The sequence below is a fragment of the Lepisma saccharinum genome, chromosome 4 (assembly GCF_977018435.1).
Source record: "Lepisma saccharinum chromosome 4, izLepSacc3.1, whole genome shotgun sequence".
In the NCBI taxonomy this organism is placed as follows: domain Eukaryota; kingdom Metazoa; phylum Arthropoda; class Insecta; order Zygentoma; family Lepismatidae; genus Lepisma; species Lepisma saccharinum.
The window spans coordinates 94,685,213-94,973,570 of record NC_139232.1 but is presented as its reverse complement, the minus strand read 5'-3'; the positions used below and the strand labels follow the sequence as shown (position 1 = coordinate 94,973,570).

General features: G+C 38.4%; 3 protein-coding genes across 3 annotated transcripts; 1 reads left to right on the top strand and 2 right to left on the bottom strand.

Annotated features, from left to right (window-relative positions):
* Positions 1 to 47,968: 47,968 nt before the first annotated feature.
* Positions 47,969 to 185,702, bottom strand: LOC145986645 (transmembrane protein 145-like). The gene is made up of 12 exons (XM_083120913.1): positions 185,585 to 185,702; positions 176,252 to 176,326; positions 108,670 to 108,744; positions 98,145 to 98,345; positions 91,421 to 91,505; positions 89,155 to 89,226; positions 87,802 to 87,951; positions 77,205 to 77,377; positions 72,108 to 72,280; positions 64,218 to 64,338; positions 59,910 to 60,128; positions 47,969 to 50,676 (listed from the first exon to the last, which is right to left on the bottom strand). Exons 1-12 carry the CDS (start codon positions 185,681 to 185,683, stop codon positions 50,344 to 50,346), a joined length of 1,776 nt encoding a protein of 591 aa, XP_082977039.1. The 5' UTR covers positions 185,684 to 185,702; the 3' UTR covers positions 47,969 to 50,343.
* A 4,429-nt stretch (positions 185,703 to 190,131) lies between these two features.
* Positions 190,132 to 196,250, bottom strand: LOC145987275 (uncharacterized). The gene is made up of 3 exons (XM_083121790.1): positions 196,093 to 196,250; positions 193,053 to 193,907; positions 190,132 to 190,811 (listed from the first exon to the last, which is right to left on the bottom strand). Exons 1-3 carry the CDS (start codon positions 196,152 to 196,154, stop codon positions 190,322 to 190,324), a joined length of 1,407 nt encoding a protein of 468 aa, XP_082977916.1. The 5' UTR covers positions 196,155 to 196,250; the 3' UTR covers positions 190,132 to 190,321.
* Positions 196,251 to 258,149: 61,899 nt separating this feature from the next.
* On the top strand, positions 258,150 to 265,672 carry LOC145987273 (galactoside alpha-(1,2)-fucosyltransferase 2-like). Its single transcript, XM_083121789.1, has 2 exons — positions 258,150 to 258,239; positions 264,391 to 265,672. The coding sequence occupies exons 1-2, from the start codon at positions 258,216 to 258,218 to the stop codon at positions 265,366 to 265,368; spliced, it is 1,002 nt and encodes a 333-aa protein (XP_082977915.1). The 5' UTR covers positions 258,150 to 258,215; the 3' UTR covers positions 265,369 to 265,672.
* The last annotated feature ends 22,686 nt before the right edge of the window (positions 265,673 to 288,358 follow it).

Sequence of the window (288,358 nt, the reverse complement as noted above, 5' to 3'; positions counted from 1 at the left end):
AATTAATAATTTTACTATATCCTTGGGGTGCTAAAAGTCGAACCCGTCTAATTATTTCTCTACATCGACGGTCATAGCTATACAAAATCAAATATGAGGGATTCAGGGCAACTCCATTTTTTATGGAAATTGATTTACATGCATAACTTAGAACTGTGAAGTATCAACATTTCAGTACTAGAAGTATCTCCTAAGTTTGAAATTCTTGCTCGTAGAGGCACCACTATGGTTGTGCTCTAATATCTAAACATAGTGCTAAGCTATGTTGTGCTATACATGGAGTATATCAAACACATCGCTAAAGATATGAATTGAGATAGCTGCAGAGTGCAGAGAAACGAAGATATTAGTAGAAGACAATTAGTGAATTACAGCCAGAGGAAAGAACCAGTTCCACAGCCCGGTTTCCATAAACACGAAGGCACAGGACACAAAGGAACAAGGAAGAAAGAAAATATGGAAAATGTGAATTTTTTTTCGGATGGAAATATTCAGTTTCAACACTAAAATAGAAAATGTTAACTGGACTGCATTCTAGAAGTTACCGTAAAAATTTGATTTATACAAACAAAAGGAACGCAACCGTTTTTTATTTAAATTTGCATATTTTGTCTGCATAAATATGTATAATGATTATGAATTGTATTTGCGTATACCAGTGTACCGTAAACATATATTTTAAAAAAATGATTAATTAAAAGTATTCTAATAAGGTTAACTATGTAGACTCTAATTACCGTTAATACTTTAAAGCGGTCATAGTTATCTTTCACTGTAGTTTGTCATTTATACAGTCACCTTTTTACAGTATGGATCACAAATACTTCTAAAAGTATTCTAATACTTCTACTACCCCGTAATATCGTCTATTCGGGGAGAAGAATTTCTAGCCAGAAAGGGAAATCCTTTGTTCCCCTTACAAACACACCCCTGTACATACAAGTAACAATATAAACTATTAATGCTATAGTTCATTACAATAAAACCCTTATTAATTTTCGTTCATCTACTTTCGGCACATTACGTAAGTTTTGTGATTTTATTTACAATCATTGTTCCATAAATTTAGTTTGATATTTTAGAATAATATACATTGTCGCAAAATATAGGCTACTGTATACAAAAGAGGCCACAGACGTTCACAAAAATAGTCATGAGATTTATAAAACAAATAATTACGAGATTAATGAATTTTCTTAAAAACTAAATGAAGCTGCAATGTACAAGTGAGTGAATAATTATGAGCAATTAAACCCAGAATTCTTGACTAAGTGACATCAGGTAATTACAGGTTTTCAATCTTGTCCGGTATGAATATTTGACATGGACAATAACCTAAACGACTTAATTGTAGAGATGTTTACCCGATTCTAATTTATAACTAATTTATATTTTGATTCCCAATCACGTTTTAATTTGGACTTATGACTAAACTTTCTGCTGTTCTTTAAATTTAAACAGAAAAATATATTATTAGCTGTATTAATTAAAACATGATCTCTACTACTACTAATGAAAAGATTCAAATCTAACTGATTTGAACCCCTCAAAATTGCAGACAGGTTTCAAATGTTCTGACATTTAATAATCTTACTGTGTTTTATACATCATAATCATGTCCAAGAAACTAACATAATTATTGTGTGCTTCAGTCCTACACAAATTTCTTTCTCTCTGAAACGTCAGTCTAATGAAACTAGATTTTTTGTGTTCTATTAATTTTGCTGAAAGAAACAGCAAAATTAATTTTCTATTAAAATATTTGGCTAAAATTATTCACTTTAGGAATTATTTGGTTTAGCGTTGCACTTCGATGATACTGAAGTACTACTTTGATTACAAAAATTAAAATATTAGTTTTTTTTCCAATATTTTAGATCTTCTGCTTCAAATCTACTGTCAATAATTGTCACATTTTAAAAGTATTGACTAGCAAATTTATTACTATGAAAAGAATGTAAGATTTTAATTTATCGTTAATATTAATATTGACACGCACCTTCTGCCTTTAGGGCTTTATGTTAGTTACAACCCTTTTATCGGACTTCTCAATTGCTTCTAAGGGTTAGTAGGACCAAGCCCTTGCGAGGTCTGTGGTGCAGGATTTATTTTTAATTATCACCTATGTAGGTTTGAAATGAAAGATCATTAAGATCTTTTACTCGAAGATTTTATTAAACTTCCGATGATATACAAACACTTTTCCAACAGACAATTCACCCGATACAACTTGTAGGCCTAAACCTATTAGTTGTACCGAAGTTTATAACCCTGGTCTTTTTGATGATGCAGGAGAACGCCTTATTCAGAGTTGGGTTTGTGGAATATCTGCCAAATGGAGTACAAGTACACCAGCCAATCCGAAGATTGAAGCAAGATATTACCCAACGTCCCCTGAACCATCAGCCTTACGGCAACCAGGAGAATGTCCCGTAGGCTTACAAGAGTCTCTTTTATATCATAATTTTGTTTACAATTTACCATGGTTACTACATAGTTGTTTTATATTTCCATAGTTTCAGCATTTTTTTCTGATTTAAGTTAAACAATTCATTACCTATTGTAACATTAACAATAACACATTTTTAAAAGAAAAGATTCCAACATAGATTAATACAATACAGATTGAACAGTTTTGTGCTTGAAAAAGCATGTGTTGACAGGGGCGACACAATATTATGCCTGCTACTATGTCAATCAAAAGTCTAGTTGTATTCTAAAAATATCTATTAGGTTCTGATTTTCTCTGTTATCATGCCTCTCAGAAATTGATGTTGATGTAGTAATTTTATTTTAACTATTTACAACTGTATTACAAAAGAAGACGTATTGTATTTTTGCATTTATCGTTCTGCGTCCCTTTTCCATCACCTTGGTGTGTTCTTTAAATTTTATGATGAACTAACACAATTAAAAAACATATTCACTAATATAATTAACTACAGATCTGCCGGACGGGTGCGTGTGTTTACTGGAAACGTATTTCTTTTCCACGTAAAAGTAGGCGCTTGATGCGAAATGAAACCATAGCATTTTAACAATCGCATTATAAAGTAATTTTAAATGATTACTCATTAGGCTTTCGGGGGACGGGGGATATTGTGAACCCTTAAAACTCATATAACCTGTCATTTCATCATTGTGGTCCCAAATTTCATTTTTACACAATAACTCATACTTTTGCACTGAATGAAGACATTTCTCATTTTTGTCTTTTCTTGACATAAATTATAATACTTTTTAAAGTTGTTTGAAGGACTATGCTTACCTACTCCCTTGAAAAAAGTTGATAAGAGCAGTGTCTGGTTTGAGGTTTTGCTGTGATGCAGGGGGCTTCCCTTTTCAAATTTTCAAATCATTCGAAAACTGCTCCAAATTTTATTCATTTAAAAGAGAGGATGTCCTTTACGGCATCCGAAATCACAACAAAAGATACAAACACGCGTCACTGTGAATAGCTTTCTGGCAATAATAAATGTATTTGGGATGCATTTTTTAAACAAATAAATTGTTAAAATATATCCAAAGATGCAAGGATATCAGTGATTCGAAAATATTTTTAAAAGAAATTGTCTTCTCACGACTTCGACGGCAACTACAAATTATTATTGTATTTCATCGATACTGTATTGTATATTTCTCAATTTTAATATTTGGAATAAGCATTATACCTTGGACATAATACCATATCGGGCCAACTATAAAAAACAAGGAAATATTCTTTTTATATATTGTGATATACATGAAAATGAACCAAAAACTCAATATGCTGACCAAGGCAGAATTTATTTTATTTTAAAACATAAACTAAACGTTACGTTTCAACCTTCTAGCAAGGTCTAATAATCTTGTGTCTGGAAGGAAGTGATTTATATATATATATATATATATATATATATATATATATATATATATATATATATATATATATATATATCTTCCTGTTTTGTACCTTGCTTCTTTTGTATTTGGTACAGAGTCTGAAGAAGACCTTGCTAGAAGGTTGAAACGTAACGTTTAGTTTATGTTTTAAAATAAAATAAATTCTGCCTTGGTCAGCATATTGAGTTTTTGGTTATCATGAAAACAAGGCTTAATGGTGTTATCAATGAAAATGAAAAATCAATTACTGTACACTTACATGTTATTCGAAAGGTTGATGAACATTTTTATTTTGAAAATGAATAATTGTTGCAAAACTTATATAACTGTGAAAAATTATTACGAAAGCAAATGTGTTAATATAGTTAAAAAAAATCATTAAGAAAAATGCTTAGCCTGTATGGTTAATGACCATAAATAATAAAGTTTCATCTAAGTGTGCTAACCGCATGAGGGCTACAGGTACCAGAACAGTACAACATGTCACCTAAACAGATGAAAATTTATAGTGTTCCACCCACTAAAATAATGATTCTCTGTATGGGCTTTCCAACATGAAAGGTAATACATGTGAAGCTTTTGAACTAGAAATATCAAAAATAATAAATCTTATAATATTTTAAACATTTCTGAAGGGGAAAATGTATGATCATTTAAAAATATTCTATATTCCCTCTGCATAAATATGTGATTTATCCGGAGACACTTTACCTGCACAATTCAGAGGAACAAATATAAAAATGCACATGGGGAAATTTGAAGTTTTTTAAAAAAATAAATTCAATGTATTCGTTAACATTAGGTATTCAGTGTAAATATGCCATCAATACCATGATAGAGTAAGCAGAATGTTAATGGGAAAGAGAGTGGGAATCACATCTACCGTTCTATATAACAGAGTTTTTCTGGAAGTCTTACTAATATTATTAAATATTTACAAAATTCCAAGTGCTTCCTTTTTATTTCACAGACTTCGTACGGTTATTTTACAGAAGCATAAATCAACTAGGATTGGATAAATGTTTGAATTAAATTTATAACATTCATTATTACTTTGTTCAGTGATCAGATCAGCAAGTCTAATGTTCAATTAAGTACGTATGAAAATTACTTTTATTTACTCGAATACGTTGTTTTATGAATTCAAAGCATAAATTGCCCGCGACAAATTTATACGTTTGCATGTGGTGGTTATAGGTAAACCATGAAAAATATTATACGCCTCGATATTCGAAAATTTCTGCAAAATTCTTGATTAAGACGGTTTCACATTGCAATTTTTTTAATAATTTGCAAAAATATCAATATAGTGAACAGTGTAACCAACATAGGTTTTATTTATCTGTTTCAGTATTTCCTTGGTACGAAAATGTTTGTTAGCTAACTAAATTCAAGGAATATGCAACTCCTTTCTCTCCTAAATGGTTCAAATTTTGATGTTACTCACAAGCTACTCATGAATTGATCAATGGTGCAAGTTTTAACAATTACTCTTGCACACAAATGTAGTAACACAACGTATTCCTGGCGAACCGTATATATGCTTAAACCATGTGTACCATAGTAACTATAGTTTGCTAGGCGAACAGACGAATACAGTCGTATTTAGATTCAATAACGTTTGTTCTGTGAATGCATGGGAATAACGTGTTTCGAAATATGCTTTTTTTTGCTGCAGAAATACAAGTCTTTTTCCTAAAAGAAAGCTGTCAGAAGAAACTTAAATATTTTCCCACACTACGCTGAATCAAGTGTGGGAATTAAAATTATTTTTCTTTGGGAGGGGTTAGGGATGGATCACATCCACTATCGGTTAAAGTGTGAAGAGGAAATTTGACAGGCTAATTCATTCTTGGCACTTATCATCATTATCATCATATCAACAATAAATATTAAAAAAAATATAGACACCGAATTTATTTTATCACGCAAAATGCATTTATCACTAATTCGATGTATTTGCATTGGCAAGATTGGGTTTTCATATTTCAGGTACACTAACCGACTCGAATTTAAAATGCCGTTGTCATGGTAGAATCAAAATAAGTGCTGCCCCATGACGAGTATTATTTGCTCGATTTGCTGATTCGATAATTTGTGGCAACTTTCTTATTCATATAAAATATAAACTTCACTTACACTAATTAAGAATTTGGAAACGTCTCTTTTTGGCTTTGGTTGTGGATCAAAAATTTCACGAGGGTCTCTCAATTTATGCTTACTTGTGGCAAAGGAGTTGATAAGGCCCTCATAATTTATGCTTACTTGTGGCAAAGGAGTTGATAAGGCCCTCATAATTTATGCTTACTTGTGGCAAAGGAGTTGATAAGGCCCTCATAATTTATGCTTACTTGTGGCAAAGGAGTTGATAAGGTCCTCTTCATTTATTCTTACTTGTGGTAAAGGACTTGATAAGGTTCTCTTAATGTATGCTTACTCATGGGTAAAGATGATAAGCTCCTCTTAATTTATTCTTACTTGTGGGAAAAGTAGCTGATGAAATTATTTCAGTTTATGCTCTTTAGTAAAACTAAAGACAATTCGAGGAATGTCTGCAAAAGGTAACGCCCAATGCAAATAGCTGGTAAGTGAAAAATGAAAAATATTGAAGCTAAAATAAAATAAATTACCCTTGTATGGTAATTTTTTCACCCCAAATTCGTGCACCATTAGGTTAGGCCCTGAATCTGATCCTGCATATTATAACAAACTTAGTTCATTTTATATTAATGAAATTAAATTATCATTTGCTGTATTTTTACATATAAACTTAAACAAAATCAACTCTGCATTCTTGAACAATGATATGCATGAAGACTTGCAATGACGTATGGACTGACTGGATTCAATTTAATAAATACATGATAAATTCTTAAATATTGTTACTTGTCACTTGATAATTATCTGAGGACATACTGCCAGTTGCACATTAGTCAGTAAGTCAGACGAGTTTTTAAAGACTACATTAATGATATTCGATGACGACCAAAACTGAATAATTTCGGTTACCTTTTTTGGCACACCATACTTATATTTGTATAATAAATATGACTATAACATATATAATTATATAAGTGATAACATTTCTGGTGGCGATAAGAAATCACCCTTGAAAGAGATACTTGGTTTTTGTGACGAGGAGGTGGAATTCCTGGCACGCTATGAAGTAACGATATTTATTTTGGTTCGTGATCTAAATAGAGCAAATTGTTCTAAACTAGTGTTGTTACGATACTTTGCACTAGTACCGGGGTCCGTTTTGCACTACTTGAATGAAAATCAACTAATATTACGACCTGTCAACAAGTATGAAGATTTTCAAATTATAAAATAGTGGTATATAAAGATAAACAAATTCTAAGATTATAAATCAGCCAACATTGATGGTAAATTGTGTTGTTAATTTGTTTTGACCTTGTATTTACTGCATGTATCTGAAAAATTTACGGTACATAAAGCATAATTTAATTTACTACAAGAAGTGAGTTTCTTAACTTCCATAACAAACTGCTGTATCTTTTTGTATGAGATAATATTGTTAACAAAGGAACTATTTCATTTCAGAAACCTTAATTCTTGTCATATATTTAGAAGATTTGTAGATCAATAGCGAACATTTTAAACTTTTAAAAACATCGATTGTGAAAAAGCAAACAAAAGAATAACATTTAAAAAAATATATTCATGACGTTGAAAAGATACACGAATTTTCCTTATTTCGATCTTTCTTTGTAGGTTTTAGTCTCTTCCTCCCTGAACACGCAGAGTAAGTAGCTAGAACAACATTGCAAAAATCATAAGACGTGAGTAAAAGTATATTCGTGACGTGCAATTGCATTGAAGTAACCTAGACAACATTTTCACAATGCGCCCACGAAACCCGTCAGAAATAATTTAATGGATTAAGTGCTTAGAACAATTTTTTTTAAAAAAAATGTTTAGTTTACTTTGTGATAATGGTGCCATGGTTTGCGATGTCACGTTCAAAAATGAATTAGCTACGTCAGGAGATAAGCAGTACGAAAATTTCAAAATTTTAGAAAACATTAGGATTATAACAGGAAAAAACTTTCCTCGATTGTTAACAGTCCAATCGTTCATGAGCAAATGAGTTATGGAAGCTATATTTAAGTAGGATATTTTATTTAGCAGCGAGGAAATATTTAAAAGTTTTTGAATAGCCTATCAATTTATCAAAGTTTATAAATTGGAGAAGACATTATATGTAAAGCTTTACAGCACTGCTCTCTTGTGGAAGAAAGGTAAATTAAAGAGTTCGACTCCAACCTAAAGAACATTTAAACAGTATCTGAAGTTCTTGTTAGAGTTGACACTGAATTGACAGACTGTGCTGACATTTTACGTTGCAAAACGTACTATAAATTACAGAAATGTTTGCAATTCAGGAAGAACACTCTTGCAATGAGTATCTAAACATTCTTTATTACATAAATCGAAAAATGCTATTGGTTCTCATGTAGCTGATAACATTATCACATATGTTCTTAACACAGATATTAAGGGATGTAAGCCTAAGGGTGGGAACTTTGTATTACAACATTTGCCCCCTTCCCACAAGTTTCTCTACACCCCTGAAAAGACGCACACGTGTGCAAACTCACCGGCCTATCCACGTAGTAGACTCCATAAGTGTTCTTAACATCCACAATCGTCTGCAAGTCGGGATTAATTTTGTCTTGCACAGCCCAAAAGGTCGTTCGTTTCACTACGGTGTCTGGCTTTCACGTTGCTAGGCAGACGGGGAGAGGGGGGAATGTGTTCTCTGTAAATGTGAGTGTATGTTGTTTTTATGTGCGTCATGGGTTTGGGGGCATGTGTACGTTTCGGTGTTCATGTGAATAATGTGTACGTGTATTTGTGCCGCTTCTTTGTGGGTGAAAACTTGTGGAAGCTTCTGTTTTCTGCACACTCATTCCTGCTTCTCGAACCATATGGGGGTTAGCAAGTAGAATTTGCACCAGTATAATATCGCACTCGACACACAAAACACAACCCGAATCACCACAAGGTTTGATCGTACCAAAAACGACCAATATACTGCTATCTTCTGCACGGCATTGTTACTGCGAAACGACCGATCCGCGAAACTCTGTATCTTATGCAATGACCTAAATCCGCTCGTACTCTCTTTCGCGAGCCATGTAATCAACATTCTGAAACATGACTGCGCCTGCCATCTATTGGGGACAGTGAGAACTTCTAGCACACACAAAGCGACGCTGTGCTCCTCAACGGATGTTGGGACTCGACAGGATATTTCGGATCACACAATCTGGCACTTTAGACTTGTATTTAGCACACGGAGAATGACCGCAGAACCATTTTTACACATTTCCCGGTCACATGTCTTTCTAAAGATTAAGATTTCGCTATTTTGACCGTAAATTTAAGAAATGTTTCTGACTTTCTCCCCGATTTGATCAGAGAATATCTCTAATTCGGTCTAGAACTTTTTTCTTGTATTTCTGCAGTCCAACTTAATGACGGCCATAGAATATAGATGACTGCTTCCGTCAGTCCTATAAGAAGTAGGTTGCGCCAGAGAGATTATCCCTGGCGCTAACCACTCAAGAAAGCAGCTATGCTTTTTCATAGCTATGGTCCAAAACTCTATAAGCCATCAGTGCAGAATTGAAGCTGATAAACCCCCCCACCCCCCCCCCACTCATCAAAAAATAGAAAAACAGTAATATAAATGGAGCAAAAAAGTTGTATAGAAAATTACGGGTCTATCGTATGTTCGATCAGGAAAGGAGAAATTGTGCACCTGTAGACTAGCGAAGAGCTGCTCTCTCAAAACATAAATGTTAAAATAAGTACAATAGTAGAAGAACTGACAATGGATATACCCAATTAACATTGCATGCTAATAAAGAACCATTGTCATTGATTCCATCCTCTAAATCATACATAGTACAGTAGGTACAATGATATAGGACAGGTCAAAATTTACAAATGCAAAAGTTTTAACATTGATTGTGGTATACCCTTACATAAATTTTTACATAGTAGATACTCATGAAGTTCCAAATATTATATTTTTGGAATGTATATACTAATATTATCTTAAATTTCTGTTTGTTTACTTTTATATGTTACAGGTTGCTTACATATTATGACAATAAAAAATATAATAACCAATATAAAATAACTGTGGATATATATGTAAAAAAAAGTCACACTACATAAACACAAGTTTATTTCTAAATTAGCAAAAATTAGACATAATTTGACTCTTGCAGAGATCAGAAGAAAGGGATGATCATATCATATATTATTGCTTATTAAATTCATGGTTCAAGAAGTCCTCAGTTTTATAAAATAAATGATCCATTAGTACTGATTTACTATTTTCCTGGAATTGATGATATTGTTATTTTTATTGTCTCTGCATGTTTGTTGAATAGATTAACATTCAGAGAATTATCTGTTCGTATTTATGTAAGTCGTTTTCTAAATGAAGAATGTGACATAGATAAAATACACTTATTATACAATTTCTGCTGTACATATAGTAGAATGGTTCAGAAAAATGAAGTAAAAATGACTATCACCAATTTTTCTAAGAGGTATTTTGTATTGGAGAAGTGAACTCTGTAGTTCTGACATTGTCAGATTTCTCTATATTCTAAGTGCAACAATGAGAGACTGAAATAATATCCATGCAATTGGCATAATTTTGTTTCTTTTGTACTTACTGTATTTTATACGTACACTGAAAAAAAAAACACTGGTGTGAAAACAACACAGACAGGTGGCGCTCCACACAGTTTGGTTTACGTTCAGCTTCAGTGGTGTTATAATACCACAGATAAATGGTTGTAATCAATAGTATTATAACACCACTGTGGTTAAGCGTTGACCAAAAAGTGATGTGAACCTCCTAGGTCAGTGGCGTACCCAGGATTTTCGAAAGAGGGGGTTTACGTATTTATTTTGTTAGTAGTCAGCCCTCATTTGGCAATCTTTTCCTGCTTTTTTCAGAAATACTGGGCCAAAGAGGGGGGTTATGACCCGCCCCCAACCCACCTTGGGCACGCCACTGTCTCAGGCCTAGTTTCAGTGTCGCTTTAACACCAATATTGTTTAGAGTGTAGCTTGATTCCGACAATGAATATGCACAATTTATGAAACTGATGGAGGAAAAATCACATCGAAACAGACATACACATGGTGGGGGTAAGGGGGGGTATTAGCCCTTCAAAATTTCACAGTTTATTAAAATGTACATGCGCTAGGGGTATTTTTTTTAACCTTCTGATACTTGAGGTTCATGTTCTGTCCCCCCTCCCGTACTGGATATTCGAACCTGAGACTTCTTCCTTCGTGGCACGCTAGCCATGTCACGAATTCTGGTACAGCTGAGAAATGCAGACAGAGAAGGCGGTAAAAAGCAGACAAACAATGATATAACTGAGTTTTTTCAGTTGTAAGTTTACATACAAAGTGAAGCGATGAGAAGAAGAGTGCACCCTATATGACAATTGAAACACTTCCAGTGGGAGGGGGTTCGGATGTTAGTAACTATTCTGGAAGCATCTGGATAGTGTATAAATTATATACACCCACCCGCAAGGAGCAAAAAAAAAAAAAAATTAGCAAAAGTGGGGGGGTCGCCCCCATTCCTCCAGAAAAAATCGCTCTGTGGACACCGAAAGTTACAAAGATATTCAAAAAGTGACGAAGAGACAGTAAGGACTTACAGGCACCAGGGCGCCGCAGAGGGGGGGGGGCAGGTGGGGCACTTGCCCCCCTCCCCATGAGATATCTGGAAAGGTTTCATATATTTCGAATGATGAAAATATAGCGTTAAAATACCGGGTTCCCAGAAGTCTTCCCCTGATTACAAACTTTATTCATGTCCGCTATATGCAATGTAGAGATGTGAAAGTGGTGCCAAAATGTTGAAAAACTAACCAAGTTTATTTGTTGCAGGTTTCAGTAATGTGGCTGTAGTGTAGCAGTGTCAGTACCAAGGAATCCGGAATTAATGCTCTTGACATCGGGTGGCATCTTTCCATACAATGTTTCTTGGACTTGACAGGATTTGGGAATGAAGATAAATTCCATTTTTTAAATACCAACTTATTGATGGCAGATATTCTAGACGAAAGAATTCTGTACATTTGAAAGTTCCTCTGCACTGTTATTGGTGACCGGGTCTTGTGATACCAGAGGACATGATGAGCTTTTTCCTGATTTGTGAACATTTCCGGTTTTCTGGGCACTGACACTGCTACACTACAGCCACGTTACTCAAACCTGCAACAATAAAACTTGGTTAGTTTTCCAACATTTTGGCACCACTTTCAAATCTCTACCTTGCATATAGCGGATATGAATAAAGTTTGTAATCAGGGAAAGACTTCTGGAACACCCGGTACATCGCGCTACGAAGCCAGGGGTCCCGGGTTCTTCTGGGCACTGAGGGGGTGGCAACTCGATCACTTGCTCCAGGCCATTCCAATACAGAATAACAATAAAGTATTAATCCTCATCGGCACATAAAATTTTAAAAATATTTGTAATATGATAATTTTGTTTTACATTTACAATGCTTAAAGGTGCATGGCTACGGCGTATGACTCAAGAAAAATTAGCCAAGCATTGTTAAGGATTTGCAGTTCAGTCATTTCCTATGTACATACTTCGTTTGTTCAGGTTAAAGAATTAATGCTAAGGACCAGTTTTTGCTAATTACTATCATTATTTCTATACCTCATCATTTATATGCAATGCGTGCCTCATATGTTTTTCCTTGGTTGTTTTGTTTTTCTCTGTTACAATTTTTGTCATATCCTGGATAAGATTTAACCTCACTTGTCAGGTTGCTACTTTCTATTCCTTTTTCATATTAATTTTTATACAGTAAAACCTCGTTAATCCGAACTAATGGAGGGATAAGTTGATCGGTTTAACGTAAGTCCGGATTAACTGAAATAACCTAAAAGAACAGTAGAAAGTGCATTAAAATTCCGTTTATAGCAACAAAACATGATTATTATGGTGTATTTAAAGGGCATAGGCCTAAATTCGAGGCTACCTAGGCTATCTACGAAGTAAAGACTCAGGAAATAAAATACGGAAAAAAATATCTATCAGAAAATGTGCATAAAATTGTTCATTTCAATAAGAAGATGAACCTGACTGCCAATTTTTCCTACCATGTAATTTCCCCAGGATCGGTGAATTGTGGAGTCAAACTGTTACAGGAGAGAGAACAGGGTTGCATATGGCGGGAAAAAAACCCTCTGAACTTCCTCAACAGTCTGGGTCAATGTTGCAAACCAATTTTTCCCAGCTTGTAATTCTCCCAGGATTGGGAAATTTTGAAGCCAAATTATCGCGGGCAAGGGGAAAGTGTCATGTGGCAGGGACAAGAACATCATTGAACGCTTGCAGAGGAGTTGAAAAAGAGGTCGTTGACCTTCAAACAACTAGAGATACAGGGGGGAGTAGAAAATTGTTGGCTGAGCGGGAATGGTTTACCGAAATGACAAGGACCAGTTCTAGTCTAGATCGCGTCGAGTGGTCTTGATGCTTGGAATTTATTTAGAGGCAGCGTGTGAATACAGTAGTGAGTGGATTATATTTTTGTGAATGATATGTGCTGTGTTGTGTTGTGTAGTGATCTGAAATGAGGGACATAATTAACAAGCTGTCTTTCCGGCTTACGAATGACGATTGTGGGTTTTTCTTGTATGTCCACTATATGAACAGATAAGCTAATGGGGATCAGACCTACAGTTAAAGTGGTATCTAAACCACCATGCATCGAACAGAATTTCATCAGTGGTTGACTGCCTTTTCTTTAGGAAGTTCTCTTGTTGACTTCTAGCCAGATTTAAAACCTTACATCCTGTTTTTTTTTTTTTTTTTTTTGACTTTTGCCTGTCCGGATTATGCTAAGTCCGGCTTATCGGGGTCCGGATTAACGAGGTTATACTGTATTACTGTAACGCATATTATCATAGTATTGTACCTTATCGATTCTATTGATTGCATATTCTGTGTAACAAACAATTTGATAATACAAGCACTGTAAATGGACATTTCCTTGTAGTGTCATGTCTTTAAATAAATAAATAAATAAATAAATAAATAAATATCTGAGCCATGGTGAATGTCGCTCGCAATATTGATGGCAGTTCAGAACTGAAACTGTTCCGTGACCTTTTACCTCAGGAAAGTAAAACTGTAGAGCACTCGGCATCTTTTAGACTCCCTTCCGAACATGTACATTGAGAATTTTGCTAACAATACGTGTTACTGTAGCTAGTACTGAGAGAAGTTGGAACAACGTGAATAAATGACCCAATATGCCACTTCAGATAATAAAACAGAAGCTTGCGATATTCTTATAAATATCGAGTCTCTGCATGCCTGCCACTCTCTCTTGTGGGAGAGTGCACATTGAAGCCAAAATGTAAAATTGACACAAATATGAGGGGAGAGTAAAAAGTTTGAGCCTCCCAGGGAAGGGGTGTTTGATCTACAGTTTCTCATTATGATTTCTGTACATAATCACATTATCTCCATAATCACCCCCCAGATCAATGCACTTATGCATTCTGAGCTGCAATTTCTTTACAGTCATTTGGTAGAATGATTTGTCCTGAGTCTCACACCACTGAATAACCGCCTTCGTCCGTGTGGAAGTGACGTCCTCGAAGTGAATTCATCATAGTAGGGAGAAGATGAAAATCTGACGGGACCAGGTCGGGGGAATAAGGTGGATGGGGAAGTGCGGTGAAGCCACACTCGACCAAAGCAGCCTGTGCAGTGAGGCCTTGCCGACAGATGTACCGAATCACGGCCCTCTCGGCCACTCTCATTCATTCGTTCATTTTCAACCTGACAAGAAAATAGAAGAAAACCTGTGAATTTCATAAAAGTTCGCACAGAGTGTCCTAAAACTCACACCTTAAATCCTCCAAAATTTTAACTACCTAGCATCACTCCTTCCATGTGGGGCTCAAAACTTTTCACTCTCCCCTCGTGCAGTCTGCGCACAAATTATTGGTCGATTTTGAAAGACCATATTGAACAGAGAATAGATGATATTACCACCATTTGAAAGAGGCATATTTGCAGTTTCATACAGACTCTAAATCTAAATGCATTTGACGTGTGCCAGCGTGTGGTGCCACAGATGTCCAGACGTACTCCCATTCTCACCAAGGCTTGTGCGAATTTTCCGATGACGATGTTGATGCGCTGTCACAGTTCAGTGGAAGTCGAGGAACGTAGGATGACACGTTATTTATCTTCTTTATTCGTAATGAGAAAAAACGTGTACTGGAAAAGGGTAAATCTCAAAATATCATTGTCCTGAATATGTTTTGTGGAAGTTTGTGTTTTCTCTCGCGGATTTTGCTAATTATATTGGGAACTATTGGGGCTGCAATGTTATACCATTTTTTTTGCTCTACAAAATGAGACTATAGGATTTTATGTAGCTGCTCAAGAAGAGTAACTTATTTTTCTGTCCAATTTTTTTAACAAAACGTGAAAGAAAAGGTAAAGGTGCTGAAACATCAAAGAGGGTGTATAATGGGGATAAATAAATGTGCTAATCTCACGAAATGGTGCTAAAAGGTGGAACAAAGTGTGTTAATTTTATTTGATTTCATGTCCTAAAATACATATCTCAAACGATCAGTATGAAATAGCTATATTTTTGGAAAGGTGCTGCGCCTTAAAATCAGTTCCCTATATATATATATATATATATATATATATATATATATATATATATATATATATATATATATAAATCCGCCGCCGTACCAACCTGACTGCAATCACAGCACGGCTCAGAACGGTTATTTTGACAAAATCCTGTTTCCCTACTGGCTGCTTCGTGGAGGGGATATTTTAACGTTGTCGTCTCTTGCGAAAGCTGTGGACCTAATTGGTTGTTTCACCAGGTAAAAGCGGCAAAACAGGGTCACTGCCATAGAGGCGGTTTCCGCGCCTGTTCCTGACCCAGCGGAACTTGTAGTAGGTAATCATTGTCTTAATGAAATCCCATACTGTGAGGTCCGGTGACCGGGGTGAGCATGTGCAAAAGATACCTGTGACCTTTGTAAAATTCGGCGAAAATGGGAGTCCCGTCTGAACATCTGTCACACCACACGTATAGACCGCACATCTAAAATATTATTAAAATGAAATATTTTATTAATTAATTGTGAAGCACGTTCTGGACTACAGAATTATTATCAAAAATAAATAACTCAACACGAAAATATTAAATTCAAATAGACTCATAATTACAGCAACACTCTATAAATATTCATCTTTATCATTATCTCAGTATAACATATTAAGACTAATAAATTACGCAGAAGGCCTGTTCTAGGCACCAGAATGGGTCCACACTTTGTACTATTTGTATCGCCTTTATATTATGTATTATATATGTTCTGATTGTTTGTATATTAGATAGGCTATATGTATTTGTATATTATAATTGATAAATAAATAAATATGAAAATTAAAGGGCGTGGGAACCGAACAAATTCAATCACCTGACGTCCTGGTTTATTTAAAGGCACCAGGACTTAAGGGCATACCCTCGAATGTATGCGGGGGGGGGGAAGTGGGCTTACTTTGGGGGTCCCCCAACCTTTTTCGTTTTCGTTATGTTGAATTAATTGTGAACTTTTTAATTATAACAATAATCATTACTAACAATTATACAAATACAATCAGTATTATCAAGCAATGTTATTATTAAAATTTTACTACCTTTGTGTTGCTGAAAGTTGAACCCCCTTGTAAATACGGGCATGGTATAAGTACGCACTGCATAAAACGCACCGTATTATTAAATTCGTTGACCCTGTACAGCGAACATGAGGTGTAATGCGTTTCATTTCAAAGTGACTACAACGCCATCTCTTAACGGCAATGCTCACTTACAGACCCCCTTCTGACATTCTTCTTCTTTGCCTTATCCTCCTTTCGCGATTCATTAAAGACAGAAGGGATCGAGAAAAAAGAAGATCCTGGAAGTAGGGGTCAAGCAAGATGTGTGCGTATGACCATGTGGGGGAAATATTCTTTTAAGGCTAACAGTCAGCAGCTGTGTTACGGTGGGAGGGGAAACAGAGAGAGAGCTCTTGCTGGCCAGTGTCCGGTTGCGGAGTGACCAGCGTCTTCTTCCTCTCCTGTTTGCCGGAGAGCTTCGACGCAAAAGCAGTGTTGTCACACGTTGATTTAATGTACAAGTTTCCATCATCAAATTTAATGTGCAGTTTTCTGGGTCTCTCTCTTCGTTTCGATGCCAGTGATTTATTCTGTTTTATGCTTTTCTTCAATGGTACTCTACGTTATGTATAATGATCAGTGATGTGCCGTAGACTATGCGTCTACATGCGTTGTCTACACGTAATCTACGCGTAGATTACATTGGGTTGTAGTTTACATAGACTACGTAGACAATCTAAAGTGCATTAAAAATAATTTTCAAGGGTTTCATGAAAGGAAAGTGACATTTTCAACTATATTGGTTCCAAACGAAATAAAAAGAATCCTATTTACAACAAATTTCTCTTCTCTTCTATTATCAACTATGGAAGAAGATAAATAGTATGCAAGAAACAACAACAGATGGCAGTCGTGAGGCAAAAGTGATCTTTTCCCCATAAAACACTAGAATATTTCCTATATTAGGTTTTTTCCTAGGTGAGAAATTGTTCGAATTTGGAAGAAAGAGTATAAAAATTTCTTCTCACACATCAGCAACTGATACGCAGTATAATTTTCTTCTAATTCCACGGCGCCCTTTGCTAAGTTATCACTAGAGACCGGATGTTAGGCAAAATGCCTATTCTTTCCTGTTAGAGATATGATGAAAACGAATGTTGCGAAGGCCAGGGGGGAGGGATTAGCTTCATTTAAAGGCAATTTAATTTTGCCTATTTTGTCTATTTCATAGGATATTGCCTATTTTAGGCATTTTCTTTAAAATTGGGACATGACTGAACTCTGTGCATACAATTTCCTGTTCCCAGGATTAGTTTCCGATGCTTCCAAGAAATTTAAAAATAACAGTTAGCGAGTTATTGCAGCTAATAAGGACTTGGACAAATTAAGGGCAATTCAACATGTTCTGAAAGGTGAAAATATACAAACTGAGTTAGATCCACATGTTCTCGCGTGCTTTAAGTATGCCCCGGTAACATCTGTGGAGGTTGAAAGATCATTTTTAATTCTAAAATATGTGTTGTCCGATCGCAGACATAACTTGTCGGTTGATCACTTGAAGAAATACCTTGTTGTGATGTGCAACAACAATTAGTGCTTCTTATTCAGAGCCTGCCAAACCGTACAGTACGAGTACAAACTTGAAATGCATTTAAACAGTTTCTTAGTTTGAACTGCTGTGTGGAATATATAGTGTAAATTTTTTTAACTGGAATAACCCTGTGTGCAGTGATAAAGTGTATACTTAAATAATTTGCGTACTGGTTGGAAGTAGCCAACAATTTCTTTTGTCAGACTATTGTGTGTAGCCATTATACAATGGAAATTTTGGGCTGACGTTACTCCTGTTTGCAGTGATTTATTAAGTACAATATTGGACTCCTGTCTCTAATGATGAGCTCCTGGTTTATTTTAAGCAACTATAAAGAATGTACAGGTATGTTTCTATATTTTTTAAACACCTATTTCTTTTTGTATGCCTATCTTCATTATTTTGAGTTAAATTTCATTGCCCTTTTTATTGCCTATTTGTATTTTAATGCCTATTTTACTGCCTAATTTGAAAATTATAAGTGCTTATTTGCCTGCCTATTTTATATGTTTTTAGTGCCTAAACATCCGGTCTCTAGTTATCACCTTTCGCTATGTTGTTTACATAGATTACGTAATCTACGTGTATAAAATAGTCTACGTGTAGAATGTAGACTATCGTTGTTTACGGGTAGATGCACGTCACTGATAATGATAGATTAGTTCAACATGGCGGCCATCCACTTCCGGTTTACTATAATTCCCCTGTTATTCCAATTAGCGCGAGCAGTCACCTTAAAAAATATCAGCTTTCTAGTTCCAAAAGTAAGGCTAAGGAAGTTCAATATGGCGTCCCTCTACATCCGACTTATGAAAATTTATTTATTCGAATGCATTCAAATTAATATAAGAAGTCGTCATACCCAAAATGAACCTTTTAGTTCCAAATACTAATAATTTCAATATGGTAGCCGTCTACTTCCGGTGTAGTGCCATGTAATAAAGTGTCTCGGGTTCGATACATGATGGAGGCACATTGCACGGTGGTCCTTGTCTTGCATTAGACTCTAGGTCCAGTCTCGATTAGCCTAGCTGAGCAAATAGCGGATTTAAAAATAAACGTTGACAAATCTTTCATCCACTTCCTGTTTCTAAGATTTGTTCGAATTAAGATAAGCAGTCGTCATACGAAACACTAGCTTTCTACAGAAGTACCAAATACAGAGCATTCCATAACATTCGCTACGAGACTCGGCGGCAAACGGCCCGGCGTCAGCGCTTGTCTTTCCCGGTGAACGGGATCCGCGACAGTCACACGCTACAGTCTGTTTTTTCGCTCTCCCTGCCTTCGCTCTCTTTCCCTTTCTGTTGACGTTGAAGACTGACGCCAGTATAATCCTCCCTCAGAAGTTGTGTTGTGTCGTGTCCGTGTGTTGAAGATTGTGGCTTAATATGGCACCACAAAAGTTTACATTACAACAAAGGATTTATCTTGTCGAGTGTTACTTCGGAAAGAGGAATTGTGGAGAAGTGCGACGACGTTTTGCAACGAAATTTCCTGGTGTTCCCGTTCCACATAGGACCACTATATTAAACCTCGTAAAAAAAGTTTAGAGTAACAAGGTCAGTTCTGAATAAAAGTGGAAAGAAAAATGGGGAAATCTAAAAAATAAAGTATACAAAGACAAACCATTCGTGAGTTAAAAGAGAGTATTGTACGAGAAATCGGGAGAATTACAGTAGACGAACTTGCACGTGCAAATGCCAATTTCCTTGGGAGATGCTAGGAATGTGTTGCAGCAGAGGGACATCATTTTCAACACCTTCTGTAGTCAAGATTAGTACACAATATGAAAACTGTAATTTTGAAAGCCGACTCTAGCGACTGTCGCTGACCCGTTCACCGGGAAAGACAAGCGCTGATGCCGGGCCGCTTTGCCGCCGAGTCTCGTAGCGAATGTCAGGGAATGCGCTGTATAAGAAAGTTAAATATGGTTGCCATCTACTTCCGGTCTTCTAAAATTTCCCTATTCAAAGTTATTTCAATTAGTATAAGTAGTCGTCAAGCAATAACATTCAATATGGCAACCACCTACTTCCGGTTTTCAACAGAGTGGTTAGAAAACGGAGATAAGCAACCATTCCGTGTTTTACCCGGAGGCCTAGCAAAGAACAGCTAAAAGTACTGTTTATAGGAGACATAACACACCTTTTTTCTGAACCCTTCTGTCTTCTTACACTTCCTTCCTGAACTATCACCGTAATTGATAAATTTTAGAAGAAAAAAACTGTAAATGGATATATTTTCTATCGTTGAGCTGGCAACACTGACGGAAAGGGTGACTTCCTTCATTCAAACCTGCATGGATGCCTGGCGCGTGAGTTTCCCCCCCGTTCTTCCTTATCATCTTCACACCCGACCACTCCAGTACATGCGTGGGACTCAGAAATGAGAGAAGATGAAAAGGATTTTCGCACAAGGGAAGGAGGGAGAGGGGGGGTTAGCAGCAGAAGGTAAATAGCAAGAGGGAAGAGAACGGGAAATGAAAAGGCAGAGAAGAAAACTCTTTTCCACATTTTTTTCTTTCCTGGCCAATTTGTCAATCTCGTAGTGTGTGACACGATCGTAGTTTGACGGTACTTTGTGTGTGTGTCTGGTAGGGAGGAAGGGGAGGGGGGGTTACTCGTCCAGCATTTGAGTTACGTCTATCAACCACCTTACCCACCAGGTTAGGAAGGGTGGTGGTTGAAGGGGGTATTTAAATTGAGAAAAGAAAGTACAGTCACTAAACACGTACGGTGTTACTGCTGTAACAGTGAGCAGTGAGGCGTGTGGAAAATTTCCAGTTGGGGGTGTGCTTTTTTTTTTTTTGCTTGTAACGACTTCCCCATACGCTTCCCCATGGGAAAACTTATGTAATCCTGCTGCTATTACACGCATCAACTTCCCCATTAATTTCCCCTGCCGGCCCCCGTGGCGGAGTGGTTAGCACCTCCCCCTACGACGCCAGGGGTCCCGGGTTCGAATCCCGGCCCGGGCATGGATGTTTGTGACTGTCCATTCATCGATTTCATCATATCATCACTCATCCTCATCTTCGCAATTAGCCAAAAGTGGCAGAAAAAGCGAAGTAAATTAAAGCTAATCAATCAACCACTATTTTCCCAATCATTGTTGTCTGGTGGAGAGAGAGAGAGAGAGAGAGAGAGAGAGAGAGAGAGAGAGAGAGAGAGAGAGAGAGAGAGAGAGAGAGAGAGAGAGAGAGAGATAGAGTCTTGTGTTCAGGTTGTGATCCGCATGCGCAGTCCGAGAAACCACGTGGGCAAAATGACGGAGCTATTTACATGCGCTTTTCTTCTCATGAGCTCCGTCAAAATAGCGCAAACTGATTTCATCTATGTGTAAGTTGAAATGGACTTCCTCACGTCGATATAGTCCTACTGCACACTGCTTTCTGATGAGGAACACCACGCCAGAAAGCACATGGGGAAGTCGTTACGATAAGGCCGCCTTTAACGACTGTATTATATTTATATTCTTTCCCTATTTTCTGTCGCTTTTATGCCTGTGTAGGGTAATCGTAACGAGAGAAAAACAATGCTCACCTCAGGACTTCAACCCAGAACCTTCGTGTTGCTAGAGCCGGCACATGAACGAAGCTTGAGTCACCTTCCTTCAAATCCCCGAACTTTTACAAAGTTAAATCCGTGTTTGCTTAATTTCTTATGCATTTTATAATGCATTTCTTCGAGGAAATCCTATGTACCTCCCTCCTCCCCCTTGAGAGGCCAGGGGATAAATATTTGCAAGAGACCAAGTATTCAGAGGGGTGTAATATCCCCCATATCCGTAATAAAGACCAGTGTCCGGCCTAGTGGCAAATTAATCAAAATCAGTAGCAACGCGAAGCATTTTCTTTCCTTCTGCTCTCTTCATTTCTACATTACTAGGAGCTCCTATCTTTCTTCATCTGTTCTCTCTCTCTCTCTCTCTCTGTCTCTCTTCTGTCAGTGTTTTCTACCTATCCAGTTCTCTGTATTTCTTAATTTGTTCCTCAATTCCTCCCATTCTCTTTCTTTTCTTACTACGTTTCTCCATCTATCTATCTCTCTCTCTCTCTCTCTCTTCCTTCTCTTTTCCCTTCTGTTTCTTTCTTTCTGTGCGTGTCTCTCTCTTCATGTGTTTCTCCTTTCCTCTCTCTCTACCTTCTCGTCTTTCTCTTCCTCTTTTTCCTCTTCTTCCTTCATTTCTCTGGTTCTGTTTCTCCCTTTCTTCTTTACTCTCTCTTGTTTTCTTCCTTCCTTTCTCTCTTTTGCTACTATGTTTCTTTTGTATTATCTTCCACATCTTTTTTTCTTCCATTCTGTCTTATCTCTTTGTGTGATTCTCGCTGTAATGTTCTGTCACAGATTGGTTTATTTAGGTGAAAGCAAAAATATGTCAGTGGCGCCCCTCGGCGGTGACTGGCAGAACTTATTGAATAGAGTAATTCATAGCCAAGATGGTTTACTACCTGAGTTCAATATCTGCCTATGATACGTTTATCTGTTTTTCTGTTGTGCCCCATGGACAGAAGAAATAGCTAATATAATTTCACAGTGCGGTAGAGGGTGTCCTAGTCCATTCGTCCAACTCACCGACCAATTTTTTAAAAATATTTTTAAAATCTGATGAGAAGATTGAAATTATACATATTTCCTTGAGGAGGAATGCCCATTAAGAGCTTCAATTTATGTCTAAACAGAAAAAGAGTACACGTGCAATACACAATGATCATTCTGTTCGAAAAGTAAAATACTATATTCATAAGAAATAACCTCTAAAAGTGAGTAACGTTCAGCAAAGTTTGTTAGTCTCTATTGCAATAATCAGTAGGCAAACTGATGCACGGTTATTATATGTTCGTACACAAGAATATTGAGTACTAGGTAAATTCTTGCCTTCAAATACAAAACTTCAAGCGACCAGAAACTAAGCTATTCATGAGATTTGGAAAGAAAGTCGGATATTTTAATTTCTTCATCTGAAGCACTGGTAAACTATAAACTTGTAATAAATTATGAACAGACAGTTACCCGAATTGTCCCTCCCGAAGGCCAGCTCTATTCATACCGGAACTCGAACCGAATACTTTCGATTAAACCAGGCATGTGGAAGTAGTTCGTACGGATTGTACAAGGTGACGCCACCGTGCAGCAGCAGGCAGAGACATCTACGGCGAAAGTGTAAACTCGTTTCGCATCCTCGCTCCATTCAGGAACTCTCTAACCAGGAAATGCCTGAAACAGACACGTAGCCAGCGAGAGGGCTAAGGGGGCTCAAGCCCCCCAGGAAATCATACATATATACATTAAATAGTGTATAGTGGTAATTAATTTAACTTCCTTAGCAGGATTAAACATTAGATCGAAAAACGTTTAGTGTATAATAGAGGAACCAGATTATATTTTTATATTCTACCATTTAATCCAACAAACAAATGGATCCACAGCTCCAAAAATGTATAGTTTTCTTTGTGAGTGGTCACACAATATAAACTGTATGAGTAAAATTTGGTCCTAACCCTTAAAGCATTTTTTGAACGAAATGTGTAAATGTTAATAATAAACTACAAGAACTTTGAATTTCACCACAGTAACTGTACAAGATGTAAAAAAATAATGGATAACAGCTGTGTTGGATATTCACTCATACGGTGGATGAAGTAGCGAATAATATTACTAACAACAATAAATTTGGATTAAAATTGGTTTATTTCTTATAACTTTTAATAATTATTATTGCAAAATGACAATTATAACCGTCGTAATAATTATTATTGCCATTATTATTTCTACTAATCAAGTTTTATCAGTGGCCGGATCCCCTCTACAAATATTTCTGGCGACGCCTGTACTGATAAGGGATGAGCCCCTCCGGAAATAAATTCCTGGCTACGAGCATGGCCTGAATCATACAATTCTTTTTATATATATCTCCTGCTGGATTTTCCAGTTGGACGTGTACTAGTTGTGTAGTACTGGCTCAACTGCTAGTTTACGTCTCACACGATACTTGTTTTCGTAACTAGTCGGTATACTTTGTTGTTTGTTCCCGTAAGATATTGCAAAGAAAGATCAAAAAGATGCACAAGCGATTTGATGTAGTAGGAGAAGAATAGCTATTGATGTTATTAAAAATTAAAATAATTGAAACAAAGTATGCACTAGAAATTGGCTCGAAAGAAAATATGGTAATTAATGCGTACTGAACAAGCTTTTTAATGAACTCTGGCATGAATATTCATGCATGAGATCCTCAGTATTCATTCATAAGAAAAAAAAATGTTCAACTAAATGTGTCAAACATTAATACAACTAGTAAACTAGCAACACTAAAACACAGGATTTTCATTTTCGGCTTATCACATTTGTCGCTTTGAATATACTATTTAATGAACTGAATACGGTGAAAAAAGATAAAGTGCTCCCCTGTGCTTAGCACCACGCCATGAAGGCGTATAGGGGGTGTGGGGGTAACGCCCCACACTTTCTTGATCCGGTCGTGAGTGGGGGTGATGTGATCAGCATCACGCCCCTGACCGCCTTTCCCCCAGGCATCCATGTCATTCGACGCTGGGTGGGCGCGCGGTGCCGCTTCCAACGTTAGAAAAGTTCCCGGATTTGAACCGGCCGGGGAACGAACCCGGGACCTTTAGCATGGTAGCCAGACGCGCGCGTTACCGATTGAGCCACCGCGAATGCACATAATCTCTGTTACTATTTCTTTTATCGAGAAGCGAAAAAGAAAAACAGTACTCGGAAACCACAGAAAAAAAAATACTTTGCCAAACTCACAGATTATCTTCACGTGGCAAAACTTTCGTTCTGATTGGCTGTTCCACAGAATCCAAGAGAAAAAGCTATAATTAGAAAATGGCCCTTTCGTCAAAACTAGTCAAGCAGCAAGCAGCCATGATTTCCATCCACGTAGCCAGACCAGCGCCAACAAGGACATTCCTACTGGGAATCCAGTTCCGTGTTCAACCTTAATTGAACACTGTGTCAAATCACTAAGTAATGAAATCCAGTTTTGGCATGTAGGCTACTTACTTTTTCCTCTAGACTCAACCACATCATGTGACTTCTGCCTCAGGAGATACGACAAGAATAGTCAAAAGTTTAATACATGGGAAGGTAGGTTAGGTTAAAAAATGATTAAAAAGATAAGAGACACTGCAGTGCTCCGTCACTTTTTTTTTACTTCATCTCTGACTGGCAACTGATAGTATACTTACAGCATGGAGTCTCCGAAACATTGCAAGCTATCAACACACCTAACCTCTTTCGAAAATCCGAGACGAAAGCGTCTGTCACCACACTTCACCACACAACTCACTCAACACCTATTGATTGTGGGTGGTTAGGGAACGAAGGGTCAGTCCAACCCCCGCTATAGTGCTCGGAGGGTGCGCACGCACTTCGAAGGAGGTGGAGTTAGAGAGCCAATCAAAGGGGGCCATTGACGTCCTCATTTTTCAGTTTTCCTGTTCAACCCCAAATCCCACCCACTTTAACCGCCCGCCCCCACCGTGAGGGTAGTGGAAATCCAGAAGCGGTGGAAAAACAACCACCCACTCCTTGCCATTCGTTCTGTTCCGAAATAAATCAGTGTTGTCAACTACAGATTTTCGGAACCAATTTCGGATTGCACAAGAGGTTTTGTCGTTGAACCCTGTAATGGTGGTCAGTAATTCTTAAAGCGTTTTCAAACAAGGGCATCTCTATCTTGATACCTTGATTCCTGGTCCTGGCCTGAGCAGGGTTGCCAGGCGCTAATGGACAGTCCCTAACTTATTGTAACATGTCGCGCGTCCCACATTTGAAACTTACAGTCCTGACGTCCTTAGATTATATCCGGCGCGTAGACCGCCTTTATGGCAGTGACCCTCTGTTGTCGCGTTTACCTACGAAGGCACTCGCGGTCAAACAACCAATGAAGCCTATAATTCCGCCGTCTTAGGAACCAGTGTCCATTCACAGAGCAGAAGGGCTATTTTGACAAAATCCTGCTTGCCTGCTGGCTGCTTCGGGAAGGTTGGCGCTTGTTGCCCGAAGAGGGGGAAGCGGTAGGCATAATCATGGCCGTAGGCTGGAAAAATTTTCGGGGGGGAGTTTACTCATAATTGTTTCCATGTGCATTGTAAGAAATTTGAATAATAGAAAAATAACAATAATAATTAAAATTTCATAATAATAAAATAATTTATTATTTATTTCAACTGTATTATTATTATTATTATTATTATTATTATTATTATTGCTGTCCTTATATCTGTTAAGTGTGCATAATATCTGATTCGATATTCAATTGTTTGTAAAGTTGTTATTGATAAAATTGGGAGTTCAGCCATCTTAGAAATGGTTATTGTAAGTTTAGTATTAAATCGTTATTTTGTATCCTCGTTTTTATCTTTATACTGTGAAGTACCTACGTGTGCGAATCAATTAACCTCTGCGTGTGAATACACGACAGAGATTTATACATGGCGACGAGAATTTAGTTAGAAATCGAGGATAAGTATATTTCACTTCTAAGCTTTGTGTTATAGTGTAAATGTATAATGGCTTTAAAAGCTGGTTTTGATAAATATGATCCCCAAGATGGATCGATAGTAGCGTACTTGGAGCGCTTTGATAATTATTGTCAAACACAAGCTATTCCAGAGGACAAGAAAGTTCCTAGATTAATATCTGTCATTGGAAACAAGCCATATGAAGTTCTGCGTGAATTATTTGCACCTACATTGCCTCATGATAAATCCTATCAGGATATTGCACAAAGATTAAAATCTTATTATAGTCCATCAAGCAACTATATTGTGCAAAGGTTAAAGCTTAGAAAATGTGTACAAGAAGAAGACGAACAAATAGAAGATTTTGTAAGGAGATTAAGAAAGATCGGAGAGCAGTGCGGTTATGGTGAGTTTCTTTCCATTGCTTTATTTGATTCACTAATTAGCGGAATCAGGTCTAACACTATTCGTAAGAAACTCATTGCTGACAATGTAATGGAATTTCACAAAGCTTTTGAGGTAACTAAGCAGATGGAAAAATTAGAAGCAGATATGAAGGAGTATTACGTCCAGTCCAATGTAAAATTTGTGAACACTAACCGCGCAAAGGTAAATAAGTGCAAAGGCGATACGCGTTTGAACTCCGGTGCCAATTTTAATCCAAAACAGGATAGCTGGAAATTCCAAAATACTGTGTCAAGTGGATCCAATCTTAGGTTCAGACAAAATCAATCGGATAATGAAGGAAGTAAAAATGAACGGGAAAGAAAGCAACAATATTTCAAGCATTGCAGATACTGCAAGAAATTCGGTCACGATGTTTCCCAGTGTTTCAAGTTACAGCGCAATAAATAAACTAATAGTACTAAACCTTATAGCAAGTACAAGGCTAACGCTGTACAGGCTGTTGAACCTGTTTCTTCGGATGATATGGACAGTGAGGTGTTAGATGTAAATGAATTAAGGGTTGGAATGATTACTATGGAAGTAAATGGAGAAAGTAAGTTTATGCAAGAAAGATCTATTGAGTATAGTTTGTCCCACTGTAATGAAAGTTCAGTTTCGTCGCAACCATATCTTAAATCTGACCATTCTTCATTGCCTATGAAAATAGCTCATTGTGATAAAGCTACTAGTAAGTTTGTTTCTTCGTCCGAATATGTAATTGCTCTCAATATTAATGACTCTATGTTGAACTTTGAAATAGATACAGGTTCACAAGTTTCGATTGCAAGTAAAACATTTTGTGACAGTCAACTGCATGGTTTGCAATATCTGGAAGCTGACTGTGTTTTACGATGTGCTAGCAATATGACTTTGCCGTTAGTAGGAAAGGGTGGCCGCGGTGGCTCAGTCGGTAACGCGTCTGACTACCATGCTAAAGGTCCCGGGTTCGATCCCCGGCCGGTTCAAATCCGGGAACTTTTCTAACGGTGGAAGCGGCCCCGGCGCCTACCCAGCGTCGAATAACATGTGTACCTGGGGGAAACCCTGGGGGGTAAAGGCGGTCAGGGGCGTGATGCTGATCACATCACCCCCACTCACGACCGGATCAAGAAAGTTACCCCCACATCCCCTATACGCCTTCATGGCGTTGTGCTATGCACAGGGGAACACTTTACCTTTACGTTAGTAGGAAAGGTCGCTGTAAGAGTTCGTTATGAACATGTAGATAAAACACTAGACTTATATGCAGTCGCATGTGATTTAAAATATCCACTCATGGGAAGACAATGGATTAAGCATTTATTACCTGATTGTCACATTAATCTATCTCAACTTAGGCCATCGTTGGAAGTGTATGAAGACAAGACTCGTGTTTCGTCTATGTTAACATCTGACAAGTTGAAATTTGTTCAAGGGCAAACTTTGGTTAAGTCGAAGGATACGTATAATGCTTCGTCTGTATTAACAGCTGACAAGTTGAAAATTGTGCATGGGCAAGCCTTGATTAAATCACAGATGGTTAAGTGTGAAAATCTGATTGCATCTTGTGATGTGCAAGGATTAATAAAATTTATTAGGCACGAATATAAAGAGTTATTCGATAATGATTTGTCGCAGCCAATTAAACATTTTACCGCCACGATTCCAATGAAACAAGGCATTACACCAATTTTTAAGAAATTTTATAATGTTCCGTATGGTTTACGTGAGAAAGTTAAGTCTGAATTAGACAAATTGATTGAGCAATACATTCTAGAAAAGACTGACTCAAGTGATTGGGCGAGTCCTATGGTCGTTGTGTGTAAGAATGATGGTAATTTTAGACTTTGCTGCGATTTCAAGAACACAGTGAATAAATATGTAGAAAACGTAACTTATCCATTGCCCAGGATAGACGAAGTGTTTCCAAAAGTTAATGGATGTGATGTATTTGTTACCTTGGATCTCAGAAGTGCTTACCTTCAAATAAAACTTGATGATCAAGCCAAACAGTTACTAGTAATGAATACCCCATGGGGATTGGTACAACATACTAGATTGCCATTTGGTGTACGGATCGCATCACAAATATTTCAAAGAACTATTGAAGGCATACTACAGGGATTAAATTTTGTCATTCCATACCAAGATGACTTACTTATTGTTAGCAAGGGTTTAGAACAAGCAGTATCCAGAACACTTGAAGTTTTAAACCGTTTGAATGAGTACAATGTTAAGGTTAATTGGAGCAAGTGTTCATTCTTCTAAAACAAAATTGATTATTTAGGATATACTTTAAGTAAAGAAGGAATACATCCTTCTGAAAAGAAGCTGCATGCATTGATACAATGTCCAAAACCTTGTAACACCAAACAATTAAAGGCTTTCCTTGGAGGTATTAATTTTTACAGAAGATGTGTGCCTAGTCTGTCAGTTATCTTGTCAGATCTTTACAATTTATTGAAGAAAAATGTGCGATGGCAATGGACAAATGATTGTCAGCGGCAATTTGAGGCAGCTAAACTGGCTTTACAAAATTCCAAGGTCCTTGTTCCATACGACCAGAATAAAGAAGTTATTATACAGTGTGACGCATCTCAAAATGGATTAGGTTCGCAATTATGCCATAAAGTACAAGGAGAATTGTGTACGATTGAATGTATTTCATGTACGTTAAATAAGCATGAGGTTAAGTATCCTATGCATGAAAAGGAAGCTTTATGTATCGTATATGCAGTGAGGAAATTCCAAAAATACGTACAAGGTAGACCGTTTGAAATATGGACAGATTCAATGCCAGCTAAGCAATTGTTAGCTATGGAAAAACCAATTCCTATTATGGCGTCGCCACTCATTCAAAGGTGGTGCTTATTTTTGGCTTTTTTCACATACAAACTAATATGTACTAAAAGGGTTGAACTTGCAGACATGTTATCAAGGTTGCCACTTCCTGACGCACATGATGATGATCCTAGGCAAGAAGAATTTGTGTACCAGGTTACGCTTACGCCGAATGCAAAGCAGGCGATTTTGACGTATTTGAAACGAGATGAAATTCTTAAGTTAACGAAATCTTATTGCAAGAATGGATGGCCACAAGATGTGAAAGGGTTCAAAGGAGATGAATTGAAGGAACTGTTGGCGTACAAGAGAAGACAGGCAGAATTGAGCATTACGGATGAGTTACTGTATTGGGGTCGGAGACTGGTTGTTCCCAAAGGAGTGCGAAATTACATTATTCAGAGAGCCCATGAAGATCATTGTGGTATTGTAAAAATGAAAGTAATGCTCAGAGAGAGATATTGGTGGCCAGGAATAGATAAGGCTATTGAAGAGTATGTAAACAAATGTGAAGTTTGTGCAGCAGTCAAACCAAATACAAGTTCTAAGAACTATAGTGCATGGACTGAATGCAGACATCCGTGGGAAAGGATGCATATGGATTTTTTTGTGTATAGAAGTATTACTTATATTATAATAGTAGATGCCTACAGCAAATGGGTAGATTGTGATAGAGTTTCGTCTACTTCATTTAAAGAAGTAAAGCGTTATCTAATCAAACATTTTGCTATTTTTGGGCTACCAAAGTGTATTGTGGTAGATAATGGTCCCCCATTCTCATCTTCAGAGTTTAAAACATTCTGTGATGAACGTCACGTCAATTTGTACCATTCTCCTGCGTACCATCCTGAAAGCAATGGTCAGGTCGAGCGCTACGTGCAGACAGTGAAAACAAAGCTAGACTGTGCTGTACGGGAGCAATTGAATAAGAATACGCATGTCAACGTTGAAGAATTGTTGCAGAAAGTATTGGTAGCTTTGAGAAGCAAATATAACGCATCAGGTGACAAAACGCCACAACAAATGATATTTTCCTACATTCTCAGGAATGAATTTGATGCCCGAATGGAAGAAATAATAGATCAAAACAGCGAAAGGGATAAAGCATAAGCAGATGAAAAGGTGAACCAAAGAGGCGATTTTGTATGGGTTATGTTACCATTTAAGGACAAGAGGAATGCTATGAGGTATGTCAAGGGAAAAATTATAGCACGGAAAGGCAAAGTTACATGGCTGGTAAATGTTGAAGGTAGAAACCGGGTCGTGCATGAAGATCAGTTAAAATGGATGCAAGACAAGAAAGATAGATATCATTTTGGAAGTCAGAAGAAGGAGGAGGATAATGATGAACGAATTCATGGACCAGATACAGGTCAAGACGGCGGATCAGTTTTCTGCGATGAAGACTTATTCATTACAGGAAAAAGTGGAAGTAATGACAGTGGTTCTGTGGCGCCGGAAGCATCTACGCCAAATGACAAACCGTCTACATCGTACTTGGATGATTCCTGCAGCCCACATCAGCGACAACAGCAGCATCAGTGTAGGAGGTCCTCTCGACAGAGAAAACCGCCTGATAGACTGAAATATAACTAAGTCAAATAAGGAAGAGGGGGAATGTTAAGTGTGCATAATATCTGATTCGATATTCAATTGTTTGTAAAGTTGTTATTGATAAAATTGGGAGTTCAGCCATCTTAGAAATGGTTATTGTAAGTTTAGTATTAAATCGTTATTTTGTATCCTCGTTTTTATCTTTATACTGTGAAGTACCTACGTGTGCGAATCAATTAACCTCTGCGTGTGAATACACGACAATATCCTTGAGGAGACTTTTCTACTCTATCTATCAGAAGTGTGAATATGCAGTACAACTGTTTTTATTATTATTATTATTTTTGTACGTTTCATGCACTGTGTACTGAAATGCACAGTTATTATATTTTGTTATTAAATTTTAGATTCCTTCAGGGAAAAGCTTTAAAAGTAAGAGAAATTTTAATCATATACTTCATGTTGTTTGACCATTCACAAACTTACTTTTTGGAATTTTGAAAACTGTGGAACCAGATATTTTTTGGATTAAATGGTAAATCATAACCTGGTGCCTGTATTGCAACCTTAATTTTTCGATCTAACGCTGTTTTTCTTTGGTTATTCTGTTCGAATACTAACTGGACTTTATTTCTGTTATTAACAATAAAACTAACAAACGTTCTGCTATTTTGTAACTTGCAATAAACGGAGTTCCGACATTTCCGACACAGTCATTTGCGACACTAAGGCAAAAACTGTTTTTTTCCCGTCATAAGCGACACTGCTTGGATTTTTCCCTCGATTTCTAATTTGTTTACCAGAATTAGCGACATTTGCGTACGTGCAGCAGCAATAGCGTCTCTGAAGAAAGTATTTCCCGAGGCTCAAATCAGTGGTTGTAATGATCACTTTAACCAATGTTTGTGGCGAAAGGTGCAGGAGTTGGGACTGACAAACGATTACAGAACAGATCCAGACGTGCAGCTGTGTATAAGAATGTGTTCAGCTCTGGCTTACCTCCCTGTGGCTAACGTCGATGATGGATGGCTGTGTGTGATGGAAGATGCGCCAAACCACAAAACATATTGAGAAAATTTTTGGATTATTTCGTTGAACAGTGGATGAACAACTCTGTTTTCGACATTTCCATGTGGAACTGCTCCCAACAGCGGCACAGGACTAACAATGCAGTCGAGGGATGGAACCATACAGTTAATGTATTGACGGAAAAGTCAAGTCCTAACGTGTACCAATTAGTGAAAACTTTAAGATTAGAAGCTCTGTACAACGACTACTAATGTGAGAGGAGGGCCTTGAATCTTAAAGGGAAACGTAGACGACGTCAGTACGTTACATTAGATGAGATAATACAAAGAGCGTTTGCCGACTATGAAATGCATAGAGATCTTAAGCGCTTTTTGAGGAGAATGGCGTACGAATGAAAATAGTAAGATGTTGGTTCAACTACAAGAGAAACGACGCATTCTACATTTCTACATTGACAAGGGATTTCAGTGTGCTCCTATACTGACAAAGGATCTAAACAATCCGTCATTGACAAAGGATAAATACATCCAGCTTTTAAACACCCAGCTTCCATGATGCCAGTGTAAAGGAAAACTAATAAAGATTTTCAAAAACCCACCAGCTTCCATGATGCTGCCAGTCCTAAGCCTGGATAAAGTGTGAAGGGAAGCTATTTACACTTTGCGTCGCAACTGTGATGGAATGTATTTTCCATACAGTGTCGCATATGACGGCAGAAATGCTAAGCCAAGCGTCAGGTTAACCTTGCAGCAGGTTTTATGTATCAATCCGCGCGAGAACTGAGCTCAGAATCTTCCGTGCCAGTCTTTCCTCAACCGCCGAGCTGCTTACATCGGAGACACTGAGAAAATCTACAGTATTGCCAACCGCACAACACATCAAAACCCGCATGCATGTCAAGTGGATTGTATTTTTGCTTCTCTTTGTCTCCTGAAACATAACATTTTAAAAGTACTTTCTGCGCATATATTATTTAATAAATGTGTCATTAATATAAGAGCGAAACAACTTCTAAACATGAGAGCATGTGTGTATATTTCGAGCACGCAAAAATAAAAATAAACAAAGATAAAAGTAAACAACGATAGGCCCCTCTTGAATTTAATGACAAATTATTGTTTTTGGTTTAGAAAGAAATAGATTTATGAAAAACTTGGTTGCTTCGTTCGCAATACATCCGTTACTGTAAGACACACGCACTTCAAGTTGTACCACCAAAAAAGCATGATTTGTTATTGGTAATATATACAATCAGGTGCATTGTCTGTCGCTATTACTCTGGTTTCAATTTATGAATCACTTCACTAAACCAGGATTCAAATCTTGGTCTGTCTATTTGTTGCTGATAATCACCCTTCCCTTTCTTTGCGCGGAACAGTAAATATGCGCCTTCAACAAAGCTTTCATTGCCGCCAGTGGGTGAAACAATAAGCCTCCCCCTTCCCCTCATCGTCGGTTTCTTCAGCCCTGGCGGTGGTTTTGCATGGTGGTATCCTTCCATGGTTTATTCCCCCTTCCCCCACTCACCGAGTTGAAGGACGTCTCGTCCAAATAATAAACATGTTTCTTCTCACTGCGATATATTTTAATACCGCGGAGATTCTTTTGTCGTCAAACAACAAACAATCGTTTCCTCTTGCTAAACTCAAACCGCAAATCATTCAACACCCGTGATACAATTCGTGTGCACATTGACGGCAAATCACCTCACGCCCTGTTTTACTTTGATCTTGTTGCCGCAAGGAGGATTATGCATTTAAAACAACTTGCTTGACTTTGAAGAACATTTCCTTTCGGATGAAGCCCAAAATAACATTCGGGTAAAACCGCGCGCTGAACAGGAGATTCAGCCATTCTCGCCGCTCTACAATAAACATAGGGTTAAAATAGTGGGATGTGCAACACTGGTATCAGCGATTTCACGCGCTCTGCAACGCATTCAGTCTCGCTCGACTCGCTCTAAAGTTTCAATGTCTCTTCAACGCAATACAGATTCGAGTTGGCGAATCTGCGGTTCTAAGTTCGTCTGCACAGTGATTGCAACCAATTAAGTCCATACCTGCTAATCAATGTATTATTTTGTCTGTATATTACAAATTAAATAACTGTTTTCTTGCAAGTATGCAGTTGTGTCGGAATAGAACCCGTCTCAGTGGAACTATATTCTTGCGCGCACGTTTGGATCTACATATGCTAAAACCTGCTGCAAGGTTGACCTGACGCTTAGAGCCAAGCGTCAGGTTAACCTTGCAGCAGGTTTTATGTATCAATCCGCGCGAGAACTGAGCTCAGAATCTTCCGTGCCAGTCTTTCCTCAACCGCCGAGCTGCTTACATCGGAGACACTGAGAAAATCTACAGTATTGCCAACCGCACAACACATCAAAACCCGCATGCATGTCAAGTGGATTGTATTTTTGCTTCTCTTTGTCTCCTGAAACATAACATTTTAAAAGTACTTTCTGCGCATATATTATTTAATAAATGTGTCATTAATATAAGAGCGAAACAACTTCTAAACATGAGAGCATGTGTGTATATTTCGAGCACGCAAAAATAAAAATAAACAAAGATAAAAGTAAACAACGATAGGCCCCTCTTGAATTTAATGACAAATTATTGTTTTTGGTTTAGAAAGAAATAGATTTATGAAAAACTTGGTTGCTTCGTTCGCAATACATCCGTTACTGTAAGACACACGCACTTCAAGTTGTACCACCAAAAAAGCATGATTTGTTATTGGTAATATATACAATCAGGTGCATTGTCTGTCGCTATTACTCTGGTTTCAATTTATGAATCACTTCACTAAACCAGGATTCAAATCTTGGTCTGTCTATTTGTTGCTGATAATCACCCTTCCCTTTCTTTGCGCGGAACAGTAAATATGCGCCTTCAACAAAGCTTTCATTGCCGCCAGTGGGTGAAACAATAAGCCTCCCCCTTCCCCTCATCGTCGGTTTCTTCAGCCCTGGCGGTGGTTTTGCATGGTGGTATCCTTCCATGGTTTATTCCCCCTTCCCCCACTCACCGAGTTGAAGGACGTCTCGTCCAAATAATAAACATGTTTCTTCTCACTGCGATATATTTTAATACCGCGGAGATTCTTTTGTCGTCAAACAACAAACAATCGTTTCCTCTTGCTAAACTCAAACCGCAAATCATTCAACACCCGTGATACAATTCGTGTGCACATTGACGGCAAATCACCTCACGCCCTGTTTTACTTTGATCTTGTTGCCGCAAGGAGGATTATGCATTTAAAACAACTTGCTTGACTTTGAAGAACATTTCCTTTCGGATGAAGCCCAAAATAACATTCGGGTAAAACCGCGCGCTGAACAGGAGATTCAGCCATTCTCGCCGCTCTACAATAAACATAGGGTTAAAATAGTGGGATGTGCAACACTGGTATCAGCGATTTCACGCGCTCTGCAACGCATTCAGTCTCGCTCGACTCGCTCTAAAGTTTCAATGTCTCTTCAACGCAATACAGATTCGAGTTGGCGAATCTGCGGTTCTAAGTTCGTCTGCACAGTGATTGCAACCAATTAAGTCCATACCTGCTAATCAATGTATTATTTTGTCTGTATATTACAAATTAAATAACTGTTTTCTTGCAAGTATGCAGTTGTGTCGGAATAGAACCCGTCTCAGTGGAACTATATTCTTGCGCGCACGTTTGGATCTACATATGCTAAAACCTGCTGCAAGGTTGACCTGACGCTTAGCTTAGTGTCGTATACGACGGTGTCGCAAAAGTCGTGGATTCGCAATAAACGATGTCAATCCGGGGGAAGGGGGGGAGGGGATTCTATGGATCAGTTCGATCTAATTTTCCGACGCTTATACCTAGGTATTGTTCCTATGCTTACCAAACAGCATTATATACAACCATTATGCACTATACAAGTATGTGTTTTATAGGACCACATATTGGTTAAATGCATGTAGTATATCGACCGCTGGGCGAAGCACAGTGAACGTAACGTAAGGGGGATTTAAACCCATATCGAACAGGGAATTATAAAGTTGGAACAGGAATTTTGGTAAAAAATAAAACATTCAAATGCTGACAAAGACAAATTTATTGTATAAAAAAAATACACTACGAAACGTTTCCACCCTCTGACAGGGTGTTCTTCAGCCAAACTTTATTAATATGGAAACAAGTCTTAACAATGGGAATTTTGGGACAATCACAAGGAAATTTTCAGTCTGTGCTGATCCAGGAACAGCACTGGAAAGAGGACAGCAGAAGCGAAAATGAAAGGGTTGCAGGTGAGCTGCAAGAATGGGGCTGTTCACTGGCAAACTTTTCCGCTAGAGGCGCCACCCCTGTTGTGTCCCTAAATAATTTCGTACGTCTTCTGGTTGTCCTAAGTTTTACATTGAAGCGCGATAGGATGGCTATTCAAACGTTATTTTCAACGAAGGTAAACATTTCTCGTGTAAATCGATAACAAAAATGTGTTTAGCAAACCTTTAAGATTATGTAGCAAGTCATAAGTTTCCGAAAAGTACATTCTCCTGAACCTAAGAATGAATATATTAAAGCGCAACGACAGGGTAGCTCAGACGGGCTTATTTATACACAAAGAGCACTAAACTTGACGTAATTTTGGTCGTCCCTAGCTGCCATGGGTCTATAACAAAAAGAAAATAGATTTTTACACTACGCTTTTATGTTTCCTCTTGTTGCGACTTGCGAGTATGTGCAATTCAACGGCGGGAGTACGAATAGGAGAAGCTACCCAAATTACAAAGAAAAAATGTATTAAGTGAGTAAGCGCATGATATTTATTATTATACACTATGCCCTTTCCGATAACTTAATATTAACATATGTTTTCTTTGTATTAGGCAGACATTTTCCCCTCGTATTTTCGTCCTTTATGTTTTGTATTACAACAATTTAAAAATTATAATTCATATAAATAAGAAAGCACTAGAGGTTGCGAGATATGAAACAGAATATTTTAAAATATTTCTTGTAATTACTATTCTTCTCGATAAATGTTTATGTATAATATGTAGAACCATATTTACTAGCCATCAGGAAAAGTATGACATCACGTCAGGTATTAATAACAACTATAAAAATGAAAGTCCAGTCTCGTGGAATTATTCAGATTCACAAGAACAAAGCACTAAATTGTGAAAATTCAAAGTGACGTAAACAAGTGCTGTGCAAATTGTAAGGCTTTTTTGAGTTCCGATATGTTTTCTGTTCTTGACGATCGTGTTATTAAAATTTTTAGTTTCACAGCACTGATTATTTATCTATCATGTTCCGACATAATTTCTGAGGTTAAGATTAAACTAAATTTGCAATTTAATGTAATAGCAGCACGTTCAGCATCAAATTCCATAATGAATTTAAATGAGAGAACAATTGCCCATCAAAGCGTGGAGACACAACAGGGGTGCTGCCACCTACAATAGTTTGCTTTAACCAGACCCATTAAACCAGTTTCCCTCAAATTTCAGTATTCAAAATGTTTGAAAATTCTAGCTCGATCATTTCAGCATTGTCTCCCTGTTGTATTTTTGTGAAACTGCGAATAATTTTTTGAAAATGTGTTACAAATTTTGGTTTCTGAACTTCCATTAATTTAACATGCTAGAAGTTTTGGGGCGGGGGGTTTAACCCTAACAACCCCCCCCCCTACATACGGCCATGGGCATAATGACCGCAAGTTCCTTCGGTAAACAGAGGGTCACTGCCATAAAGGCGTTCCCCGCACCGTCTATAAGGGCGGTGGGACTGTAGTGCTTGGGCAAAATAGCGGCAACGTTAAAAATCCACCTCCACAAAGCAGTCAGCAGGGAAACAGGATTTTGCCAAAATAACAGTTCTCTCCTGTGAATCAGTGTTGCCACAATCTGATGGCATAATTTCCCTTTCCAAGTGGCAAAATTTCCCTTCTTGCACTCAGTTTTCCCTTCACTAAAAACCTTTAAAAATAATAGTAATAAATAGTACATAAACTGCACTAATCTGTACTATTTTTGAGTTTGGTGTCTTAAAATTTCCATGGATTTTTGGTAATTTTCATCTCATTTCGTTTAAAATTTGGTTCGAATTTCCCTTCATGTGGCAACACTGCTGTGAATGGACACTGGTTGCTACGACGGCCGAAATATACATTTGCGCCGGTCGTATTTGTGTTTCTGAACGCCCATGTCATCAATGTCACCTGTGGTGGTGCATTGTGGGACAGCTAGTAATCCCAGTTCCGCTTCCCCACCTATTTGTGATCGCTACCTCCCCTGCAATTTTTCTTCCCATCCCAATGAATAGGGTACGTGGATGCAGTTGAAAGTTGAATGTCTTTCGAGATGAGTGGTAAACGTGGTCTTCTGATACCTACATTGACAGGGACGTCGGAACTTATTTTGAAGTGGGGGGGAGCAGGTTTTTCAAATCCATCAATCAGCTTTTACAATATCTCTTCTCCGTATATAGCTATATATATATATATATATAAATTATTATTAAATAGCTTATTATATTTTATTGTTATATTTATATATTTATTACATAAATAATAAATACTCCCTCTGTCCCATAATAATTGTCCGATAGGCAAACTGTGACATTGGTGTATACAGAAGAAGAAAATTAAACACGGGAATGAACCACACAACTTTATTACTCAAGGATCAGTACAAATTTGCCGATCAAGTATCCAAAAGAACATAAACAAAAAGTCACCATTTTGGCATACCGGACTATAATTATGGGACAGAGGGAGTATATGGTTATTGAATATATGAATGTCCTCAGTGGCGGGCGAAGCCTCATAAGAGATAAGAGGAGGCTCAGAGGCCTCTATTATGGACTATTTTATTAGTTAAAATTCCATTAAACGGCGCTTAATACGTACAAGAAAACTAACATATAATGTCTTACCTACGATAATTACAGCAAATTTCCATCCTTGCCTGGTACTACAGTTCCATCGTCCTTATAGACGGTGTGGGGACCGTCTTTATGGCAGTGACCCTCTGTTGCCGCGCTTCCCTAGGAAGGAACTCGCAGTCAAACAACAAATTACGCCCACCGCTTGCGCAAGATGTGACAATGTTAAAATTCCCCCTCCCCAAAGCAGCCAGTACACAGGATTTTGTCAAAATGACCGTTCTGCGCTGTGATTGGCCACCGGTTCCTGGCTTGACTCGAGAATGGATCTTCGCATGCAGTGAGGCATGATGGTATTGAGGCATTCCTTTAATGATTAGTAACAACTAAGAACACGTTACTTTTAAAAGGGGGCAAAGTACACGTGAAAACGTATTGAGAAAACCCATGTTTCTGAAACTTTCTTGTCAATGTGTTGCAATGAAAGTTGCTCTTGTTCTCATTTACCATTTCATCATTTTATAAATCTTAGTATAATTTTAAAATTTCAAATATTTTCAAATCTCATACTGCTATTGAGAGATTGAGATTAAGAAATGAAACTATCAGTAATTTGAGAGCATTTGCTAGGCTAAAGTTTTGCAACGAAACTTTCAAATATAGTGCATGGTTGAAGAGGGCCGAGGTGTCAAATGTGGGACAAGTCACCACGCTACGCCAACTGCTTTAAAATGAGATATTTTGATCTGTACTAGGTACCTGGTATTGGTTTTGAATGAAATCAGTCTTCAGACTTGAGATAATAACCTAGGAGTGAAGGCGAGAGGGGCGATCGTCCCCCCTCACCCCCTCCATCGAGAAGTCGAAAATATCGATCATGCCTCGACCTTGCCACCTAAAACTAAACAATTACTCACTCCTCCCAACGTAAAAATAAATCAACCGTGAACATAAGAATAAATGGTGTTACCTCTGTCTGAGGTCTAAAACTAAGCCACCAGCCCTGAACATGACGTTTCAAACAAACAGCAAATTTTTAATAAATCTAGATGGCCACGAAATAAAAGTTCTTCTCTTTCCACGAGAGGAGATGGTTCATACACCCCAAAGTTTGCAGAGTTAAAATCCGAAAGGGCAGAGAACTGATGGTATATCGAGACAATACTTGTCTGTCTCTAGTATCTTTTTTTCTGCCTTTTAACAAAAAATATAAATTAGTATAGATAACGTAAGGAGAGAAGTAAAACTTGCCAGTCATTTGATTCTATATCAGAAGACTAAGTGCAGTGCAGTGATCTTCCGACGCGACCTTGCAGTTGGTGTACTTTCTACAAATGATTTACACGTATACATGCACAGTTGTATTGCTTGGTGCGGAAGGAAATACAAATTCATTCCTGAAATTTCCAGGGTAAATGCCGGAAACACACCTTCTGCTTTTATTCTACTCCAAACAATAACTGTGTCGTCTGACCAAGTCTAAATTTGGAAAGGGAATGGGAGATTAGCGTAGACTTGAATTTCCAATAACTTACAATGTGCACCATTTCTCATGGCTGATAACACTTTTGACAGCAAGGGGTCTCTAAAGAAAGCTCGTGTTCGGAAAGAGCACCGGAAGATTTAAAGTTAAGCTGTCCTCTGTGCCCCTCCCCTGTGTATTGTTATATGCGAGCGCATTAGGTATTAAACCTGGCAGGCTTCAAAGCAAAACTGAAAACAGAAGCAGCGAATTCCTACGGGGATACTTGATTTACAGACAACTGGTTGCGATGTCACGTGCTTCTTGCTATTAAGGGAAACTTGAGTGCACGTTCACAAATCTAGTGCAAAAATAATTTCTCAAATATTCTTCAAAACCAAGATAGGCTAAGTTGAAAAGATACAGGTATAGTCTATATTTTTACGGCGTGACTATGGAGGGGGGGGGGAGAGGAAGCAAAAATACAATCTTGCCCCTCCTCTGTGGTTTCTTCACATCATTCAATACTGATAGCACTTGTGGGTAAAGGCGGAAGAACCAAGGGAGCAACTTTTGTTTCTTGGCCATTCAGATTTTTTTAAAAGTTTACTGTTTGTTTTAAACGTCATGTTAGGGCTGATGGCTTAGTTTTAGACCTCAGAAGGAGGTAACACCGTTCATTCTTATGTTCACGTGCTATTATTTTTTTTTACCCGTACATATAGCACCGTGCCATGAAGGCACATTTAGGGTAGGGCCCACACATTCTCGATGTAGGACATTTTGGAGATATATGGTGATCAGCACCATGCTCCTGACGCCTACCCGGGATACCCACAGGTACCCATTGATTTGAGGCTCGATGAGCCCCTGAGCAGCTTTATGCTTGGACAAGGCTGGAAAAATTACGACCTTAGATCACCCACCCCAAAAATCGAACCCGGGTCTCCGCGTGGCAGTCAAATGCCCTACCGACTAGACCACCGCATCGTCTCGTATTCGTCTCGAATTTTCTCCACCAACTTTTCCGACGTCCCTGTACATTGATTGATTTGGTTTATTTTACTTCGCTTTTCTGCCACTTATGGCCAATAGCCGGAGGTGAGGATGAGTGATGATATGATGAAGGAACACTCACAAAGAACACCCATGCCTAGCCGGGATTCGAACCCGGGACTCCTGGCATAGTACCGCGCTGTGCCAATCTCTCTGGTCGGCAAGTCTTTTGAAACAAAGAAGATTGGCAAGTATGGTTAACGTATAAGAAGATTTTCACCTGTAGTTGAAGGATATATAGTGGTTTCAAATAGGTGCAAAGATTTTTCAGGCAGAACAGCGATAAATGCAGGTTCCAACACTACTCGAAAGCATTTCTCTGGCATACCGTTTCATTACTCCACCAACTGAGCTACTAAGCCACTTCTGTTTCGCTTGAATTTTCTCTTCCGCTGCTTTTACCTGATTTGAAATTGTCTCTGTCACTGATATTGGAACGGCATCTGTTGCCTTGGAGTGACTGAAACCTTGTCGTTAAAACTTCTACGTACTACATCGCCTGTGTGTGCTTTGTCTCTGTCACTGATATTGGAACGGCATCTGTTGCCTTGGAGTGACTGAAACCTTGTCGTTGAAACTTCTACGTACTACATCGCCTGTGTGTGCTTTGTCTCTGTCACTGATATTGGAACGGCATCTGTTGCCTTGGAGTGACTGAAACCTTGTCGTTGAAACTTCTACGTACTACATCGCCTGTGTGTGCTTTGTCTCTGTCACTGATATTGGAACGGCATCTGTTGCCTTGGAGTGACTGAAACCTTGTCGTTGAAACTTCTACGTAGTACATCGCCTGTGTGTGCTTTGTCTCTGTCACTGATATTGGAACGGCATCTGTTGCCTTGGAGTGACTGAAACCTTGTCGTTGAAACTTCTACGTAGTACATCGCCTGTGCGCGCTAAATTTTGAGATAATATACAACACCACACTGGGAGAGTAGGCACCGTCGGCGTCACCGTGGTGGAGCGGTTAGTACAGCGCGCTATGGCGCCAGGGGTTCTGAATTCGAATCCCAGGTAAGACTTGGATGTTTTGAGTAGAAACTGGTGTAAGAAAGAAAATAATAACGGGGAAACTACCACTCCAGGGTTTACTTCCTAAGGAATAAAATGCTGTAGTCAGGCCTCCTCGATGGCGTAGTGGTAGCGGCGTCGCCTTGTAATCAAGAACCCCAGGGTTCGATACTCGGGGACGTACACAGTAGTTCGCATCCCACTTTAAACTGTAGGTCCAGTTCCGATTAGCCCTTTTCTGCATAAAGTGGACTTTTTTTTTAAAAAAAATGTTGGTAGAGCAATGACACGGTATGCCAGGGAACCGGGTTCGAGTCCTGGTCGAGTCTACATTTATCGCTGAAACTTCTATGTAATATATTACCTGCGTGTGCCAGATGATAAGATAGAGAATTTTCAGTAGGACATGGCGGTGGCCACTGCAATCTAATGCAGCCTGCTCGAGGAATGGAGCACACGATTGAACGAATGACAAAGCATCTTCTATATCTACAGCACACAATAAGTAATAAATAATATGAAACAACGAGTAGTTGTTTTCATGAAGGCTACACCTGAGCCAAGCAAACTCCCGGCGCTCATTGCCCGCTTCTGGGAGGAGGGATTCTAAGGTTGCCGCCTGTTGCCCAAACAGGGGGCAGCGGTAGGCCTAATTTGCTGTTTGGCCGCACGTTTCTTCGTAGGTAAACGCTGGAACAGCGGGTCACTGCCATATAGGCGTGACACGCAAATATTATACGATATACAATATCTAGGCTGTACGGGAAAAAACCCACTAAAGCCAGAAAATGCAATTTTACAGCAGACAATTATTTTTCATTCTTTTAGAAGCAAACATTCCAGACATGATATACATATTGGATCAGCAATGTTTAGTCTTTTTTTACATGTCCAATATAAAAATATACTTACAATATTTAGAATTAAGAATTGTTTGAAACCTTTCTGCCTGCATCATACTAAATTTTCATCACGATCGGACTTCCCGTTTTTTGTTTATAGAATTTCAAAGAGAGCAATAGTTTGCGAAACTAAAAAAAAAAACGACACACTTGTTCTCACGACAATAAAAAATAGAAGGCCTACTCGAAAAAAAATAGTTAACATAGATTAACGCGGAATTGAAGAAGCTAAATTTTGATGTAACTCATTCTTGCGTAGGTCTACTGGTTAATTTTTAATTGGAGTCCAAACTCGAGTATCTATAATTTTTAATCCAACAGTAAGCTCTCTTCATCACCCTGGGGGCACATGCCACCTACTATCTAAGCTATGGTCATTTCACAGTGACAGCACCAGAAAAACAATGAGTGAACGAGGAGGCAGAGGTGGCTGGAATATTTTTTGAGAGTCGCATTTAAGGTAGTCCTAAATACTACACAAAAGAATACCTATCTGGGCTTAGAGAGTATTTATTTCTGCTTTCACCCTCCTAGGCTCGCTGGCGACGTCACTGTTTTTGCCACACAAGTTTTAAAATGCATCCATATTTGTTTTATATTATCCTAAGTGGGTAAATAATTTATCAATATCTGAAAATATAAAATAAGGCCCTGGGCAGTTGTGATCTGCACCCCACCACAGGTCCTCTTTAGTCCATCCAAGCAGCAAACTAGTCCTTCACCTAAAGTTCTTTTCGTTGACCCAGAGATAAGTTACAATTATAAATAGGTAACCAAATGTACTGAAATATTAACATCTCCAAATGAGACATTTGTGTTGTAGGGAATTCTTGTTACCTTTTTCTCCAATCATTCCATATCTTTTGTTGCCCTCTCCCCTACACATGCCCCAGTTCCCTTTTAGCTATGGCCTTGTCAAGTGTGAAGGAGCAGTTGCTCCCGTCCCCATTCAATCTGCCGCAGTGCTTGTGGAAATTGTTAGGTTGGGGAATCATTGCTTGAGCCTTGAGGCTGGGGTGGATTACTTCTATGTTTTAACATGGAAACAGGGGTGGCGGTGCTTTTCTTAAATTTACCTGCATCATCCATCCTCCACTTGAAGCACTGATCCACCCTTGTACACTCACCTCACTTAGTACTCCGGCAGTTTCTTTCTTTATACAGCATATTTGCAGAAGATACAATTAAACCTACAATTATACACTGTATAAAACACACCTTATTACTAACTTCGTTGTCCATACAGGACAAACTTGTGTTGAGAACAATAAACACAATGATGTAATATTCTTAAGGCTTCAATCTATTTATTAACAAAAATATCTAAATAAAAATAAATGTTAATTATAAGAAAAATATAAAACATTTCACAAAATGAGATGAAAATACAGTTTATTTGCATAGGAAAACTATTAGCATCAGATATTACCTGTATAACATTTTATATATGTACATATAGTACTGACCTATTTTTCATATAGGTACATCTATACTATGTGTTTTATGTGTAAACTATTCCATACAATATTGTGGAAAATAAATATATTTTCATTTTTAATGCTTATATTACTTGTACTGTATCAAGAGATGTTTGTTCAGAGCTAATTTTTATAGGAAGTTTTATGTTAGAAAAATAGAGATATACATCATATTACACAATATAACACAGTATACTGCTTCAACACAGTACAGCATACATTCCTAGAATTATATGCCTGTAAGTAACAGAAATCACTCTCTCATTTGGGAATATAATGCAATCAAAATACACAACACTGTTGGTTACATATAATTTGTCCTTCATAACTGTTGATTAACTTTCTGTATACCCTGATATATAACAATGATTATGTACAGTGGCATGCTCAAGGTGGGGGTGGGGGTGGGGGTTATGGGTGCCCCTTAGGGGCAGCATAAGAAATTACTTTAGAGGCTGTAAAATATGGCAATATATACTAAAGAAAATGACACAACACCTCTTTTCAAAAATTCTGAGCTCTCCACTGATTGTGTAAATATTTGTTTTCACTGTTAATAAAGTTAATTAAACTGAACTTTCCAATAATAATGATGCCAGTCCTGTGGGTTATTTTTTTATTCATACATCTTTGTTGTTTCACGTTAACAAAGAAAAATGTCCACAGCAGCACTCAAAGTGAAAATTCCTAAATGGTGAGGCTTGTATGACTCAACATGGAGACAGTGAAGCAGGTGAGGGGATACTTAAGCACATTTTCCTAGCTGTGGGGATGCTACACTCAAATTTTCTTAAATGGGGACATAGCATCCCCCTTCCTGTTCCCCCTATTTCGAGCACTGGTCCTCATAAAGAACAAAACGTAAACAACAGATGCATATCCTCAAGTACCTGTTGTCATCTTTAGTTACTATCAGACAGTAGCTGTCATTCAGAATGTCAGTTGGTATTTGTTTTCATTGGTGCCACTAGAAATGGATTGTTCGAAATATAGTAGGTGCAAGACAGAAGCAATCACCCTTTTCACCAACAAAATTTAAGCCTAACAAAGAATTTCAATTGACAAATTTTGTGGTACAGATAACTGCAGCAACCTTGATTAACCCCTCTGACATGAAGTGAACCCTTCAACATTACCCAACTTTACTTAAGTATGGTTACATAATGTCATGACTAGGGAAAGGATTTTAAGGTGCAAAATTATGGCCAGGAAAGAGTAAAAAAAAGTTCTGAAAATGTTTTCAAAAAGATGCTGATAAAATGCCATTATTGAATGCTTTTTCTTCTGCACCTGCTGTATGTAATGCAAGCAGACCACACAAGAGAACTGTGGTTCTGCTGAATAATTTTTGTCGACGTTTGTGTTTTCTGTGACAGGTTTTTCTACATTATATTGGGAACTATTGGGGCTGCAATTATTACATTATACTATTTTATAGCTCTTGTTCTGCTGTAGAAAATGAGACAATGGAATTTTATGTATGCTAAAGAAGAGTGAAAATCATTTACTTTTCTGTCCAATTTTTCAACAAAAAATGAAAGAAAAAGAAGTTAAGAGGTGCTGAAGCATCGAAGAAGGGGTAAAAAGGGGATAAATGTGCTAATCTCATAAAAAGGTGCAACAAAGTGTGTTCATTTTGCTTGTTTCATGTTCTAAAATACATATCTCAAACGATTGGTGTGAAAAAAGTTCTATTTTTGGAAAGGTGCTGCATCTTAAAATCCTAGACCTCGGATATTTAGGTTCTAAAAAGTGTGCTTTTAGGTTTCTAAAATAGGCTCTAAAATCCTAAAATAGGTTCTAAAAACCTTAAAATAGGTTCCTAAAAACCTTAAAATAGGTTCTTAAAATCCTAAAACAGGTCCTAAAAATCTTAAGTTAGGCTCGGAAAAAAATTGTTCAAAATTTCTGAAAAATGCTGATTAGATATAGCCACCGGCAATGAAAATGGGACACCTATATCCTGAAATATGCACTATCTTGCATAACAGTATGTGTGTTGCCTAACCCTACGGTGATGGCAGAAGTTACCATGGAAATTTGCTATTAAAATCCACTCTTCGCAGTTTAGTTAGGCAACAATCGTTTTTCATGTTATTCACAGTCAAACTCAGCAATTTTGTCTGTGAGGATCATCTTATGTGCTGAAAATAATATTTCAACAAAAACCTAGTCATTGGTGTAAACTTCAATGCTGAAATGTTAGTTTGCAAGGCGTGAAGGCCACAAAGCACCGAAGTGACGCGAAAGTGAGCAAGACCACACAGATCAGAGGAATTTGTATCGTACAGGTGGCACCAGACATTTTGCTTTGTTTAGAGCTTTGAAAAATCTCCATGGAATTCGAGCAAGGGAAATCGAGAGAGAGTACGTTTCAAAAACACGTTTGTAATTTACTTTTCGTGACCAAACAAAGTAAATGCCTCTGTGTGACATAAAAATCCTGTAAAACCTTAAAAAATATATAAAAACAAAAAAAAAGGTTTGATTTAGGCGCATTAACCTAAAATAGGTTTTATCAAGCAAAATAATTTTTTTAGGTACTATTAAACTTCATCAGCTGTTGCTTTTTTTTTAACGAAACGCTGACATAACTTATTATCTCTTACATACCTATAACGGAAAAAACAGGTTAAAAAGTTAATACTTACAGCTCTCAGAGTTACTGTTTTTAAAAAAATAAACACAATTTCTTAACATTTTACCATGTTGTTTTGTATTATCTGCATGTAATTCACTAGTTGAACACTAGGATGGAGTGTGAGTGCTCATTGGCTTAACCAGGCATCGGTTTACACAGAATTACCATGTCCTCTTTTCTTAAGGACATATCCTCTTTTTAGATAACACGATGGGTATCGGGGCAGATATTCTTTTCAGAGTAAAAATGTCCAAGTTTTATACAAATCCATAACAAAATATTTTGAATGTTAAATATAAGTATAGATGTCACGCAAGTTCAAGTGTGAATATCATCATTGCTAAAATCGATACTGAAGCACAGTCAATTTTAATCAATATCAGAAATCTACATTAACCATCTTTCTTATCATGTAATCTCAGACTCGGATTCATATCTACATTCATTTGAACATGCTCTCACGTTGAGTTCAGTTGATTTAGCATGTTTTGTTGTTGTGTGATTATAGTTACATTGGAGAGTTGTAACACAAAGTCAAAGTAAAGATTAACAAACATGCTGATATGGAGATGTAAAACATGTTTAAGTCATTACAACAAACATTTTTTTTGCTGAAAATTGAAAAAAAAAGTATGTTCTTTTTATTCCACAAAATATGGTAACTCTGGACTTAATGAGCCCGGGCCTAGGCGCCCGCCTGCCCCCCCCCCAAAGAATTTGCACAATTACACTGCTCTAGAATTCAATTTTTACAGAAGGAAAAGTAGCCAATTTTGTAGATTTTGAGGTGCTGAATTCGAAAAAAATGACATTAATGTTGTTGACTAGCTCTTTCTGATTTTCATGTTTGTTTACTTATTTATTTGTCATCAACAGAGGAAAAAATCTCGAATTATGCAATTGAATGCAAATTAAACCAAACCCACAAATGTTGTATCGTATGCTCTCTATTTATGTCTATGGACATTATTTTTTGCAATCTCAATAAAGATAAAGTATGTTAACAGTTGCCTGAATTTGCTTATAAAATTGCTAATTTATTACTATTTTTCCCCAACAATTGTCCAATACACTTCATCCAAGGTTATTTCCTCCCCTCAAAATCCTGACTACACCCCTGTGAGTGCTCCAACGCCAGGAGGAATCGATTTCACTGCAGTGCCATTGGCAGCTGTGGTGCCCTATCCCATGTACACTCTTCAGAGGGAAGACATCTTTGGCCAGCCAACAGTATTGGCACCCACCGCTCTGAGACAGAATGGAAGTTTGACTCTGCGATCACATGAAAGTGGACAGCAGTAGCTCATTACCTATCTTAAATTACTAACACCCTACTCATTTCCGTTGCATAGTGGGATCAAAAGTGGGAACCATGTGTGAATAACTAAACTAAGCTCATGTCCACACAGTAAACATTCAACTGAAATTATTCTACCCCTGATTAACCAGTGGGACTGACTAATGTGGGTGTTTGCCTACCCTGGGTCCCTGTTATGCTATGCTGAAAGGGTATTGTTTCATAAATATGTATACAAGCACTTGCATGCCATATCTGTTACGAGTGTTCCTGTCCATGCCAATTTGCACCAAGAAACCAGTAGTCCTTGGTTCAAATCCTGGTACAGGCACTGTACTTGCCTCCTCATCCATTTTGTGTTCATCATTCATTCTCATAAAAGTGATGTAAAATAATAGAAATATTCCTGCCCACACTTTATTTCTGCTATTGTGTATTGATCGGAAGGACTGCGCTCTGAAGATGAAGGTAAAGGTCAAGTTCCCTGTGCATATAGCACCATGCCATGAAGACACATTAAGGGGATGTGACGTAGGGCCTCACACATTCTCGATCTAAGCCATTTTGGAGATGCTATGATCAGTACCATGCTCTGGCTGCCTTTACCCCCAGGATTGCACCCAGGTACTCATTGATTTGAGGCTGGGTGAGCCACAGAGCTGCTTTATGCAGGAACAAGGCCTTCCTTATATCACCCACCTCAGGAATCGAACCCGGGTCTCCCACATGGCAGTCAGATGCCCTACCAACTAGACCACCAGGGGGGATAACAAAAAAAAAATAAAAAATTCTGACAAAATGTGGCAAATAGGTATTTTATGAAAGACTGACAGGATGACTGAGGCAATCTTAAAATAAGAGTTCATCATTACTTTTTTCTTTACAGGTCTTTACAGGCATTTTCAAACGTAACTTGTCATATCAGGATCTGACTCGGAGCTAATATTCTTGAGCCTTGAAAGCCTAAGAAATGAGTAACTCCTCTTGCACTAGCACTTATGGAGCCATTACCTGAGCTCATGCTGCTTGACAATTTCATTAAACCACTCTTCAGCAACTTACTGCACTGTACAACATATTTTAGTCCGGCTCATGCACTGTTCCATGGAAGATTGGAGGGGGCGGAGAATTGGTTTGTTGTGCTGAAGGCGATCCTTTGGCGATGGGCGAAGATCTTTCCATAGGCAAAGAGGATTCTTCTATTATTGGAGAGGGCCTCTGGATCATTGGAGAGGTCTGTAACAATGAGGGATGCCTCTGTAACATTGGAGAAGGAGGTCGTTGTATTACTGAAGGTGGAAGAGGTTCTTCTTCATTAGTTTGTAAAGGATGTATAGCAGGCTGTGAATAATTCTTGTCTTCTTCTTCATCCTCTGTCTTCACTATATTGTGAAGCGCACCATTTCCTACAGCCTGAAAATAAAGAACTTAACTTAAAATAGATTTTCGAAAATAATTTTTTTCTTTTGTTTTCATGGTAGTAAAAAAATCATATTTATAAAACATAAAAGTTACAAAATACATGAAAAATGAAAAAATAAGAACTTGAAAGTGTATTTTCTAAATTGTGTTCTCCTTAACATATGTGAAATCATATATTAAATCAATAAATGTTAGTTTGAAATCATATATTAAGTCGATAAATGTTAGTTTGACCACACATATTTAATTTAGCTCAATAAACGTACACACACACACACACACACACACACACACACACACAGTGTTCAAATAGAAAGAGAAGTCAAGGAATTCCCCTTCACTACAATTTCTTTTCTAACCTCTACATTGTTAATTTATTTCCTCACCAGAGCAAAATTTTTTGGTATTTCTAAAGAGGAATTTAAAGTAATAATTTGTCTTCATTTGAAGTTCATTTTACACTAAGTTGCAAAACAAATCTTTCTGCAAGAGTCTTGTCAAAGTTAGTAGCTACTAGATAGCAGTGGTGATACTTTTCGTTGGGGAAGCAGTTTCAGAAAGATAAAGAAAATCAAGAATTCATTATTTCTGCATGTTACATTGTACTGAAATAATGAGCACTTTATCTGATTTCTTATCCTGTGTAGTACTTCAAGACAGTTTTCAATCTCTTGACTATTTGAAGGGGAAAGGTGAATGCCCTGGGAGGGTGGGAGGCAGTTGTTCATTTATTCGAACTTCAATTTGTTGCCAAATGTATTTAATGCAACAGATTTAGGCAGATGATTGAAATAATTTTCATGATTTTTGCAAATTGCAATATTCACAAATCCACTTTGGCATGACGTAGTTATTTCTGTATAAAATAGTTAACAATGCCAACAGTTTTTTTAAGGTTTTGGTGTCCACACAACAATTCGAGCTTCCTGTAGTTTGAAGGTTGGTAATATGTGAAGCTTTTTTTTATCCCTGCAGCTATAATTCAGGAATATATGGACTTGGTCCTTCAAACATGCAAGTTGCGAGTGGTTTCTTTTGAAGCTCTTCAACTAAGAAAAAACAACACACGCACAGAGAGAGGGAGACAGAGATAAATATGACCACAAAAACAAACGATCAGAAATTCACACACCCGAAAAACAGTAACTTTTAACTTTGCAAAGCATTTGTAAAAAATGTGACCGTGGCCAGTGAGTGTTACCATCTATTTTTGGTGGATGTGTATATGGATGCGTTAGATATCTTATGATAGATCCAATGCTCTGAAACATTTATCTTCATGTAGAATATCATACGTATGTCAGCAATCATATTTCTGAATTTCTGTTGTTCTTTGAAACTTTATAGTATAATTTAAAATATAAAAATTATAACCTGCTTGGTTGATCTGCTACAATGTAGTAATATACAGTATAAGTGGACACTTGATATTGCAGTTTGCAACACTTAAGTACATCAGTAGACTTTGCTGCTGTACTCAACTGTTATTTTGGCCCCTGCAGATTGGGGCTCACCCCCAGGGGGCTTACTACTAGTAAGCATGTGGAGTGGCGACCACGGGGCCCCGATCTAGTTCGGCTTCAAAGGCGGAAGAAGATGGATGGTCATCTCAACGGCAACAGAGGAGGAGAACAGAGAGGAGTAATACCTCTCTAAAAAACCTTGATCCATCTGGCTCCAAATGGTAATACCTTGTAAGGGCCTCTAGCCAGAGTTACGGCGATGACCTCAATGGTAGATGTGGCGGAGAAGGAGACCTTTGGTATGGTGCAGATAGCGGAAGAGGAAACCCTCCCTCTTGGGGTTAAAAATAAAGAGGGAACCCACTGCCTTGTGGTGAGGAGGGATCCTCAAAGGCTAAGTTAGGTAAACCCTGACAGAAAATCAAGGGGAAGAGGGAACTCCAAGGCATGGCGGAGCCGATCTCTCTAAGAGAGATAACCCTAAAAAAATTCCAGGTCCTCCAATTTAAAGGGAGTTGGGCATGAGGTCGGCACCCTAGCACTGTAAAAATTATGACTGCTAAAGACTCTCAACAAAGAAAAGTCGGACAGATTAATGGATGCCGAAAGAAGCGAGTACAACGGAATAAGAATAAGGTTTATATTGGAACCTGGAATGTCCTGACTCTTTCATCGCCAGGAAAGATGCAAGAACTAGCCGAACAGATCAAGAAAACTCAAATTGAAATAGCTGTTGTGCAAGAAACCTGATGGAGGGGAAAATGTGTAATTAACAAGAAGGACTTCACTGTATACTACAGTGGTACAAAAGATAACACAGGACAGGCTGGTACTGGATTTGTGGTACTGAAAAGATTGCAAAAACATGTAATTGGATTTGTACCATATAATGAACGAACATGTAAACTAAGAATTAAAAACAAATACAACAACATAACTTTAATTAATGCACATGCACCAACAGAGGATAAAGCCGAAGAAATAAAAGAGGAATTTTATGAAGACATGCAGTATTTACTAGATAGTGCACCCAAAAGTGACACGGTTATAATACTAGGTGATTTTCATGCAAAACTAGGAAAGGAAGAAATATTCAATAACATAACAGGCAAGCATACTTTACAAGAAACAACAGGCAGAAATGGAGAAATCCTATGTGAATTTGCAGCTGCAAATAATATGGCAGTTATGAAGCCGAATATAAACAAATACATAAGGGTACATGGACATCACCAGACCAAAGTACTGTTAATCAGATTGACCATATACTAATTAATAGCAGAAAAACGGATCTAATTGAAGATGTAAGAACATTGAGTAGCTCTAAGATTGAGTCTGACCATTTCCTTGTGAAAGTCAACCTAAAACAAACATTACCAGCAGTCTACAAGAAAAAAATTGAACAAACAATAAAGTGGGACACAACAAATCTGCAAAATCCTAGAAAGATTAAAGAATACAGAACACTTCTCTATAGGAAATTGAAAGATCTCATGGAAAGTAGAAATATCAATGAAGAATGGACGAATATACAAACAGCAATAAATGAAACTGCAAATGCTGTTATACAAAAGCAATGTAGTGCACCCAGAAATGTATGGTTGGATGAGGATTGCAGAAGGATCATAGAAGAAAAGAACAAAGCAAAAAAAATGTAATGCAAACAAAGACACGAAAGCTAGAGAAATATAATACAATGTGGAAGGAAGCAAATAAATTAATAAAAGATAAAAAAGAAGAAATGGCTGATTTATAAAATTAGGCAGATAGAGGAGAGTTATAAGAAAAACGAAACAAGAAAGTTTTTTAAAGTGGTAAAGAAATTTAAGGAGCATCATGCATTCTCACCCTCATTATGTAAGGATGGTAAAGGAAACCTCCTTACACAAAAAGAGCAAGTCCTAAATACATGGAAAGAACACTTTAGCAGCATATATAATAAGAAGGAAATGGTGAATATGCAAGTACCAATGGATGAAAATGAACGTGATGAACAGGCAGTAAACAAGTTTCAATTGCAGTCAAAAATGAAAAAAATAACATTTGGTACATTACAACTCCAACTCTATCGGGAATCGAGTACAGGAACTTCTTCGTCAAGATTGTTAAGTTGATTGTGGAATGGAAACGTATTTAGTGTAACTTGTTCTGACAACAATTTGTAGGTGTTTTTCAAATCCTACCTATATAGTGAAGATCTGTCTTAAAAAATTGTGTTTAGGCTTTGATTATCTGGATTTACCAGAGCTCTAGCGAGCTGCCAATAATGCTTTAGTTTCCACAAAGGTGTAAATCTGACATAAAAGTAAATAAAACTTAGGACAATTGCAGTGAACTTCACAATATTTTCAGTTTTCTTTCCACTACATTCTTCGGTTAAAGGAATTCTGACTTCATTTAATACCCCACCCTAGTCGATCTTTCCGGGAAGAATCTGACTTCCCATATAATGAGAAATTCGAAAGTACTGTTGTGCATTTTACTGTGAATATTTCTGCATTCTTTTGACATGTTTAAATTTTTATGACATATTTTTCAATTTATATGACATATTCTTAAATTTTTATGACATAATTACATACGGGTCAATCCATATGAAGTCATACAACATGGTTGCTTGACCATTTTTAAGAAAGTTTATTTTTTGTGTGGTGTGAACCTCATATGTTGACAGTTCAGAACCACTGTTATTTTATTTTTACTATCACCGATTTGAAGATGGCGGGTATTTTTTTTATCATGGCACACGTCATTTTCACCATTCGTAAGCATCAGCGGCAACTTTTTTATCTCAGCTCTGCTAAGTCCTACGACAATCAGACAAAATCTGTGATGTTAAGCACATTATAGGCTACAATTATATATCTGCATAATTTTCTAAATATGATTCCTTTATAATAATTTTAAGGTCAAAATTGTGTATTTTAATCACTCAAAATTACATTTTCGAATATTTTTTTGTGGGGGAAGGCAGTTTGTTTGACACTTGAATTTTTTTGTGCAAGTACCTGTGTACCAATAGCGTATGTCAAAATTATTTGAAGCTTGAGACTTTAATATTTTTTTTTCTACAGGGTCATAAACATGTACTTTTTGTTAACAAATTCCAAGTTCAGGGTTAAATATCTCTGGTGGGCAGTTGTTTAAAAATCTGAAATTTGTACACAATACAGTACTCCATGATAAGTAACTTCAGTAAAAAGTTTGAGTTTGAGATTCAATTGGTTTAAGAGATACAAAACTTGTGAAAATTTCAATATTTTGCATTAAATATGGTATGCTTAATTTCATTTCGTATTAACATTTTGTGTTAAAATTCTGCAAACTGTAATTTGGAATGTCAATGAACAACATTAAAATCCTGAAATAGCTCTGGAATAAAGTATATATACGAGGGCATGCTGAAAAGTAAAGCTTCCTATGTTTTCATTTTCTTTGTTACCTTGTAAATGCATTTTGGATTTTTAGCAACCATAGATTGCACTTATAAGACTTTCCCATTTCTCAATTGAAGGTTTCAAACTTCTATTGCCAGGGGGTGCTGAACTATTTCGAGGAAAATGGCAGCATGTAACCATGCAATGTCGGTGGAGTGCCTGAAGTAGTGTGCCGTTATCTAGTTTCTAACCGCAGAAAATGTGCTACAAATTGACATTCATCTGAGACTGAAGGCATTTTATGGGGATGAATGTGTAGACAGCAGTACTGTGCAATCTTGGGCTGTTCATGCTCTTAAAGAAAACCCAAGCTGCACACGATTCCGATGACCTCCATCAGTTGCAGTTCGCTGCCTTTCATTCCATTCCCTCACATAGCTGAGATTTCTTCAACTGGGGAACATAGGAAGCTTTACTTTTCAGCACGCCCTCGTATATATACTTTATTGCAGAGCTATTTCAGGATTTTAATGTTGTTCATTGACATTCCAAATTACAGTTTGCAGAATTTTAACACAAAATGTTAATACGAAATGAAATTAAGCATACCATATTTAATGCAAAATATTGAATTTTTCACGAGTTTTGTATCTCTTAAACCAATTGAATCTCAAACTCAAACTTTTTACTGAAGTTACTTATCATGGAGTACTGCATTATGTACAAATTTCAGATTTTTAAACAACTGCCCACCAGAGATATTTAACCCTGAACTTGGAATTTGTTAACAAAAAGTACATGTTTATGACCCTGTAGAAAAAAAAATATTAAAGTCTCAAGCTTCAAATAATTTTGACATACGCTATTGATACACAGGTACTTGCACAAAAAAATTCAAGTGTCAAACGAACTGCCTTCCCCCCACAAAAAAAATATTCGAAAATGTAATTTTGAGTGATTAAAATACACAATTTTGACCTTAAAATTTATTATAAAGGAATCACATTTAGAAAATTATGCAGATATATAATTGTAGCCTATAATGTGCTTAACATCAAAGATTTTGTCTGATTGTCCTAGGACTTACCAGAGCTGAGATAAAAAAATTGCCGCTGATGCTTACGAATGGTGAAAATGACGTGCGCCATGATAAAAAAATGCCCGCCATCTTCAAATCGGTGATAGTAAAAATAAAATAACAGTGGTTCTGAACTGTCAACATATGAGGTTCACACCACACAAAAAATAAACTTTTTTAAAAATGGTCAAGCAACCATGTTGTATGACTTCATATGGATTGACCCAGTGGTCAGAAGTAGCGAGCTACTTGTAGCGTCGCTACCGTAGCTAGCTACAAAATTTGTAGCTGTAGCTGTAGCGACGCTACATTTTGAAAGTTGTAGTTGTAGCGGTAGCGAAGCTACAAAATTCCTGTAGTTGTAGCGAAAATTTCGCTACAGCTACATTGTTTCTTGGCATTTTGAGGTGAATTTTGAATGTGGCAACAGTGTCAGAAAAAATCGACAATAACCCTTAATGTTGCAGGAGGTTCATAAAGACAGTCTATTACATGTCGATACTGATTATCTAGATTGTAGATTATATATATCTGCGTAGTTTATTTAATTAGTATCTGAAGAATTCAGATATCCAGATAACTAAGTGACATATATGAATATATTCCTGCTAACAGCTACGTTTTTTTAGCTGCATCGCTATTTTGGGGAGAAACATGCCTCGTTTGCTGCACCACTGGAAAAAAGTGCCTCGTTTGCGTCACCCCCGGAACAAATCCTGTGGATATTCATGGTGTAAGAGACACCAAAATGTCATTAATTGCTGTGTAAGACACAACTTGCAGTGCAAAAACGAGCGATGGAATTTCCACTGCACTGACAAGGGAATAGTGCCAGCAATAAATGGCTCAGTACGTTAACAGCATTGATCATCGTCAGTATATAAGATCTCACCAGCAATAAATTATTGTTACAAGAATGATAGAGTTTCTGGAATTACAGTTATTTTCGAGATAGTATTTGTTCACAAATTTTAAAATTACAATATGTTTAGAACACTCAGGTTTACACGACAGTTTCCTCAATAATTTTATCATATTGCAAAAAGTATGTACAAGTTATTGACTTTCCTGCAGAAACGACAATTTTCTTTAGTTAATATACATAGTTTTCAAATTTATGTATTTCTCCTACTTTTGCGTCACTTTTCTGTAACTTTTGCTAATCATGACATCATCATCATCATCCTTCGCTCTTTCCTGTCTCTGGCTGGGTTGGCATAGAAGTCAAGCCTCTCCATTTTTTTTCCTGGTCTTTCACAACTCCTCTCTTTCCAAGGTGTTCCAATCTTGTCTCCTAACACTCTCCACTATCTGAGCCTCCCTGATGGCGCAGTGGTAGCGTCGTCGCCTTGTAATCAAGGGGTCCCGGGTTCGATACCCGGTGGAGGCACAAGTGGTTCGGATTCCACTTTAAACTGTAGGTCCAGTCCCGATTAGCCTTACTGTGCATAAAGTGGACTTAAAACACCAAATCAACCAACCAACTCTCCACTATCTGCTCTTTCCACCGACATCTTGGTCTCCCCCTTGGCCTTATTCCCACTCCTTGTGCATTGTAAGCTCTTACTGGTAGTCTTTCTGCATCCATCCTCTTCATGTGTCCGAACCATCTCATCTGTGCCTGATCTATTCTGTCCTGAAGCTTCACTACACCCACTGTCTGTCAAATCTCCTCATTTCTCATTCTATCCCTTCTAGTCTTCCTCACAAGACTCCTTAAATAATTAATCTCCACTGCCTGAATCTTTTCTTTGTCTCTTTATGTCATTGTCCAAGTCTATGCTCCATACGTAATTATTGGCACATAGTATGTGTTACATATTACCTTCTTGCATTTCATAGGTACATCCCTATTCCATATTAATCTTCGAACGCTTTGATATAGTCCACCACCATTCATTTGTCCTCCTTTGTTTACCTCCTCATCTATTCTTCCACTTCTCTCAATCATGACAATGAGGATAAATGGTTTATTTAATTATTCTCTTATCTATAGTTGCTTTCTGCCACTTTCGGCTAATTGTGAGAACGAGGAAGAATAATAATGAAATATTTATTCTCAAGAAAAGTATGTTGATGTGAACATAAATACTTAATTCTATGAAATTTTATGTGTATAATTGTAATAATTATGTAATTTGGGTAACACCCTAATTGCAATATTCATATATCAAATTTGAATTGATATGCCACTTGCATAGGTATGGTATTCTCAAAAACTATAGTAAAAATAAGTAACTGAAGTAACATTGCTATCAAAATTATCAAATGACTGGAATCATTATAATGAATAACAGAATCTATTTACCAGTAGTAGGGGAGTTTTTTTAATACCCATATCGTTGTTTTTAAGTGGTTTTTTATGCAGAAGTAGCGCAAAAAGTAGCGAGTAGCGAACATGAGTAGCGTAGCGAGCTACTTTTTGGTAAATGTAGCTGTAGCTGTAGCGAAGCTACATTTTGGAAGAGTAGCTGTAGTTGTAGCGAAGCTACTTTTAAAATGTAGCGTTCTGATCACTGGATTGACCCATACATGTTTTACAGTTTTATAGGACATAAAGTCCCTGGCCCAATTCATTACATATATACTATGTGAAAAAATAAAACACTCAAGATGATGACACTATAAACTTAATGTTTCCACCCTCTAACAGGGCCTTCTTCAGACAAAGGTTCACAATAAATTGAAATAAAGATCCAACCATCATCTTATATGTACACTCGCAGTACAGTGTCTATACACAAGACACATGGAGGTGCCAGTCCTTATCTGAGACATTTCCCATCAGGAATTCCTGAGTGTGGAGTCTTCTGACAGGTAACTGGTGAGAGTTTGATCACTTATCGATTCCTCCATGTGACTTAAACAACAGGTTAGAGATCGGTTAGTTCATATAAACTCTCCAGCCTAACCATTACCAGTGCATAGTTAGTGATCGGTTAGTTCACCGAACTCTCCAGCCTAACTACTGCCTATTTTTTGGGGAGCAGGAGAAGGTTTATAAAGACCTTGCCTTGACTCATCTCACCCAACAGGTCAGTAGGTGCCGGGTCTTGCCCCGAATTGATACCTGGAGATGAGGCCTGCTCGAGAAGGTTTATAAAGTCATTTATTTCAATTTATTGTGAATCTTTGTCTGAAGAAGATTCTGTTAGAGGGTGGAAACTTAATGTTTATAGCATCTTATTTTACAAAACATTTGCCTTCGTCAGCATTTTAAGTGTTTTATTAAACATGGAAACAAGGCTTAATAGTTTTATCATTGTGTAAAAATGTTTTTGACAAACAAAGAAAAGGATTCCGTACCAAATCTACAACTGCTCGGCTAACAGTAAAAAGTTGAATTGGTACATCTGTCATCCATTCTCCCACTGCAGGAGGTGGCGCACTGGGAGCATATGGATGATGTCCAAAATGTTCCATCGTGTTATTGCCAACAACACCTCCTACTTCCATGATTCCAATTTGAGTTGTCCTTACATGGTATGGAAAATTTTTATTTGCTCTGGATGGTCTTGTTAATATCTAGAACAGAAGAGATGATGATCACAAATGATGATCATGCAAATATATGTGTGGTCCTAATATAAAACATGCCAAAGTGGTACGCTATATATATATAAAAGAAGGTAAAATGAAACACTCACCGGACAGTAGAAAAATTCAAAATTTTCGCTAATTTCGTAGCATCATCGGTGTGAGGAGAAAGAGAGGGAACCTGAACTTCCGGAACTTCCGGTTCCATCTCTTTCTCCTCACACCGATGATGCTACGAAATTAGCGAAAATTTTGAATTTTTCTACTGTCCGGTGAGTGTTTCCTTTTACCTTCTTTTATTTTTACTTAGCCCTTTTGGCCCTCCTTGCTTTTATCCATTATATATATATAAATTCCATTTCTCTATTTCTGCTAAAACTATTTTTAATTTCTCTATTTCTGTTATAATGAACTTCACATGAAAAAGGAGAAGTAAACACCAAAAATCACTTTAATCACCAATAATTTAGCATTTCTTCCTATAAAGCAATCACATGCTCTTAAAACGAAATCACTGAAATATCTTTTAATAACATGTACTCAATAGGACATGCTCTTAATTATCAAAGTCCATGAAAAGATTAAAAAGCACAGCAAGCTACTGGTATATGGGAATTTCCCACAACTGGTTTACCTCATATCTCAAAAACACGAAACAGTTCATTAGGACAGATACACACAGTACTGAAAAGTTAATAACAATGGGAGTTCTGCAAGGGTCAGTTTTATGGTCGACATGACAAAGCAAAATTTTCATCAATTACTTTTTAAATGTGTTAATGACACAACACTTATTAATAAATATAAAGTGGGGGTGGGGATGAAGGGGGATGGTTAAGCTCAAATGGATACCACTAATCTGGTGTATCAAGTAGAAGAGTCTTCCAAAATTTGTAATAATAACATTAATAATAGTTTTGCATCAAAATTATTAATACATATTATTTCATAATAAATATTGTAGATATTATTATTATTTTATAGTAATAATACTAATACATTTTATATCTCCAAGTACCCAATGTTTTTTTTAAAAAAATGTTCTTTACTTTTAATTCTCCTCTTCTTTCTTGTGTTATGCTACTCTTCCAAGTATAATTTTGCATGTACATTTTTGAAAATCTTATGCAGCTGTGTCAAAGTCCTCAACTTGCACTTTCATATTATAGTATAAGTCCACTATGAGACCTCAGTGACTCATGAACTTTTGCTCCACCCATAAGTCCACTATGAGACCTCAGTGACGCATGGACTTTTGCTCCACTCATAAGTCCACTATGAGACCTCAGTGACTCATGGACTTTTGCTCCACTCATAAGTCCGCTATGAGACCTCAGTGACTCATGGACTTTTGCTCCACTCATAAGTCCACTATGAGACCTCAGTGACTCATGGACTTTTGCTCCACTCATAAGTCCGCTATGAGACCTCAGTGACTCATGGACTTTTGCTCCACTCATAAGTCCGCTATGAGACCTCAGTGACTCATGGACTTTTGCTCCACTCATAAGTCCGCTATGAGACCTCAGTGACTCATGGACTTTTGTTCCACTCATAAGTCTGCTATGTGACCTCAGTGACTCATGGACTTTTGCTCCACTCATATGTCTGCTATAAGACCTCAGTGACTCATGGACTTTTGCTCCACTCATAAGTCCGCTATGAGACCCCAGTGACTCATGGACTTTTGCTCCACTCATAAGTCCGCTATGAGACCTCAGTGACTCATGGACTTTTGCTCCACTCATAAGTCCGCTATGAGACCTCAGTGACTCATGAACTTTTGCTCCACTCATAAGTCCGCTATGAGACCTCAGTGACTCATGGACTTTTGCTCCACTCATAAGTCCGCTATGAGACCTCAGTGACTCATGGACTTTTGCTCCACTCATAAGTCCGCTATGAGACCTCAGTGACTCATGGACTTTTGCTCCACTCATAAGTCCACTATGAGACCTCAGTGACTCATGGACTTTTGCTCCACTCATAAGTCCGCTATGAGACCTCAGTGACTCATGGACTTTTGCTCCACTCATAAGTCCGCTATGAGACCTCAGTGACTCATGGACTTTTGTTCCACTCATAAGTCTGCTATGTGACCTCAGTGACTCATGGACTTTTGCTCCACTCATATGTCTGCTATAAGACCTCAGTGACTCATGGACTTTTGCTCCACTCATAAGTCCGCTATGAGACCCCAGTGACTCATGGACTTTTGCTCCACTCATAAGTCTGCTATGTGACCTCAGTGACTCATGGACTTTTGCTCCACTCATAAGTCCGCTATGAGACCTCAGTGACTCATGGACTTTTGCTCCACTCATAAGTCTGCTATGAGACCTCAGTGACCCATGGACTTTTGCTCCACTCATAAGTCCGCTATGAGACCTCAGTGACTCATGGACTTTTGCTCCACTCATAAGTCCACTATGAGACCTCAGTGACTCATGGACTTTTGCTCCACTCATAAGTCTGCTATGAGACCTCAGTGACCCATGGACTTTTGCTCCACTCATAAGTCCGCTATGAGACCTCAGTGACTCATGGACTTTTGCTCCACTCATAAGTCCGCTATGAGACCCCAGTGACTCATGGACTTTTGCTCCACTCATAAGTCTGCTATGAGACCTCAGTGACCCATGGACTTTTGCTCCACTCATAAGTCCGCTATGAGACCTCAGTGACCCATGGGCTTTTGCTCCACTCATAAGTCCGCTATGAGACCTCAGTGACTCATGGACTTTTGCTCCACTCATAAGTCTGCTATGAGACCTCAGTGACTCATGGACTTTTGCTCCACTCATAAGTCCGCTATGAGACCTCAGTGACCCATGGGCTTTTGCTCCACTCATAAGTCCGCTATGAGACCTCAGTGACTCATGGACTTTTGCTCCACTCATAAGTCTGCTATGAGACCTCAGTGACTCATGGACTTTTGCTCCACTCATAAGTCCGCTATGAGACCTCAGTGACCCATGGACTTTTGCTCCACTCATAAGTCCGCTATGAGACCTCAGTGACTCATGGACTTTTGCTCCACTCATAAGTCCGCTATGAGACCTCAGTGACCCATGGACTTTTGCTCCACTCATAAGTCTGCTATGTGACCTCAGTGACTCATGGACTTTTGCTCCACTCATAAGTCCGCTATGAGACCCCAGTGACCCATGGACTTTTGCTCCACTCATAAGTCTGCTATGAGACCTCAGTGACTCATGGACTTTTGCTCCACTCATAAGTCTGCTATGAGACCTCAGTGACTCATGGACTTTTGCTCCACTCATAAGTCAACTATGAGACCTCAGTGACTCATGGACTTTTGCTCCACTCATAAGTCAACTATGTGACCTCAGTGACTCATGGACCTTTGCTCAACTCATAAGTCTGCTATGAGACCTCAGTGACTCATGGACTTTTGCTCCACTCATAAGTCAACTATGAGACCTCAGTGACTCATGGACTTTTGCTCCACTCATAAGTCAACTATGAGACCTCAGTGACTCATGGACCTTTGCTCAACTCATAAGTCTGCTATGAGACCTCAGTGACTCATGGACTTTTGCTTCACTCATAAGTCTGCTATGAGACCCCAGTGACTCATGGACTTTTGCTCCACTCCACTACGTATATATACACAATTGCAAATGTAAACAACAAACAATATGAATTTCAAAGCTAGAAGGCTCAGGTTTGAACCTAGCCAAGCCACAGATCTGTCATTCTGTTTGTCTCATCATCAATTTCAACAGTTCATCATTCATCCTCGACTTTGCGATTAACCCAAGATGTAGACAAGTTACGTAAAATTACCAAAATAGAACTTCAGTGTTCTTGACTTGATTTGGAGTTTTTTTTTAATTCAGCTTTATGCACATAAGGCTAATTGCTAGTGGACCTTTAGTTAAAAGTGGGATCCGAACCACTATGTGACTACACTGGATCCGGGACCCCTTGATTATAAGGTGACATCACCACTACACCATTGGGGAGGCAAATAATTGTTTTAGACAAGTTATTGTCCATAGTTGAATGCCCCTTGTATAAATTACCTCTTTGAAAATTATAAACTGAACTTACAAAAAACATTATATGTCCACATAATGATATGCCATGTTCAACTCCACACACAACTTTCTCTCTCACCCATTTGTCAATCCAATTGTTTGCTGCTAGTATAAAGCCAGGACCTGACAAAAACCTGAAAAAAAGAACAATGAGAGTGAAGCAATAAGAAATTATATTATTAAACAATACAGTATTTGATTCATTTGAAGAAAGAAAACTCCAGAGATAGACAGGGACATATCTAGAAATACATGTTTTTTCTTGTTTTTTTGGGGGGCGGGCCCGAACCAACTGTCTCAAAATATAATAATAATAATGTTTAAACAAAAACGATTATTATATTAAATTAATTAAAATAGTATTAATTAAAATATTCAAATTAATTAATATTAAATTTTTATTACATGAATAGGTAAAAGGATGGTATAAGTGATATAACAGTACGTATTCATTATCTAGCTTACGATTAGTTAAGGTCAGGAAAATGTGTACAAAAAAACTGCCCTGGCAAGGAAATTAATGTCAAATAGATAAAGAATTGAATTCTAATTAAATATAAAAGAAAGGTTGTTAGATCCAGTTGACAAAAATTAAGGTTGCTGGTGATATTTTATGAATGCTAGGTTGTAAGTAGTAATAAATCTTGCATAAATCCACTTTGCCACTGCCATTCAAAGTAGTATGATTACAATATAGTCCTTGCCTTCCAATAAGTTTGGTAGAAATAAGTAACCCTTGATTAAAGAATAAGTACATTTCCATTATGTAACTTTAGTTATTCTATTTTTCATTATTTAATATTTGTTATTAGTAAGTCTTTCTGGTGGGGGAGAGTTTCGGACCCAATGAGCCTCCCACCTAAATACATCCTTGGAGATAGATGATCAAATAAAAAAAAAGGTTACACACATACAGCCTTGATCTTGGGGATCTGTCATGGTCATAATCTGTGAGAGTTATTCAAATTTTGAAATTGATTACAATGATAATCTAATAATAGATAGATTAATCGAGAATTTCCATCTTTCTCTAATATAATTCTTGACATGTCCTCATATATCTCTTGGGGGACATTGATACAGAAACGTTTCCCTGGAAAAGATCAGAAATCCTGAACCATTTCTCTTTTACAAGTTCCAAAACTTTAAACAGGAAAATAATGATTGATTTGGTTATTTTATGTTGCTTTTCTACCACTTTTTCCTAATCGCAATGATGAGGATGAGTGATGATATGATGATTGATGAAGGGACACTCACAAAGAACACACATGCCCATGCAGGGATTCATACATGGGGATCAATGATATGATATATGATTTATTTGCATCCAAGGACTACAATTTTGTACAAGTATGTACATCTGTAGTATAGGCAGTGTGGTATTTGTAGGGGGATGGGGGAATTCCCCCTCTCTGGACACTTGTGTCCCCCTCTCTGCTTGATAAATTTTATCCCCTGGTGGGGAATGATATTTGGGGGGAAACAAAAATTATTGGCAATTTAGTTACTTTTTCCCATTTCGCCATTCAATTGCAACATTTTCTGTCCGACAACTGGAAGCTCAATTTTGCGAACGCAGATGTGGCCTCAAGCGCTGCTCTATTCGTGGAACTGTCAAACAAGTGGCCAGGGTTGAAGACCAACTCCCCTCTTTATTTTTATTTGTCCACGGAATTTGGCAGGATAATGTAACCCCAATGAATGTGCAAGTTACAAATGAGTTGTCACACGACTCGTACTTGTCACCACAGAATCTGTCATTTGTAGGAGAGGGACAATAGTGTGCGAATATAGCCGATGTAGAATTTTTGAAGTAAGAGCAATAGCCCTTTACAAAGTCATTTTTTAAAGAACATGTGTGATATTTTTCTAGAATAATGAACTAGATTTCTTTATGAAACTAGAATGTTAGTGAAAAAAGTGAACATTACGAGTTCCAGACTCTGCAATATCAGGAATCTGCCTTCGAAATGAACGAAATGTGATAAAACTGGTGGGGGTGAAGGCTGTTTTGATCAAAGGATGGGTTCTAAAAATTTGCAAGTGCATCTACGCAAGAAGGCAGGAATATTAGAGCAGTGAGTTCCTTTTGACAGTTGGCTGCCTGTGGAAAATCTACCAAATGAAAAATTACATGGCCATGGCTTGATGTATCTAGCGATGAAGTTACACATACATTATCTTTCAACATCACGGAATTAAAATACATGGGCCAACCCCCGTGGCTGAATGGTTAGCACATTGCAATACGATGCCAGGGGACCCGGGTTCGAATCCTAGCCTGGGTATGTGTGTTTGGGAGTGTCCATTCATCAATTTCTTCATCTCATCACTCATCGCCATTAGCCAAAAGTGATAGAAAAGCAAAGCAAAATAAACTAAATCAACCAATCAATCAAACTAAAACACATTGGCCAGTTGGAATGTGGTATTTTTTGTTGGAAATATTTTCAGCATTCGTTGTCAAGTTGGTAGTTTTGTAATCTTGCGGCAAGCTAAACACATTTATAAAATATCATGACTAAAAGTACAGAAGAATCGATATTGAATTCATTCTCTTGATCAGTTCCGTAACAAAAATTGATTATGAAATTACGTACACAATAATGGGCATTAGATATATAGTAGTGGTAATCGCTATTGTCTTGTATTCAAGGAGTTCCAGACTAATTAGGGGTAAGTTGACGGAAACACTTGCGCAGCTAACAAATTTTCAGAATTAACGAGCTAATGAAACTTGTGTTAAGCTCCTGGGATCTAAGAATCAAGTTAATGAGTAATTTTTATGATTTCACAAATATAACCGTAATTTAGCAAAGTAGTCTTGGGCGCTATTTTTATGGGGTAGAAAACTTTTTGATTCTGCTCCCCACAGCCCCAAAAGTTATGCCTAAGTTCGATTCAGGTCTCCAAAATTAGGTCCCAGGCTGGAATTCTGGGGAGGAAGGAGGGGGGGGGGGTTGTCAAAATCTCACTTTAAAAATTGTAAATACTCTCCCGATTAGCTGTTCTGATCATAAAGTGGACTTGGCTCTTTAAATCGGCAATTTTCAGCAATTATTAAAAAAAGTTTTGTTCAAAGCTTTTTTTTTAAGTTGAGTGACATGAAATGAAGTGTCGAGTCATTTAAAATTATCGAGATAAACCCCTCACCATAATCCCCCTCCTCTAGCAGCTCCAACCGTACATAGACACACATATATTTGAAGCATTACACCATGCTGTCTCCAGAATTTCCCCCCCCCCCACTGGAAATTTCTTAGATACCACACTGAGTATAGGACATGTCAAATAGAAATACATGATACTAAAGATTTTAGATTTGATTTGCTTTATTTTACTGCCACTTTTGGCTAATTTGCGAAGATGGGGATGAGTGATGATATGATGAAATTGATGAATGGACACACAAATATCCATGCCCAGGCCAGGATTAGAACCTGGGACACCTGTGCTAACTACTCTGCCACAGGGGCCCGGCTACATGATACTTTACTTAAGTATTGTTGAAGCATGTCGATGTGATTTGAGAATTTCAAATGTTCATCTAAAACACTACCCAAAAATTTAGTTTCTTTTGCGTACATTAAGTCTGTATTTTGGGACTTAACATTAATATTTAACTGTTTTCTTGTTGGAGAAGCTATAAAATTTATGTAATTTGCTTTGCTTGTGTTTAGAATTAAGTTATTTCCTTGAAACCAGCTATCAAGCTTTAGCAATTTGTAGTTTACTTTATGTTTTAAGGCATGCTCACAGTGATCTGTTAATATAATGTCTGTGTCATCTGCATACAGTATAGCCTGTGCCTCATCCAAAAGTTTTGGCATTTCATTTACATAGAGCAGGAATAGAAAAGGTCCAAGTATACTGCTTTGGGGAACTCCACAATTTATTTTTTGAGCTGGAGATTGATTATATATTGTATTACCATCAGCATTTAAGTAACATATTTCTACAAATTGTTTTCTTTCATGAAGATATGATCTATATCATTTATGTGCTAGTCCTCATATGCCATAATTTTCTAGTTTTTTTTAGGAGCATATAGTGATTGACTGAATCAAAGGCTTTTGTCAGGTCACAGAAAGTCCCAAGTGTGTGTTTGCAGTTATCAAGTGATTCACCCACATGTTCAATGAGATCAATCAGGGCTGAATTTGTGCTTTTTTGCTTTGTGAAACCGTGTTGTGTCTTGGTTAGTACTGAATACTTTTCACAGAATTTTTCAACTTTTATTAACATTGCACGTTCAAAAATTTTTGAGAACACAGAAAGTTGTGAGATAGGTCTATAATTGGCTACATCTTTTGGATCATTTTTCTTGTATATTGGTTTTACAATTGCTATTTTTAGTCTGTCAGGAAAGATACCTGTTTCAAAGAAATGATTTATGATGTGTAGGAGAGGTTTACAAAGCTGTTTGTAGCAACCTTTAATCCGAAAATCTGGTATTTCATCAAATTCAAATGAGTTCTTGTTTTTTAATGACCTGAATATTTCCCTTAATTCTAGTTCAGAAATGGGTGATATGAAGATTCATTTTTCATTTTTCAGAGCTATTAAAGCCATTTCGCCTGTCTTGGACATATTTTTATTTTTATTTTGGCCAGCACATGGTACCGAGTTTATAAAGAAGGTGTTGAATATTGCTACATCATATGGATTAGTTAATTCTTTGCCTTTTACATCTAATGCTATGTTTTTTCTTGTGTTTGAGTGTGGACATGTTACACTTCTGATTATATCCCACATGGCTTTGCATTTATTATCTGATGTTTGTATCCTTATGTCATTATGTCTGATTTTTGCCTGTTTTGATATCAACTGATATGTTTTCTTATACTTTTTGTAGTAGACTATAAAGTTTGGGTCATTATTTACTTTACTTTCTGCATGAAGTAATTGTATTTTTCTGCTAGTTATTTTTATTCCACTTGTTATCCAGGATTTTTCTTTCTTTCTTATATTTACTTGTTTTACAGGAAAGCATTCATTGTGGAGTAGGCAAATTTTATTTAGGAGGACAACGAATTTCTTATTTGTGCTGGGTAGTTGATAAATGGCATCCCACCTTTCTTCCCCTAGTTTATGCATGAATATATGAATTGTCTCCTTCGTGTATAATCTTTCTTGTATTTTCTTTGTTGCTTTTGACTCGGTTACTTTTTTGTTTCTACACTCTAGTGAAATAAATTGTGCTTCATGATCAGAATAATGTACACTTACATTTTTTACACTGGTACTTGTTTGTTTCTCTGTGGATGATCATGTGGTCTATCAATGAAACTGAGTTTGGTGTTATTCGTGTAGGCAAGTTGATAATTTTTTTTTGGCACCATATGTGTTTAGTGTCATGACAAAGTGTACCTTACCTTATGTCTTTTAGGAAGTCAAGTTTCAGATCCCCATATTATAATTTCTCATTTTAGTGTTTTTAGTTCATCCAAAAGCATTGTGAGTTTTTGTATAAAAGTTGCATAATCTTCATCTGGTGTTCTATAGCAACAGATAACCAAGATTTTGAGGTCAAGGAAATATATAACGCTGAATTCAAAGTGTTTTTCGATTGCCTCTACTGTTTTTGGGATAATTTCTTTCACTCTTACACCTTGTTTAACATATATGCTGGTACCTCCGTGCCTAATCATTGATCTACTGGAGAAGTTTATTAATTGATAATTGTAAATTTGTGCAAATTTGATTTCATCTTTTGAGAGCCAGTGCTCCGTAATGCATAGAACGTGTACCATTTCGGTTTCTTCTTTTATGAGAAGATCCAAATTTAGTGTTTTACCTGATATACCCTGAACATTTAAATAATATACATTTACACAGTTTCTATAATTTTTGTCCTTTACATAGTAACTATCTCTCATTGGTGGATTTTTGTTCTCATTTACGTCGCTTATATTATTTACCATAAAAAATCATCACTGTATACTTTTTGGGCATACATTTCTTCCTGATTGCTACTCGGGGAGTTTTTTACGTTGGATTTTCACTATACACTGCACACTGCACATCACAAATTCCATTACCTGTTTTTCCATTATGTTTATTTTTCTGGGCAGCACTACAGTTCTTCATAGATAATTGTACTTCTCTTGAGGATGTTGCACTCAGGACAGTTTCTTCTTTTCCTTGTTCGATCTTTGTAACTTCATTTATTTTCTCTTCTGTGATCTTGATCGAACAGGTTGATTTCTTCTTATTAGAATATTTTGGTAGTGAAGCTGGTAGAGGTATGGGTTGTCCATTAGTTTGGAGAATTTCTGTGTTGCTTATCAGCATATGTAGTTTTTCACTGTGATGTTTTTTTCCTTTGCCATTAAAATGTTGGCCATGTTTGGTGTGACCTTCTCTTCCAATATTCACATTTAGGAGCTGAACTGAGGGGAAGTATTTGCAGACTTTGATGACTTTTGAGTTTGCATTGTTTACTTCAAGGTTAACAGTGGGTTTGTAGCACACTGTGCTAACCACTCCATTATGAAGGTGGAAATAGCATGGGACTATGTTCTCAGCTTTGTCACACTTTTGTGCATTAATTTGATAATTCACTGCAGGAATGTCGGAAAAATGTGTGCAGAATCAAAGGAAGTAAGCCATTGGCTGATTGTTGGGTGACCTCCTTACAGGAATCAGCAACTTCCATGTCCAGAGTGTTGGACATGTTTACTTCACACTTAGACAAGTCTGAGAGGAATATAAAGATTGAGTTTCTTTCTAGAACTGTATTTTTACAACTCGAATAAAATTCAGGTTATTTATTTGCTTGGATTGCATTAGTGATTTATCCCCACCAGTTTCAACACTCACAAAATTTTTGCAATGCCCTGTTAACCTTTTTCAGAGGCATAATTATGGTCATTTTAGGCTCAATTAACCTTCAACTACCTAATATTATACTTATCCCTCACAAATTGAGGAATCTTTAATGTGATGACCTTTGTTTAATGTAGTGTAAGTAAAGACAAAGCATGTAGTGTTAGTGTTAGGTAGCAAATATATTTTCATGTTATAGTCACGTATAACGGTGGAAGCGGCCCCGGCGCCTACCCAGCGTCGAATAACATGGGTACCTGGGGGAAACCCTGGGGGGTAAAGGCGGCCAGGGGCGTGATGCTGATCACATCACGCCCACTCACGACCGGATCAAGAAAGTGTGGGGCGTTACCCCCACACCCCCTATACGCCTTCATGGTGTGGTGCTATGCACAGGGGAACACTTTACCTTTTTTACCTTTTAGTCACGTATAATATACATTTGAGGGATAAATTTCAGGCAAAGCTGATACCACTTTCAACCAATACTGATACTCTTACCGATCCCCACCGATACCAATACTTGATAATTGCAATAATTAAAATGTGTTCAAAATATTGACCAATATTGGTATGAAAATATTCTTCTCCAATTATACGCATCAATTTACCAAGAAATTTGCTTTAGGATATTCACCAATTACATCAGAATATTAAAATTGATATTATGTAATCGCAAGATATAATTTTTGTGCACAATTAGTGCAAAATAAATAGAAAGTTTGAATTTTGCATAATTTTCAGAACAATTAGACTCCACTAAATGTCGCGAGGCATTTTTGTGACCCCCAATATGCCGGAACAGTATCAGCTGGTATCAGTATCGGCTGGTATCAGAAGTGAATTCCAAACGATACTTTCCTTTACAGATACCTGTGACATAGGCCGATACAGATACATTGGTATTGGCTCAACGCTAATAAATATACAACTACTGATATTATTTCTTTCTATATAAGAAGTACTTCATGTTTCTTCATGCTAATTAAAAACTGTGCAGCTATGAATATGTAAATAAACATAAATATATATTGTGCTTTACCATAGTAGTGATGACATAATAAAAACTTACCATAGTGTTCCTATAAAATTAAAAGGATAATAAAATCTTGCTTTCTCAGGATAATGTTTTAATGTAAATATAGTGGAATACATAAACATCCACCAGGCTATAAACCTTAGGAATATTAATCCATAGCCAGCTGGTGATTCATACAAGTACAGCACTTCTCCTGGGTCAAAAAACTGAAATAAAATATGGAAATGAGTCTTGAATATGTGTAAGTTTGCATTATTTTATAAATATATTAAATAAAATTATGATACTAACAATACAATTGATTGGATAGACAGACAGATGGATAGATAGATAGATAGATTGATATTGTCTTTATTTAGCAGGAACGTGTCGGCCTCTAGGGTCGCTTTTACAACCGACCCATAACACGATAAAGGAGACCAAGAATATAAGCTGGAGCAAGTAATACATAAACAAAATCAATGTTTGTGATCAGACCTTATAACTGCATAATGGCATATATGCATGGACCAGAGGTGGTCTGCAGAGCCCTTTTGGTGAGGCCCATGCCCATTTGAAAAATGAAGTACAGTACTTAACATAAAAACTGATTAAGTAAATGGTAGACGATAGCATCTTACTGTTCTTAATACCATAGTGTCGCTTTGTGGCCCGCGAGCGTCATTGAAATTGTTAATGTGAGCCTCATTGTCTAATGAGTTGAAGACCCCTGGGTTAAAGGGTTCCTTTTAACAAGGTGTAATGAATGAATAAATGGTTTGATTTATTTTACTTTGTGTTTCTGCCACTTTTGGCTAATTGAAAAGATGAAGATGAGGGGTAATATGATGAAACAGATGAAGGGACAATCACAAATACATATGAACAACACAAGTCCCATTGAGGATTATACTGATCCATGGGTCCAGACAGCAGAGCCTTGTTAGTCTTCAAAATGCAGTCCAAGCATACTGGAAGTGAGGTTGACAATTGGGTGTCTTACGGTCATCCCTTAGCAAGGTGTAAATTAATGTTTTCTTTTTTGCTGGAGATTTCCTCCTTACTATTAGTCATGTTTGTAACAGAAATATTCTCATTAGATGTTCAAATATAAACTTGTTCCAGATGCAAGTATCGTTTCATGCTTTCAAATGGAATTAGTTCAACAATTGACAACATATCTCATCTGACTGTTGTGGAACTGACAGTAATTACCCAGATTATTATTAAGAGGTACTTAATATTATTTTAAGCATTTTATATCATTGGTTAAAACAATATTAATTTTATCCAAGGCTTGCTGCAATTCTGATACCAAATATTTGAACAGAAAGGAGGAGTTGATGAACTGTTTCTTTGCATAAATACATTTAATTTCATTACTGGCTGTATAAAAATAACTAAAATTGCTGTATGAGAATCAGTGGCGTATGCTGGTTCTAAAGAGTGGGTAATCTCCGACCCTTGATCCTCAAACTCCAAAAGTTTCCGTGCAATTTATGTCAGGATCCATATTGGATTTAGGAATATTGTGTCGGAATGTTTGTCTTATTGTTACGACCACAATCAATTAATTCTCGTTATTGCAGTTTAATATACGTGTAGAATTTCAAATAATAAAACAAGACAGTATTATAAAGCTATAAAAAAACAACCTGTGAAATATAAAATGAAAGACGTGCACTAGTGAAATAAAAACCCGCAATATTAATTTAAGTGCCAAATTCAACTTACTCCAGGACCCGATTACTTGTGCTGTACCACATCCAAAGCACGCTGTTTGTCCAGTTGCACGTCAATACGTGTCTGTGCGAAAGATTGCAGCTTAACAAAGGAAGTTATGTGACTTTTGGATTTTTCATGTTTGACGCAAGCATTGCAAAGATTACAGTATCCGCCACGCGTCCATACATTCTTTTCAGCCCCGAAAAGTAAGCACGGCCAACAAAAAAGCAAAGCTTATTAACACTTATACTTCCTGTCAACCATGGTGTTTTGTCATAATTTGCTTGCGAAAATGCCTCACATATTCCCGATTTTTGTCTTTGTGTGAAGAAATAAGTTCAAGCGATGACACTGGACTACCTGTATTAACAATTTGCAACTTCTCCTGAGAAGATCTTGTTCCAAAAGGTTTCACTAGCAAATCTTGTATCACATCCATTACCCTTTAACGCAGCACTATCACGACAAACACTAACACCTAAATAAATAATAAACACGAAGCATAGCACGAAGCCAACGACTACACGCATTCAGTTTCACGTGCCAAACTTCTGTTGTTGTGTTCCTGGCTGAGAATGAAATTCCCTATGAATGATAAAAAAAATCCCTTTCCGAGCTCGAAATGACAGGTTTTAAAAGTTCGAATCATTGCAGGCCAGAGCCAGAATTTTATTTCGGGATGGGGATCATCCCTTATTAGCAGCCGCCACATAAAGTTGAAACAGTGGGATTAGAAGTCCTGAAGATGAATCTCAGATTATTACAACGTATTAAACTAGGTGTTTAATCCTGCTAATGAAGTAAAATTAATTACCACTATACACTTTTTAAATTAGATATTTGTAGGATTTCAGGGAGGGGGGTTTCAGCCCCCCCGAGTCCTCCACCTGGCTACGTGACTGATGTGTTTTATTTCGTTTTATGTTTAATTCGTTCATCTTCATCACTATTAATCTAAAGAGGCGGAATATAGCAACTTAAATTAACTAATATATATATATATATATATATAATTTATTTTTGATATCTTTCCCTTTAAAAAATATTCAGTTCCGTGAAAGAAGTATTCTCGCTGCTTTTGAAGATTAGAGAGGAGAAACAATCACTATTTTTGTAAATACAAGAATGGGGGAGTCAGCATATAGGTGCTTTAATTGCTTAAGCTTTGAATTTTAATTTAGTTTGCTTCATCTTCAATATTTAAGCTTTTTCCTTTTGATAAATTTATGTTCAAGTAACAGAAATCAGCAAGACAGAAGCAAATGTAAAGTGAAAATTAGCATAGAATTGGTTTGCCCATGTTATTCAATTTTCCTGTTCTTCGCACTCTACCGGGTATGTTTTCCCTAGTTCAGCGGAGGGAACGGAGAGGTTCTGAAGGTTGAGAGTGCGACCGGTGGACTCTCACAAGAAGGAGCTTACCCTGGCCACGGAATCACCGCGCCTGAGAAGCAGTGTTTCCTCTCCCTCTTTCCTCTCTCCTCCCTCCTCACCAAGGGTTGTAAGGGAAGAGGGAGGAATGACGTCAGGGTGAGATTCCCTGAAGTCATTCCACCGGCTGGAGAAAGGTTCCCGGACATTCAGCGGCAAATGGTTGGAAGCATGCATGCTTGTATGCTGGAAGCAAAGAAATGTATGCATCGAAATTGGATTGGAAGAATATTGTGAAGAAATGTGTATATATATATATATATATATATATATATATTTAAAAAAAGAAATACAGCCGGGTCATCTGCGATTACCTAGATGACCCAGAGTATACGCCGCTGATGAGAATCTGAATAACATACACGGTACAAAATGCAATAACAATTCATGAAAAATACAAACTCAATAGAGCCAGAAGTAGAAAACACTGTGTGCACAAAACACAAATATATTTGTGTGGAGAAACTAATGATTCATATTTAAGAAAAAAAAAAAAAGAAAACTGTATACAAGTTTTAATATTAAATTATAAAGACATTCAGACATCATTGTCTTTCCACTGTGTAGTACTTTTAAGTTTTAATTATACATATCTTAACATTACATTTTGAGAGACTCTCTTCTCTCGTCTTCAGGTGAACACATTTCTATATACTCAATGCCCCTCCCCCACCCCTCGCCAGAATTCTGTCTAATTTTTGCTCCACTTATGCTACTATTTCTATTTCATGAGGATAGGGGACCATATTTGCTTGAATTCTATGCTGGGATGACTTTGTTAAGAAGACTGCTTCTTTCATTTCCCTCAGTTTCCAATTTGGTTCTTTGTGTAGCACTGTTACGTAGTTCCCTTGAACTTTATGTGATTCATTCCATGCATGTTCGGCTATTTTTGACCTATCTATTTCATCCTTGTATGTGTGCTGCTCACCTTTCCTAAGGGCATCCAGATTCTCCTATAAAAGCTCACCTGCATTCACATGGTATGTTGCATATTCAGGTTTTGCTACCTTGTATGGGGTTTTCTGGTTTGATCTTATATCTTTCTTACTATCTTTCTACTGATGAATTAGCTTAGATTAAATTAGATTTATTTCATCCATGAATCACATGTTTGCATTTGCATGCTGTGATATCGGACATGTAAATTTTGTGTTCACATTTGAATATACTAATACAATGAAATACAGTAATATAATGTAGTGAGTTGATACAATAAAATGATACCTTAGCCTATTACAGTTTTATGCTGGAAGGAGTGTACTCGTATTAATGACACAGTCCATTCCATAAAAGTAACACCAGTAAGACATGTTGAGGTTACAATATATAAATAATATATGTGTTCTGTAATGGATTAAATGAAATAGTGTGATATAATATAAAGGTAAGACTTATAACGTCATAAAATGATACGAAAAATTGCACTTAAGTGACATAACAAATATGACGTGAACCTTTTGTAGGTTTACGAATATGTTGGAACTATTGACTAAATTTTCAATTTTCAATTGTGGATGAATCCATGAACCTCCAATCCATCAACCCACAGATTGTTGACGAATTAGGGGTTCATAAATTCACTCACTGTGTAAAAACAATGGTGTCCTAATTTGGAATTTTGAACCAATTCAAAATTTCAACTTATTTTGTTTATTTGCTGTATAAATAATAGTATAAATGTCTTAGAAAACATGTGAGATCTTATTAGACTTTTTTCTGTCCCTGTAACTAATTTTCAAACCTTCTCTCCTATTGTTAACTTTGTGCACACCCAAATCAAAAGTTCTAGCTACGCCTATGCTATCAAGTAGATAGCGCCAAACACATGGCATTAAGAGATTGATTCCTTTGAGCTTTCAGTGGTCATATCCAATATTAAGTAACCATAGGAAAACAAAGTATTTAAACATGTAAACAAAAAATACTGTTTGTCATCTATCTACACTCTACTCAAAAATAATGTGGAGAACATACAGACTAAAACATTCTTACCTCTAACTCATATATGAACAAACAGACGTACGTTATGCAGTATAAACACATAAATATTGTTAGCTTGATGCTGCTTGATAACCTCAGTCTTCCTCTTGTTACTGTATACCCTTTTGCAAGTAACAACAGCATCAGAAGAAATATGGTCTCACTTGTACTTTCACTAACTCTCCCTGAAAGAAAAGATGAAATCAGTCTTATCCAGGGCCGGCGCTAGTAATTTTGCTGTCCTGGGCAGTGGCGGCAGATGCTGCTCCCTTTCGAACGCCCCCTTCCTCCAGTCATTAAACAGCAATGGGAAATTGAAAATCAATATATTCCTAAGTAAAAAATCAAACTATAAAATAATTTTATGAGACTTGCTAAGATATTTCAATACTATTTAACACAAAAGGATATCTCGCTCGACCACAGTTAAACTTTAAAAAAATGTGACACTAATTTTATATTATTATTATATTTCATGAAATCTCTCTCTCTCTCTCTCTCTCTCTATTAAACGTATCTTAATTGTAACAAGTACTAGGAAAGAAACGAAGGCTTCACTTCATATGATTACCGTTGTAGGTCTGTGATATATGATTGGATTTTTAAAATGTAATATTCCCGGATCTCCCGCGTGGGTTATCTAAGGTCTAAATTCTTTCCTGCGTTGTTCCCGCATAAAGCGGCTCTGGGGTTCACCCAGCATCAAATTAATGGGTACCTGGGGGCAACCCTGGGAGGTAAAGGTGACCGGAGAGTGGTGCTGATCACATCACCTCCAAATTGGCCGAGATCGAGTACTATCTTGCAGTGGCGAAGCTAAGGCGTAAATACTGGGTAGGCTGAAAAATCTACTTATATTTTTTTTATACAACAGGTTCATGAGTTGATTCTTGTTGGTCGCAAAGTATCAATTACTCTTTCCTTGAAGCCTTGATCAATAGAAAGTTTTTAACCAGTATTTTTTTGTCAATGGGTATTGTACTGAGAGAACTTAATCCTTCATTTTTCATTGAATTACGGAGATAATTTTTTACTCTCTTGAGGGTGCTCATACTTCTTTCGGAGGAAGCTGTTGTAATGGGGAATGTCAAGACCAACTTGATAAGTTGTGTTACTTCTTTGTAGATTATTTGAAGATCATTGCTAACTATGAATTTTAGAAGGTCTGCAGGAGGTAAATGCTTTTCTTCATCAGCATAGATATTCTTTAAATCATTTTTTAATCGTTCTTTGTTGAAAAGTGGATATGTGGACAGAAGGTTATTTAATTTCATCACAGGAAAGTGTAGTTTATATCCCCCAAAGCTATTTTGGTCTACCAATTCAACAAATTTTATCTTTTCAAGATCTCCAAAACATATTTCCATTTGTACAGTCAGTGTGTCCAAGATTTCGTAGGTTAAGCATCTGAGAGCCACTAAGTCTTGTTCACTTACATTTATTTTACTGCAAATCATCTTAGAGTTTTCAACACATAATTTCACAGTATTATATTGTTATAACATAAATACACTATGTGACACACACACACAAACACACGCGCGCATCCACTTGAAGTAAATTAACATTCAACAATGCAGCGCATGAACGACGCATTTTGCAAAAGAAGACTAGCAGCACAACAGGTCGGTTCTGAGGCTAGCCGCTTTCACCCAGTGAATCGGCCGCCCCCTCCCCTTACACTCCCCTTCCCCCTACGCAGAGCTCACGCTGTAGCTGCCCTTTAACGCGAGGCTTTTCGTCAAAAGCCTCACAATTCGGACCGAGCGCGCTCTCTCTTTCTGGCCTGACTGACGAGATATCTGGAAGGATCGGCGGAACCAAACATTCGGAAATTCGTTTTAATGAACTTTGATTGTTACAGGGTACAAGAACATTTTAATTTCAACATTTTTTGGGTAGGCTAAGCCTCAAAAGCCTCATAGGAGCTTCGCCACTGCTATCTTGCATAAAATGGAAACGAGCGTGTTTCAGACATGATTGACCTAAGATAGCACAGGGTGCGGCAGAACCGACTAAGCAGTTTCTATCGATTACCACATCAGCTGTGGTGGGGGTAGGCAGTTGCACGTGGTCTGCCTTTGTTCAGGCGTTGACCCCATTTCAGTAGCTAAGATGGTCTGGACCGGTGCACATCGTGGTTTTGCCGTTCACGCGCAATATGAAAACAACAGATCTGTGATCGCTACACAACGAGCTTTTCGGTGCCAGTTCAACATTCCACGCAACAATGCCGTTTCTAATGCAAACACAATTCGGTTGTGGGTTAGGCAGTTGGAGGAAACTGGTAGCACACTAAGAAGAGATACACATGGCTGACGCAGATCCATCAGAATGCCAGGAAATGTGCAGTGGGTGAGAACAGCAGTTCAACAATCGCCGGAACGTTCTGCTCGAAGACATGCTGTTGCATTGGGGATTTCAGACCGCAGTTTCAGAAGGATTCTGCACTGCGATTTGAAGTTCCATCCTTTCAAAATAATGATTGCTCAAGAATTACGCCCAGCAGACTACGCCAACCGTAAAAATCTGTGTGAGCAAATGCTTGCTCAGATCCCTCCGAATGCAGCTTTCTTCAGTAGTGACGAGGCACATTTTCATCTTTGTGGGTGCGTGAATAAGCAAAACTTTCGCTACTGGGCTGAACATAACCCCCGCATTATTCATGAAAGACCGCAACATTCTCCTAAAGTGACAGTGTGGTGTGCCATATCACAATTTGGCGTGGTAGGCCCTTACTTTTTTGAGGAGGAAGGAGTGACAGTGACAGTGAATTCCACACGTTATGTTTCAATGTTGCAAAATTTTCTGCAACCCAGAATGGACGGGATTGTTGAAGAACATGGACTGGGGGACTTGTGGTTCCAACAGGATGGAGCTACTGCTCACACAGCTCGAATTTCACTTGATGTTTTGAGAGAAATGTTTCCGGGACGCCTCGTCTCTTTGAGGGGTGATGTCTGGTGGCCTGCGCGGTCACCAGATTTAAGCATTTGTGACTACTTTCTTTGGGGATATCTGAAGGAAAAAGTTTTCAAAAGCCGCCCTCACACCCTACCAGAGTTAAAAGAGCGGATTATTGATGAAGTGAATGCCATACCCCGCGATATGTGTGCAAGAGCTGCTCGAAACTTCAGGGATCGTCTACAACAATGTATTGATGCTGACGGCCGCCATCTTGAGGACATTATTTTCAAAACTAAATGAATGTAAAATGGTATATTGTACTAATTTAGAAAACAAATTCATTTTTTCTCTATATATCCAGATTTACTTTTTATTGCTCCTCAAAACTACTTAGTTGGTTCTGCCGCACCCTGTATATTTATTAACCTTAATTTTTTAAAAAATTGTTCGCCACTTGCCATGGTTGCTGACAAAGTTAATAAATTTGAAGTTCTACACTCACATTAGGTGCAAAATCATGACCCTTAAGGTCTCGTTTGGTGTAATTGTTTTATTATAGCCGAAAGCAAATTTAGTTCATCTTCATAATTCAGTAACCTTCATGTGTTAACATTCCGGCAAGTATTCTACACTTTTCAGACAATAGATCAAATGGCATGTCTTTATGGTTACTAATATCATAAAAGAAATTGAAAGATTCACTATGATGTTTAAGCTGCTCAAATCTTTCTCTTACAGCTAAAATAATCATCTAGGACTCGGTAATAAACATCAACTTTTTCCCGTTTTGTGGATCTTCAACAATTTCATCATAGTGAAACTACTACATCTTTCGATTTCGACCCTGTACAGTGTTGCCTATCTTTGGATCATCTATATCTAAATTCGATGCCAATTCTCTATCAACAGGACTCACGGGTTGCTGCCCCCCGATGCCTCTATGAGTGGAAGGAGGGAGGCCCTGCCAGGCTTCCAAGTGACGCCTAAGAAACTTTGATATATTTCATCAATCCTGCTTTTTTCAAAGCGCCGATATGTTTGCAAGAAATCATCTAACAGCATCTAACAAATCGTAGATTAATGTTTTGAAGACATTTGCTCATTACATTACGTGGAGTACAAGTCATACCAGATAACTAGTGAGCAAAGAAATGTAAACCACACAACTGGTTTGCGATACACTGAGCCTCATGTGCGACCATTTGGACAGTTTTATTTTCGCCAATTATTTGAAGGAGCGCATCAAAGACCTCTCCCACTTGATATCTCAACAGAGTTAAGGCATCGAATCTGCTTTCCCACCTTGTGGCTCTCAGTGGTTTTCAAGTGGGTTGGACTACTGATATGTTCCTTCAAAACGGTGGGTTGGCATATAATAACTTCCAAGTTTTAATATAATATTATAACTTTCAAGTTTTCAATAGGCTTATTTTTTTCTTCTCTTCAAATTTTGCCACCCTGAAAATTTGCTGCTCTGGGCGGTGGCACGGTTCGTCCCCCCCTTCCGTCAGCCCTGGTCTTATCTTACATGCCTAACATGAGGGTTTATACGAGTTCAATACCACCCCCCAAAAAAAGAATCTTCTGACATGTTGGATTAATACAAGTTCAGAAACAATTTTCAACCGTTTACAATGGTTATAATTAAAAATTTACAATAATAACTATTGTAAGTTATTATAAATAAACCAATTTTAATTCAAATGTGTTATTGTTATTATTAGTATTATATTAATGGAGAGACTTTGCTACTCAATGCACAGTATTAGCAGTGGCGTGCAGTGATAAATCAGGCAGGGGAACAGGTCACTTGCACTTGCCCCCCCCCTCTCCTACGCATGGGTGTCTTAATATAATACAGTAGATCAAGTAAAATTCAACCCTTATTGAAATGAACCAAATAAATATACGATACATATACTGTATTACAAATTGTCAGAACTGACAAATATGAGGCACGTTAAAATTATATGACAATAATAATTTTAAAGCAAATGTGACATAATATAAAGGAAACATTAAAATTAAAACTGTTGATGCGCAATGAAGAAAAATTTGATAGTATAAATTTATGAGTGATCTGAGAAAAAAAATGTTTTGTCGGAACCTGTTTCTTCTCTTTATTCGTAGATAAGTTGACGTTTTTTCATAGAGTTGAGTATTCTTGAAATTCAAACGACCTCAATGCAATAATGGCACACAGATAGCTGAGTTTTTTCATGAGGTTCGCTAGATTAGTAGAAGTTGTTAATGTGACAAAACCCGACCTGTTTCAGACTCCCTTCTCAGGATTAAACAAGGAAAACAATATTATTTGCCACTGGAAGAATATCCAGTTAATCATTTTACAGAGTTGTAGTAACTCGTTTGAAAATGCCTTGTGTATGATTTCGTTTTAGTTTTAAATTCAGTTAGGATGTGTGTTGGTTTGTTGTATTATCTGCAAAGTTCAATGAACTAAAGGCTTTCGTCCTCAGCCAGTCGATCATACGACACTCGCAACATTCGCTTTCTTGTCCTGCCGCTGCGTGTCTTGAAACTTTGGTCTTGGGGTTGGTGGAACAGGTGGATGTGAGCTGTTCCCTCAGAAGCTATTTCCCAGTGTTTACCAAAGCATTTAGCAGACGCTTAGACTGTAGAAGATTTTTCCAGTTCGTTATGAATGTCAGACGCAAGTTCTCAACGAGATTAGGAAGTTATAGACTTTCTACACTCAAAAGTATCACTTATGACGCAATTAAACTTCAGCACATAGCAAAAACTGGAAGAAAGGCGAATCTGCAATATCTCTCTGAGGGAACAGCTAGAGTGTTCAGCTTCCCTGGTGCCGTGGGGATCGTTTACCTTCGCGCGTGGTGAGAACCATGATGCGTTGGGGGTGGGTGACGTAAACAAACGTCCAGCCACGGTGAAAGATTTTCTTTAGCGTTACTTTTGGAAACGTTGATTTCGGGAGAAAGAAGTGTTCTTATTATGTTAATATAAATAATTTAAATAGCTCAAAAGCGCGATAAGTAAGAGGGGACAGCCTGTTCCCTCTGTTCCATGGAGGGACCGCCACTGAATATTAGTGAATATCTTAGACAACTGTTGTCCATTATTTTCTTACATTTTGTGCAGTTAGTATACTGAAATTCATAATTATTGTATTTTGTTATTAACTTTTACACATTCTGTTAAAAAAGACTTTTAAAATTTAGGGCCAAATTTTACTCATAAAGTTTATATTGTGTAACCTCTCACAAAGAAAACTTCAGTATCTAATTTTAATAGTGTATAGTGGTATCCAAAGAATAAATGGATCCACATGTTCCAAAATGCTATAATATTAGAATATGTAACCTGGTTCCTCTATTATACACCAAACTTTTTTAGATCTAATGTATAATCCTGCAAAGGAAGTAAAACTAATTACCACTATACACTATTTAAATTAGATTTTTGACCGATTTTTGGGGGAGGGGCTTCAGCCCTCTGGCTATGTGCCTGCTGAGAGAACCTTTCTTTGAAACTATTGAATCAGAATTTTCAAACATTTGAAATTACTGAAACTTCTGTGAGACAGGTTTCAATCTTGGGATTTCAACCCACCTGCTTTCATATCTTGTCATCCTGTTTCCATTGTTGTTCCTGGTTCAAACTGAAATTTTCCTTATGATTCCCAGAAAATTCCCATTCTGGTCCCAATAAAATACATGCTTGTATACTGCATAGCAATTCTATATAATGCTGCTAAGTATAGGCTAAATTATGTATTTTTTTTAAAAGAGTAGTCCCGGTGCCATAGTCAGGTGACTATTTTTTTTTTCAAGGTGAGTGAAAACCATAAATGGCCCTGGCCCTGACTGGCCCTACATTTTAAAGTGAGGCCTGAACCACTGTCCAGTATCCAACCCAAGATCTCTTGATTGATTTGATTTATTTATTTTATTTTACTTCGCGTTTTATGCCTCTTGGCTAATTTGCAAAGATGGGGATGAGTGATGAAATGATGAAATTAATGAATGGACATTCACAAACAACCATGCCAGAGCGGGATTCGAACCAGGGACCCCAGGCATCGCAGCACGATGTGCTAACCACTCAGCCACAGGGTCCGGCCCAAGATCTCTTGATTACAAGGTGACGACATTACCACACAATCAGCGAGACCAATTTGTAAATACTGCTGTGTGTTTTTTATCGCACACAGCTGTAAAATGAAAAATGCTTTGTATAAAAGCTTGAATCTTTGTAAATGCTCTTGCCAAGGTTGCTTTTTTTTCAGTAGCTGGGGAAGTGAACGGTTAGTTTATCCCAATGGCTTTCTTGTTTAAAAGGTAACAAAAGGGGCCTTCGGTCCAGTGGTTGGGGGTGGGCCAGTTTTGTCAGAGGTATAAATAACTGCTTCTGAGTCATTCGAAACACAGGTGGATATATAGACCCAGATGGACAGGTGTCTACAGATGGATTAGGTGCAGTGGCGTGGCGCCTCCCCACCTCGTGCTACCCCCCCCCCACTCCAATGTCTTCCAAGTAGTTCATATAATATTAATCTGGTACGTCTGCAATTCAATACTAGATTTTGGTAAAGTTATTAATCAGGAAAAAAATGTTGACATAAGGACTGAAGTGAAATCGCAAACACTGGTTGTTTACACAATAATACTTAATTTGATACTTACAGAAACATCGAAGGCTACTTATAGAGCAGGTCAATCTGACGACTCTTCTTTCAAAATAGTTATATGATGCTGGGTTCCCAGGTTCGAATCCTGGCTTTTGCATGGACGTTTGTGATGTCTATTCATCAATTTCATCATATCATCACTCATCCCCATCTTCTCAAATTAGCCAAAAGTGGCACAAGCGAAGCAAAATCAATCAAATCAAGTCAAAAAAGTTCTATGATGCTATCATAAAGTGAAGTTTTTAATTTGAATTTGAAATTTTGGGTGCGTCATGGTCATGGTCCATGTTATCCACACCTGAATTCCACATGTTTTTTTTTCATCCGAAAATAGAGTACATGGTCAACAAAAGAGTTTCGACAACTGCACACATCCACATAACCACGGATAGTCGTTATACCATGAAACATTGAAATGTCGGTCATATCCAGCAGACGACTTGGTTTTTAAATCGTTCAAAATAGTCTTTGGCCTCCCTTTCGCCACAATTTTGCTCTTTTCTGCAAAAGATATTTGCCTAAGGAGGGTACAGGATCAGTCCTCCTCTTCGATTTTGCCGGTGTCAGAAAAAATGTCAGTCTGCAATGTTTACTTTATGACAATATTACCAGTTTATGTATGTAATAATATTTTAAGACAGGTTCTCCAATTCTTTATATTTTGGTGTTACCTGCGGTAACAGCGGCTACATGTATGCCACGCCTCTGATTAGGTGGGAGAACAGCGTATGCTGAACCTCACCCACTCAATAAAGATATATTATTATTATTATTATGGATACATAAAGATACACAGAGAGGTACACAGAGAGGTACACAGAGAGTGAGCGCTCCATCTAGGGACATCTGCATGATAAACTACAGGGGTGGGTTAGCTCTATTGTAAATAGTGTGCTTGTAGCTTGAATTAGATGTACAGCACTTAATGAGAGGACTGCATAGGGACTCTCGCATGATAAACTGTGAGAGTGGGTTAGCACAATGTTAAATAGTGCGCACGCAGAGCAAAGTCTACTAAAATGCATTCCTCTGTAATGGTGCAAAAGGCAACCTGGAGCATTTATTAATGGAGCTGTAATGTAACGATGTACAGGGAGAAGGGGAGGTTTGTAAATAAATTGTACATGCAAGATATTTCAGTGAGTTGTCATTGAGCAAGCCCTATAGGTCGTAGGTTTATGCTAGGTACTAGGAGTGTAAAGTGTTTTGGTGGTTGGGAATTGGTCAGCTGTTAGAAACCCCCAGACTTCGAGACGACAGCTGATCAGGGTTACGTAAAGTGTAGGTATATGTAAAACCACAAAACAATACAAAGAACCCCATGTCAGTGGTACACCAGAAATGTAATTTTAGATATTTTCATAGCTTTCATCTCTATCTATTGTCTATTAAGCACCATACTGTTTACCGTGATTATTTAGGACAAGTGCTTTAAATTAGAAACAAATACCGCTGACTTTTCAGCTGTCTTGAATTCGTCTGAAATTTTTTGGTTATAAGCCCTAACATATTACTTGCTCCAGAGGCATGAGCATCTGGAAGTGGTAATAGCCCCCCCCCCCTCGAATAATGATTATCAGCCTAAAATTATTTATTTCACACATATAATTTCATTTCAGCCATGGTAATTTGCGTGAATTATTATAAGGGAATGATAATTACAAGTAAGTTTGATACAGGTCATTACAGTACTACAATAACCTCAAAATGAATCAATGTTTTTTTGAGCAGGCAGTATTAGATTTTGGGTGATGCTTTGCTTGTCCCCACCCCAATGAAAAATAAATATTTCATGGGAAGGCTTTTTTCCCTGGTAAAAATCCCTGCAAACATTCATGCCAAGGGGTTTGCAACACGACACATCCTATAGCCGTGATGGCCTAGCGTCCGGCGCGGAGACTGTCTTTGTGACAGTGACCCTCTGTTGCAGCGTTTACCTACAAAGGAACATGTGGTCAAACAACCAATTAGGCCTACTGTATCGGCAAGAAGAAGCAACATTAAAATCCCTCCTCCCCAAAGCAGCCAGCAGGGAAACAGGATTTGGTCAAAATAATCGTTCTGCACTTTGAATGGAGGTCCGGTCATCGGGAGATGCGGCGATGAACAAGCAAAATAATAAAAATATTGCATTTTACATATTTTAGAGAAGCAGTAAAAATAATAAGCCAGAATACTCGCATATTTATGCAAAATTAGCCAAACAACAGCATGAAACATCTTGAAATATGCAAGAGATTCGCTAATCTTAGCGCATCAAAATGAGGCCCCAGTACTACCTCTCATGCCGAACCCTCCCGCCAAGTTTCCTATTGAAGGCAATGGTGTTCGTTGGCCCAGCTCATCGCAGAATAGTGTGAATCTCTCTGGTCTCTGCAAGTGCCAAGAACACCTGAACGCTTCCGAACAGGCAGACAGGTCTAACGACCTGTACTTTCCCCCACTCTTGAAGGTCTGGGTCATAACAGGCCATTTTTTCAGCCCCCCATCCTCATGTTTACAGCCATAGCAGGGTTTGTCTGGAGTCATCAAGATTCTTCAGAGTGTCCAGTCGCGTGCTCAAAGAGGGGTGGTGAGGATCATAATTCTATTTAGGCTCAATATTCTTTGAAAAAAAAAGAAGAAAGAAAAGAAAGGAAAAGATGGCAAAATGAGGACTTCAGGAATCACTACTAAAAAGTACACGTAACCCCCTCCCCCCACCCTCCTTCAAAAATCCTGGGCACACCACTTGAATGTCTGCTATTTCCACATGTTAAGAGGAAAAGCACACATTGAAGGATATGAATCTGCTTTTCATTATCAAAACAACAATTGGCGGTGAACCAAATGTAAAATGTCACGCTTTGCCACTGGCCGGGAGATATAGTGGCAGGACTGCAAGAACACATCAGTTAAATATACTCTAATCCAATATTGAAACTCAATATTGAAATACTTGGAAATTTGAGATTTCTGATTTGTAACATCTATTATCAACTAGATTTGAAGATGAAGGTTTCTATTTACATTATGTAAATTTACTATACATACCCCACAACCTAGCAGTTGGAAACCCAATGCCATCGACTGCATATCTGCCATATGCAATGCAGAGAAGAATGATTCCAAAAGCCTGCAGCAATATTGAGCAAATGAAGAGTTTGTATGTTGTATGAAGGAGTTGCCTGGATCTTAATTCAACTGTAAAAAATTAGAAATAAATGGTTTCATAAATTAAGTATTAAAAATAACATTTTTTTTCTTTCTAGGGGATAAGTGATTATTAGGGATACACAGAAAGTGAACACATTTCAGTATTAAAAGCAGTAAATAACATGGCATTTTGGCATTAAAGTGATGAATAAAATCCAAAATTTGATTCATAAACTATACTTATTACACAAAATAAAAATTTCCATTCTAATAGCATATTCCTAACCTTTGCCTGTCTGAAATGGAAGGAAGTATAAATCCTAAGTGTCTCCAGTTGCATGACACTACAAAACTGTATACAAGAAATGTCCAGTAATTCGTTCAAATACAGTGGGAGAAAGAATAACTTGTCTTAATAATGAAAAAAATTTCTGTCAATACATTTTCCTATTGAACTTTAAATTTTTGTTATTTAAAGTTGCTTTTCTACCACTTTTGACTGATCACAATATTGAGGATGAGTATTAGATGAAATTGATGAAGAAACACTTACAAGGAATGACCAAGTCCAGATGGGGACTTGAACCAGGGAACTTCAGTGGAAAGATTGAAAGTCAGTCATGTAAAAAAACATGCTTGGCAGCCAAGCCAGCATATTTTTATTAAATTCTGTATATTTGATCATAGTTACATATATTAAAACACATGGTACTTATTATATGAGTATTAGGAGAGTTCAGTCCAGGCCGTGCAGGCTCGTAGCCAGAATTTTATTTCAGGAAAGGGGGGGGGGGGCTCATCACTTATCAGCAGTCATCATCTAAAGGCGAAAAAGTGGTGGGTAGAAGCCCTTATGATGAATTTCTCAGTTTATTACAAGTTAATGTACAAGATGTTTATTGGAAGTGAAATTAATTACCACTATACACTATTATATATTTGTAGGATTCCTGGCTTCAGCTTCCCCGAGTCCTCCTCCTGGCTACGTGAGACCGTGGTCTAAGGTATTAGTCTTTGGGCTCAGGCTACGGGACATTTACTTGGTTCTAGTCTCCTGGGGAAAGCGTAACAATTTTTCTCACAAGATTTTGGCAGTGTATGGGACCTGCAGGTGATTTGTAATATCCATTATCAAACTCACGTGAGAGTATGAGTGTGTTGGATAAATTTTTACTTCACCAAAAGTGTCACTTTATATATATATATATATATAATTAATTTTGTGTGTAAAATTACATAAGTTATTCTTACCTGTACACATTGCAAGACCAAATATCACAAAGAGATATGCAACACAGAATCCAGTCAATATTGGAAGAATATCTGAAAAGAAGTAAAACTTTGTAATATTACACACACACACACACACACAAACACAAACATACATACATATATTTAACAAGTAAAGGAAGATTATAATAATTAGTTCTGTCAGTGATTTTTCCATCTTATCATATTTAACATGCAAGTGGCATTTCATAACTTTCCAGAAGTTCTGTTTTTTCTCTATCCATGATATCGAGGTGTGCTGATGACGAATGTTGAGTGAAACCTTTGTTTTCTAATTCTGTGGAGGTTGTGTTGATATAGTGGAAAATGATGATATTTGGATAAGATAGGTTGCTTTGTCACTCCTTGTTGCTGCTGTCACACAGCTACAGAGAGGTATCAGGGTAAGGAAACGTGCAAGAACATTATAGTAGATTAACAACAAAAGTCAAAAGTGTATATATATATATTATTACAACTTTCTACCTATAAGCATTCAATATATTTTTGTTGTATATGAGATATTGAAGATAAATGCAGTGCCAATTGTTGACACAGATATATGAATTCCAAGCATTCTGAATTTTCACTTCGAGTATCAAAATTTATCATTCTAGACCCTCCTCAGCAGTGACAGACAGTACATTAATAGCATGCCACATCAATTTTTATATACAAGAATGACATAGGGGAACCCGGGGTAGAACGGAACACTTAATATTTAAATGATAGTAAAATAGTATATATGAGACAAAAAAGGCTACAAATGTAGGTACATATCCTTTGAACATTGACAGACATTAAAGTAGAAATTACACAGAAAGAAACATTACACACATAAAGAAAAACTGGAAAAATGTAAACATATACAGTGGTCCATTCTGCCCTGGCACTAGGGCACAATGGACCTCCTGGTCTCAGAATGTGAAATGTAATATAATTGGTGAACATTCATCTACAAATGATATTATGTGGCAATTATATAACTTGTTGGTGTAGAAGGACCTACGATTTGTGTTCTTTGTTCTGGCATACTAGGCCTAACCGGGATGTCAGTGAGGCTTGAAGGCAAGAAATCAACATCTGAGAAAATATCCATGTTAACAGGCCAAATTCCAGTTGCTTCGAAGCCTTTGAGTATTATTTACACACACATCCTATTACACATGCACAGTAATGCACACAAAAGACAACAGTAGTTATAAACGGAATAATGCAATAACATACCAACATGGGGCAGAATGGAACCCTACTCCGTTCTGCCCAGTCCTACATTGTTAAGCTACACGAGGTTCTGGCAGAAAATGCCGGTGAAATATGAAACTGTTAATATGCAAGACTGTAGTACCCACCACGTCTTTAACATGCAAACCAAGGAAACCATGTGTTACATGTGGAAATGTATCTTACCTTCAGAGTCGAGACGTTCAAAAGTTACAAGACAACCTCAAAAATCCACCAAAATGTCGTCAACATGACACTGATCAGTCAACATGGCGTGAACTACCTACCTATGGATAGTTGATTTGTTTCATAGACTTCCGTTAGCTTCCGCCACCTTATGGAGAAATTAAGGGCGGATTCTGTTCTGCCCCATGGTTCCATTCTGCCCCGGGTTCCCCCATGCTTAATTTTTCCTCTGCTTTTACAAAACCATTTTTTTTCCATCTTTCTGATATATGATTTTTATTATACCTGAGTTAATGACTGCAACTTCTACAAGTGTCTTACTGTACATGTGATTGTATAGTTTAGGAAAAGTTCCAATATGAATAGTAAAATAGTTAATTGAACTAACACATAGCAAAACTTCTTAACTTTTTAATTTCTTTAAAAATAGTTTCTCCTATACTTTGGTGATTGTTATAATTCCTACACATAAATGCTTTATCTAAATCCCACCCAGATGAAATTCATAATTTTAAAATTAAAATTCCAGTGTTAATTCTGTTCTTTAAAACTATGTGGTAAGATGGTATGTACCAGTGATGGCGTCAGAGGAAATACATGTCCCCCCCCTCATCTACCAATCTGCCAATCTGTTTCCTGACACCCCTAGAAAACAATAAAAACTAAAAGAATGCTCTTTTAGCCCAAATATGCACATTTATATGGTTTTTAAGTGTACATTGAATATCACTTCCTCTTCAGAAAATATTTCTGTTTCCTCTTCCTCCCCACTCACTTTCTTTTCCTGGCACCACCACTGTACATATCACATTGAAAATTATAGGAGTTAAGTACTTACAGAATTCATCAGCAGAAAAGTGTTCATGCCAGTAATCTCCAGGAGGTCCATTTGTCATCAAAAACCTATATTTTATGTTCAAACCCTAAAATATAACAATAATTAATGACTTTTGGGTTAAGAGTGCCTGATATTTCCCTGTCATCAATAGAAAACATCATTGGTTAAAATTATTAATTATATTACTGAAAGGGACGAATTCTTTTACCCTTGAGAATATAACATGGGGAAAGCCTTTCTAAATTTTCGAAGTTCAAAGGATGATATTCAGCAAACAACTTCCCCTGCAATTCATTACACGAAATGATGATCTGCCACCATATTTCAGGCACACAGATCAGATCCTGTATTGAAAGCATTGTGCATATGATCTTTGTTGAAGTGATTCAAGGTATGATCATGAGAAATTTGTACGCATATAATGTTGCAAATTTCTCACTGTAAGAAGGTTTCTCATAAGCTTTCCTTAACACATGTGAATCTGTTTCCCTGACTATCATGCAGGCCCATAGCCAGGCAGGGGTGGGAAGGGGTAGAGGCGGGCTGAGCCCCCCTGGCACTACCATCAGCCCCCTTGACATTAGGTAAAACTATTTTGTATATTTTTTTTGCAGTGAAGAGTGAAAATGTAGACAGCACATACGAGGGTCACTATTTATATTTTGAGCCTAACAATGAAAAAACAGGAATTTGGCACTGAAAACTGCTTTATTGTTTTTCGAAGTATTCTCCTTTATGGTCAATACACTTTTGCATTCGTTCTAACCATTTGTCAAAGCAGTTTTTCCAATCTTCTTGAGACACCTCCATAATATGGTTTTTGAACGCATAAACGGCGTCTTCCGCCGACGAAAATCGTTGTCCATGCAATTTATTCTTGACATTCGGGAACAAGAAGAAGAAGTCATTGGGTGCCAAATCAGGACTGTACGGCGGATGACCCATCAATTCGATTTTTTGACTGTTCATAAAGTCGGTTGTTAGACGAGATGTGTGACAGCTGGCATTGTCTTGATGAAGAATGATCCGACGGCGTTCGTTTGTCTTCCATATTTGACCAAAGACCTCTGGCAAACAAATTGTTGTGTACCATTCAGAGTTGACCGTTCTACGTTCCTCTAAAGGCACAGTTGCCACATGACCAGTTTTCCCGAAAAAAACAGGCGACCATTTGTTTCGATGTGCTTCGAGCGCAAACAACTTTTGTTGGATTGGGTTCATCTTGAAACATCCATACAGTCAACTGCTGTTTACGTTCCGGCTCATATGCATATATCCATGATTCGTCACCTGTTACAATCTTATATACGTCTTTTGAAGCACCACGATTGTATTTATTGAGCATTTGTTTGCACCAATTGACGCGAGCGTCTTTTTGAGTTTTTGTCAAATTGTGTGGGATCCAACGAGAACATACCTTTTTCACAGCTAAATGATCATGTAATATTTTATAAATGCTGGTGGAACTAATGCCTATGGTTGCCTCAATCTCACAGTATGTCACATGACGATCTTGCAGTATTAGGTTTTTCACAGCATCAATGTTTTCTTGAACAACAACTGATTTTGGATGACATTCGCGAATCTCGTCGTTGAGCGAATGGCGGCCACGATTAAATTCGTTATACCAGCGTTTCACAGTGGCAAAGGATGGGGCTTCATCGCCAAATGTGGAAGTAAGTTGATCGATGCACTCTTGTCTTGATAATCCACGTCGAAAATCATAAAAAATCATCACACGAAAATGTTCACGAGTTAATTCCATTTTATTGTTGTCGTGCAATCTCCAAGGCAACATAAACAACACAAATGAAGCTATTGACAAAACATTTGAAGTACGTTATGGTCAATAATGCCAGACAATTCCGTGCAAACGTCAGATCACGCCTAACTTCAATTAGTGTTGCCAAGGCTCAAAATATAAATAGCGACCCTCGTATTATTTTGCTCACAACTTTGATGAAGGATAAATTCACATAACATGAACAGCAGCTATTACATTATTTATCTGTACCTTTGCTGCCACTGTTGTGACCTCCCTTTTAAACAGAACTCTGTGACTTTGACGTCATCATGCAAATTCCCTCCGCATCTGCATCAAAGGTCAACAGATCCCAAGTTTTGGTAAAGAAGGGGAGTTTCATTGCTTCGGCTAGGGGTAGAATGTACTGTAGGCACTATGATTGAATATTGTACATTTTTGTGTGATTATAAATATCTGTGTCATCAAAAGTAGTATGGATTGTGTAGTAAGGGATGATTTCAATAGCAGTCAATTAACACTTCAAGCGAAGCGAAGATTTTGTATATTTCTAAATTTTATGTAACTTTATGACCCCCCCCCCTCGACACGCACATAATTCACCTTCATTTAACAATATTAAACTTTTGAAAAATGGACTTTGTTTACAAAGTTCCCCTGATAACCTGTGAGCCCCCCTGGAGATCAATTCTAGCTACGGGCCTGCTATCATGCTGTCTCTTTCCAAAGTGCACTGGGTGATGACGTCAAGTTCAATATCAACCATTAAATCATGATCATGGAATCAGTGATATCTCTTGCTTTTATAATAAATTTCATTGGTTAAAAATTATGGATACATCCGCATGAAGACTATGTACACCTAATCACAATATGGTGACAAGTTCCATAATGAAAACATGATAGTATAAGCATCATTACTTTTGAATATCATTAGATAAGATATGCCATCAAATACTCCAATATCTTACATATACATGGTATATTTTTCTAAATTCTTGAGGAGATGATCCCTCATGTCCCCTTGCTAACCATAAGGCAATATCAAAGGCAATAGGGGGAGCAAGACAGCCCAATTGCCTCAGGGAGGATCACACCTAGTACCGTGCCCAAGGGGGGCTTGTTCGGGTTATAACCCCCCACTCTTTGGCCCAGAATTTCTAGAAAAAACAAAGTCAAAGATAGGGAAAGATGGCAAAATGAGGGGCAACTACGAAAAAATGCGTAGGCTATGTAACCCTTCACTTTTGAAAATCCTTGGCATGCTACTGATCACACCCCAACAGATGTTTCTGTTTCTATCAATTGTTGCATGGCAGCTTTCCTTGTCTAGCTTTTTGCTATGAATTAAGATAAGAAATGGGTAAAGTGGGTGTAGATCTCTGCTGAAAACTTCGTCTACTGTTTTCAGTAGAGCTATAGGTGTTTTGAAACATCTACTGTGTTCAGATTTTTCAAACAGATATAAATAAAAATTGTTAATAAGGATGAATGAAATGTAATACTTAAAGCCTCTATTTTAAGCTAAAAACACTACATACATATTAAACATAACACTAAAGAAGTTATTTTCACTTCTAGTTTCTCTACTGCACTGTTTTCAGTAGATCTATAAGTGTTTTGAAAGATCTACTATGTTTAGATTTTCAAGTAGATACAAAAACAAATACAAAATCAGGAGGAATGAAAAGTTATATTTACAGCCAACCTATTGAGTTACATACACTGTATCACAGGCGTCTCCTCAACACATGCGGTGCATGCTGCGCATGTGTCAATTGTGGGAAAATGGACAGCTTGCTCTGCGACGACATTAATGAGCATTTCTACATTCTAATTTCTTCATATAGGAGAAGTATTTATTTTAGACGAGAGCACTCAACTACGCTTATATTACATGTCTTGGATCTGAAGTGACGCATGCGTAAATTGTGGGAAAATAATTATTACTTTCTTTCACTTCAGATCCAAGAAATGTAATAATGAGCGCTCTCGTCTAAAATAAATACTACTCATATATGAAGAAATTAGAATATAGAAATGCTCATTAATGTCGTTGCAGAGTAAGCTGTCCTTTACCCAATTGAAGCATGCGCAGCATTCACCGCATGCATTCAGGAGACGCCTCTGCACTGTATACAATATTACATGTAATACTGAAGAGAATATTTCACTTGTATTTCTTCTACTGTACAAGTACAGTAGGCCTACTGAACTGGTTCAGTAGAAAACCATTGAGTTTCAGTAGATTTCTGATAACAGTAGATTCATCTACTGAAAAGAGTAGAAATTTACTCTCAGTAAACAAACTTTCTTTCATACTCATAGAAATTGCCAGAAAATTTGAAGTCGGGCTTCTGTTTTTGTTTTACTTGCCTGCCTGCAATGGTGTATTATTTGTATAATATCTAATTAATATAATACATAAGAATTGTTGTGGTAAACCAGGTCAAATTTTCACAATATGCCACTGCATTTCATAGCGATTATTTTTACAAATGACATTTATGCTTTATGTAAGCGATAATCATAAACAACCATAAGAAAGAAATTGCTCATCTGATGAACACTTAAGTTTGCAAACAAATGTCTTCATTTAAATATGCAACACTGACATTATGTAAGACATTATTATATTAAATATTATTTTTTCTAAATACAAGAAGAAAATTGGTTTACCTTACATTTAATGGCTATATATGTAAAACTAAAACTAAACTCAATGGTGTAATAGGCCTTTAAGAGCCAAGGGCTAGCAAGAAGGCTTTTTTTTCTTCATTGGATAAAGTGGTTATTACATTGAAATATCAATGCTACTACTATTTTCTAGATCAGATCTTGCTACTTATTATTTTAAATATGATGAATACTAAAAAATTTGCTTCTCAGATTGGGGATTGAAGGCATGACTGGTAACTATTTGATTATGTGACAATTAGGGTTGTAGCTGGGGATGGGGGGTCACTAGGGTGACCATAATATGTTGACCCCAAAACGGGACATCTGAAGGAAGTTAGTTTACTCTTCCATCTTCCTGAAAATTGGGTTAGGCTTAATTATAAAATTATTGTTATCATAAATGTATTATTATTTATTAAAGTATGGATCTCATAAATGATACATACAATAAAATGAAATATGGTCTCCCCATTATCAATAGGTATTAATTATTATTATCTCGGTATAACTGGTCCCTTCTGAACTGCCTTTGATGTTTGTGCTAGGCTGAAATTGAGGAATGTCAGAAGTATTTATTATTTGTGGAGCAGTGAATGAAAACAGCTTTATATTTCACCAACTGTTCATAAAATTCCCCGAAAACTTAACCCCACATGTCTGACACAACGAAAGATTTGTCTTTGGAGTTTCTGTGAAAATTCAGGATTTACATTCTTGTTGCAAGTCCATATTAAAACTTCATGTACGCTTCTTGACCATGCTTATTCACTCCTCTCCAAATAATGGAACACACAAAACAATACTTTTTTTAGCATGAATATCTCAAATTTATACTTAGTTTTCATCTAAATCCTTTATAAAGAGGGACAAATAGTGGTTTTAAATAATATTGACGGGATGACCAGGACACAACTCTGAAATGGGACTGTCCCAGTCAAAACTGGACGTATGGTCACCCCAGGCATTGCTCACCCTAAGTCAGCAGTTTGCCAACCTTGAAGTTTATAAATCGATGCACAAATGTTTATCTGATATAATAGCCCACCTACTTCTAGAATCCTGACTATGGGACTGGTGGTAGCCAAAAGACAATGTAACAGGAAGACTATCACTAGAATAACATTTGATTTTGAATAGTGACCCACTTAATGCTTTCGAACCGACTACTGTACATGTAGTGTGGTATGAGGTCTACAACTGTCTGTATGATGCTAAAAGCATCCTGCTTGGTGCTATCAAGTACATTTTCTTCCCTACTCTATGCTATTATTCTGTCAACACAGCAAGGCAAACAAACAACTCGTCAATACATAGAGCTAGTTATTGATCTGCCATACATGGAAAAAATGGGGAATTCACAATAATAATAACATGTTTTTCTTCTTAAAGCTTGCATAACCACTAATTGTAGATGCAAAATAATATAATATGGTTATTTTGTTCTTTTTTTATTATACCTGCTGCGACATTTCATCTTTGATGAAATGTCGCAGGAAAGATAAAAAACACTTAAAATAACCATATTCAAACTATGTAATGATAATACATAGAAAATGATCAAGGTTCAAACTTTATATATTCCTACAGATCAATGTGTATGTAAGGCACAATTATAAGAAAAAATACATTATGAAAATTATTGATCAATATTAATAAAAAAACAAACATAGAACATATAAGAACTACACTCTGTCCCAGGTATCTCTAAAGTAAGTGAACGAAAACAAGTCAAATAGTGACGTGATACAGCTCCACCAATGAACACATGAGAGGGAACAGGATTGCATGGAGGGGGAGGGGAGCAACTGCAGTTTACCAGCTTTCCTAGCAGGGTGTACTGCTTCTCTCTGCCCACTCAATTTCCCCCTTCTCTGCTACTATGCACAGCATTGCTCCAAAGATTCCAGGGATGGAGTATAATACTTAATACAACCACTTGAAGCATTCTTTACTGACAATTTGAATCTGTTTGTAAATAGTCCACAATCTGGTGGACTCTTCAGAGTGAAGTCGTATAAAATTAAATTTGTTGGTTTTCAATATGTGAATGTCATTTTTATCAAGTGATTATGCTATGAGCTTTATATTTACATAGCTTAGATTCACAAATAGACTGGCATAGTTTAGAAAAATAAAGACCTGCATGCATGGCAAGTAGATAGTTGTAAAGAAATTTCATTCTTCAAGAAATTTGTCATAGAAGTGTCATACTGAACCCTCTATCCTATACTCCCATTGTCTTACACTGTTATTAAGGCTAAATTATTTGTTAAGGACACTTACCTTGACAGAGTTGCAGTTACTGATAGCCAAAAACCACCACCTCTCTCTTGTACTTCGAAAACTTCGAGTCTCATGGCAAGTCCACAACATTTTTTTGTCTCTTCTTGTAGGTACACAACCTGACAATGTCCTGTATTCCACAGTGAGATTTATCACTTGATTGTGGGCCACACTAAGAATAGCTTCTCTCTGTTTGCATGTCTAGAATAAATAAAGGATATTTCAAACATTAAGTACCAGTATTTTTATGTATACACAAAGGTAAACAGTTATTTCCTTTCTTAAAGTGTTGTTAGACATGCTTAGTTGAAAGAAACTGGTGTACACAGATGTAAGGGTGCTCGCAGGGGATTGGGGGGAGGCAAGTAACTCAGTAATAGGAAATTATATTTTATCTTATTATATTATTGTTATGGTTATTATTATTTTGCAAATCATAAAATTGAAATTGAATTGGTGATGTTGATAAATTCAGGCTTGAGTCCATTAAGAAGGCAAGTATTGTAGTTGCTGTCCGTTCAACGGGCAGAAAGAAAACTTTGACAGTAAAGCTCCAGAATAATTTTTTATGTTAGAAAATGTAGGAAAAGAAACATGTATAGTAGGCAATAAAATTAATAGTATGGTGAAGGATAGCTCAGGAAGTGGCAGAACATCAGCAATCCTGAACATCTTCCATCAAAATGTTCAAGGTTTGAATATAGAAAAAATGTAATGTTAGAATACCACTTACTGGAAAGGTTAAAAAATACAGATATAATCTGCCTCACGGAACATTGGTTAAGCTCTGATGAATTAAGTTGCATTAATTTTCCAAATTTTGATCTAGCTTCAAGCTACTCTAAACATGGGGAGGGGAGACTCATGCATTTATTGTAAAAAAAAAGGCACAACGTTAGAGAATGTTTAAAATTTGCTAATCTAAATGTTGAAAAACACTTCTAATCATGTATTATTGAATTACCTAATTTTAAAACTGTGGTGATATGTGTTTACAGAACTCCAGATAGTGACCTGAATATTTTCATAAACAATATAGATATTATCCTTAATTACTACCAAAAGACCAATCATGTGGGAGTGGTAGTAGGGGACCTAAATGTAGATTTCCTAAAGAGGAATATAAATAACGACCTAAGTATATTACTCAATACGTACAATCTAGAAGCTATGGTAAAGGAACCCACAAAGATAACAAAGAGTTCCAAAAGTGCCCTTGATCAAATCTTAGTAAATACATTTTTTTCCACATGTTCAGTCCAGGTTTTGGATAGTGGGTTTTCAGACCATCTTGCTCAAGTTTTTACACTCTACAATACAACTACAAATGGGAATAGATGTAACATGGGTAAAAACAGAAACTTTCAAACCAAAAGATCATTCAGCTAGAACAATTTGGACTATTTTATGTATCTGTGAGAAAGGGAAAACTGGAGTGAGGTTTACAACCATAATACTGTAAATGAAGCATACGACACATTTCTTAAAGTTTTCACATACTACTTTAACTTAGCATTTCCAAAACGACAAATAAAAAATTAACCACGTAAAGGAAAAGTTTGGGTTACAACTGAAATTGTAGAAGCTAGTGAAAAAATGAGGTTCTTAAACAAACTTAAAAGGGAGGGAGAGATAACAAATGAATTTGAGAAATACTATGCTAAAATTAACTAAACATATACACAACGAGAACCTTATTAGAAACTCTGATGATAAAACAAAAACAATGTGGGACATAGTAAAGAGGGAGACAAATGGTAAGAATAAAAGAATGGAAAACATCACCTTAAATCAAAACAGTGAAATTGTAAAGAATCCTTTAAAAGTAGCAACAATGTTTACTAAATACTGTGCACAAAAATTGACAACTTCCCAAGACAATAAAAGCAGGATATATAAAGCAAATGTAAATTCTTGTCACAACACAATGTTTGTGCATCCAGTCACTACCAATGAAATAAAAGTTATCGTCAATAAAATGAAAAGTAAATGGTCCTGCGGTGTAGATGAAATACCTTCCACAATTATTAAACAGAGCAACTCTTATGAGGGGCGATCAGGTTGCTCCGACCCTAACATAGAAAGATTGATATTATGATTGATTTTTTATTTTGTTATTGTTAAGTGATCCTTTATATGCTTTCATTCTGAATTGCAAGTCTGAGTAGCACGTACAGTTTTCTTTTTACAGGGGTTTAACTGAGTGAAGTTGTGTCAATGTGCCAGAATGGAGAAAACCTAAGTGAGAGCGGTAATCAAATATTTTGTGAAGAAGAAGTGGACGGTATCCAAAATTCATTAGGACTTGGTGGATACACTAGGGGACACTGCTCCTTTATACAGTATGGTGAAGAGATGGTATCGTGAGTTTAAGTGTGGGAGAGAGTCGTGTGAGGCTGAACATGCAGGTGGAGCACCAAAAACTGTCATGACGACCGAAACTTTAACAAAGTCCACGATATCGTGCTGAAGGATCGTCGAGTCACTATCCGCCATGTTGCTGAGATGTGTGGCCTGTCATATGGCACTGTGCAAAGTGCAAAACATAATTACCCAGGAATTGCGAATGAAAAAAATTGCTGCAAGTTGGGTTCATCGAAACCTCACCCCAGATCAGAAGCAGACCCGAGTGCTCATCAGTCAAGAACTTCTTGACAAGTTTCGTGCTGATATAGACGATTCCCTTGCCCGATTTGTAACTATGGATGAAACATGGGTCCATCCTTCGACCCAGAAACAAAAATCACAAAGTATGGAGTGGAAATAACCACATTCTCCACCAACGAAGAAGTTCAAAATGCAAACGTCAGCCAAGAAGGTGATGGCTTCAATTTTCTGGGACTGCAAGGGTGTCCTTCTTGTGGACTATCTACAAAGAGGCCAAACCATCACTGGCACATACTACAGTGACCTAATCAAGAAATTCCATCAAGAAAGAGAGGCGTGGGATGTTGGCCCGTGGTGTGCTCCTTCACCAGGACAATGCTCCTGTCCACACCTCACGCATTGCGAGGGCCGCTATCGCAGATGCATCGTTCGAATTGTTGCCCCACCCACCCTATTCCCCAGACTTGACCTCCAGTGATTTCCATTTGTTCAAACATTTCAAGAATGACATTTGTGGGCAAAAATTTTCTGATGATTCTCAGGTGATAAGGGCTGTGGACTCATGGTTGGAGAACCAGTCAGAAGAATTTTTTTTGCAAGGTATCCTGGCGTTGGAGCACCGATGGGAAAAGTTCATTGGAGTTGCAGGGGAGTATGTTGAAAAGTAAAAAAAAATTGAAACCCTATTGCCGCTCTTTCTATGTTAGGGTCAGAGCAACCTGATCGCCCCTCGTACATTACCCAACCACTGTGTCACATAGCAAATCTGTCACTCTCAACAGGGTTATTTCCAAATAAAATGAAAGAAGCCAAGATAAAACCCATATATAAGAAGGGTGATAAACAAAGCATGGAAAATTACAGACCAGTTTCATTACTTTCACCGTTTTCAAAAATTCTTGAAACTGTCATGTATAATCAAATCACACTATTTTTGAACAAAAACAATATCATCAACACTTCTCAACACGGATTTTGTAGAGGGAAATCAACGGTATCAGCTCTATTTGAATACCTAGAATACGTGAGGGATCTGTTAGACAATAAGGACCAATGTATAGGGCTGTTTCTTGATTTGACAAAAGATTTTGACTTAGTACCTCATAGTCTGCTACTAAAGAAGCTAAATCAGTATGGAATAAGAGGCAAAGCAAATGATTGGTTTCAATCGTACTTACAAAACCACACCCAAGTCGTAGAAATCAGGCAGGTAGATGAAAAAAAGAAGGTGCACAAAAACATGTGTCTCATAACAATGTAAAATAACATGTGGAGTTCCCCAGGGATCTATACTGTGTCCAATACTGTTCGTGTTATACATAAATGACTTACCAATAAACCTAAGCTTGGCGAGATCTGTCTTATACCCTGATGATACAAGCGTGGTGATGACTGGCTCAGTGAACTTCTTTCCAACATTAGTCACACAATAGAGGATCTCAGTAAGTTGTTTTCAACAAACAAACTAAAACTGAATGTTAATATAAAACTATAGCAGCAAATTTTCACCACGCAAGAAGGAAACCACAAGGTAACCCTTCCATCAAAATACAAAACAATGTGATTAACTATGAGAAATCTGTTAAATTTTTAGGGCTGTGGATCAATGAAAATCTGAATTGGGAATCACAAATCAACTATCTGGCAGGCAAACTGAGCAAAATAATCTATGCTGTCAAAGTAATAAAGGCTACCACAAATTTGGAGACAATGAAAATAATTTATTTTAGCTTATTTCAATCCTTGGTAACATACGGAATTATATTCTGGGGTAATGCATACAAGAGTAGGTAGATTTTTATCTTACAAAAGAAGGTTGTACGAATCATGATGGGGGCAAGACCAAGGGAACCATGTAGGAAGCTGTTCAAGGATCTAGGTGTTCTGCCACTCCCATTCTTGTATATTTTTCACCTGCTCTGCTATGTAAAAGCGAACTTCCATGAATTATTTACGTGCCACCATGAAATACACAATTACAACACAAGAAATAAAACTAATTTACTAATACCTGTACACAATACAATTTTATGTGAAAAAGGACCTAGGTACACAGGAATTCTCTTGTATAACAACCTACCAAACCACATAAAAACAATTGAAACCTGCAAAGCTTTTAAGAGAAAACTATACAAATACTGGAACATTGCTTTTACTCAATTGATGAATATCTAAGCATGCAATAATAAAATTTCCTTCTATCTTTTTATTCTCTTGTATACTTTATTTCTTTTCTTTCATTTTTTACTTTTCACTGTATACATATATTGTATTTCATTGTTATACTCCATGATATTTAATTATATTCTACTGAAATCATGCACTGTATTGACAGTATATTATTATTGTAATGCTCATGGTATTTTAAACGGAAACTGATAACTTTTCCATTACAGTATTTCATAACAACCTATACATCACTGTATTTTACTATATTTCATGTGTACATATTCTGTATTTCATTGTACTATTATATTGCAAGGTTTAAGATACTGTAAATACAAATTGGCATGATCAACATCACTGCATGTAAATGAAAACAATGGGATTCAAGGACGAAGCAAATCAATCAACCATTAAAAATAAAATAGGTATCATAAAACATAAACCACATTATACTATAATGATATGGAGGCATCTCAATGTGTATCAGATGCTCCAAACATGGTGTGGTTACTGGTATAAGGTAACATTTACATTGCAGTGTATCATTGCATTATGTTGTACTCAATGATATTTTATTATATGCCACAGTTACCATGTATTGTATTGCCATCGTATTATTGTATTATACTTTTACTATATTTTACTGTTACCAGGGGCGGCCGCTCATAAGGACGATACGGACGCCGCACTGCCGTGTGTAATCACAAGTGAACAAACATTACTTTAACATTTATATCTTTTACATTGTCTGAATTACAAATATTCCGTTGCTTATAGATCGTTGGTTAGTCGGTTCTGTATTCATTCTTCCGCGACAATTGCGAAGTTTGCAGGCCACCGTGCGGGGGAATACGGAACTTCGAGAGAAATCTGGCGGGGCGGCGTCCTCCCACCTTACGAGACGTAGAGCATTTTCAGGCGCTGCCGCGAGGGGTAAGAGGCGAGGGAACTGGCGGAATAACAAGCGCGGGATCTGTGGCTGGGAATGGGCTGGGAGGACGGAGGGTTTGTCGTCCGAAACCAACCCCCTAGGCGAAACTGGCCCTCTCTCCGGAGAACGGTAAACAATGAAGAGTTGCCAGAAGCAATGAAGTTAACACAAGAAGGAAAATTACCAACCGTCGAAAGAAATCATTCTGTATTCCATAGAGCAATAAATAATGCAATTTCCAATGAGGAAAGAAAATATCGGTAACTGAAAAAAGTACAGACAGGTGCTTGATATTTGTTATATACCGTCGCTTTCTGCTACTTTTCGGTAATCACGACGATAATTAAATGATGGAAGGGCACTCACAAAGAACACCCATGTCCAGGCCGGGATTCGAACCCAGGAACCATGGCTTTGCAATGCTGTATGCTAGCCACGGAAGTCGGCTACAGCTTCGTGTTACTCACAAAATTAGATTTAATTACATGTTTTGATTAGCACGTTTTGAAAAAACCCTGATAGTGTGACAAAGTTTCGCAATTTCTTTTCAAGCCGGCTGTTAAATAAATTAGAAACTAGTCATCTAAACTCACCAAAAGCCGCTACAGAAACCTGTGTACTACGAATTTCTGAAAATTTGGCAAAATTGTCTGGCAACCCCGAGGCAATAAAATGACTGCATGGGAAGACGATAGCATTGACACTTGTTGCAAAGAGAATACTCGATTCTCTTTGCTTGTTGTTTCTTCGTTTTCCATGGAAAAGTGAAGCTTTTTCGGTAGTGTGCTGTAGTTGTGCGTTGAGCTATGTGGAGAACTTGTTGGTGCGAAGTTTTTCTCCCAGAAGTCTAGATGAATAAAATAAACATAAAAAACCTAGGCCTAGACCAAATTTGAATCTAGAACAAGCATGTCTGAAGAAGATTTCTGGTAAGTTTGAAGTTTTTACTGTAGAGCTTGAGCTTCTGGTAACGCAGATATCACCTTTCCAGTGAGATATTTACTTTGCTGCCCTATTTCATATATCAATTAGTCATGTTGGACAGGAAACGTTTTTTGTGTAACATTTTTACTAGAAATTTTCACGTTCAATGCACGTAAATATTCGTCGTTGTGCTTATCAATTTTCCCCTCTGTTAAGTTAAAAAACAAACAACTAAATCTGTTAGAACTCTATTTCTTTTTCCATCTTTCGTAATCTTCGCATTACTGTTAAATAATTATTAATTTATCATAATATGTGCAAACGTGCAAAGCATGATATTCGGTAAAGACGAATATATCAATTTCTTATCATGTTGGCTGTTATATACGAAATTAATCAGTTAAACTCACATTAGAAGTAGAGGAAATTTGTAAGCTGTCGCCCCTCCACTTTGGTTCACCACGAGCCGCCACTGACTGTTACCATAAATTGTACTCCCTCTGTCCCATAATTATTGTTCGGTACACCTTTGTTTGTTGTCCCATAATAATTGTCCGATATTCAAACTGTGACATTGGTGTATACAGAAGAAGAAAATGAAACATGGGAATGAGTCATAGAACTGTATAACTCAAGGATCAGTACAAATTGGCCAATCAAGTATCCAAAAGAAACTAAATAAAAAGTAATCAATCCAGGATCAATAAAAAGTGACCAAGAAGTTCGACAAAATAAAACATCAAAACGAAAGATATTGTTGGTCCAGGAAGGTTGTCATCCCCTCAACGAGCTAGATCTAGTGCTGCAGTGCTGCTCTAGCCTCGTCGTAAATGTTTCGAGGACACTCCAAGCGAGGTGGCAGGACGTTTCGTCGGTTCAAGTGTGCTTTTTGCATATGGGGAATCCTGTAGTTGTCCCCACCTTTGGAGGCGCATAATTTCAATGAGACAGGACTGCAAAGTGAAAAATATGTTGTTGAGCTTGTCGCGTGTCAGATCATAGAAAGATTTTTCAACTGCGGCGATCAACTCATCAATAGTTTGTGGAGCTGCCTGATGCTGGAGAAACTGAATTGCCCGGAAGTACCCCAGATCTAAAACATTCATGTTCGGACTGTTTGGCGGTTGGCATAGGAGATCCAAAGTGATTCCACTGGTCGCTGCAGCATCCATCCAGGCACAGTCATTGGGAACGATATGCGGACGCGCATTGTCCTGCTGAACGGACACCTGGATTCTCCCTGCGCGCAGTCCACGAGGCCATTGTGCATCTATTGCTGGGATTAACTTGTTGATGAGCATGTCCCGGTAAACATCTTTGGTAACAGTTAATGGTTTGGTGACCATTCTTCACTACCCCAGCCGTACTGTTTTCAAAGAAAAAATCGTACACTGCTTGTCGTTTACTGTCCGTGAGGTTCTTGCTACCCCTGTCGCTTCCTATCATGGGTTGTGTTTTCATGGCTGTTCTTCTCACACATACTCACTGAAGGAGTGCTCTACTAACGATTTGCAGCGTGCCTTGGTAGACCGGTTGCCATACAGTGCCACACCGGTGTGTTGCAACCCAACGCCTCCTTTTGGTAATCGTCTGGGCGGTATTTCTTGCTCGTTGTGATAAGGTCACGTTGTTCCTCTTCACAATCTTGAAGACTGATGTACTGTGCTTCTCCTCATCCATGTGCTTTCCATCTGCCTCTTCGTCTGCAATTCCTGTACTACCATTTTGGCATACCGGACTATAATTATGGGACAGAGGGAGTATTTAACTGTTTTATTATACTGCATAGTTTATGATATTTTAAACAAACTGACATGTCCGATATCACTGCATGTATATGCAATTAAGTGATTCATGGATGAAATAAATCTTATCTTATCTTATTTAAATAGAAACTGAATTCGGCTTGTTTCCTTTCCATAAACATCTCTGGTGAAAACATTCTCATTAATGTTCGACATGGCAGTTTTATTGCTGTAACTTACAGCCTGTAAATCACAGAAAACAATATTATTTGTAATAAAATATCTATACAATTTCACCATTCGTATTACATGAAACTGTTCCATATATATCAGGGAGGATAAGTGTCCCCTCTGCCCCCTAGAAGACACCCTTGCACAGATGTATTCAGTAGTAAATCGGCTCAGAAGGACCATGCTAGCTTGCAGCTTTAAGATCAAACGCGTCTGATATTTTCTGCTGCAGAGCCGCAAACTGATACATTCAATAGCATCTTAAGTTTTCTCAAGCATTTTTTTTGTACTGGGCAGGCACCAGTGTTCTGTCTGTCAGATCATTATTCATATACCCTAATTCATTTACTGAATGTTACTAAAGGTTGCTATTGCCAAAGAAGGCCGACTAGAGTTTTCAGCTAAGGATACCATGCTACAAGATGATACTTGCAATAGGTTTCTGCATGATCATCTTGCCGCATGGCAAACTGAACCTATTCTTCTGCACTGAAAGTTGATATACATAATAAGGATTAAAAGAGATGACATCTTTAGTAGCTAGTTTGAAAGTAAAAAAAAAAAAACTTGACCATAACATGTGTTTCGCTTGTCATTTCAGTGTGTAATCTCCCATAGGGGGATCTGTTGGTATCATGTGCAGTAGTGTATTCAGAAAATTTGACCTGGTTTACCGCAGCTATTCTTATTTATTGTGTACATTGTATACATACATTAGATAGATATATTAGATATCATAGAAATAAAACACCAATGCAGACATGCAAGTAAAACAACGAGAGATGTCCGACAACTTCAAATTTTCCTGCAATTTCTATGTAAATGAAGAAAGTTGGTTTACCAGTGGTAAACCAGATAACATAGGAGAATATGCCACTGATCATGTGAAATCTGCAGTTCCTAGAAAGAAGCAATTGCCTTGTGGACACCATTACTTCACGTTGGTACAACCAGCAAACTTGATGTTTTCTGAAATAGATCTTGTCAATGTGTCAATGGTGTATTACTGATGTCGGGGCATTTGGCTAAAGATGATGAGTGATGAAACTGATGAAGGGACATTCACAAAGAACACCCATGCCAGGATTTGAACCTGGGACCCCATGCATCGTACCATGCTGTGCTAACCACTCCACCACGGAGTTTGTCTCCTAATGGATTGGAACAGATGGGTGCAAGGGAACCTGGTCCGGGGCTTATCGGAGGTTTGCACCTGGGGAACTAAGGTCAAGTTGTGCTAACCACTCAACCACAGATAAGGATGACACAACCATGGAGGTTGGCATAAGAAATTGAAGCTAAAGGTTCCTAATTGAGATAAAGTTTTTTCTATCTGTAGCTATTTGGAGTCAAGTAGCATCAACTGATATGGTAAATAAACAGAGATAAATGCACATCTTTTCATATGTCTAAGTGTGATAAAATTGTATGCAACCACCTGTGCAAATGTAATGTAAATAAAATTCTAAAATTTATTGTAATAACTTTGTGACTGGGTCAATGCCTTGCCTGGGGGTATTACTGATTACAAATTGTATCAATATTTTCTATAAGCCCAGTGTATTCACGGTTTTTGGAATAAATGTACATTTTTTTATGTTCACTAATAAACAGTGCTTCAGGTTTTAATTTTGGTTCTCACATCTGTTTTCTATACACGCAGAAACCCTGAGATACCTTTTGGGGTCATTGTGCCCTACCGACTGGTTACAAAGCTAGTGCACGATAGTTAGAACTCTTCTTTATTCATTGCAGCTGAAATTAACATTTTTATAATTATAATAATAATAACAATTTCTTTATTTAACGGCTGAGGTTCAGCCGTAGGCTGCTCTACTTCCTAATCCTTGTCATGAGCTACATAAGAAAATATAAGTACCGTATATATAACATGATACATTAAAGTGTAAATTCCACTCACCTTATTGCTTTTATAAACAGAAGGCCATTGGTCATCTGTATCATAATACAAGAGAATATTCTGTACTGCATAGGCCTGAAAATAAGAACACAATGTTTTAATTTTAATTTGTAGCCTACTTAACTACATAATTGTATGTAGGCAAATTTTAAAACATTATAAATTTCAACATTTTAAAATTTATCTGTCCTACATTGCATGCATATATGTGTCTTTGATGGCATAACCAGTGTTTGAATTGAGTTGTTGTGGTGAGTTGGTAGGTACCCCCCCCCCCCTGCTCAAGATATTCCATCCTAGGCTCTACATTTATAAATTTGTTCCCACATGGATAAGAACATTTCCAATCCTCAGAGAATATATACCCTTCCAGCCATTTTTATAAAAAATCACCAATAATTTTCAGATCTCGAACTTTATTTTTAGAGTGACAAAATTTTTAGACGATTAAATTTTTGTGAAAATTCTGAAACTCTAAGGTATACTTATGCAACATTGCTTTTAAATAAAAATGGTTTACAGGTTGTGATAAATATACAAGAACTACAACTAGGCTATTGTTATTTACTTCTACTTCTACTAGAAGAGGGGTGGGTGCCATCTCTTCCGGATACCCTTGGTTTTGTCTACTCCAAAAAAAGGTCCCTATTTATAGGGCTTATGATACATCATTCTTGGGCGGCTTCTGTTACATACAGAGGGCGCAGGAGTGAGTGAAGGACGCTGACGTACTTCTTCATTTTCTGCTGCACCCCTTTCTCAAGACTAAAATTAACCGATATGCCATCTGTTGGGATTTTCAGGAAGTACTCTAAGTAGGATACGTTGTGTTGAAGTCATTTAAAGCATGGGGAATATGCGAGAGAGAGTAAGGTCTACTGTTCAGGTTTTTTTGGCTCTAAATCGTTTTATGGGTCACAACAAATTAAAAGTTGTCATGTGTTTCCACCCCGTGGAATCAACAAAATGAAATTTGTTAAGAAATCAGGGAAAACGTAATTGACAGAAGATTGGTATGGGCAAGGAAATTACAAAGAATGCACGAGTCTGCTTACTTTATTTTTCGAGAGATAAATATATATTACCATGAAAGTAAAGTTTTAAATTGTACATTATAAATAAAGCTTTTTTTTTTTTCGAAAAATCATTAAGCGTCTTACCCAATGCGTCCATGTATTACCGGTATTACGTATGTGTGAAATTTGGAACAGGTGCAAGTCGATTAAGAGGGAAGATGAAAATAGTTTGAGAATGAATTAATGTCAAATGTAACCAGAAAAAAAAGTGGACATGCTAATGTTACTGTTTCATTCAGTAAGATGTCCTTTTCCAGTGAGTATAGCCTGGTCATGAAATCGTGAATATTATTATTAAACCAGCATTTCTCTCTCGAGAAAGAACTGCAACGATATGTTCGCAATTTTCTCCTGTCCCAACTCTTCAAGTACAGGTCAATTTCAATTCCTTTATTTTCAAATAATTTCCGAGAACCCCAGTTACAACATGACGTGCAGATGATACAGCACTGCTTTGGACAACCAGTGTGTATACATAGTTTCGTCTGCATTTTCCGTGTTATTTTTGCCTATCATAATTAAATGCTTCGTTCTCAGTACAGCTTCACGTTTGATAGAGTACCTGGAATTCACATCGCATTCGCAATATTTAAAAATAATGCGTAATTTAAACGTTTTCTACCATACCAGTCATGACAACACGCTGCTATTTGTACTACTGCTGAATGTAAACAGAGATTTATCCTACTTAGAGCGGGCATATTGGAAGCGACACTAGCGCTCAGGTGGTAATTTTAATCGCGATGTGTGTGCTGAATTCCCAGTGGCACATATTCAGGGCTATATAGGCTATATGTGAAGCCGAGACTTAGTGACCAACATACAGACAAAAATATCTATGAGAAAATGTGCATAAAATTGTTCATTTCAACAAGAAGATGAACCTGATTTCTTAGGAGTTGGAAACCTTGCGTGCTTTCTTTGAATTCGCGAGGCGAGGCAGCTACAGGGGGTATGATGGGCAAAGCCAGGGGCCGCGTGGTTTAAACATGATAGAGCTACCTCAAGGATCCTGATCAATGTTGCAAACCAATTTGTTCCAGCATGTAATTTCCCCTGGAACGGGGATTGTGGAATCAAACTGATCCATGAGAGGGAAAAGGGTTGTATATGGCGGGGAAATTACCCTCTGAACTTCCTCAACAAGCTTTGTCAATGTTGAAAACCGAATGTTCCCGGCATGTAAATTTCCCAGAAGGGGAATCACATTATCACATAACTTCCAGCCCTTCCGAAATGAACTAAAAGAACCCCCCTCCCTTCCAGCAATTTTTTTCTCCAAATTTAAACACTATGATATGGTGAGATAGACCAGGTTTCTAACCCAGTATACGTCACTGTGAATTCCATTGGCTGTTCCATTTCGGACACCAAAAAAATCAAATTAATCACAATATTTCCACTTCAATAACTTCGTTAATAAAAATTGCTGCTCAAACTAAATTGACCGTAGGTGCCCTTCCGTCAACCTCCAAGTATGGAGTCGGGAAGCAACGCATGTTTCCATGTAGTTGCCATCTCGGGCTGCAGGTTGCTTCACCCTTCCGGCTCCAACTCGAGAATGACCCCTCGGTTGTAATTCAAATTTAGAGGCTGCACAGGTGACAGTTCCCTCTCAGCGGCTTTGATTTCACATCAGAACTGGCGAGAAAGAATTGTCTGTTATCGCAGTGGAAACCCGAACGAAAGACCATCTATGCAGGTGGTTGCCAGCTCTGGCTGCAAGTCGCAAACCTCTCGCGACCCGTCGGTTGAGAAACACTGCTCCAGAGTCACTACTTGCTCAGAGACGCTCGCTCTAGAGATTCCGGGGACAGAGTATAGTAGTTTTCAGTTTCATCGGCATAGAAGCCCATAAAATGTTGACTGTTATTTGTTACTGAACTGAGTAATACAAGTTTCACGTTTTCTTTACTTTCAACATCGCACCCCTTATATTTTATTCCGCACCCCCTCAGCACCCCTAGATGATTAATCCTGGAGGCACAGCTCCCTGTCCCATTTATGTCTTGAGCAGGCGAACGAAAGCAAGTCTCTGCGCAAGTAGTGACGCGAGACGGCCCCACCAATGAACACGTGAGAGGGAATGGGATTGCGTAGAGGGGAGTGACTGCAGTTACCAGCCTTCTCTGACGGTATGCGCCGCCTTGCTCCAGAGATAATTGGGACAGGGTATAGTTACATATATTGCACAAAAGCTAATCAGCCAATGTCATTGCCGAATTCAGCACACCAAAGTCTATAAAAATGGCTGCTTCCGTTTGTGTAAAACTTTCAAGTCTATAAAAATGGCTGCTTCCGTTTGTGTAAAACTTTCGAGTCTATAAAAATGGCTGCTTCCGTTTGTGTAAAACTTTCAAGTCTATAAAAATGGCTGCTTCCGTTTGTGTAAAACTTTCAAGTCTATAAAAATGGCTGCTTCCGTTTATGTAAAACTTTCATTATGGAGCAGTACGAGTTGAACCGATAAGGCCATGTCTGGCCACGCCAATGTCTGAGGAGTGTGAAACGTTGAACACATTGGTCTGTTCTCTGATGAATTCCCTTGTGTACTTATAGAGTCAATATCACAGCGTGTTTACTTAAGTTGGTAAACAAGGAAGCTAAATCGACATGAACCTTGCAGGTTCTTGCTCCCTGTCTTTTTTTTCACACAGACTTGCTGCTAGGCGTGACAGATCGATCTTTTCATTATCACAGAATCATGGGAAAAGTTAGACCTGAGGTTTAATACACTCCGTACATGCATGCAGAGTTATTTCGGCTACTTATGCAAATGCACATTGATTGTATTTCATGACCAGTCCCACCTTCCAAAGTTGTGCAATTTTCAAATTAAGCTAAGTATAGATGAATCAGTAGCGGTGATTGAATGCCATCGCAGCCACTGGATAAAAACAATGGATGCAGTTTTCTGTACTTTTAAAGATGGCGAGGAATAACTTGGAACTCTTCCAAGTAACAGTGACGTGGCTCTCAACCAATGGGAGGCGTCAGAGAGTGCGCAGGTTTCGTTTTCTACCAATCACATCTGGTTATTTCTCTCGTGCGGGAAATTTAACCACCAAGATCTTGCCGGTTTGGTTTACCAATAATAGTAATTGATTGATTTGGTTATTTTACGTACATTTCCTTCCACTTTTTGCAAATCGTGACAATGAGAATGGAACTGATGCATGGACAGAACACAACACAAGCCCTACAGAGGATTATACTGGCTGTGGCTCCAGACGCCAGAACCTCGTTAGTCTGCAAATATGCAGTCCAAGGAAGAGAGGTTGACTTTTGTGTGGCTTATAAGAAGACCACCCTTTACACTCCAATAATTGTAATTAAGATGCGGGCTAATCAAAAACCTCTTTTCTTCTTGCATTACTTAATCGCTGCATATGAAGTTACAGAACAAAAAAACACGAATCTATTCCAGTATCAGACTGCAAGCAAAGTTGTGTTCTGGCACTTTTGTTAACTTAACCAGCACAAGGATACGAAAAATATTTTTAAAAAATGCTTATATTTTCATTTACGCTCGAATTTGCACAAACATGCATCATCATTGGTGTATCCAGCAATGTTTGTGAGGAATATGACCATAAGGTGGGAATATACCTTGTATTTTTTTAACAGTCAGTTCTATATTTTACCGTCTCTCCACTTTTTAAAAATATTTTCAGGAAATTGGGCAAAGTTAGGGCATGAACCCCGCTGGACACGCCATTCACCGGAACCTGTTCACGAAATGTCCTGCTACTCGAACCCCAGCAGCAAGAAGTAAGATTTCTTGCATTCCTTATTTCTAGCAAGGCGAATAAATTCGAGATATTGATTCTGTAAAAGTCGAAGCTCATTGACTTGCATACATAGTCAACATCCTATCTATAATGCACATGGGATTCGACCTTGAGAAACAAGCACGCCAATTGGCCAAAGGAATTGTGTTCAACTCTACGATTATTGATCTTCAACTTCAGGAAGTTTTCACGAACTTTTTTTACGTGTGGCGTTATTACATAACACAGTTCATGTGTTTAATGTTTAACATCTCGCTTCTTGTAAAGTCAAGAACAAAAGTTCGTTGTTGACCAGTCACAGGAAAATAAATTCTCTAGGTACCATTGGCAGATTTAGAGGGAGGGGGGATGGGTCAGCCAAAGAATAAAAATATGTTTAGCAGAAAATTAATAAGGTGCTCGAAACTAAATTTGCTGGACATTGGAAATCGAATCTAGGATATCATCGTTACATAAAGATCACGTTAATACTGTGCCACTCTGAAAACCCTCAAGGAGAGAGGTTATAAGTATATTGACACTAATGGAGATAAAGCTGAACTATCTAAAAGGACTCTCTCTCTCTCTCTCTCTCTTACACACACATCACACACACAGAAAGCCTTTTCGATTCTTGTGACACTTTTGTATGAGTAAGTGAAGTCTCAACCTTCATTCTTTTTTTTTTAAATAATTGTTAAAATAAGTACCGTAGAACTACTTCACAAAAACTGCTATCGCAGACGCCTTGTAATCAAGTGGTCCCGTATTCGATTTCTAGTGAAGGTACATAGCACAGTGGATTGGATCGCACCTTAAACTGTAGGCCCAGTCTCAATTGTACTCAGGTGTTTTGGGTTCGAATCCTGACCTGGGCCTGGGTGTTCTTTGTGAGTGTCTCTTCATCAATTTCATCACTCATCCTTATATTCGCTATTAGCCATGATTGGCATAAAATCGAAGTAAAATATACCAAACCAATCAATCGATTACTTTACCTGGACGTAAAGCGAAGCTACAACAAATTCTGCGAAACTTTTTCACAAAACACTTGCAGTATGGCATAACATGGCTCAGTGGCGGCTGCTGGTCTGACTTTATGGGTGTGCACTTCAGCATCGCGTCCAGAAGAAATGTTTTATCACTCCTCTCAAATACTTGCTCCCTTTTTTGCTTCCATAATGATGCTAAATGTATTAGTAACCGAAGTTATGAACACCTTTCACTGAAAATAAGGCTATGGAAGAGTTTTATTTCATATAAAATATTAATTTTTACAAATTTGAAATACCGCGGCGAATTTTCTGTCGATCACGAAAAGAGAGATGTTATTGGGTATAGATAATTCAACATTAGATAACCTGACAAAATTACTATAAACATAGAAATGCCGATCAACAATATTTGAATATTATTGTCGATTTGCAAAATATTTAGTAAAAACTTTCCCCCTTCGCTCGGCTGATAAATGTGAACAAGAATAATAACAACATTTGCATATATCAAACAAGTAGGATTCGGGCGGGCGAGTACTCAGGGCGCCAAACCGAGGCATCTTCCTTGATTAGAACCAAATCCTAAGCGTGAGTTTATTTTTTTAAAGTCCACTTTATGCACAGAAAAGCAAACAGAGACGATCTACAATTTAAAGAGGGGTCCGAACCACCATGTGCCTCTACCGGCTGCGTGGCTATTTGTTTTAAGAAAAGTTGGATTTATTGTTGACAAGAATTAATTGAAGCTACCGCTGAACAACTTAATAAGTATATTGCAAAATCATCTAAGCTATTATTGTTGTTTTGATGTCATTATGTAGGTATTAAATAAACACATACCTACAATAAACGTGTTCTTTAACAGAATTATAGTATTTTTAAAATAAGGCTATTATTTTTCGTCATTAAAACCGTATAACATGGTTATGATTTATATTGAAGGAATGTGGAAAGTAGGGGGAGCCAAAATTCCATCTCTCCCCGGTTGAAAATTTTATCTTGAGCCATTCCTGCAAACAAGATAGCCGATCCAACAACAACATGCAGAAAATCAGTTGTAATCTATCTAGCAGTTGTTTATTTCTATCGACCGACTGATCAAACCAACAAACTCAAGCGAAATCTAGAAAATGAATAAAAAATATTAAAGAAAATGACAGTACTCACTCAGACCACACTGCTCTGCTTCATACTTCAGAATTTGTCTTGTCCTTCCTTTGTCAGGGCCGCCGTTAGGGGTGTGCGACGCGTGCCACCGCACAGGGCCTGCGCTTTGAGAGGCCTGGCGCTTCTAAATCAGTAATTCATTAATTTCTTGTGCGTGCAAGCGAGATTGCATTCGGGTAGAGGTAAGACAGGGAAGAAAAACATAATTCATGTGAAAGAAAAAAATTCACCATAACAAAGTTGAATTTCTCGTAACGGACAACAGTGTCCATTCTTGTCAAGCCATCAGCCAGAATTCGCCGACAAGGAACAGCGACGTATCTGTGAATCCAACTTTCCTCGATTTCCTGTCTTATATTATGGCTCGATAGAGGACAGGCACCATAAAATGGTTATTTGTCTAGTCTTCAAGGCGAGGAACAACACATTTGAGGGTGTGCCGCCCTGCGTTTGGAATTTACGATCTGGCCAATTTGAGAAAACATGAAAAGAAGAGACGGCATCAAGGTCCTGAAGGACCGCTTGAGCTCTTTTCAAACCACCGTGTTTACAACCGCAGCAAGGTAATATGAAACTGTCTTCCGAGTGTTCGGTACATCAAGTAGTGCAAAGCACGTAACGCTCTCGTTTCAGAAAGTAATGAGTATGGGTGCGGATTTGTAGGCACTAAAAACTCCTAAAACAAGTAGGCAAATTGGCACCACAATGATAAGAAGACGCACTTTTATGTTCTTTGGGCTGATTGGAAGACTATGGCTCTGTTTCACTTTTTAAGCAGGCACGTTCTATGTTCTCTGCGGCGACCATTCATCCCTCTGACGTCAAACTTTACAGCTCTATCCATTTCCAAAAAGGGGCTTTATAAACAGACCTCTCAAGGCAGGCGGTGAGCAGGTCAACGGACCTTGGGTCGGCATGTTCCCCCGCAGATGAATAGAAATAAAGATCTGGAAATATTTTATTTTTATTTCCTGACAAACCCTATCAGAGAAGGGATTTTGCAGATTTGCAGATTTTGCCAGATTCTACAACTATGCCCAAGTCCCAACAAGTTTCAAGTCAATGAAATCATTCTCTACCTTCCTTGTCATTCTTGTTTGAGACAGTAGTGCGTGCGGGTGTTTAGAATCGCGAATGTGGGAAACGAAATGTCTTGGGAACGAGACAAATTTCGTAAATTTTAATCAGGAAAGGGGGGGGGGCGTTTTTAAAACGTCAGAAGGGTGACTTCGAAAAAATATCGTTTGCTTGCTTCAAATTCCGCCACGATGGATAAACGGAAATAATGGCAAAATCCTGGGGTTTAGTGTTAGCGTTGTTCTTGGTGGTTAGTCGCAGCCGTGTGTGCCAGTGGCAGTGGTGATCTTAAATTTAACTCTTCTGTGAGCCAGGTGGCAATGTAGGAACAAATTGCGAGGAAGAGTGTATTTCATCTTCTGCACCGGATGATAGATTAGTTCTGCTTCTGCTTCTAGACTCAGGTGAGTGACCGTCGGTTTTAAACAATAAATTTGCAGCACATGGCTGCAAACACAAAGGATATTTATTCTAGGGCTTAGGGCGCAGAAACTAGGTCTCAATCAGCAAAAGTCATTAAGAAAAGTTGTTTACCTTGATGACGCCTTCCTCTACAGGGTGTGAAATTTTAGATTTCATTGGTGGTAAAAGGGGATACGACGAACACGCGCGTGGGTATAGCAATAGATAATAATTACATAATACTAATAACCATGCTTGCTTTAGCGTAGAATTTTACGAAAAAAGGATGATGTCGATATTTTCAATTTTCATAATACAGGGGCCTCGCGGATATACCGTGCGTTCATTTCGATCTGCAGCCGAGAGATCGGCAGAAGCGTGGCGGGCGGCGCTGACGGAGATGCCGACATTTGCGGCCTGTAATGCCCGCTTATTTTTATAGACATATGCAGACATTTATATAAATATTGCAAAACGATCACTAACCTGTGTTATAACACGCAAAAGTTCTTCTGTAATTCATCCAAGTTCTGCTCTTATATACACAAAAAAATACGCTTTAGAAACGATGTTAAGAGCCACAGATAATAAAACATTTTAATCATAGTTTTGACCAGTAACGTCCTGCTTAAGTTTATATCCTTGAAAGAGTTTTGTGCCGATGGGGATCGTTTGGAGGTTTTGAATGTGCAACACTGTATCAAGATTACGCTGTAGAAGAAACCGTTAAAAGTCAATAGTGTTCGTGAGCTTCCTTGCAATCCGAAATCTCCGAGCTCGAGTTTTTTGTTCCTTCGCGACTAGATGAAGACAGAGTTGTAAATATAGTGGCGAGCAATGTAAACCAAGAGCGTGTTAATTTCGTACTGTGCAAGAGAGTGTTATTCTTGGTTACTTGCAGTTACTTGTTTGTGTTATTGTAGTGTGTATGTGTGACGTGTCAGTGAGACGATTGGAATGCCAGCCGCAAGATTCACGTTAGAACAAAGATTTTTTTTATGTATGACACGTACCTACGTGAAAACAAACTCGTGTCGAGACGTGTGTAGGTAATTTGTACAGAAATTCCCATGCGTTTCAACTCCACACAGAGATACGGTTAGATATCTTGTCCTTAAATTACGAGAAACTGTATCGTTAAATTTTAAAACACCTAAGCAAAAACGACGGATTCTAACCGAAGCAAAACTCGATGATATTGGTGCAGCGTTAGAACGTTCTCCAAACAAACCTCTACGCCGTGTTTCACAAGAGGTGTGCGTGTCAAAATCATCGGCACATACAGTCACTAAGCTACTAAAATTAAAACCATACTCTTATAACACAGGTTAGTGCTCGTTTTGCAATATTTATATAAATGTCTGCATATGTCCATAAAAATAAGCGGGCATTTCAGGCCGCAAATGTCGGCATCTCCGTCAGTGCCGCCCGCCACGCTTCTCCCGATCTCTCGGCTGCAGATCGAAATGGACGCATGGTAGTTCGCACAGGGCCTCGCGTTCCCTAACAAATGCCCTGGTGGGCGTTGTTATTTACAGAGGGAAATATAAAGGCAATAATATTCGCCACACAAAGTAATGCGGTCCGATGCTAGGAAAACAACGGTAGTAGAATGCCACTGGCATTGAGATATATATATATATATATATACATACTCGCGTACTTTCGACGTGGCCTTTGGCCACGTCTTGTACGCTCGCATGTGTGACCTTCGGCCACGTTGTGGGCGCAATCGTGTTATAGATGGGTTTTTTTCATAGATCTTAATGACTTTGAAAATGTCTGCATGTTGTATTGGATGATGGGGAACATGTGTATAAGTTTGAAAAGTTTAGAAAGTAACTTTATATGTGTATGGGCTCAAATAAGGTACAAATATTCAAACTATTATTGTCTATTTTCTTAATAATGAACTGAGTAAGTAATAACCGTTTCAAGATAAGTAGTTGGATGTTTTGCTTAAATGAACTGAAAAGCGACTAAATTTAAAATGCAATATTTACGTATTTTGTTATTTTCACATTTTTGAACGTAATTGGATAATAACTGTTTTCCGTCATTCCCATCAAATTCCTAGCTCTCTTCTGTTAATAAATTCTGATGCTCATGTTTTGAAATTCGAAAAGTCTAGCATAATTCACTTACACTAGTTTTCTAGGTGAAAATAAAATTTCTTTAAGTTCCCTAGCAACGTCCGTTTCCATGGACAACATCAAGCACGGAAAGCTCTAAAGAATTGTTTGTTATTATACCTATAACATTTAGTTAAAAGAAGCACGATGTAGATATTTTCGCATTGACTATAACAATATATACGTAATTGTATCTGGACTGAACCTTCTTCTTATGTAGATGTCGCCCTTGTTTGAGGTACCTTTTCAAAACCAGGAGTTCATTCATCTGTGTGTAATCTGTGAGAAATATAATGTAGCTAGACAATGAAGAATTGAAGGAAACAATGTGAGCAAAAAAGAAAAGCCTTGGAAACAGTTGCTAAGGACGTGAAAAAAGGGCATTTTCACCCTTAAAGAAGGGCCAATTGAGCGATTTCTTAATTTTTCCGGCCTTTTGGGACGATTTCATGGGGGGTCGTAATCGGACATTTTTCGCCTCCGGGGCTTCCTTCATGGAGAACATTTATGTCAGTGAGTCAGTGGTGGGATTGGGGCTTTATATATATTGGACTCGCGCACATTCGACGTGGCCTTTGGCCACGTCTCGTACGCTCGCCGACGTGGTTCGCTTATTTGAAAAGTTTGGAACGTAACGTTACGTGTGTACGGGCTCTAATATTGTACAAATATTCAAAATATTATTGTGTATTTTCTTAATAATAAATTGAGTAAGTAATATCCGTTTCGAAATAGTTAACTAGATGTTTTATACATATGAATTCAATAGCGACACTAAATTGGAAGAGCAACATTTACTTCTGTTGACATTTTGAATGTAATTGAAAAATATTTGTTTTCCATCATTCACCTCAAATTCCTACCTCTCCTCTTTAATAAATTCTGACTCTCATATTTTGAAATTCGAAAAGTCTAGCATAATTCACTTTCAGTAGTTTTCGGGGTGAAAATAAACTTTCTTTAAGTTCCCTAGCAACGTCCGTTTCCATGGACAACAACAAGCACGGAAAGCTGTTAATAATTGTTTGTTATTATGCATCTAAATATTTTGATAAAACAAGCACGATGTAGATACGTATTTTCGCATTGAGTATACAAGTATATACGTAATTGTATCTGGGCTGAAACTCCTTATTATGTAGATGTCACACTTGTTTCAGGCACCTTTTCAAAACCATGAGTTCATTCATCTGTGTGCTATTGATCTGTGAGAAATATAATGTAGCTGGACAATTAAGAATTGAAGGAAACAATGTGTGCAAAAGAAATGCCCGTGGCAACGGTTGCTAAGGACGTGAGAAAAGGGCATTTTCACCCTTAAGGAAGGGCCGATTGAGAGATTTTTGAATTTTCTCGGCCTTTTGGGACGATTTCATGGGGGGTCGTAATCGGGCGTTTTTCGCGTCCGGGGCTTCCTTCATGGAGAACATTTATGTCAGTGAGTCAGTGAGTGAGTGGTGGGATTGGGGCTATATATATATTGGACTCGCGTACTTTCGACGTGGCCTTTGGCCACGTCTTGTACGCTCGCATGCGTGACCTTCGGCCACGTTGTGAGTGTAATTATGTTATAGATGGGGTAAAATGTCTGCATGTTTTATTGGATGAAGCCAAACAAGTCTATAAGTTCGCTAATTTGAAAAGTTTAGAAAGTATCTTTATGTCTGTATGGGCTCTAATAAGGTACAAATATTCAAAATATTATTTCCTATTTTGCTAATAATACACTGAGTAAGTAATAACAGTTTTAAGATAATTAGTTTGATGTTTTGCATAAACAAAATCAATAGCGACACTAAATTGGAAATGTAATATTTTCAAATCTTTAAACGTAATTGGATAATAATTGTTTTCTGTCATTCTCCTCAAATTCCTACCTTGCCTCGGTAATAAATTCTGACGCTCGTATTTTGAAATTCGAAAAGTCTAGCATAATTCTATTACAGTAGTTTTCGGGGTGAAAATAAACGTTCTTTAAGTTGCCTAGCATCGTCCGTTTCCATGGTGAAGAACAAGCACCGCAAACTCTGTAAATAATTGTTCGTTATTATCAGGGAGTCGTAACGTACCCAATTTGCGTTACACGGTACGTTCCATTTTGTAGGAGGAAGAGTATGGTTCAACTGCTGGTACCCATGTAACGTAACGAAATGCAATATCTTATAGAGTGACGTTACAAGGAACGTAACAAAATGTATTATGGTAGATATTAACGTTATAAAGGAACGGAACGAAATGAGCACATTGGAACATAACGTAATATGCAATATGGTATATACTACCGTTACAAGGATACAAGGAACGTAGTAACGAAATGCATTGTGGTATATACTAGCGTTACAAAAAAACGTAACGAAATGCAACATGGTAGTAAATAACGGTACATAGGAACGTAATGAATGCAATCCTCCGTAACGGAACGAAGTGAAAGGCAATATGGTTAATTAACGTTACATAGGAATGTAACAAAATGTAAACCACTGTAGCGGAACGGAACAAAATGCAGTTGGGTACATACCATCTGCATAAGGAACGTAAATAAATTCAGTATGTTAGATGTTAACGTTACAAGGAAAGAACAATTCACAAATGTTAGGTAGTAACGTTATAGGCGCGTGACGAATATAATCTATTTAACATCAAGGAAGAAAAAGGAATAGCCCAAGTCTCTTACCTTTCAGTATATCGTATGGGATTAATGTGTAATAGCCGTTAAAAATATGGTTGTTTGTAAAAAAATGAATTTCAACCAGGGTTGATAAAGGGTCAGGAATTTTAAATCAATTCAATTCCGGTTCAGCAGGGAATATTAGCAAGCATAAATGGATCTGGACCGTAAAGAGCCTTTTTATGTTTAAAATATTTCAATTCGTTCCAGGAACCTTTTCTCCGGATCAATTGAAATACGGCACAGGGACCTTCTTTCCGGATCAATTTAAAGACTGTCTGAGTTCCATATTGAAATGAAAGAATACGCAACTTGGACCGAATTAAAACTGTGCGATAAAGAAGGTTCCGGTGTTGTTGCGGAACCCAATAGAACCCATTAGAATTTATGGGTTCGTGGACGTTTAACAATCCTGATTTGAAAATTACATTTTTGGCTCGAAATTGAATACAGCTTCCAACTAGTGTAGAAATGAGTAGTCATAGACGTGCGCACGGGGTGCAAAGGGGGGGGGGCACATGCCCCACCCCCTAATCATTGACGTCTGCCGATATTTTCGACGCAGGGACAAGCAAGGTATTTTTCCATGGGGCATATTAACCAGATAATAGTGTTGCCCCCTCAAGAAACACCACTTGAATTCGAAATTATCGCATTCCTGCATTCCCATTATAATAATTAATGTACATTACTATGACTGGGATCAAATTATACGCGTGAAATATATACTTTTAGCTGACATTCGTTTTCTAAAGGGGAGATGTGGCCATCCTCGCCCCCTTTCAGATTTCCATGCTCCTATATTATTATACTTTAATCCAGAAATTTAGGGTTGAGGAATCTTATCACCGGTTATTAAACGATATTATGCTCTTGAAGAAAATTAAGTATTTTCAAGCAGATGAAAGTTCACAAAGCAACAACGGCGGAAGAAGGTGCAGTGGCGCAACCACAGGGTGCAGGGGAGATTAGCTCTCAAACTTGTACGGAAATCAATTCTAGGGGGTTAGGGGGCAAACATTGAACTATAGAAAGAAAGGTTACAGAATCTAAGAGTAGCAAGACAAAAGGGTACTGAAGATGGATTTAGTTTTCACGTCTGTCGTGCACTATTTCTTCCAGACGGTCAAGAGCACCTGCAAGGAGGCACAGAGGAGCAATTGCCCCCTCTTGATTTCTATCTTTATACAAATATAAATAAAGTTATATAAACTTGGACAGTTGCTGCTGCTTACGGTGTACGTTTTGCCCGTGTAAGGTAATATATAGATGTATTATTAATTTTTGAAACCCCACCGTTCATTTATAAACACACTGTATATGAGTCATTGTGAATTCGAGTCAATTAAAACATTTTGCGTTGTTGGGAGATTATCTATTAGGATAAAATTTGGACATAATGAATCTAAGTAGAGAAAAATCCAACTTGTATATCAAAATTGCCATGTCCAACTGATCTCCGAAAGTAGTGTTTAGCACGTCACATTTCAAGTATATTGTAATAATCTTCAATTAGGCCAAACGTTAACGAACAAAACAACATTTATTTAACTTATAACTTCATGTTATATAAACTACATGAAATACATTTAACAAAGACAAAAGACAAAATACAATCTCTCTCCAATTCGACTTGTTCACAGTATCTCTTCTAAAATTTTTATCTTTTTCTTAACTTCCATCATATATGATTGATTGATTTGAGTCCACTTTATGCACAGTTAGGCTAATCAGGACTGGACCTACAGTTTAAAGTGAAATCCCAATCACTTGTGCCTCCACCGGGTATCTAACCCGGGACCCCTTCATTACAAGGCGATGACGCTACCACTGCGCCATCGGGGAGGCCATTTCAAGTATAGTCCATGATTGTATCTAGTAGTATATGAACGAGATGTGTCCCTCCATTCAAACAATACGTGGCTTGTCCCTATAAGTGTGTCACTTATAAATTAAGTTTCCGAAAGCAGGTATTATGCATGAACAGAACAAAATATACTCGTGAGAAATTACAAAAATTATAAGTAAGTTCGTGGCGGGAGTTATTGACGGTTTTCCCCACAACCTATCCGCTTTAGGTTCCGGGTTCGAGTCCTGGTCTGTAAATATCTTTTTTAGGTGTCTCTTCATTAATTTAATCTAATTATCATCCATCTTCATAGTTTCGATTAATTATAAAAGTCACATAAAAGCGAAGCAAAATAAGAACAAATAAAAATAATTGCAAAATGATTACAATGTCAGAAGTACATTTGAAAAATAAAATGCGGACAGGAGATTCATTTTCAAACAGGTATTTGGGTAGAATTGTGTAGACAGACAGCATGCTCCCGAAAGTTGCCAATCCACGTGTAGCATGACCTTCGATACTGGGGTTGTGCTTTTTCAGGAAAGTTTGCTCGACGCTCCTCAAGCGTCTTATCAAGAATGCCTCGGTGTTTGCAGCATTACTAACTTATTTTCCGTCGGGAAAATCTTTTTTCTCCTATTTAATCTGCGGTTGACTCTACAATACAGCATATTAATCAAGATACAACAACTGAATTACGGCGAAGTAGGTTAGAAACCCTGCGTGCTCAAGAGCAGCTTCGATAAGGCACCTGAATTGTTTCGAGCTGAAGCAGGAAATGGGCGATGTTTATTCCCCAAGGCCATTCTGTAAAACTAATGCCACAAGAAGTTTTCTGTATGTATTTGTGAGCATGAAATTGTAGGTTAATGATAGTACTACAAGACGTCAAGTGGATTTATTTTTCTGTTTCGTTATTTTATATAGCTTTCCTACCTATATAGTTTGAATAACTAATTAATCATGTCATAAGCAGACAAACACGAAGAAGCCGATCCCGTGGCAAATTGGTTAGCGTAATAAACTGCGAAGTCTAATGTCGGATTAGATTGATTGATTTAGTTTATTTTACTTCGCGTTTTGTGCCTCTAGGCTAATTTGCGAAGATGGGGATGAGTGATGAAATGATGAAATTGATGAATGGGCATTCACAAACAACCAAGCCCGACCGGGATTCGAACCCGGGAGATGTCGGATTAGAGCCTGGACTAGAAAATATGGATGGGTTGGGTCATTGTCTTTATACCACTTCCATCACCTATCACATCCTTTATCATCGCGATTAACCGAAAGTGGTAGACGCGAAATAAAAATAGAACCTTTGCATGGAAGTCCGAAAGAGAGGCAAGGGGGGGGGGGGTGCACGACCCACCTGGAAAATGAAAGTCAACCAAAAATTATATATATATCTCACACAATTCCATTTCAGCTGCAATAATATATGTTAATTATTGCATGAACATAACTAGCTAACTAACTAACTCTCTAGCCTTCTTAAACCCGAAGGTTCATGGCTGCAGAACACAGGCCTTCCATCTGTCCCTATCCTGAGCAAGATCTATATACTCTTTTCCATCCCTACCGATTTCCTTTAGGTCTATCTCAACGTTGTCCCTCCATCTTCGTCTTAACCTTCCTAAAGGTCTCTTACCATCAGGTTTCCCAACAAGAATCCTATAAACTCCTCTTTCCTCTCCCATCCGTGCCACATGGCCTGCCCACCTAAGTCTTCTTGATTTATTTATTCTAATTATCTCCTCATCCCTTTTAGGTCCAAATATTTTCCTAAGGATCTTATTTTCAAATAAGATGAATATGATAACTTCAAATTAAAGCAATGTTTTTTGAGGAGACAACACTGTTATGCACCTTGTTTGCCTCCCTCCCCCCGGAAAAACTACCTTGCTTGCCCCTCTTTGGACAAAATCCTGCAGACGTCCATGAACCTTTAGTATCGACTTCGGACTATAAAGCATTGATTCTTCAATGTATAGAGCGGCAATATACCGCGACAGCCTCTTACAGAGTATTTGCCAGGAAATATCAACACGAGAACAGGGATAGGAATTCCTCTTATTTTAGATTTTCTCAAACTAATTTCAAGTATCTGGTGAAAATTCTTTCTATTTAGTATGCAAATAAAGGTTTTAAATTTGAATGGGCGTATTAATTTTCTGGGTTTTTCCAGAGACGATATGAAGCACTGCGGATACGAAGGGCGAACTCAACAAAGTGCATTGTGAGGGAAATGCGTTTCAAGTTGTCAGGCACAATTCGAGCTCCACAAAAACTTGGTAACTGTAGATCGGAATGTTTCATGCGTGATTTTCAAAGATTTTATGGAGTTTGCACTGTGCCTGGCAACTTGAAACGCATTTCCATCACAATGTACTTTGTTGAGTTCGCCCTTCGTATCCGCAATGCCTCATATTTTCAATTACTTTGAAGCATTTTGGACCATTTTTTATTTTTATAAGCAACTGCATTAATTGATAGAATGATCTTAAACATGAAACTAATTGTTTTTTCCAATGATTGACTGTTTTCTTTGCCTTTCATTACGCTAGGTCACTCAGCCGCTATCTTTGTTGTGAGCCTAGATTAAGTGTGATTGGAGCTTATCCTATATGCTTTCTTCATACAACATGGCTGTCGGCTACATGTTTGACATCTTAACACAACTTCTTTGAAACATCGCTCATGAAATGTATTTCACCTATCGTCCTACGGGAATCAGAGGAACGTAACTACAAAAATTCTGTTTTCAGTTTCGTTAAAAAAAAATCCTCTGAAGAGTATTTGGAGAAAATCGACATTTTCCACTTCTAATTCTTATCTGTAAGGCGGAGTCACGTTTAAGAGTCATATTCCTAAGAATACATTATTTCCTCTCCTATTAATTTGATAAATTAGAGTTAAGTCGCTCTGGTTCTCACACACGCTATCAGCCCCTATTTTCCAACATTTGGCACGTTAGGTATTACGCCAGATGTGTCATTTGGGTATGATGCATTTTTGTTATATGCCTGTGGAGATTCGAACAGTGTTCTCGGCTTGCGAGCCAGGTTATATCGGCGTCAGCGTCCAACGTTTGGAGCGCATACATTGCTCTAAGCAGGATGCTCTCTACCTTATGATGGGACACTTTTTTACCCATGAAAGTTATTGTCCGTGGCCTGCAAGCAAAGTTCTTGCAACAAACTGCCTCGAGAGAATTATGCGTAGGCTATGTGTGACTTTTCTGTTTCTCAGACCACGTGTGACTACCTACAAATTATGTGAAACAATAACATAAACAACTTCCCATGTGAGTATGAGAAAACACTTGCATTCTAGCCGGGTTCGATTCCTGTGATTCGAATTCCACTTTGAACTGTAGGCCCACTCCCAATTAGCCTATCTGTGCATACAAGTGAACTTAAAACAAGACAAACTTTCATTCTAACCTCAGTCACTTATGGGAGCTGCTTAGAAGTAGTAGTGTTGACTGCCATGACTAAAATTTCTGGATCCAAGTTCACTTCCTCTCAACGATTTTATTTGTTGTTTTAAGTCCCCTTTATGCACAGTAAGGCTAATCGGGACTGGACCTACAATTTAAAGTGGGATCCGAACCACTTGTGCCTCCACCGGGTATCGAACCCGGGACCCCTCTCTCGACGATTTGACTGAGTCTGCACTCCTGCGCTACACTCCGCTGTCTATGCAATGTAGTTTTAAAAGTTGTTAACTGAGGTATCCTAGTCACTAATTCCACCGCTGCCACCAGTTAGTCAAGGTATGACTCATCATCAGCCAGGCTCGGGCGAAATGCAACTCATTAAACCGTCGCGGACGAACTGTGGCATTTTTCTAGGAATTTCGCTTTCGGACCAAACGCTACTGAACGTACAGCAGTCCCAGTGCCTGCTCCAAGTTGCACTGCTGCTTTCGGAGCCCTTGGTTTGGGAAGGGGATGGGGGTGAGGAAAGGGTCTTTATTTTTCATACTGAAGCTCGTTCATTTCGTTCTCCTATTTCTCTTGGTTGAATTTTCTGAGATACGGAATCTACCTCATTTTCCTTTTCATTTTGTTTTATTGCGTCACCCACGGTACTCTTACATGTACTTAACATTTTTAATTTCCCTGTACCTGCACCCTTTGGTTAGGTAAAAATAAATAGCTGCAGTTCGTCAAATGTTGTATTTTTGTTTTTGTTACCCATTTTTCTCGTACTTCAGTCAAGGGCAATGGAGCTACTGGTAACAGACGTAGTTAGGAAATAGCATGAATTGTTTCTTCCCCGCACTGTAGTTGACCGATAAAAGAACTATGTAAAGTCTCGTTTCTATTACCACAAATTTTACCGCGCAACATGACACGCGGCATGCGACGCTGCATGTGCCAAGCATTTGTTGAAATGGAAACTGTCTGCAACATGCCGCGGCGCAAGTGCCGGGGACAAAATTGCCCCAAACGATTAAGACGCACAACGTGCGCGGCGGACAATGGAAACAGCCTGCAGCAAGTTCCTGGGGCATACGAACTAGAGTAGAAACAGACGACGCGACTACAATCTGTGGTCCAACAAGATTTAATAACAATGCAAAATCACTTGCAGTCATTCTTACAAAGTTTTCGTATCCACTTTGAAGACGTAAGTCTCTCATCAACGAGTTAATTTTTTGCTAGAAAACTTCTAATCCACCATCTAGGTTGTTTTCGCCTCTTTTTTTAGAAATTCATGATACGCGCCTGCCATAACCAACAAACCCGCCATAGCTTTATTGTTCATCTTTACCCAAGTTAAATCACCACCAAATTATTACAATACAAGAGAAGGAACACTGACTACTCTAAAGCACTGCACAACGCTACACTGCGATCCTGCACTCCAGTGTTGTTGCGGACGTATTTTGAAGAAGTAGTTTTGAATTGGAAGCAGTACGAGTACACTAAATGACGCGCAACATGCGCCGGCACATGTTGCACGTCATGAGTCTGGAACTTGTCTGAATGGAAACGTAGCTTAACAGAAACAGAAGGCTTTCACGATTTGTCTGAATATTAAAGTGATCTCTTCTTTCACACCAAAACATAAATAACTATTCTCAGATTTGAAACCGTAACAGGGGTGTAAGGGGTGACCTTCCACGTAGTACACCCAATCCTCAACTTCATTCCACGTAGTACACCCTGGACTGCTCTTTGCAGACTAACGAGACTCTGGCGACTGGCCCTATGGCTAGTATCATTCTGTGTGTTCTCCTGCTTTCTGTCATATGCGCTGAGTGCCTCTTTACAGCCTCAGCTTTTAACCTGTCAGAATATTTTAATATTTCAGTTATGCGACATTACAGTTATGTTATTTGTTATGGTAAGGGGCTGCACCCCGTATAACGTGGCGGGTGCAAAATAGCCTAAGTGCTGACGCACCCAAAATTAAAAAAAAGTTACATATAACTTTAAGAAATGCGTATAAATATTTCACCATCGTTTATATTTATGTACATGTTGTTAATTTTCAAATATTGTGAAGAAATGCAGCAAGATGCTACGTATTTGATTATTAATGTGAGCCACTGTATATGTTATGTTTTTATTTCATGAACAATGTATGGTCAAACATTACTTTGCAGAGCTCCGTGGCGGAGTGGTTAGCACAGTGCAATACGACGCCACAGGTTCCGAGTTCGGATCACAGCCTGTGCATTATTTTTTTTGTGATGTCCTTTCATCAAATTTGTCATTTCATCACCCATCCTCGTCTTCGCGATTAGTCAAAAGTGGCATAATACCAAAGTTAAATATAACAAATCAAAATCAAACATTACTTGGCATGACAAGAATGGATAGGTTATTTTGAAGCTGCTGTTATTAAAAGCAAATTGTATGTAGCTTTCCTAGACAGAAGTTTCACACACAGAAACTGATTGATTGGATAACGGCTGCGGGTTCCTACTCGAGCAGAAAATATATATATTTCCATTTATTACTTACAACAATAGCAGACTGATTTCCTGCTAAATCAAAGAAAACTTGCATTCACAGTTACAAATTGACATGTTGAATGAAGTAAACTACAAATTTCTCTCACTCCAATTCTGATTAATCGAACAGCACACCACAACGTGGGTCATTATCTAGTTCGAACTTACTCTCGAGTTCCTCAACTAAAAATAAATTGACTGCGAGACAAAAACTCCTCTCCGATAACACATTATATGCAGAGTATACGTAAGTTGAAATTCCATCATAATAATAATTTGAATTCTTCAAGTAGTAGCTACAAATATAATTTTTCATACATATTTTCTTAGCAAAATATGAAGTTCCTCACTTCACAAGGATAACATATACACAGTATTTCACAAGAGTTTTTAGTTCGAGCTAGTCGCAGGCCTAATCCAATATATATATAGCCCCAATCCCACCACTCACTCACTCACTGACATAAATGTTCTCAATGAAGGAAGCCCCGGAGGCGAAAAACGCCCGATTACGACCCCCCATGAAATCGTCCCAAATGACCGAGAAAATTCAAAAATCGCTCAATCGGCCCTTCCTTAAGGGTGAAAATGCCCTTTTTTCACGTCCTTAGCAACCGTTGCCACGGAAGTTTTTTGCAGCACACATTGTTTCCTTCAATTCTTAATTGTCGAGATACATTATATTTCTCACAGATCATTAGCACACAGATGAATGAACTCGTGGTTTTGAAAAGGTGCCTGAAACAAGGGTGACATCTACATAATAAGGAGTTTCAGCCCAGATACAATTACGTATATATTGTTATACTCAATGCGTAAATATCTGCATCGTGGTTGTTTCAACTAAATGTTGAGGGGGTATAATGACATGCAATTCCTTAGAGCTTGCCGTGCCTGTTGTTGTCCATGGAAACGGACGTTGCTAGGGAACTTAAAGAAAGTTTATTTTCACCCCGAACTACTGTAAGTGAATTATGCTAGACCTTTCGAATTTCAAAATACGAGCGTCAGAATAATTTATTACAGAGGCAAGGTAGGAATTTGAGGGGATTGACTGAAAACAATTATTTTCCAATTACGTTTAAAAATGTGAAAATGACAAAAGACGTAAATATTACATTTCCAACTTAGTGTCGCTATTGAATTCGTTTATTCGTTTATGCAAAACATCCGACTAATTATCTTGAAACGTTTATTACTTACTCAGTTTATTATTAAGAAATTAGACAATACTATTTTGAATATTTGTACGTTAGTGCCCATACACACATAAAGCTACTTTCTAACTTTCCAAATGAGCGAACTTATACACTTGTTCCCCTTCATCCAATACAACATGCAGCCATTTTATCCCATCTATAATATGATTTTGCCCACAACATGGCCGAAGGTCACGCATGCGAGCGTACAAGACGTGGCCAAGGGCCACGTCGAAAGTACGCGAGTCCAATATATATAAAGCCCCAATCCCACCACTCACTCACTCACTCACTGACATAAATGTTCTCCATGAAGGAAGCCCCGGAGGCGAAAAACGCCCGATTACGACCCCCCATGAAATCGTCCCAAAAGGCCGAGAAAATTCAAAAATCTCTCAATCGGCCCTTCCTTAAGGGTGAAAATGCCCTTTTCTCACGTCCTTAGCAACCGTTGCCACGGGCATTTCTTTTGCACACATTGTTTCCTTCAATTCTTAATTGTCCAGCTACATTATATTTCTCACAGATAAGTAACACACAGATGAATCAACTCCTGGCTTTGAAAAGGTGCCTGAAACAAGGGTGACATCTACATAATAAGGAGTTTCAGCCCAGATACAATTACGTATATGTTGGTAAACTCAATGCGTAAATATCTGCATCGTGCTTGTTTCAACTAAATGTTTAGGGGGTATAATGACATGCAATTCCTTAGAGAGTTTGCCGTGCTTGTTGTTGTCCATGGAAACGGACGTTGCTAGGGAACTTAAAGAATGTTTATTTTCACCCCGAATGCTACTGTAAGGGAATTATGCTAGAGTTTTCGATTGATTGATTGATTGATTTGGTGTTTTAAGTCCACTTTGTGCACAGTAGTAGAGTTTTCGAATTTTAAAATGTGAGCATCAGAATTCATTGCAGAGGAGAGATAGAAATTTGCGAAGAATGATGGAAAACATTTCTTTATTTCAATTATGTTTAAAAATGTAAAACTGACTACAGAAGTAAAATGTTACTTTTCCAATTTAGTGTCGCTATTGAATTCGTTTACATAAAACATGTAACTAACTATCCTGAAACTGTTATTACTTACCCAGCTTATTATTAAGAAAGAAACCAATAATGTTTTGATTATTTGTACATATTACAGCGCATACACACATAAATTTACGTTCAAAACTTTCCAAATAAGCGAACCACGTCGGCGAGCGCACGAGACGTGGCCACAGGCCACGTCGAAAGTGCGCGAGTATGAATATAAACGTCACTTCATTACTTAGTTAAAAAAAAAAAAGTGCCAGGCAATCAGAATTCGAGGGTATGCCTGAAATTATTTGTAGTATCTCATGTATCAAGGGGGCTTTTTAAGTAAAATGAAGGATACATACTACATGCTTTGGTCAATTCAGAGTAGTAGAAACGTAATTATACTGCATGTTGTAACTGAAACCGTAGCCTCGAAGGCCGAAGTCGTTTAGTGATCCACTCATACACTCGGTACCAAACATTTCAAGTTCGAGTAGACATCTGGGCATGGCTGGGTTTTTTTTTGTAAGCATCCCTTCATAGATTTAATATGATCATCATTCATCTTCATTGTCACGATTATCTACAAGTGGCAGAAAAGCGATATAAAACATGAATAATACAAAAGTATAACAAACAAAAGAGGATCAAAGGATGAACTGAGTTTGAGTTAATGATAGGAAGTTTTATAAAATTACTGTTTCTTGAATAATCTTGTCCTTTGTTCCGATTGTATTTCTCAGTCACACGTTGCTCAATGTCCATGTCGACTGCCGTTCTTGCGTTCTTGACAATTACTTTCTTGTCTGTCTATGCCCTTCTTTCAAACGTGGTAGGTAGGCGGGCGTTCTGTCTGTTTCTACACCAAAAAGTTTAATGCACCTCCTGTCCAAGAAGACAAGAATTACTGAAAGTAATTTTCAAAATTGTAAGCGGATGAGGGCCCTTGTAAATGATAAAATATACTGTCCTTTTATTCGCTTGGTTTTGAGAATCACTTTCCATACAATTCTTGCCTTCTTGAGAGTCCAATGGCCCTGTCTAGCTACAGACCAGTTGCACAAACGCGGTTTCGTTTGTTTCGTACAACAATTCCATCTAACATTTCGTTTCTACGCATTTTCTACTTGCCAAAAGTGCCTTTCATATAGCCCCAAGGCGTTGTCTACTCGGATGCTTCGTGATCGAAGGTCACGTGTACAAAGTTTCAGGATTCAGATTTTCCGATTTTGCATGGTGCTGCTGCTATCAGTTCGGTTCGCCTTCTCAAGGTCGCGCAACAAGCAATTATTTTTCGTCTTCCGATAGGAGAAAGCTTGTCTCTCGCTTAGGTGGACGAACACGTGGCACGGATGATTTTTTGGCTCGACCATGGTTGGTCCTTTATGTTTCGTCCTTCAGCAACTTAATCTAAGCACGAATCATTCTCATCGCCAAACAACTGTAATTTTTTTATAAAAAATGATGTAATACATGTAAACAGAGAGAGAGAGAGAGATAGATAGATAGATATAAACGTTTTCCCTCAACAAACGTTTGCTTTGCTATCGTATAAAGTGAACGTACATGTTAAAATTCATCTAGCATAAATAATCAATTTAGAACAAATTCACATAAAGCGATTAAGTATGCAGAAAAGAAATATATTTGTGATAAATACATAGTTAATAAGTAAATTCCAATAACCAGAACTTTTGTCACGCCGAATCTTGTTTACGGATGTTTTCAAACGTTCTGTTTTACAATTTAATTTTTTCACTGACATCCAAAACGAAAATACGTATTATAACTTAGTGACTTTCGAGGGGTCAAAGTACTGTAATGTTAGTATGCTGCCGATCATAATTATGAGGCTTCTTCGAAAACGCCTTCGATAACGGTATTTGCTATTCGTAACGGATATGTGTATCACTTTTTCGAAACAGACTTTTGTGGAGGAAAAGAACTGTAACGTTACAAAAGTAACGAGCACAATTATACGAGAGACCTATGTTATTCTCTCCGGAACACGGCATCGGACACGGTATTGCACATCGGAACGTCTGTATCATACCAGCTATAAATAACGTTGTTGCTTTGAAAAAAGGAGTGTAACGTTTTTACAGCCGTGACCTCAATTAAGTTACTGGTTAAATGTAACGTTACTATCACTTTCCACACACACTAAAGTTACTAGTCAATACGTGACGAACCTTTTTCTTACCCTGTAACGTTACTGGTTGCCGGCAATGGATGTAACGTTAAAGTGTCACGTGAAGAGCTACTCCTTTAGAGATCAGTTATGCTTCGGTACCGTTATGCACACCTGTAACGTAATGTTCATATACCTGAGGTAACGTTTCTGTTCACGAGAAAAGTTATTCTGTTTCTGGTTGTAACTTAACGGAAACCGTAATTGAAAATACCGTTCCATTTCGTTACGTTACGACTCCCTGGTTATTATACCTCTAAACATTTAATTAAAACAACCACGATGTAAATATATTGGCATTGAGTTTACCAATATATACGGTTCGCATATTTGGAAAGTTTTGAACGTAACTCTGTGCGTGTACGGGCTTTAATATGGTACAAATATACAAAATATTCAAAATTGTCTATTTTCATAATAATAAAGTGAGTAAGCTAACCGTTTCAAGATAGTTAGTTAGATTTCTTGTATAAACGAATTCAAGAGCGACATTAAATTGAGAAAACAATATTTACGTATTTTGCCATTTTCACATTAGTAAATGTAATAGAAAAATAATTGTTTTCCGTCATTCCCATCAAATTCCTACCTCTCCTCTGTAATAAAGTCTGACATTCATGTTTTGAAATACGAAAAGTCTAACATAATTCCTTTACAGTAGTTTACGGGGTGAAAATAAACGTTCTTTAAGTTCCCTAGAAACGTCCGTTTCCATGGACAACAACAAGCACGGCAAGCTCTAAAGAATTGCATGTCATTATACACCCTAAACATTTAGTTAAAACAAGCACGATGTAGATATTTACGCATTGAGTATAACAATATAAGTAGTTGTATTTACGGTACTATAAACCCGAGAAAGTATGAACCCCTCTCCAGCAGATTTGCTATACTTAAAACAAGCTTAACATGAGCATATGAGCTTTTTGTTCAAGTGTGGAATCTTGTCTAATCTAAGATTTTTGTGAAAATGCCCTCGGGAATTTCCTCAGAAAGTATGACCCTCTCAGATTGATTTGTTTATACTTACAAAAGGTACTTTTGTGAGATTGTTATCCATAAATTTGTTAAAAATATGCCCCTCTTGATATTGTATGATATCTTAAGTATAGTAACTGTTATAGTGCCCTAGCATGTATAGATTTCAAAATATTAACAATTTTGTTAATATTGCATTTTTCAGAAAATTCTATTTATAAAAATTGGATATTTACAGCTTAAGTATTGCATATATCAGGAAAATTATAGAGACATAAAATGTAGAGAATCATGTCTAAAATATGCCTACAAAATTTCAAGTCTCTAGTACTGATAGTTTTTGAAAAATCTCAAATCCAAAAAATTATCGATTTTTTAACAAAACTTCTAAATCTCATCCAGAATTGAAATAAACAACCCCCATGCCTCTATCTTGAAAAATAGGCAAGTTATTCAAGATCTAGAGAACAGCAAGATATTTTGAAAAATTTATAGAGATCAAAAAGTTGCATCTCGGCATGCCCAGGCCAAAGCAACAAACCCCATGTCTCTAGGATTTATGGTTCCAGAGATAATCAAAATCCAAAAAATTATCGATTTTTTCAAAATTTGAGTATGTTGCTCAGGGGGCTATGCTGAGTCACCCCATAAAATATTACTGGCCTAGGATCAAAATTAGTGAAAATAGCAAAAATAAAACAATCGATTTTTTTCAAAATTTCAGTATGTTGCTCTGGGGGCCATGCAGAGTCACCCCATAAAATATTACTGGCTTAGGATCAAAATTAGTGACAGAATGCAGAAACAAAAATTATAATAGGGCTTGGATACAGCTACCAGCCACTATATTTTTATTTTGAACACAGCACTTAAAACTAAGCCAAGATGCACCCCCACCCCTACCCACCCCCCACCCCCACCCACACACATACATACACACACACACATACACACCCACACATACATACACACACACATACACACATACATATTTATTTCTGGTTTAAGTTCAATTGGGCACCAGGTTCAATTTACATATCTAATATTAAAACAATGTAATTCTTCTAGAATTGCTCCGTGACAACAGACCCATCTATGTGCAAATGCCTGAACTCGGTGAATACTTGGGAACAAGTCAATTTTTTTCATTATGTCAACATTTTTAACTTCTTTTGCCAGTAATAGGGAAATGGTAGCAAGCAATAAACAAAGTACTTTGGAGCTGAATATTCCTTTCTTAGACGTCGTATATTACTAAAATATCTTTAATTCACATATTTTCTCATACCGCCGTATCTTGTTCTATTAGGCCTCTTTGAAAACATTGCCTATTAGGACTCTTCAAGAACATTGCCTATTAGTAAAATAATAGGACAAGCATATGGCGGTATGGGGATATGTGAATTGTTGGTTTCTTCAATTCAGATAAAAGGATTGAATAGAAACTAGGATATTTTGTATTTGTTATATTCAGTTTCTTTATTGTAATCTGTTCATATATAAAATCATGCGCCGAGAGGGTATAAAATCAATACTTGAACAATATGTGCGCATGACGGCCCCAAAGCGGTGGGATCGATACTTTCTGCACAGCGATCAGTTCATTTCGAGCCCAGCACCGGCGTGTCGATCAATATTTGGAGCAGCGATCCTTTACAAATTAGTTCCAGACAATTCCGCTCCCCTAAGCGTGGAGGCGCTGCGATCTGGATTGCATGTACGCTCGGCAGAAAAACGGGATGTGCATTCAGAAGAAAGTACTTCGGCAAAAATGTTAGAGAATAGCTCATGTTTCTGAATGCACCCCCACAGTGTTTCTATTGGCTCTGTAAAACTATAAAAGCCAGGGCACAGTGCAGATTCTTCACCATTGCTGGATTGGCGGAATAACCCAAATAAGATCATATATACATACACATACAAAGCACAGTGCTGAACCCAACTGATCCAGCATACAGCTTTGATTTGAACCCCAAGAAATTGTATATAAATACCAAATCCAAAAATATTAAGTGTATACACACATATATACATACACACACACAAAGTACAGTGCTGAACCCCAACTGATATTTTTATTCAGTATAAAGTTTTGAATTGAAACCCAGGAAATTGTATATAATAAACAACAGCAAAAATGCCAAATCAAAAATATTGTAATCAGTGCAATAAGAATATATCCAGCCCCAATTGGGCCAAGCATCAAAAAATTTGTAATCCAGACAAATACAAAACTCCCACAAAAATTTGCCCCAAATGCAATAGAAAATACAACATGGAATATTTCACATATAAACATAAAGATACTTGCTCTGCATTGCCCTCTCAACCATCCACATCTGGTCTGAAAAGAAAGCACGAAGCACCTGTTAATGCCAGAGCAGCAAAGCAGCCACGCCATGAACCTACCCGTAGCAGTTTTAATGCCCAACTTAGGGATTACCAGTTTGTATCAGAGCTAAGATGCGGCATTGAGAATTTCTTGAACAGTATAAATTCTGATCTGCAGGCAATTCTTAATGCACAAAATGGCTCTTATAAGCTATCCCTCAAATTGTTTGTACAATATAAGAAACCAAATGGCACAAAATTTACACAGCCCCACATAACAGAAACTGTACCTGTATATTCAAATTCAAATTCAGACAAAATAATAAGCAGGCTGATAGATCAATTGAACATTAAACACTCTGAATTTGCGGCAAAAGAGTCCGGATGGAGCCTATGCGGTTCATCACACAAGCTCTATGTTAATATTTCTGAATTCAGCCCATTACAAGGTTCCACTTATCTGCCATTACCTGCCAATATTAAAAACAGAAGAGCCGTGGTTAATATAGAAAATACCGACCAGAAATGTTTTCTGTGGTGTATATTAGCTGCTTTGTTTCCAGTTTCAAGGCATCCTGAGAGAATAAGTTATTACAAACAGCATGAACATATTTTTGACGATGCAATGAAGGGTTTAGAATATCCAATGTCAGTTCAGAATATTGATAAATTTGAAAAAAGGGCCAGGCACATCAATGGCAAACAATTATCTATTAATGTTTTTATTTGTTCTACTGGACGTGGCAATTCTTTGATAGAACCTCTCAGAATCAGTACACTTGATGATGAATCTGCTATTCCGATTGATCTGCTCTTAATTGAGGGGGATGGCACATATCATTACACTCTGATACACAGTCTTGAAGCTTTAGTCAGAAAACAACTAGACAAAACTCATACAATATTCAAGTTGTGCAGAAGATGTTTGACTGTATTTGATGGTCAAAAAATGGTGAAGGGGGTTCGGGAAGAGAATGCAGAAATTGCAAAAAACAAGTTAAAAGAGCATCTGAAATACTGTGGCAACCATAAACCTGTTCATATGGTGATGCCCAATCCAAGTGAAAAAGCAGAATTCAAAAAGTATGAAGCCTTGTTGGAACACCCAGCATATATTGCCTGTGATTTTGAATCGAACCTCAAACCTATTGCATTCTGTAGCCCAGATCCAGAAGAATCCTCAATTACACCATACCAGCAACATGAACCTTCCAGCTTTTGTTGTGTGGTTGTACGGGATGGTGTAGCTAGTGAGCCATACTTATACAAGGGACCAAATGCCATCAAAGAATTTGCACATATAATAGAAAATATGTGCCGTGACATAGCATCTAACAACTTATTAAAATCAAAGCCTATGTTGCCTTTAACAGAGGAACAGATTGAGGATTTCAACAATGCAGAAAAATGCCCGGTATGTGATTCTGAATTTTCAGATACAAATATCAAGGTTCATCACCATTCTCATACAGATGGTAAATTCTTAATGGCCCTGTGTAATAGCTGTAATATTCAGATCAAGAGACCAAGATTTATCCCCGTATTTTGCCACGGAGCATCCAATTATGATTTCCATCATCTGATCAGGTACGAGGGGTTTGACAAGCAGAATTTAAATATTTTAGCTGAAAATGATGAAAAATATATATCTATTAGCAAGATAATTAAAGTTGATGGTGTTCCTATTCACATAAGATTTCTTGATTCTTACAGATTTTTACCTGCTAGCCTGGATACACTGGCCTCTCAATTATCTGATGATGACTTGAAAATCACACGTGCCTCGTTTCCAAATCAGGACCTGAAATTAATTAGGCGGAAAGGTGTATATCCATATGACTATGTCACAGATTCTTCTAAATTTGATGAGTGTTCCCTGCCACCACAAGAAGAGTTTTATAGCAAAATCAGAGGATCTGGAATTACTGATGAAGATTATCACCATGCCAAATTGATGTGGAAGAGTTTAAATTGCCAGACATTTGGTGATTATCACATGGCTTATTTGAAACTTGATGTCACTCTCTTAGCTGATGTAATACAGGCATTCAGAAAATCTTCTATGCAAAATTATGGACTGGACCCAATATATTTTTACAGTGCCCCGGGTCTAGCATGGGCCGCAATGTTTTTCAACACCAAAAAGCCATTGGATCTAATCCAAGATCAAGATATGTATCTGTTTATGGAGAAATGTATAAGAGGAGGGATGGTGCAATGTTCCCAGAGATATGCCAGAGCAAATAACAAATACATGCCTGATTATGATCCAACACGGCCATCAAATTATATACTTTATGAGGATGCAAACAACCTCTATGGTCACGCTATGATGCAAAAACTGCCATATGCAGGGCTTGAGTGGGTCGAAGATTTCAATATTGAAGATCTTCAGGATTTTGATGACAGTGAATATGGCCTCTTCTTAGAGGCTGATCTGATAATTCCAGATCATTTGCACAACAAATTTTCTGATCTGCCCCCAATTCCCGAGGTTCAGTGCTCACCTGGCTCTAAACAGAAGAAGCTCATGACGACACTGGAGCCAAAACAGGGTTATGTCATATATTATAAAAACCTCCAATTCCTGATGAAACATGGTGTCCAAGTGACCAAAATTGGAAAAGTTTTGAGGTTCAGGCACTCAAGATGGTTGAAACCTTATATTGATACAAATACGGAGCTTCGAACATCTGCAAAGAGCGAATTTGATAAGGGCTTGTTTAAATTGATGGTGAATTCTGTATATGGCAAAACAATTGAAAATGTCAGGAAACATACCGATGTTAAAATAATTACTGACCCCAGCCGGAGCAAAAAATTCGTTGCAAAGCCCAACTTCAATTACAGAAGAATTTATAATGAGTACATGGCACTTTTCAACATGATGAAAACAAAGATCAAATTTGATAAACCTATTTATGTAGGGGCTGTGATATTGGAATTGTCCAAATTACATATGTTAATATTGTATTATGATGTGCTGAAACCTTTTTATGGTGATCGTGTAAAATTATTGTACATGGACACGGATAGTTTTATTCTTGAAATTCAAACAGAAGATGTTTATCAAGATATGTCACAGCCTGAATTGTTTCAATATTTTGATACCAGTGAACATACAAAGATTCAACAACACCACAACAAAAAGGTGCCTGGCAAGTTAAAAGATGAGACACTTGGTGATGTTATTGTGGAATTTGCTGGGTTAAGAGCCAAGATGTACAGTTTTGAAACATGTAGTGGTGCTGTTGCCAAAAAGGCCAAGGGCATTGGCAGAGTAACTGTTGAAAAAGAGCTTGTATTTGAAGATTACAAAAATTGCATCAAATCACAGAGTTCAATCAGAACATCAGAAAATAGAATTCAGAGTGAGAATCACTTGTTGACTTCAAATATTGTAACAAAAGTGGCCCTGGACCCACATGATGATAAGAGATGTGTTTTGTCATGTGGCACACATACTTTACCTTGGGGGCATTGTGATTTGAAAAATGGCAAACAATGCCCAATTCCAGAGCATGATTTGAAATAAATAAACATGCCTATGAACTTATTTGGGTTCAAGAAACAAGGTATTATGGACCTGCCCACACCACAGCCCTCTCCTGATTTACAATCTGTAATGTCTAAACTGAGTGGCTTGTTAATTATTCATCTGAACAGCATACTTACAGATAATGATGATGAAACAGGCAAAACATTGTACATATTTAACAATAATTTAAATCATTACCAATTACCTGTAGGTGGGCAATTGCAATTTATTACAACCCCTGAGGGTGATGTTAAGATTTCAATAGGGAGAAATATTTATAGAATCAAGCACTCAAACATGATTTCTGGCACAGTATATACTGTTTCTGCTGGTGACTGCTTATATATTGAGGTCCCTGGATCCTATGACAAGCTTATACCTTTTTTTATAGAATTAAGAATCAGATACTCTATAATAAATAACCACTAAAATAAAAATGCCTAATGATATATTTGGCCATACAAGGCATGAAGATCACAGTGATGAGATTCTGATGCTTGATGTCAGAGTCAAGAAATTAAGAAGTGATTTACAAGCTTTACAAACCACACTCAATGCCAGTCTTCAATTAGAAATTACAAATTTACAATCACAATGCATGGACCCTCTTCTCAAAATTGATTCCGAACTCAAAGTGTTGCTTCAGAAATATACTGATCTGGCTACATTGGATAATTTTCAAAGTTTGGAAGAAGCTGTAGCAGCTCTTCAAGCTAAATTTAAGACCCAGGCTAACAACTCTGAGCAATTGAAACACCAATTAGAAGAGCAGATAAATAATGTCCAGGCACAGCTCCAAACAATTGTCAAAAGCATAAAATCACAGGAAGATTTTGATCTAGTGATTTCCACTCTAAAAGAACAGATTCAATCACTCCAGATACCTAACCTGGACCCTCTGCACAATGCCATAGCCGAGGTTAAAGAAAAAATTGAGACACTTGAAAATTTTATGAACAACTTGCCATCTTCTGATGCTTTGAATGCAATAACTCGGAGTGTAGCAAATATTAAGCTGCAACTTGAAACATATGAAGATTTTGGAAAAATTCAAAGTACCATAACCCATCTTGAAGGTATCATAGCAGCAGTGCAAAGTGATTTGGCAAATGTACAAGAAACTCGCCTGCCCGGTATTGTAGACACTCTTGTCAGTGTCCAGCACCAAATCACAAAGCTTGAAAACCTCAACACTGAATCTGAACTATCTCATTTTCATCATTTGATCGATGATATCCAAACAAAGCTTGAAATTTTACAACAATCAACACCCTCTCAGGCAGATATAGCCCTACTCCAAAATGCTATGCAAAATGTGGCTGATGCATCTGAATTAAACAATGTGAAATTGGCACTTGAATCTTTGCAGAATACTGTATCAAATCTTCCTACATCACAGGAACTTAAAAATATTAAGAGAGCTGTGAATCGCATATTGAAATCAGAAGATATCAAGAATATCCAGGCAGAGATCAAACAACTCACTCAGACAGTGGCCACTCTTCCAACCAATCAACATATTAATGAACTGCATGCCCTGTTTGAGGATATCAGAAGACAGGTCCATGATCTTACTGCTCAAAATTCAAAATTGGCAGTTGTTGAAAATTTGCAACAAATTGTAGCTAACATCAAGCAACAGCTAGGGACCATGGAATCCAATCAAGCAAATGCTCTGTCTGTTTTTGCCACCCAGCTACAAGAAATTGTGCAACAATACAAGAAACTCGTTGTGGACATAAAGATCAAGCCAGGCCATGATGATGTTGTTAGGACCATCAATGAGCACCTTGAATCTGTAACAAGCAGATTGCTTACAGCAGAAAAAGAAATAACAGGCATAATCGAGAATCCAAAACATACAGTAATTCTTGAATTGTACAGCATCCCCAACAAAGAATATGATTCACCCTTTACACCAGGTGGCAAAATATATATGCTGTCCCCTGCACAATTTTATTATCAATTTTTTGTTGGAGGCACATTGAGACCAATCAAGATCAAATATTGGCATCAGCCACAGTCACACCACTACCCTACCTTATCAATAACAAATGCTGAGAACAAACCGAAAATCACCAGTGTAGAGTTAGAGGATTTTACAGATCCCAATACATTAGAAACAGCATATGTTGAAGATGATGGCTCTCTGGAATTTAAAATACAAATAGGGGACAAATTATATTTAGAAAATCCTGCAGTTTCAGCTGCTGAACACCCCATAGTTGCAATATTCTTGTTTACATATTATGTCTAGACAAATTATTGTTGATGAATTACACAGACAAGCCAGACATAATTATAAGAGACTCCCAGTAGTCACAAAGGGCATAGATGATTTATGGCAAAGCGACTTGATTGAGTTGTCAAGTGGACAGTTGAAAAACTTAGACAAAATCAACAAGGGCTACAAGTATCTACTCACTGTGATAGACACATTTTCAAAATTTGCATGGGCTGTGCCACTCAAATCCAAGACTGGAAAATGTGTTACAGAAGCCCTCAGGACAATCATCAATCATTCAGGAAGATCCCCGCGCTATTTGCAAACAGATAATGGCAAAGAATTTTATAATTCAGTGTTCCAACAATTTATTAAAAGCCGGTCAATAAAACATTACTCGAGTTACAGTGATCTCAAAGCCTCAATTGTAGAGAGATTCAACAGAACCTTAAAAAATCTTATGTATAAACAATTTACCCTCCAAGGTAATTATAAATGGCTTAATATTCTTCCAGAACTTCTACATAAATATAACAACTCGGTCCATTCCACAATCAACATGAAACCCTCTGAAGTAACTTCATCTGATGAGCAAAAATTGATCAGAACTGTTTATTATCCTAAATACCAGCCAACAACAAGAAGGGCCAAATACAGGGTAGGCGACCAAGTGAGAATCAGCAAATATAAGCACTTATTCAAGAGAGGCTTTACGAGAAACTGGAGCACCGAATTATTTACAGTGGTTCAAGTTAAACCCGGGACCCTTAACACATATATAATAAAAGATCACCGAGGAGAAATTCTCAAAGGCCGATTCTATGAACAAGAGCTCAGCAAAACTAAACAGCCCGACACATATCTCATAGAAAAAATCATCCGCAGAAAAGGCAACAAGTTACTTGTCAAATGGCTAGGTCATCCGGAAAACAGCTGGATCGATGCAGACAAAGTGATAATATGAGCACCTGGGATGTTATAAAAAGGCTGCCAGAACCTGAACAGCAGAATAAGATAAATGGAGTGCTGCTACCTGATAATATTAGGTGTCTTATTGTTGGGCCATCTGCTTGTGGTAAAACTACACTAATGGTTGATAATTTTTTATTGGCACCCAACTGGTTAGACTGGAAAAACAGGCACTTGTATGTCTTCTCTAAGAGCTTGGAACAATTAAAATATCAGCAGCTGATGAAGTTATATGATGGACTGGATATTGCCACTTTTGAAACAGATGTTAAGCCACTCCATGAATGTCTCGATAATTCTGTTGTTGTGTTTGATGACATTATACTGGATAATCAAAACAAGGTTAGAAATTTCTTTACACAGGGCCGACACAAAAACATTGATTGCTTCTACCTGGCACAGACTTTTTCCAAAATACCGAAGCAACTGATCCGAGACAACAGCAATTTTATATGTGTGTTTCATCAGGATCATACCAACCTCAAACACATACATGATGAATATGTAGGTGGGGACTTGAGCTACAATGATTTTTCCAAGTTTTGCAGCAAGTGCTGGAGCCAGGACAGTTATGGGTTTGTCACAATTGATATGACAAGAACACCTAATACTGGCAAATACAGAAATAAAATCAACGATTTTCTAGACGTTGAGACATAAATAAACAACCATGAAACGACCAGTCATTGATGATCTTAAGTTAAGAGATTATCTTGTAAAAAGATTTAAGGGATGGAAATCAGAGAACCGTGGAATTTATGAAAAACACAAACAAACAGAACAGCCTGTCATTGATGCTATTAATAATTTAGGTAAGAATATCAAAACTGTTACAGAGCAAAATCAAGATTTGATCACGGAGCTTGTGCCTGTAGCTGCAAGGAACATATTAGATTATCCATTCACCCCACTTTCCAGTATTCATACACCTAGTCCTGTTGCTCCTAGAAGAATTGAAGCTACCCAGGATCCTATTGAATTGGGTCTTCTTGCTCAAAAATATTTAACCACACCTAAAGACAATAAAGATGAGGTGTTTGGCTTATATGCTGACACAGAGCTTGATGGCAGCATCATACATAGAATTGGCAATTTCAGAGTAACTTTTATGGGAGATGATCTGATTGTTTATTCAGAATCTCGTCTCGGAGAAAAAGGTGCTTTTGTTAAGTACCCCGGAACACCTGGATTGTGGGAACTGATGACTAGAAAGAGGCCTGGCAGCTATACAGATCAGGATTATGAACATTACAAAGAAATATTAATAAAATCAGATGCTCTATACCAGAACAATGATCCCACACAAAAAAGAGTCAAGTCGAGCAGTGGGGCAAAATACAACAATTTAATCAAGCCCATATGGTCACAAATTAAGACAGGTAGTGGGATCAAACAATACAATACTCTGCCTAAAGAATTTGTGTGGGTTGATGATGTCAGGAAACTTGTGGATAGGTTGCTGGTGATAGCAGGGGAGGAAAATGCTGGCAACCACAATTTTTACAATGAAAAGGTTGGAATTATGGACATGATAAGCACAAAATTATCTAATTTTATAGTGAATGACCCTAAGGGCATTGGATATCTCATAAAAATTATTAATACTCTACCACCTAAATTTTGGAATATCTCTGAGGGTCGGGGCCTTGTTAATGACATTATAAACAAGCTGCCATTTGAACTACACATTCCAGGCTATCAGTATTGTGGTCCAGGCACAAAATTGGATCATAGATTAAACAGAGGTGACCCTGGTGTTAATCCTTTAGATGCTGCTTGTAGAGACCATGACATTGCATACAACACACATTCTGATCTTGACAAGAGACATGTTGCAGACAAGAAATTAGAAGAGGCTGCATTTGGTAGATTTGTAAGCAAAGATGCTTCTTTAAGTGAAAAAATAGCAGCATTGGGGACCACCATAGCTATGAGCACCAAACAAAAACTGGGGTGGGGGTTGTGAACATGTATATAATAAACCTACAATGAAGGCCAAGGGTGTTATGTATCAAATACCTTATGCAGGTCTCAAATCTCTTAAAACTATTGACAGTCTTTTGACCAAAAAGCAGCGCAAGAAAAAAAGCTCTTGTATTGCAAAGGGGCATGGTATGAAATTGTTGCTTAGTACCCCCCAATTAAAAAAATTACAGCAATCAAGGAAAAAATCACATGTGGGGGGTTTCATATTTACTATCCCGGCCATCTTAGCTGCTCTCGGGGCTGTTGGGAGCTTGGCTGGGGGTTCAGCTGCCATAGCAAAAACAGTAATAGATGCCAAGAAGAATAAGGCAGAATTAGATGAGCAGAGGCGCCATAACCTGGCCATGGAGAAAAAGGGCAAAGGTCTTAAGAGAGCCATGAATAAGTTTAAAAAAAACAAGAGGCGCTTACAAACCAAGATATTGAAGCTTTAATCAAGCCATTGGGCATCAAACATTTTAGAGGTGTGTACATGTCTGATTCTTTACCGGAACAACCACTCAACAAAGAGTGTGGCATTGTTAATTTGGATGAGTACAAAAATCAGGGCACTCACTGGATTTGTTATCTTAAATATTTAAACGATGAGGCATTTGTATTTGATTCATTTGGAGGTGTTCCACCTGAAAATTTAATAAAATATCTAAATTCAGCTAATCTTTATTACAATAATGCCCGTGTTCAAAACTTCAAAGATGTTAATTGCGGACATTTGTGTTTATCTGTTCTTAGATATATGTCTCAAATAAATAAACCATCAATTGAAAATTTTCAAAAAGCCTTGTGGTATCTGAAACATCATGGGGGTATTCCATCTCACCAGCCAAAATTCAATATTAAAACTCAAATTGCATGATGATATAGTGTATCCCAAAACAATAGCTCTCAGAGCATTTTACGGCATGTACCTGATCCCTAATATTACACACCACAACAACACAATTGCAGTAGGGAATCAAAAAATTGTCATCACTCCAGGGCAGTATAATCTGTCCACTCTAAATGCTCAATTACCCAGAGGTATAGTATTAAGTCAAAATTCTGTCACTCACAGAGTAGAGATTGTATCTGCTACCGAAACAGTGCAGCTGGGTACTATAGGAGAGCTGTTAGGCTTTGAGAACAACACAAAACTCGAACCAGCCATCAAACACACTGCTATGAATATACCTAAATTCTTAGCCATAGAGACTCTGAATATTCACTGTAATGTGGCCGAGGGTATGATCACCAAATCAAATGGCATAGGCACTCACAAACAAACCGGCATCATTGCAACATTCAAACCTAATTCTGAATTCATGGAGCCCATCATCTACAATCCATCCCCAACATTATATTTTCCTGTGTGCCATAATAGAATAGATTATATTGAATTGATGGTCACCAATGAAAAAGAAGAATTAGTTGATTTTGCTGGAGCCACAACAACTGCAATCGTAGAGATTAACATTTAAATAAAAATACATACAATGGAAAATATTGAGAGTTATGAGCTACAATCATTCCCTCCAAACAGGAGGACATTTGCAAATTTAAATCAACCCAACACAGAGATTGAGGTTGATCTTGATGTAGGGGATGGCTTTATACACCCCCACAGAGCAGATCTATACATCAAATTTGATGTTGTAAAGCTCGATGGAACAGATTATCCGGCAAATTCGAATATAAGACTGGTGGACAATTTTGTGCCGCATCTGTTCTCTGAAATTGAGATCAGAAAGCATGGCGTTGTTATAAACAGAATAGATTATCCCGGCATTACCTCCACAGCTTTGGCTACATTAAAATTATCCAAAACCGAGGCTTCATACTACAAAATAGGGGGATTTGAAGCTGGTGATAAGATATTATCTAAAAATCACACAGTGCTATTTCCCATGCGCCTGTTGCCAGGATTCTTCTCGGATTACAAAGATATTATGTGGAAGGGTGGTTTAAGAATCACATTTAGAAGAGCTGCAAATGATAACAATGCTTTGATGAGGTACAGCACATTAAACCCTACAGGAGAAGCTATGCCTAATACCCTACCTGATGAGGGCAAGTGCATTATTCAGACTATGGAGCTAAGAATCCCGGTTGTTGAATATGAGGCCAGTTACGCTCTTAAATACAAAGCAGATATAATAAAAAATCCACAGATTCCTCTGCAATTTTACACATATCAATGCGTACAGAAGCCCGCATCTGGTACCTATTATGAGTTTGATGCCACAAATTCATTCTCCAGTATTCAATACGACATGCCGGATTTTGTGGTGGTATTGTTTCAGACTGGAAGACACAATAATCAGGAAAAAAATTCAAGTAGATTTGATAACTGCAACATCAAGAACATATATCTTAAAAATGGCAGAAATGAGGTCTTTCCTAGAGAAAATTACAATTTAGACATGTCCAAGGATGATTTCCTCAAATTATATGAGGCTTTTTCGGCTTTCAAAAGGGTCACTACTGGCAGTACTGATATGTATTACTCACCAGATGAATTCAAAACACGGAGACCCATGTTTGTAATCAACACTTCAAAAAGGAAACAGGTTGTAGTTAATGACAGGACAAACATTAAAATTATCTGTGAATTCCACGAGGCATTACCCGATGACACCATTTGTAGTGTCATTCTCATAGGTGAAAAATCATATGTTTATGATGTAAGAAATGAGAGAGTCACGGAGCAATTCTAGAAGAATTACATTGTTTTAATATTAGATATGTAAATTGAACCTGGTATCCAAGAACTTAAACCAGAAATAAATATGTATGTGTGTATGTGTGTGTGTGTATATATGTGTGTGTGTGTGTGTATGTGTGTGGATGGCCAGTTTTAAGTGTGGCCACAAGAGGGGCATATTTTTAACAAATTTATGGATAACAATCTCACAGAAGTGCCTTTTGTAAGTATAAACAAATCAATCTGAGAGGGTCATACTTTCTGAGGAAATTCCCGAGGGCATTTTCACAAAAATCTTAGATTAGACAAGATTCCACACTTGAACAAAAAGCTCATATGCTCATGTTAAGCTTGTTTTAAGTATAGCAAATCTGCTTGAGGAGGGGTTCATACTTTCTCGGGTTTATAGTACCGTAAATACAACTACTAATATATACGTAATTGTATCTGGACTGAATCTTCTTCTTATGTAGATGTCACCCTTGTCTGAGCCACCTTTTCAAAGTAAGGAGTTCATTCATCTGTGTGCTATATTTATCTGTGAGAAATATTACGTATCTCGACAATTAAGAATTGAAGGAAACAATGTGTGCTGCAAAAATTGTTTATTTATTTATTTATTTATTGAACTCAACAGGTACATACCTAATTACAGAGCCCATATGAAGGATACATAGTCATTACAATTACATATATTTCTGTAATATAGAGATAGAAATTATATATATATATATATATATATATATATATATATATATATTAAAATATTTTTATATATATACACTTTATCACACAATTTAAATACGAACTTATGTGTTTAAGCTTAGGCCATTGTGTTAATACTGGCTTTACTGAAGTCCCTTAGGTTCATAGAAAAGATGTCAATGGTGTTATTCTTGATTAGCAAGTTATTGTAACTAGTGCACATTCTCCACAATGGAGATTTCTTTTTAATTTCGGATCTAGCCTTCTTTATAAGAAAAACTTCATTCTTTAGTCTAGTTTTCGACGACGGGATTCGAAAATTAATCTGGCAGAGTAGATGTTCAGCATCTACCGTGCGTCCATTTTGATCTGCAGCCGAGAGATCGGGAGAAGCGTGGCGGGCGGCGCTGACGGAGATGCCGACATTTGCGGCCTGAAATGCCCGCTTATTTTTATGGACATATGCAGACATTTATATAAATATTGCAAAACGAGCACTAACCTGTGTTATAAGAGTATGGTTTTAATTTTAGTAGCTTAGTGGCTGTATGTGCTGATGATTTTGACACTCCCATCTCCTGTGAAACACGGCGTAGAGGTTTGTTTGGATAACTTTCTAACGCTGCCCCAATTTCATCGAGTTCATCGAGGAAGCTCACGAAAACCATTGACTTTTAATGGTTTCGTCGGCAGCGTAATCTTGATACAGTGTTGCACATTCGAAACCTCCAAACGATCCCCATCGACACAAAACTCTTTCAAGGATATAAACTTAAGCAGGACGTTGCTGGTCAAAACTATGATTAAAATGTTTTATTATCTGTGACTCTTATCGTCACTTCTAAAGCGTATTTTTTTGTGTATATAATTGCAGAACTTGGATGAATTACAGATGATGAATTATAACCCAGGTTAGTGCTCGTTTTGCAATATTTATATAAATGTCTGGATATGTCCGTAAAAATAAGCGAGCATTACAGGCCGTAAATGTCGGCATCTCCGCCAGCGCCGCCCGCCACGCTTCTCCCGATCTCTCGGCTGCAGATCGAAATGGACACACGGTATTTCGTGATTTAACAATTTCCACAAGAATACTATTTCATGCAACCTTCTTCTGTGACACAGCTTTGTAAACCGATATTCATATATTAGGTTGTCGTAGTGTTCAAATGTGGGGTAAACTTTCTGAAATTTGTATTTTAAAAATCTAAGAAATCTCGATTGGACTCTTTCAATTGCTACACTGTACTTTGCTGTGTCTGTATTCCATATAACAGATGCATATTCGAGTTTGGGTCTTACATATGAATAATACAAAACTTTTAGTGTCTCTATACTCTTGAAATCCCTCCCCATTCTAAGAATAAACCCAAGGTTCTTGAACGCTCCACTAATTATTTGTTCTACATGTTTATTAAAAGTAAGATCTGAATCAAAAATAACCCCTAAATCCTTGACTGTAAAATTTCTTGCTAGAGTATTGTTGTATATTTGATACTGAAATTCAACTGGGTTTTTCTTTCGAGTATATGTTACATAATGGCATTTACTGATATTTAGTGTTAAATCATTGATTTTTGTCCACGTTTCTAACTTTGTAACATCATTTTGAAGTTGCACACTGTCATCTTGTTTGCTTATTTTCCTGTAAAATTTCAGGTCATCTGCAAACAGCAATTTGTGTGAGTTTTCAAATGAATCCGGCAAATCGTTAATAAGTAATGTGAAAAGAAGTGGCCCAAGGTTAGACCCCTGAGGTACTCCTGACTCCTGAGGTGACTCTTATCTCGTCGGATGTGTGGCCTTTATACGTCACGTACTGCTTACGGTTCTGCAAATAGGAAGCGAACAGTTGACGCAGTGGTTCAGAAATATTGAAGCATGCTAATTTACTTAATAGAATATCGTGGTTAACCAAGTCGAACGCTTTGCAAAAGTCGGTATATATTACGTCAACCTGACCTCCTTCGTCCAATGTTGAACTAATAAAATTGGTAATATCGGAGAGATTGGTCAACACCGATCTACGTGGTACAAAGCCATGCTGAAACGATGATATTACAGGTTTTACGTGGGTAAATATGTAACGGTGCATGATTTTTTCGAATATTTTTGCTGGGGCTGATAATATACTTATTGGTCGGTAGTTTTGTACGTCATTAGTGTTATTGCTTTTGGGAAGTGGACAAATTGCCGTGGCTTTCCATTTTTCGGGAAATTTGTGTTTTGCAAGAATTAAATTGAAAATGAGATATAACGGGTATTTTAATATATTACTGCAACCTTTGACTACATAGGGCGGTATCTTGTCCGGTCCGGCTGATTTCTTAGGTTTTAAGTTTTTAATTGCTTTTTCTACGTCTTCAATTTGTATCTCTGTAATATTAAGATTATCCAAAGTTTCATATTGTTTATGGTTAGGCAATACTTTCATGTCATATCTAGGGGGCTCTTTTTTATACACCGACTGAAAATGCTGTGGCAACGGTTGCTAAGGACGTGAGAAAAGGGCATTTTCACCCTTAAGGAAGGGCCGATTGAGAGATTTTTGAATTTTCTCGGCCTTTTGGGACGATTTCATGGGGGGGTCGTAATCGGGCGTTTTTCGCCTCCGGGGCTTCCTTCATGGAGAACATTTATGTCAGTGAGTCAGTGAGTGAGTGGTGGGATTGGGGCTATATATACAGGGTGTATCAAAAAGAATCATCCGATTTAAAAATGCTATATTTAGGAAACCAATGGACATAGAACCTTGCAGTAAGTTGTAGAATACATGCTGGAATATAAAGTTTTGCTTGCAATAAGGTTTACTTTGTTGCAGGTAGGTGCCACTGGTGCAGCCTCACTCTTTAGTCCGCGTCAGGATGGCAACCCAGCAACAGGCAGCATTCTGCGTGCAACGTCAAATACTGTGAGCAGCACCGTATTTACGACGAAACTCGCGCTGCACAACTGTAACGGACCACATTTGTTGAAGTGGAGAACGCAGAAAGCTTTCGGTTGTTGGGATGCCATCTTAAAGCGGACTAAAGAGTGAGCAGCACCAGGCGCCCGTTCCGAAAGTCGCACGAGTTCAACGCGTTAAACGAGTTATGGTAAATGGCCGTCCTATAAGTGCTCTCGTAGGTTTCGTTATGCTGTCCCAAAAGTCGCTTTCCGTGCTTCTCGTGCAAGAACGAGATTCACCAAACGCACGGGCCAGAAGACTGGTTTGTTCGGTGAGCAACATGCGTAAGACGAGTGTGCCTCAACTGTTCTTACAATGTGATTAAAATGAGTAACAATGCCCACAGTAGAGTTTATTTCTGCCATAAGGACATGCCTTCCGCTCGACGCCACGAGGACGCTGCGCCTGCGCTTTCGTCCAGAGCGTCCCTTAAGTCTGGAAAATAACTCGTTTCACTAGGTTGATGAGCCCAGTTACCTTCGTTAAATTCGTTTCGTTAAGATTTTCGGAACGTACCTACCTGCAACAACGTAAAACGTATTGTAAGTGAAACTTCATATTCCAACATGTATTTTACAACTTACTGCAAGGTTCTATGTTCATTGGTTTCCTAAATATAGAACTTTTAAATCGGATGATTCTTTTTGATACACGGTGTATATTGGATAAGAAAGAAAAACTTATACAAATTTACATTTGAATATTTTATCTAACATAAACACGGATAATAATTATAAATTGTAGTTGTGAACATCATAAAGCTGCACGATTAAAACTTATTAATTACCGTTAATATGTAAGTAAAAATGGTCACGGTCATTTTAACTATAGTAATATGGCAGTGGAAATTACTGTAATTGAGCCACTTTCTAAAATAAAATAGTAACTGTAATTAAGTTACGACTTTACCGTCTTAAAGATATTGATGATTGTGTAAAGGTGTGCAAACGGAAAATTCAATACGTGCCATGATGGAAGCCGTGAGGGAGTGGTTAGCACAGCGCCTTACGATGCCAGGGGTTCGGGTTCGAATCCCAACTTTTGCATGGGTGTTATTTGCGAGTGTCCCTTCATCAATATCTTCATATCATAATTAATCCTCATCGCCGCGATTATCCAAAAGTGGAAGAGAAGCGACAGTAAATAAAAATATGAAATCCACCTTAATGGAAACATGTCACCTTGTAACTAAGGAGTCCCGAGTTCGATACCCGGTAGAGCCTACAAATTTTGAATGAGGAATCAAAGAATAACTCATTTAAGAATATTAGAGATTACATTCCAACACTCGTATATTTTGCATTCCTGATAGAATAAAAAAAGAAGCTGAGCATATTTAAGAACACTTCAGTTTAGTCTTAGTGTCTGAGGAACATCTTAACAAACGTTCTAGTATTACTACTACCTTGGGAATCAGAATTCCAGAAGTGTATTACTAGTATATACCTCTGTCAAGTGTAAATTTCTCCGTCGCATAATCATTCCAGTTTGCCCCCGTGGCGGAGTTGTTAGCACAACCCGGGTTCGAATCCCGGTCTGGACATGAGTGTTCTTTGTGTCCCTTCATCAATTTCATCACATCATCACTCATTCTCATCTTCCCGATTAGCCAAAAGTGGCAGAAATGTGAAGTAAAAATCAATCAACCGTCACAAATTCCGAGTTCCTTTATTTTATTATTATTTTTTTTTTAAAAAAATATAAAGCTTTGAATGGCACCTTAGATTTCAGCCCCCTTTGCCTACCCCTCGCTACGGGCCTGGGACCTGAAACTCAAGCTCAATTATGAGAACAAAGCTCATTTCCGTAACACCAGGAACGATAAAAATACAATGTTGCCAGTCCTGAACTGCAGATACGACAAATCACACGATTACTTAAAAATCGGTCCACTTCAAACCATGATCCTTGCAGTTTCCTTTTTGCCAAGTTTCTAACTTCAAGGAACGTTGTTTTGCAGATGGAAGGATAAGTGTAGGCCTCAAATAACAGTGATTGATGAGCGCGTGGCATGTGCTTGGTTCATGAAGAAAAGTATTATAGAACCTGCAGGAGGCGTGTTCTGATCGAACGCACACAAATCGAACACTGCAATCTTGAGAGAACGCACAAGTTGTGTGCGCTGTCTCAAACAGTTCTGCAGCTGCTGCTAAGGGCCGCATTTACGCGCAGGCTATCTAGGCTGCAGCCTATGGGCCCGCACTACAAAAAAAAAAAATCTTTGTTTAATACTGTGGTGCAGGGCCCTCTTCTAATCGTAAAAGACGTCGACGCAGTTATTTTGTGTGATGTGTGGGCTAATTCGGCTGAACTCTACAGTGGACAGCTGATATGAGTTGAGTAGCATTGAGGAATCTCGATCGCTTGGCGTGGGGGGGAACACTGACGCTGTCACACAAACTACCTATCATCGACGATTTGCGAGGAAGTTGTGCAACTACTTGGCAAGCGAGTTTTCAATGAAGTTCTCTCTCGAATCAAGCAGTCAAAGTACTATTCCATATTATTAGACTCAACTCCAGACGAAGGTCACGTTGATCAGCTTACTTTGATTTTCAGATATTTAGATGAACACATCCCTGTTGAAAGATTTGTAACATTCATGCCTAACCAAGGCCACAAAGCTAAATATATGTTTCAAGGCTTGAGCAAGTTTTTGAAAGGGAATGACATAGACGTTAAGAACTGCCGTGGTCAGTCTTATGATAACGCTTCTTCAATGAGCGGAAAGTACAATGGGCTTGCAGCGTTGGTACTGGCAGAAAATAATTTAGCAGTATGGGTACCTTGCACTGGGCATTCACTCAATCTTGCAGTGCAGGCTGCTGCCGAGTGCTGTCTGAGTCCTGTAAGCTTTTTTGACTTTTTGGAAGCACTTTATGTATATTTTACAGCTCCAACTAACAGATATAAAGTTCTAACCGATTGCTTGAAAAAAGCAGAAACTGACAAAGTAGTGTATATTGGGCGTTTCAAAATAGTACTTAGTAGGTATGGTCTTTTTTTACCAATTGAATATCACTTTTTGACATACTTTGACAATTTTTTGTCGATGTTTTAGCGTTTAGCGATGTTTTAGTACAAATTTTCACTATACTCATTTTTTCCCCACTCGTACTTGGTAGGTATATCATGATGTTACGTGATACAACTTAACCTATCCTTTTTTTACGATTATTTAATTTTTTTACGATCCTAAGTGATATAACTTAACCTATCATTTTTTTTATTTAGGTACTGTTTGAACGTCATTATTTGAGGATCATATTTTGTAGGTATTTTTTTTTTATCAATCGAATATAAGTTTTTGACATATTTTGACAATTTTTTGTCGATGTTATAGCGTTTAGCGATGTTTTAGTACAAATTTTCACTGCACTCATTTTTTTCCATTTATACTTGGTAGGTATATCACGATGTTACGTGATATAACTTAACCTATCTTTTTTTTTTACGATTTTTTTAATTTTCTTACGATCCTAAGTGATATAACTTAACCTATCATTTTTTTTATTTACGCACCGAACTAACCTACAAGGGGGACTCCGTTTGTTTTAATATTTCAGTATTATAAGGTTTTCACAAATTTTATATAACCTAAAATGTGTTGGATGTTGATTTTTAGTATGTGGCAATTTTTTATGAATTTAAAACTGCTCTGTGACCCTCTCGTTCTTCACGTCGTAGGCGAAGGACTTCTCCGCAATCAGGATGACACTGCATAGGGTATCCTCGGGCAAGGCATCGTGGAACTCGCAAACACCCACTCTACAAAAATTCTACTATATGATTTTTCACTGGCTAACCTAACCTAACCTAACCTAACCTAACCTACTCTAACCTAACCTAACCTAACCTACTCTAACCTAACCTAACCTAACCTACTCAAACCTAACCTAACCTAACCTAACCTAACCTACTCAAACCTAACCTAACCTAACCTAACCTAACCTACTCTAACCTAACCTAACCTAACCTACTCAAACCTAACCTAACCTAACCTACTCAAACCTAACCTAACCTAACCTAACCTACTCTAACCTAACCTAACCTACTCAAACCTAACCTAACCTAACCTAACCTAACCTACTCAAACCTAACCTAACCTAACCTAACCTAACCTACTCTAACCTAACCTAACCTAACCTACTCAAACCTAACCTAACCTAACCTAACCTAACCTACTCTAACCTAACCTAACCTAACCTACTTTAACCTAACCTAACCTAACCTACTCAAACCTAACCTAACCTAACCTAACCTACTCTAACCTAACCTAACCTAACCCACCCTAACCTAACCTAGCCTAAAGCAAGGAGCTAATTGTACAACAACTTGTACCTAATTGTACAACATATACACAGACATAAAAGAGAGAGCCTTCCTGTAACTTACCTCATGTACAATTTATATGTTTTTACAACTGTGAAAAGAAAGCATATGCGTTCCGTATGCACACATTCATTCTTATTTTTCGAAGTTGAATGGAAGCACGTGTTTTTACGTTCTCGTAATACTGACCTTGCCCCAGTGATTTTAAATTGCTTCCATCCGGGTTTTTTTTTTCTGTGCTATTTCCGCATGCACGCAACATTCGCTTTCAATAGACAGAAGGAGTTTTAGTATAGCAGGCTCCGAGTTTACAATTTATTAAATTAAACAATAATTTATGTAAGAATATACTTGTACTTACCGAACACAAAATAATAAAAGCACATGTGAATCTTTGCGTGCGTTCATGTTATATGACGACTGAGTAAAAAATAATGTTGACTCCCCGAAAGATAAAAGTTCCTGGTTCGACATCAGATGCATGCAAATTTTATGTTTTGCTCTCCAAAATCTTGATTTCTATGTTTGTGCTATTTGCCATACAGCAGAGGAGAAGAGGGGAGAGGGGAGGGGAGGGGGTACTATTAGCGCCATCTATTAGCAAACAATAGAAATAAAAAGTAGGGTCAAACTTTTTCAACACCCAAAAATTTTAAACGTCCTCGTTTAGTAATACGATCAGCAGAAGACGTTTGAAAGAGTACTCTTAGTCGAGAAAGCTAATTGCTAGGGCCCATATATTGCTAAAATGTTCTTTGATTTGCATATTTCTCATACCGCCATATGTTGTTCTAGTTGACTTCTTCCAAAAAAATGCTAATTAGCGAGAGTTAATTAAGCAAGGCAAGTAAAAGAAGCAAATAGGACAATATGTGGCGGCGTGGAAATATGTAAAAATTCGACTCGATTCGAATTAAAATTGGAGGATATTTTGCATTTTTTTTCCTATAATGTACAAAACATTTACCGTACATAATCTTTTCTATTTACAACAGTATAAAATAAGAGGAGTGTGTGACAATATCCATATTAATTAGGAAGGTATGTTGTATGCTAGGTTAGCTAATTGTGTCTTCACTGTCTAGAGGAAAGATGGAAAAAGAGAGCTCTACAAAAACTAACGCTCTTAACAATATTGTACGCCCCGTGAAAATTATATATAAATAAGGCATAATCGTATTATCTGCTTTCATGTCAGATTTTACCGACCTGTGAGCTGTAGTGTTTAGGCGACAAGCGGCTCGCTCAAATATAATACCGTTGACAATATTGTACGCCCCGTGAAAATTATATATAAATAAGGCATAATCGTATTATCTGCTTTCATGTCAGATTTTACCGACCTGTGAGCTGTAGTGTTTAGGCGACAAGCGGCTCGCTCAAATATAATACCGTTGACAATATTGTACGCCCCGTGAAAATTATATATAAATAAGGCATAATCGTATTATCTGCTTTCATGTCAGATTTTACCGACCTGTGAGCTGTAGTGTTTAGGCGACAAGCGGCTCGCTCAAATATAATACCGTTGACAATATTGTACGCCCCGTGAAAATTATATATAAATAAGGCATAATCGTATTATCTGCTTTCATGTCAGATTTTACCGACCTGTGAGCTGTAGTGTTTAGGCGACAAGCGGCTCGCTCAAATATAATACCGTTGACAATATTGTACGCCCCGTGAAAATTATATATAAATAAGGCATAATCGTATTATCTGCTTTCATGTCAGATTTTACCGACCTGTGAGCTGTAGTGTTTAGGCGACAAGCGGCTCGCTCAAATATAATACCGTTGACAATATTGTACGCCCCGTGAAAATTATATATAAATAAGGCATAATCGTATTATCTGCTTTCATGTCAGATTTTACCGACCTGTGAGCTGTAGTGTTTAGGCGACAAGCGGCTCGCTCAAATATAATACCGTTGACAATATTGTACGCCCCGTGAAAATTATATATAAATAAGGCATAATCGTATTATCTGCTTTCATGTCAGATTTTACCGACCTGTGAGCTGTAGTGTTTAGGCGACAAGCGGCTCGCTCAAATATAATACCGTTGACAATATTGTACGCCCCGTGAAAATTATATATAAATAAGGCATAATCGTATTATCTGCTTTCATGTCAGATTTTACCGACCTGTGAGCTGTAGTGTTTAGGCGACAAGCGGCTCGCTCAAATATAATACCGTTGACAATATTGTACGCCCCGTGAAAATTATATATAAATAAGGCATAATCGTATTATCTGCTTTCATGTCAGATTTTACCGACCTGTGAGCTGTAGTGTTTAGGCGACAAGCGGCTCGCTCAAATATAATACCGTTGACAATATTGTACGCCCCGTGAAAATTATATATAAATAAGGCATAATCGTATTATCTGCTTTCATGTCAGATTTTACCGACCTGTGAGCTGTAGTGTTTAGGCGACAAGCGGCTCGCTCAAATATAATACCGTTGACAATATTGTACGCCCCGTGAAAATTATATATAAATAAGGCATAATCGTATTATCTGCTTTCATGTCAGATTTTACCGACCTGTGAGCTGTAGTGTTTAGGCGACAAGCGGCTCGCTCAAATATAATACCGTTGACAATATTGTACGCCCCGTGAAAATTATATATAAATAAGGCATAATCGTATTATCTGCTTTCATGTCAGATTTTACCGACCTGTGAGCTGTAGTGTTTAGGCGACAAGCGGCTCGCTCAAATATAATACCGTTGACAATATTGTACGCCCCGTGAAAATTATATATAAATAAGGCATAATCGTATTATCTGCTTTCATGTCAGATTTTACCGACCTGTGAGCTGTAGTGTTTAGGCGACAAGCGGCTCGCTCAAATATAATACCGTTGACAATATTGTACGCCCCGTGAAAATTATATATAAATAAGGCATAATCGTATTATCTGCTTTCATGTCAGATTTTACCGACCTGTGAGCTGTAGTGTTTAGGCGACAAGCGACGTGCTCTAATATGATACCGTTGACAATATTGAACGCCCCGAGAAAATTCTATATAAAATAACATACCTGAAAATTATATTCACAGTAGATTTATTTTTTGAGTTTTGTAATTACCCCAAGAAATTCTATATAAAATAACATACCTGAAAATTGTATTTACAGTAGATTGAATTCTTGAGTTTTTGTATTCGCACACAAGAAATTCTATATAAATAACATACCTGAAATTCTATTTACAGTAGATTGAATTTTTGAGTTTTGTAATCACTCCAAGAAATTTTATATAAAATAACATACCTGAAAATTGTGTCGCTATATACTAGACTTTTTGATTTCTGTGATTTTGGAGAAAACAATGGCATCCACCACCAGTTTCAATCGTAAAAATGATAAAACTGAATGTGTTACTTGTGGGAAACTAATCTCAAGGAACAATTTATCGGTACACAGGGCAAGATGTAGCGAAACAGGTTCGAGAATTAATCGTTCGTTACCTTCTAAGCCCTGTGCTCGATGCGGAAAGATGATCAGCATTACAAATTTAAGTAAACATCTCAAAATTTGCAAACCATCGACCGAACAAGGAACATCGAAAAGAAAAATCGATGATCCAGAAACGGAAGCTTCCACTTCCAAGCAAGTTAAATTATCGGATGAACGAAAACCAATTAGATCTGCATTCAACCGTCATATTCAGGATTTCTCTTTTACTTCGGAACCAGGTCGTGACATCCTTAGTTTCTTGCGTGAAACGAAAACATCCGTGATAAATATTCTAAAAAATAAATTGGAAAATAATTCCATAAAAGTATACGTTGTTCTATTTTCCGAATACGAAAAAGTCGATGCTACAACAAGTATTTTTTATCATCGTACAAAAAACCAGACTCTTTATTTGGCGGACGTCGAACATTTGGACAACTTCTATTATAAAGTTTCCAACGAGCTGGTTAAGAAACATGACGATTTCGAGGCTAAAGGGTCGGGATGGTCTCTATGTGGAAGTCCTCACACGTTAACTGTTTACGTGAACCGATTCTCGCCTCTTCGAGCTTCCAGCTACGTTCCTCTTCCACCGAACATTCAACACAAGAGGGCTGTGTTAAATATACAGAACAGCGATAACAAGTGTTTTCTCTGGTGTGTGTTGGCTGCACTGCATCCTGTTCATTGCAAAAATAATCCACAGTGGGTTGGACATTACAAACAATACGAGACCGACTTTCAAAGTGTAATGTCTGACATCGAATACCCGGTGACATTGTCGGATATAACAAAGTTCGAAAATTGTACAGGAAAACGCCTCGCTATTAATGTGTATTCCTTCACGTCAGATAAATATCTCGTGCACCCTGTCAGGATAAGCGATATCGACGATGACGATGCTCGTGTGATTAATCTCCTTCTCATTTCAAACGAGGATGTTCATCACTACACGCTAATTCGTTCTCTATCACGTTTGGTCAAAAGTCAAACAACCAAGCATGAACATTGCATCGAAGTTTGCCCGAGATGCCTAACCACGTTCGACGATCGAAAACAACTCGATTATCGAAATTACACCGGACGTCAAATTGCTATCGAGAAACTTGCCGAACATAAAATTTATTGCGGCGACAACAGACCGGCTAGAATGTTGATGCCCGAAACGAACGAAGTCGAAGAATTCAAAATGCACAAGGCATTGTTGGAACATCCGGCCATCATCGTTGCTGATTTCGAGGCGTTCCTCAAACCACTCTCCTACTGCGAACCGGATCCTGAAATTTCCTCCACAACGCCGTACCAGCTTCATCAACCAAACAGTTTCGGCTATGTTGTTGTGCGACGTGATAAAATAAATGAAGCATATATATATCGCGGGCCAAATGTAATCGAACACTTCCTGGAAAAAATGGTGGAGGAGGTTGAGGTAATTGGTAGCGTACTGCTTACATCAAAACCGATGGCACCTTTAACTGAAAATGAACTTCAAGATTACAATTCCACTGAGGTGTGTCCGGTATGTGATCAAAGTTTCACTGATGAGAACAAAAAAATATTCCACCACGATCATTTCAGCGGAAACTACATAGGTGGAATTTGCAACACGTGCAATCTTAAAATCCAGAAACCTAAATTCATCCCCATATTTTTTCACAACGGAAGCGGATATGATTTTCACCACCTGGTGAGACATCTTGGCTACGATCCGAAACGTATAGGTGTCTTGGCCGAGAATGAAGAACGTTACATTAGTCTCAGCAAGCAAGTGTCGATTCCGGGAACGAAAAATACAATCGAGATGCGCTTCCTGGATTCGTATAGATTTCTCTCTGCAAGTCTGGATGCTTTAGCGAACAAACTCACCGACGATCAATTTAAAATAACTAGAGCTAGTTTTCCCAACGTAGACATAGAACTCGTTAGACGTAAAGGGGTTTATCCTTACGAATATGTTAGTGATGGTTCTAAATTTAACGACGACGCTCTTCCACTTCCAAGAGAATTTTACAGCAGACTCAGAGAGAAAGGAATCACGGACGAAGAATACCAACACGCGCAACTCATGTGGGAGAAATTAGAATGTAGGACACTCGGAGACTACCACGACGCATACTTAAAACTGGACGTGACGATACTCGCGGATGTTTTTCAAGCGTTCAGGAAAACGGCAACGAATATTTACAAATTAGATCCAGCGTATTTCTACAGTCTACCGGGATTAGCGTGGTCGGCAATGTTATTCCAGACAAAGGTCAAGCTGGAACTGATATCGGACGTTGACATGTTGCTATTCATCGAAAGAGGGATACGAGGTGGAATGGTGCAATGCGTACAGAGACATGCGAAAGCTAATAACGTACACATGAAAGAAGATTACGATTCAAATCGAGCATCGAATTACATCTTCTACGCTGACGTTAATAATCTCTACGGACATGCCATGGTTCAGAAACTTCCTTACGGGGGATTCGAATGGTTAGATCCCACTTCGATAGATATTATTCATTTCGACGATAGCGAGTGTGGTTTCTTCGCAGAGGTAGATCTCCAATTCTCCGACCACCTGCACGACACGTTTTCGAATTTGCCTCCGACTCCCGAAATCAAATGTCCACCCGACTCGGTTCAAGACAAGCTTTTGTTAACATTGGACCCTAAACAGAGATACGTCGTCCACTACAAGAATCTCCGGTTTTTGATTGCGAAGGGTGTTCAGATAGTGAATGTTAGACGAATACTAAAGTTTAAACATTCCACGTGGTTAAGACCTTACATAGAAATTAACACACAACATAGAACAGCTGCCACTTCCGATTTAGACAAGGACTTCTTTAAATTAATGAACAATGCGGTGTACGGAAAGACCATGGAGAATGTTAGAAAGCACGTAGACGTGAAATTAATTTCCGATAAGAATAAATGTCGGAAGTGGATAGCCGATCCTAGATTCAAGTCGAGAAAAATTTACAACGAGAATTTGGCACTTTTCAATCTACATATAAAATTGATGAAATTCAGAAAACCAATTTACGTTGGCGCAACGGTTCTCGACTTGTCGAAACTTTACATGTTCGAATTTCATTATGACGTGATGAAACCCTTCTACAATGATAAAATATCACTTTTGTACACGGACACCGACAGCTTCATTTACAGCATACAAACACCTAACCTATACGAAGACATAAAAAATCCTTCCATGCTTGAGTATTTCGATACTTCTGCGTACCCTCAACCCAACAGATTTGGAATTCCATCCCTCAACAAAAAAATCCTAGGTAAACTGAAAGATGAATGTAACGGTGATATTATTGTCGAGTTCGCGGGTTTGCGTTCGAAGATGTATGCCATAAAAACAGAGAGTAGCGTCACGAAGAAAGCAAAAGGTGTGGGCAAAAATACGGTGGAGAACAAACTCACCTTCCACGATTACATTGATTGCCTCAAGACCAGGTCGTCGGTTCTAAGAGAAGAACAAAGAATCCAGAGCGTCAACCATATCATCACAACAAACGAAGTTAGGAAGGTAGCATTAGATCCGCACGACGATAAAAGATGTATTTTGTCTTGTGGAATCCACACGTTGCCTTGGGGACACTATTGTTTAGAAAATAGTAAAAATTGTAGGCAATGCAATTGAAAAAAAATGAACTTAAATAACTATAACTAAAATAAAAAAAACTTTGACCGTCTCAAATTATCACATACACAATAAAGAACTAGCAAGGACAATGAATCTCTTTGGTTTCCGAAAGCAAACAATGGAGACTGTACACCGCAAGGCAGATCATGAATTTCTACCTTCCATGTTATCTAAACTCAACGGCCTGTTCATCAATCAATTTTCAAAACGTTGCTCTTCTTGCTGGAACAGTGACGATTTCGGATTCGCGACGATCGACGTGACGAGGAAACCCAACGACGGAAAATACAGAAACAAAATCAACGACTTTCTAAACGTTGCAACGTTGTGAGAATAAATAACCAGCATGCCTATGAATTTGTTCGGTTTCAAAAAACAGATCATTATGGAAACCATACCAGATCATGAAGTCTTACCTTCCGTGTTACCTAAACTCAACGGTCTGTTGATCATTCACCTCAACAGCATTTGGACGAAACTGAATGACGATGTGGGCAAGATGTTTTATGTTTTTAATAACAATTTAGATTTCTACGAAATTCCGATCGACGGGAAACTTCAAATCACCGTGAATCCGGAAAACGCAGGCGAAATCAAAATTTCTACCGGCAAGAACATTTTTCGAATTAAGCACGACAAGATGCTTTCTAACATTACGTACGATGTTTCCGCAGGAGATTACCTGTACGTGGAACTCCTCGGAGATTACGACAAACTTATTCCTCTCTTCGTAGAATTACGAATCGTCTATCCTATTATAAATAACCGTTAACCAAAAATGCCTAACGACATTTTCGGCAACACCAAGCGTGTAGACCACGCAGAAGAGATTCTCATGTTGGACATTCGAGTTAAGAAGTTGAGGACCGATTTGATCGCTTTGCAGGAGACCTTAAACAAAAGTTTAGAGTCGGAAATCGCCACGCTCCAAACGCAATGTCTCGACCCCATTCTGAAAATCGATTCCGAACTGAAAACGCTCATAAAAAATTATGTCGACGTACCTTCTTACGACAACGTTCAAAATATACAGTTGAGCGTGGATTCGCTTCAAAATGATTTGGCCAAATTACAGCAATTTCAATCGAAAAATGAAGATTTGGAAAAACTGAAACTCGAAATCGAAGAACGAACTTCCGCAATAGAAAAGAATTTCTCTGAACTTCAAACCGTCGTGAACGATATTGATGTAGAACGCTTGCACGTCGTCGTTTCCAAATTACAAGAAGAATTCACCAGCACGTTGGAAGAAATTAAATCCAAGTTGCAGACTTTGGAAGATACAATGACAAACCTACCATCGTCGGACGAACTGCAGGTCATCGGTAAAAGCGTCGCGAACATAAAAATTCAATTGGAGGCCTATCGAGATTTCGAACACATTCAAACCACCATCGCTACGCTTCAGGCGTCCTTGGAATTGATCAACGAAGAAATTAAAAATATTCACGCTGAAGCGAGAGCGTTGACGAGCATTCAAGACACGTTGAGCACGGTTCAGCAGAAGATCGAATATTTAGAAAATTTGAACGTCGAAACAAATCTCGCTCATTTTCATCACGTACTCGACAACATACAGGGTGACTTGGAATCGTTACGGACGAGCGTGCCTTCGAGCGAAGATTTGGAAAAATTGAAAACGGCTGTGACGGCACTATCCGATTCGGGCGACATCAAAAGTTCATTGAGCAATCTCGAGAGTAAAGTGGGCAATCTCCCCACCTCCAAAGAATTGCACGTTTTGAAAAGAAACATATCTCGAATGCTGAAACGACTAGAAACGGAAACGGCGAACGTGGAACAGATTCGAGACGAAATTAGTTCGCTGGTGTCGACGCTGCCCACTTCGCAGAGCGTTGCTGACCTTCACACGCAGTTTACAGAGATGCGAAGCATCGTGAACGATCTTACCGAGAAGAGCTCGAAATTGAATCAAGTCGAGAACCTTCAGAGCATCGTCGTCAACATCAGAGATCAAGTTGGAGTGCTGGAATCCACGCAGGAATCGACGCAGGCCTCTTTCGGTGCCAAGTTGCAAGAACTCAACGAAAACTACAAGCAGTTGAACGTGGAAGTGAAAATCAAACCGTCGTTTTCTGCCGTAACGGATACCATAGTCGAGCATTTGCTGCCCATCGAAAATAAACTCGGACAAGTTCACAGTAACCTCGTTAGCGTCGACACTAAATTCGCTAAACTGCATTCTCTGCAAGCCATCGAAATCAACAGCGTACCCAATCAACAAAGAATCTCCACGTTCGTCGAAGGTAACAAACTGTACATGTTGCATCCTTATCATCCGTACTACAAGTTTCTCCTCGATGGCACGATTCAGATAAACGAATTTTCGTACTGGTCTCACGGTAGAAAAGCTAGCGTTCCTACCATGACTTTAATATCGAATCGTGGTGTCCAGAAAGCAGGAAACATTCCTCTGGCACGTTGGAACGAAACGCGCAACATATATGAAATACACGAAGACGAAGATCTCACCGTTTTCGACGTGAGTGCCGGCGATAAGCTGATCATTCAAAACACGAGCGAAGTGCCACCTTCTTTGAATCCCATCACGCTTGTGCTTCTCTTGAAACGTAATCTCTAAGAAAATGTCTAGGCAAGCCATCGTCGAAGAATTGCATAAACCTGCACGCCGTAACTACGAACGTTTGGCTGTGGTAACCAAGGGCATCGACGACCTCTGGCAAAGTGACCTCGTGGAGATGAGTAGCGGCAATTTGAAAAACGTGCATAAATTGAACAAGGGCAACAAGTACCTCCTCACCGTCATAGACACGTTTTCGAAATTCGCATGGGCTCTACCTTTGAAGGCGAAAACGGGAACGTGCGTCACGGAAGCATTCAAATTAATTTTTCGCGAAAGCGGTGGCAGACGACCACGGTTTCTGCAAACGGACAACGGTAAAGAATTTTACAACGCCGTATTCCAAAAATTTATTCAAAAACACAAGATTCGACATTATTCGAGCTTCAGTCACATCAAAGCCAGCATCGTGGAAAGATTCAATCGAACCTTGAAAACACACATGTGGAAACGATTCACGCTTCGGGGAAATTACAAATGGGTCGACATCCTGCCGGAACTCGTCGACACCTATAATGATACGGTGCACAGAACGATAGGCATGAAGCCAGCCGACGTTACCAAGTCCGACGAGCAGCGTTTAATTTCTACAGTTTACTGTCCAAAGTACACACCCACGACAAAAAAAGCTAAATACAAAATTGGAGACCGGGTGAGGATCAGCAAATTCAAACGCACCTTCGAGAAGGGATTCACAAAAAATTGGAGCACGGAACTCTTTACGGTGGTTCGAGTTCTACCTGGAAACCGACACACGTATATAATAAAAGATAGTGGCGGCGAGATTTTGAAAGGGAGATTTTACGAAGAGGAACTCTCTAAAACGAAACACCCCGACACGTACCTCATCGAGAAAGTATTGCGTAGGAAAGGTGACAAACTGTTTGTCAAATGGTTGGGACTTCCGGAAAAAAGTTGGATCGACGCGGACGAAGTGATCTTGTGAGTACGTGGAACGTGGTGAAGCGTCTACCGGATCCGGAAAGTCAAACGAGAAAAAAAAAGAACGGCGAGTTACTTCCCGACAGCATTCGCTGTCTGATCGTAGGTCCTTCGGGGTGTGGGAAAACGACACTGCTCGTGGACAATTTTCTCCTCGCACCGAATTGGTTAGATTGGAAGAACAGGCACCTGTACGTGTTCTCGAAAAGTTTGGAGCAATCCAAATACCAGCAACTGATGAAACTGTACGATGGTCTGGACATTGCAACGTTCGCCTCGGAAATAAAACCACTCGACGATTGTCGTGAAAATTCAGTCGTTGTGTTCGACGACGCCATCCTGGAAAATCAAAATGAAATTCGCAACTTTTTCACGCAAGGTCGTCACAAAGGAATGGATTGTTTTTACCTAGCTCAAACGTTTTCCAAAATTCCAAAACAGTTAGTGCGCGACAACGCCAATTTCATATGTTTGTTTCGTCAAGATCACACCAACCTCAAGCACGCGTACGATGACTACGTAGGCGGAGACATGAACTACAATCAATTTTCGGAAGGCTGCTCTACTTGCTGGAACGGTGACGATTTCGGATTCGCGACGATCGACATGACGAGGAAACCCAACGACGGAAAATACAGAAACAAAATCAACGACTTTCTAAACGTTGCAACGTTGTGAGAAACGACGTATATAAATAACGTCATGACGAAACGAAAAATCGAAGACGAAAATCTCAAGCTTCGCGATTACCTCGCGAAACGCTTCAAAGGTTGGAAATCCGAGAATCGCGGATTCTACGAAGAGAAGAAACGTCAGGATCAACCCGTGATCGATGCCATCAGCAGTCTAGGTAAAGAAATTAAAAGTGTCACGGAACAAAATAAAAATTTGATTAATGAACTCGTACCGCTCGCAGCTAAAAGTTACGCTGTACCCACACCCATTTCGAGCATTCCTTCGACGCCGTTCGAACTGAAGGATGCACCGGCACGACGTCGAGCTATTGGTAGCACGTCGTCGTCTTCGGATAAAATCGAGTTGGGTCCTTTGGCACGAGACTACCTGAGCACGGGGAAATTCGACAAGGATGAAGTGTTCGGATTGTATCCCAGCATGGAAACCAGCGAAGGCGGCGGTGTGGTGTGGAAGATTGGGAAATCGAAGGTGACCTTCGAAGGCAACGACATTAAAGTCAATTTAGGCGACAAGGATAGTTGGAACAGGTATCCGGGTACGGTGGGACTGTGGGAACTCGTCGCCAAAAAGCAGCCGAAAGATTACACCGACGAAGATTACCAAAGTTACAAGGAAATTCTGATCATGACGGATGCCTTGTACCAGAACAACGACGCCTCGCAGAATAGGGTGAAATCGAGCAGCGGCGAGAAGTACAGGAATCTCATCAAACCGATTTGGAACCAGGTCAAAACAGGCAGCGGCGTCAAACGCTACAACACGTTACCCAAAGAATTTGTTTGGGTGGACGACGTTAGGAAACTCGTGGATCGATTGTTGGTGATAGCCGGCGAAGAGAATGCAGGTAACCGTAATTTCTACAACGAGAAGGTTGGCATCGTGGACATGATCAGCACGAAACTTTCCAACTTCATCGTGAACGACGACAAGGGCATAGGTTACCTGATCAAAATCATCAACACGCTGCCTCCGAAATTTTGGAACGTGGCCGAAGGAAAAGGACTCGTGAACGACATCATCAACAAGTTACCTTTCGAGATGCATTTACCTGGCTACCAGTACTGCGGACCGGGTACCAAACTCGAGAAAAGATTGGAGAGAGGAGACAAGGGTGTGAATCTGTTGGACGCCGCATGCAAAGATCACGACATCGCCTACAACACCACGCAGACGGATCTGGACGCACGTCACGAAGCAGACAAAAAATTAGAGCGCGCAGCTTTCGAAAGGTTCGTGAGCAGAGACGCATCGCTGGGTGAACGGGTCGCCGCACTGGGTACCACCATCGCCATGAACACGAAACAAAAATTGGGGTGGGGTATATAAATAACATACCGTAAAAAAAAAAAACTTGATATATAAATAACACACATCGTAAAAAAATAATCTTCGGTATATATAAATAACACACATCGTGAAAAAAAAGCAATTAAATTTCTCTCTAACCCTCTGACAACTGAAAAAATGAGCGATCTCCAAGCATTAAAACAAATGCTAAATTTGTCAGTCGAGTATGTAAAAATTCAGGAATTGGAAGTCGACAAACCTTACACGATAACTTCCGGTTCAATCGTTTCTACCCAGTATGGTCCCAAGGTACGCCTGTTGCTCAACGCACAATACAGTCTATTTTTACCAGATCGATACGCTAACATGTTATCCGACGAGAAGCTATCTATTTTAATCGAGAACAAAACTCGAATCGTGTACAAGGGGACAAAGGAACTTCTTGGCAAGAAAACGAAGCACGTAATAGAATTTGTGTAACGACTGCGAGGCCTTGAAAATATATAAATAACATACCGTAAAAAAAACTACACAAAAAAAATCTCAGAATATATATATAAATAACATACCGTGAAAATAACACATAGAGCATCAACATGAAGCCCAAGGGTGTCGTGTACCAGATACCATACTCCAATCTTAAAAATCTAGGTGCCCTCGATGGGTTACTCACCAAGAAACAACGCGAGAAGAAACGTTCTTGCTTGTCGAAAGGACATGGAATGAAATTGCTGCTCAGCACACCTCAATTGAAAAGATTGCAGCGTTCACGAAAACAGCAAAAAATCGGAGGTTTCATATTCAGCATCCCGGCCATCCTGGCAGCATTGGGGGCCGTTGGAAGTTTGGCCGGCGGAAGTGCCGCCATCGCGAAAACCGTCATCGACTCGAAGAAGAACAAGGCGGAATTGGAAGAACAGAAACGTCACAACCTGGCCATGGAGAAGAAGGGGAAGGGCGTGATGAAAAAATTTAAAAAAAAGAAACAGAAGCACTCACCAACCGAGACATTGAATCTCTGATCGGACCGTTACGAATCAAACACTTCAGAGGAGTTTTCATGTCCGACTCGTTACCTTCAACCGTGAAAAAAAAAGAATGCGGAGTAGTCAACTTGGACGGTCAAGAAAATCCAGGCACGCATTGGATATGTTACCACAAAAACAATGATGATAAAGCATTCGTTTTCGATTCTTTCGGAGGTGTTCCACCTACAAATTTAGTCTATTATCTGAAAACGAACAAAACCTCCATATACTACAACGACGAACGCATTCAAGATTTCGGAGACGTGAACTGCGGTCATCTCTGCCTCTCCGTGCTCGCGTTTCTCTCTAAAATAAATAACCCTACGATCGAGGATTTCCAGAAAGCATTGTGGAACCTCAAACAGCATCACTAGGATGGGCGTGTTCCATCTCACGAGCGAATCTTCAATCTTGAAACTCACGCTGCACGACGACATCGTCTATCCTAAATCCGTGGCTCTGCGTGCATTCTACAGCATGTACCTCATACCTAACGTCACGCAGCACAACAACAAAATTAGCGTCGGAAGCGAACACATCGTCGTCACGCCAGGACAATACAATCTTTCCACTTTGCAAGCTCAGTTACCCAAAGGCACATACCTTTCTCAAAATTCGGTCACGCACAGAGTGGAAATCCTATCCGCGACGGAGACCGTGGACCTGGGCACCATGGGAGAACTTTTAGGTTTCGAGAACGACACCAAACTCGAAGCTGGCATCAAGCACGTAGCAACCAACATTCCTAAATTCTTGGCCATAGAGACTCTGAACGTACACTGCAACGTGGCCGAAGGTATGATCACGAAATCCTCGGACGGTTTACTGGGAAGTCACAAGCAGACGGGAATCATAGCCACTTTCAAACCAAGTTCCGAGTTCATGGAACCGATCATCTACACGCCCTCTTCGCCGATCTATTTTCCAGTATGTCGTAACCGTATAGACGACATAGAGTTGGTGGTGACGAACGAGAAAGGAGACGTGGTGGATTTCGCAGGTGCCACTACGACGGCCATCGTGGAGATCAACGTATAATAAATAACCATACATGCAAAATGGAGCAAATCGAAAGTTACGAATTGCAATCTTTCCCTCCCAACCGTCGCACGTTCGCCAATCTGAACGAAGCGAACAGGGAGATCGAATACGACGTGGACGTAGGCGACGGGTTCATTCATCCTCACAGAGCGGACCTCTACCTTCAATTCGACGTGGTGAAGAAGGAAAGCGGAGACGCGTTTCCCGCAGCAGCAAACTTGATACTCGTGGACAACTTCGTGCCTCACCTGTTCTCGCAGGTGGAGGTGAGGAAACACAACACCGTCATCGACAGAATAGATTATCCAGGCATCACGTCGACGGCGGTGGGAACGTTGAAATTATCCAAAACGGATGCTGCGTACTACCAGGCCGGGGGATTCGAAGCCGGAACCAAAATATCGACGAGAAGTCACACGGTGCTCTTTCCCATGCGTCTGCTGCCTGGTTTCTTCTCGGACTACAAGGAGATCATGTGGAAGGGAGGACTGAGGGTCACGTTTCGAAGAGCGCCCAACGACAACGACGCACTGATGCGATACGCTACTTTGGGTCCGGACGGCACCACGCCGATAGCCAACACTTTACCCGAAGCAGCAAAATGCATCATCCGGAGCATGGAATTGAGAATGCCGGTGGTGGAATACGAAACAAACTACGCCCTCAAGTACAAAGCGGAGATCTTAAAAAGTCCGCAGGTGTTGATTCACTTTCACGGTTACCAGTGCGTGCAGAAAATGGCGTCGGGAAGTCACATGGAATTCGACGTGACGACGCAGTTCAACAACATACAGTTCGACATGCCAGATTTCGTCGTAGTGCTTTTTCAGACCGGGAGGGACAAGAATCAGGAAAAAGATTCCAGCAAGTTCGACGACTGCAAGATCAAGAACGTTTATCTGAAGAACGGACGCAACGAAGTGTTCCCGCGCGAGAATTACAACCTCGACGTGACCAAAAACGATTACCTCAAACTTTACGAAGCGTTCTCGGCTTACAAACGCGTGACCGAGGGAAGCGTGGACATGTACTACACGCCCAGCGAGTTCAAAGCACGGAGACCCATGACCGTCATCAACACATCTAAGAGAAAGAAGGTTGTGGTCAACGATCGAACCAACATCAAGGTCGTCTGCGAGTTCCACGATGCCTTGCCCGAGGATACCCTATGCAGTGTCATCCTGATTGCAGAGAAGTCCTTCGCCTACGACGTGAAGAACGAGAGGGTCACAGAGCAGTTTTAAATTCATAAAAAATTGCCACATACTAAAAATCAACATCCAACACATTTTAGGTTATATAAAATTTGTGAAAACCTTATAATACTGAAATATTAAAACAAACGGAGTCCCCCTTGTAGGTTAGTTCGGTGCGTAAATAAAAAAAATGATAGGTTAAGTTATATCACTTAGGATCGTAAGAAAATTAAAAAAATCGTAAAAAAAAAAGATAGGTTAAGTTATATCACGTAACATCGTGATATACCTACCAAGTATAAATGGAAAAAATGAGTGCAGTGAAAATTTGTACTAAAACATCGCTAAACGCTATAACATCGACAAAAAATTGTCAAAATATGTCAAAAACTTATATTCGATTGATAAAAAAAAAATACCTACAAAATATGATCCTCAAATAATGACGTTCAAACAGTACCTAAATAAAAAAAATGATAGGTTAAGTTATATCACTTAGGATCGTAAAAAAATTAAATAATCGTAAAAAAAGGATAGGTTAAGTTGTATCACGTAACATCATGATATACCTACCAAGTACGAGTGGGGAAAAAATGAGTATAGTGAAAATTTGTACTAAAACATCGCTAAACGCTAAAACATCGACAAAAAATTGTCAAAGTATGTCAAAAAGTGATATTCAATTGGTAAAAAAAGACCATACCTACTAAGTACTATTTTGAAACGCCCAATATACACTACTTGACAAACCCATTCTCGTACCAAAAAGGACAACAAGAACACGTTGGTCATGCCGAGCAGATGCTACAAAAGCCCTCTTGCGAGGTTATAAAGAAATAAAGAATGCACTTTTTGAAATTTCAGAGAACAAAGAAGATTCATGAAAATCACGTGTTACTGCTCTAAGTTTGCATAACAAAATGTCAACGATGGAAACGGGGCTCTACACAGCATTTTGGGATGATATCTTGGGACAAGTAAACAAAACTAGTGAAACTCTGCAGAACACTAGATTGGACGTGAACGCAGCCGCCTCAGCACTGACATCGCTAACAAGCTTCATAAGAACAAAACGGGATAGCTTTGAAGAATATGAGGTGAAAGAGGCTGAGTTAGCAGCTGATTGCACTGAGTATGAGAGTGAAAGTGGAACACAACACAAGCGCAAAATAAACGTGCGTTTGGCCCCTCTTGACTGTGTCCAAGCACCAGAAGTTGAGCTGACCCCATCAGAAAAATTTCGAACCCAGAGTTTCCTTCCTGTCATAGATCAATTTGAATCTTCATTGCGGCAGAGGCTTGAGTTGAGACATACAAACTAATTGATACCCGTTTTGGGTTTCTCAACAAGTTAGATACACTTACTAATGAAGAGATAATTGCAGCAGCTCAAAACGTAGTAGAAACATATAACAATGACTTAGACGACCAATTAGGAAATGAACTGATTCAGTTCAAGGCTTGTTACGACGAGTTTCAAAAAGATGATGAGGAAAATGAAAATGTCATTAGTCGGGAGAGGTGGATGTATAAACTCCTCCTAGAAAAAAACGTCAAAGATTGTTTTCCTAATATCGAGGTCGCTCTAAGAATGTACCTGTCACTTATGGTCACAAACAGCAGTGGAGAAAGGTCATTTTCAAAATTGAAGTTGATCGAAAACAGGCTTTTACTTCCATGATAGAAGACAGGCTCAACGTTTTGGCTTTGCTCAGCATTGAAAGTGATATTTTAAGACAACTAAGTTATGAAGATATTATAAGTAGCTTCATTAGTATGAAGTGTAGGCGCAAACCAATTAGCCACTAAGATTATCTGATACTTTCATTTTAAGTCTGATTGTTTGGGAAAGTACTGTATTTGAATTAAATATAAGTAAAATTTGTTTGTTTGTTACATTACTTTCTTTATCATCTTGCATTTGCCTAACATGTTTACTTAAAATTACAATATGTTATTTTTAAAATTAAAATGTTATTTTCAATTGAAATAGTATTTTCGAAAAAATTCCCCTCGGTAACCACAGGTTCAGCCTAGGGGCCTACAGATCCTAAATACTGCCCTGAGCCACTGGTATAAGTTTGGTGCAAGGTTTTTGACAAAAGTCTGTTTCAAGGTCAGGCGATTGGGGTTGGGGTTGGACCTGCAGGTTAATGTTGCATCTGAAAAGTTCCATTGGGAATTGAATCTGGTCCTTCTTCATTACAAGGCGACAGATGCCTAAAACTGTCATTGCGACAGTGATGCAGCCAGGGAAGGTTGATGAAGAATAGATTCCCCAGTTTATATTCGTAATCGCCACACAGATCATCCTTCTTCTACATACTTTTAAAGAGATACAATGAGAGACGGAGAATGAAGGAACAGAAATAAAGAGACGGTAACAGAGCAAAAGAGAGTGTGAGAGATAAATTGGGAAAGAGGGAGAGAGAGAGAGGGCGAGAGGAAGAGAGAAAAAAGAGAAAGGAGAAGAGAGGAGGGAAGAGAGAGAGAGAGAGAGAGAGGAGGGAAGAGAGAGAGAGAGAGAGAGAGAGAGAGAGAGAGAGAGAGAGAGAGAGAGAGAGAAAGAAGGACTAAGAGAGATTTGGTTTATTTTACTTCGCATCTCGGTACTTTAGCATTATACGGACTACCTCATTTCAGACCGTCTGTTTTCTACTAACACCCACATCCGTTCAACCTTCTAACCTAACCTAACCTAGGGGAATATAATTGAACGTAGATTGATTGATTGATTTGGTGTTTTAAGTCCACTTTATGCACAGTAAGGCTAGTCGGGACTGGACCTACAGTTTAAAGTGGGATCCGAACCACTTGCGCCTCCACCGGATATCGAATCCGGGATCCCTTGATTACAAGGCGACGGCGCTACCACTGCGCCATCGGGGAGGCCCTCAATTGAACGTAGAGAAATGAGGTAGTCCTTATAATACTAAATTGCCATTTTTGCGAAGATGAGGATAAATTATGATATTTTTTATTGATAAAGGCTACACACAAACCCTTATCAATTAGTCTCTCGATTTTTCCATTCAGGACAATCACAAACATCCATGTCCGAACCGCGATTCGAACCCAGGACCCCTGGAATCATAGCGCGCTGTGATCGCTCAAGGCTGCGACGGAGATCGACAGCCACTCCGCCAAAGAGGTCAGCAAAAGAAATATATATATATATATATATATATATATATATATATATATATATATATATATATATCTTGTGGAACGATTCAAGGCAGACTCTGTAAGAAGAGAGTCATCAATATATATATAGATAGATAGAGAGAGAGAGAGAGAGAGAGAGAGAGAGAGAGAGAGAGGAGGGGTGAGGGAGCGAGGGAGGGAGAGTATGCAGGCAAACCAATTAATTCAGTTTTCAACTTGGAATTCCTTAGGAATTAGTAGTAGTACACGACTTCATCAATATATTATTGAATGCAAGAATATGTAAAAATGTACTTACGGGATCATATTCGATGTCATATTCGAACTGGCCTTCCTCTGACAGGAAGCAAAATCGTGCCACGAAAGCCCACCTCTGAAACAAATGAATACAACACAGTCAATAAGTAAGTATAGGTCTAAAATTACACATTTAAATTGTAGACAGAACCTCAGCATCTGCGTATTTCTTAATATTTTTCTTATTTTATATCGATTTTCTTCTTCTTATCACTAATCGCGACGAGAAGGATGAGTGATGAAGTAACACTCAACCCGATACCATCAAGAGTCTATACTCTGTCCCGGCTATCTCTGGAGCAAACGAACGAAAACGAATCTCTGCGTAAGTAGTGACGCGAGACGGCTCCACCAATGAAAACGTGAGAGGAAACGGGATAACGTGGAGAGGGGAAGCGACCGCAGTTACCAGCTTTCGCAGCAGCGTGTACTGCTTCGCTCTGTCCACTCGATTTCTCCCCTTCTCTGCCGCTATGCGCGGTCTTGCTCCAGAGATAGTTGGGACAGAGTATACTCTACCACTTAAAACATCCCGCCCTTACACTCCCCCCAACACACTAATTGCTACATTCACAGCGGAGGGTAGGGGAAGGCAACCGATACATTTGACGGAAAGAAAAGAATTTGCCCTATAAGGCAGTGTTTCTCAACCGCCGGGCCGCAGCTCGGTACCGGTCTGTGGTAGGAATCATACCGGGTGGCGAGAGTTTCTGTTGACAAATAACAAAATCTGAGTTGTGAGTTTTGTTTTGCACAGATAGATTAATTAAGAGTGAACCTACAGTTTAAAGTGGAAACCGCACTACTATGTGCTTCCACCTGGTATCGAACCCAGGATCAATTGGTTACAATGCAACGACGTTACCGTTACGCCATCCATATTTTTATATTTGTCAATAAGCCTAGACGTAACCGAACTACAGTATTACCCTTTATGATTATGCCAGAATTTATTTATCAATATTTAATTTCAAGTGTACATGTTAATTCATGTATCATTTTTTTAAAACTGGAAATATATTTACGAGGAATATTCTTGGGATCCAGGTATTGACTTAATAATAATAATAATAATAATAATAATAATAATAAGTTTTGAGAACCACTGCTCTAAGTGTTTAAATATCTTATTGATATTATTTGATTGCCCTTTGGAAGATTTCGTGTAACAGCACAGTCTTTATGTTTGCACCAACAGCTCGTAGGCGACAAATCGTGAACTGTACCGGAACAAACTTTTCCCCTGTTTTAAAATAAAACCGGAAATGACATACCAACCCGACCTCCGTTAGAAGCTGCAACCATTTTTAAATCCAATGGCTACGATAATATGTGCTGGATAAGGTTGCGTCATCCATTATTTCATAAAACATTCTATCAGATCAATTGTGCGTGTGTGATAAACGACCTGATACGTAGCGTTCGATAACAACATCAAGAAGCAGAGCATATTGCCTCTGTATTTTTAGCTCTGTTATTCACGTTTGTTACAAACAAAATGCACATACAAGGAATGCATAAAATATTCATATGCTATCAACGCGTATAGCTCATAGAGAAATAGGCAATGTAGGGAATAATATGTGACAAATGTGTTTAAAAGTTGAAGAAAACATTTATCTAGAGAAGAGACAAACTTGAGACAAGCACATATGTCTAGAAATATATTTGGAACGATCTGAACCAAGTGTCTCACAAATAAACATAATAATAATAAAGACGTTTATAATTAATACATTAATATAATCAACAGGTCTGTTCATAATAATTATTAAAATAATTAATTCATTAAATTTGTATTGTTATTATTACATAAATATATAAAAAAGACGATAGAAGAATCGAAATATAATCTATCTTTCGTGTAGTTAAGATCGCTAATATTTTACAGCTCTCCTGGCAAGGAAATTAATGTCAAAGGAAGCCATATCAGTGGCGAAGCGTGACATTTTTACGTAGTCATCGCAAGATTTGCCAAACGTCATGGTCGATCTTTTAACGGAGGGGGCACAATATTTCTCTGCGATAAACGCCGAGGTCACTGCCAATTCAGTGTAAAAGCTCATACCACAGACCTTACGACTACAAAATATATAATTCTATCCCATACGATGAGAATTATTAAATATGATTAAAACTGAAATGCAGACACCTCAATTGTTGCGTTTAAAGGTAAGAAAGTTTATGGTCCGCCTCCACTTGTTGTTTTGATAAAGAAGAGCAGATTTCATATCGGTCAATATGTGCTTTTCCACTTAACAAGTGGAAATAGCAGACATTCGCAGTGGCGTGCCCAGGATTTTTGTAAGGGGGGGGTTACATGTACTTTTTAGTAGTCATATGAATATTGAGCCTAAGCAGGGATTATGACCCTCACCAACTCCTCCTTGAGCACGCCACTGGACACGAGGAATAATCTTGATCGATCCAGAGAAACCCTGCCGTGGCTGTAAACACTGGATGGGGGCTAAAAAAAGGGCCTGTTATGACCCAGGTCTGCCTGTTCGGAAGCGTTCGGCTGTTCTCGGCACTGGCAGAGACCAGAGGAATTCGCACCATTTCTGCGATGAGCTAAGGCTTCTAACATAAAATTGAAGGGAGGGGTCGGCACGAGGGGTAGTACGGGGACCTCATTTCGATGCGCTAAGATTAGCAAATCTCTTGCGTATTTGGAGCTGTTGCTTGGCTTATTTCGCACAAATATGCGAGTATTGTGACTTATTTTTTATACTTCTTCTCTGAAATATTTGAGATGCAATATTTTTATTATCTTGCTTGGTCATCGCCGCTCCAGATGACCGGACGCTTCGCCCCTGAGCCATATGATCCCAATCTAACTCTTGCCTTCGTGTAAGTTCAGCGGAAATATATAACTCTCGATTATACTGTACAACAGCTGCTAGACAATCATGTTTTGATTATTTAATATTAGCACTTGTTAAGTTTTTTGGGAGTTTTCTTAAACGTGCCTCTAAATAAGCGTTTGAATACGATTGGACCTCTACCATTTCCATCTGTCAAAAGATACAACTATTTCCGATGATGTATTACTAATATTTCATCCCAAGAATTGATTACGCCCCGTTTCGCATTATCCCGTTTACACGAGAGCGCTGAACTAAGCTTATTACATTTCTTGGATCTGAAGTGACGCATGCGTCAATTGTGGGAAAAGAATTATTACTTTCTTTCACTTCACATCCAATAAATGTAATATAAGCTTAGTTCAGCGCTCTCGTGTAAAGTAAATACTTCTCCTATATGAAAAAATTAGAATGTAGAAATGCTCATGAATGTCGTTGCAGAGTAAGCTTTCCTTTTTCCCACAATTGAAGCATGCTCAGCATTCACCGCATGCGTTCACGAGACCTCTATTCAAGGGCTCCCATGTTCGATTGCCGGTGGAGGCATATAGTTGTTCAGATTCCACTTTAGGTTCAGTCCCGTTTAGCCTATATGCATAAAATGGACTTAAATTGAACTTCAAATAAACAAAGTATTAATCTTCGCAATTACATTTGTAAGTATCAAATGTTTTGTGTGACGTTGTTCTTTTCAGAGTATAATTTAAGGTGAGTAGAGGGGAGAGTAGCTGGAGCGAGTAGGGTCAAGCAACTGGGGAGAGTTCTGGAGCCAGTACTCGCTCCAGTAGTCAGGACAGTCGAGTGGCTCCACTGAGGACAGCCACTCGACCGAGTTGTTTCCTCTCCCATCGATTTTTTTACTCGCGTGTAAACTAGACAGACCACTCGGTAAATGTAAACGCTTTTTGAGGACAGTATAGAGTCTGTGTTGTGTGAGTGTCCAATATCCATGGAATTTGTGACGATTATAGGAACAAACAAAATAAACTACGGGCGTATGAGGCTATAAGTGTAGGAGATGAGACTTGATGTATTTGGAGTAGGAGAAGTAAAATTAAAAATAAGTAATTTACTTTCTACACAACCAAGAACGATCGAAAATTGAAAAATCAAGGAAATTGGTTTTCTTTCCAGACATGTCCTCGTGCATTATTGTATTCATTTCTTGTGGAAAAAAAAAATGTGTAAACAGTTTCAGAACTTTTTTTAAAAATCGCCAACGGTTCATTCTGTCCAAAGAGCACCAAACTGCTGGAATCGAGTAGAAATAGCTACTCGCCATAGAAGGGTCGAGTCGAGCAGACAGGCCAGTAACTCGTCCCAGTAACTCTCCCGTTCACTCGACCAACGTAAACCAGTCTTTCTAGGTGAACAGTCAGTCTGGTCGTCATGCATGTAACTCTTGTAGATGTAAAGCCCCTATCACACGGAACTGGATTTCTAGTAGGAATGCCCTAGTTGGCGCTGAACTAACTTTCTAGGTAGCAATCATGGCCGCCTGACTGACTGCTTGACTGGTTAGGAAAAATAGGACATGTTCTAATTACTACTTGCTTTCCTCGACTGGATTCTGTGGAACAACCAATCAGAGCAATGTTTCGCCATGTGAAGATAATCTGTGAGTGTGGAAAGGAGTGGTTTCCGAGTGTTACTCCAGCAATGTATAACGTATACAGCATGAAAGGCGCGTCGAGTTACACCATCTATGCTGAGTGCACGGTGTTTACATTTGAAACAACTAAAATATTTTTCCATACGTGTATAGTAAACGTTGTAAAGTATGTATTTAAGCAGCGCCATTGTTTTGTACCTAATAACGTTTTATACGAAACGTTATTCCTCTCGGTTGAATAGTTATCGGCTTTTAAAAATGTGAAGTGATACATTGTTTACATCTCACGCGGCCGCCATTGCAACCTCCCGTATGGGAACAAAAGTCTATCGACAAGCATTGATAAGCATTGTGTGAGGCGATAACTAGCAAATTGGTAGCCAGTCCAGCGCCAACTAGGGCATACCTACTGGAAATCCAGTTCCGTGTCATGCGGGCTTAACTCTCGTCATGCATGTAAGTTTGATTGATTGATTTGGTTTACTTTATTTCGTATTTTTCTACTTTCGGCTAATCGCGAAGATGAGGATGAGTGATGATATGATGAAATTGATGAAGGAACACTCACAAAGAACACCCATGACCAGGCGTGGATTCGAACACTTGACGTCGTAGCGCGCTGTGCTAACTAGGGGTGGCCAGATCCGGATCCTGGCGGATCCGAAATCCGGATCCGGTTGGTTCCGGATCCTTAGGATCCGGATCCTAAAATTTTTCGGATCCGGATCTGTGGATCCGGATCCGGATCTGTGGATCCGGATCCGGATCCGCGGATCCGGAATTTTCAGATCCGGATCCGGATCCGCGGATCCGGAATTTTCAGATTCGGATCCGGATCCGGATCCAGAACTTTCGGATCCGGATTCAGAACTTTCGGATCCGGATCCAGAATTTTCGGATCCGGATCCAAAACTTTCGGATCCGGTACTTTCAGATCCGGATCAGGTACTTTCGGATCCGGATCCGTTTTGCCATCCCACATGCGCTTCTTTGGAAAGTAAGAATGTGCTTATAACATATTGTTACCTGCTAATATACATATATATATAATATACATACACACACATATATATATATATAGTGTGTGTGCTCGCGTGCGCGGTTTGTAATTAATTAATACACTTACTTACTAGGGAGGTCTAAGTCTCCCCCTCCGATTTCCATGAAACTTGGCAGGTGTATAGAGCCCCCCCCCCCTCAAATGTCAAGATGAGGAGAAATTGAAGTCCCCGAAACCACGTAAATATGGCATAGGAAGAAACAGGGGGCATACGGCCTCTCTATACACCTGTCAAATTTCATGGGAATCGGAGGGGGACACAGGGGTCAGATGATTCCCACGGCAATTTGTCCTAATCTTGACATTTGAGGCGGGTTTTGCCCCCTAAAACAGTATTTTAGCCGAAACAAAAAAACACGTATTTCTTCCTTTGGGCCCCTCTATACACCTGCGAAGTTTCATGAAAATCGGAGGGGAACACAGGGGTCAGATCCTTACTTCAATTTGTCCTCATCTTGACATTTGAGGGGATTTTGCCCCCTGAAACAGTTTTTAGCTCAAACAAAAAAACACGTAATTCTTCCTTCGGGCCCCTCTATACACCTGCCACGTTTCATGGAAATCGGAGGGGAACTCAGGGGTCAGATCCCCACTTCAATTTGTCCTCATCTTGACATTTGAGAGGAGGTTGCCCTCTAGAACAAATTTTTTTCCGAAACAAAAAAACACGTATTTCTTCTGCCAAGTTTCATGGAAATCTGAGGGGGACACAGGGGTCAGATCCCCACTTCAATTTGTCCTCATCTTGACAATTCAGTGGGTTTCGCCCTGTAAAACCGTTTTTTAGCTGAAACAAAAAAAAACAACATGTATTTCTTCCTTTGGGCCCCACTATACACCTGCCAAGTTTCATGGAAATCGGAGGGGGACACACAAATCAAATGCCCACTTAAATTTGTCCTCATATTGACATTTGAGGGGGGGTTGCCCCCTAAAATCGTTTTTTAGCCGAAACAAAAAAAACACGTATTTCTTCATTTGGGCCCGTTTATACACACACCTACCAAGTATCATGGAAATCGGAGGGGGACACAGGGGTCCGATCCTCACTTCAATTTGTCCTCATCTTGACATTTGAGGGGGTTGTGCCCCCTAAAACCGTTTTTTAGCTGAAACAAAAAAAGCACTTATTTCTTCCATTGGGCCCCACTATACACCTGCCAAGTTTTATGGAAATGGGAGGGACACAGGGGTCAGATCCTCACTTCAATTTGTCCTCATCTTGACATTTGAGGGGGTTTTGCCCCCTAAAACCGTTTTTTATCTGAAACAAAAAAACACGTATTTCTTCCATTGGGCCCCACTATACAGTATACACCTGCCAAGTTTCATGGAAATCGGAAAGACACAGGGGTCAGATCCTCACTTCAATTTGTCCTCATCTTGACATTTGAGGGGGTTTTGCCCCCTAAAACAGTTTTTTAGCTGAAACAAAAAAAAACACGTATTTCTTCATTTGGGCCCGTTTATACACACACCTGCCAAGTATCATGGAAATCGGAGGGGGACACAGGGTCAGATCCTCACTTCAATTTTTCCTCATCTTGACATTTGAGGGGGTTTTGCCCCCTAAAACCGTTTTTTTATCTGAAACAAAAAAACACGTATTTCTTCCATTGGGCCCCACTATACACCTGCCAAGTTTCATGGAAATCGGAAAGACACAGGGGTCAGATCCTCACTTCAATTTGTCCTCATCTTGACATTTGAGGGGGTTTTGCCCCCTAAAACAGTTTTTTAGCTGAAACAAAAAAACACGTATTTCTTCCATTGGGCCCCACTATACAGTATACACCTGCCAAGTTTCATGGAAATCGGAAAGACACAGGGGTCCGATCCTCACTTCAATTTGTCCTCATCTTGACATTTGAGGGGGTTTTGCCCCCTAAAACCGTTTTTTAGCTGAAACAAAAAAAACACGTATTTCTTCATTTGGGCCCGTTTATACACACACCTGCCAAGTATCATGGAAATCGGAGGGGGACACAGGGTCAGATCCTCACTTCAATTTTTCCTCATCTTGACATTTGAGGGGGTTTTGCCCCCTAAAACCGTTTTTTTTATCTGAAACAAAAAAACACGTATTTCTTCCATTGGGCCCCACTATACACCTGCCAAGTTTCATGGAAATCGGAAAGACACAGGGGTCAGATCCTCACTTCAATTTGTCCTCATCTTGACATTTGAGGGGGTTTTGCCACCTAAAACCGTTTCTTAGCTGAAACAAAAAAACACGTAATTCTTCCTTTGGGCCCCACTATACTGCCAAGTTTCATGGAAATCGGAGGGGGACCTTTAGATAACCTCCCTTGTTAGTCTTACACTTTGTAATTATTTAACACTACATATATTATAATGTTTTATTTTAATTTGTAAAACTGTAACTGTAGAACAATTGTATAATTTTTCTATAACATTTCTATCTTGTTATATGTGTTAAAGGTTTCATCCTGGAATGGAATGTCTCACATTTATGTGTGTTTTCATTTCCAATACATTCGAATGAATACATATTCGTTTCAATGGCATTTACAAAATCTCGTCTGACATTTTATGTTTAACATAAACAGGTAAGATTATTTTTGTGCACGACTGTGTTAGCCGATGCGTAGCAAAGTATTTTAGGAACAACACTTGAAAAAAAATCTTGTAGGACTAACTAATGAAAAATTTATTTGTAATCGAAGATCATAATACCTTTTAAGGTGTGGTAATATTATAATGGGATTGAGGTACGAAACTTTCGGACCCGGATCCGGAACTTTCGGACCCGGATCCGGATCCCGAATTTTCGGACCGGATCCGGGATTTTCGGATCCAGATCCGGAATTTTCGGATCCAGATCCGGAATTTTCGGATCCGGATCCGGGATTTTCGGATCCGGATCCGGGATTTTCGGATCCGGATCCGGATTTCTCGGATCCGGATCCGGAATTTACGGATCCAGATCCAAGTAGATCCGGATTTCTCGGATCCGGATCCAAGCAGATCCGGATTTTTCGGATCCGGAACCGTTTGGCCATCCCTAGTGCTAACCACTCCGCCACGGAGCAGGCCGGCGGTCTTGTCGAGAATATAATAGCTTTCAATTACTGCTTGCCAACCTTACTTCAACGTAGTATACCTTGGACTTCATTGATGCAGACTAACGAGGTTATGGCGACTGGACTCGCAACCAGTGGGGCTTGTATTATGTTCTATGCATGTGCTCGGGTTTTGTTCATGTTGTAAGTCTACTTTAGGCAAAACTAGGCTAATCGGGACTGGAGCTACAGTGTAACTTATGATCGAACCAATATGTGCATCTACCAGATATAGAACCCGGGACCTCCTGTTTACAAGACGACAACATTACCACTGCGTGCTTGTGATTGCCCTTTGCATCTATTTCATATTATCATCATTCATCCTCATCGTCGCCATTGACCAGACGACAAGTAAAATAATCAAATTAATCAACAATTACTATTTAACAGTGGCGGCGATTCGGTTCCAAAACCGGGGGCAAGGTGTCAAAACTGGGGTGGGGTGTAGATAAGGTTTTGCATAGTGCGAAGGTAAAAGTGGGGGCAACTGCCCCCCTAATCACCGCCTCTGCTATTTAAAGTAACGGGGTTATATTTCAAAAACATTTCAACCGTAACCGAGTTTAAATTTTGAGAACTTTCTAGGAAGACTGAAAAAATACAATCCTAATGGAAAATAGGTTAACACGAACCGATCTCTTCGTCGCATTTCTGAAACCCTGAACAAGACAAAGGGAACATAGAACAGTGTACAAGAAACGTGTTGACTCACCTCATTGGTAACTAAATGTCCTTCGACGTACTTCGCCGCGCAATATTCCACAGGAAAACTACACAAAAGCACCAAGAATTTCAGGCGCCCGCTTATCATGTTCGAATTCTCGACTGCCTGCCATGCCAGTGCCTGCATGCTTCCCAACAGCTGTAGTCCACAAAGCGTGCGTCCGATCACGTGACTCGTCGCCAAGGCAACGTCCAGCATTACAAAAGGGGCTATGCTCCTTGGTTGGGGAAGTTGCGTGTCAACTTGTGCATGTTCTCCGGGCACCACGAATGATTTTCCTTTTTGACATTTTCGATCGATAAATTCTCGAGATGTGAAATTCATACGCGCCCCAGGTTCGAGGTTGGCCACTCGCTGAACAGGTAATAAATTATCCGCACGCTGCATTCGACTGCACGTGAAAAGTCCACTTTATGCACGTGAATATTAATCGGGACTGGACATACAGTGTTAATTCAGAACCACTGAAATATGTGTCTCCACCGAAGATCGAACCAGGAACCTTTTGTTAAGAAGGCGACAGCTTTACCACTACGCCATTGATGACCCTCCCTTACTATACTCTGTCCCAACTATCTTTGGAGCAAGGTCGCGCATACCGTGCTGTCGCTTTCACCCTCCTACTACTTGCGCAGAGACTTGTTCTCGTTCGCTTGCTCCAGAGGTACCTTTGACAAAGTATATCCCCTAATACAGGCACGTAGCCAGGGGAAGAGCTCGGGGGTTGAACCCCACCGAAAACTAAAAAATCTAAATTAAAAATTGAATAGTGGTAATTAATTTTACTTCCTTAACACGATTAATCATCTTGTATAATAAGTTGTAATAATGTACCGAGAAATTCATCTTCAGGGCTTCTACCTCTTGTTATTGTTTTATTATTGTTTATTTCTTATATTTTTATTATTATTATTCTTGTTATATATGTGTGCGTCCTTCTCAGTTGTTAATTTCTATTTTTCTCGCTGTTGATATCCTGATATAAAATGGATTCTCTCTGTATTCAGGATTTCTCAAATAAATAAATAAATAAATAGATGGAGGCAGCTAAGGGATAACCCCCACCGCAATCAAATAAAAACGGATCTGTCCTAATACTGTGTGGTTTTGCGACCAATAAGATTTCGAGATCGCCGTCACAACTTCAGCAAACAGTAACGACACACCAAACAGTGGATGCCCAAGAGTTGCAGCATCGTGATCCCCCCTCCTTCCCCCTTGCATAGTATAATTTCAGTTGTAACTCTTAGATGAAGCCATGCGAGGTGGTTGGTTACAATATTTATATTTTTACCACATACAGGGTGGGCACAAAGTCGCTTCCCCCAATAAATGAAGAAATACATTTATTGGAGAAAGCGACTTTGTGCCCACCCTGTATATAAAACAGTACTTAATTTTATCGACATTATGGCCCATTTCAAAGCAATTTCCCTCCACCTAGAAAAAGGCCTAGGATTGAAACCCCGCAAACCCCCTCAAATCCGGACGCATTTATGTGAAATTACACATAAACACATACACACATACAACGTGTTTTGTAATCAAGGGTTTCTGATTTCGGCCTATGATGGTTCGGATCCCACTTAGACTGTAGGTCCAGTCCAGATTAGCCTTTCCGTGCATCAAGTGGACTTAAAAGCAAAACTCAAACAATTGTGTGATATTCGGAAAATTTCCAGTTGTAGGGGGGGATTCTAGTAACCATAGGTTTATTAAATACATTGTATATATATAGTTATTCTCAGCACCAAAATTAGCAACCAGAGGGTACCATCATTCCAATAATTCAAATTTGGTTTGATTTTTGTTATTTGGCGTCGCTTTTCTGCCACTTTTGGCTAATCGCGACGATGAGGATGAGTGTTCAAATGATGAAATTGAAGAAAGAGACGCTCACAAAGATCACCCATGCCGAGGTCGGAATTCGAACCCGGGACACCTGGCGTTGTAGTCCGCTAGGGTAACCACTCCGCCACGAAGGTTGGCAAGCCAATTACTTCAAATACCACCGTGTGGGTGTGTGCCGCGCGTCTATTCCATATAATGCAGCAATGACCCTAATGCTTGTATAATGGACCCAATTAGAGCGAAAATACCAAACTACGTTGGTTGAAATTAAAATTTTGGGTTCGTAAGCACTTAGGCGATTTTGAACCCGTCACATTGTACGGGGTCCAGCCCCTTACCGTAATTAAAATATCATAATTGCAATGTCGTGTTACTAAAATATTAAAATATTCTGACTTTCGTTAAAAGCTGAGGCTGTAAAGGAGCCCTCAAAACACAAAAGGGCAAAAAACAAAACACACACAAAATTATACTGCAATAGTGCCAGTCGTCTGAAAAAATTCAGTCCAGGGTGTACTACGTGGAAGTGAGGTTGAAAATTGGGTGTACGTACTCCAGAGGCGTTTCGTGAACGCATGCGGTGCATGCTGCGAATGCGTCAATTGTGGGAAAAAGGACAGCTTGCCAGTAGCGGCTCGTGCCTAAAATAATACAGGTGAAGAAGTACATTTATAGGCAACGAAAAGCAAATAGTAAGTTGAACTGAATCATGCTTGACTCACCTACGTTTTGTAGATCAAATCGATCCTTCTATCTTTCAGGGCTGCAAATCTATCGATAATGTCTTCATGGAAGGGGTGACGTTCAATAAGTTCGTTCAAGAGCTCCTTTTGGATTGAAACGTTCGCCAAAGATGAAAGTCGGTTCTGTGATGTCGAGCTTCTTGAGTAGGTTTTTATTCTCTTGAGGCACGATAAATTCCTTTCCACTGATGCACTGGATGAGGGTATTGTTTCGACCAGGGAGAAGAGTTTGTAAGTTTCCTCGAATACATCTCGATTTGCTCTCAAAGCATGAAGAACTTCTTCAGGTGTGCAATTTTTGTACTTTAAATGATCATTGTAAAAAGAGACAGCTCATTTTTAATGCGCTGAGGCTTATTGAATATTTGGGGATGACACTGTTGTAGCTGGCATAGTGCATCGGAGGAGAAATTAATGGAATGTGTTTGAAATTTCGATGTGTCTACAAGACAAAGGAACTTCAATTTGTCAGTCTTGAAACCGAACACTTATTTGCATCAAAATATTATCAAGTATTTCGAAGTAGAGGATTCTGTAATTAAGGAAAACTTCTGATTGTTCTCTTCCGGTAGTCACACTCGTGAGTTTGGCTGTGTTTTCAAACAATGAACTGAAATATTGTTCGTTCCTTCTTGCCGTTAGAATACCAGTCGTACTGAGCTTGCTCTGCGACGACATTCATGAGCATTTCTACATTCTAAGTTTTTCATATAGGAGAAGTATTTATTTTACACGAGAGCGCTGAACTAAGCTTATATTACATTTCTTGGATCTGAAGTGACGCATGCATCAATTGAGGTAAAATAATTATTATTTTCTTTCACTTCAAATCCAAGAAATGTAATATAAGCTTAGTTCAGCGCTCTCGTGTAAAATAAATACTTCTCCTATATGAAAAACTTAGAATGTAGAATTGCTCATGAATGTCGTCGCAGCTGTCCTTTCTCCCACAATTGACGCATGCGCAGCATGCGTTCAGGAGACGCCTATGACGTACCCCTTACACCCCACTTCGTTGATTGAAATAAATCAACTAATAATACATTCTTGTTATTACTTTATATGATACGGTGGGTAATTTTGCGAGATTTCCGACATATTTCTAGTGAACATGTCTGATGACTAGGGAGCGGAAGTTGATGAAATGTCATATTTTTTCTGACATCTCGGACACGATGCCCATTAAATATACACAATATTACACTTGTTCTAGAACCCAAAAAAGGTAATTTTAAAGTGCATTTTTTTTTGCATTTTTTTGCCAATTTTCAGGTTTTAGGTCATTTTCCCCGATTTTCGGCATATTCCCGTCTTTTTCGTCACATCTTGTTACTTCTTTCATTTTGGTAATATTCTTGAGTCTTTTCACCAAGGTGAACATAGGCCTATATACAGTATATCTCGCAGGATCTCAATTTACGAACAAACAAAAATTGTCTTACGTGGATCCTGATAATTTATTATTATTTACAGTGCCACAGAAACACACCACACTACATCACCAGGCAAAGATGCGGGAAATTAATGCATTTTACACCAATTCATTCAGTGTTTCCAACTTTTTCGTTAGATTGTTTTAAAATTATTCGGTCGTTTCCATTGAAAATCCTCATAGCATCCTCATTGAATGTGCATGTGGTATCATTTGGTGCCTTTTTTAAAGCAAGATTGCATTTTGTTTAATTTCCTTTCCATTTCAATTTTTAACCTGAAACTCACAAATTTAATGGTAATTTTTTGCATATTTTCAATTTTTTAGGACATTCTATAGGTCATATACCTATATTTTTAGGTCATCAACTTTCGCTCCCTACTGATAACAAACTTGATTTCATACATGGAAGAAAACATCTTATACTGGCGCTTTTTTGGAGTTCGTCGTCCTCATGTAAGTACACACGCCTCAATTAGTACTCCGGCAGTTTGTATCTTTATGCATCATATTTGCAATATACGCTGTATAAAACACAACTTATTGCTAACTTCGTTTACGTCCTCGATTATCGGAAATAAGCAATACAACAGAATACATGATTTTTAAAATTTATTACATGAAGCAAATCCTAACTACCATCAAGAACAATAGACGCGGTTGTTATCATCCTTGAAAACATTAGAGAACAATTTTATCTCAGTTGCGGAACGTGACGGCACCCTCTTTAGGCAGAGTAAACTCCAGGATCTGGCCCTTGAGATTGACTTCGATCGGTTGCTCATTCTCCCAATTGTTGTTTCCGATAACGACGCCAATCGTGCCATCAGGGTTGTCGAATGCAACCGAGAACACGTCGTTGTTGATGCCTACCCCGGAAGTGCTATCAATCCTCGTGGAATCCTGATCGCCTGCTTTGATCATGTGACCGATGGCGTGGTACTCGATGCTCCTTTCAAAATGGCTGTCGTCGCTGAATAGAGTGATGATGCCTCTGCAGTTCTTGCAACCCCCGCTGCCCTCGTACACGGGTCCGTAGTTCTCGTCCAACACGAGATTCCAGAGCATAACGTTCTTAGCCCAGTTTCTCGGTTGTCCGACGAACAGGTTATAAAGATTCCATCTGAAGACACGTGGCCAGGTTACGTCGCTTGTCGTCCCAGTGCACTCTGTGAAGTATATGTTGGTGCTGGAAAGAAAAATTGGATTTCTATAAGTCCGGTTTTATACGTGTGAGGGGCTTCCCTATATAAATTTAAGTTATATTCACCATGTTGCCGGCCCTCGTGGCGGAGTGGTTAGCACATCGAATCCTGGCCTGGGCATGGATGTTTGTGAGTGTCCATTCATGAATTTCATCATATCATCACTCATCCCCATCTTTGCAAATTAGTCAAAAGTGGCACAAGAAGCGAGGTACAATAAATCAAATCAATCATATTCACCATGGATTGATGGATTGAATTGGTGTTTTAAGTTCACTATATGCACAGTAAGGTTAATCGAGACTGGATCTACAGATCAAATGGGATACGAACCACTATGTACCTCCACCAGGAATCGAATCCGGCACCCCTTGATTACAAGGCGACGACGCTACCACTGCGCCATCGGGGAGGGTCACCATGTATCAAATCTCTATTTTCCCCCCTAATTTTTGGGCCTCTTTGCAGATGGAGGTTTGGAGCTGTAGCCCTTCAAAGGCCCCCAAAATCAGTGCCTGGATTTGTTTTATGATTTATACGTGCAATCATACGCACATACGCCTATTTGGAAGTATCAAGTTACTTGTAACTCAGTTTTACAAATAACTATTATTATTTTTGGAGTAACAGCAACTTTAACTTCAGTGATTCATTTACACTCCCATTTATACAAACCCTCTAACATTTCCCTAAAATTTTCCCCAAAGGCCCAATTTATGTATAGTCATTTCGGCTCTAAATTTACCGTTACGCTAAATGACACCCTGCATAAGTAGATCCTGTGCATCGTGGTAGAGGACTTCTTTCTTGGTGGGTATATATTTAAAATTGTGCAAATTAGAGTTATGGTAGAAAATGGTTTGGTTGCTTGTCTTAGTTGCTCACATGATATGCGACATGAGCTTTGTGTCAATATTTCAGTTTGACTATTTGTAATTTCCTTTCGTTGCAAGCAGTTGGTGCAAGATCAGGGAATGATGAAATCGAACATTTTTTTAAAATATTTTTTCTTCGATTTTAGGGTTTCCTCTAAAAACATGATCAGATACACTAAAAACAATATATCTTAATTAAATGAAGACTAAAATTGGTAACGCTGTAAGTGCCACAATAATTCAAACACCGTTTTCCACGTTAAACTGTGAAATGTGCCATGCTTTATAATGTGGTAAACGTGAAATGTGGCTGGTAGCCCTGTAAATAGGTCAAAGGGTGTGTAAAGAGGTCACTAGTGTGAACGTTCTTACGGGCTGATGTGCGGAACGATGCGAACGAACGACACTTTCGCTTTTGGCACTTACAACGTTTACCACTTTTAGTCCTCAAATATTGTAAGGCGAGTCTTTCCAGCGCGAAGACTTGCCTATGTCTGCGACATTATCTTTCTGTTGGTGTGAGGAGCTATGTCTTGTTCCAGTCCCGACTTGAAAATGCCTGTCACAGCGCGCTACGTCGCCAGGGGTCTCGAGTTCGAATGGGTTTTCTTTATGAGCATACCTTCATCAATTTCATCATATCATCCATCACTCATCCTCATCTTCACGATTAGCCAAAAGTGGTAGAAAAGCGATGTAAAATAATCAAATTCAATCATTCAATCGATCAGTTGTATATGCCATTATCGTTCTTCATCTCGTCTCGTTTCGGACTTGGAAGGCAAATCTCGCCTACTCTCAAGTCTCGAACTATATAGAAATACGTGCAATTTGTTACTGCACAAGCTTTCACAGCGTATAGAAGACAGTGAGTGAAAATAACTTTCCTTAATAATGTTGTTATGTTTGACGCCTAGTTTCGACGCTACGAACCCCCGAAGCGCGAATATTCTCCCTGAGTATGGGCAACCACGTTGCACAGTTTCACAATGCAACTAATGACACAGGTGGCACAAAAAACATTTCGTTTGGAGTGCAAATAAATTGACAAACAATCAAAAATAGATTGAGTGTATTATTATAAACTTTTGATTCCAACCGGCAGTTTCTCTATCTCATATTTACGAATGCAGGGTATTGAGAGTAAGGTTTAATCCACTTTATGCTCAGATAGGGTAATAAGAACAGCAATCTGAACTGTGCCATGTGCTTCTAACGGGAATGTAACTCCTTGGTTTGAATGCGACGCTATAGAGAACTCCAAGGCATTGAGAGCGAGTAATTAGCAGATAAATTAGGTTAGGTTTGGATCTGTTAGCAAGGAGAGGTAATAACAATGAAACAACTTACTTGAACTCCGAAGCTATCTGGGAAGGTGCATTGAAGTCGCCACCGTAGCAGTGGAAAGCAACCCCATCTATATACTGGGCTGCGTCGCCATCACTGAGAACCTGCCTAGGATAGTCCACAAGGTCCCAGTTATGATCCAGGATCCAGATCTTGGTATTGAGTCCGGCATCCCTCAACTTGGGTCCTAAGTTCTTGGCCAATTCGGCAGCTTGCCCAGTCTCCATGTGCATGGTCGGATACCCGCTTGTCTCATAGTAGGGTTCGTTCTGAAGTGTAAGTGAGTCAATCTCGATCCCATGATCCTTGTAGGCTTGCAAGAACTTGATCCAGTAGTTCCCGTAAATGTCGGTGAAATCAGAGTTGAAATATCCTCCGCTTAGGCTATTGGACGTCTTCATCCAAGCCGGTGCAGACCATGGAGAGGCAAGTATCTTCAGTTTTGGGTTTATGGCTTTTGCAGCGAGGACAGTCGGTATGACGTACTCTTCGTCCTCGGCTATGCTGAACTGGTTCAGGTCAGGATCCTCATTGTCGTCGTATGTGTATGCGTATCCTCGTCCCATAAAGTCGGACGCCCCCATGACCAAACGGATGTAGTTGATTCCTATACCATCGCTTCCGAAGAGTGCCTGAAGGATTTCGTCCCTGTGGCTGCTGTAGTGGATGAGGAAAGCTGCGGAGTTGCTCATGGCCGCACCAAAACCGTCCATGGTCTGGTATCGCTTGCTGCTGTCAATGTTGATGGTTGCAGCCTTAGGGTTTCCACCCCTGCTTGGCGTCAAGCAGCCCTGGCGCTGCCCTGCCTGGTCATTGGTGAAGTGGTCGTTTGGGTCTGTTACCCAATACTCCACTTGCCTGAAAAGAGAATCACGCTTTTAGATTTCCCATAAGCACAAGTTGGAGTTATGTAATATTATGTGGCTGTGAAACTTGGTCCCTTGCATTAAAAGAGAAACATACATTAAGAGCATTTAAAGATAAAATCCTTAGAAAAATATTTGAACCTAAAAGGGATGATGAGACAGGTGAGTGGAAAAGGCTACATAATTTAGAACTGCATAATATGTATTCATGTCCAGATATTAGAATAATTAAATCATGAAGACTTAGGTGGGCAGGCCATGTGGCACGAATGGGAGAGGAAAGAAGAGTTTACAGGATTCTTGTTGGGAAACCTGATGGCAAGGGACGTGTAGGAAGGCCAAGACAAAGTTGGAGGAATAACGTTGAGATGAACCTATAAGAAATCGGTAAGAATGGAAAAGATTGGATTGATATTGCCCAGAGGAAGGCTTATTTGCTGCAGCCATAAACTTTCTGGTTGAACAAGGCTAGAGAGTTAGTTAACTAGTTACAAGTTGGAGTTATAAATATGCTTAGCCATTGGTGTAGAGGTCGTTGGGTTCCTTACCCAATAATGCACTCTCTCGAAACGTAGTGTTAGGGAGTTCTTAACTTTTCTGCTTATACGCGTGAGTAAAGAAGGGGCAGGTTAGCACTGGAATAAACCAGCGGAGATAATAGCACTGCTCTTCCTCTGCCAAGACTGATCTATTGTGAATAACGATAATCCATGAGGTACCACCGCTGAAAGGTCGGTCCCTGGAGACCCCGCTTTGTAGAAAGCAGTTAGTACCGGAGTACCTGAGCCGGTAACCTGGCGTAACGTACTTTCGAAAATACGTAGCAGATGTACGTCGCGTATATACACGATAGTATTTGGGCCGCTTTAGAATAAGTAAAAACACTTGACAATGGATAGTGTTCAATTAACATTGCATGCTAATGGATTGATTGATTTGTTGTTTTAAGTCCACTTTATGCGCAGGAAGGCTAATCGGGATTGGACCTACAGTTTAAAGTGGGATCTGAACCACTGTGCCACGTGCGTCCACTGGGTATCGAACCCGGGACCCTTTGATTAGCATGCTAATGGACATTTGCTTGTTACAGAACTATAAAGTGTATGTTTTAAGTCAGTGTACGCAATGGAACTTCGATTATGCGTTTCAAGAGAACTGTAACCATAGTGTTGAATCGCCTCCAGGGAGGATATCAAACTTCACCGGGAGAAATGTTATAGGCATCAAATTACTTTATAGCACAAATACAAACAAAAAGTATTGTTTTTGTTAGTGTTATAATTTATCAAGACTGGGCACAAGCACGTCACCACCATTATACAGAAACACCGTTAAAATAGCTGCAGGAAGTTGAAATTCGTTGCAACAATAGACGCTCACATTAAACCAGCCTGCCGCTCTACGGCTGTTACGTTTCAATGTAATGGAATTTCATTATATAAAATATTATATATATATCCTTAGCATACCAAAGGACACATTTAGCCCGTTGCTGGTTCGTGAACGCTATTTTAACAATAACGAATCAGTTCAAACTTCAATGTTGCCAACACGCAACAGCAAAACTCCCATGTTTCACGCACGAGAACACTAACACGAAAATTTTCCTACTATCACATTTACGTTTCTATTAATGTTTTATTTTATCCATACCCAAATGGATAACCCGGTATATATATTAGTCATCAAAACGGAACGATACTTAAATTCGTTAATTGTTTTGACTTTTTAATAATAAAGAAGACTGGATCAGTGCTTATTATTACGAAAACCCCAGAAATGTACGTTCTACGTTAAATTAATGTGAATGAAAGAAAGTCGAAGTGAACACGCTTGCCAAATTCCTTAGCTATTTTCCGAATGCTCTGCCAGGTTATTGAAATTTCCTATTTCCGGGCCACCTCCTGAATTCACCACTGGTAGCCAAAGAACAACTTACATTGCGAGAAATGCGTAACCCAAGAAATTTTCTTAATTAATATCGGTCAGACAAAATGTATAAGGCGGGAAAAATAAACCCCTGAACGTTAAATCGGGGTTTAACTGTATTTCAGATAATAAATTAGTGACTACAATTATTCCACTTGTGTACATTGTACCAAATTAGAGCCAGAATACTAACCTGTACGTTGAGTTAAAAATGGAAATAATAGTAACAATAATACACAATCGCTTACCCACTTGGGCATGCACAATACGCAACATGTGCTATGGCTAAGACAAGAAGTAATAGCTTCATTGTACTTCTATCACTTTTCGAACGAAATAAACTTGTATCTTGTTTGCGATATCCTTGGTTCTTCTAGTTCAAGAACAGCTTCTGGATAACACCACCAGATGGAGACAAAGACAGTGACAGTGAAAAAAAATCATGCTTTTATCGACTCCATATCTTATCAAAAGAGGGCGTGCACGTTGATGTACACAATAAGACACTTGTGTTCCATTGTTGCTTCGTCAGGTGGAAGATAAATCGAAGCCAAAACTGATGCAGTTTCATTGTTTTTTGTTGTTGTAAGATTAAATACTGGTGTTTCTAGTGACAAAAAAGTCTTGTGCAAAGGTTGAGACCTACTGTTTCTTTTATCACCTTCTGGCACACTGTTCGTAACTCAATATCAGATAAGAGGAAACAGCATAGGATCTGCAAGCACAAAACAGTTTCAACAACAATGATCTACATCAACAAGGAAAACCAAGCTATCATTTGGGAATGTGACCCCGGGCCATGCATGTGGTATGCGTCGACTTCAAGGTCTAAAACACGAATATGTATATACCAAGGTCATGGGGGGGGGGGGGGGTGTTCAGGGGATTCGGACTCACCCCCCGAAAGACTTACAAAGTACTAAAATGAAATAATGAAAATGTATTTTTATCATTTCATGTACTATATTCGATGGCTATTTATTTCCTATGAACTTGGAAGACGAGGATTGTTATATTGGCATCATATTGCTTTGCATGACAGTACCAAAGAAGATTTATGCACAATAGTACTTATGAAAATATGCAGAAAATGTTAATCAGGAACATCCTTTTCTATTATTCATTCAATTCTTTATCTCTTTGACATTAATTTCCTTGTTTTTATACAAATTTGGCAATCTTAAGTACAAGCAAACTAGATAATAAATATATGCTGTTATATTTATACTTTTATACCATCTTTTTAAGTATTCATGAAGAATAATAAAAATAAATTTATATTAATAAATTTTCATATTTTAATTGATATTTAATTTAATTGTACTTTAATTGTTTTAATTTAATTGTACTTTAATTGTTTGAATTTAAACATTATTATTATTATTATTATTATTATTTCTGGGACACATGGTTCGGACCCTCCCCCCGAAATATATTTCTGGATACGTGCCTGATTTATAAGGGCGCCCTGTCGCCATGGCACCTGAGTTTTTAAGCTTAGTTCTAATTTTCCTTTTTTTTTTGCTTTAGGGTCATTCCATGTCAAATCATCCAGAATTTTGTGAAAATGTCACCCACCATCCCCGATTTTGATGAAATTCGGTATGCTTATAGAACTTATGATGTTGATTACAAAAATGACAACTTTTTAAAAATTGGTCAAGGGGTTCAGAAGTTACGAGCTTTTTAAGAACTCCCTGTACGCCACATGCAGCTCCAATTTGAATGACACGCATTAGGTTATAAACGATCGTATCTTCCCTCGGGTTTGCCGTAGAAACTTCAAGTTTGTTTTCTTTTGTTCAGAATAGTAGAAGCTTTCATTTAAATAACGTTTCAGATGAATGCATCAATAAACATGTATATTTATATATAGTTTTATGTATTTTATTAGAAAAATAAATGACTAACTTCCAGAGAGAATTTCATGCAATGCCCCCCCTTCAATTTCCCCCCAATTTTATATAGCTAGCTCAGAGTGTGTACTAATGCCTGATGGAAAAATTGGGATGGGCGGTTCAGAGACAGGGTGATAAAGAAATAATTTGCATAAAATTACATTAAAAGTAAATCTTATTAAAAATGCTTATGTATTTAGCACAAAGCCTTAAGCACATTATATTTCAAGCTACAATATTCAAAATTTATGTTCACTATGTGTGAATGTAAGCATAGGCGTAACCTGGTGGGGGCAAAGGGAAGCACTTGCCCTATCCCAAATTTATATATTAATTAAAATTTACAAGTTAAATATATTTTGTAATCCTCCTGGCACTTGAGGAACGAACGAATAAAGAGTAATAATTGTGATTTTTCAAATGTATTTATCAAATAATCCTGGACACTATTTTTATGCGATGGAAAACTTTGTGATTATCCCAACCCGAAGATAGTTTCCAAGTGACACCCATTAAGATAGTACTATTTTTGCTCTGACTGTTAAACAACTAGTGTTTCGAAGTAAATAGTTACAAAGTTACAAGTACAGTTACTTTTTATTTAGAAATTCTAACTGTAACTAGCTACTTTTAAAAGTAAGTACCTGTAACGTTAACAATGGTAACAGAGTTACTTTTTGCAGTAGGGAAATAGCTAAATTGGACAATTCTGTTCCAGACTATAAAAATAAAATATGTACCTTCTCCGGATGCTACGTGAAAGGATTTTCTTGGAATTGCTGGCAAGGAAACTATGCTTTGTTGCATGCTAAATTTAGAACATCCCAACGCGACTGACTACCATGCTCAAGGTCCCGGGTTCGATCCCCGGCCGGTTCAAATCCGGGAACATTTCTAACGTTGGAAGCGGCCCCGGCGCCCACCCAGTGTCGAATAACATGGGTACCTAGGGGAAACCCTGGGGGGTAAAGGCGGTCAGGGGCGTGATGCTGAACACATCACCCCCACTCACGACCGGATCAAGAAAGTGTGGGGCGTTACCCCCACACCCCCTATACGCCTTCATGGCGTGGTGCTAAGCACAGGGGAGCACTTTACCTTTACGCTTTACTGTAATTCATTTCTAATTGTATGTGAAAACTCCATTGTTTTTGGTAGACTGCTGCGTTCGTTTGGAATGTGGTTGTCCAGCTAGGAAGAAGTCATTGTCGAGGGAGTGGATCTTTGGATCTGGTTGAACTTGGAATGGAGGAGAAAGAAATAGGTGCAAGTGGAATCAATGACACCATATTCAAAATTCCGTGGTCAGCATACAACTGATTTTTTAATTATAATCGTTCAAGCAAAGATGACTGTGTTTTCCATCATTTATTAGCAGTAATAATGTAAATATATGAATACATATTATGTACCAGAAACATAAGGAAAACACGGAAGTCTTCATGATCATTGATACTGTGTAACGTTTACACAAATCAATGATCATTAACAGTACGTTACTGTTACAGTAACTGTAAAGGAAACTCAGTTACTTTCAAAGTACCAGTAACAATAACTGAGTAACTTTTTTAATGATTGACTGTAACTCAGTTACTTGTAAAAAGTAACTTACGGAACCTGTAAATTCAAATTAGTGCATACTTCCTGGTACTGTTGTAGTACTTTGCAATCACTGACACATTGTACTGTGGGTTGTTGTCATTTCACCCTAGATGATTACTAAGAAATTTATGCCTTGAATACTATTTCTACGGAATTGGTACATAATTGCCGTACTTGTTGCTTCATACTATAGAAGTTTATACAAGTATTTTTACTGTTCCAACCATCCCGTCACAAGGATATTTTCTGTGGTATGTGGCGAAAAAGCTCCATTTCAAAAAACTTCAATCAGTTCAAATGTGTAGTATTAATTCTTACTTCATATTACGTATCCCCATGAAGAGTAGCCAAAAAAGAACTTCCATATTGAGATAAAATGCACAAAAAGAATGTTCTCGTAGATAAATTTGCTAAACTTGGAATGTTAATAATGATGATTATATATATAATTATATAATATATTTTTTTTAAAAAAAAAAATGAAGGCTGTTGAAACTAATTTACAGTGGAACGTTGATTTTAAGTTATCCAGGAGACCAAGCTGAAAAAACTTAATACAAGGGAAAATGTAAAATCTTGGAAAATTTCTAAACAATTTGCTATGTTGGGACCACCACGATTTAATGCAAAATGAAGGAAAATGTAAAATCGAGGAACTTAAATCGGGGTTCCACTGTTAATTATTACTTGCAAATTTTAAATTAATATATAAATTTGGGAGTGGGCAAGAGCTTCCCTTTGCCCCCACCAGGTTACGCCTATGCTTACATTCACACATAGTGAACATAAATTTTGAATATTGTAGCTTGAAATATAATGTGCTTAAGGCTTTGTGCTAAATACATAAGCATTTTTAATAAGATTTACTTTTAATGTCATTTTATGCAAATTATTTCTTTATCACCCTGTCTCTGAACCGCCCATCCCAATTAGTACACACTCTGAGCTAGCTATATAAAATTGGGGGGAAATTGAAGGGGGGGCATTGCATGAAATTCTCTCTGGAAGTTAGTCATTTATTTTTCTAATAAAATACATAAAACTATATATAAATATACATGTTTATTGATGCATTCATCTGAAACGTTATTTAAATGAAAGCTTCTACTATTCTGAACAAAAGAAAACAAACTTGAAGTTTCTACGGCAAACCCGAGGGAAGATACGATCGTTTATAACCTAATGCGTGTCATTCAAATTGGAGCTGCATGTGGCGTACAGGGAGTTCTTAAAAAGCTCGTAACTCCTTGACCAATTTTAAAAAAGTTGTCATTTTTGTAATCAACATCAAAAGTTCTATAAGCATACCGAATTTCATCAAAATCGGGGATGGTGGGTGACATGGCCTGGATGAATTGACGTGGAATGACCCTTTAATATTTCCAGTTCAGTTACGGATATTTATATCACCTGTTTTTAAATAACTAGTACAGTATGTGTTTTTTAATGCTTGTATGTTGTCTGTATCATGTGTGTCATGAAACGAACATCACATTATAATTTTTTTACTGTTGCCAGACAAATTTTAAAATCTGCAGCGTTGTGGTCGAGTAGGATCTTATATTAGAATTAGTGTTGCCCACGAGACGAGACGAGACATTGGTCTCTCTCGTCCCGTCTCGTGAAAATGGAGTCGTGTCTCGTCTCCAAAATATACGTTTGTCTCGTCCCGTGTCTCGTCTCGAAGGGTTCTGTCCCGTCTCGTCTCGTCCCGTCTCGTTTTGTCTCGTCTCGTCTCGTAAAAGTAATGCAGGATATTATGCCAACAAAAGTTAAAACTGGAAGACATCACAAAATATTATTCCCGAAAGTGGGTAAAACCTTAAAATATTTTGTTCATTGTACTCGTATAGTGAGAATAAATAAGGTTCGTTAACCATAAGGACATTAATCTAATATATAAAAATGGATGTGTGTGTGTGTGTGTGGGTGTGTGTGTGTGTGTGTGTGTGTGTGTGTGTATGTTTGTTCCGGCATAACTCTCGAACGCGATTTCAACCAAACTTGGTACGTGTATCACTTGAAATCTCGAAAGAAATACTGTGGGGGTAAGATAGCCTTGGAGGTGGGGGTGGGGAGTGGACGACATGTAAAAATAATCGAAAACGACCGATATTAATGGGTCTCTAAGATGAATAGCGACACTCCCAATGCCGTTCAACTCCAAGCTCATCACCTATCGGGATGGGGGTTAAGAAGTGGTGAAAATTAAAATGTCAAAAATTACCAAGATTAGTGTCGCATCCATAGTTTTTGGAGTCGCTAAGCTAATTGGTGACATTAACGATGACCAAACTTAGTACACATATGAACTACACTCTGGAAAGAAATACTGTGGGGTAAGACACCCCTGGCACTCCTAGGGTCGGGGGTGGGAAGGGGTGACATGTAAAAATAACCGAAAACGACCGATATTAGTGTGGCATCCATAGTTTTCGGGGTCGATAAGATGAATAGGGACACTCCCAATGTCGTTCAACTCCAAGACACCCCTGGCATCCCTGGGATGGGAGTGGGAAGGGGGTGACATTTAAAAATAATCGAAAACGACCGATATTAGTGTGAATTCGTAGTTTTCGGGATCGCTAAGATGAATAGTGACACTCCCAATGTCGTTCAACTCCAAGACACCCCTGGTACCCCTAGGGGTGGGGTGGGAAGTGGGTGACATGTAAAATAATAAAAAAACGACCGATATTAGTGTGGAATCAATAGTTTTCGGGGTCGCTAAGATGAATAGTGACTCCCAATGCCGTTCAACACCAAGACACCTCTGGCACCCCTAGGGGGGGAGATGGGAAGGGGTGACATGTAAAACGACCGATATTAGTGTAGAATCCATAGTTTTCGGGGTCGCTAAGATGAATAGTGACACTCCCAATGCCGTTCAACTCGAAGTTCATTGTACAGTCACGGACACTTCTGGGTTGTAACGACCCTATTGAAGAAGCACTCAAGCAAGCCATCCATGTCTGACCACCAATCGCCTTGTGACTAGACAACCCAAACAACATTGTAATTCTGCGGCTTGTATACCAGTCACGGGTATACATTTCTGTAAATTGAGCAGTGATGTCAAAGAGAAATACGAGATGAAGATTGTCGGAAGTAATGTCTCGTGTTCTCGACATGGAATAATACTCGGTCCAACTTACGTTCCTTTATTTAATGTTGTTTGGTATGTAGCAATCTGAAAATAAACTTTCGTTTTGGTGGACTACTTGCAAAAGTGTTTCGTGTTGTCTCGTTTGGAGTGTTCGCTAGCGTGTCGGACTAGCGTGCGGGCAACCTGAGTTTGAGCCCTCCAGAAGGTAACTTTTTCTTTTGTCTAATTTCATCCAACCTTATTTATAAAAATTGAGGTTTCTTCAAAGCTTTTGAATTACATGCCACTTCGTATGTTAGTAATCTGAAAGCAGCAAAGATGAACATTTCTTGTTCCGAAGCGACGATGCATTTGTGTATACGTTGAAAAAACACAGTTATTTATTAGCGAAAAGCATGCAGCCACGTTATAATTGAGATCGCTTCCTAGTTGTCAGTGCTAATATGGCAGTAGCTACATTATGTCAACACACCAAATTTAACGTTCTCCGTTAAACCTTTCCACGTTTCAAAATCGTGAGTGCTGTCTAAAGTAAATACTTTGATACTTGCGTTTGCATGTTCGAATCCAAAGTAATACGATTTTCTTTCCCAGCAAATGAGATTGAAACCATTACTACTGTTTTTGCAATGTGATATTGATATCATATATTGAAAGATTAAAAATGGAGAATTTCTCTTAAACCAACTTATAAATACCACTGATGTGAATCGTAAGATGCACGATCAGAAAGCCTGAATGTTGCATTGCAAACTGCAGAGAACAATGACTGACTTATGAACAGTGAAAAGTTTTCTATGCTTAAATGGGATTTTAGATATTACTATAAATAAACAAGGGAGAAGAACACAGGTTGGTTTGATGGTTTGATGAACTAATTTGTAAACTAAAAGTTTTAATTAAAGAAACAAAATACGTGCACGATTTAATATGTCATTCAATTTCAGGCACATTCCACCAACTGAAAGAGTATTTTCGAAATTAATAATATTTGGATAACCGACAAATCCAAATTTGACGTTGAGCCCGTAAAGCACTTGATAATTGTAGAAATATACGTAATTTTACTTGAGCATGCCCTTAATTTTGTGTCTTGATTGTGGAAATAATGTGTTGCAACGAGCAGTAGTATTTTTTAGAGAGTGTTTATAATCTATTGTGTACTGCATGAGAATACTGAAGTCATTCTTAGTTTCCTAATCAAATAAAAATTATTTATTGTAATCTTTAAAAAGGAAAGCCTTTGTTTCTTTGCAGCTGTTAATGATAGAAATTCAATTGCAAACAAGTTACCAAATTAACAAATATTTATCTTACATATTTGTGCTATGTGCTCGTATGCTTTATACAGGATGAGGAAGGAAGCAGATTGTATCTTGGGTAACCTGCCCTGCTTTTGTCAGAAAACCTGATCAGCATACTGAACCAAGCCATCACATGATATACGACTGCAATAATAAGATCCGTTTCTATGACCAACTAGCTCCAAAAAGGGTAATAAAATTGATCAGTGTGAGGAGATTGAGAAATAATTGCCTCCCATATTACATTATACTCTGTATGCCTAGTGTGGTTTGCCTGTCCCTAAAGAATAAGCTGAGGACAAACCTCTGTCGATTGTGACGCGTGTAAAGTCTGTTCCAGCTTACAAATCACATGAAATACGTTCGCTCGCTTCAGTGTGCTGCACAAGGCCATGTTCGACTGATAAGAAGATACCACGTGACTCCGCGGCCAACCGACAGCACCCCAGAGAACCTTCTGTAACTTTGCGAGGTTCCTTCGCATCCCTGATAAAGCGCATGCGTGTAGTCCAGGCACATTTTGCATAACTGGGTAACTAGCAGTGAGTTTGGATTCTGGATATTTTTTGAATTCGGAGAAAAGTAATGATGTGCAGAAAAAACATTTTTTCTGTATGTTTCGATTGTGTGCTCAAATGTTGCAGTAAACATATCTCCGTGACACACAACAACAATTGCATTAGTCAGTCACTCCCGAGAAAAAAGCGCTTCAATGTTTAGGAACTTAGCAAGCGTTAGTCACGAGACGAATATATTGTTCATCTGTCAGAAGGCTCGGTGGTGTGGTGGTAGCGTGTTAGTTTGACACGTAGAAGGTACTTGGTTCGATTCCATTTGATTGCCTCCAATTTTTTTCTTAACTCATGCAACGAATTATTTCATTTTATTTATTGCACACATTTTTATTTTATTTGCTGTGCGAATTGTTGAATTTCAAATCGAATTTTGTTTTCCAAACTTTTACGATAATTACCTGCGAATAGAATTATATTTATTCCTGGTTCATTTTCTTGAACGAAATGTATACTTTTCACCAGGTATAACATTTTTTGAATAAAACACGTGGACAATTTAATATGTAAATGTTTGTAAAATGATGAGAAAAGTGGAAAACTATCTTAAAAAAATATTTCCATAAATAAAATTGAAAACGGTAAAATAGAGATTTCCACCCAAAAATAAAGTAAAAATATATTTACCTTTATTTCAATAAATTATTAAATAAAGTGCAAACATTTGTTACTCGAGTTATTAAAATAAAATTGGGCAGTAGAACGGGAATCGAACACATAACCTTCAAGACGTGATACTTATTCGCTATTATGGGACTACCTGGCCAGTTTAAAGTCATACAATAGCATCTCCTCATCAAGGCACTTGGAAAAAATCGAAACCTTCATGCGCTTTTCCTCGGATTTTTTCTTCTTCTAAGTCCACTGTATGCACAGTAAGAGAGCTTATACCGGACTGGATCTACAGTTTAAAGTGGGATCCCAACCACTCGCGTATAAACCGGGTATCAAACTTTTCCTCGGAAATTGCTGGCTAACGTGCGATATTATCAATACTCTTTTCGAGCATGGATGTTTGTGTTTGTCCCAATGAGAATAAAGAGAACATAGAGAAAATTGACATGTTTGACAGCTGAGAAAAATGTGAAGAACTGGGGATACTGACAAGTAGGTGTATTCCTTTAATTCAAACCTGTAGAAAGGCCAAGACGAAGATGGAGGGACTACGTTGAGTAGGACCTAAAGGAAATTGGTAGGGATGGAAAAGAGTATATAGATCTTGCTCAGGATAGGGACACATGGAAGGCCTGTGTTGCTGCAGCCATGAACCTTTCGGTTTAAGAAGGCTAGAGAGTTAGTTAGTTAGTTATCTGCAGTTTAGAATGCAACATTCAGGCTTTCTGATCGTGCATCTTACATCAGGATATGATCATTTATAAGTTGGTTTAAGCGAAATTCTCCATTTTTAGTATTTCAATATATGATATCAATATCACATTGCAAAAACTGTTATTAATGGTTTCATTTTCTGGGAATAATAAAAAAATCGTATTACTTTTCATCTTTGCTGCTTTCAGATTACTAACATACGAAATGGCATGTAATTCAACAGGTTTTCTAAATATGATTGGATGAAATTAGACAAAAACAAAAGTTACCTTCTGGTGGGCTCGAACTCAGGTTGCCCGCACGCTAGTCCGACACGCTAGCCAACACTCCAACCGAGACAACACGAAACAATTTTGCAAGTAGTCCACCAAAACGAAAGTTTATTTTCAGATTGCTAATTCCCAAGGTATAACATGCGTAGCCAGGTGTGTCTTGCGTTTTCTGTACTTTTGTTATTTGAGTAGCTTTGGTCTTTCCCTAAGTTAATCACGGGAATAGTGAGGAATGTTTTTTAGACGAAGATGATAATTAGACACACAGGAATAATCCACCCTCGCAATAAATCCAGAACTCAAACCTGGAACCTTCGATGCGAGGTGTGTTTCTTGTTCTAACTATATCTGTGTGTTTTCGTTAGATTCATGGTATTTCGTGAGTAGATATGAAGAAAGTAAATAAATAAGTGGGTGGAAGGGACTGGAGAATCGTAGCTACGGAACTATTGAGAAAATATCCTTCGCCAAGATAGAGAATCTCTATATCCCTTGTGAAAGAGAACCTATTAGAAGAATGAAAGGACAGATTAAAATATTAAATTTGATGTGTATCCTTTCGTTAAAATGCCTAGAAAACAATATAATAAACTTGTTCACTGCAAGAAAATAATAAAAGAAGTTTGCCCATGGTGGGGATCGAACCCAGGCCTCGCTGATGAAAGCTCTGCACTCTAACCAACACACTATCAATAGCACTACATTTTCATTTTTCCAATCAGTCTGTTTCCTTCCTCAGCACATGAAAAAACAAATGCATCTTAATTTCTGATGATTGTCTCATTCTCTATTAATAGAAACCACGTACGTCAAAAAATAGACGCATTCTTTCTGTGAAATATCACATGTTTCGCACATCATGCTTCTCCGTTTACTGTCATTTGGAGATTCGCTTGGAAGTTAAAACTTAGCTTTGTGTGTGCATTTTCACGTGCATGTGTGTGACAAGAGTGGTGTGAACGTGTGTTGGATGTTGTTCTAGGTCTTATTTTCGTTCAAAGCATTAATTTAACTGTAAAATATAGAACTTAGTGTAATGCAAGGAGTGAAAATATAAACCCAGTCCGTCAGGTTCATTACCAAACAACATTAAATAAAGGAACGTAAGTTGGACCGAGTATTATTCCATGTCGAGAACACGAGACATTACTTCCGACAATCTTCATCTCGTATTTCTCTTTGACATCACTGCTGAATTTACAGAAATGTATACCCGTGACTGGTATACAAGCCGCAGAATTACAATGTTGTTTGGGTTGTCTAGTCACAAGGCGCTTGGTGGTCAGACATGGATGGCTTGCTTGAGTGCTTCTTCAATAGGGTCGTTACAACCCAGAAGTGTTCGTGACTGTACACTATAGTTAGAATTCAATGTTTTCCTGTTTAATAGAAGATCGGGATAAATAAATACCAGAGTTTGCACCGAAGTTACGATCAACACGAGCCCCTTCCGTATATAGGCAAGTATTCACCCCATAGTATGCACTACCAACTAACAGACCGAGTCTACACTATGCACGATATTAAGTTTCAGCGATAAAGAACACGAACACCTTGTCGTGTTACTTCGGTTCGGGAGGTCACATTTACTGAGTGTTCGATTCCAAGCGGTTGCTTGTCGCTTCTCGCTTCTCGCCTGTCGGGTGTCGCTTTGGTCTGCAAGCTCCCTTGAGGGAGCGTTCAGAACAAAGTGACAAGCGACATGGTAGTTCACACGTGACACAGGCAACTTCAGTTTATTAGCAAGCATTCACAGTCCGAGGCAACATGACGCACGGTATTCAGAAAACGGTCTAATCCGTTCAACACGCAAGCGACAATCGACGCCGAACAGTTTGTTGCGTCGCTTCGGTTGCAAGGTTTCATGTAAGGGAGAGTTCAAACCGAAGCGACATGCGACACATGCTGCTTGGGAACTAGCCCATCAACAGCAGTATTGCACACCGTGGCGGCATGAGACGCTGTGCATGCCTGCGTTCGATCGGTGGAATTCCCAAGCGACACAAGGGTTTCGCACCGAAGTGTCAAGCGACAAGCGACACAAGCTCCTTCAGTCTCTAAGCAGGCTTTCCCCACGCATGCACTACATTAGAAAACTGTCAAGTCCGAGCGACACGAAAGTGACAAGCGACACGTCCAGCTCGTCATGTCGCTTCGGTTCTGAAGGTTATATTTATTACTGAGGGTTCATTTCCAAGTGGCAGGCGTCGCTTCTTGCCTCTTGCATGTCGCTTTTTACTCCTTTGACTTCAGGCAATATAGATTCTTTACGTCAACGCAGAGTATCTAACTATATTTTCCTATTACCAGGTTTTTGATGCGAAATCTTTAGAGTTTGCAACCAGTACTGAGGATGGAGCTGTTGATTTTGAGAAGAGGGGTCGCAATGAATGAACTGTTTGTGCTGGCGAGAATTTTATGACGATTGTCCCCAATAAGGCTGGAAGAGGACCTACACCAAACAATGGCAGTGGCTACCTCCACATCGCTTGGCGCAAGGATGAGTGGAAGGAAGCCCTTGGGGTAGCAGTTGTTTAGGAAATTTCAGGATTTTGCAAGTAAAGATATCTGCAACACGAGGCTGTAGTCTGGGCAAATTCGTTACGGGCATCGTGTGGAGAATTACGTTTTGCGAGGGGGAATCTTACAGAAATAACTCGAAAGAGCTTGTAAAAGAATCGAAGAAATGTTGGAACATCCAGAAATATGGAGAAATAAGAGAATGCTTAACCGACGCAAGAAATTAATTAGAAATGAGATATTGATATGGGCAGTGATAAAAAGTACCTTTTCCCAGCGACACGTGCAGCTGGTTGTGCTACTTAGGTTCGGAAATTGACATAGGTTGTTACTTTGGTCTTGTCACTTCTTACTTCGGTCTGACCTATGCGACAAAACACAGGACAGGCGAAAAGCGAGAAGTGTCGCTTGCGAACGAACCAACAGTAATAAATGCAATTCTTCGTGCCGAAGCGCCGCGACAAGCAGGAGAGGATAACGATCACCAAGGGAAGGTATGCCACAAATTGATTACATTTCCTCACAGAATTCAGGTGTTTTCTTGCTCCAATTTTAGTTTCCGTGTCTTCCCTTTTTGCCGAATCCCGTTTCGCCCAATTACCCAGAGGCGCATTATATCATATTTCCATCGAAGTAAAAATTTCGGCGAAAGGGGAATTCCCGTTTCGCCGATTATTTTGAAGGGAGGGAATTCTCCCTCCGCTGGGAAATTTCATGTTTAAACAGACAGAATGCTTAATAAAAAGATAAAAGGTGAAAGATACATAGAGAAAATGATTACTGACCGCGAGGGGGTTTGGATGGGGAAATATTACAATTAGCAAGGAAGGTTACATGTCAAAAATCACATCACTTCCTTCCATGAGAATACTACAAAAATTGCTTTAGGTCAGTTCCTTAGATGGCACGATTTTATGTGGAATATTCCTTATTCCTTGTGCGGGAATAATCGTGTTGTGAAGATAACGACTATTGTATGTCCCACTTAACTGTTCAGTGTGGTGTTTAAGAAATTTCCAGTGGGGGGAAATTCTACTGACTGTCTAGGAACAGCATGAGATAATGACTATATGCCATATAACATTTCCCCATGGATAAAATTTATCAAGCAGAGGGGGGATACAAGTACCCAGAGGGGGGGGAATCTCACCCTGTGCGTTATAGTAGCAGTTTTTACATTAAAGGCATTACATATATTTAAGCTGCTTTAAGAATAAACAAATAATAAATTTCGTTACTATGGAAAAGCAAACAAAGCCCGCAATTTTCGTAATTTTCGTAAGGTTTACAATATTTTTCATAAATTTTCCATTCAAAGAAATTATCGAGAATATTTCTCTCTCACAATATTTTTATACAGATAAATATCTGAATCGATATTTTAGCAGAGTACTTCTATCTGTTGTAGTATTACAGCTTAAGAGCCCGTATCAGCGTCACTCGAAAAACGCAACGGACAGATGTCAAATTTTCTTCCTAGTCTTGCCAATATTGATTCCATTTCCCCCTTCGAACGCAAATCCATTGCATGGTAGACCGTTTGAGACTTTACTGGTGGAAGGGTTGCTGTGTCGATAGAAACAGAAGACAAGGTTCCCTGTCCGCTACTCCCCCCCTCCTCCCCCGCGGGGAAGGTCAGGCTCTGACCATAATAGACCTTTCTTTTGAGCCCGAACGTTTATAACTCCGAGCCGAGAGGGTTTCTGTGACAGGACAACACATGTTCCGAGTGTCTGAAAGAAGAAAAACACACATTGACGAACATCGCAATACAACTTACATGTAATAGAGCCAAGGACTATTTAGGGGAGGCGGGGTGTCCAGGGAGTCCGAATCTTCCACGAGAGACTTACTAAAATTAAATTATGTAAATATGCTTGTTTTGTTTAGCATCTGTCGTGTAATCGAGATAGGTGTATTTCCGTCAAACTTATTGTAAGGGAAGGATTACATTGGGGTCATACAACTTTGGATGACTGTATCAAAGAAGATTTATACACACCACTACCTAAGTAATATGCTTAAATATTAAATTAAGAGCTTTACTTTTCGTCAAATGGATCTAACATCCTTTTTCGTTATTCAATAAATATTCAATTCCTTATCTGTTTCACAATCACCTTGCCAGGTCAGTTGTTTTTATACAAATTGAAGCGATCTTAACTATTCATGAGCTAGATAATGAATACGTGCTGTTATATTCCTATTCTTATGCCATCTTTTCCCATTCATGTGATAACAATATTAATTAATATTTTAATATTATTAATTTAATATTACTGTTATTTTAACTTGTTTTTATTATTAGAAGAAGGTACCAACATCATAGGCGTGCGCAGACCCTCTGATAAGGGGGGGGGAGCAAAAACCTTGAAAATTAAGTCAGATCGGCAAAGAAAAACCTCATTTTATCTCACTGTTTTAGTTTTTGCATTGATGTGACATATATATGTGTGTGTGTTTGCGCGCGCGAGTGTGTATATTATATATATATATATATATATATATATACACCTAGGTATTAACATATTATTTAAATACATTACGTAATCTATTCATCCGCCCCTTAACAAACCAACAGCAAAATTTATATAGATTGTCTCTGAAATGTGAGCGCTCGTTTTCCTCCAAACCAAACTGTTATAGCAGCAACTGTATGAATTACTTATTCGTTCTTACTTTCTTTCTGGTAATTTACAATGTATTGGAGAAAAGAAACTGCGAGCGAAGCGAGCAAGAAAATTTTTCGATCCAAATTTTTGAAAGTTGAAAACAGTATTGATTTAATAGGGCGCAAAAAAATTCATGGGACGGCATGGCATTCTTTTTTACAATTTTTCTCAATCAGATTGTTCGGCGCCCAGTGCCAACTCCCGCTACTTCCTAGCTACGGCTCGGAAGTTGACAAGACTGCAAGAAAAGCAGGTACCCCGAGCGAAGCGAGAAAGAAAATTTTAAGAAATGTATTTTTATTTGTATAAAATTTAAAGTCGAGGGGACAATTGTCCCTCTGTAACCCTCTGCAAGTGATCCTGACCGTCTGGAAGAAATAATGAAGATGGACCTGAAAACTAATTCCGTCTTGAGTATCCTTTTGTCTGCTACTAGTAGATTCTGCTAGTCTTGCTTTCTTTTAATTCAATGATTTCCGTCCAAGGTTGGAAAAAGGCATAAGCAATGCCCCCTGTCCCATTGTGGTTGCGCCATTTCCTTTTAGAGTATAATATTGTTTAATAACATCGACAATATTGCTCTCCACTAAATTTCTAGGTGAAAGTATAATAATATAGGGGCATGGAACGTCTGGAAGGGGGGCAAGGATGACCACACCTTGAAAACGAAGGTCAACCTAAAAGTATATATTTCACAAGTATAATTAGATTTCAGTCATAGTAATTTACATTAATTATTATGTAATGGGGACGCAGGAATGCGATAATTTCAAATTCAAGTGGTGTTTTTTGAGAGGACAGTACTAGTATCGGGGTAATATGCCCAATGAAAAAATACCTTTCTTGTCCCTTTGTGGAAAAATCTGCGAACGTCCGTGATTAGGGGGCATTCAACCCCCCCCCCCCCGTCCGTGCGCACGCCTCTGACCAACATATATGGAATAGTTTATAACATCGAGTAGCAGGATATCTCTCCTGTATGGTGCTGTAAACTAGGGAAATAATGACGATGTTTTGTAGTAGTGCATAGCTATTCACCCTGTTGCGACACATGTGCAGAACAGGCGGAAGACATTCTATTGTGTTTTCTGCAGTTGGTGAATTATCCTAAGTGAGATGATTTTGATGTTCTTTCTTTTCTTAACGTAATAAAAACGTGTCTTACAACCTAAGGCGTCATGCTTTGTGCTCCGCCTGAGGATGAATTGTATGATGAAACTGATGAACGGACACTCACAAAGAGCATCCATGCCGGGATTCGAACTCCCGGATGTGCTAACCACTTCACCACGGAGGCCAGTGCTAATGCACATGAATATCAATCCAAGTTAGCCATTTGGGATCATTGGGAAAGTCGTGTAGTTAGTAAAATGTGTACTTTTAGCATTTTTGATACAATTAAAACTATTTACAGCCAATGCATATTACTCATATTGAACCGGAGCGACGAATTTGTGAATTTACTACAGGACTTTTCAAACATCCGCAGATAAGGCTAATACAGTTTCTTGTTCATATCTATCATAGTTATCCTGAAATACACGTATGTCAGTTTTCACGCAGCTTACTAGTTTCCAGATATGCTTGATTCTGTTAACTGTACACTCCTCTTATTCATAGTTGCGAACTATCTCTCCGGATCCGAGCATGCATGTGAAAAAGAACTGAATCACTCCGCCACGGGGGGCAGCTTTTCTGATTGTAGTTTGTCATTCGAGTATTTGCAATGAACATAATTGTCAGCGATGTTTTCTCAATCCTTTCATCGTTACATCGTTATTGAAAACATCCGAGAGGCAAAAATACGACATTAAGGAATTAAAAGACTAAAGAAACTAACTAACTCTTAAATGTTAATAATTAGAAAGATTATAAGTGAACCTTCCCGCCTCGGTTAGCGGTAATAATGATGCTTTGTAATCGACGGGTCACGAGTTCGATCCACGGTTAGGGACATTTAATTAAGTGGCTCGGATTCCACTATAGGCTGTAGGTTTTGTCCCGATTAGCCTCTGTGCAACTAAACATTGCAATTTAGTGCAAAAATCAGCAAGCTTGGGCAGTTTTATTCATTGTAAGCCTAGGTCTTCATGTTAATAAATTATTATTTATGACGTTGGAAAATAATTTATGCCGAGTGGCCAATTTCTATTCCATGGAGAAGAATCAGATGTGAAACATATATAAAACTATTGGTAGTTATTTTCACTACTAGTCACATCTGCCCAGTGCGAGAGCTGCAACTGTATCCATTTATTTATGTCAATGATATTGATAGTCAATGCTTTTGTCTCCTAGTGTAGGTGAATTTGCACTGAAAATATGTTTGTTCTCTCAGTGTTACCTTCACAATACAATTGGTAACATCCTCCAACTTATAAAAATTAATTTTTAACACTCGCTCCAAAAATAGTGACATGATTTACATAGGATAATAATTGTTATCATTTAACTTCGTAGGCATCGTATTATCATCGTTTTAACCCTCCAACAACCAAACAGCAATCCCACAGCCTCTGAACACATCCACCTACCAGATAGGCAGCAGAGTATCTGTAAATTTTTTTGGCAAGTTTGGAGACTTGTGATTTAACAATTACTTAGTACGTATTAAATAATCAATGTCCGTTGTTGATCCATGCAGATCTGCAGCTGCCACCTCCAACCACGATTTTACGTACAACACGTTGCAATAATCTTGCGATCTTATAAAAGCAGGAAATGTACTTGAACATAGCAATGGCCTTGCCCTAAGGGAAGTTTTATAATGGAAAATATTACGTAAGATAGCTTCTACTTCTTTAATTTTCGATCGAAAGGCGTCTACCGTACTATAAAAATCTGGGGGCTACAGGGAGCTTAGATATGTTGTTGGGGTTTCATCCCCCCTGACCTCCTTGTAGCGCCGTCCCTGGCTGTATGTATTTCGTCCAATGAGTACAAGCTAGCAAAACTGTGAATTTCAACAAGTTTGTAGGTAATTCTGCAGCTGTTCATAAAAACAGACGTATATTATTAGTTTCTTGTTGTGGTTCACTTTCCCATTTCAGCAAAAAAGTATTCACACTCTTTGCATACGGTGAGTAAATTGGGGGGGGGGAGGGAGAAGTTGCCCCTTAATAGCCTCACTTAGAAATTTAGTGCAGAAGAATCTAATAACAGTTCTTAAACAACATTATGCTTTTATAGAAATAAAAGTAAATACTATAACCTACGAAAGTTCCAAGTAACTACGTAAGGAAAGGGTAGTGTATTACTTCCTATGTAATTGGACTCTCCCACTAGCAAATTTCTTATTAACACCTCCACATATTTTATTCTTTAGTTGTATTATCTGTATGTGTCTGCAGAATAAATTGCCCATATATTGCACATGAATAAATTATGTGTAGTTCTTTTGAATTTGCGGTACTAAACCACGTTTATACGTACAATAGTCTTTGAACGGCAGAGATGGAAAATAAAGCGCCAGCAGAGAACAATGGTGCCACTGAAGTTGAAATTCATCTAATAAAGTGATTTTAGATGCGTCGGGACACACACGACCCTGTTTTGTTCCCATCAATGTAATAAAAACAGTGAGATGGAATGAAGGCTTTATTTCGTCAGCTGAACTCTTATCAAGGCCCTTGCTCCCCATAATCGGAGGATCTGAGCACGCCTAAAATTCCTTATACAGAAATAGTGTTATTTGTCGTATATCCAGAAAGTTGATTGATTTGCTTTATTTTACTTAGCTTTTTGTGCCACTTTTAGCCAATTTGCGAAGAAGGGAATAAGTGATGATATGATGAAATTGATGAATGGACACTCACAAACATCCGCGGCCAAGCCGGAATTCGAACCCGGGACCCCTGGCGTCGTAGCGCGATGTGCTAACCACTCCCCCACGGTGGCCGGCCCCAGAAAGTTGAAAGTGAATGAAATTTCTATGGTGTGTTTTGTATGGTCATTATCAATAGTAAGTCTGTCATATTATTCAACTAAATAATGTCTTTGGAAAAGAAAAAACAACATATAATTAATGTATTTTATTTTACATAAGACCTATGCCTAAAAGTATTTTTGTATATGATGACACAGAACTATCTTATGTTGTGACTTCTTTGGGTCTGACTGTAATATATATATATATATGTAATTGGTGATAAAATAACGCAGTAAAGTATTAAGTAAATATATTTTATCCCCCTACTTACAAATCATGAAAGGAGCCAAATTCGAAATTAAGTTGAACGGACGTTCAAAATGTTTAAAAATAGCACTATTTCCATCAAGTATTTTTTACCATTGACCCTCAGAAATATCTCAAACTGACAATGAACGTTCATTGAACTTACTTATGATCGACAGCTAAAAAGTCATTCATTTGCGTGACTGGTTGATAATCCACCACCAGATAGAATTTACACAATATTTACCTAAAAACTTTGAGTAAAGTCACCTTCCCCCTAAAAAAATCCCTTGGTAATGGACTTTCGTGTTCTCACAAAAAAAAAGTTATAATTTGGCACAATTTTTCTTTTGCAGGCAAACATTTTGTAAAGGTGTACTTGAGTCTGTGCAACCAGCCCTTCCCATTTGTGAACAATATACTGGAGAAATCCCCCGTTCTTCACTGTTGTCATTGCACTACAACCCCATCGTGATTTAGTATTAGGATATAGCGTAGTGAAGAACTGTTTACAAGCATCGCCCAAACCATTGATTCTCCCCCAAAACCTTTCCCTGAATTCTTTTTTTCTTTTCCTAGCTCTCAGCATGCGGTTTTCTTGGAAGACCGGCCGATTGTGAAAGAAAAAAGGGCCGTGGAGGGGGGGGGGGGGCGGGGTTGAGCGCGAGCGGTACAGAGGGGGAAACGGCTAGCGCGACCAGCTTAGAAACGTCAAAGTTAAAATTTACATACATTGCTCTGTACGTCGACGAACTACAGACATTCTAAAGAAAATTATGTAAGATCAGTTTCATTTCTTTGCTGTAGAAGAACAGTTGAAGCTTTCTTGCGCTTTAAAATGTTGATTTAAGTTATTACATACAATTGGCGAGCAAGTGAATTTTACGAAATTGAGATAAGGAAAACTACGTAATAAATAATATATTTAAAAAAAGGCTGCGCGACATAACTAACTTCATATTTGATCTTTAACTCAGTAAAATTTAAATGCCACACACTTGACTGTTCGAGCACAGAACGTCGACGCAAGAACCTATTTTTTAGGTATCGTCACCAGCGGTGATACGGGCTCTTAAAATTACTAATCTTGAATACATTGAAAAATGGAAGTAATACTGGATTTCGGAAGAGTATAAAAACTAAATAAGATAGCCTTTTTTATGCAATAGACGCTGATTTGGGTTTCCAAAGAATATCCCTTACTCCCAGTAAATAAATATTAGCAACTGATTAATTGTTTTGTTTGTATTTTTTTCGAGACTTTCGAGACGAGACGAGACTTTTCACGAGCCGTCTCGTCCCGTCCTGTGTCTAGTATCGAGGTGGTGAGGTGAGGTGGTCAGTCTCTTCTCGTCTCGAATTTTGAAACACTTGTCCCGTCTCGTGGGCAACACTAATTAGAATGTATTTCATAGTTCTTCTTCTTCTTTTTTAGGAAGGTCACTCCGATGAATAAAATAATTACTTCTAATCCAATTTTATTTTCAGTAATAAATCAAATATTTTAAGATCACATTTCATATCTTAGTTGAACTCATGGCTCCCTTAGCCCGTATTTGCAAGAAAGAAAATGTTAGCTTCTGAGAAAAAGGGGCTGGCATCTGAATTATTTTAGTTTCGTTATATATATATATATATATATATATTTAGGCATTTAGACATTTAGACTCTCCACCAACATTCTCGGGTTCGAATCCCGATCTGGGCATGGGGTGTCTAATTATCTTTCTGTTTCGATTCCCGGTGGAGGCACATTTGTAAACAGTACTAGTCAATTTGAGCGCAAATTGAATTAGAAACAAACTTTGTCTCATGAAAATGATAATTTATAAATATGTTCCGATGTGCAAAATTGTGCACTATTTTTTTTAAGGCAGTAACATATCATTGTCACTTTTTGTGTATGTATTCAGACAGGCATAGAAGATATGATGAAAAGTGTATGCAAATGCATACTGTGGACACATCCGCTGATTGATAAATAACATTTCAACTTTTTTTTGTGAACATTATTAGAGATTGTATAGCAAACACACGCGTTGCAAAGCATCAGGATGTAAAGAGTAGCATAAAATTCATATATCGTTAGCCATAAACACAGTACTTGCCTCTCAAATGCGATTCATATTTCACCCCGGATTGAAAAAATCACGCCATCTTAACCACCGACGAACTGTATGAACGAAATTACGATGTTCTCTCACAATTAATACATCAGGGGCGTGAGGTGTCCACGACATTAAGGTAGGCTCTGAACCAGTGGCGGCGATTAGAGGGGAGTAACTGCCCCCCACTGCACTATGCTAAACCTTATTATCAAGGGAAAGTAAACTGCCCTTGTCCCCCCAACCAGTTTTGGAACCGCCACTGCCTGAGCTGTAACTGAACAAGTGAACGCAAATGACTCTGAGATCAGGCGCGTATATTCTAGGCTACCTAGGCTATCGCCGAAGCCCAGATTAAATACACAAAATAATCGACTATTAAATGTGACTGATGCTTCACTCTCAAAGAACGACCGCGGGAAAAAATGATAGTATAAAACCCTCGACTCCTGTGCACCGTATTCCCGCGAGGGGAGGAGAGTGGACCATGCTTCCTTATGGCCCGAGCTGAACGGAAGAAAAGGCTGCGCGGGGATTTTTCGTCCAAGGTTTGTTTTCCTTGTGCTCGCTCTATACAAGGGGATGGACTCCTTTCCTTTAAAACTACCGCCAGACTTCAGCGGTTAAATTCAGTGGTCAGAAGTAGCGAGCTACTTGTAGCGTCGCTACTGTAGCTAGCTACAAAATTTGTAGCGGTAGCTGTAGCGACGCTACATTTTGAAAATTGTAGTTGTAGCGGTAGCGAAGCTACAAAATTCCTGTAGTTGTAGCGAAAATTTCGCTACAGCTACATTTTTTCTCAGCATTTTGAGATGAATTTTGAATGGCAACAGCGTCAGAAAAGATCGACAGTAACCCTTAATTTTGCAGGAGGTTCATAAGGACAGTCTATTACATGGAGATACAGATTATCTAGATTGTAGATTATAGATATCTGAGTAATTTATTTAATTAGTATCTGAATAATTCAGATATCCAGATAACTAACTGACATATATGAATATATTCCTACTAACAGCTACGTTTTTTTAGCTGCATCGTTATTTTGGGGAGAAACATGCCTCGTTTGCTGCACCACTGGAAAAAAGTGCCTCGTTTGCGTCACCCCCGGAACAAATCCTGTGGATATTCATGGTGTAAGAGACACCAAAATGTCATTAATTGCTGTGTAAGACACAACTTGCAGTGCAAAAACGAGCGATGGATTTTCCACTGCACTGACAAGGGAATAGTGCCAGCAATAAATGGCTAAGTACGTTAACAACATTGATCATCGTCAGTATATAGGATCTCACCAGCAAGAAATTATTGTTACATGAATGATAGAGTTTCTGGAATTACAATTATTTTCGCGATAGTATTTGTTCACAAATTTTAAAATTACAATATGTTTAGACACTCAGGTTTACACGACAGTTTCCTCAATAATTTTATCATATTGTAAAAAGTATGTATGAGTTATTGACTTTCCTGCAGAAACGACAATTTTCTTTAGTTAATATACATAGTTTTCAAATTTATGTATTTCTCCTACTTTTGCTTCACTTTTCTGTAACTTTTGCTAATCATTACATCATCATCATCATCCTTTGCCGTTTCCTGTCTCTGACTGGGTCGGCATAGAAGTCAAACCTCTCCATTTTTTCCTGGTGTTTCACCACTCCTCTCTTTCCAAGGTGTTCCAATCTTGTCCTCTTCTCCTAACACTCTCAGCTATCTGCTCTTTCCACCGACATCTTGGTCTCCCCCTTGGCCTTATTCCCACTCCTTGTGCATTGTAAGCTCTTACTGGTAGTTTTTCTGCATCCATCCTCTTCATGTGTCTGAACCATCTCATATGTGCCTGATCTATTCTGTCCTGAAGCTTCACTACACCCACTGTCTGTCGGATCTCCTCATTTCTTATTCTATCCCTTCTAGTCTTCCTCAAAAGACTCCTTAAAAATTTAATCTCCACTGATTGCATATTTTCTTTGTCTCTCTATGTCATTGTCCAAGTCTCTGCTCCATATGTAATTATTGGCACATAGTATGTGTTATATATTACCTTCATGCATTTCATAGGTACATCCCTGTTCCATATTAATCTTCGAATGCTTTGATATAGTCCACCACCCATTTGTCTTCTTCTGTTTACCTCCTCATCTATTCTTCAACATTTCTCAATCATGACAATGAGGATGAATGGTTTATTTAATTATTCTCTTATCTATATTCTCTTTCTGCCACTTTCGGCTAATTGTGAGAACGAGGAAGAATGATGAGTGAAGATCAGTGTGGGGAATGGAGGAGCAGGAGGATCCCATCCTCCCAACTTGGCGTCTTTCCTAGTTTTTGTTTTGAGTCCATTTTATGCATAGATAAGCTGATCGAGACTGGATCCTAACCACTATGTGCCTCCGCTGGGTATCGAACCTGGGGCCCCTTTTGTAGTCAAAGGGCTCCAGGTACTTTTCATTCAAAATGCTGACTTCATATCAGTCTATAAAAAATGAAATATTTATTCTCAAGAAAAATATGTTGATGTGAACATAAATACATAATCCTACCAAATTTTGTGTATAATTGTAATAATTAATTTGGGTAACACCCTAATTGCAATATTCATATATCAAATTTGAATTGATATGCCACTTGCATAGGTATGGTATTCTCAAAAACTATAGTAAAAATAAGTAACTGAAGTAACACTGCTATCAAAATTATCGAAAGACGGGAATCATGATAACAAATAACAGAATCTATTTACCAGTAGTAGGGGATTTTTTTAATACCCATATGGTTGTTTTCATTTTTTTATGCAGAAGTAGCGCAAAAAGTAGCGAAGTAGCGAGTAGCGAACAGGAGTAGCGTAGCGAACTACATTTTGGTAAATGTAGCTGTAGCTGTAGCGAAGCTACATTTTGGAAGAGTAGCTGTAGCTGTAGCGAAGCTACTTTAAAAATGTAGCGTTCTGATCACTGGTTAAATTCTTCCCCGACCAGCGCCTGGAGGCGGTCGGTGACGTATGTGTAGTGGCTTCTTAGACAGGGAACTCTTCGTTTTACAACGGCGGTAAAACCTTACAGCCATGCCAATGCGCTAAGCAGCATGGGATTTTCCCAGGTAAGGGAAATTTTGAAACTAAACTACTATTACAGGAACGGGAAAAGAGTGGCTGGCATGTGATAGGGAATTTGTTTTCTAGGTCAAAACAACACTGTCCCATCGAACACATGCAGAACTCACAGGCCGCTTACCTTCAACCAAACACTTCTTCTTCTTCTTCTTCTTCATGCCCCTCGCCGCTTGTATGGTAGCAGTCCTGGGCAAAGATCTAAAAACATTGATGGCTTGAAAAGTCGCGCACTATTATTAACATCACACTATTTTGTTACACTTCACTTCACTGTCACTATAACACTGCAATGTTGAGGAATGATATCAAAAGCGAAGTTCACACTGTCGAACAAAACCATAGAGGATCCACATAGAAAAGGGGGAAGGGGATGAAAGTAAAGAGTGCAAGGATAGAGGAATAGAGACCTGCCCAAGACCCGGACAAAACCCGTCTGCGAGGAGGCGCGCCTACAATAATATGCAACACGCACGTCAAGCCCAGGTGTTCGAAATCGCGCAAGCGAGCTTCACGTCACAGCTGTGCACAGGCATCTATGCCTGCCAGGTTTTTCTATTACCCGGGTCTTAAGACTGTATATCATGGAAAGGCCTTTTCCGAATTCGCCTTCCTTCTGCCGATAGAGCGCGCACAGCGTTTACACCACCAGATGTTTTGTCCAGGCCCGCTTCGCGAGGCTCCTCAAGAACACGCCTCCTCCGGTACAAGGGCAGTTAGTGATTGACAGGTCGTAAAACCCTTGGCATTTCTTTCCGCAGACATGTCCTAGGTTTTGCTGTTCGGGTCTTCATTGCCAAAAGCTGATCTTACCATTTCGTGTCAAAATTCCAGACGATAATATAGAGTCCTGCAGCAACAATATGTGGCTTGTAATATACATAATTGTGGAAGCTTCTCTTCAACGAATAAGGAGTCACAGTAGTCTACTACAGGGAGGTTATTTCAGTCGTTCACCGCCAGCGTGGCGGCCGGTCGGCGGACTCTTCATGCAACAGGTCCCGGCAAATTGCGTTCAGGAAGTCCGTAACAGAAACCGCTTGTTTTGTAATGTTTCCACTTTTCACAATTACAATTGAAATAAGCACGTACCTTGTCGCAAGGATGCTGGAAAAGGTGTCCTCCCACATACAAATATTTCTGGCACCTTATTTCTGACATCTAATCTTAGATTAGACATCGCTACTTAACCTCAGTTGACAGAAAGGAAGACAGCATCCCGGCGCATAAAGCAAACCGAAAGCGTAAAATGATATTTAAAAGTAATAATAATGATGATCACTAACCTCCTGTGTTATGAGAGATGTTGAAAATGACCTACTTCAACAGCAATACAACACGTTTCTTAGGTTCAAGAGATCCTGTGTCTCGTAATTGCCTGACCACTTTTCTGCAAGAATTCGTTTTCACGTAATTATCGTACATAAAAACTCTCTGTTCAAGACTATATTTGTTTAACGACATAAGTAATGAATGAATAACAATTAACACACAATAAAGCACTGGCCATGAGTAGCACATTACAATAACACAGTATAAGCAACACGCATACTGTTGAACGCAAACAGAATTGAACATGAACGAACACTGACGTCTGGTAGCCGACAGTGTTGCTAACCATTTTTCAGCAATGTCCCTACAGACGTAGTCAAAATGTCCCTACAACTGACCAAATGTCCCTACGCCAAGTAAAGTAACTAAAAAAACAACACCTCATTAGCATGCAAAACAGAAGATAAAATATACACATTTACTTACCAAATCTTTCTGCTCGGTGCTTCCACAATTAATGAAGGAGCGAATTTACAATACATGACCCCTCCCCGATTTTTGTAATATTTTGCATACTCACTAATTGAGGCCTCCTAATCACGAATTTCAAGTTAAGATTTGGGGGGTCACGTGTAGAAATTGCAAAATAAGTGACATTGAGTGGTCCGCGATCGGCACGATTGCTTATTATTTACCGGAAGATTTTGTGTTTCCAATACTTAAAAAACGAAATATACATTCCTGATATTACTACGACCCCAAATTTTAACTATGTTTGCCTATCCTAACCTAACCTAACCGTACCTGAATGGTTCGTGGGGCTATCCGTCAATGGTTTGTTGGGCTACCCGTGCATGTTTTTTTCGAGCCCAAATTTTAACTATGTTTGCCTAACCTAACTTAACCTAAACTTACCGAGAATGGTCAGTGGGGCTATTCCTGAATGGTTTTGCGGTAATTGTGATTACGAACCGATAAAAAATATTATTTTCGTAGCACTTTAACGGGAAACGTTCATCATCGAAGACGCTATTTTCGTATCCTGCAATTTTATGATTGATGTACTGTTGCCAAATTTACCTGTAATCAAATCAGTTCTTCTACATCGTGATTGTCGCTGTCACATGTAAGCACGTTCTTTGGGCAATATACTGAAATCCATAAGTTTATTAATTAGCCCACAGCCATCCTCCTGCACACTCCACCTAACAATCTGTACAACACTAACAACTTTTTTACTGTTCTCTTCCGCCATTCTTACACGATCCATGCTCTCCAAGTATGAAATCAACAGTGTGGCAACGCTGTAGACAGCGTAACTAATTGTAATTTGTTCATATCAACAAATATGGCTACCATACTTGTATACGGAGAATCATTGCAAGAATTGAAAAGCTTATTTTACAACTTCTACACGTTAATGAACATTTTTCCCCCTCACCCCAACATGTTAATTTGAGATAAATCATCACGAATAATTATTTCGTGAGTATAAGACGTAGCATAGAAATTACAGAAGGGTCCGGTATTGTAAATTCTTGCCTTAATGAATAATAGGGTTGTGCGGGACAGAATTTTTTGGGTCGGGACGGGATCGGGACGGTAATTTTTTTAAATCCCGACATTCGGGACTGAAAAATTTGCAATTTCCCGACCAAGTCGGAAAATTTTCTGGACGGGAAATGTTCGAAATTTCCCGAAGCACTGGAAATCTCGAATTTTACAAGTCATTTTCACTTTAAGTGATTGTTTTTGCATTTCTAGAATAAAAACTTACAACTTTCGATAAGTTCCAGAAACTTAGAAGGCAGAAAACGTCGAGAATTAACGACTTTTTAAAGTAAAGAATCCAGCACACCCCTAATGAATAATGTTGAGTCGTTTACTGTTGATTATGTTATTTGAAGTCATACATGCTGCTGCTGTGAAGAGATAGATGTTGGTTGGTGATGCTGTATTTCCTGCATTCTTTAACAATTTTGGTCCCATTTTATTTCCCTTTTTTGTTTTTGTATCACTTAACATTGAAAATATTCTTTCCGTTTCCGCGTTAGAATGCGGCAATGTTAGCACTATTTTCGCGAGAGTGGAAATGTTTTCAAAAAGGAACTTGCCTTGAAAGTTTTTGGTAACCGATAACATGTTCCAAAATTCTGATGGAGATCTGTTAGTTAGTTCTTTTTTCTCCTCCTCGCTAAAGTATCCAGATAAACAAATTCATAAAATGTAATTTACCAAGATTGAAAAAAGTACCTACGTTTTCCCTCATTTGGCAAAATCTGTCCCTACGTTCCTACGCGGGCGAAATTTAGTGAAAAGTCCCTATGCGTAGGGACATGTCCCTACGGTTGGCATCACTGCCGACACGTGCAGTATGAAGCGCCCTCTCGCGGCTGACAACTCACCCAACCTCCGATAAGCTGCCGGCGCTGTCGCGACAACTGAGGATAAAGTAGCGATGACTAATCTAAGATTAGATGTCAGAAATAATGTGCTAGAAATATTTGTAATTGCGAGGACACCTTTTCCAGCATCCTTGCGACAAGGTACGTGCTTATTTCAATTGTAATTGTAACTGTAATTGTGAAAAGTGGAAACATTAGAAAACAAGCGGTTTCTGTTACGGACTTCCTGTAATGCAATTTGCCGGGACCTGTTGCATGAAGAGTCCGCTGAACGGCCGCCACGCTGGCGGTGAACGACTGAAATAACCTCCCTGTATTTGACCTCCGGGGCGAGGTAGTTAGCACAGCGCGCTACGACAGCAGGGGTCCCGGGTTCGAATCCCGAGTAAGACATGGATGTTTATGTTCTGAATGTGAATGTTAAAAAATATATAACTGAGTAAATACTGATATATGAGAAAAGCAGATAAAATATGACATCAGACTGCCACGTAGTAAACCCAGGTTCGATTCTCAGTGTGAATGATTTCAAGCGGAAAATTTTCCAACATTATCCTTGCGTAAAACCAACACTGTGAATGTATTTGATCTATTTTTATAAAACTTTCACTGATACACAATATATGCACTAATTTAATCAAACTTGCATATTTTAATTAATATTAGGTCTAAAGCAAAATATGGCCAATTTAATCAAACTTGCATATTTTAATTAATATTAGGTCTAAAGCAAAATATGGCCATTTAATACCATGTGGTCCAAAAAGATAATAATTGAGAAAATGGTCAACTTTTTCTATTTATATAGCCTATATTTTTGTTGTTGTAACCCCTATGCAAGGGTAGTATTTTCCTAACATGACTTCGTTTAAAAATTGCGGCCCTGTTTGACTTATGATTTGCGGCATTTTTAGCCTTTCTAGACAGTTGCGATAATTATGATAACTCATCTAAGAAAAATGATAGCTTGGGTAAAAAACATTGTTTTCAGTACATTTCAAGCTACATTGTATGTTTCGCGTATTTTTTCAACATATTGATTTTGACCAAAATTCAAAGTTTAGGATATTTTTGTTTGGGAAATTATGCAATATCAGAGTATTTCGGCTGAATTACTGTTATAGCTCTTTGATAGTGTTGCCCACGAGACGAGACGAGACGAGACTTTGGTCTGTCTCGTCCCGTCTCGTGAAAACGCTGTCTCGTCTCTTGTCTCGTCTCGAAAATATTCGTTTGTCCCGTCTCGTGTCCCGTCTCGAAGGGTTCTGTCTCGTCTCGTCTCGTCCCGTCTCGTTTTGTCCCGTCTCGTCTCGTAAAAGTGATCCGGGATATCATGCCAACAAAAGTCAAAAGTAGCAGAAACACGAAATATTTTTCCGGAAAGTGGGATAAAGCTCCAAATATTTTACCCATTGCGTGGTGAGAATAAATAAGGTTCGTTAATCATGAGGACATTAATATTAAAAATGCAGTTTCTTGGTTATTGATTGCTAGGTATCTTATGAAATCTACCTTTTTTTTCTCGCTTTCTTACAACTGTCTATCCATCGTACATTTAAGTGAGTCTCTTTTTTCATTACTGCGATATGTTTTGGAAGTTTTGAAATGTTTTCCTCTGGACCTTCTTTCTTTCTGAATGTCGAACTTCCGTGCACTATGAAAATTTACATTTTTTCTTTAAATTCTATGCTTGACGCTGGGAGCAACAAAAAAGTTTTTAAATGTGTAGTACGAACACAAAAGACTATTCAAAATTGCAATACGTAGTACATTACAAATATGAAAGCATTTATTGTTCTTAATATTGTTAAACATCCCCTTCTATGACATAAGTTTCATAAAGTGTTTCTTTGTGATATTGTGCTGTTTCTTATTTTCAGCTTACGACGCACATACTTGTTTGTTTTCCCTTTAGCCTCTAAGCCCGGTACCACCACCGCTTGATAAAATTTATCCTTCGGCAGGCACGCATCTAGAAATACATATATTTCGGGGGAAGGTGTCTGAGCCAAGTGTTTCAGAAAAAAGGATAATATAACATTAACGACAACAATGAAGCAAATGTTTAAATTAATACATTAATATAATTCATAGGTCTATTCACTTGAATATGTAAATTAATAAATTCTACATATTATTATTATTACATGAAATGTTACAAAGATTGTACAAGAATAGTAATATAACAGCACGAATATTAGCTAATATCTGGCTTACGTGTACTTATGATCGCCAAAATTTGCATAAAAACAGCTGTCCTGGCAAGGAAATTAATGTCAAAAAAGGAGATGAATTAAATATTTGCTGAATAATTAAAAAGGATGTTAAATCCAGTTGACGAAAAAGAAAGTTCCTAATTAATATTTTATGCTCATTATTATAAGTGGTAGTGTACACAAATCTTCATTGATAGCTACTGTCATTCAAAGCCGTATGATCCCAATAGAATCCTTGTTTTCTACAACCTTAGTGACAATGAAGTTCGACCAGTCACAAATATAGGAGTGCGTTGTGAAAGAAGGAGAACACATGCATATGCTGAACATATTTTATTCAACAGGCTACATGGAACAAAGGAAAACATAAATTTCCGCTGCAACGCAGCAATGTATGGTGTCCACACAAAATAAAACATTTTCGTCCATCTACACGTGACATTGAAGTTCGACCACTGTTAGAGGGGATCCTGTTTACCATGGTGTGACGCCGCCCCGTCGGCGAATAACTGTGGCAATGCGTCGGGGCATGCTGCGGACGAGTCGTTCAAGATATTCCACATCGATGCGGTGCCATTCCTCCTGCAGGCAGGCGATAAGAGCAGCCACTGTCGTGGGTCCCCTCTGTTGCACACGTCGCTTAAGAACACGCCACACATTCTCAATGGGCGAGAGGTCGGGACTCGATGGTGGCCATGGCAGAGTTCGCACGTGATGGCGAGTCAACCATTCTCTTGTCAGCCGCGCTGTATGAGGCCTGGCATTGTCGTGTTGAAAGATGAGACGCCGCCTGTGGAACAGGTGCCTTCGCACTGTGGGAAGATGCCGCTCCAGTATGCGTGTATAGGCGTGTGCATTCACAATGCCCTCACAGACGTGTAGTGGGCCAACCCCAGATGCCGTCATGCATCCCCATACCATCACTGACGCAGGTTTCTGTACCCGACGTGCATAACATTTTGCTTCATTCTGTTCCTCCTTCCGACAAATGACTGTTTTCCGTATTTTCCCGTACACAACATTGAGAATGGATTCGTCCGTTCACAAAACCCTGTTCCACTGCCGAAATGTCCATCCCCGGTACATTCGTGCCCACCGTAGTCGATTGCCTTTGTTCAACATGGAAAGGAAGGGTTTACGTTTCGCCTTGTACACTCGGTAACCGCATCGCTGTAGGTAACGGCGAATGGTTCTAGTTGACACTTCAATGTGAAAGCGTTCTCGAGTTCACAGTCGTAATTCGGCCACAGAAACATGATTGTTGGACTGGATATAGCGCCTAAATATCCGTAGGTCACGCAAGCTCAGCAGGCGTTTTCGACCGGGGGCCTTACCTGGCTCTGTAGTACCCGTATTTTGGTGGTGTTTGATGATGCAGTGGACGGTTGACTTGGGTAAGTTCAGTTGGCGCCCTTTTTCCGTTCACTGAGTCCATCCCGTTGCAACTCCACCACTCTTCTCCTCACGGTGTTGTCAATAGGTTTGCCCCTGGCCATGGTGATGATGCACTGCGGTTCCTCGGTGCACAGCACGCGCTTATATACGGCGGACTCCCTTATCGTGTCCGTGACGTCATGCTTCCGTCGAATGCGCCACTATCTGGAATTTCCGTATGGGTCTGGTGCCTGGTCGAAGTTTAATGTCACGCGTATTGTTGCCCGTTTTCGTTCTTTACGTGACCTTGGGTGCAACATGCTGGGATCACGATTCTTGCCTGCTCACACACCTCCTCTTACACACATGCGTCACTTCTGCGGGTCAACCATTCCACCGCCTATGCCTCTGTGCATTTAATCACGTATTCCTTTCTGGTCGAACTTCATTGTCACCAAGGTTGTAGTATGTTCGGCAGGAATAAGTAACCCTCGATTATGCTAAACAAATATATTTTATGTTTAGCTAGAGCAAAGCCCCAGGCGGATGCAAGATGCCGTTCCTGCAAAAGGGTATGTTTCACGAAGCGAAAAAACGTGACAAAACCACCACGTATTGAAGGCAAACCCATTTATTTTATATCGCACATTTAAGAGCCATGCCTCCTGAAGTTATAAAAATCCCAACTTCAAGGATTATTTTATACATGCTATAGTTGAAAAAATATGCAAATAAGTGCATTATTATCAGATTATGCATATAACGTGTTATTGGAATCAACATATTTGTGTACATTGGATGCCTCCCCGATGGCGTAGTAATAACGTCGAGGTCTTGTAATCAAGTGTCCCCGCATTCGATACCCAATGTTGTCACAAAGTGGATCGGATCGCACATTAATCAAAGTTCACATTTTCCTCTTCATCCTCGTTCATAGACTTCCTGCAATACTCTTGTGCGTGTGTGTTGCATCCCACCAGGTGCGAGAAATGTGAAGAGTTATTCTTTCCCTGTCGTACGTTATTTCTTTTCATAACAGTAAAGCTAAATTCTCGTTTTATCTGAATGCGCAAAATACGTCTCTATCTTTAAACAACCACCCTTTCTCATGTATGTGTAAAATAATCCCACTATGTCTCAGAAAACCTCTTCCTACGATCAAATGACCGAAATATCTCCCAAGTCCCAACAATTATAAATTTATGCTTAATTTTCCTATCGTTTATACAAACAGCAGCACATACGTTTCACATCCTTTGGTGTAACACTGTCAACAGCTGATGTTACTTTCCACGTTCTAATAAATTTACTTCCAACCAGTGTTTTACAATGATATTTTTGCCTTCGACTTTTCTGTAAAGTCACGTAAAAAGAAACAATATACGTCCCGACCCCCGTCTCGACCCCCTCTGACTGAAGAAAGCCAATAGTCAAGGAGCATCCTCATCTATCAGTCAGAGGACCCACCTGAGCCCGGCAAGCTTCGGCGAGCTGCTGTGGTCGAGCGGATCCAGGTTGGCGCCCTGGGGGGTGGGTAGCCGTCCCTCCTACTTTTTAAATTGTATGTGGTTGTATACTGTCAGCACCAGAGGAGGGATTTTAGAGTGTGTGTCACGAAGACAATCAAGATGATATTAAGAATTTTAATTGTACTGTTCATTTGCACTTGTTGTGTTTGATTGGGATATGGACTCTGAACGGAAAAGACCAAGAGAAAGCTTCGACTCACATACACCAAAAAGAAGAGTCGAGAGAAATGAGGGTGATAATAACCAGCTTAATATGGAGGAACCAACTATGGAAGGAGCCCAGCAAGAGGAAGATAACATGAGTATGATTCGTTTCCACATAAAGGAACTTCACGCGGGAATAGCCCGGGAAAAGATATCTATCACCTCAAAGACCTTGATGACAGACATTATTAGCAAAATACTTGCGGAATATGAAGATCTGAAGACTAAGCTAGAGGTTACCCTCGCAGTTAACGATGAAATTAAGAAAGATAAGAATTATCTTCAAGAGATACTGAGATCAAGAGAAACATTAAATACACAAAATGAAAACAACGAGAATCCAACTTATGCTGGAAAATTAAAGATGAATATTATACCAGAAGTACCTAAACCCTCAAAAGTTGTTAAACCAACTTTATTCATCAAAGCGAAAGAAAAAACACCGAAAGACATTCTAAGGGTAATTACGTCGAACATCAAGCCTGCAGAAGATAAGATACGCATCACCAACATGCGTCCAACCAAAGAACATTTAATAGTTGAACTGGAATCTGACCAGGAACTCAAGCGTATGAAAGATAACCCTAAACTTCTTGAATGCGGACTACAGATGGAACCCATAAGGAAGAAAAATCCTATGGTAATTCTGTACGATATATCCAAGTCGTACAAGGATGAGGAACTAATGGATGAGCTGTATCATATGAACTTTAGCGAAATTATGACTGATGAGGAAATGTACAACAACCTGAGGTTTAGGTTTCGGACTGGTAGGCGGAATCAGGTCTTATCTCATGTAGTTTTAGAAGCATCACCAAACATGAGAAACCTAATCCTAAGTAAAGGTAGACTGTTCTTAAACTTTTCAGTGGCTATTGTTAGGGATTTTATTTCGGTGCCAAGATGCTTTAAATGTAAAGATCTAGGTCACATTAGTAAGTTTTGCAAAAAAGAGACAGTGTGTGGGAAATGTGGAGAATCCCATGCAGAGGAAAACTGTCCGTCAGCAAACATATGGGTTTGTATACCCTGTAAAATACGAGAAAGAAACTGCGCTAAAGAAGAATGTCCAACCTACAGAGAGATAAGAGATAGAATCATTTCTAAAATTAATTATGGATAGCCCTTCTCCAGATGTACATAGCAAAACTCTTGATGAAATTAAAGTGATTCAAATCAATGCGCAGGGTTCTAAGATAGCAACCCAAGAAGTGATAAATCATATTATTACTCATAATATAGACATTGCTCTCATCCAGGAGCCTTACCACCTGAAAGGAAAACCAGTTGGCATTCCGAGTCGAATGCAAGTCTACTCAATATCTGATAAACCAATGTCATTTACTATAATCGCCAATAGTGACTTACAAATATTCTGGTTACACAATTACTCAACATCTCACTGTATAGTAACGAAAATCTGCTTAGGAGATGATAGCTGGGTTTTAGTAAATATGTACTGCCAGTTTAAAGATCCTATACAAACTTATTTGGATCAACTGGAAAGAATTGTTACTGACCTATCCATGAATAACATCTTAATTGGAATGGACTCGAATGCTAAATCAAAGCATTGGTTTAGCAAGGTCACAGATAACCGTGGCTTGGAACTGGAAGACCTACTGGCTAGTAAAAACTTACATGTTTTAAATAGAAGATCTGATATTCCAACATACTCTAATAGAGCAGGAGCAACATCGAATATTGACTTGACAATTTCAAACATGAATGGGCGGTTATCGATAGATAACTGGTGGGTTGCTGAGAAGCTGACAGTTAGTGACCACAACTTGATTAGCTACTGTATCAAACTTAAAAGACGACACACCCCAGTCAACAAGAGATTAACCAAAAGAAAATGGAATATGCGTGACCAAGAAATGCTACGCACTCTTGTGGCAAATGAATTAAGGCACAATCCGATAACCTTGGATAACACGATCTCTGGAAATGTAGCTACAGTTGCGCACATATTGGGGACTGCGCCAGGCCATATTCCTAAGATGAAGGAGCAGAAACCTAAACAAGCCTGGCCAGAGTATATCATGAGAAGACGGAACATTACGCGGAGACTCAGAAAGCTCTATCAAAAATCCAAGACGGATAGAGACAGAACATTCTATCTAGAGAAGTACCGAAACTCCAAATGGAAATACGGTAAGCTTATTGAACAGTACAAGATCAAATCCTGGGCCTGTCTAGTACAACGGGAGATCCTTAAAAATCCTTGGAGCATGTCATACAAAATAGCTGCCCAAAACAATTCACAGAAATTCGTCCCTGTACCATTTAAGAAGAGTGACAATACATACACCAGCTCATGGCAGGAGGCAGTAAGCTTCATAATGGATGGACTACTACCATTGGACGATTCTGAAGAGGACACACCAATCCAGAACAACATAAGATCTACAGTTGATGTAACCTATGAAAATCCTACACTGGTGATACCGTTTGCACAGGAAAAAATCGCCGCGGTGATCGACAGATTGAAAAATGGCAAAGCCCCGGGTCCTGATGGAACTCTAAACGAGTTAATCAAAATTACTAAAAACCAACTTCTCGGAGGTTTACAGACAATCTATAACCAATGTCTAGCAGAAGGGATTTTTCCTGAAGACTGGAAATTAGCAACGTTAGTGCTTTTCTTAAAGGATACCAAAAGAGATCCATCCAATGTAAAATCCTACAGGCCAATTTGCCTCTTGGATGTCTTAGGCAAAGTTTTTGAGAGGCTGATTACAAAGAGACTAAACGAAAGACTAACACTAATAAGGAATTCCAGCAAACAGTATGGGTTTATTAAAGGACGCTCTACTGAGGATGCGGTCAATCGTGTGATAACATCTATAAACCAAACTCATTATAAGTATGTTACTGGAATTACAATTGACATTAGCGGAGCGTTCAATAATGTATGGTGGCCATACTTACTACGAGAACTAAGGAGGTTGCAGATTCCCAAGCCTCTATACAGCTTAATCTGTGATTACCTGAAAGACAGGAGAATACAGTTCGTTTGGGGACATGAGACGATCTGCAGGAGTGTCAACAAAGGCTGTCCTCAGGGCTCTGTCCTGGGGCCAGTCCTTTGGAATATAACCTTGGAACCACTACTGCTGGCTCTCAGCAGGATGGATGAGATCATAGATAGTGTTGCTTATGCAGATGATCTATTAATCATAACCGGATCGAATAATCGCAAAGGTTTGGAGTTCAATGCTAACAAGATCTTGAATCAAGTGGCCATTTGGTCTGAGGAATCTAAGTTGACCATAGCTAAGGAGAAGACATATCAAATCCTCCTTAAGGGAAAACTGGCTCGGGCGCCTATATTCAAGTTTCAGAACTCTTCAATTAAAAATGTTCAAGTCATCAAATACCTTGGAATTCACATGGAAGCTCAAATGAGCCTAAGAGCTCATGTGAACAGTGTTACAGCTAAGGCCAAGTCAGCTTTACACAATATCTTAAACATGGGTAATACTGCATTTAAGATACCATTCAAGATCGCAATGCTGTATTATAAAGCGATATTTGTTACAACTATATGTTATGCAGCGTCTACTTGGGCTTTCCTTTCTAGGAAGAAAGTTGTCCGGGACCGTCTGAGATCGGCACAGCGCAACGTCTTGTTGAGAATTCTTGGGGCCTTTCGCACAACGTCAACTATGTCAACTATAGTGCTAGCTGGTGTCTTGCCTCTTGATTTTGAGGTTCAAAGACACGCTTCTAGATATTGGTTTCGGAAGGGAGACCAAGCTAAGATATTCATGCTGTTGGGAATTAATGTGAATACCATGCAGGACATTGACCAGGTTCTACAAAGCAAATGGCAACAAGAGTGGAGACAATACTCGGGATCAGTACACACGAAGCTATATATGCCTGACGTTAAATTCTGGACAATGAACTCACTCTTTAAACCAACAAAAGGGTTGATACATCTTATTACAGGGCATGGCCCTTATAAGGCATATTTGAAACGCTTTGGCCTCAGTCTAGATGACCAGTGCCAAGTATGTAAGACTACTGATACTCCAGAACACGCTGTGTTTTATTGCAATAAATTTCAAGACCCCAAAATAAGGGAACTTAGAGCTAAGCTAGAACCAGACCTTGTAAGACAACAACTTACTTGTCAACGAATCTTTCCTACAATTAATGCTTTGGCTGAGCTGATATCTACGCTTGAGGAAATGAATTCAAACACCATCAAGAGTCACGAGCCCGACAAGTGGTTCCAATATCATCATTTATTGAAAACATGGAACCCACTGCAACTAAGACTAGATCGAGCATGAGACTTGCTGCCCAATTAATGGGAGAAAGCAGCTGTGCACAAAATAATTGCTTAAATGAAATAAGATAGTATGAAGAAGGACCGGCTTCCCTGAATAGAAGAAAACACTACATTACATCCCTCAGAAGAGAACCTGACATACCAGAATTGGATGACTGAAACCAATATACACATTTCCAGTATCCAGATGCTGTCTACCAGTTGAGGACTGCGAGTAGAAGATTGAAGACAGAAGAGGAGGCTTGAGAACTCCCTATTCTTCAGGGATGTCTCTTCAATATAACTCTTATGAATATCTACTTGTCTTCTGATCTAAGGATTCCTCATCAAGTGCCATTATTATTCTCTTATTTATGGGATCTAAGGGTTCCTCGAATATCTTATTCTATATTCTCATTCTTATATTGTATTCTTATATATTCATTATTTTATTTCTATGTTATAAGTATCTTTATATTTCATATCTTGCTTATTGTTTGGAGCTACTCAATTTCACAATATTAATTTTTCAAAAACGTCTTGGTTTAAATCTTAGGTACCAAGACTCGGAGCACTTGCCTCTTCTCTCTTACGTACCTTCTGACCTCTCCACTTACCAAGTTAATCCTTATATCCTATTCCGGGATACGGATACCACACTCAGATAAGATCAAGAAAGAAGATCTGAGTGAGAGGGTACCAAAAGTGAGAGTGGCGAGTGGAGGCGGAGGATCGCCGCTCCGTATCCCATCCTGTACGTAGATGCACCTCATGCAGTGGGAGAGGCCACTTTCCTCACCCTCTCCTCCGGGAATCGAACGTCCGGGCAGTCAAGCTCTCCTATCGACTGTCTTTATCCTCCCCAAAATAATTTCCGAAATAAATTATGACCGATTTTGAATCAGGTGCAACGCAAACAACATTGGAGATATTGAATTTGTTGAATCGGTAGAGAAAACCCGATTTGCAAGTTGTTAACTTATATTGGCTCCCGAGCGTTCGTGTATATAAATACAACCCCCCCTCCCCATTTTTTTATAATTCTCTAGGCATTGAATTAATAATGGAGGTTAGTATATTGAATCTTTTACCCGAAATTCATTATAAAATTTTAAAATTAATTCTTAATGATTTATTGATTTGGTGTTTTAAGTCCACTTTATGCACAGTAAGGCTAATCGGGACTGAGCCAGGCATGGAACCCGGGATCCCTTGATTACAAGGCGATGACGCTACCACTGCGCCATCGAGGATGCTCAGTTTTTAATGGGGAAGTAATTCAAATTATTAATATTACAAAAGCCTCCCCGCTATTTATTCCATCCTGTTTAATGATTACGAAAGATTGTTGTTTCATTTTAGCATGTAGAAGGGTTCGAACAGGTGCACCAGCCAGATTAAATCGGCGTTATCTTCCAACGTTTCGAGCACATACATAGCAACAACATCTCCTACCTGAAGACGAGAGCAATGTATACGATGGAAGCTAACGTCGATTGACGTCGCCAGGAAAGCTACAACTCTTATGTAGAAGGGTGGAAATACAAACGAGTTGGATGAGATAATTGAGGAAATTAATGAATGATAAGTCTGATGAGATGGAGGCCAAAAAAAATATATACATAAGAAGATAAAGTGTCTACTGGCAAGAGCTAAATATAATAAGATATTAGATGGAAAATACAAAAATTGATTTAGTAATAATTAGAGGTTATTGTAAGCGTAAAAAATTGATGAATGAAAAATATGTTTTGATATGTTTAATAAGTTATTATTAGGGTGCGGATTTATAGGCAATTTTTTCTATCTATCTATCAATCAATCAATCAATCAATCATATGTTTTGTCACTGCTGTTTACCTACTAACTATTCATACTGTGCTTCAAAACCTGCTTACTTTTAGGGATATTTGATATCGAAGCAACACGCGAGAAGCGACACGTGTCTCTTGGTAACTGGCTCTCAGTAATAAACGCAATCAACCATTCAGCTTGTGTTGTCTGTTGCTTGTGTGTCCCTAGGACTGAGTTCTTTTTCATACCGTCCATCGTGTCGCCCTGGCCTGTTGTTCGCGGATGCACAGTGAATATTTTGCTTTAGACGGTGTGAAATATCCGTGTCGCTTGAGGATTTCACCAATTGAACGCAGGCTTGTGTGACATGTTATTCTACAGCTGTGTGAGACGTTGCTGTTGATTGGATTGTTCTCTAGAGGTACGTGTCGCTTGTCACTTCGGTCTGCAGCTACAGTGAGAAACGTTGCTGTTGACTGGCTCGTTCCCAAGCGACACGGAACATTCACATCAAACAACACGAGCGTATTCAGTCTAAAGCAAAACATGCACGAACAACAAACCGAGGGGACACGATACACGATATTGAGAGAAAGGCCCAGTACGAGCGACATGCGACACGAGTAGCTTCTTTCAGTCATGAACAAGCTATGAAGATGTAATTGAATTCATTGTCACTCGCCCTCTTAGGGAGAACTCACACCGAAGCGACAAGCAACATATGTCGCTTGGGAACGAGCCAATCAGCAGCAACGTTTCACACCGTAGCGGCATGACAGGGACAGGCAGCACATGCCTACGCTCGATTGGTGAAATTCTCAAGCTACACGTGTCGCCGGTCACTTGTCGTTCCGGTGTGTTTTCTCCCTCCATCACGATTAATGTATTCACATAATATCCAAAGTAAAATATTAATGAAACTAGAATTAAAAAAAATTGCAAGATGTATTATTATAACATAACATAACATTACATATAGTATAATTGAATGTGCAGTGAATTATATTTAAAAATTAAAAATCTACCTTCAGCATAGTTGTCTTACCTCTTTATGAAATACATCGGTGTACTCTAAATGTGAATGTATTGCCCAAGCGTGTTCTTTGTATAGACACAAATTGTATTTTTAAAATGCGTTGAAGTTAATGTGACTATAATTGAAATTATGTTCAGAGAACGAGACGAAAACGAGAGAGCGTTTACATAACTTGGGACAAGAACAAGATTTAGAATTTGAAAGAGGACCCGACTGTCTCACTTCCTTTCACTGTACTTTCTGTAGGGCCTCCCAAGGCACTTATCTAGAAATACACAGAACCAATTGTGTCAGGAATAATAATAATAATATGATGTTTAAGTTAAAATTATATTATTATCACATAAATAGGTAAAAAGATCGGATAACAGCAAGTATTCATTAACTAGCTTACCTGTAGTTAAGATCGGCATAATTTGCATAAAAAACAAGTGCCCTGGCAAAGAAATTCATTTCAAATTGATGAAGAATTGAATATTTATTGAATAAAAGAGAATGTTAGATCCGGTTAGCGAAAAGTAAAGTTCCTGATTAATATTTTATGCATATTGTTATAAATAGTAGCGTGCAAGCATAAATCTTTGGTAATTGGTACTGTCCTTCTAAGCCCCCTAATTCCAATCTTTCTTCCAATAAGTTCAAAGAGTGGGCCTCCTCGATGGCGCAGTGGTATCGTCGTTGCCTTGTAATCAAGGAATCCCGGGTTGGATACCCGGTGGATGCAAGTAGTGGTTCGAATCTCACTTTAAGCTGTAAGTCCAGTCCCGATTAGCCTTTCTGTGTAAAAAGTGGACTTAAAAACAACAAATCAATCAATAAGTTCAAAGGAAATTATAACCATCGATTATGTAATAAATGAATGCTACACAAATATATTTTCATTATTTAATTTTTGCACTTGGAAAGTCTTTCTTGGGGAGGGGTCCGGACCCCTCCCCAAATAAGTCCTTGAGTTTCCTCGATGAAATTAGTAGTAATTATCTCGCCTTGTATTCAAGGGGTCTCAGGTTCGATCCCCGGTAGAACTACACAGTGGTCTGGATCCCACTGTATCCTGTAGCCCCAGCTCCGATTACCCTATTTGAGCATGTAATTGACTTAAAACAAATTTAATTTTGCTACAATTTATGTAAGATTCAATTGGGACAGTCTCTGTATTAATGTATTTATTCTTTTGGAAAATAGAAATAAGACAAATGAAACACAATGAAAAAACAGCCGGGTGAAGGGAATCAACTTTGGATTTTCCGAAATGGTCGTAGCACGGTCAAAAGCTGCCCCCAAGGGAAAAGACTATGCCAAGGGTAGAAGAAGAAGTAATCCAAGCCACGCCCACAGTAGTAAAACCTGGTCAGAGTCATCTATCGGCAGACGGCTGAACTTGTAGGACTTGAACATAACACCGCCAGCCGATGGCCAGCCCCCCTACGGCCCGAATAAAGCCATTCTCAAAGGTGTTTGAAAATGCATATCAATGTTTGCAATGGCGTATTGTCACAATAGGCCTCTCAATTTGAAAAATAAAAAAATCAGTTTACTCAGGAAGGATGCAAGAAAGCCTTGCAAGGTTAAATTTTTACAGTAACTTAGAATCGGGCTCTATACGCCGATCCAAAAACTGAGATATTTGACAGCTAATATCTATTAAAATATGGAAGTGATAAAAAAATTTCGATAATCACTGTTAAGATTCATCCTTTCTGATCAATTCACCACAAAGCTCATTCAAATGCCTCAAATAGTTTTCGAGTAAAGGTGTTCTGAATGAAGGTCTGTTTTTCCGCTGCCCATGATATGGCCTCTTAAGAAGACCCGTGAGACTCGATGTAGTTCTTGCAGGTAGACGGCGAGCGCTACTGTCAGTGTTGCCAACGGCCATTATATTTCACTACGCATGGAAATATTTGAATTTCTGCTAGGCGCGGGTGCCTTGAGGTTGTATAACAATTGGCGTAGCAAGGGGTGAGCGAAGTGGGCGACCACCCTGGGCCTCGCGCATATAGGGGCCTCGCATCCTATGAGGTTGATACGAAAAACGTAATAAATGGAAGTGAGAAAGATAGAAAAGGCTAATTTTTTTGGGCAATAAAATTAAAACATTTTTTTTTATCTGGCTTTATATTCTAGTTTAACGTTATAATTTGAACGAATACGTCAAATCAGAGGCGGGCGGGAGCTCTAAGCCTAAGGGGTCCCAAAAAAGTCAAAACAATTCTCATTTCTCATGTGAAACATTAACGCAAAAATTGCTTGGACAATTTTATCCAATTATTATTTTCTTGAATAGAAAGCGCTTTGTCTTGGCTTTTCTTCTGTCTCGTGACCTTGCATAGCCTACACGATTTTAATATGTTAATGATAAGGCACTTCAAACCGCCACGGAGCAAAGTATGGGGCATTTAAATGCTCCCGGTGTTTTAAACTGAGGAAGGGTATGGATAATATTAGTAGTTCTTCCTTCCTTCCTACAGATGCAGCTATTGCCCTCTGTAACGGGCACGAAGATGATTTATCTTCAGAATATCCTGATAAAGTTTTACGTTTCAGGAATGTGCTTAAATCTGAAATCAAGTGCTTTGGCAAAGTTTCTTCTCCTGATAGCTCTACACTAGCGTCCAGTGTTCTCTGTATCCTGTACCGCCTTTTGTTTTTTTTCCTACTCTTCAAGTAACAACCACGAAAAAAGAACTTTCTCAAAATTGAAACTTAGGAAAAACTTCTGGAAGGTAGTGTCGAATGGTATGATTCAGCCCAAATTTACCGGACTCAGTAATCTCACTCTTGAACGAGAAAGGGCAAGATCTAATGTAAAAGTATCATTCGCTGCCCAGAAGCCAGCTTTCTGTTAAGCAAGGTGGTTTGATTTAAATCAAAATTTAAATTGGGGAATTCTATTTTAAAAAAAAATCACTTATTGAAATCACTTTAAATAAAATTACAGAATAATGTACACAAGAAATTTGTAGATATCAGAATTGGCAAAATTACACCAGAGAGAAAATCTGTTTGATTGATTGATTAATTTCTTTGGTCAATTTATGCACAATAAGGCTAATCGGGACTGGACCTACAGTTTAAAGTGGGATCCGAACCACCATGTGCCTCCACCGGGTATCGAACCCCTTACCACAACTAGCGATCGTAAATAATACACTGAGGGCATCTGTCAGAATTAAAGTTTTCGTGTAGTGTGCTTCACGAGGTGGAGCAAAGCCTGATAAATGGCATAGCACTCTGCCAAGTAAATAGACGCCTCTGACGATAAAGAAAATTGACGTACAACATTGTATCGAGGGACATAAAAGGCACAGCCTACTCGGTCGGCATCTTTGGAACCGCCTGTGTAAATAAAAGTGTATTCGGGCCATAATTCTTTGTAGTATTCGTATCTACCGAAATCGGTATAATTAATATTAGGAAGAGGTGCGGTGAGGATCGGTAAAGTGTAAATCGAAGGGGATGAAAATGTGAAGCTGAGATGGTAAGCGTCTCGATCAATATTGTAACAAGACAAGAAGAAAAGTCGAGGGCGAAAACGATCGAGGGTTAAAGTTTCGTTCAGTTGTCTTTGAATAGCAAATACGGTATTGAAGGGGTGAGGGTGTCGTTCCCATGTTTTCAATATGTATTTCATGGTAGAGTATTGGTATCTGATGGAGAGAGGCGGTTCAGTACTCTCTCCATAAACACTAACATTGGGACTCGATGCCATTAAGCCGAGACAAAGACGGAGTGCCTGACGTTGTAAAATATCCATTTTTTGTAGCCATCGATCAGACGAATACGGGAGCCGAATAATGAAAAAGTGAACGAAAACAATTCTTATAAAAGAGTAACATAATGGAGGGGTGACCGCCCCCCATTTGGTATTGGCAAGCCCTTTCAAAATGTTTAACAATTTTTTCCCTCTTGTGAGCAAATATGTAAGATGTGGTTGCCAAGTTAATTTACGGTCAAAATGGATTCCTAAGTATTTACAGGTTTGAACCACCGGAATTTGTTGTTGTTGAGTTAAATTGTTAGGATAACGAGTAATCATATACGGATTGTAAATAATGATCTTGAGATCTTTCCTGGGAAATTGATAACCACTTAGCGATAATTGATTTCGTAATTGAAGAATAATGTTGCGTAAGTCTAAGATGCCTCGAGGCTTCGAGTGGCATCTGATGTACTATTATAGAAACAAAAATCGTCTGCATATTGAATGATATGAAGATTAGAATTTAATGTTTGATGTAAGTATTGTGTATATATATCGTTACGTATCCCTCATTTTCATTTTCGAGTTACGTGTAGCTAGGCAGCCTGACAGGAAGTATAGGAAAGTGTTAACTTCAGCACCAGCTCAGCGAAAAGCATTCGCCAATATTTGCAAAGGAAAATTGATGAGAGAGAAAAAGGGGAGGAGTTTTGATTAGGAGGAAGGCAAGTTGGATCTGGCTCGGGAGAGACAGGGGAGTTGGTCCTTGGGTTTTGAAGAGAACAGGAGAGTGGTTCGGGAGGAAGAGAAGGGGATTTTGAGTTTTGGAGAGAGGAGAGTGAGTTTGATTTTGGAGGAGATTGAGGCTGGATGCATACTTTGAGAAACTGGTTTGGAAGTGGAGTGCAGCGAAGCTGAGTGAGAATTTAAGAGGCGAACTTCAGCAAGCGAGTGAGAGGTAATTTAGAAACTCTTCGGTCTACGCTTCTAAAGAGAGACAGGTAATATGCTTTTCTAATGCCATCCTTTGCCAATGCAGACTTAAGGTCATTGTAACCCAAATCATGAGAGTTGCCATTTCATAAAGGGTTCTGTATATTTAAGTTTATTCAGGTACCTCCTGCAGTTAGCAGATGCAGCCAAGCGAGAGCTTACGAGCTACCGCTCACCCCCAATAGAATAATTGCTTTCATCTAAAAGGCTCCAGGTTTGATCCCCGTACCTTCCTTCTGTTCACCTGTGTCTCAAGACGTTGTGCAGGTGCGGAATTTCATCAATTTCTATACAAAATGTGATGAAAATTAACGTCATTTAGCCCCCCTCCCTAACACAACGATTTGGCTTTTCTTTTGACACAAAGGGATGTGATGAAAATGTGTGAAATAACAGTCAACAGCGAACCCCTTTAACAACAGGAGACTCACCCTTTCTTCCAAATTACAGTAATTAGTGCACTATCAACGATAACTAATGTTATTTCAAATTGCATGTATTCGAGCTATCTAAACTTACATTGGTGAACGTGAAAGTCTTATATAGAAATTGGCAGCGACGATACGAATGTTAATTATGTAAGATGTTGAAATTTGAGTCACTTCCCACCCTGATAGGCTAATCACCGCTGCAGTCACGCGCAATACAATGCGGAGGAAAATAAAATAGAATGTTTTCTTCCATAGCCGCGGGCGATCTGGTTACAGCCCTGCGCCCTAGCTTCGTCGCGGTTGTCCGCGTCGGGCAGGAACTATGGTATCGGGAGCGTCCGTCATTCCGCTTCGCGGAAGGTTTGTTGTCGGACTTTAGGGAGGCCCGTTTTGCCAAAAATGCGGCCTGCACAGGGACGTCCTTGGACGTTTCCCTATCGCTTCGCTCCTGGTAGACCTGTGGTTCGCTCGCGAACCCGGTACTCTGGCTATGACAGATCTCCCATCTGGAAACTTTTAATCATTTCCAGGATTTAATCTACTCTTGAAAAGTGCAAATTCAAATTTGATGATCCTTTGACGCAAAATTTGGAATGAATTTTTTACATTACTTTTGTACGTGATTTATGTGATAAGTGATATAACAGTGCAGTAAGCTACTGAAATTATGTGAACGATTTTTTTACATTTTATGTTCGCGATAATTTTGCTCAGATCATGTTTCAGTTTTACCTTTCATGTCTTTTAATTAATTATATCCTTAACTAAAAGTGAATAGTGAGATTATCGCTAAGGAGGAAAATAATTTAGTCTTGACTCCGACTCATTTGCATTATGTATTCACTGAGTCCAGCGGCGAGTATGCTGAGTCGATTTGTTTTTGTTGTTTATTAATTAAAGTTCTTTAAAGTTAAAATTTTATTTTCGTTCAAAACTGACCGTAACTTGTCGATGATCAAAAATGCATGAGCTATAAACTGTTCAGATTATTGCCAAGAGGATATTAATTTTAAATAAATGTAGTTTTGGGAACGAACAAGGTTCCGCGGTCGACTCATTTATATTCGTAATGACACAATGCTCCTAGCTCCTCAAAGAAGGATGCTTAGCTTCAGGAGATAGTCGAGGAATTCACGAGTCAGTCGTTTTGCCTTACGTTACCTTAATTAAGGACTAAATTGTTTTTATCTAACTATGTGTTGACATGTGAAGAAATGAAACGCTTATTATACTTCTGGCAATGAAGCAGCAATTATGTCCGCTACTGTACGCCGGTCGTACGTAGTTAGAGTGACGCTACCATTAGTTCAGAGTATAAACCGCTCGATTAATTAGTGGATTCTGGTTTAGAAATAAAAGGTGCTTTAGTTATATGCATAAATAGGCCGAGAAATGAATAATGGTGAATAAAGCGCATATATAGATAAATAAAGCAGTCTGCTATGGCAGAGTGTAAGATGTTTTAAGCCAATGAATAGGCTTTAGTGATATGAACAGTACGTACACATATTATATATATATATATTTCTGTTTCAAGCACCCAAAAGTTAGGCAAAGCCAACTTATAATGATTTAACTGGACACAATTAAGAGAGCACGGCGCGGATGTTTCTCACATGTTAGCGAGATTTTTTTGTTGATGTTATATTTTTTACCCTCTCTGAGCTATTGCTTTGATGGACAGTTGAATATTCCTCCAACGCATTCATTTTATAGCTCATGACAAATTTTAATACCTTAAATTTCATGTGTATTTATATTATATATATTGTTCAAACTTGACGCGCAATTACGATATTTATATTTCGAGTTACGGCATTCATCAATATCAACGTTCCTTAGCGTTAATTAACAGATTTGTGCTTCCCTAATCACGACGTTAATCACTTACTCACTGAATAACAGATACACGTTAGAGATTGTTTAAATTAAGGTAAAATTGATTATCAATTTTCATTAAATAATGTTAAAGTTTTGCGAATTTGTACCTATATTTAGAATTAATAAAGCAGAATCTTGTACGCCTTCCGGCTTAAGACCTCATCGTGTTTACATTCAGTCAGACCCTAAACAAGCGGAGAATACGTAGGAATTTGAGCAACCACTAACACATGAGAACGCGTTTTAGCAGTCACAGAGGTTTTGTAACATAATCTCTGTCCATCACAAGAACACGAATAACAGGCAACAGCTATTTGGGCGATTTTACGAAAAGTATTTATTTTATATGTGAATATTTATTGGTTATTAAACACATGGATGTACTTTACTCAATTTATTTGCCAATTATGCACACTAGTTAGGCGGAAGAGTGTGTCGTTCACAGGGCGACGTTAGAAGTTTATGAAATGCGCATTTATACAGTGAGATTTATCAAGTAGGTTCACATAATGAAGAAATGGTGAAAAATACGAAATAATATGTAAATGCGCTTAGTGAATACCATTTTCTCCAGTTGCCCAGGGATCCCAAATAACTGGTGAAAGTACCTTCTGCTATCGGCAGAATGGCGATAATGTAAAGTCTGAATAAAGACTTTAGTAAATGTTACGTATATATAAATATGCAAAGCATATTTTAATAGTGGCCCGTGAACAAAATGTTTTCTTGACCCTTCGTGTGATATAAAACTAGTAATGGCTGAACTATATTCACATAATTAAGGCATTATATTTTTTCCCCCTTTTTGCCCACCCACCCTACATATGTTTAGTTCCAAAGAGAATAGTTGTAATTTGCATTAATATAAAAGAATAGGAAACGCATAGCTACGATATCCTTTTAAATATGTCAATATAGAGCTCATAGCACGCCTACTTACAGAGAATTCAGCGCACTAAGTGGTCCAAAAAGGATTGCAACCTTTTTCACTTAGCATAGTTTGTTAGTGAATATAATATTATATCTTAATTTCCCGTCAGTTCAGGTGTTATCATTTTCGGAAATATTTTTCGCAGCGTTTCAGTATCCGTATGTACTTTGCATAAGATATTAATAATAGCGATCTTTGCCATATGTTTTCTTAATACGATTATTGTGTTCTCGTTTCCCGTGCTCCAAGCCTGTAAAAGAAAAGTTTGAAATACAAGATTAGCATAGGACTGAATGACCCAGATAACGATTTCATTTCATACGGAATCATTGTTATGATCAAGTTGCATAGAACTCGAACAAGATACATTCACAAATGTGTAGTCACGTTTGTTACGTAACGACACGCGCTTGGATCTTTGGCGCATGTATGTTGCGCATCCACTATTCTTTCTGTCCAGAGCGCCACGATGAATCCGAGCTGCAAATAAAGAATTTATCGCCCCCCCCCCCTTTCCTTTTCCACTCCAGATTTCCAGTGAAGCTTCGTCCCACCCGGCGACTCAAATTTCTTGCAAGTTAATTTCCTCCATTCCGTTTTACCAGCGTTAGTTAATTCTAGCAAACTCTGACGGCTGCGATTCAGCGTTCCCATACACCCAGTAACCTTGGACAGTTCCGGCCGAAGGTGAAAATTGATACAATGACAGGATTGCAATATGACAATGCACAATGGCTAACTCCGCTCCTTTTCCAAGGAACTGACTATGAGCAGAACAATACATCTCTTGTTACCTTTTCCTGACTTCGCATAATCTGTTGCCTAGCGGCGACTCTATTGCTCTCACAGCCGGGCAAGATCGAACCATGTTCCAGCATGCTTAGCTTTTAGAATTTCCCCACCCCAGAATTTTCCCCCGAGAGTTATTCTGACGTCAGGACTTTCTTGCACTTCGGATAATAACTCGATCCAGCGTTCGACGTCGAAACATCAATTCCAAGTTGGCACTTCGAAATCTTCATACATCTAAGACAAAAATTCAGTACTAATAATGGTGAACTGTTGGAGTTATTTAAATAAAGCATTCAGATATATAATGTAGTATGGATGTGACAAGTACCTTGACAATTTATTTTTGCTGATGAGATTGTTCATATTCGTCGATCAATGGACACGACAATTGAGATGAGGCATGTTCAATTACATTTTTAGTTTGTTTACAAATTTCTCTTCAACTAGTACCTAAGGGATACTACGTCATTATTGCGTCACTTCAATTCCTTTTACGTCACCTACATAATTAACATTTGAAGATAAATTCAAAGAATTTGGTTCCTCTCATTTACTTTTGTTTATTATCACCTCTTTAGATTTAGAGGCAATTATAGCAATTTTGTTAGCCTTCAATCAATATTTTCACCACGTTTACACTCCCGTTATGGTAAAATAATGTCTCACATCGTGAACCTTCACATTTTTAGCATACAGTTATTTAAAATTGATTTACATTCTGTATTGCTTTTTATTATTAGTTATTATATTTTATTTGACATTAGGCCCCATTTTTAGTGATTTTGTACCTTTATTTGAATGGCATACTCTGGGTTATTGTGATTTTAAAGACTGTATTTTGAAACCTTTCCCTGTTCCTTTTTTAATTGGCCACCTCATTCCTATCCTCACCTAATAATGTCTCGTATCTCCATGACGTCTACATCGCATAGCAGAGATTACCTGAGACGCCTTCAACATTGGAATTCTACGCGCCGGTGACCTTCAGAGAGCAGCTCCATTTACCATCGCCTCTCAGTTCGTGGAGTCAACAATTTCAGTTTTCACCCGGCATACATAAACCCGCCGAGTACTTCGCATTACCTCCTCGAACTCAGGACTGCACTGCGACCGTCGGCCGATGGGATTTGTGCTAGCCACCAGAGCACACCTTCAGTTTTCTCCCATTTCTACGCTCCGGCCCTCAAGATGCAGCGGATACACGCCCCCTTTTCCCAAGAAGTACTTTATTCCTTTCCGTTAGAATTCCAGTCAGAACTACATTCCAGCTCAAAGTGATGCAGTGAATGAACATTTTTCCCGTCATGTGTCCCAGCCTACAAGTTTCAAGTGGCCAGAAGAAAACATGACACCTTTTACCCCATCTTCAGTCTCCTTCGATTTGTTTACCATTCAGACGCCCGTACGCAGCAAGACCAGCTTTACTTTCATGTACGGTCCCCACCACAAGTGGGTTACCATCTTCGAGTGCAGGCATATGCAACCCGCCAAGCACACCTACTTTAGCTGTTACTTCTACAGCATGGCAGACTTTACGAGACTAGGTTCCCTAGTCTGGTGAACAGCATTCTCCTCTGAATGATTAATTCTACAGTACAGTTAGCAGCACAAATTAATCCAACTGTTTCTTCCTTCTGTTCACCCGCCGATCTTCAAGAATAACCCCCCCCCCTCATCAAACGTCCCTCACCCAGAATTTTACATCCAGTGGTACAATCATGAACACTTCTCGTTCCTTAAGCTACAAAAGGACCGATATTCTCACGTGATGATTGGGATGTAAATTTGACACCCTCGTTCCGGTTTTCGCAGTTGCAAACACTTTTGCACGGACTCCATGGAATGCAGTGGATACTACACGCAAGTGCTTTCGCGTGTCTTCAGAACATTTCGAACCTTACATAGGAACTTTACGCCATACAGCAAGGACTGTAGGATTTTCATTTTTTTTTATTAACCAAGATATACACATATAATGGACATTTGATTTTAATATTCCACTCATTATGTATTTGTAGTGGCCTAAGTTGGGTTTCTTTACTTATCACGTGTGTATTCAAATATCTACTCATATTTAATGGACGGTGTTGGACAATTTTGGTATTTTAATACGTAATGCAGTATAGCATTATTCACTATAATATGATATATTTTCAACAATCTTTTTTTTCTCTCATTTTTATTGGAAGATGGTACTTATATCTTCTATACATATATTATTCTCTCAGAGAGATTCAATGGAAGGAGAAACTTGCGTGTGCTTCGATACAATATACATTCACCAGGATCCTCTTATATTAGTGCAAATTGCCTTGCAATTTATTGTGTCGTGAGCTGTTGCTCCCATATTCCTAATAATGTTGAAGCAAAGGAAGAGAAGGGGGGAGAGAAAGGAGAGAATGTGGAATATTTTCATGTATACGTAGATAGTAACACCTCGTTGTGTTGGGGGGAAAGGAGGACCATAGGAGATAAAATGTGGTAATCGGCAGTTCTCATATCGCGTGCCTTTCACCTCTTGTAAACTAAGAATATGGGGTTTATAATCCGCCAGAGGTCGCTGTAATTCACATTTTCTGGCCGAAAAACTACGGACGTTTAATTGAATAATGACAGGAAATAACATGGAGGAGGAGGAGAAAAAAAGGAAAAAACACATGAAGGTGGTCTATACCGGGACAGGCTAACGACCGATATAATAGAAAGTAAATGTTACGTGAGATCTTGAATTTTGCGAAGTAAGTGTTTTTGTTCTTTGAAGTCGTGAATTTTAATAGCCAAATTCCAGAGGTGTGGGATAAGGTCCAGGAGAGAATGATAAAGAATTTGGTGATCACTAGATAATGTCTGATGGTCATAACGGGTTCGATGGATGTCTTGGGACGGGAGACTTGTTTCTGGCATAGGGTTGTTTAGCGGAAGCTGAGGGTTCCGCGGCCTTGGAGCCACTGGGGGAACTGCCCGTTTTCCTACGGGCAAAGAAGGACAAATTTCATCCTCCGAAGTGGGGCTACTGTATGATGATAAACAAGATTGATCACCCAGTGGTTTAGAATTTTTTGTTTTATGTCGTCGATGAGAGATATGTTCCCGGCGTTCCTAGGTCGTTTGGGGAACAGGCCTATGGGGATTGTTGTGTGGAGGACAGACCGGTTCCACAGGTCTTCGATTAGCATGATTTCCTGGAGAGGATTGCAAAGTTTCGAGCTGATTAAAGGAACTTAATGGATAAAAGGGATTATCCCAGACACTATTATGAGAAACACCAGGCTGGTTTGCCTGTATAGAATTACGATGAGTCAATGTGGGGAAGTCCCGTTTGTTTAAATGAGGATTGAGGATATCGTCCCTCGTGAAGGGAGGGGTATAGGTTCCAGCAATTTTATCTTTAGCCGCATGATAAGAAATATTCTCCTCCGCCATTCTAGTTTGGATGTTTTGTTCTCGTTGCCAAATGGCACAGGTGCGGTCAAGTGCCCCATGTGGGCCCTTACAATTTATACATAAAGGAGTGTTAGTACAACCTTCCCCATGACGTTCCTGTCCACAAGTGGGACACAGGGATTTTGACCTGCATTGGACGTGCGAATAACTATAACGGAAACAAGATTTGCACTGAAGTACAGCCCGCACATGCGGTTTGACCGTGAATAGTTCGCTATTAATAAGTACTTTGTCCGGTAAAAATTTGCCATGAAAAGTCAAACAAACCAGTTTAGTGTCGACTAAGGTGGAGGAACCATCTCCTTTCCAGATTTTTTTTTTTTCAATCGTTTGGCACATAGGCTATGACACGAAATGGAGAATCAATACCATCTAAAATATCCTGTTCTGAGACGTCAAATTCAATTCCATAGACCAAGCCCTCCCTTTCAATTAGACTTTGTGGGATTTTTGCTCTGACACCTAGTGAGTCTAAGAAGGTAGTATTTCGGATGAGATTATTTGCGTGGTCAGCTGTTTGTAACGTAACCCGCACCCGATTCCGTCCACATTGTTCTACTAAACTTATGGGAATTTCAGCCTTTCGAAACTTATTGCAAATGCTGCCTCCAGACAGTTTGCCAATGTTTTGGTTAATTCCGTCCAAAAGGACTACATAGGGTCCTGGTATCTCTGAGGAATACCATAGGGTTGGTTGGCGTCTTTCAGGTTGTGAGGGGCGAAACATTTTGTCTTGGATATTGTCTTCAGTACTCACCTCGTCCAGAGTCCTTTTCTTTTACCTTTTCTTTTGTCTATATCAACCATGGAGATATCATCGTCTTGAAGTTGGGTATTTAACTAAGTTGTCGCTAGATTTACCAATCCTTCTGCCGCTGTTCGTTCCCGTTCTTCGAACATGTCGACGTTGTTGGACTGCGGTCGAATGGGGATTGCTCCAAATGAAGGATATCAGAAAAAATAAAAAGAAGTAAACGAAGCACTGCACACGAGTAGTAACGGTAGAGAAATTATGTGTAACAAGAAATGGTTAATCCTATCACTCGCGGTAAACTTCTCCTGAGGCTAGCACGATCACTGTCCCTGTTGATCCTATCGCCTGTAGAGCTCGATCGCGAATCCTCAACCAAACACGCTTTACGATGTTTTCAACCCCTCTGCTGCTTTGTTTATGACTGGCTGGGGTAGACTGACTGGCCGGAGACGACAAAGGGCATTTTGCGAGTGGAAATCGCGTTGAAGGAAGTTTAAGAAAATTAGGTTTCTTACTGTGTGGATTTTCTTAACTGTATTGAGTGAGTGAATTACGTATATATGTTTTGAATGATCTGTGCTGCGTCGTGTAGTGAACGAAAATGAATGACATAATTAACGAACTATTGCCGAAACAATTTACTCTGCTTTTGCATGAGGATAAACTTCAAATCGTGAAGATATGCAGGCCTCTGGCATCGCAAAGAACAGAAGAATGGATTTGATTTGTTATTTTGCGTTGCTCTTCTGCCACTTTAGCTATTCGCGACGATGAGAATGAGTGACGATACGATGAAATTCATGAAGGGCCATTCAAAAAGAATACCCATGTCCATGCCTGGATTTGAACCCGGGTCCCCTGGCGTCATAGTGCGCTGTGCTAATAACCATTTTACCACAGAGGTTGCTAAGAGAAGAATGGAGTTCCTGTCCAAATTAAATATTCAGGTAAGAAGATTATTATATGCGTATATTTTATTCTCGCACGTAGGTCTACATAAATATTTCACAATATGGGCCTCTATATTAGGGTGGAGTGAAAATGGGCTAAAAAATTATTTTTTTGAATTTCAATTAGCTAGATATGTCAAAAGGTGCCAATAGATCAATAGAACACTGTGAAAAAATTTCAAGACTTTTGAACAATATTTTGATCGCCCTTCGCAACCTTTTATTTTGCAATACTAAGCGACATTACAACAATATATCGATATAGTCAGTCAATAGTGACTATTAGTCAGTTTAGTTACCTTAAAACTCAGTTAATGCAATCAAATGCCACAGACAGTTACAAGGTAAAATGAGAGAAGTCACGTTTCGACTCGAAACGACATTAGCTGTCGAGAAGCGATGCGTTCACGGATGAAGCCATCACGCGATTTCTGTCCAGAAACAGCTTTCGCCACCTCGGTCACAATCTTCACGTGTCTTTCCACAGCCTGTGTGTGGTTGGGGAATTTTTAGAAGGTGAGAGTTGGAGTCATCACCGTCGTGATGAGATCCCTGAGCTCAGTGTCCGTCATTGCCTTGATTACGGGATGGTCCGAGATAGGGCAGATGGCCCAGTCGATCACGTCGAAGTATTCCACAGCGTCGAAGATGAGTTTTGCGGGAACCTTAAACCTCCGTATTTGTCCACTGGGGTCTCCTGCAGCTCTGGCCTTCATCACTCGTCGCCGGACCAGCTCACGTATGTGTGGTCGATGGTCCGTCATCATGGCCAGGAGCAGATTCTCCGGGTGAGCGAAGTATGCATTGCGATGAATGACGGGTTCAACGATCTTCTTGTGCTTAGGGATGAGGTATCGTCACTTGACGAGCATCTGGTGAAGGTGCCTAGCTCCATCTTTGCGTCACCAGTGGGCTTTTACGGCGAACCACGTTAAAGCATATACGCGAATGATGAACGTCACCAGCTTCTTCAGATTCTGTGACGGTTACATGTCGCTTACATATAATCGGAGGATTCGATTGGCTGTCGTTATCCATCGTGAGTGATTCAGGAAACCTGGGTTTCGCATTGCCAGATTGACGCTACATTCCCCTATTGCACGTTTTTAATAGATAGCGCTGATCTGTGCTCAACTACTTCGGGTCAACATTGGACAGTTGCTCGGTCGCTAGCACTGGTGCAAATGAGGAGACAGGCTGTTCGCTACACGTCACTATCCGCTTTTTGATATCTCCACAGAATCCGTGCGGACCTGTAGTCGTGCCATCGAGTGCCTGGAATAGATGGCGAAGGGGCAGCTCATTGGCATGGAGCAGACATACCAGCCACTGCAGATGACGCTCCAAGGTTTCTCCCTGTCGGAGGATAACGTCCGCTGTGTGTCTCGTGTTCACATTTGTGTCGTGACACCCTACAATTTTAATGTTCTCTGTCTGCGCATTCCTCTCTTTGAAACTAGCTACTATTGACTCAGCTATATCTTTGCTGGAGCCTGATGGCGGAGTCGTGTGGCTGAAGTACGAAGCCACACGATGTGGCTGTGATGATGCTTATGTCTTCTTCCGTGAGGGTTTTTCTGTGTTACTTGTTGTCGTCGCCGAGACCTTGTGTCAAAGTTTGATCCTTGTGACCATCAAAGAATACTGCATTATGCCAGTGTGAGTGTGGTGAAACTGGTCATCATTCTGCTGGAGTTCCTTACGAGTTTTGATGCGTTCTCGGCGGATCTTGCTTCGATCGATTACTTTAGATCGGTCGATTGGCGACACGAGACCAAGATCACGAAGAACTAACGTTGCTAATACAGCAGCCTATCCATCCGAGACTCGGATCCGATCGTAAGCTTTAGCGAGTGAAGGTATTTTCTTACATTGGCGATTCTGCTTTGGCTTAGTCTTGACCGATTCTGTATCTTAAATGTACTCATCGCCAGTGGCACCGACCGACAGGGTACATGTCATCTTCGGCACTGTCGGCATAATCGGCTTGACTTTTACTCTCAACGGTCCTCTGCTTCTTGAATCGTTCGAGATTGGCTTCCTCTCTTTCAGCTTTCTTCTTCAATTTTGACGTCTCCTCTTGATCTAACCTGCCGATTATCATGTTTTTCGGTCCTCTGTGGTCTTCAAGGAAATGACGTTCCTTTGCCGGAACTTTGAATTCTTTCGCGCATTTGCAGTTGGAAACCATGTCGAAGCACTTGCATTTGCTGAGATCGAACAGACTGTTACCTCTGTCGCGAAAGTCCGAGAGTCTCCGTTGGTAGTTGGGTTGATCCCTTTTTCCCTTTGTAGACTTTTAGGATTGTGTTGTATTGTCGTGGAACCATCTGAGTTTTTCAATCGCTTGTGCGTGACTTACTGTTGGAAGTGAGGTCCTTTCCCAGATCTCGACTTCATAGCACAGTTTGTGAGATATGTCCAAAAATTATGGGTATTTTCCATTGTCCGTCCTCAGGTCTGGTCGCAATTGAATATATTTCTTCATGAGTACTGGTCGGTAGGTTTCGTGGAGCGCGAAATATCTCTTGTAACTGCCATCTCTCTGAAAATGGAAGTTCTGGGGATGGGGATATCCTGAGGATAACATGATGTTCCCAGGATATCCCAAAGACATCCTGGGGATAACGTGTGTTGTATAGGTAAGCACATTTTCCATAGTCTAGCTTCCAAAGATAAAAAAATAAAAATTTTCACTCCACCCTACTATACAACACACGCTATCCCCAGGATGTCCTGGGGACATAATGTTATCCTCACGATATCCCCATACGTTGTATAGGTAAGCTTAAGATGGCCAAAACCTTTTCAATAAGCAGCTCGCTTAGATTCGCTACTTAAGAAGCCGTGCTGAAATCAAATTGAATCAGGCTACAAAGTCATAAAAAGGGTTAAAATGCCAATTATTTCAAAAAGGTGAAGGGCGATCGAGGAGTTGACAGAAAATAATATGATTTTGCAGGATTCTTACTATGGGCAAATGGCACATTTTCCCTAGTCTAGCTTATAAAAATAAAAATAAAAGTTTTTTCACTCCACCCTACTCTATATTTTATAAATAACCATGAAATATTTGAAATGTTTTCCTTATTGTTTTTATATTAATGAAACAGTGATATTTTTATAATTATTAGTAAATTGTAATGTATGTATTTTAATCGCAATGTTACATCACCAAAAGATCCAAGAAATTGAACGAAAAAGAGCCTCCCATTTGAACATTATGATAAAAAGAGATAGCCCAGGTTTTAAACCCAGCATACGCCACTGTCTGAGATATTTCGTGTTTTGTGATGGACGTCCGCAGAATTTTTCCATGGAGGGGCAAGCAAGTTTCAGTCTGAAATTATCATGTTTCTTCAACGCTCATATAATAATTAATAATATATATTACTGTGACTGAAATTAAATTATGTGTGAAATATAGACTTTTTAGGTAGACATTCATTTTCCGGGGGGGGGGGGGGCGTGGCCCGCCCTTGACCCCCTTCCGGACGTTCATGGTGATAGCATTGCTTGGTGAGATTATTCAAGTTTTAGCCTTCCTTACTCTACACTCTCCGTTCATTAGAAAGCAATAAGCATGGCCAGCAAAATAATCTACTCAGTTTACAGCTACCCACGAAGGAACCAATCAGCCATTTCATATTGATGTGATGAAAATTAAAATAGCGAAAGTATTCCCTTCCCTTTTCTTTACGTAAAAATTTCAAATTCGGAAGCGTTGGCACAGTAAACTGTCCTTCTCTATATTTATATCACGTTTCTCACTAAAAGTGCGACACATCATCAATTACAAAAGCACTTTCTGCCATTGCAATACAATATATTTCCTTGTAAATACACAAAGAGAGCAATACACAAAACAAGAGCGGGGTATCCCGTCGCACTACGGCCAGTAGGCTGCGCCTACTGTTGTCTACAATGCATTCAATGGAGAAGCACAGTGAGTCCACAACGTATGCACCAACTGGCCAATGCAACTAGGTAAAGCATGTTCGTACGCTCCCTACAGGGCCAGTAGGCGCCGGGTTCGATACAGGCTGCGCTTCCAAGGCTTGCGAGCCGAAGCGAAAAGGATGGAAATGTTTTATTTCCATCACTCGCGCGTGTTACAATTTTACATACACTTATCGTTATTTTACCTGGGTAGGCGGAGCTTACCTAGCCTACCCAGAATGCACGCCACTGTAATACATAAATAATGGCATAAACACAACGCAGTAATTCATCAAAATGAATCTGCATTTGCAAATCTCCAATAATACAATTAAAAGTGTTGAACAGCTGGTCATTTTCATGCACGCAGCATTTGCTTCACTTCGTGCCGGACCGCGTGTCGTTTCCGCCAGATTTCCCATCATGCTCTGTGTCGATGACGTCATATTGAACATCATCCTTTATATTCCAGTTACTTTCTTAGAGTAAGTATGTAACTGAGTTAACTAACTAACTCCCTAGCCTTCTTAAACCCGAAGGTTCATGGCTGCAGCAACACAGGCCTTCCATCTTTCCCTATCTTGAGCAAGATCTATATACTCTTTTCCATCCCTACCGATTTCCCTTAGGTCCATCTCAACGTTGTCCCTCCATCTTCGTCTTGGCCTTCCTATAGGTCTCTTACCATCAGGTTTCCCAACAAGAATCCTGTAAACTCCTCTTTCCTCTCCCATTCGTGCCACATGGCCTGCCCACCTAAGTCTTCTTGATTTAATCATTCTAATAATATCTGGACATGAATACAAATTATGTAGTTCTAAATTATGTAACCTTCTCCACTCACCTGTCTCCTCATCCCTTTTAGGTCCAAAGATTTTCCTAAGGATCTTATTTTCAAATACTCTCAATTTATGTTCCTCTTTCAATGTAAGGGACCAAGTTTCACATCCATATAATACTACAGGCAAAATTACGGTTTTGTATATTTTAACTTTTAGTTTCTTAGATATTAAACGAGAAGACAAAAGTTTATGAAGAGAGAAGTAACATGCATTTCCTGAATTAAGCCTACTTTTTATTTCCTCTTTAATATAATTTTCATTTGTTAATATTACTCCTAAGTATTTGAATTTGGAAACTGGTTCAAACGAGTTGTTATCAATAATTAGATTTTATTATTACCTAACACTTGGTTTCGGCCTGTAAGCATATATTTAGTTTTCTCTTTGTTAACTTCCAAACCTATCTCTTTAGCAGTTTTGAAAAATATTTTAGCATTATATTAATTGTATTCACATCATCCCCCAGTAAGTCTACATCATCTACATATGCTAACAACTGAGTCACACCATTTAATTTTAGTCCTTCTTGAGTTTATTTTACCTTCCTTACAGCATATTCTAAGGCAAAATTAAAGAGCAATGGAGATAATGCATCTCCTTGTTTTAACCCATCATGAATTGTAAATTTGTCAGACATATTAATACCCACATTAATTTTACTTTCTGTTTCAATGGTGCATATTTTTATCATACTAACAAGCTTCTTAGGTATTCCAAACTCTACTAATATATTATATAATTTATCTCTTTTGACCGAATCATATGCTTTTTTGAAATCAATGAATAGCTGATGGACATTTTGATTATATTCCCACTTTTTTTCAAGTGTCTGACTGATGTGAAAAATTTGATCTGTAGTTGATCTGTTACGTTTAAATCCACATTGATAATCACCTATAATTTCATTAGCATATGGGGTTAGTCTTGTTAAAAGAATGTTAGATAATATTTTATATGTTGTTGAGAGTAGAGAAATTCCACGATAATTATTGCAATTCATTTTATCACCTTTTTTAAACACAGGAACAATTATGGATTCTTTCCACTGTTGAGGGATTTCTTCTTTATTCCATATTAAACAAATTAATTTATGAATTTGACATATTAATGAATTTCCACCATATTTAATTAACTCAGCTGGTATTAAATCAATGCCAGGTGCTTTGTTATTCTTTAGCCTTTTAATAGCATCTTTAACTTCAGTCAAGTTAGGTTCTGGAACTAAAGGTTCTGCTGTGTGTACTTCATTTACTTCTGATTTATCTCCTACATGAACATTTAAAAGGTCATTAAAGTAGTTCTTCCATCTATTTAGAATATCGCTTGGGTCAGCTAGAAAATTACCGTCTTTATCTTTTATCAAGTTTACTTTAGGTTGCCACCCCTTTCTAAACTCATTTACACCTTTATATAAATCTCTGATATTTTTATTTTTGCTGTTATTTAACCACCTAAGTCTAGCCTGATTTCTTATTTCTATTAGATTATGACATTCATTATCAAACCATGGCTTACTTCTTCTCGGTTTATGGTATCCTAAACTTTCTTTAGCTGCTGATTCTATTGCATTACGTATGTGCCCCCAATTCTTATTTACGTCTGTTTCATTTATATTTTCATCATCATTTAAATCCTGCAAAACATCAAATCTATTTGACAGTTTAATTTGGTAATCTTTCTTAATTCTTTCATCAGTAAACTTTCTTGTATCAAATTTTAGAACTTTTAGATTTTGTTGCTTATGATTTATCACTGAGAGTCTTTCTCTTAATTTAGCAATTACTAAATAATGGTCACTGGCACAGTCAGCACCTCAATGTGTACGAACGTCAATTATACTAGTATGCCTTCTGTTATCAATGAGATTATGATTTATCTGATTATGAGTTTTACCATCTGGAGAAGACCAGGTATATTTATGGATATCTTTATGTTTAAAAGTGGTACTTTTCACAATTAAATTCTTTGAGGTTGCAAAAGTAATCAATCTTATACCATTATCATTACTTAATTCATGAAGACTTTCTTTACCAATCTGTGCATTACAGTCACCTAACAGAATTTTCATATCATACTGAGAGAATTTATCAAAGACCTGTTCTAACTCTGTATAAAAATCATCTTTAGTATTATCATCTTTATCTTCCGTTGGTGCATGTATGTTTATTAAAATAATTTTACACCACCTACCCTGTAAAACTGCATATGATATCCTATCATTAATAAATTCTACTGTTTTAAGAGCCGAGATAATTCTATTATTTATGAAAAAGCCTGTTCCAAAATTATGATTTTCAGTACCACCATAGAAAAAAGTATAATTTTTAGTTTTACAATTCCCTTCTCCTGGCCACCTAACTTCCTGGACAGCTACTACATCTAATTTATACTTAACTGAGTTATATTTCAAAATGATTAACTATAACTGTATCCGAGTTACTTTTCTGGGAAAGTAAATGTAACTACGTATAACACAGTTACTTTTGTAGAAAGTAACTACCCAACGGACTGATTGACTGACATTATTCAGTTTTCGGCTATCTTAAGCAATGAAGAGATTTGCTTTCTTCATTAGCAGCAAAGGAGTTTTGCAATATTATGATTGATTTGATTTATTTTATTTCGCTTCTTGTGCCACTTTTGGCTAATTTGCGAAGATGGGGATGAGTGATGATATGATGAAATTCATAAATGGACACTCACAAGCATCCATGTACACTTTGCCACGTGGGTCGGCTTTGGCAATATGAGATTATGTCAGTTTGTTCAAGTGGATATCCAACATTTCACTTCAATATGTACTACAAGATAAGGCAATTTATCGATGCCAGTTTTGCAGATAACGCCACATTATTAACTAAACCGTTCCCTGGAAGAAATGAGGCGGTTGAATTAAAGGGAGTGAAATTGGAGCTTCAGAAGAATCATACATGTTGCAGTGCTACGGTGTAAAGGTAAGCAAATTATTTTGTCACACATAATTTAACCTTTTTGCTTTATTAGTATAAGGGGTGTTGGTCATTTCCTACAAGGGCTGGAACCTTACAATGCGTCGTGTATGTTTTAAGTGTTACTTTTCTCAGATAGAGTTTGACCTTTCCAATGGTTTATTGTTGGGAGATGAGGACTGTTTTAGCAAAATGTTTTTAGCTTTCTGAGAATAGCGTGTGTCTTTCAGTGTCTGTGAGAATTTTTTTAGCGTGTCCTTACCTTTTTAATGTGTCGTGTCCAGGCACGTAGCCAGAATTTTATTTCGGGGAGGGGGCTCATCTCTTATCAGCACGGGCGTAACCAGATATATTTGTAGAGGGAGTCAGGCCATAGATAAAACTTGATTAGTACAAATAATAATGAGAATAATAATTATTGTTATTTCACAATAATAACTATTATAAGTTATTAAAATATACCAATTTCAATACAAATGTATTGTTATTATTACATAAATGGAGATACTTGGCTATTCGATCTACCGTAGCAGTGAATATCTAACACAATTGTTGTCCATTATTTTTCTTATATTTTGTAGTTAGTGTAATGAAACTCATAGTTATTGTATTTTGTTATTAACATTTACACAATTGTTCAAAATAAGGCTAACAGTTAGTAGTAAATTTTATTCATAAATTTTATATTCTGTGACCTCTCACGAAGAAAACTATAAGTTTTGGAAGCTGTGGATCCATTTATTCTTTGGATTAAATGGTAGAATATGAAAATGTAACCTGGTTTCTCTATTATACACTAAACATTTTTCGATGTAATGCAGTTTTTACTGTGGTTTTAACTTTATTCTGTTATTAACGATAAACATAATATTTAAGTTAGATATTTGTAGGATTTTGGGGGCGCTTCGTCCCCCTTAGCCATCCCCCTGGCTACGTGGCGAAGCGTCCTATGAGGCCAGGCCTACCCACGCCATTACTCTTTTAAAGTTATATTTACTTATTTCGTCAAAACATATGCAATGAAATGAAAAAGTTTGGAATTTTCATTTATGATAATTACAAAAAAATTCTAACCCTGTCTAGTATACGAACTTTCCACGGAGTGAGGCACATTTGCTGGGGCCTCTTCTCTTCACATTCTGTCGTACGGTCGTATATGCGGGAAGCCTAATCTTACGAGTACTGTACGTATGGTACTCCTGAGGCCGGCCTCGCGGTGTTACCCACTAGGACGAACAGAATGTCAGCAACGCTGCATTTCCGCCAGGGTTGGAAATTTGTGGTGTACCAGCATTTTTTATAAACATTAGCCTGTATTCGTGCAGAGAGATTTCTATTTCATTGTACATTCTCCATATTTTGTACGAAACTTAGGATTTTCCTTCCTTTCATCGACAAGAGTAAGTGAAATTGAAAATTACGGAGTACTGTAGTTCTGACTTCGTTGTCTGGTCAGAGTGCTGATGGTCTTGTCGATTCACCCAACACCGTAGCGTAAACAGAAAGTCTAAAGAACTTATATTTCTAAAGGAAGTCTTCATACCAAATTATGTAAATTAAAATGCTAGTTACGCCTTATATTTACAAAGTAGTTTTACTTTCTCTGGAAATAGAATAATTTACCTTTATCGTGAACGGGGATTCCCTCGCTTGTTTGTTCCCTCTTTGTGAAAACTTGCCTCCTGCTCAGGACTCTACAAGGGAGCGTGACTCGGAGCGCGAGGTTCGTGGCGGTAGAGTTTTGTTTGTGATTCGTGTCGTGTGCAGCGATCAGATTTATGCAAGGAAGTGCTGGACTAAAATGCAAGAACAATTGAGTTCTTAATTGAGTGAAGATGTAGTCATCACTTTTGGTCTTTCATGTTTCCTCTTATAAGAATAACTTCTAAAATGTTTTCAACTCTATTTTCCTTTGCAAGTAGCAGTGGCAAGTGACAGCAATTTTTTTTTAAAAAAGTAAAAGTTGTTGAAACGTTATTTAATGCGTTAACACTGTCGTCGAATAGATATTACAAGCAGACATTTTTTTATGCAGCCGATACAAGCGAAAAGGTAGGCAGTTTCGTTTACCCTGGAGGGATAACAAGAGAAGAGAGCGGTCAATGAGAGTACAATGCAAGTGAAGTATTTTTTTTTTTGTGTTTAGGACAAAGAGTGTTGTGGGGTTATCGCGGGGTCTGTTTCAAGTCTAGCGGAACAGGCCAGTGTTGTCACATTTGGATTGGCAGAAAAGCGCTAAATTGCGCCTAAAAATTGGGATTCTATTCTCTCAAGCAACTACATTTATTATATAACCTGTTTATATGTTACATAGTAACCTTTCGTGTTGCCACCATGGAAGGGTCCCAAATAAGGATCCTATGTTCTATTATCACGTAAAGGTAGATAGAACAAACTAGGATGCGAAGTATTCACACTGAATGAGATAGGTCATCTTTACGTATGTTTTTTCTTGAAAGCGCCGTAGTGGTCATCCTAACACGTTACGAAGCCAGGTGACCTAATTGTGGTCATGTCAATGTTTCCTGATCCTCTTGATTTCCAGTGGCGTAGCGTTATAGTACGCCCATACGCCCGGCGTTCCCAGATTTAAAATTTCAAAAATGCTTAAATGCTGTGATCATAAAGTAAAACGTGACTAATTTCATAAATGTTTGACCTTCATGGCATTATAATAGCTATTTTTCGCGATCCGCTTGCAACGCTCCACTCTCAACACTCGTTCTAGCATCTCTTTTCAATGCCTTTCCAGGCCGGACGCCGAGCAGATTCGGCGTACAGGATTCTATATTCCTTGCTGCCTTTCTGGAGGGAAAGCTTCGATTTCTACAGCACGGAGCAGAGAGGTCTACCGTGATTGGTTCATGTGACCCTTCCTGCCTTCTGAAGCAGACGACAGCGGTAGAATTCCTACCCGGTTCTTTGCTCTTCGCGCTCATGCAACTCGTGCTATGTGATGCTATACGCAATATTGACTGACGTAACTTTACCAATCTCAAATATACTGTTTCTTATTGGCAACTGCATTTATAATTTATCGCACGAACAGCGATGTGCATTAGAAACTAAAAGATCAACACAGTTTTTGTCAAGTAAGTTGGTGAAGTCCTCGTGGTAGAAATTCAGTCTGTGGCTGCTCTACCACTTAACCCGCAAAACTATTAATTTTTTTATTGTATTTTTTCGTTATTATCTAACTACTTAATATTGTGTCAATGGAAATGTTTAGCATTCATTTGAAAACTCTTAACATTGAATGGTCTCTGGACAAAATTATTTTAAAATGTTTATCAGCATTCTCAAGATGTAATAAACAGTGGTCTGAATTACTAATCGGCACTGTTACGTCAGTAGAGTGTACGATATTTGGATCATCCACTCTGTTTTGCACAGTGCGCCAGGACGACAGAGGTCCCTTGTTCGAATCCCGGCGTGAGCACGGGTGTTCTTTGTCAGTGTCCCTTCATCAATATCATCACTCATATTCATATTCGCAATTAACCAAAAGTGGTAGAAAAGCGAAATAAAATAAACCAAATCAATCAGTAGTTGGATCATCCACAACAATGACGTCTACTGTTGTGCAGAGGCACTTATGATTCAGGTAGGTTTTTAATGACTTGCGTCATGCAGATAGGTATTAAAAAAAGTATAAAACACCAGAGTTCAAAACATTTGTGGCATAGTGAGGCATCTAATTTTCTAGCTAAAACCATAGAAAAGTTAGGTTTTCTATGCTAAAACATGCATTTAAAAAATCCGTCGCGCAACAGCTCATGAAGGGCCTAGGCATACCTACCGACTGCCGATGTCCCTCCCACGTCACCACTAAGCGTAGAGATCTTCAACAAGTATTGGAATAGTCGGGGGGGCAGCCCGACGTATCCCCAGCCGTTATAGTAGGTCTGAAAACCCAGCTGACTTCAGGCAAATAAACAATACCTGTGGCTAATAATACCATAATTAAATTATTAAGCAAGAAAGGGCCGACCCTTCCTTCGGACTTGGCGTTCCCACCCGAAATGTCCATGCTACGCCACTGTTGATTTCATTCTCCATATATTCTCATTGTCACGATTAACATAGAGCAGAACAACCGAGACGAAAATATCCAAAATTGAAATTATGTTTACTTGCACATACAGGTGTCAGAAATTCATTTATCTAGAAAACCAAGACTGGAATTAATTACAACCATTCCTTTAGTTAGACAACAGATATATGGTGCGAGGAAGTCTTGCTAAAAAAAAACTAAGTTGGCAACAGTAGAACGTACCAAACTGACAGTCGCTGAAAGTGCGGAATAATGTCATCTGCTCACGCCATAAACGTCATACTGACCCGAAAATTATGGGGTTCTTCTAGCCCTTTTCACCTCATTGCAAAATAAATAAATAAATTTATAAAAAAGTGATGAAGAATTGACAACAGGGCTCGAGCACTATTCGTTGGATTTCCGCTATGTCTTATGATTGGTAGTTCTTTCTGGAGGTGCGTGCATAAATCAGGGGTTGAAAAAATACAAAAAAAAAAAAAAAAACTAAATTGAGAAAAATCTAGATCGATGGCATCTGGTGGGCGGGAGAAGAACGTCTAAGACATAATTATCGTACTGATAGTCAGTAACAACACTTTTGAAAACGTCACACCACTGGCAAGTAAAGAAGCGCCTGGAGAGACATTGAACCACTCTGCATGACATAGCCCTCCTCCCTTTCTTTTTACAGATTTAAGCAAGTAATGGATATTATCACACTTTTGTGCCTACCCTGCTAGCAACTCTACGCTTCGCCACTGCACGTGTCTGGTTGTGTTTGCCGTGTGCACGCTCTCTTCACAACCTTGTACTTTTAACGTGTCTCAAGGAGTTCTTGACACTCCTAATTAAACTCTAAGTTAAGGGTTTAGACGAGAGATTTTTATGAACAGAGAGGAAAAAAAATCTATTCTTCTTTTGAATGATGGAAATACATTGCATTTTAATAATTTTTATAGTTGTTCTATCTGTGTTTCCTATTTGTTGTTGATGTTTCCTTTCTACTGATATAACTAGCTTCTTATCGAGGTATTGCTTCAGGGCGCGAAATCATAAGAAAATGGTAGTGGGGGAGGAAGGTTCATTTATACACACACGTGCAAGTGTGTGCACGTGTGGAATGGAATTATATTGTATGTATTTATTAAGTATTACGTTTTATTTATTTAATTTTTATTTTATCATTATTCATCAATGAGATTTCATATTTATTTATCTTGCATTCGGGCTTTACTTTTATTGTATGTATATATTATAATGCTACCGGTGTGCATTTTTTGGTGGTCTCTTATAAAAGAAATGATTTCCTTGTCAGTTCAGCTTGATGATTCTCTTAAATCTACCCTGACTATAGAGCTTCATTTTGTGTGTTCTTATCAGTAAAAAAGAGAAAGGGTATATATGTAAGAAAGCAACACGATTAAACACACAAGCACACATACACAGATCGATAAGCCTACTTATTTACTCGATATTTGCCAATCGATACCTGGAATCCCTAACGTGGGCGCTCCCTTTTTACATGAGGTCTGTCCGAAAAATTCTAACCAACATTTGTATGGATATTAAAATTTTCATCCTAATCCTTTAAGCCTACACATATCTATACTTCCGTTTTCTGTTCAAACATAATATATAATATTAATAATTTGATTTATTTTACTTGGTTTTTCTACCACTTTTGGCCAATTGCGAAGATGAAGATGAAATAGATGAAGGAACAATCACAAACACACATGGGCAGAACACAATTCAAACCTCACAGAGGCTACAGGCGGCAAACCCTCGTTAGTCTGCTAATGCAGTTCAGAGTGAACTACGTGCAAGTGAGGTTGACATTTTGGGTGCTTTAAAAAATCTTCACCCCTTGCAATCCTCACACATATTTAACACTATATTTATCTTTATTTTACCCTCATACTATATAACACTCTTTGCATTCATGTTAATTTATTTGCAATTCATCTCATTTTCCTTACTGTCTTTCTGTTTCAGGCCATTATTTGCATTAATAAAGGAAATACTGTATGGATTAATTGTAACCCTATTAAGATAGATAATAATAATAATAAGCAATTGGCAATTTCACTGTAGTTTCTACTGCTTTGGTTTTCTTTATAGTTTAACGCTCAGAAGCTGGGGTGTAGAACTTCCATTGTCATGCATAGACGTTGCAGAGTTGCCATGTGTACAATATGTTGCTGCTTCACATTTCTGCTAGCAACAACCTTCTACTCCAATTCACTCAGCTCATTACAGACGGAGACTGCATATGTGCCAATCAATAAAACAACTCCATTTCTGGTCCCTTGTCCTAAAAGAGGAGTGGTAACTGTCGTGGATCATGGGCGCCTAGGTAACAAGATATGGGAATATGCCTCACTTTGGGCCGTGGGGAAGAAACTCGACCTAGATCCCTATGCACCAGACTCACTCTTCAAAGCCTTGCAGAAAGTCTTTCAAAATCTAACTGTCCCCTCCATAGACACTGTAAAGCATTGCGAGAAAGATTTTGTGCTTTTGTACGGGAACATGTTGTTGAAAGAATACATTGCCCTCGTGAGGGAAGTTTTGTATTACCAGAAAGACCTGAAGAAAGAATTCGTATATCGTCAAGAGTATATTGAAGCCGCTGTTGAACAGTTTGACCACGTAAGGTCGTTAATTCTTAAGAAAACAAATGAGGAAGTGACCTTTATTGGAGTTCACGTCAGGAGGACGGACTACATCAAGCAGATCGACGTTCTTTACAGCTCCAAATCAGCTGGAAGCATGTTCTATCTAAACGGTATGGAGTGGTTTCGTTCGAGATTTCGCAATGTGGCATTTATGGTGACAAGTGATGACGTGAAGTGGTGCAAGGAAAACCTCAAAGGTGACCACGGTGATGTTTTCTTTGTGAATCATTCTGGACCCGATGATCATATTTACGATCTGACCCTTCTCTCCATGTGCAACCATTCTCTGTTCGATTACGGGACGTATGGTTTGTGGGCTGCAATCATGGCTGGTGGCGAAACGGTGGTTTATGATACAATGAACGACTTGTACCTTACAGAAGCTGTACGAAACTTTCCTGGGTGGCATTTCATGACATAGTAGAAGCTGTTAAGATTAATTGAAGATAATGTGAGATCACAGGAGTATGTGACTAGAGCACATTGTTTATTGAAATACCTCACGAGGTTTATTTGTTGATTCGTTTTGGGGAAATAGTGATGTTTACTATCTTTGGTATTGTGTTGTTACTGTTATCCGGGTTAACAATATTTATAGCTGGGGTTGGTGTTAATTTTGAGTATGATTTAAGGAAAATTATTGCTTTATCTACACTAAGACAACTCGGGTTAATAATATTAACATTGCCTGTGGGATTAAAGAAGTTAGCATTTTTTTAGTTAAAGTACCGACAGCGTTATTTCCTATCCCCTGTGACTGACCCAAAGATGTTCATTTATTTAATTTATTATGTTTTGTTTAATTTTGTGTTTAATACGCACGATGATATATATATATATATATATTATCAATTTCTGCATTAATATGATGTATAATTAATTATTATCACATTCTTGATAATGTAAAATTACAATGTATACATTTCTATATACATTTTTGACCATAGCAACGATAAAGAAACAAAACACAGTAGATCAATAAGTGATAAAGTATATGGAAATTTTAAATAGTGACGTCCGAGTTTCATTGAAGCTATAAAAATCCTAATTGCTATTTCGTAAAGTGAATACTAGGATGTTTCGTTGAAGTTCAAGTAAAAGGCTTGCTTCAATAATTTGGAGCCTACAGCCATGATTCAAGAAAAAATGACGATCTTGTGATGCGTGGTTTGAAGTTTGCGCAATGGTAGTTATAGACTTTTAAAAATGTATTTTGTCTTCGAGTTGCAATTTGTTGAACATGTTGCGAAGGCAAAATTGGCAACCCTAAATATTTTATTTCTTAAGTTTATTATTATTCTGTGCAATCATGGCAGATAAATCTAAAGAAACGGAGCCTAGACATTCACGTAAGCTAAAATCTAATGTTGCATACTTAAATAGTAAGTAATTCTCACGATGGTGACATTTGTGATCTACAGTCAGGTAAGATTGAAGGAGTGGCGTGTTGAGATAAACTTGAAAATGACCTGAGGTATGTGCAATGTTTTAATTGTCATTCGTGATATCATGTTTCATGTTTGAAGCTTTCCATCACACATTGGACAATTTATTCTACCACTAAGGAAAAATACTGTTTTAACAAATGTGATTATAGTTACGATCCTTACCAATTGCCGTTGTATTTGGAAAGTATAAATCCTAATTTAAATAACATACTAAGCAGCATTAGAAGCATACAATTAGCTGTCGTAAGTTCTAACCAAGAACTTAAGACTGAGTTTGAACAGTCTAATCAGGAACTTACGACTCAGTTTTAACAGTCTAATCAGGAACTTAAGACTCAGTTTGAACAGTCTAATCAGGAATTTAAACAGTCTAATCTAAAACTCAAACAGACTAATCAGGAACTTAGATCAGAATTAAATCTGTCTAATGAAAATATTCAGGTTAAACTTGACGTTATATCTTTAAAACAAGCTGAATTATCTAGTGCACATACACAGCTATCTTCACAGCTTGATGTTAAATTTGAAGTTTTTAATCATGATATTAGTCATGTTAACAATCGGCTCAATATTTTAATGTTTGAATTTAAGGACAAAATAGATGCTGTTGGTACAGCGTGTTTACAATCAACTACACGTCTTGAATCTGTGTTTGATAATAAATGTCGTAATGTTGATGTCAAACTATCTGAATTTGAAAATGTGAAAGAATAATTGAAAGAACACGTTCTTGATTATGAGCAACGTTTAGATAATTTCAATTCAAACTATAATGACTGCTCTGCTAATATAGTTGATCTTATGTCTAGAGTCACTATTTTAGAAAGTAAAAGCGATGTTAATGCCGATGTACATAAGCATATTTCTCATAAAAGTTGCAACAGTTTAATTCCCATATTGAAGGTATAGAACAAAATATCAAAAAGTTCCAAGCTGATGGCAAGGATTTAACAGTCAAAGTTAATTCTAACGATAATGATGAAGGTAGCGTAGCCCTTGCACATAATTCCTCTGCTCGTAATTCAGCTGTTACAAATAGTAATAGTAAAACAAAATCAATTGTTGTGGATAATACAGAATCTAATACATGTCGGAATGGAAGAACCCAGCGTGATGTTGGACTCAGTACTTCGTCTAGTGATGTATCAGATGATTCTTTTAGGACAGTTTCCGGTAAGAATAATGTTTCTAACACTCGTGCTCGTAAACATGTCCGTTGGAAGCACAAAGTATAATAAATCTGTAAGATCTAGCTCTGAAGAAACGTCCGTAAAGAAATTCCGAAGCGACGACGCAGAAGGTCCATTCCAAAAACGAGAGTTAGGTGCTGAGAAATATAACTACACTGATGCTTGCTATCAACTGTTTGGTACAAATGCACATCCTACTTCTAGTTCTGTGTTTACTACGAATAATGACAATGTTAGTAATGTACATAATAATCCACATTGTCATCTGGATCAAAGCTTTAATTCTCCTTGTATGTGGTGTGATTTTAACCCACAAATATCGGAACCTAACCCACAAAATAATTGTATTGGTAATCAGTGGCGTAGCATGGACATTTCGGGTGGGAACGCTAAGTCCGAAGGAAGGGTCGGCCCTTTCTTGCTTAATAATTTACGTATGGTATTAGTCGCCACAGGTATTGTTTATTTTTCTGAAGTCAGCTGGGTTTTCAGACCTATTATAACGGCTGGGGATACGTCGGGCTGACCCCCCGACTATTCCAATACTTGTTGAAGATCTACACGCTTAGAGGTGACGAAGGAAAGCGTGGGAGGGAGACCGGCAGTCGGTAGGTATGCCTAGGCCCTTCATGAGCTGTTGCGCGACGGATTTTTTTAATGCATGTTTTAGCATAGAAAACCTAACTTTTCTATGGTTTTAGCTAGAAAATTAGATGCCTCACTATGCCACAAATGTTTTGAACTCTGGTGTTTTATACTTTTTTTAATACCTATCTGCATGACGCAAGTCATTAAAAACCTACCTGAATCATAAGTGCCTCTGCACAACAGTAGACGTCATTGTTGTGGATGATCCAACTACTGATTGATTTGGTTTATTTTATTTCGCTTTTCTACCACTTTTGGTTAATTGCGAATATGAATATGAGTGATGATATTGATGAAGGGACACTGACAAAGAACACCCGTGCTCACGCCGGGATTCGAACAAGGGACCTCTGTCGTCCTGGCGCACTGTGCAAAACAGAGTGGATGATCCAAATATCGTACACTCTACTGACGTAACAGTGCCGATTAGTAATTCAGACCACTGTTTATTACATCTTGAGAATGCTGATAAACATTTTAAAATAATTTTGTCCAGAGACCATTCAATGTTAAGAGTTTTCAAATGAATGCTAAACATTTCCATTGACACAATATTAAGTAGTTAGATAATAACGAAAAAATACAATAAAAAAATTAATAGTTTTGCGGGTTAAGTGGTAGAGCAGCCACAGACTGAATTTCTACCACGAGGACTTCACCAACTTACTTGACAAAAACTGTGTTGATCTTTTAGTTTCTAATGCACATCGCTGTTCGTGCGATAAATTATAAATGCAGTTGCCAATAAGAAACAGTATATTTGAGATTGGTAAAGTTACGTCAGTCAATATTGCGTATAGCATCACATAGCACGAGTTGCATGAGCGCGAAGAGCAAAGAACCGGGTAGGAATTCTACCGCTGTCGTCTGCTTCAGAAGGCAGGAAGGGTCACATGAACCAATCACGGTAGACCTCTCTGCTCCGTGCTGTAGAAATCGAAGCTTTCCCTCCAGAAAGGCAGCAAGGAATATAGAATCCTGTACGCCGAATCTGCTCGGCGTCCGGCCTGGAAAGGCATTGAAAAGAGATGCTAGAACGAGTGTTGAGAGTGGAGCGTTGCAAGCGGATCGCGAAAAATAGCTATTATAATGCCATGAAGGTCAAACATTTATGAAATTAGTCACGTTTTACTTTATGATCACAGCATTTAAGCATTTTTGAAATTTTAAATCTGGGAACGCCGGGCGTATGGGCGTACTATAACGCTACGCCACTGTTGGTAATATCTATCGTGATGCAAGTGTACCATGTTCAGTTTCGAACAATCACGATGATCCTCATTCTTCTGGAAATGGTTCGAGATTGCATAACTGTAGTAACACAGTGTTAAATGGAGCAAATCATATTTGCTGTAATCGACCGTATAATTTGAGAGGAAGAAATGATCATCCTATAACTAGAAATACATGCCATGGAGAAGGAAATGTAAGAAGTGGACGTTTAAAATTAAATGAATTATTTCAATTGCCTATGTTCTCTGACAAGATAGAGCAACAATCAGCGAGAGAATATATTGAACAGCTAGATGATTTATTAAGTGTTGTAGGAGTGCCAACAGAAATTAAATTGCGAAGTATTCAACAATGCTTCATTGGGAGAGCTGGTTATTGGTTTCGTACTCATAAATATTTCTTTATTTCCTATGACCAGTTTGTACAAGAATTCATCACTCAGTTTGCTTCTTCGGAAGTTATTCAATCACAGCTTTCCGTATTGAGAAATCGCAAATACGATCCCAGTTTACATGGCACTTTAGAGACTTTTGCTTTAAAAACTCACTCCAGTTATTGCAATTTGGTTGAAAATCATCAAGATATAGATGCTGTGCAGTTAATACTTAGCCAGTTACCTGATAATATTGCCAATCACAATACTTGTCACGAAATTCGTTCAGTAGTTCAACTGATTAGCATGTTAAGAAGGTTAGATGTAATAAAATTTAGTAGAAAGGGGCTTGTTGCTCTTCCTAACGAAGACAACGAACGTGAAATTATTCTAAAGGTTTTTTTTTTTAAGAACTCTGAACAAAATAGAGGCAAGTTAAATGTCCGGCAAGTTAATGTTCGACGCTCAAAGACCACTAGTGTTTGTACTCAGACTCCAACTAGTAGTGAGTTAGAAGTCAATTCTGTTATCAATCAAGGTTACGAAAATCGGCAGGGAAACAATCTTCGAGGTCGATATTTCAACAATTTTAGGCGAACCTCTAATAATTATGGATATCATGGAAATTTTATTGCACGAAACAATTATAATGGCTTGAGAGCTAGAAACGGAGGAGAATTCCGAAATAATTACAGGCAAGATAATTATCGTTTATTAAATCAGAGACTAAACAGATGGTCCTTAAAACTAGAAGGATTTGATTATTCCGTGCATCATATACCTGGAACTTGTAACCAAGCTGCCGATACTCTTAGTAGGTATCCTGATTTATCTACAGGCATTCCTCTCATCAATGAATTATACATTAATTATTTGAATTTAGATATTGTTGATGAGGACACAGTTGAGTTTTGGAAGGAGAGTCAAAGACTGGATCTATTCTGTTCTGAAATTATATGGCATTTAAAGGAAGGCAATATTCCGAAAGGATCCAAAGAGATTTGCACATTCCATGACGGTCTTCTGTTTCTAAAACACTTTCCAGAAGATAAGTGGAAACTCATAGTTCCAAGGGAGTTGGTACCTAAAATTCTACATCGGCTTCACGATAAGCAAGTGCATTTTGGATATTTTAAGGTTCATAATAAATGCAAAGATTGTTTTTATTGGCCAAAAATGAAAGATACTATTATGGAATATCTCAGAAACTGCTTAACACGTGCAAAGACTAAGCAGGCAGTCTTAAAAATTGATAAAGGACTCTTGCATGTACATACTACAACCCCTCAGAGTATGCTTTCTAAAGATCTTATTGGACCTTTACCGAAGTCACAGGGTCACAGCTTTATTTTAACAATTGTGGACGTTATGTCGAAATTTAAAATGGCCTACCCTTTGAGAAAAGCTACAACCAAGGAAATTATAAATAAGTTCCAACTGCAATATTTTTAACACTATCCACTTTCTAAAGTAATTTTGTCTGACAATGGATCTCAATTTCGATCAGTTGAATGGAAGAGTTTTGAAGAATCGAATGGAATAAAACATGTTACAACATCAGTGTATTCACCTTTCGCCAACCCAATTGAGCGATACAATAAGGAAATAATCAGGCTACTAAGACTGTACACAAAGGATAATCATCAGCAATGGTTTAAACACTTCAGTGTAATTATTGAACTTCTAAACAATTCAGTATCTGAGGTTACAGGATTTACGCCGAATGAATTGTTTCTTCATGATAAGTAGTGTCAAAAATACAGTATTTCATCAAATTAAATGGCCATCTGAACTGGAGAAGGTGACATGGCAGAATAAATGTCTAATGGCAAAAACAATTGATTGATTGAATTGATTGATTGATTGAATTAAAATTTCTGGGTGCGTCGGCACTTAAGACCATTTCGCACCCTTCTATGTTTACGGGGAAATATCCCCCTATCTAAAATTATGACTGAAAAATTAAAAAAGGGGTGTAGATAGCTCCTTGAGAAAAACTAAAAGTGCGAGGTTGTAAACAGACCTGCACGAGACAAACACGACAAGTAGTAGATGGTATCCGAGATGGAAGCAATTAATCATCATTTTAATTGACATTAATGGCTTTTTTATTCATTTTCGAGGGGTGACGCTATTGTTAATTAATCAAGCGCCACGTGTCGTGGGTGGAGGAGGAGATGAGTCATCGATGACTCATGCACACGTGTGAGTTTGAAATTAATGGTTTTCCATTAGTGCACAAAAGATACTATTATGTATTCCGTTTTCGGCCTAAGCTAACCTATTGTTGTATTTTATATGTGAGTTTCATCCGGATATGAGTCACAGATGATTTATACAAACGTTGGAGTTTGGAATTAATGGTTTTTCCATTAATGTACAAAAGACACTATTGTGGAGTTCGTTTTTTTACTCTAATCTAAGCCTATTGATGTACTTTATATATGAGTTTCAGCCGGATATGAGTCATGGGTGCTTTATGCATACGTTGGAGTTTGGAATTAATGGTTTTTCCATTAATGTACAAAAGACACTTTCGGCCTATTCTAAGGCGTCACGTCCGGCCATTTTGGCGTCGGTGGTGAGTCATATTTGGTATAATTAAGGATCCGTATTTACCCGAATTCAACCGGTGCCGACGCGTTCGATCGGAGGTAGAAGATATTATAACACATGTTCGCTTTAAAGGCGAAGAAATTGAACGATGTAGCCTATATGAAAACGAAGTATGCGAGCAGAAGATATGTTATTAATATTAACCTGTTACGCAAGAACCTGCTTCGAGTTTGCATTCTTCGTCACCCCAAACTGCGAGCGTTCATGGACACGTGAGGGGGAAGAAAGGTTCTCCATTGTTACGGCCCCCATCGCTCTTCTTCCGGAGTTGAATGGAAGCCTGGTCCCGCCAATTCTTTTACACACGAGTATTGATTTTCTTTGAGGTTCCAATTTTATTTGGCAGAAGTAATATACGCGTTCTTTTTTCTTCTGCCTTTCGTAACATTGCAAAGATTATTTAACCTAAGGCGTAAGGAATTTGGCTGAACTAGGAACAATCAGTTCCTGTATCTACAGGTTAAAGTGGATGCGAACCACTATTTGCCCTTATTTCTAGCTTGCGAACCACGGACCCTTTGATTATTGGGTTATAAACATCAGGATTCACGTAAAATTGACCAGATGTTTTTACTGCTAGGGCCAATATTTCGCATTTTTTGTGTATTTTTACTCAGAAAACGCTATTTGAACGATTCAAGCAAGAGTTCGCATGGCAATTTAGACACACAAACTGTGTTTGTTCAACTTTAGCTCAAGTTTAGGTTTATTTTTACTCTAATATCACAATTTCATCTATTCTGGCAGGAGTGTTTATTGCAGTTTAGACTTGCAAAGATAATTTTTTCAACTTTTAACTTGCTATTTTAAAAGTTTATTTCCATTTTTTACTCTAATATCACAATTTCATCTATTCAGGCAACATTTTTATTAAATTTTGGACTCGCAAAGACATTTTTCAACTTTTAACTTGTTATTTTAAAAGTTTATTTCCATTTTTTACTCTAATATCACAATTTCTTCTATTCAGGCAACATTTTTTATTAAATTTTGGACTCATAAAGACATTTTTCAACTTTTAACTTGTTATTTTAAAAGTTTATTTCCATTTTTTACTCTAATATCACAATTTCTTCTATTCAGGCAACTTTTTTTATTAAATTTTGGACTCACAAAGACATTTTTCAACTTTTAACTTGCTATTTTAAAAGTTTAGATTCAGTAAACAAATAAACACAAATAAGGAAATAAACAAAAAAAGGAATCAACAATAAAGTTAAAAAAGGAAAGCACTGAAGTCAAACAACCTAACTCAGATAACAAGCAGCAACAAGGATAAACAGAAACGAACATGGAATTCAGAAAGGGACATCAATACCCACAGCCATAGCAAAAATAATAGCTAGTCAAACAAGCTAACTCAGATATGAACCAGCAACATACCTCAGATATCTAGCAGCAACAAGGCATAGAATAGAGTAAAACAGGGCATGCTTATGGAGAAACTCAACAACATAAGAATAAAAGGGACAGCCAAGTTTATTTTCAGTACAGAATTATAATTACCCAAATACGCTACATCATACATAGCACCTGCGAATAGGAAATTAACAACATCAGCAGTGACTACTTATACCTGCTAGAACAACTAAGCGACTATAGTTAATCAGAAAAAGACATATTTTCACGAACTAATTTACCTCTACGTTAATAATACTGTACTAGCAGAATGCTAAGGCTTCAAAAGATAGCTCCCAGAACAAAGTACAGCGTGGAGTATAGGGCCGCATGCAAATGATTATTCAAAGGAGCTTCGTAGATCAATAAGACAATAGCGATTATTCTAAGTACTGCAACTTGACCGAAAATAGGAAACCTACACAAGAACATCAACACAAGAAGGAAAGATACTTACTACCATTACAACAGCCACTCAATATCACAAAAGACTATGCAAAATATTCTACAACAATCTGCTTCATAACATAAAAAACTGCTAAGTTCCCAAAAAGTATCCAATGCATGAAATAAAACTGCTTGAAAAGGGAGAACTCTCTACAGTCTCGCAGAATTATAGGAAAATAACAGCAAAACTTGGAAGGATACACACTCAATAATGCTCAATATGCATACACTTCACATGCAATCCACTGCAAAAGGCACATAGCAGACTCTCATCTGAACTTGGACTCCCAAAAAACAGCACTTTGGGATTAATAATGCTCATAAGTACTACATTGCATGCCCTTGTTTGAATAGCGTCGATGCAAACTTCATAGCAAAATATTGAAAAACGTCAGATGTATGTTCGTATAAGTGTGTAAATGTGTGTGTGTGTGTGGCGTGCGTGTGTATAAAAGAGAATATATGTGTATTTACCAGAGTGTGGTCTTACATAAATTGATAAAAACAGCAATATAGAACCTGATAGAATAGGAAATAGTAAAAAATAAGGTTTTTAACATGCCAAAGTAATTAGTTTAGTTTGTTAATTATAAGAAACATAAGTTAATTACAAGAAATATAAATGAAATGCTCTAAATAAGTACAATTGTTTGGTTTGAAGGTAGTGAATATATCGAATTTGTGCAAAAGTTTGCATTATAACCAGTGAATTAAACAACGTTTGCGTTAGAATAGCACAAAATAGCATACTTATTAGATTAATAACAAACTTTCTGATGCAGTAAAGTATTGACTAGGGCTGAATGATTCAATTACTGTAAAATATTAGTTTCAGATTGAAGTAAATAAAGTGTAAACAATACCATTTGTTTGTAAAATAGGGTTGTTAATTCCTCAGATAGCAGAAATATCAACTTGTACACAGTAAATTTGAGAGTTTTAGCAATATTTGTCCTGAAATGGATATAAGTGTAACGTGTCAAATACAAAATATTTAAGAAACAGTACAGTATAACCTCAATTTTGAAAGCTAACAGTACTCTAGTCTTTCTACATAGGCGTCTGTAGTGGTAAAATACATCCAGTTTTTAAGATTTTTGGCCATCCATTCATCCTCAGCGTCACGATTAGTCACAAAAGCAAAAAAAGCGAAATCTTGTGGTTGTTATAATTTCTACTTTTCATGCAATCACCTACACTATAGTACTAAGTTTAGTGAATTTTGTCGTCTTCCTGATTGGTCTGTTAAAGTTAGTAATCAATAAAAATATACTTACCTAGAAAAAATCCTGATATAGTTGGATTCTCAAAAGTATGTACAATCAGTGCTCTTGCTACATTTAGCACCTAATAAAGTATAAATTGAAGTCTAGTTAGTGTTGGGCTGTAAAATGTTCTGGTACATGTATTAGTTCATTCAAATGAAAAGGTCCATTTTATTTTTTCTGAAAAAGCGCTTTATACGAGACAGTAATTCCATGTGTTTTGTATACCCACAGGTATATGTGACGTTTTGGTAATGAGGCATCTGCGCATGCGCAAGTGTGTCCAGGTAGCACGTGTCCGTTATCTAATCACCTTCACTTTCTTCCCCCCAGGTAGAACGCTGTGCTGAAAAATGGAGCTGGCATTAAGGGACGTGTCCAAGGAAGAACAGCGGGGTGTCATTCGGTTTCTTCATGCCGAAGGAGTACATCCAGCGGACGTTCATAGGAGAATGAAAGTTGTGTATGAAAAATGTGTATCGGACAAAAGAGTGAGAAAATGGTGCAGGACATTGAAGGACGATGCTCGGCCGGGACAGTTGAAAAATCGCATTCCTGATTGGACAGTGGCTGCTATTGACAACCTTATTCAAGAAGACAGACGAATATCCCTGGCAACCATTAGCGAACGAGTAAACGTGTCATTGGGTAGTGTGCATGACATTGTGAGGCACAGACTGGGTTACAGAAAAGTGTGCGCACAATGGGTGCCAAAGTGTTTGTCAGAGGAACAAAAAATGTGCAGAATGGGAATGTCATTGGCTCATTTGATGCGATACAGGAATGAAGGTGAGGACTTTATCAGCAAAATCATTTCTGGAGATGAATCCATCTGCCCGTATTACCAGCCAGAATCAAAGAGCGACAGTATGGAATGGAAGCATACAGGATCACCAAAACCAAAGAAAAGCAAGTCACTACCTAAAGTCGGCAAACTTATGATGACAGTATTTTTCGATGACCAAGGGCCACAGCTAGTGGAGTTCCTTCCGGAGGGACACACAAATAACGCAAACACGTACTGTGAAACACTGCATCGTCTACGGACATCAATCAAGAATAAGCGTCGAGGAAAACTCAGCAAAGGCATCATTTTACTCCAGGACAATGCTCGTCCCCATACAGCCAGACAGACACAGGATATGTTGCAATCATTCAATTGGGAAGTGCTAGACCACCTTGCCTACAGTCCTGACTTGAGTCCATGTGATTATCACATTTTCGGACCTATGAAGAAACACCTCAGAGGACGACGCTTTGCCTCGAGTCCTGAGCTGCAGGAAGCTGTCAGGGAATGGTTTCATTCCCAGCACAAGGACTTCTTCTACCAAGGAATTCATAACCTTGTTTCAAAGTGGGACCGGTGTCTTACCTCATACGGTAAAGTAGCCAACTACTTTAATAAAGTTCTGCAAGGAAATGGACCTTTTCATTTGAATGCACCTAATAGTTACTTGAAATAGGAAATATTGGCTGTGTAACTGGTAAAGCACTCAAAAAAATCAACTTCGTTTCCTCGTAGTACTCCCTGAAAGTGCTTCTTGCACGCTAATAAGGCTCTGGCGTGTGTTCCTATGCCTCCTACTAGCCTCTGTAAAATTCATATTGACCAGTGCTTAACCATTCAACATGCTGTAGAGCCTAAGCTTTAAGCTTCAGTCAGTGGAATTTAGTTCTCAGGGACATATAGTGATTGTAGAATAAAAAATAGAAGCCTCGAATAATACAGCATAACAGATACAAATAACCCCTGGTATTAATCAAACACTCAAAAAAGTCAATAGTACTTGAAACGTACCCCGAATAAAAGACTATAAGGCTAAATAGCATGGTAAGAAAAGTTTGGCAGGTGGACTTAAGAGCCACGTAGTCATCTGCTAACATCGACTTGTCCTGTGATTTGTCATTATATTGTTAAATTGTTATATTTAAGGGATGAAAGAAACAATATTAATAAACATTCAGTTATAGTACTCTTGGTAAAGGGGTTTCAGTGCTTAGAGACATAATAATTTTAGTTACAGTAAAAGTTTGGCCTCTTATAAGTGCAAAAAAAGTACAAATATTAAACATTTCATACAGTTTATCTAGTAAGCAAAAGCAAAAATACAATAACTGCGCAACATACTTAAAAATTAAGCAAGCCGTGATATTCTAGTGGCCCATAAAAAGTATAAAATATACTCGAAAATACTCTGACATAAGGTTGATGGTTATCTGAGATCGAAATTTTCAAGCTTTCTCTCATGCATAAAGTAGCTCTAGGAATCACTAAGCCTCAATAAAAATGGAAACATGCAGTAAAAGCACTTGGAGAGTTGTTGTGATCACATCATATGGAAAAACATGCAAGAACAAGAATATATGGAACCCTACTCATATATTTAAGAAACTTTACCTACCCTAACAGTAAGAAAATACCGAGGAAACTCTAAAATAAACAAACTTTCCTACGAAGCAAACCAAAAATAGCGTAGTGGAAGTCAATAAACCCTAACAACAACAACAAGATTCAACAACTACATCAAAACAAAAACAATAATAATAATAATAATAATACTAATAATACTAGTAATAATAAAGTTTGTGGGTACAGTTTTACTTAAAAGTACTTCTTCCTTAGTGATTATAGAAATTTTTGAAAAAAAGAACAAAATTCAAAGTTAAAAATTAAAAAAAATATAAGATACAAAAGGCAATAAATAGAAAAAATAATAAAAGAAGTTGAAAAAATTATCTTTGCAAGTCTAAACTGCAATAAACACTCCTGCCAGAATAGATGAAATTGTGATATTAGAGTAAAAAATGAAAATAAACTTTTAAAATAGCAAGTTAAAAGTTGAAAAATGTCTTTGTGAGTCCAAAATTTAATAAAAAATGTTGCCTGAATAGAAGAAATTGTGATATTAGAGTAAAAGATGGAAATAAACTTTTAAAATAACAAGTTAAAAGTTGAAAAATGTCTTTGTGAGTCCAAAATTTAATAAAAAATGTTGCCTGAATAGATGAAATTGTGATATTAGAGTAAAAAATGGAAATAAACTTTTAAAATAGCAAGTTAAAAGTTGAAAAAATTATCTTTGCAAGTCTAAACTGCAATAAACACTCCTGCCAGAATAGATGAAATTGTGATATTAGAGTAAAAATAAACCTAAACTTGAGCTAAAGTTGAACAAACACAGTTTGTGTGTCTAAATTGCCATGCGAACTCTTGCTTGAATCGTTCAAATAGCGTTTTCTGAGTAAAAATACACAAAAAATGCGAAATATTGGCCCTAGCAGTAAAAACATCTGGTCAATTTTACGTGAATCCTGATGTTTATAACCCAATAATCAAAGGGTCCGTGGTTCGCAAGCTAGAAATAAGGGCAAATAGTGGTTCGCATCCACTTTAACCTGTAGATACAGGAACTGATTGTTCCTAGTTCAGCCAAATTCCTTACGCCTTAGGTTAAATAATCTTTGCAATGTTACGAAAGGCAGAAGAAAAAAGAACGCGTATATTACTTCTGCCAAATAAAATTGGAACCTCAAAGAAAATCAATACTCGTGTGTAAAAGAATTGGCGGGACCAGGCTTCCATTCAACTCCGGAAGAAGAGCGATGGGGGCCGTAACAATGGAGAACCTTTCTTCCCCCTCACGTGTCCATGAACGCTCGCAGTTTGGGGTGACGAAGAATGCAAACTCGAAGCAGGTTCTTGCGTAACAGGTTAATATTAATAACATATCTTCTGCTCGCATACTTCGTTTTCATATAGGCTACATCGTTCAATTGCTTCGCCTTTAAAGCGAACATGTGTTATAATATCTTCTACCTCCGATCGAACGCGTCAGCACCGGTTGAATTCGGGTAAATACGGATCCTTAATTATACCAAATATGACTCACCACCGACGCCAAAATGGCCGGACGTGACGCCTTAGAATAGGCCGAAAGTGTCTTTTGTACATTAATGGAAAAACCATTAATTCCAAACTCCAACGTATGCATAAAGCACCCATGACTCATATCCGGCTGAAACTCATATATAAAGTACATCAATAGGCTTAGATTAGAGTAAAAAAACGAACTCCACAATAGTGTCTTTTGTACATTAATGGAAAAACCATTAATTCCAAACTCCAACGTTTGTATAAATCATCTGTGACTCATATCCGGATGAAACTCATATATAAAATACAACAATAGGTTAGCTTAGGCCGAAAACGGAATACATAATAGTATCTTTTGTGCACTAATGGAAAACCATTAATTTCAAACTCACACGTGTGCATGAGTCATCGATGACTCATCTCCTCCACCCACGACACGTGGCGCTTGATTAATTAACAATAGCGTCACCCCTCGAAAATGAATAAAAAAGCCATTAATGTCAATTAAAATGAAGATTAATTGCTTCCATCTCGGATACCATCTACTACGACACATTAAAAAGTCAGAAAAAACAAACTAAAAACCTCCTTACAGACGGTGGAAAAGTCCAGCACTTCGCAAAAAACTAAAAACATTTGTTAAAATACTGCTGTCATCACCCAAGAGGGATGACAAACAGCCAGGAAGGTTAAAAGTCTGCCGGAGGTAAGCAAGATCGACACATTCAACGAGAATGTGTCGAATGGTTAATAAAACATTGCAAACACGACACAACGGAGGGTCCAGCCCTTGGAGCAGGTGACCATGCGTTAGACGGCTGTGTCCTAGACGCACGCGGGTAAGAATAACTTCTTCTCGCCGAGAGGGACGGGACGAGGAACGCCAAGCACCTATTATGATGGGCTTAACAGCGTGAAGCTTGTTCCCCGTTTCCGTATCCCACTCGGCCTGCCAAGTGTCAAGAAGGCAACAACGGAACACATTCCGCAGGTCGCTAGCTGGCAAAAGGTGGACGAGATCGTCGCCATCTGCATCAGCAGACTTGGCGGCAGCATCTGCTGCTTCGTTCACCTGGATGCCCACGTGGCTAGGGACCCAACAGAAGTGTACATCCGCGCTGGCAGATAAGGACACAAGCCGTCTTAAAATGCGTTGCGCTACCGGATGCCGGGAATACGGCGAATCCAGAGACTGCAACACGCTGGTCGAATCACAGCACACAAGGACTTTCTTCAGACCATTGACGTCTTTAAAGTCCAGTGCCTTTAGAATGGCGTACAACTCTGCCGTATAGATAGAACAGGCAGGATGTAGCGAGTAACTGGAACTTTGAGAGTCTAGGACGAAGGCGCAACCAACAGATTCCACTGTCTTGGACCCATCCGTGTAAAACACATTAAAATTGGGGTGCTTCGCACGAAGTTCTGAGAACCGTTGCTGGTATACAACCATTGGTGTTTCTGCCTTTGGAAGGGCAGTCAGAGAGAAATCGATAGAAGGTGCAGGAAACTCCCAGGTCGGGAGAGGCGGAATGAGTGGAGAGACGCCAGGAAGATCACTGTCAACACCAAGTGCTGACAGGATCTCGTCTGCACGAACACCAAATGGTCTAGTGACACTAGGTGGAGCCGATACCTTGCCAGCCTACTCTCGTCTGAGATGGTGTGAAATGAAAGATGTGAAGGCATCGAGCGAAGATGGAGGAAGTAGTTCACTACCAGCCGCTGTCTTCGCAGAGACAGCGACGGCTCAGATGCCTCTACGTACAAACTGGCGACTGGACTGGTCCGAAAGGCACCAGAGCACACACGTATACCAGCATGGTGGACGGTGTCTAGGATGCGAAGTCTAGATGGGCGGGCAGAAGAATACACAACACATCCATAATCAAGCTTCGACCTGATGAGTGCACGGTACAGGCTCCCAGGAAGTATGAGATAAAACACGTAAAAGGTTGAGAACTCGAAGACAAGAGAACTTTAACTGGCGAATGTGAGGTAGCCATGTTAATTTCTTATCGAAAATGAGGCCCAGGAAGCAGACCTCATTCACGAAGCACAGGGGAGATTTCCCCATGTACAGGTCAGGATCTAAATGACATGTACGCTGACGACAAAAGTGGACACACACGGATTTCTCGGATGAGAAGGTGAAACCTGTTTGGGAGGACCACTCAACCAAACGGTTTATCGTCAGTTGGAGTTGACGAGAAGCTGACGCGAGATTGCGTGAGCGACAAAAGATCGTGAGGTCGTCTACATAGAGGAGGCCATGTACAGGGGAAAGAATGTTTGCCATAACACTGTTCACTGCTATGGCAAACAGAGTCACACTTAATATGCTGCCCTGCGGGACACCGTTCTCTTGTTCGTGAAGATCCGAAAAGGAGTTCCCAACACGTACGCGGAAAAAGCGATCTGATAAAAAGTTTTGAATAAAGTACGCCATATGGCCACGGACGCCCCAAGAATGGAGCTGCTTTAGGATGCCAAAGCGCCACGTTGTGTCATATGCCTTTTGGAGGTCGAAGAAAACTGCAACTAAATCTTCCTTGTTGAGGAATGCATCCTGAATATGTGTTTCCAGCTGAACCAGATGGTCCAGTGTGGAACGTTTGGAGCGAAAACCACATTGAAAATTACTTATCAATGAGTTTTCCTCCAAAAACCAGGTGAGACGCTTGTTGATCATGCGTTCCATCAACTTGCACACACGGCTAATTAAGGCAATAGGCCTATAACTCGAGGCTGTGGTGCGTTGTTTACCTGGTTTCACGATGGGAAAAATAATAGCTTCTTTCCAGGAAGTGGGGAAAGAGTCCTCCAACCAAAGCCTGTTGAATACCGCCAGAAGGAAATTTCTTGCTCCAATGGGCAGATGACGAAGCATCTCATAGTGGATCTTGTCCACTCCAGGAGCTGTATTCTTCGAATCTCGAAGCGCCTGATCGAACTCCCGTTTAGTGAATGGAGAGTTGTATGGCTCGATGTTATGACTTCGAAAAACTAGAGGACGTCGTTCCTGACGGTCCCTCTCACGGCGGAAACGTGGTTCATAATTTTCCGAGCTAGACGCATCAGAAAACTGCGTGGCCAAGATATTAGCTATGTCTCCGGAATCGGTGTACAACGTCCCATCGTGCTCCAGAGCGCTCAGAGGAGTAGATGCACCCCCCTGGATGCGAGAATGAAGAAAAGGGCTATAACCAAAACGAAGAAAGAGGATGGAAGGAGTATCACAATCGCAGTCAACGATATTGTTCTTGTTAAAAACCACGAGAAGAGCAGCTTCCTTAATAAGAAAATTCACAAATTTCTATATTTATGGTAAGGTTCTGATATATATTATAAAATATATTATTATATATGGTAAACTAGCAGTTATGGCCAATGTACATAGTCTGTGCATAGCAACGATTATGCATCTTGTTGATGTGTCTTATGGATGATTTAAGTTTAAATCATGTAATCCACCTTGTTACAAGTTTGAATATATTTAATTATGAAGTTCCAATCTTGAGATGTTTATTTCTGTTTATGTCATAAATATTAGGACATAACAGGTCCTTACTTAGTTAAAAATGTTGAGGACAATTATGTGGAACTTATGTCTCTAGATGGGAAGAAATCTGAAAATAAGCAAAATTTATCTAATGTAAAGAAGTTTAGTTGTTCAGCCGACAGGAAAACAGAGTTGCTTAAATTTGCCTAAATAATTCATGAATGTAGTTAATTTAAGGTAATTACGGACACTTCTACAATGAGAAATGTTGGATATTTGCATAATCAATAATATTGTTTATTCATTTAATGTACTGAATAAATGCAACTAAAACAAAATGAAGAATATGTCAGTCAAGTTTGATTCACGGAGTTCGTAGTGAACTGAATTAATATTGTTTGAAAAAAGTAATTTATGTTGTTATTTAAAAATGCAATGTTCATAAGTTTGGAACTAAATGTGGTAAAATTTTCGATATTTACAGAACTGAAATAAATCAAAAATTTTCACCCGGAAGGGGTGCGTATTGTGACTGACTCAGAGATGTTCATTTATTTCATTTATTATGTTTTGTTTAATTTTGTGTTTAATACGCACGATGATATGTCTATCTTATCAATTTCTGTTTTGTTATATTTTGCATTAATATGATGTATAATTAATTATTATCACGTTCTTGATAATGTAAAATTACGATGTATACATTTCTATATACATTTTTGACCATAGCAACGATAAAGAAACAAAACACAGTAGATCAATAAGTGATAAAATATATGGAAATTTTAAATAGTGACGTCCGAGTTTCATTGAAGTTATAAAAATCCTAATTGCTATTTCATAAAGTGAATACTAGGATGTTTCGTTGAAGTTCAAGTAAAAGGCTTGCTTCACCCCCAATGGCGTGAGAGCGCGGACAGATTTCAAGAACATGCTCGTCTGATTGGCCGTCCCGAGAACGAGTACCTGGTGTGACGCTAAGGGATGGTGAATTCGCACGTGACCAATCACGTCTCCCCCTTTCCCCAATGACGCAACGGTCTGGTTAAAGAAAGTTCACGCCTTAAACTACAATGTACAATGGTCCTAGTATTGACCATTGTAATATTTTAAAATATTTGCTGTATAAAGCAAATCAACGTTTAATACAACAGTAGGCTGATACAGTACCTCTCTCTTATTAACGTCCTACAAACTGAACGTAATCCTATATATTTAGTTGTTACATTACGTATTCGCAACACAATTCATAGATACTGAACAGGGGATACGTCATCGCAACTAAATTGACCCTCATCTCCACACTATAAAGCCCATCTTTCTATATATATGCTCCGAAAGCCTGGAATGCACTACCAATATATCCACAATAAATAATAATAGTTTCAAAATCAATCAATTAATATGACAGGAACAAATAAACCGACAAAAACTGCAAGGAAAGCATCAAATGCTCCTTTGTTTTGCTGTACAAACCAATGGCGTCGCTACAGGGGGAGCGGAGGTGGACACTTGCCACAATGAAATTGAATTTACCCGCCTAATGGCTCACGTAAGATATGTGTATAGGAATAAAAGTGATAGAAATACGAAGAAAGGAATAAAAGATGGAGAAGGAGAGGGAAAAATAGAGGAACAGAGGAAAAGAGGGAGAAATTGAGGGAATGACAGAGGAGCAGAGGGAAAATAGAAAGACAGAGGGATAAATTAAGGGAAATATAGGAACAGAGGGAATGATAGGGATACAGAGGAAGATAGAGAGAGAAAGATAATAGAGGGGGAATGTAGGAATAGAGGGATAGATAGAGCAACACACAAGAAAGAAAGGGAAAGTTTTTGAAAGTGGGAAAAAGAGATAAACACAAGAAAGAGACAGAAATATAGAGAATTAGAGAGAGAAAGAAAAATGAAGAAAAGAGGAGGAAAGAAAAGGGAGAAAGAGAGGAAAATGGGAAAGAAAGGAAGAGAGGAAAGAGAAAAACTTACTATCTGAAAGTATTTCGTCCAACCTTGAACGACGCCACTTTTCAAACGCATGCTTTAATCGACATTTTTGTCTTAACCATCTTCAATGATTTTCTCTGTATCACCAATCTTTATGATATCTTATCTTTTTAGACGCATGTAATGTTTCGAAATCAATCTGAGTTTCCTCAACTTCCTAATGGCCGTTATCAAGAAACAAACAAACTCCCATCAAACCACTGATTCACTTCTTCATTAAAAATATTTCTTAAGCAATCAACAGACATAACTCTAAAAACCAGGGTGGGAATGAACAGAGAACACGGCTAAGATTCCCCCAAAGAGACATATATATATTCTGACAGCATAGGTAAACTTTTATCCTGATACCTCCCTCCATAATAATAATACAATACTTACTTATATTTCCATTAGTTTTTAAACTGTAAAGTATTTCATGAGGCTAGTATAATTTCGTGGTTTCAAACATGTTATCCGAGGATCTAAAACCAGGAGGGCCCACATATAGAAAAGGTCAGTTGACCTACAGCCTCGAGGTTCCAAAGGAGCCCGTGCGAATATCTAAATAATTCCAATAATTCTTTTTAGAGGGCACCAAGCAATGAGGTAAAGAGTAAATAACACGGCATCACTTTTAAATTAATATTGTTCACTGCTGAAGAAATAGTAAAAGCTTTATTGGATTGCAGAGGTTTCTGCATGAGTCACATCCATGAACGTCCGCAGGATTTTTCCCAAGGAGGGGCAAGCAAGATAATTTTTCCGAGGGAAGTGGGCAAAGGAGGAATATTTTCCACCATAATATCATTACCCCTTCAAAAAACAATCCTTCCGCATTAAGTTATATTCCTGCAACGCCCTTATAATAGTTAACATAAGATTACTGTGAGTCAAATGACTTTGTTTGTGTGAAGTATATAATTTTGGGTTGACATTAATTCTCCAGTGGGTTCGTGCCTCCCCTTGCCTCCCCTTGCCTCCCCTTGCCTTCCCTTAAAGGCGCTCATGGTTACACCAGGTCCATAGTGATTACATGTAACAGAGTTATTATATATGCCTAATTAATGTTGATGTTGCGCATGCCTTGCCATACACGTAACGCCATCTAGTGGGAAAACGTGCATGAATCAGTTTCGTCACACCTGCACCTCCATTTCGGGCCCGTCGACCCATTTCTAACTACCATAGTTTTGGTGTAATATCCTCTGCCTCGTTATTTATTGACTGAGCCTCATAAAAATATTGCATTTTAAATATTTTAGAGAAGAAGTAAAAAAAAAAATAAGTCACAGTGCTCGCATATTTGCAGTGTGGTATTTAAAAAATTTCCAAGGGGGAAAATTTTACTGACTGTCTAGAGACAGCATGACATAATGCTTTCAGATATGTGTGTGTGTGTACGTATGTTTGTGGCCGCTAGAGGAGAGGGGTTGGGGGGGTGTATTTTGACAATTTTTGATGGTAAGTGGGGTCACTCAACCTTAAAAAGAAAGAATGAGTCTTGAACAAAGCACATTTTTAATAATTTCTTAAAAAATTACATTTAAATTTGTATCTTCACAGAAAGAAATGGCCAAGTCCACTTTATGATTGGAACAGCTCGTGGGGACTGGGCATACAGTTTTTTAAGTGAAATTTTGACACCCACCCCCAGAAATCTAGTCTGGTACATAACTTTCGGGGATCTGAATCGAACTTAGACATAACTTGGGGGAGGGGGTGGAATCAAAAAGTTTTATACCCCATAAAAATAGCGCCCAAGACTGCTATGGTTAAAGTTGCGAGATCATAAAAATTAGTCATTAAGCGGAAATTTTCGCGAGTTTTTCTAAGCGTGTGTGGCGCTGTGGTTTCAATTTGCAAGCAAATTGAAACCAAATCGCCACACACGCATCGGGCACGGATTAAATATTTGCGTTGGTGGCCATTTCACTGAAAAATAAAATCTGGATAAGTCTCAAAAGAATTATTTTTTAATTTTATAAATTTACTACATGTGTAAATTTACTACATTTTGTGGTGTGTAGTTTGTTTATGTTTATATTGTGTAGTAGTTGTGGTGTGTTTGTGTTTATATTGTGTTATAGTTGTGATGTGTTTATGTGTGTCTTGTGTAGTAGTTGTACTATCTAATGTGTTTGTGTTCATCTTGTGTAGTCTAATGTGTTTGTGTTTGTCTTGTGTAGTCTAATGTGTTTGTGTTTGTCTTGTGTAGTAGTTCCTCCATTCATATCGGGGGTTAGGCGTAGAGCTGACAACTCTGCACTGTAAAAAAAAAAATTGTCAAGAAACAGCAATATAAGGCCATGGATGTTCCCAAGGTAAAATATTCCGGAGGTAAAATAGTCCCCCGTTCGGATCTCCGGGTGGGGACTACTTTGGGAGGTCCCTGGACTAAGGATAAGATCTACGTTAGGAATAAGGATATTAAATTAGGCACCTGGAATGTTCTGAGCCTTTATCGGACTGGGGCATTTCAGTGTACAGTTAATGAGATAGTTAAGTATAAATTAGATGTAGTAGCTGTCCAGGAAGTTAGGTGGCCAGGAGAAGGGAATTGTAAAACTAAAAATTATACTTTTTTCTATGGTGGTACTGAAAATCATAATTTTGGAACAGGCTTTTTCATAAATAATAGAATTATCTCGGCTCTTAAAACAGTAGAATTTATTAATGATAGGATATCATATGCAGTTTTACAGGGTAGGTGGTGTAAAATTATTTTAATAAACATACATGCACCAACGGAAGATAAAGATGATAATACTAAAGATGATTTTTATACAGAGTTAGAACAGGTCTTTGATAAATTTTCTCAGTATGATATGAAAATTCTGTTAGGTGACTGTAATGCACAGATTGGCAAAGAAGAGACATTTAAACCCACGATTGGTAAAGAAAGTCTTCATGAATTAAGTAATGATAATGGTATAAGATTGATTACTTTTGCAACCTCAAAGAATTTAATTATGAAAAGTACCACTTTTAAACATAAAGATATCCATAAATATACCTGGTCTTCTCCAGATGGTAAAACTCATAATCAGATAGATCATATTCTCATTGATAAGAGAAGGCATACTAGTATAATTGACGTTCGTACACATAGAGGTGCTGACTGTGCCAGTGACCATTATTTAGTAATTGCTAAATTAAGAGAAAGACTCTCAGTGATAAATCATAAGCAACAAAATCTAAAAGTTATAAAATTTGATACAGGAAAGTTTGCTGATGAAAGAATTAAGAAAGATTACCAAATTAAACTGTCAAATAGATTTGATGTTTTGCAGGATTAAAATGATGATGAAAATATAAATGAAACAGACGTAAATAAGAATTGGGAGCACATACGTAATGCAATAGAATCAGCAGCTAAAGAAAGTATAGGATACCATAAACCAAGAAAAAGTAAGCCATGGTTTGATAATGAA

Coding starts and splice junctions, on each gene's coding strand:
- LOC145986645 (XM_083120913.1), bottom strand. CDS start 185,683: ATGATAAGCGGGCGCCTGAAATTCTTGGTGCTTTTGTGTAGTTTTCCT. Junction 77,378..87,801: donor TCCAACTGCTAGGTTGTGGG/GTATGTATAGTA, acceptor CTTTTCTTTCAG/GGAGAGTTAGTGAAAGTACA. Junction 50,677..59,909: donor GCCGAGCAGTTGTAGATTTG/GTACGGAATCCT, acceptor CTTTATTTTCAG/GCTGTAGGAAATGGTGCGCT.
- LOC145987275 (XM_083121790.1), bottom strand. CDS start 196,154: ATGAAGCTATTACTTCTTGTCTTAGCCATAGCACATGTTGCGTATTGT. Junction 193,908..196,092: donor TATTGTGCATGCCCAAGTGG/GTAAGCGATTGT, acceptor TTCTCTTTTCAG/GCAAGTGGAGTATTGGGTAA. Junction 190,812..193,052: donor CAGATAGCTTCGGAGTTCAA/GTAAGTTGTTTC, acceptor TTTTCTTTCCAG/CACCAACATATACTTCACAG.
- LOC145987273 (XM_083121789.1), top strand. CDS start 258,216: ATGTTGCAGTGCTACGGTGTAAAG. Junction 258,240..264,390: donor TGCAGTGCTACGGTGTAAAG/GTAAGCAAATTA, acceptor TTTTCTTTATAG/TTTAACGCTCAGAAGCTGGG.